The sequence below is a fragment of the Atractosteus spatula genome, chromosome 4, assembly GCF_055471065.1.
Source record: "Atractosteus spatula isolate fAtrSpa1 chromosome 4, fAtrSpa1.hap1, whole genome shotgun sequence".
NCBI lineage: Eukaryota > Metazoa > Chordata > Actinopteri > Semionotiformes > Lepisosteidae > Atractosteus > Atractosteus spatula.
Genome location: NC_142709.1, coordinates 14,208,920 through 14,486,594, shown reverse-complemented (window position 1 = coordinate 14,486,594; position 277,675 = coordinate 14,208,920). Strand labels below are relative to the sequence as shown.

Here is a 277,675-nt window from a genome sequence, read left to right as displayed (position 1 = left end):
TCTACTCTGAAAATTGTGTAGTGCTAGGAAAATGTTATTCTTCATGCTAACCAATACTCTTTGACACCAGCTGACATCGGCTGCCTCATGTCTGCTAGAGGACCTGTTTGTCATTTATTCAGTTTTATTTAGTTGTCACTACAATAAGCAAGAGGTGCTAAAACACCCACGTTATTTACAGCCGCCAGATGGTAGCTAGTAAGTGATGGCTTACTCTGAAAGTGAAGAAATGCAGTGTCTCTTTAGAGGTATTGTTTTCACATTGACCAGATTTTTGTTTTTTTGTACTCTTGATCTTTTCATTATACTGATAATACGTTTTGTTTTCACAGTACAAGTTAAAAAGGACCTGTTTCAATAAGGGACTTGTCTATGCTTAATTAAAAAAAGTATTTTAATTATGTTTGGGAATAAGACTGGAAATTAAACTCTGTAAACTTTGTTACTGCATATTTAATGTTCTGTTTTCACTCATCTCTACTTCAGTAGTAGTGCTGTCAAATCAAACCCTCATGTTTTAAAAGTAAAACATGAAACACAGCCTTTTGTATGGTCATTTTTGTATAGGATACATAATTGTTTTTTAAGTGTTATTTAGCATTTTATTGGAATCCCCTTATTGTAAAGCTGTGCAGAACAACTATACCACTTGATATGTTCCAGGTCTGAAACGTTCTGCAGTACTTCAGAGCAAAAACAGTCTACTCTTATGCAGTTAATTAGCCTTCAGATGATGCTCTCTGAGAGAACAACCTAAACTTACTCTGTTTCAAATATAAGGTACACCTGAAGTATGCAAGCATATGTAAATGGAAAGAAATGTTATAAAATTGAAATAAAAATTGAGAAAAAATGAATTAAGACAATTCATACAAAGGCTTGTCACTGCTCACCAGTAACCTGAATATTTTCCTAGTCATCCAAAATAATACTTAAATTAGTAATGTGAGGTAATGTAAAATAAAGCAATGTGCAAGTTAAAGATCTGTTAGTTTTTCAGCTTTACACAAAACCTGTTTACTACAGAGTTATGTTTTTGCAGCCTCACCTAAATGGTAAACACCAGCATCCATAAGAATAATAACCCCGAGGCCAGAGGCCAGGGGCCAGGGTCTCTGCAGCATTTCTATCACTTTTAAAGCAGCAGGACCTGAAGAGGAGTGAGATCTTGGTAAATTAGTTCACCTAAGCCAACAAAAAGCTGATTTAAGTCATCATGTGCTCAGTTGAAATTAACAGCAGCCTCCAGGACTTATTCATTTAAACAATCAATTTTCTTGTATTAACAGTTGTCCAGAATTTATAGCTACAGTGGTTTAATTTGTAAGTACAATAAGACTGCAATAGAAATTCCCATATTATTATTCTCCTACTACTGAATTTCTAAAATGTTTTTTTTTAGGGGGGGGTTCAAAATACATGGTCTTGAATGCCAAGATTATGGACAAGAAAGCCTATTTAGCCTCAGACCAGGCCAATGCTGAAGTCAAATTAATCGCTATATTGATGTCATGATTGCACTGATATCAGCAATCAGCTGAACCTATTATGGAGTTGTACTTCAAAGGCAAAAGGAATAATAACTATTCAGCTACATAAACTACTTCTCATTTTAGCACCTCATAAGGACAGTCATTGTCGGGGGTATGATGAAGGATTAATTTGCCAGGAAACCCTGCCGCTGACTTGAGACCTGTCTTTTATATTAGTTAATCCGTTAATCTCAGCAGGAGGACTAATCCAACAAAATCCTCAATGAATTCCTGAATTGTACTAAAACCATCAAGGAAAAATGACCGAGAAGAAATTGATATAAACCTAACAGACACAAAAGCACACATAAGCTACAAGCTCTCACAAAGCGTGCCGCACATTTAAAATAGTCATCAAATTTAGATGAATAAAGTTTCTGCATAAGAACGTAGGAAAGGCGGAAGACAGGAGGGGCCATTTGGCCGGTCATGCTTTTCTCCTAATGCAGTAGCAATGTTAACATTTTGAAACAAGTGATCAAATTGAATTCAGCTGTTTCTTAAAAGAGCTTAGATTTCCAGATAACCACAACTCTGTGTAAAGAAGCATTTTCTGTTCTACATCCAAAACAAACTCCACGTTAGTTTGCAGTTGTGACCCCACATCCTTGTTTCAGTGCTTAGCCCTATCTCTGCCCCTTAGGATTTTAAATATTTGATTTGAAACAAGACGTGCTCTATCTAAATCCACTTTGACTCTTAAAATTGCATCATTCCACAAACATTCTTGCCCTTTAGCTCTATAATTTCCATAACTTTGCCAGTAATAGAAATAAAATTGATTTGTCTGTATTTCTGTATTTTCCTGGTACAGTTTTGTCTCCCTTTTTATAAATTGGTGTTACATTTGCAGTTCAACAAATTGTAAGTACCATTCCCATTTTAGTGAGAGAAGAAATATCCTAGCCAGGGTTCTTGGATTAATATCCTGTATTTCCTGACTGGGTACATACCATCAGATCTATTCGTTTTTAACCACTTTTTCCCAGTAGATCCTCAGTGTCAGGAACACTTAAATTACCCAGTGCCATCTTGTGTTGTAAAAGCATGAAATATTCATTCAGTATGCTTACTATACATTTACAGTATCTTTTTCTGCTTTTATCTTTGAAACTGTTTCTGTATTATAGCTCTTTTACTATTGTAGTGCTGTTGTACTATTATTGCTTTTGCTGCTTTTGTCAATTGACAACTGCCAATTTATATGTCAATTTATATAAAATAAATGTCTTTTTTGCCAGCTGCAGCTTAGTACACCCCTTTTCCATCTTTGAATCTTGGGCCCTTTTATACATTCGGCAGTGTGTTCTGAACATTCTGATTGTTTTCCCAATTTCTCCATTAAACTCTGCCTTGGACTTCATTAAGATCTAAACACATTTTCAGCCATTAATGTGTTTTTGCAGTATGAACATCCTTCTGCAATTGAAACTGAATCCATCTGTTCTCGGTGTACCACTTCAAAACTCTGCCTTATTCCTTTGTAGTTTTTCAGAATCATGATGTAGAGGTTTTAAGTATAAATAAAAATATGCCATATTATGATAACAATTTCCCAGTTGTTCTATCACATCTTCCCTCGCTAGGCTTCAGTTATTCCTAAAATGTCTTTGTATCCTGTTACTGTTGTAGCCTTGATTTCAGTGTCTCTTTACTGACGGATACAGGTCAGAAGATGAATGATACTATAATGTTACATGCAATTATTGCTTTGAACAATTGGAACATTAGGAATTTTCAAAGCAAAGTGCAATTCCTCCCATCAGAGCTGTTAATATTTCTACGCTAAATTATTTTGTCATAGCGCAGGATGAAGACGAATTCTGAAAGATCATTGAATTAAGCCTTCAAATAGTGTCTTGGCTTTCTTGGCTTTTTTTCCTCCAAAACATCAAAAATTGTGTTCAAACCCAAAGCGTTTTTGTACAAGTGCAGAATCTACTATTAACAGCTTTCCTTCTGTGTCATGGACAGTTCATTACCCCTAAATGCAGGTACGGCTCAGTATATCACCTAGCAATTTTAAGGGCGCTATGACCCTTTTTCTCCTACATGTTCTTTTTTTATCTACTAGAGCCACCAGTGGACCCACAAACCAGACATAATACATAATATTACATCATATACCCTGTTATTACAGTCTATCAATCTAGCCATCATAAATTGTATCCCCATAGCACAAAGATTTATATAACTCTCTACCTGACACACAGACCACATAATGCAAATTACCCTCAAAGGCCTAATGATTGAATGTATTGTTCACTCGCAGAACAATTCAAGAACAGACATGGACACCAATTACCAAAACCACAGTCCCAAAGGAAAAGTAAGCAGCATTATTCTTTGTAATTAGTTCAGGTTATTGAACTGGTGTCAGCTTTCACTGTACCACAGGAAAGGCTGGAACTCTGTAGTCTTTCAGTGGTTCTTAGACGTCCTCTTAGTCCTGACCGTCCTGAACAATGTGGTCCCGTATGATCCCTCCTCTACCCGGTTTTAGGCAGAGGAAGGAGGAAGATGATTCTGGGACCTTCCTCTGGTGCTCCTGTGTGATAATTATCGAGTGTCTACGCAAGAACCTTTGATCCATGGGGCAGGAAAGACAAATGTACCACCCTTATGGAGACAATGGCTAATCTATGTAAATTTAAAGTCAGCACAATCCCTGACACCTGTTGTCCCACACCCATATTTTGTCACTCTGTGACTCTTTTTTCCTTAAACTCTGTGACACAAGCACAAACTTCGACTTTGAAATCCCTTTAGAATTTTAAAACCACATTTACGTTCTGGCGTTAGTTAGCCTTACAAAAACTCAGCACTGAGTCTAAATCAGCCAGCTTTCCTTGGTTTGGGGCTTTCTTTCCCCCCCAAAGAGATTCCTCTCAGTACCAACAGCTAACACTAAATCCAACTGAAATTAATCTTTTTTCGCAAATCACAAATGTATTACCTTTTTAGCAGTAGAAAAGAAAATGAAATTAAGTAGATTACAGATCCACAGCGCCAGAATATTTGACTAGACATGGATCGACGAGAGGTCTCTGAGGCTCTCCTCCAGACTTGTAGTTGAGAGCTGCTCTCTAAAAGGTATCGATGTTTAAGCATTAAAAATACAATTATTGCTATTGTTTCCAGTACTCATTTGTCGCTTTTAACACTTCTAAGTATACATGACGTGGAGACCAGCCTTGTATATAATATTCTACACGTTTAACTTTGGCAGAAATATAGCCACTGCTGACCTGTATTCGAAACTCTGTAACAGACCATGCGTATTTATTTCTTCCTTGCAACGATGGCTCCTTTTAAAGATATAATGTGAACTTCAGCCTTGAGGAAGACGGACAAATCGGTTGTCTAAACAATATAAAGTCACCTCTCTTAGGAGGTGTATTCAGCAACAGGTCTGTTCCGCCAAACCCACAAATGAACAGCTCGGGGTAGTGGTCAGAAAAAAAGAGAAAAGACTGAAAAGGTCGCAAACATGAGCAAGATGTTTCATAAAGGTTTCGGTCACGTACAGCCAACGTGGTTTCATAAAGCAGACTTCACCACAAATGAAAAGCTGCACTCGCTTTCCATGCCACTGATCTCAATTGTGACATTATGGTCTTCATTCACTAGATTAAAAAATGTGTCCAGTTGTATCTCTCGCTACAAGAATTGGTTTTTGCTGTGCATTTTGGCTAAACAAAACTAAATTTCTCTGTACGCGCATCTCGGAATGGGGGCATCTCGGTACCGACCGAAACCACATTTCCTTGTTTTTCACTAATATCTGCAGACCTGCAAAAATTCTGTTTTCCGATTTAGAGGTAATGTATTTCAGCGATGCCGCACACTGTTGTTTTCATTACCTTAGTTTAAGCCCCTCCCCTAATTCTTATCTACATTTTTCCCAGTTCTTGTATTTCGTCACATCATGGCGACGCACTCTGAAGCCAGGGTCGATTTAAACACTGAAAACATTCAGGTACCGCTGTTCTGCTGCCGCAATTGTGTGACGGTTTTGGTCCGAATGTAAAACCGAAATGAGGATAGATGTTAAAGCGTAAATTAGTTGCTAGAAAGGAAAAAGTTAATTGAAAACCGTTTTAAACCAGGAAATGTATGTTCCATACCGAAGTCCACAGCAGGTTGCTAGTTACTCACGCTCTTGCTTCGTAGTGCTTTACCTTTATTCGCGTGTTAAGGGGAAACACGGCTTGCACAGGTTTTAAATACACGTCTGATAACACAAAAAAACAACAAATAAGCCGGCCTCGGTTACAACAGAATGTCGAATAAATGTGCGGTTACGATCGTCGTTGTTTCATTTTTTTATATTTAGGAAATTTCCGCTTAGTCCTGTACTGATAGTGAGGCCCGAGTGAGATTAAAAATGTAGCTAGCTACTTCGGTACTACAGTACAGAGAGTAAGGCACTGTTAAGATAAACACGACCCACTTGTGTCTGGACCTGACCGAATACAGTACGTTGTAAATACCTTTGACCCGTATGGTAATGCCTAGCGAAATGGCCTAAAGGTCAAGGTGTCTGTGTTTTTTCGCAGATGTTCACGCAGTTTTTTTAGCTGTATAGTTTCTCTGTTGTTGCGTAATGACCGATATAAATGAAACTTAACTGCGTACCGTATTGCAGCTTCAAACTTAGTCCTCGGCTTTATATTCAGTGTGTAGAAGGCGGTTTTAAGTCTGGTTTCCTTCATTTTTAAAACTACGTTAAATAAAATAAAGAGGCATTTTTCAACATCAAGGCTGAAACGAGTGTACTTGTGAAATGTGCACGGTGAATGTGGCCTGCCGGGTTTCGGTGCTTAAAAATTTAAAATTAAAACGATTATTCTGGGGTCAGTTATCGCTTTCTTTTTTTTGACCCGCTCGCAATTATGCTAAACTCGCGTTTAAGAGCCCGGAGAGCGTCTGCATGGAGCTCTTGTGCGCGCTGTTGATGCTGCAGGGAAACACGTGGTGAAGTCGGAGTGTGTTGGTTCTCTTCGTGCCTGAGGAATAATTTTGGGCTGTTTTAATACGTTTGGAAATCACGCGACACCGCTTGTTGAAACAGCCATAAAGACATTTTGGAACTCCGAATTCTTCCTCTGTATTGTGTTTTACTTCCTTATAACACATATTCATCTTTCATAACTGCGTAGAAATATGTTGACGATTTAACATTACAAATCTTCTCAAGGTGTTCGAGAAGTATTTCCTCTTTCACAATAGTGAAGAAAGAAATGACATGCTGTATGCGTGTATATTTTAGACCACATGTGAGCTGTGAAAGAGGGTTCGGTGTCATCGGAACCCTTGAAGTTATCTAGTGGGCGCAGGCTGGGGTTTAACCCTTCTGTCTCCTGCACTCTGTTAATTCGGTGGAAATTTAATTCTTGAGTGAATTTGCAGTTAAGAGTTCGTTCCTCTGCGCAACACATTAGCTTTCCCTGTCTGAAATGTGGAGTCTTTTGCCTAACATGAGACCAGTTTGAAAGATGTGTACCAATTAATTAACCTGTAGTGCATCTATTCATTTAGTAATTTGTAACTGGCCTCATCTGCCTTTTATCAATACATCTATTCCTATCTTTACACATTGTTTACTAGTACATTCAACTAAAGTGTCTGCTGTCATGTACAAAAAGGATGTGATGCCTCCTAGTTTAACAGTTTATGTAACAAAGGAATCCTGTGTCATTGCAAGCACGCTGCCCCACTGCCTGACTTGATTTTTGGCAGATCTGACTTGACTCTATGGCAACTGATGCAAGGATATAACCAGCATTCTGTCCTAACTAATGGTGCAGTTGCTGGAACACCAAGAATTTCTGCTTTTTTCTAGTAGTAGAGATTTATTTTGTTTCAGAAGCTTATTAAGTCCTTTTATGCAAGATGTACAGCCAGGAAAATGATAAGTACGTCTTGGGGAAAAAGAAACTCTTACAATTGGAAGTTTCTTTTGCTTTTTGTGACTTAAGTTAAGTCCAACAGATGGAGCCAAGACCAACAGCTTTTATATTGAAAACCAAAATCCTTGTGCACCTTTTACGAGTACCAGTGATTGGAATTGATAAAGATGTCAATTAATTTTGTGTGGTTAAGACTGAAAGGGATATTTTTAGTGCTGAGTTTGGTTCTTGGCAGTATCTGTTGCTATTGATGTTCCAGCAGTGCAGCCATGTTCTGCAAATGTTTTAAAAGGCTGTTTTCATTGCAGTCTATAAACAGGCACTGGATTTTGCGAACAAGCAACTTTGGTGAAGAGAATAACTTCCTTTGTCCCAATCGCTATGCTCGGCAGGTACCATAGTATTACATATCGGAGATAAAAAGCAGCCACTGTCTCAATCTGTGGTGTAAAACGAGCAGTCTGTCCGTCCTGCATGTCAACGGCTTGGTGTGTGTGAAATGTTTAAGGACTGTGAGTTCAGATGCTCAGTTGCGCTGTGAAGGTTTCTCATTCAGACGGGGGCTTGACGCTTGTCTCTCTCTCTCCCTCTCCCTCCCCGGCCAGTTTGGGAGCAGAACAATGGAAAGCACAGGAGTGTGTGGGATGGGCGTGGTGGCGCGGGGCCTGCTGGTGAGTGCCTCGTGCCCCGAACTGGGCAGGGGCCCCTGTCGGGACGAGCTGGACGGTTTAGGGGAGGAGGAACCCGCCTGCTGCACCGGGGGGTCCCGAGGAGAAACGCCTGGCCGCGAGGACTGCCGCCTGGACCCTCCTGACGGAGAGCAGGACCCGGACACGGGCAAGAGCAAGGAGAAGAAAGGTTTAGGTAGGCTGTCGGACAAGGTGTTTTCAAAGGATAAGATGGGGCAGCATTTTCCAGTTTGTGAAAGATGTGGAACCAAGAATCCCGGTGTTTGATGTCTGGTGCTTACCAGTACCGGTAAACAGGAAATGAGATCAGAGACAGGAGCGTTAGCTCTGTGTGGTAGCCTGGTCTTGTCAGATCTGTGAAGATAAGCCAGGCTAGGCCTCATCAGTACTGGGAAGAGAGGCCTCTAAGGAAAAGGTGTGGTGGACCAGTAGGTGGCAGTCTTCCCTCCAAGCCAGAATTCCCAGTGCAGTGGCCCACTATAGTGTGGTATAGGAGGTAGTGCACTTCAGATGAGATGTTAAAGTGAGTTCCTGAATATTTTTGGGATCCCATATAGTCAGGGATATTAGCATAGTAGTGTTAACCCCAATGTCGTGGCTGAATTCCACTTTGGGCTCTTACAGTCCGACCTAAAGTTCTTCCTTAATTCCATGGGTGAATTAATTTCTCACCTCTCTACCTGATCAACCGATTAATGGGGCTGCTGATGCATAATGACTGCAGCACAGTATCCAGGTGGGTGGTGTTCAGTGGTGGATGGAGTGAGTTCACTCCCCTGTGTGAAGCACTTTAGGATCTTCAGTGACAAAAAAAAAACACTGTAGAAAACCATCACTCTGAAATTTGTTATTTGTATCAGGTAATACTTAAAAGTTAGAAACTTTTACTATAACAGTAGATGAGCATAGAGTAAATACATTGTTTTTGAACACATCTCATGTTATTTTCAAGAGATGCTAAATCTTTGTATTTTATATTAGTTTCTTTTACTTTTCTAACCTTTAGTGCTAGGAAGACAATATAAAATAAATGTTTTTTGTTGTTTACCTATATAAATGCTTGTTATGTTAAGGGATCATCTGATGACTTCAGTTAAAACTGGAATGAAAACTATTAGGCTATTTAGAATAGTGTTTTTTTCTACATTATACTTACACAGGGATTCTTATACTATTATGTTAAATAGGCAGCTGAACTTTAATTCCTGTAACTTTATGATCTGTTTTTCCTTTTCTGTGTTGTTGACCAAATTTACTGTGACTCTAAGATTAAGGTACAGATTTCCAGTCTTAACAGTGATACTTAAGCATTTGAAAGATAAAGAATGTGTTTAATATGTATAACTGTTTCTCTTTGGAAAGTATTTTCCTTTTTTACATACATGCTTTATTAATCAAGTTTTTTAGTTCATTCTTTTTTCCTCCTGATTTACGTACTGTCTTTAGCAGTTGTGGCTCATTTGCGTTGAGTTGATAATGGAGTGCAGGGTGGGTGTGAACTCACAACTGCTCACAGATTGCTTTCTGTTTTGTGACAGGGAAAGAGGTGCTGTTATTGATGCAGGCCCTGAATACATTAGCTACCCCAGAGGAGAAGCTTGCTGCCTTGTGCAAGAAATACGCAGATCTAGTAAGTGAGAATATGTTTGGAAACAACTTGCAACCAAAAATGAGTGTAATACTTACCATTTTGTGGTGTAAATCTCTGTTTTTGATAAGGTTTTCCAGTTCGAATGAGTTTTAAAGATTACAGTTTTATAATGTATCATAATGCATGGAGGTGTTGGAAAATGATCATAGAATTTGGAAATGTCTCTTATTAAGTTCAAGAGTTTTGTGTTTTAAGTTTTTGAGTATTTTTAAAAGTGAAATCCACTCAAAGGTGTATGTTCAGACCTTGTTTTCTAATTCTATTCAAAGTAGATAATATCACAGAGTCGTAGCCACGCTAGTAACAGTACATGTGTACCGGTTCAACACAATGGAAATTAAAATTGGTCAAGACCTTAGCATTTTCAGGCGCCATTGTGAGTGTGGTTGCTGTCAGTTGTCTGTCACTGGAGACGGGTGAGCCGGGCCTGTGCCGTGCCCTGACGGAGTTGTGTGCTCTCTGGGGGGTTTGGCAGCTGGAGGAGAGCCGCAGCATGCAGAAGCAGATGAAGGTGCTGCAGAAGAAGCAGTCTCAGATTGTCAAGGAGAAGATCCACCTTCAGAGTGAGCACAGCAAGGCCATCCTGGCACGCAGCAAACTGGAGAGCCTGTGTCGCGAGCTCCAGCGTCACAACAAGACCCTCAAGGTAGGAGATGGGACCACGGAACTCGGGTACGGGTTCTAACTCCTCATCAAATTCAAGCAGAGTGTTTATTTTTCACGTTTAAAATAAATAACAACGTCGGCTCAGTCCATTCAGACCCATTTCATCAGACCTGCCTATGTGGCTTTGTATGCAGATTCTTCTGTACTTACATTACAGTGCTAGCTGACATGCAGTTGTAGTTGTGTCCTGCTAAATGCTACAGTTGCATCAAACAGATTTTGATAGCTTGAGCCCTGGAGTTTTGACCATGTGTAGCAATTAATGGAATTGAGAAGCCACTTGATGTATTTTAATAATAATAATGTATTATTATTATTATCATTATTAACAAAAATACCTGTTTATACTGGTCATCAGTGGCTTTCATCAATTTATTACTTATATTGTGATCATAATATGCATAATAAATCAATGCAAGGAATATTGCATTTATATATAATACTTGTGAGTTGTTCGAAAGAAGTAATCACACTGCCTTGAATTAGTCAAATTAAAATCGTACACACTGCTCTCTAGGTTTGATGCATGTTCAGTGACTTTAGAACATATACTGTTTCCAAAGAAGCAGATTTTGGCAAATTGTTGCATAACCCTGCAGGAGATGGAAAGTTCCACTAGGGGCGTCCACCAATACGTTGCTTGGACAGAGAAGTCCTTTTTTGTAAGAGTTGGGGATGGTGAGGATGTGGCTTGCAAACCCTGTGGCCGCAGGAGGAGAACCTGCAGCGATCCCGGGAGTACGAGGAGAAGCGCCGGGAGGCCACGGCGCACTTCCAGACGACCCTGAACGAGATCGAGGCGCAGATGGAGCAGCACAACCTCCACAACGCCAAGCTGCGGCAGGAGAACATGGAGCTGGCGGAGAAGCTGAAGAAACTCATCGAGCAGTACGAGCTGCGGGAGGAGGTGAGGTTGACCGGGGGGCCGGGAGTGGCACCTCTCCACTGCCTCTCATCCATTGGCGGCTGGGACTTGATCAGTTATTCCAGCTGAAAAAGCGGGGACAGAAATGTTTGTCGCAACTGTAGGCGGCTCCAGCTGTTGATGTTTATAAAGTTTAAGTACTGTTAACATTGAACATTGCGCATTACGCACGCATTTGTGGGGCTGTGTATTATTATGGACATAAAACAACCTGGCTGAGTATTATGGCATTTGCATGACCTCTTTCACAGCTGGAAATGTGCTCTCTGCCATGCTGTCAGGAGCCTGTGATGTCATTTCCGTTCTCTGAATCCCGTCCTCGAGCAGTCCATATGGCTGCCAGCTGAAGCTCGCTGCTAGCTGCTCCAAGTCCGAAAATACAGCTAAAGACATGCTGAAAAAAATCACCAAGAGTCAAACCAATTTATTTAGATATGAAGAATATGATCTGAGATTAATTTAATTTCTGATTACACGTACTCTATATGGAACAATAACTCTGTAACAAACATCCACATTTCTTCAGTGCTGTATGATTTTGTGTAACGAAGCTTAAAGATGTGGTCTGTACTCTTAATTGTCAATGTTGGCTGCAGAAGTGACTTGCTCTGAACAGGAAGATCTCCTATAATTAGCAAGTTATAGTAACCCCTTAAACGCAGCAATCAGGTGGTCTAAACCTGTTCCCTTGTCCAGCATTCAAATGCTCTAAACTTGTTCCCTGATCCAGTGTTCAGGTGGTAAACCTGTTCCCTGATCTAGCGTTCAAGTGGACTTGATCTAAACTTGTTCCCTGATCCCCTTCAGCACATTGATAAGGTCTTCAAGCACAAGGAGCTTCAGCAGCAGTTGGTGGACGCCAAGCTGCAGAGGACCACGGAGATGATGAGGGAGGTGGAGGAGAAGCACCAGCGCGAGAGAGACTTTGTGAGTCCCCCTGCACACACGTTGCTTGACATTATGGGCAGAATGTTGATTGTACACACCCTCCACACCTAGTGTTTAGGGTTACAGATGTCTGCTGCTAATATCGCTCAAACACTGAAACATCATCCATATTAGCTTTTGTGTGTACATTGATAAAGAGTATTGCCAGCATAACAATGTTTGTTGGCTATGAAGAAATCAGCCCAAAATTAACAGAACAGAATAAAATTGATACCCAGATTGATCCCTGATGAGCACCATCTCATCTCATCTCGTCTTTGTTGACCTAAATCTGATCTTTTGAGCAGGACAACATGAATGAGCAGTCTCAAAAGTAGCTTGAGGTACATAATGGCAAGGATAAATAATGATCCAGAGGCTCTCTGCCAGTGAGACTAAGAGCTCAGAGAAGAGACTGCCAGCAGCTACAGGCAGTTGGAGAAGTACTGAAGGAAACACTGACCTCAGCACCAACTGGGAGCCGATCATCCGAGAGTTTGGGTACTGGCAGGCAGAGGGGAGACTTCAAGCAGCAATGTTGGGTACTACAGTGTTCATAGAGAGTAAAATCCAGAAGGAAAAGGATTACATAAAAAAGGCAATAAAGGGTAGTTAACAATAAAGGTTGCCAAAGTAGAGAAGTGGTAACCAAGAGAGCACCCGCATTCACTCATGCCCAGAGGAGTCATGGAATACATTGAACTTCACAACTTATACCGCACGTACAAGAAGTTGGTGAAATGAAGTGAAAAGTAGGTGTAAGATTCTTTAATGAACCCCCTTTGGTTTTTGCTGAGCTGTATGAGACAAGCCTTTAATTGACATTTGTCTTGTCTTCAGCTGCTGAAGGAGGCGACGGAGTCGAGACACAAGTGTGAGCTCATGAAGGAGCAGGAGTGTCAGCTCAAACAGCAGGTATGCTGGACACCAGATGTTTTGTGTCCCATTTGTTATCGGCTGTTTATTTAGTTTAAATGTTGGGGTTGTGGCATGCAGAATGTACTGCTGCTTTTACACCAACAAATGCAAAGCACTTTTAGTACCAAAGGAACAAGTAAAGGTTTATTCTGAGACACAAAAGAGACACAACATTTTGACTGTGGAGCCTTCTTCAGGGGTTTAGTACCCTTTGCTAAAATCATGCAAAACGATTTGTGTTTATTATTAACTTTGTGATACCAAATGTCACACTACTGAAGGTCTACCAGTTATTCTGGTTATAATCAGTCAAAACACACACACACACACACTCTGAATACTGTGTCTTCCTAATTTGTGCTGATGCGTGTTCCAGCTTTCCCTCTACATGGACAAGTTTGAAGAATTTCAGACCACTCTGGCGAAGAGCAATGAGGTGTTCACCACTTTCAGACAAGAGATGGAGAAGGTGAGTCATACCTGTGCAGCTGGATGCGAACACTTTGTTGTTTTGATATCAAAAAAGCATTTTAAAAAACACGAACAAGTTTTAACATGTTCTTAAAAAATTCCATGAATATTTGTATTTAAAAAATCATAAAACCTTTCACAGCTGTGGTAATTAATATTCGATTTCGCTGTGAAAAATGAGAGGCCTGTGCATTCTGAATGAGTAGTTGCGCTGAACTCTAAAGCAAAACAACAATTCTGGGCACAATTAGGCACATTTAGGTGTTGATTTTTGTATATACAGTAGATAGCGTTTCATAGGTAGAGTTGTTTTGAAACTCTGCAGAATTAAATCACCTGAACACGGCATACACAGCACTTCACACTTTTCATGGGTGACGTGTGTCTGTCCCGTGTAAGTGTTCAGGGCTGCACGTTTTCGGCCTCTCCTCATTCGCTCTGGCTCGTTTTCCCAGATGACGAAGAAGATCAAGAAGCTGGAGAAGGAGACGACGGTGTGGCGCACCAAGTGGGAGAACAACAACCAGGCCCTGTTGCAGATGGCAGAAGAGGTGAGGCAGGGTGGGGGGCGCGCGGGGGAGCCACGCTCCGCTCCTGCAGCTCTCGGGGGAAGTGCAGGGAGGGGTGGAGGTCCTGGCGGACACGGGTGATTTCTGAAACTCCTCCCGCTGACACTGCTAGCCTGAGTGTGGATCACGGGTCCGAGCCTGGGTTGTGCTATTAGCCGGTTGCTCTAGATGCCCTTCCCTGACACTGCTTCTCTCAGCAGAACGGCCTTGAGAGATGTGCTGTGTTGGGCTAACGCTGGATGTTCTACGAAGCGTTTAGTTCAAAATGTTTGATTTCATCAGTGTGGTTTCATCTGACCGCAACACCTTTTGCCAATTTTTTTGCAAGCTTTAGTGCAAACTCCATGCAAAAACTGAGATGGGGTTTTAATAATAATAATGATAATAATAATTGCTTACACTTATATAGCGCTTTTCTGGACACTCCACTCAAAGCGCTTGACAGATAATGGGGACTCCCCTTCACCATCATGTACAGCCCCCACCTGGATGATGCGACAGCAGCCGTGGTGTGCCAGAACGCTCACCACACACCAGCTATCAGTTGGGAGGAGAGCAGAGTGATGAAGCCAGTTCATAAACGGGTATTATTAGGAGGCCATGATTTGTAAAGGCCAGAGGGAAGTTTGGCCAGGAAGGTGGGGTGACATCCCTACTCTTTTCGAAAAACACCCTGGCATTTTTAATGACCACAGAAAGTCAGGACCTCGGTTTTACGTCTCATCTGAAGGACTGCGTCTTTTACAGTATAGTGTCCCTGTCACTATACTGGGGCATAAGGACCCGCATAGACTGCAGGGTGAGCGCCCCCTGCTGGCCCCACTAACACCTCTTACAGCAGCAGACTTAGTTTTTTTAGGAGGTCTCCCATCCAGGTACTGACCAGGCTCACACCTGCTGGGCTTCAGTGGGCTGCCAGCTGTGAGTTGCAGGGTGAGATGACTGCAAACATGGTTTTGACTGCTGACATTAGAGCAACAAACTGTGAAAACCGTGCAAAGGTCTGAATGCTTACGCAAGGCTTCTGTGAAGACTATATGCCATGAAACCTGTACTTCAGGTGAGCTGTTAAACCGAAGTCATGACTCTTCGTGGTCATTAAAAATCCCAGGATGTTTCTTGAAAAGAGTAGGAGTGTAAACCCTCAACTGGCTAAATTTCCCCCCTGGCCTTTACCACTCATGGCCTCCTAATAATATCCATCTATGAATTGGCTTCATCACTCTGTTCTCCTCCCCACTGATAGCTAGTGTGTGGTGAGCATTCTGGGGCACTGGGGCTGCTGTTTGTAGGGACTACACACTGCTGGTGGTGGAGGGGAGTCCCCATTATGTAAAGATTATTATTATTATGAGGATTATGATTATTATTATTTGTTATGCTTTTACCGATATAAAACGAGGTGATTTCCTGCTGTTGGTAAAGGTGTCACTGTACTGAGAGTGTCTTTGTGGATGCAGAAAACCGTGCGGGACAAGGACTACAAAGCTCTACAGGGCAAGCTGGAGCGACTGGAGAAGCTGTGCCGGGCTCTGCAGAAGGAGCGCAATGACCTCAACAAGAAGATGGAGGTGCTGCGTGGCCAGCTGTCGGAAGGGACAGGCCCACCCGGCCCACAGCCGGGACAGCAGCCTCCGGCGGAAGAGGGCGGAGAGTCTGACAGAGAGGAAGCTGGCCTGCAGCCTCGACCTGCACTGGCAGAGGAAGGCACAGCCTTGCCCACAGCTGAGCATGTTGACAACTGAGCCAGCGCAGCGCCCCCTGGGGGTTTTGGAAGGTATATATTTTTGTGTAATAATAACAACGATAATTATAATTTACTCTGTACTTGATAATTATTTGGCTTTGTTGTGAGGATTTCTTACTTCCTTTTTTTCTACCACATCTGTATTTTCTTAGGAAATTTCATGTGGTTCAGGACAGCTCTGCCTTGGCAGCTTTATAGTCCACTACTTTATCAATTGTTTTTTGCGCACATCTGCCTCATTTTTAGGGATTTCACATTTCCACTACTCCTTCTGCCGACATGCTTGATACCACTGTACAGATACAATATTTAAGAGGAAATGCATTATTTTTCAAATTGACAGATGCCTAGGGCTATATTTATTTCAGTCTGCTTACATTTTCAGTGAACTGTGTGGATACGTACAGTCACTTGCCGAGCTTCGTGTTGAACTGGCTTCCAGTTAAAACAAAGCTGTGAAAATTTCAGCCCAAGAGCGTCAAAGGTGCCTCCTTCAGAACAGCATTCTGAAGAGGGCTACTTATGAAGCTCCATCCTTTCTTGCTGTTAAGAGGGACTCTTGATATATTAACTGGACACACCAATGAAATAATCATAAGTTTCATTATTTGGAAAGGAACAGGTAAACATTTATACCATGCTGAAAGAAAAGATATTTTCTCTTTTTTTCAGCATGGAATAAACCTTTACTTGTTCCTTTGCGGCCTATGCATGCTGACAGAGCTACCTACAAGAACAGTTTCAGTATTTGGCTTGACACCAGCTAACGTTTCTAATAATGCCATGATTCAAGTATTGTTATCATTTTGCATTTTCATGGAATTCTGTAATGCTTCCAGAGCTTTTAAATAAATTTAGGGTCACTTTGCTACATTCCAGTGAAGCACCTATTTTGTGGACTGATGGGGAGTTACATTTTTGTAAAGTAGTGCTTATGACAAGAACCTCATCCAATTTTAGATGTGTTGTGCTGCAGAATATGTCATGCAGACTTGCAAAAAGGTGCTTTGTAAAAGAAGGGCTGAAATGTTTGCACATTTGAGTTAGAAATTCCCATGTCTTTTCAAAAGTACCTGCTTTCTCTGTATGACTACTAATTGGTAATGTTCAGTTTTAAGTATTGAACGTAAGTAATGTTGTATCTAACTCAGTAATGAATGTTAATTGAATCTGTATATTGAGGTTATGCACAAGTCATGACGAGCAATTCGCATTTTAGTTCCTGATGACACTGAAATCATAGGATGGAAATAAGGCACAGATGAATGTACCAATTTCAGCTGTCCACAGGTAGCATTTGTGAATTACCCAGACTGCGTTCATTTTACATAATTACTTTAGATACAGTAACCACTTAATCCTTAAACATGAAATCTTTAATCTTCAAATCATGAAAATCCTTACTGGAAACACAGGGTGCATTCTCCTCAGGGCTACATTTACAGCTTCGTCTCACTCACTCTTCCAGTCCAAGGTTTAAACCAGATATATTGCTCTGAGATATCCAAGGATGAAGGGAAGGATTTAGTGTCTTGTCACTCCCTTTTCCCTTCATAAATATGAACACCCCATGATGTTACCACCAGGCAGGTGTTTTTGGCATGTATTAAAAAAAAACATAAAACACTTGAATAAATAGACATTGTTTTCCTTCTCAAAAAAGCAACTCTTCTCCTACATTTAAATTGCCAAAATGTAGGTACTGCCATATTATGTAGTGCGTTCCTGTTTATCTGTGAACAGACAAAGACTGAAAAGGAAACCATCAATGGGTTTTTTTTCTGGGCTAATTCTAAACACCTTTATTTTAAACTGTTGTGTAATTGTAGTGTATGCTAAAGTGTCTTTAGCAGAGTTGTTTTGCACTTAAGGTGAAATCCCTAAACCATGTGTGTGAACTCTATTCACTGAAAGATGAATTTAGATTCCTTCATTACTCACACACAGCAGGAGACCGAAATCCATGTTCAGTGGCCTTTGTAATGCATCCTGTAAGTGTGTGTGTGGGGGTAACACAACTATTTGTGTTTGTGTTGAGAGGTAAGAAGTTAGTAACATTTATCTGACCAGTGAAAAATGCTTGAAAAATGTACCTACTACTTAATACTTTAACTGCATCATATGTTGGGGTCTAAATATTACTTGAATGTGAGGGTATGTCAAGACAGGAAAACTGCAGTGCTATAGAACGCATTGCTCACAATGTCCTGGGCATTAAACTAGTAAGAAATGCTGTCAAACTGTCCACTTAGAGCTGGCACCGGTAATTCTTCCATAGGGTTAATTTAATTTAGTGTGCAGTAGAGCAGACCTTGGCTAACCTTGAAGTTCTTCATAGCAGGATGTGGGCTTGATGTCTTCAGTCAAGACAAATGTGGCCGTTTTGCTTTTATGGTAAAATGAAATGTCTGGAAACCAGGGGTTATGGGAAGTGTCCGTCATGAGGTTGGGACAATCATGTTTGTGTTATAAAGGCCCTTCATGTTCCATTACCACTTCCCTGTTTGTTAGTTTTTCAAACTTCACTGCCCAACTTTTAGAGCTTTTTACTCTTCTATTTAGTGTCTTTGTTGCAGCCTTGGCGGCATAAAATGTGAGTCATTCCTAGTTCCGTTTCCCAATAATGGCAAGACGTCTGTACTTTTTTTTTTGTTTTTGAATCATTAATAATCATTTCTTTTGTACACTTCTAAAAAATAACCCAATTGGGGAAACAAGAGGTAGAGTAATACAGAGCAATTTTTATGACATTTTAAGATTTTTGATTTATTAAGAGTAAATAGAATTAAAGTGAAACAAATCTAAATGAAAAGATGCAATTTATTTCAGAGGTGACTTCAAGACAAAAGTTTATATATTTTTGCTTGCTTGCTTTTGGGAGCAATAATTTGAGTTAAATAAGAATGTATTGGATGCCCGCAGTAATCAGAATGCCTAGAAAAAAGTAATGTAGGCTGTTCTGTATACTGGTGGCATTATTCAAAAATACACTTTCCAGTCTGATGATTGTTTCACATTGTAATTTATATGTAAGACTCAATACTCATTTCATAAAATGTGCTAATTCTTATGATAGATGATTTGTTATTTTATTGTTCACTTCATCAGATGGCTCTTTATTGTGTGGAAGTCATTGTAGGCGCAGGATCAAAGGTACTGACATTCTTGATGCGATGGTCTGTATTTTCAATATTTACTTTCACCCTTCTTTGGCAGCGCCAGTTTCTCAGGTTATGCAAGAAATCTACCTCTACAGGTTGTATACAAGATTAACTGTGAAAGAAAATGAGGCAGACATTGACTTTCTGTTTTTTCAAAAATTGCTTTATTTTTTAAAGTATACCCCCCAAGCTCCCTTTAAGAGATTGTAAAATGTACTGCTAGTCCTGTCTTGCTTTTCAATAAAACATTTTGTAGCTCTTTTTTTCCATGATTCTATACTTGTCAGTTTTATTTGTTAAAGGTCAAAACAAAATCTAATGTTTCATGTGGTCATTTTATTTTATATTATTGCCGCTTTTTGGGATCAGTACTAGTTAAGAGAAGTTTCTAAAGGTCACGAAACATTGCCTGATGCACTCTGTCAAATATTTTAAGACATTTTCTGGATTTATCAAATTTGTGCTTGTTTGTACTTAACATCTATGAATTTTGGAAACCAATTGCAAAATGCACAAAAAATAATTGGTAAATATAGCTCTTTCAGTTTATTTAAATTTTCTGAGCCTTCGCAATTGGCTTTTGACTGACAAAGCATCACTAATTGTAGATAGGTTCCTGGCAATGAAAAGCTACGTGTAAGATGAGTCACGTATTGTAACAGCACTCAAATCTGGCAGCTTGTACATAACTGACTATACACAGGTTTGTGAATCTTTCGTGACGCTCTATTTTTACGTTTAAGGAATAGCCAAATAGCTCTTGGTTGGTTTCTGACCCTATTATTGGTACATTACATGTTGACAGAATCCAGGTGCTTCTTTTAACCTTTGTGGAGTCTAGTGGCTTAACTGTGAGAGTCTTCTCCTCAGGTTGCAATATGCCTTACCCATTCCTTCCTTGAAGAAAGAAGTTACTTTTAAAGAATACATTTTATTACTATTGAGGTGTGCAGTTGCAGTTGGTGACCCTTTTTGCCACCACTTCAGTCATTTCATACACGGGAGGAAATGAGGAGTGGGGAAAAATGATAAAGTGGTGTGAGCACTAACATTTTCTACACGTGGATCACACAGCCTTTCATGATATTGAAGCAGGTTCAAGTTCGTGTAAAAATTGACAGACGTTCTGAAATGCTTTACAGGGAATAGTGAAACCCAACATAACTAGCACGCTGAATCATCACCACTAACAGATATAACCTGAACTCCCATCTATGTTGACCCTATGTGTTTTGGAAGGGTTTTGTTCAGGAACATCTTGAAATCTTGGGTGAGCTCTTTTTACTCCCCTCTGCTACTTAATACTTGTAGAATTTTTACCGTATTACACATTTGACAAGTATTTTAATATGAAATTTTCTATGTACAGTTAATAGTCAGTGATGCTCAATACTGAACTGGAGTTCAGCTATGAACAAAACCCTCCATGATGAACAAACTAGTTTCTTTGACAAATTTTCATTCAATGATTACAGATCTAAAAAAATGGGATACTTGTTATACATCCTAATTCAGGAGCACCAATAGTTAACCAACCCCCCCTTTAAGTATCTCTCCAGCACTATGCTGCAAGTTCAAACATGGCATACTCAAGACCAGACAACCCTGGGTATTGCCAGTCCTGTTGTGCATGGCTCTGTGTAGGGAATCCTAATCACTCATGGCACTTGCACTGGCAATGTCTGGATAAAGCATTCTGTTTCGCAAACAAGCACCTTCCCCGATTGATCTGCTTAATTTCTTTTGCTATTCATAGAATCTCAAAGTTATAATTAATAATTGCTTACACTTATATATATGTGCTTTTCTGGATACTCCACTCAAAGCGCTTTACAGGTAATGGGGACTCCCCTCCACCACCACCAATATGCAGCCCCACCTGGATGATGCAACGGCAGCCATAGTGCACCAGAACGCTCACCACACAGCAGCTATCAGTGGGGAGGAGAGCAGAGTAATGAAGCCAATTGATAGATGGGGATTATTAGGAGGCCATGAGTGGTAAGGGCCAATAGGAAATTTGGTCAGGATGCCGGGGTTACACCCCTACTCTTTTCGAGAAACGCCCTGGGATTTTTAATGACCACAGGGAGTCAGGACCTCGGTTTTACATCTCATCCGAAGGACCACGACTTTTTTTTACAGTATAGTGTCCCCGTCACTATACTGGGGCATTAGGACCCACATGGACTGCAGGGTGAGCGCCCCCCGCTGGCCCCACTAACACCTCTGCCAGCAGCAATCTTAGTTTTTCCCAGGAGTTTCTCCCATCCAGGTACTGACCAGGCTCACACCTGCTGAGCTTCAGTGGGTTGCCAGTTGTGAGTTGCCGGGTGATATGGCTGCTGGCGAAGTTCCCTTGACAAAAGCACAAGTTAAAGTCTCGCTTTACCTTTATTTCTTCATGGTGGTAAAAAAAACCATACAAAATAAAGAGGTTTTAAAAGTCATAACAAAAGGTTTATTGCATTTTATACCATACTTTGCACAAAATGGAACAAAAAGTACAAAAGAAAAGAAATGCTACCCATGCCATGTTTACACTGCCACCTTGTGGACAGGATTGGAAGAACAGCAGGGTGCATGATGGGTGTGATTTGTCACATTGCCATCTACTGCATCTCCAGAAAACTAATAAGTAAAAGCACTCTCATTAAGCGGAATTCACTGCTTTTCATTACTAACATCCAAAAATTTGTTTTCCTCTCCGCAAACCCATTCAAGTGCCATCTCCACTACCTGCCAAGTGCTGTCCATTTCAGCAGCGCTGAACTGCTGCTCCTAATAGAAGAATAGCATTTGAACCACTTTTGATGAGCTACAGCATAATTTTCAAGATGCGATTACACTTGCTTTTCGGAACTGATCCTTAAAGCAATCTAGCAGGCCACGTCACAAAATCAAACGTTTGTTTAGCTCTGGGAGAAACAGGAGGGCGCAATTCGGAGAAAAGCGTCGGCGCAAGCAAAGCATCGTGGTGTACAGCGCCACCGAGGACTGTACCCAAACCGCAAACATCAACACAGAAGAAGAAGAAAAACAACTTAAACTGATTTAAATGGTAAAAACGTAAAGCCCCAGCTCTTATCTTGTGTTCTTTCTTTGAAATTGAGTGCTGGAATGAAGCACAGGGTCCTGTCACCTGTGCACAGCGCTCCCGGGAGAGTCTTGTTACCGGAATGTCTTCAGCAGGTCAACGCTAGCAAACGCTTCTGCTGCGCTCGAGCACCACCTCATCTTGAGAAGGGACAAGGTGGCGCGTTCAGCAGTTCTCCCAGCGACATACTCATTTTATACTACAAAAATAAACTGGAACACACCCCGTTTGTCCACCTGTCCCTTAACAGCTTTGCAAGTGTAAAGGCATCTATTAACAGTGCAGAGGGAGGAGAGCTGGAAGTAGATCAATGGGTTGTAGAAGACCGTGGTAGGTGAAGACTGGAATCACAGGAGTCCGTAACCAGGCGGGGCTGGGCTTTTCTCAGGCGCCGGCCTCTGTCCGTCGCTCCCCTTCCTTCGGCCCTGCTGGGGCGCTGTGGGGTTACGACCCCTGCCCCTCCAGTTCGGAGGCGGGGGTGTCGGACTCCTCGTCGTTGTAAATATTCTCGGCCTGGAGGAAGCACAACAGCCTTTTCACTTGAGCGATTCACCAAAGAACGACGCCTGCATTCGGTTAGCATAATGAGTTGCAGAAACCCTAATAATAGTGTTATCAATTTAAAAACTTAGAACACACTCGTCAGTGTGAAGGAATTCAATTCCGAGGCCCTGCTTAAAGGATGAGATGAAAAACTAGAAATAGAGGGCTACACAAAGCATAGGTGCAGCAGGCAGTACATTCGGGCTTAGTGTCACGAGACCCCAGATACATTTTCCTATCATCATAAAAAAATAGGCATTCACCCGTTTTCATACTACCACAAATCAGAAGAACGCCTTGGTACCGTCTCTGCCCTTAGACGTCTTCCGTTACCACAGAGACGAGCCGTGTTGTCAGACAACAGCACAGCGCTGCGGATAGGAGGCAGCAGTAATCTTCTGGATCGTGTTCTCACTCACCATCTGCCACACTTGCATGATGTTGTCCTCCGAAACAGAGCAGATAACCCACGGCTCATTGGGGTTCCAGGAGAAGTCCGAGATCTTGGCTGTATGTCCTCCATGGATAAACTGCAGATTGAATATGTTCATCGGTTTAAAAAACTGGTAGCCCTCACCGGATCCAGCTAGCATATAGATCAATTGGTGTCGGTCATCACCGCTACATTCATTCTCCAATGAAGACTAGCAGTTAAACAGCACCCTCCACACTGCAGTGTTTTTCTGCCGACTGAGGGGTGTTTCCGAAAACAACCGGTCCTTGTTTGTAACAGGGGGGTCACTGAAAAACTTGAAAAGAGTATTTCCTCCTCTAAAGATGGGGGCTCAGATGCCAGCTGGCACATCCTATAGGTCTTTAGCAATTGTCTGCCTGGTTCAGTGACATGGGCTGTATCGTCAGCACCAATACAACATCCACTTGACTCTGGAGACTCGGCCTTTCATCACGCCTTACCAGAAGCTCAGGAGGTCCATCTTCTGCATCCTCTGCTGACTGCTCCTCTCCAATTTTGCTGCACAGACAACAAGGACTTTATTTTTGATGCCGTTTCAAAAACTAAACTTAAGGTTTTAACAAGGTGTGGGTTTCTACCGAGGTAAAATTTGTGGAGGTTTCAAAATAGAATATGACACTTTGAAGAATGGTATCAACTGAGTTTTCTTCACCTCTTCCAACAATTTAAAACTGCAACGCTAATATTTTCACTACTCATCACATGTATTGGCAGTAACTGTCAAATGAGAAAGCCTACCTTAGCTCTGCAGCCTTGCCGGCTTCCAGTAGGACTTGGGACCCATTTTAAACAGTGTTTCTTTAGGATTACAGTTGTGGATAATTAGCCAGAAACATTGTTTAGCTTTTTTTTTAAAAGACTTAGTTTAAATGCTTTGATTTTACGTGAACAAAAACAGAAGTCAGAACTGACCACTAACATTCCCGAACATCTACAATGTAAATCAGACACTAACAGCAAATACATTCCAGGCTGATATCTCCTTAAGTTGCTTTCAATGTGAAAATATGCTGGTTTTATACACAAGACACCGAGGTCAAAAAGAGAAAGGGCAGTTTCACCTCAGATCCCAGACGTTAAGCCTTCTGTCTGTGCCGCTGGAAGCCAGAATGGTTTCGTTGTGAGGGGACCATTGCACCTGCCAATGAAGTCAGTAATTCACTGTCAGTGCAATAAAGCTCAGGCCAGCATACGCTTCTGATTGTAAATGCACAAGATAGCCCTCTGTAGTCTTGAGGAATTGTGATAACACAACAATACGTTGAAAAAACAGTTTAAGTCAGGGGCTGACCCTCAAATACGAGGGCCAACCCAGAAGTCCTGATGTTTTTCTGAGCAATGTTTTATTGCAATTGACTCCATTATTTCCAACTTGCGGCTCCACCTCCGGGATATAAGCGCAGAGCTCAAATTGCTTTAAGCTGAGAGCTGTAATTGAATTTGTGACAAAGGAAGGGGAAATGCCCATAGTGATATGAGATACAGTCCAGCTCATGTCCACTCTGCAGGATTCTCTACTGGGGCATCTTTTTCAATCAGAGGATGATGCGAAGACACTGTTTGTCTTCACAGAAAGATAAAGCTTTCTTGGCGATGGTGTAATAGCAGCTTCTTCTGCACTTTATTGCCATTATGGTGTAATTGCATTCAACTATAATAAATCATTTCTCAGAAAAATAATCGAGAGCATAACATTTGCTGTAATCCTTGTAATTTCTCAAATGAACTAAAGAAATGTTATCCCATACTCCATCACACCACTCAACATATGAGTAGACAATAAAAGTTGTAATGGTTTATGTGCAACTGCTATCAGAAGATGATGTATAGAAGTAGTAATGTGTAATTTACATGGGTTTAGTGTAATTGGGAGGGAGTCAAGTTACAGGGTTCTGGTATAGTTGTACTTCTACTGTTTGTAAGTCTTGAAAGTTTCTGTGTGGTAAATAAAGCAGTTCTCAGGAACAAAGGCTTGTCACTTCCCATCTTTGACACTGAATTAGAGCCTCTCTAATTTGGAAACCAAGGAGTAGGCACCCTATCCAGTCTTTGCTTTCTTCTTTCTATGCCACCCTTTATATTGAGTATTACCTGGAATATCTCATCCTTGTGCGACTCAAAGGAGTGAAGTTTCAGTTTGAGGTTCCGGAGATCCCAGAGGGCCACCGTCTGAAGAACAAAATCAACTGAGACCAGAGCCACAGCACCGCAACAGCACTGTTCGCAAAACAAGCAGGTGAAGGGATGCACAGGGCATCTGCATTTGATCTGTACTTTAAGAGCTCAGATATTAAACCGCAAAGGGGATTCCCCCCCCAAAAAGAATTCTGGGTACAGCTCTTTTGTTGTCAGTTTGAGTTTGAGTGTGTTTTCTTTGTGGTGACCTCCAAATACATATGGCGAGCACAAAAAATAAAGCACATTCCATTGGTTTTCTTTCCACTGTTGTACACATCTCTCTAATGTAAATGAGCTAAAATCCCATCTAAGTCAAGAGTCACAATACTGAGTAAAGGGAATCCAATTTCCTCCATGCAAAATCCGATCCACACCAGCCAAGGGTGACAGACGACGGTGCATGTCATTGTCAAAATGATTACAGACAATTGAAAATCCATTTTCTGCAGCAGCTCCGTCACAAGGTGAAGTATACACAAAGGCTGCAACCTGATTTCCTGTGACTTAATGTTAAAACACAAATAGGCAACAATGGTAAGATTTCAAGATGGCAAGTGGTGGAGCAGATGGAAGCTTTGAGGATGGTAACCACCAAAGCATTTGTGCCAAAAAGAGCACAAATGCTTTCTCGTGACCCTCTGCCGTGCTGGAAGTAAAGTGGAGGACGGACGTCCAAACCTTGTCAGCGGAGCCGGTGGCCAGGATGAACTCGCTGTAGGGGTTGAAGGACAGGCAGTTGACTTCCGCGGTGTGGGCGTCCACGGAGTGACTGGGCTTGGACGTGTTGTTAGACCGCGTGTCCCAGCTGGGGAAGACACACCAGTCGTACGGTTAGTCGCAGGATTTAGGAAAGGGTTACAGAACCAGACAGTGATGCACAGGCTGATTTAGCCTTTGCAAAACGCCCCCCCCTTCTGTCCGTATATCCTGAAGAGTTTGCCTGGATCTCCAGAGATGGTGTGGAACGGTGGGAACGCTCATCCGCACTCACATCATCAGCTTCTGGTCGTCGGCCACGGAGCCAAACAAGGACTCGTGGAGCAGGTGCCAGGACACGTCCTCCACCACCGCGGTGTGGCCGGTGAAGATCGTCTTGGCATCGACGATCTTTCCCTCCTTCGGTCCTCCGCTGATGTCCCAAAGGCATATTGTCTAGATCAAGAGAAGAAATAGCCATTTCAGATGTCTTAAAAGCGCAAGAGACTAGCAGGGAAGCTAGAGCCTTGTTTTTAACCCTGCCCCTTCCTGGAGCGATGTGCAGCCCATTACACCCAACATCACTCAACAGTTTCTCCAGCTCCGTAATACCATTTTGAGCCAAATGGAAGTTTGGCTCAAACTGAATCTATGAAACTTTACAGCACTGGTGAATTAGTGAACTCGCAGGAAAATCGACAAACATCAAGGTACATCTGCCCCTACAGCCACCACCTCGTTCAATGCTGCTGATCTGGCATTCGACGTGCCGCTCCATGAACACGACGCGGCGGTCCCCGTGGGGCACTCACGTGGTCGTCCGACGCGCTCAGCAGGTTGCCGCTCAGGTTGGGGTTCCAGGACAGCCCGTAGCCCTCCTTCTGGTGACCCCGCAGCCGCAGGTCGGGGTTACACTCGCCGCTGGGGTCTGCAGGAAACAGGGCGCGTTACAGCCAGCTTCAGGCAGCAGAGCCACGCTCCCCTCACTACGCGCCATGCGGCTGCCCCGTTCGCCCCCGGCTGCAGACTCCACTGCCAACACCACACAACCCGGGGAGGCAGAGTCGGTGTTCAAGCATGCGCAGGAAATGGGTTCTGCTTCCAAATTCAATTTGCTCAGCCCCAAATCAAACGGATACGCATTATGTATTTACACAGATGGAGACCCTGTTACAGCAGACCCAGGTCTTCACTCCACACTCACACTTTCTGCTTCCAGCTGTTACCTGCAGCATGTTGCAGCACAGCTTGACTCCTCACTACCCGTTTAAAACTGTAGCCTTAAAAGGAAGGTCACTTATTTTACCAGCTAAACAAGCTCCTGTTGTGAGATGTATTATGAGTTTCCCTCACAGATCCACACCTCCTTTACTTAGCAGAAAACTGCTTTGAAGGGACCCTTTTGAATACAACTGAAAAAAGTCCACGTTCACTTGCCTGGTTTGGAGGGGTGTTTGGTGTAGTCGAAAACCAGCACATCTGAAGTTGGCGTCTTTGTCGCGATGATACAGGGATTCTGTGGCATGTACCTCGCCCGGTTCACTTCTCCCTCGTGATTGATCTTGATTTCAATTTCTATCTTTCCACTCACTGATCCAAATCCTCCAAATTCTAAAGAGAACAGAAAAGTAATTAAAAACAGGAACACTAGATGTGTTGCAATTGAATCGACACTGTTAAATGTTTTTTTTCCTCTGATAAAAAGCACCTGTCCTACAACACTAAACCCATTACATCATACACAAGTAACTAAATGCTTAATCTGAAAGAAACCCTATAGCAATACAAAAACACAGTAGAACAAAAAATCCCGAAAACAAGGCCAATCATAAAAAAAGCAACTGATCTCTGTGCAGTAAGGTCTCCATCATCTGAATTCTATTACTACTAAAAAAACCTTTACAATATCTCAAGTTCAACTGGAAGCTAAAACACACACAAGCATTACAATAATGCAGAGGAAAATGACTAACTTTATAATGCTCCTGAACAAAACTCAGCTATATATTTTAACACAATTACAGATCTTTTGGTTCATGTTGGTAAACATAGCCAATGAACAGCTGGCACCTTACTCTTGCTAGGGCGTTTCTCAAAAAGAGAAGGGGTTTTAACCCCGGTGTCTTGGCCAAATTTCCCCCTGGCTTTTACCAATCATGGCCTCCTAATAATCCCCATCTATGAATTGGCTTCATTACTCTGTTCTCCTCCCCACTGATAGCTGGTGTATAGTGAGCATTTTGGCACGCTATGGCTGCCATCGCATCATCCAGGTGGGGCTGCACACTGGTGCTTGTGGAGGGGAGTCCCCAAAAGCTGTAAAGCGCTTTGAGTGGAGTGTCCAGAAAAGCGCTAAATAAGTGTATATAAATTTAAGGATAATTTATTCCATATCATGTTACCTATAGCCTCACTGCACAGGGAGGGCTGGAGAAGGAGTGCATCCCAAAATCTCCGAAAAGGGCACTGCGCCCCCCAAAATGTATAATACTACCTCAGGAAAGGTGCTCATTTTGCTCATCCCCTCCTGTAACCTGGGCTGTGCTGACTGGTGCCCCACAACCCCCAGGAACTTTTCCCTCTGCAGCCCAGCTGAGGAATCGCTTACCTGCTGATAAGAGGAGAATTAAAGAGCGTTATTTTATAGAAGTTTCACAAGTCCACTTCCCTTGCACTTTTCTAACAAAAAAGACACACTGAAGGGTAACGTTAAAAACTATTCTGCAAAATGCTGCATATCAAGCTTGATATACTCAAGGACACCTACAAAAACGTTAAAATCTGACTGTTCTCGTACCGGAATCCAACAAGGTTCCTCTGCCATTTCATGTTTTCCACTTCACCAACCTATAAATCGTGACTATAAAAATTCCTCAAATTTGATGTACCGTATAGGACTGAAATATTTGACCTTTTTCTATCGGTCACATTTAACCACTGTACCTCCAAACAATTCAGTGGTCAAAAATATGAAAACAGATCATTATTAGAAGATGGTAAGGAAAAAAAAAAAGAGCGAAACATATTTATAGTGAAACAAAAGACAAATCTCCCATGAAACAACATTACAAGGTACACGGGCACAATATTTAACCTTTACAAAAGCCACCTAAAAATTAAACATCTCTTCATTCTTGTTTGGAAAGAAATAAATCCCGTCTTGAAGGTTTCTTCCAATACCAGTCTGGTCCAGATGCACAATTCATCCTTTCTTTAGCACCCTTGCTTCTCCTATTCAACCATCACTGCCTCTACCAGATTTAAGATCTCGTACATTCGCTCTGCGCCAATCCCATCCCCAATCCCTCCTCTCTCCTTATATACCAGCAGCCTCTCTGCTAATTTTCTGCAGGGCAATTAGCTGCTCTTCTCTTCCCTCTCCTGCCACTCTCTTCCCTTGCTTCACCACTGCACTGTCTCAGGCTACACCTTTAGATTCATCCCTGTACTCAGAACTGAATGGAAAAAGCAGAATTGTTGTCTGCAATCGCTTTAATTGTAGAACATACTTCTACATCCTGTGAACCATCTCAGCATTGCAACCGTGTTTCTGTCTACTGCGGTTTTGGACTGTTCCAGTCATTTACAGTCCATTGTTGTTTTCAATGCAATTACAAAATGTGTCATCTGCTTAATAATAATAATAATAATAACAATAATAATAATAATCATCATCATCATCATCATCATCAATCTGACACTACACACTCTATGGGGCACACCAGCTGGTCTCACCTCCTTTTTCGCTGTCGTAGTGGGAGGTGTCAAACTGGGCGTCGTCATTGGGGATCTGCACGCTGGCGATGACCAGGTGGTTCTGTTCATCTGATGTGTGGGTTCCCAACACCAGCCGATGAATGGCATAGTCCTTCCCTTCTGGCCTATATACACACACATACGACAGTCACGAGCATTAAAATGAAAGTACCTCTTAAAAGTCACAAAACTGAATGGAAACAGGAGAAACTGAACTAAAAAAGACCTGATTAGGTACTATTCTTGTTTTTTTTACCTATTTAAGTAAAGGATCTTGTAATAAGTCAGGATCTTAGTAGAATGTTTTGTCCAGAGGCCAGCACCTCTTACTGCGCATCTAGGTCACCACACTGGTCTTGAAAATCTTGGTTGAGAGGAAGGTTTTCCACCTACTGGTTCAATAACACCCCTCAGAGCAGCAGCCTGGTTTTCCTTAGGTGCCTCCCATCCCAGGACTGACCAACCCCAGCCTTGCGCAGCTCCTATAATCTGACAAGATCGCCTAGAGGGTGGTAACACTGCAGTTGCATTCTGCAAATGGCTACACTACTGCTTTATAGTACATTTTCTGGGATATTTCTTTCACCATACCTCAACGGTGCAAGATGTTAATGTTGAAAACCCAAATGAAAGCAAAAGATCAATCCAAATAACTCCTGATGACCACAACATGCAAACAGTGTTGCCTTCTGAAGCCACCACACAGTATGGATGCCAATTAGCAAACCCAGAATTTACTTGGTCACAATGACATATACAGTATAAGGTCCCTAACAGTGATCCTTAAACTGAACTTAATCCTTAAGTTCTATTTCTGTCCCATTCAATGGAGCCCCATTAAAACCCATTGGCTTCCAAACATGACTTACCTATTGACGTCTGGCAGCCACTGCACAGTCAGGCTTGGCCACTCCAGGGCATGTGTCATTACCAGGTCATAGAGAAAAGGTGTGTTCTTCTTCCAGATCTTGTACTCCTCATTAATGACCCTCTCTTCCACTGCATCGTCATACACTGCAAAACACAGTGGAAGCCGTGAGACACCGAAAAACTGGACGCGTTTTCTCCAAAGAAAAACAGGATTGCAGCTCCCTTATGTTATCCGCCCCCCACAACCCTCAGCATGTTAAAATCAAGGAAAGAAAAATGCTCAGCTAACACCGCGTGTCTCTGTTGACATCTGGAACCTACAAAGGCAAACTGCACAGCCTTCTATCCCAATTCCCACATACAGGAGAACGCAGGACACAAGGGAGAGAAACCCTTCCAGACCATACAGCTCGCTTGGTTGCTAAAAGGTGATTGGTCAGAGGATCTTGTCCAGCTGTTTTGTGAAAGATCCTGGGGTTGCAGATTCAACAACATGCCAACAGGATTGTTCCAGACCCCCACAACCCTTTGTGTGCAGAAATCACTCCTGTTCGGTTGAACTGCACTTCCCTTAACCAAACTTAATGATGTGCATTTTAAAGGCAGGGAAACAACTCCCCCTTCTTGAAATTAGTTGCTAAAGGAACGATTCTAAAAGTTCACAGTACATATTTATTATTATTATCATTAGATTGTTTTTTAAGCCAAGATAAAGGGTGTATGTTCAAACTTAAATTTGCCAACCACCCTCAGCCTCTGGTTTTGATTTCCATTGCAATAACTGGATTTCTGTAGAACTGTATCTGGGTCAATCTTAACTCCAGTCAGACATTCAGAGTAGCATCTAAATTAAACACAAGAAGAACCATATTCCTACGCAGCCCCAAGGAAGGGATACAGTAAGCAGAGTCACTTTAATCTTCGAAGTATTTGCATGTGTGTTTTAGAGGGAAAACAGCACAATCAGTACTCTGTTCTACACCAATCGCAAAAATAAAGTTCCAGTTCTAATTCTTTTCTTTTGTTATGCTAGAATTTTTAACAAAGGGGAGTAGATTATTCACAACACGAAATGTAACGGGATATTTTAAGGAAATCAAGTCAAACTCCGTTTTCTATCCACTTTCCAACTTTCCAAATCTCCAGCGGAATTTTTAAACCAATGCAGGGTCCCTCGGGGTTGTTTTCCAGCGGTCAAAACAGGAGAAAAAAAAATCAGTCGACACCAGGATAAGGCAACACGCACAATAAAGGACAAGCATGCCCCTACTATACCTTCTTTGTCCGCCATTACTCAGCCCTCGTTGTTGGCGAATATACGTCGCGAATTAAGGTATTACAATGAGATACGCTTGCTCACGGGAAACAACGCCGCCTTTTATTTTAGGTTTTATATGCGCCAAATATTAATTTTATCATCAGTCTCCTGCCGTACTCCCCTTTCAACAATCCGCGCCTGTATGTCGCCAGAGAGCCAGTGCGCTTGCGCGCTCTCAGACCACAGAGTTCACCGCACAGGCGCCTGAACTTGCACAGCTCATAGAGGGGAAGTTTGGCAGTGTTTGCGTTTTTAAAGAGCGGGCCTTTTCCGTCTTTTCTGCCTCGGCAATGGGATACGTTATCAAGACGTTTTTGCGCTTCTTATTTCTGAGTACCACCGACTGTACAATGTTCAAAGAAGAACTACTTTCTCGGTGTTAGATAAGCCGTAAAATCGTTTAGAGAAGATGATTGAAAGCCCCTAAATGAGGATATACTGTAGTCCATTCATTAATACCACTGATGCCATTTGTTAAATACCTATAACTGAATGAACTGGAATGGAACATATAAAGTTAAAAATAGCACATAACAGTGTATGCTGATTATATCAACAGCTGATTTTTCTTTTCCCTGTCAAATTATGCCCCCAGAAAAATAAATCAAAACTTTGTTGCACCAAAAACAATAGTGGGGTAGTATATATTTTTTTTCAAAGGTAATATAACCCAATCGATGCAGAAGTTATTAAAAATGTGGGTCTATTAAAAGCATTACAGCTCGTCTATGACATTAGGAAACCGGTTCACTCATGATCCGGATGTGACGTCAGAAAAACAAAGATGGCAGCGCCCGTGGTAGCATTGACGAATTCAGGACTGAGGTAGTATGTTTGAATTGTGAATAAGAGTAATTACAACAGGATTTCTCCCATTTAAATTGAACCTAAGCAAGCACTGATATGTATAAACTATTGTAAAAACGAAAGTTTGAAGTGATGTAGAGACTGTCTTTGTTTTCACGTAGAAAGGGTTCGATTGGAAAGTACCTTTAGGTGGCAACGCAACTACAGAAATTAACTGGTATTTCTTTGCACTAATATTGCTCTGTTTTCTTTGAAATATACAATTTACTTTAGAAATGTGCCATATTTGCACATGAAGTACTGCATCTCCTTACAGGCGTCTTAATTTGTGGTCACAGAATACTTTACTCGGATAAAAATAAGTTACCGATAAAAAAACAACAACATTTTGTTATAAAAAGGAAATGGAGCAATTATTTGGTTACACAGGCGAAGGGTAGTGTGTTACTAAGTGTATGTGTAAGTGACCACTTATTCTCCTTTGCAGCCATAAACAGCGTAGAGCCGCACTAAAGAAAGAGAGACGGAAAAGAAAGCGCCAAGCCTTGGCGAAACTGAGGGATTCAGGTATCGCTTCCTATGTTGTGTTTAATAATAAATGGTGTGTTTGCAAACAGACAGTTATATTTTTAGGCATTTGGTGTTTGCTACAAAATTATAAGATTAAGTTTTCCGAATATGTATTTCTTCTTTTCTAAAGAAGAAAAAAATTGCAACTGCCTTTGCATTTTTAGAAGTAGGAGAAGAAGAAGAAGAAGCAGAGAATGAGACTTTACCAGATAAGGATGACGAAGAGGAGGAAAAGAGGGCTGAAGAAGAAAGGTTTGTCTCTCTAGTCCCATCTCTACAGCTACGCATAAAGACGCTGTTCTTTGCCTAGATAGTAAGCCAAACTCATCACATTCCTCAGCTTTTTCCATTTGATTGATGTTCCTGAAGATGGGGATGTGTATGTTTGGTCTTACCTCACCTTTGCTGGATCGACTTGCTTTCTTTTTAAATAAGACATTGTAGCCAAATGCTGTTGTAACGCTTACCTGGCTTAATAGTTAATAGTTATAAAGCCTACCTGGTTTAATATACATTGAATTGATGCTGTCACTGTAATGTTATCAAGAGGTTTTCACTTCCTGGTTATCACCTCACACCACCTAGAGAAGGCTGTAAATATGTGGTCTCTTATATTTATATTCTATTAATGATCAAGGGTGAAAATTCTTTTCCTCTTTGCTGTTTAGGCAACGTCTGCACTTGGAGTGGTTGGAGAGAGAGAGGATTGCTCAGGAGGAGTTCAGGCTGAATGAGGAGAGGGAGGAAGCAATAAAAAGGAAAAAGGAGGAAGAGGAGGTAAAGTCAACAAAACACAACGTACAGACACAGACTTTGGAGAGGAATTAAGACTTCACGACAGTATATGTTTAAAGAAAATATACCCAGAACCCTTCCCCTGTTGTACACTGTTATGAAGTCTTAAAACTATCTTAAACCTTATATGGTGAAATTGAACTAATGCTAAGTGACAAGCATGTATATTATTTACTTTTCATCGGAAAATTAGATCAAAAGAAGCATATCATATTATCCATGTATGGTTTTAGAAGAAAAGTATATGGATATTGATTAAATATTTTCAGTGTCCTTTTGAGTAAATGATCATTCATAACATTGTAATACCCTTGGCTGACTATGACTGTGGCATAAACATTCAGTCACTTGATTAGAAAGTTGATTGGGCATAGATGATTTTGGTATTTAATCTATTAAATGTCAAACCTATTGAATATCAAGAAAAAAACAAAAGATCAATAACCAAAATGAACTTGTCAGCCAAGTCCTCTTGGATGATTAACGGGGAACCTTTTAGCAAAGTTTTGTGTGGATCACCCTGATGTGACACAGATATGCAGTAATATATGCTAATTGTTCACAGCAGACCAGTCAATGTGGTCCAAATGTGATGGCCTGGGCAGAAGTGTCTAGCTGTTACAAGATCCTACTACATCCTGACTGTATATCACTGCATCGGTCAGGTCCTGAGACCTCACTTGCTGACCTTTCTGCTGAAGAAATTGAAATATATCATGACTGTTCAAAGAAATGTCAGTGTATTTGCCACAGAAAAAATATATATTTTCTGCTAACTTTGTGAACTTGCAGCACTCAGTACATCATGAGTGACAAAGTGCAGCTGGAGGAGGATAGCCATTATGGCAGTTAAGAGTATTACTTATACTTGTTTAAGTAACACCTTTCATTATAAATGTGTCCTTTCTGTATTTATTAGCTTTTGGCCCTTTCTAAACTTTTTTGGATTTAAAGTGACTCCTGTGGTGTTCGTTATATTCTCGTTGCAGAGAAGAATAAAGGAAGAATGGGAGGAGCAGCAGAGGAAAGAGCAGGAAGAGAGAGAGCTGAAGCAGCAGGAGAAGAGAGAAAGAGAGGTGATTCCTGCTCTTGGAGGATAGCTAAAGAGCAGCATATCCTACCTGTTTCTATTAGTTAACACATCACAGCACTTTCAATAACTACTTATCCAATTCAGGGTCACAGTGGCCCAGAGCCTGTCCTGGGAAGCACTGGGCACGATACACCCTGGATGGGACGCCAGACCATTGCAGTGCACACACACTCACACTGGGGCCAATTATAAAGAAGACAGTTAACCTACTGGCATGTTTTTGGACGATGGTAACTGGAGCACCCAGAGTAACCTGTGAGCACACTGGGAGAACATGCAAGCTCCACACGGATGGCAGTCCAGGGCTCCAGTGTTGCAAGGCTCAGTGCTACCCACTATTTCCCTGTGCCATCCTCTCTTAGTTTAGTGATTCAGTAACTCTCTACCTGATATATTTATTTACCCGTGAGTAGATCTGTTGTCATTACTGATTGGTATTTACATTTGAATTTTAGAATGGTGTGCTGCTTTAATTTTTGAACTGGGTCTCAAGTCTGAAGGCAAGCGATTCCTTACCTTATTTGTTTAGCATTTGACTTTATAAATGGCAAAAATATAGTAATGTATGATAGAATATAAGAAGAGTTCATTTGAGTGCCATTCAAAGCACTGTACATGAAATGAAAAATATCAGAATGGCTCTCTCTGACATTTTAATCATCTAAGTTGTATTTTTGCTGTCTCCATAAACAAAAAATGTTAAAGCTGAATTTTTTTAACAATCTTAAGAAAATTGTTTTATTTTTCTGGAGTAAGCTGTGTTCCATTCATTGCTGATCTTCCTTAACCAAGATAAACTCAAAGAGATACTGTACTGCAGATCACCTGCTTCCCCTGGATGAGAAAGTATCTTTTTATTTATAAAAGATTATAATGCAATTAGGTTTTCTGCTGTTATTGTTTGGCTAAATAGACCATCATGAATTATTTTAGATTTTAAGGCTAAATATACTGATCTCAAAATAAAATGCATATGTTTATCAATATTATTCATCATAATTGTGTGGGAAAAAGGTTTGCATTTGAAATTAAATTCACATTAATACCACTGTTGCAAATGCTTGCTTTGATTGAAAAGCTGAAAACCTCTCAGAAAGTTGGGCACATGTGACCATGATATGTGTCCTAAGTACTTTTTTTTTTTGCTTTAGTGGTTGTCTTGACTCAGACTAATTTTGACTGTCTTATTCAGTACATGTTGGAAAACTTTTAAAAATGATGAGAAATGTACTTCTCCTTTCGATAAACCCTGTTTTTCAGTTTTTAATATGAAAAAAAGTTTGCCAACATTTTAATTGTTATATGCTAAAGAAACAGTTTTTTTAATGATTACAATGAGATTTTATTTTTAACCCATTTAAAACTATAAATATATGCACAAAATAGAGCTCTTCCTTGACAGTTTCAGCACAACTAGATTTTGTGTTCAGCCCTCATTATTTCACATATAACATGAGGTCCTTGTGAAAGCACTCTTCAGTTTGCTGAACCATGCCCAAATATATGCAATCAAGGTACTTGTACTGGGCCGTTTTGGGGAAAAGAAGCAAAGAATTAAAAGTAATAAGAGCTTCAGACCTCAGCAGAGGAAATTAATTTATGTTTCCTCTTACCTATGGGGCGATACCAACTTGTTTTGTGGCATCCATTGGGTGCTCACATTTTCAGATTTCTCCCAATGTAGCAATTCTTGAAAGGGTCTGGATCTTTACACTCTTTAAAATGGGATCCGTATTCATTCTTCAAAGATATAAGCAATGGTTCTTGCCTGAAATTAGTTTTGTTCATCACAGAAGCCTCTAATTATCTGTCAAGCTGGGTAATTGAAGTAAAATTCCTGGCAGTGACAGGAACACTGCCAACGTCTAATAGTGCCCATCAGCTCTGTAGAGTCGGATATTAAAGCACTGCTGTTGTAATCCATAGTGCCTCCAGACCGGAGCTAAATCCAGTGTTAGCTCGTGCCATGGCAGATGTAAAAGAGCAAAAGATCTTTATTGTAATATGATTTTTTGTATTTATTTTCATGTAGTTTTTGTTTTTTAATGATACTTTAAGGTAAATATATTGAAAGAAACAAGCCTGGGAGGCAATTCCTTAGAAGTTGTTCCCTGTGAAGAAAATGCCCAAAGGCGAGCTGAATTTTGTGTACAGAGTTGTGAAAAATAGAATAGAGCTTTGCATTTCATCCCTAGTAACTGCAGACTTGTTTGTAATATAAACACAATTAAAGGAAGAAGAAAATGTGTGATGGGGAAGATGAGTGATAAAGTATATGAAATGGTCCAGAATGTTCGTATTTTAAATTTATTAACTCAAAGTAGGTGAAGAGTGAGTGGTCAGCTGTTGAAAATAAATGTTATCTGCTGATACATTCCATGTATGAGAAATTTATTTTTAAAGAATCTCTTCTGTAGAGGTTGAGGGCTTTACTGCCTAATGAGCAGATTGTAGTATTGATGCTACTGGCCACTGAATATGCAGTATTTAATACTTCTGTATTCCTGTGTTGGGGCATATATTCTAACTGTTGCTGTTACTGTGATGTTTGCTACATACATATTCTTAACCAAGGTTAACAGATATCTGCTAGCCCACTTCAGGGTCTTTACCAGTCCTGTGTTTGCACCATTTGTAGGAGGCTGTGCAGAAAATGCTGGATGAAGCCGAAAGTCAGGTTGGTATAATATCACCTTTGTTGCTTAATGTTAAAACCAACATTGTCTTTTATTTCTGCAAGTCTACAGTATTCTGTTTTCAGCAGGTTCTTGGTCACTATCCTACCCTAAACCTTGGAGAATCCTCACTTCTGTTAAAACACAATCATTTCCCTGGAGGTTGTATTACATACAGTTGTAATAAGGCTGTGTACTTTATCAATACAGTGTGAGCTCTAGAAATCCATAAACATTGACTTGGAATTTTCATTTGTGATTGCGGCACAGCTAGGGAATGGTGGTACGTGGGTGAACCCTGAAGCCCCAGAGGACTATGGGACAGAGAAAGACAGGGAAAACTGCCCTTTCTTTCTCAAGACAGGAGCCTGCCGGTTTGGAGACAGGTACAGTGTTGCTCAGTTTCTTTTATGTTTGTTTCTTTTCTTCTCTTTTCAGCATGGAATAAACCTTTACCTGTTCCTTTGCAGAGTAAAAAAAAACATATATGTGAGATGAATTTGTGATTTTGAATATTTAATCAAATTGTCATCAATGTTCTACTGACTTTTCAGTTTGTGGAGTAGTTGACATAACCACTGCAGCAGACTGATGCGGATAGCAAAGAGCAATTTGGATGTACCATCATTGAGCTGTTCTGCACATGAACTAGCTGTTACACTATTTTCATTCTGCACGACTTGGTTAGGTAACAGTATGGAATGAAAGCACCGATATGGCATGCTGAGCAAACACAGCGTGGCAGGAGAATGTGCATCCCAATGACAGGACTAACCATGATGCAGGAAAAATCACAAATGATGGAAATACAGAAAACATAAGCTGAATCAATTTCCTGCTGTATGTTAATATCACAGTTCAGATCTGCCTGGGCATGACCTCACTATACAGATGGATCTGGTTTGTGCCCTCAGTCCCTCACATGTGTGAGTCAGGATACACACAAGATGAGATGAAAAGCAGTTAGAGATTTACCTGTATCGTCTCATTACCAATACAAATAGGAGTATAGTCTTTTCACCTGGTGTATAGTTAATTGATGGGAAATTAATAGAAATGTTGTTGTTTTTTAGTAATATCAACTCTCAAAATGTGTTGTATTGTTTGACACAAAGATGATCTCTACTTATAAGTCGATCAGTTTCTTAATAAGTATGAGTCTTATTGCTTTTTGAGTTGAACTTTAGGACTGTGTAACAACACTGGTAAATTAATTTTTAAGTCAAACCAAAGAAGGAACAATGCCATCATACATGGTCTCAGCAAAACTGTCTCACATTAAAAAAAAAATCAGATAATCACTCCATAAACTAACAGCCATCATACTGTTAAATCGATCCTAAACCAAAGAAAAATAACTGTTTGACTTGTATTGTCAAGAAACAAAAATAATCTGAAGCTTGTTCAGACACTTAATGAAGTAAAATTAAGAATCAGCTTTACTTTCATTGTGCTCTTGCATTTCTTCAACTTAAACTATAACAATATGACTAATGACACTTTTCTGTAAAGTTTGAGTAAAGCAGGATAGTAATTTGACAAGCTTGCTGTAATTAAAGAACTTTAAACCCTAAGTGTAACCATCTAAGAGATTGACTTCTAACATAACTATAATTCAAGTGACATAAAATAATGATTTAAATTGTTTGCACCTAGAAACTATGTGCTGGACCTGGTAAGTTACTGGAATGACAAACCCTCAAGAACTAAACAGGTTCTAAGTGGTCTTGATAGACCAGAAAGTGGTACTTTTCCCTCTGGACCAGAATTTCCATTCCAATGCTAGTATGACCAGGTACATTGTACTGAAGTACACCCTGTAGATAAAATATTAAACAAATGTTTTAACTCTCGAACCGTTAAAGGATGTTAGCGCTAGTGTTCCGGCTAAATTCCATTTGTGCACATTGAATCTCTTTAAATGACCAATTAAAAAAAAAAAGAGAAATTTCTTACTTCTATATCTGATAGTCTATGTACCAGGGCTGCAGGTACATAATGAGTATTGTGCATCACCCAGGGATTTACAGTATTATATAAATGTTATTAAGTGTAATAAAGTGTTATTATAAATCACGCTCAGCTCATTTTAAAGCCATTATGCAAATTTAAGGATTTAAATTAGAATTCCCAAAGTATATTTATAAAATTTAATATTAGTATTTTAACTTACTATTTAATTGTTAATAAGTGGTAGCTATACTTAAAGTTTCCTTTTTATTAAAACATTTCCCATGTTCTTCGCAAGTTATCATGGGACTTGGTCTAATAATAAGCATATGTGAAGGTTTTTAATTTACTGAAACGATTAGAAATTGGAACAGTAAATTGCTGAGTGCTTTGAGGGCTTTTAAAAATCAATCAAAAACATATTTTACACAGGTGTTCTCGTAAGCACACCCACCTGACCTCCAGCACCACTATGATGATCCGGGGAATGTTCCTGACCTTCGGAATGGAACAGAGCCGCCGTGACGACTATGATACTGATGCCAGCCTGGAGTACAGTGAAGAGGAGGTCTTCCAGCAGTTCCTGGAGTTCTATGAAGATGTGCTCCCTGAGTTCAAAACTGTGGGAAAGGTGGTGCAGTTCAAGGTAATTTCTCACATGCATGTACTCATGTTTAACCGTCATTCTTTTTATTAAAACACATCAGTCTGTGCCCTGAGCCTCTACCTGCAACAGGCAAAATGGTATTAATTGTAAATTGACCTTTGGGCTTGAGCATTATTTTGTCTGGTCATGCATTTTTCCAACACAAACATTGTCATTGTACATTCCCTCACTCTTAACCCATGTCCTGCAAAAACAATAAATGGCGTTTTGTGAAACTGGGACTTTTCTGTGCAATAGAAATAATGTTCTATCTCAAATGTGCTACTCAAGCAGGCCCCTGAGAGTAATCATGAGAAAGGATGCCGACCTGTTGAGCCAGCTGAACTTTGGCATTAGCTGATTCTGCCTGTGATTCTTCAGGCAATGGTGGACTATTGAGCAAGAACTTCAGCTGATGAGGATTATCAGGGCTTCCTGACTAGATATCAGGATGCCACAGCAGGAATTATCACCATTTCTGGGGAAAGATATTCATGTGAAAGTGACATTACTTTGTTTGCAGTTGCTGGTTGCGGGCAGAAAAGCTTTGAATACAGGTTTTCCGAATGTTGCATTTCCGACAGAAGAAAAGTATGCAGTAACCCACAAATGGGGAAACTCCCTCACCAGTTGCTTGGCCAGTCCCAGTTCTTGGTCACATAAGTCAAAAGAGTTTTTATTTTTCTATATATGATACGAGGGAGGATTTATTATAATGAAGAGCATCTTAATAAATAGTAGGCAATTAAATTGTGCAATTTCTTTACATAACTGTTGCCTGAGACATTGGCTATACTTGAGGTAATTCTCAAGGAGATTCCAATCACTCCTCCAGACAGTGCTGATGTTACTGTAAAGCTCTGTGGATATTACCAAATAGCAAATGACAGAGTGTGTTTTAGTGGCAGACTATGCATGATCCACATTTATTTAGATCCTGCTTCCAGATTAGTAAGGAATACATTTGTATTTGTATTAGTCTGGTTCTATTGCCCATGGCTGCTGCTGGTTTTACTGGGAGCAAACCATGTACAGTATGTTGATACCAACATACCTGAAGTATGAATCTATTTGAACCAAACTCAAGGGACAGACAAGTAAGACAAAAAGAATAGTTAGTCAGACAAGACTATTTTAAACTTTTAGAGGTTGGAAGAAACTGGAATATCCACAGTAGAAAATCCACATGAATTCAGGGAGGAATGGGGGAGTTGATATGAAAACACCACACACATAGGCAAGCCTAGCTGGAGTCTGACTCCCTGGAGGTAACTGCCATGTCACCATGCTGATGAGATTGTGAGAGTAAGAAAAATGTTGTCAATTGAATCTGCAGATTGAAAAGAACTCGATTTGAAGGTTTCGGTTAAAGGGGAACTGCAGTCCCAATTTCTCAAAGATTATTAAATATCGGTAACAAAATAAATTGACATTATAGAAAAAAGGTAAAAAATTCAAACTAAGCACAAAATCGCGAACTTTATGAAAGTACTGTAAGTTGCCATGTTGTCACAAACCCGTATTCGAGTTCCCTCGAATTGCGATGTGATGCGGCCCTTCCTGCTCACAAGTCACTGTAATTACTAATGCAATGTGATGTACAAGCTAACAGAAAATAGGCTGTGCAGCAGACATTTCACCACAGAAATGTTCCATGTGCTCTGCATGCAGAGTTAACAAGTAGTATTTGTCGACAACCATCTCAAAATTGAAAGCAGTATTTCTGTTGGATTAAAGAGATGCTTTCACCATCCTGCTTCTTTACAATAGGCCATAAATAGTGTAGCAGTTCTCATTTAAGTTGTAACATAATATTAATATTAATTCTTATAATACTTTGACAGTCTTATACTATTCAAACCCTTGTTGGACAGGACTAACACATGATCAAGATGTGCTCAATTGTGATCTGGTTTGTTACAGGTAAGCTGCAATTTTGAGCCACACCTGAGAGGCAATGTGTATGTCCAGTATGAAAAGTAAGTTATTTTTTTAAGTTGGATTTATGAATCAGTTTTGAAGCACAGGAAATAAAAGGCATTGTAGCTTCTATTAGTACACATTTTTATATTTTAGACTGTAAATGGAGGAAATGTGAGACATTTAACGAGTACATAAAATTGACACTTATTTTAAAAAGCTGCATCAACCTGTATAAGGTTAGATTAACATTTAGCTTTAAGTGTTGAAATCTTAGTCTGAATGCCTTGCTACCTTTCATAGTTCATATTTAGTCTCGATATTGTTTCTCAGTGTAAACCCCCTGGTGCTTTGTAGCCAAGTCTGTGATGTGCGTGGGCTGATGGAGTACTGCCTGTCAACGGTCTGTGCTGTGGTTTGCCTGCAGGGAGGAGGAGTGCATTGAGGCCTTCAAGCTGTTTAATGGCCGCTGGTATGCAGGAAAACAGCTGCAGTGCGAGTTCTCCCCAGTGACCCGGTGGAAGACGGCACTGTGTGGTAAGCAGGGCGAGAAAAACAGAAGTGCTAATCTTTTCTTTTCAAGTATACTTGTCACATTTAGATCATTTTGAGAATGGTTCAAGAAAAGAAGCACATTCAAATGCAAAACAAACTTTTTTTCAATTCTTTCTATTTGGGGGGTGTGGGTAGAGTACATTGACATTGCTGACTGGTTTTCTGAAGAGGTTAAGTTCTTTTCTGAAGAGATAACTCGGGTGTCTGCAGAAATTATTTATCCTTTTCTGGCTTTAATTTTGCTTTATCATTATTATGCATTGCAATGTCATGTGACAAGTGATCACAAATTACATATATGCGTATTTGAAAAATAATAAGTCCTTCTTGCTTGCTCATCTAGTTGCATCTCTCAGCCATATTTGTGAATGATTGTTCTTATTTGTCAACAGGGCTTTTCAGTAAGCATAAGTGCCCCAGGGGCAAGCACTGCAACTTCCTTCATGTGTACAAGAATCCCAACAGCGAGTTCTGGGAGGCAGACCGAGATTTCAACGTGTCCCCTGACAGGGGTGGCCAGTTCAGCTGGCGGCTGTCGGAGCACAGGGATTGGAGCAGACGCCAGCGCAGCTACAGCCCCGAGAGCACGCACAGGCGCAACGGGGAATCGGACAGGCACCGGAGCAGTTACAGAAGCAGGAGCAGGGAGAGGAGGAGACGGCAGTGGTCCAGGAGCCCGGCTGGGGCGAGGAGGAGCCCGCGGGGCGAGAGGTCCAGAAGCAGGAAACGACGCTCGTCTCGCAGCAGGGAGAGGCGCAGGTCAAAGGGCAGGAGCGCATCCAGGTCCCGGAGTCGAGGCAGAGAAAGGAGGAGGGGGAGGGGGCCTTCCCCGAGGTCCTCCGGGAGGAGGCCGAGGTCCAGGAGTCGCAGCGGGGAGAGGAGGGCAAAGAAGAGCGGGAGCGGCAGCCCCGGACGGCCAGGCGGCGGGAGCACCAGGAGCTCGAGGAGCAAGAGCCCCCGCCACAAACGCACCAAGAAGAGTAAGAAAAAGAAAAGCAAAAAGAAGAAGAGTAAGAGGAGAAGCAGTTCCCCAAGTGCGAGTCCATCACCAGGTTCAAAGAAATCCTCAGAAGATGAGGGGGGTACAGACCTGGCCCTCACTCCGCAGAACAAGGCCACCACCCCCGTCTCCACAGACAACGCCTCCGCTGCCAGGAGTCCACAGGCGGTCCAGTGTGCAGGCTCAGACCTCGGCGTGCCAGAGAGGGACAGGGGGGAAGACGCAGAGATTTCCGAAAGCTAAAAATTAAGAATCTGTAGTACAAAGTTACCAGTCTGCAGTTGTTTTTTTAGTTCGCACGGTATACACAGCAGAAAGTTTACTGCCTGGAACGGGTACGGGCAGGTGTTTGCACCCAGCAGTAGGTCCTACAAGCAAACATTCTGCAAGCACATTCCCAGATCTTGTGGTTTAATAAGCTACTGCATTTGGTAGCAGAAAAATACTGCATGTCTAGAATTAAAAGAACAAAAAAATGCAATTGACTAAATTCATTAGAACATAAAGGTTACCAACTATTTGAACAATCTGGTTTGGTTAAATACATTATGGCCCTTTCACCTTTCTCTGTAGGCCTCCTGTTAATGTGGTGTCTCTTGCTGATGAGGTAACTGTACAGAAGACAAAGTGGGAGTGTGGTCTGTCCGTTTCAGTCACTACCCAGCTCTACAAATAAGGACTTCCTAAGCAATCTCAAAAGTCAGTATTGCTCAGATGTTTAGTTGATGCCCAAACTCCATCATCTGTATAGAGGAAGTGTTTTCTTTCATAAAACACATTTCTGTGTAAAAAAAATTGTGTGATATGTAAATAAATGTTACTTTTTTTACCTTTTTTAGTCCTTTGGTTGTTATACTTTTGATATACCTGAAGTTTTCCAAGACTAGCGTACACTTTGGTTAAACATCCACAAAACTAGGATAAATTATGGTTGTTAAAAAAATCTCTCCAACCTTGATATGGAATACCCCCTTACATCCTTTGTTTTGCATACAGGCAGGTACATTCCAGTATTTTGGATGTATTTCAGATTTTCTGATGGTTACGATACATTTTTTTTTCTTTTCTTGGTGAGCTTGCATTAAATTATCATCTACCTTTGGTGTGACTTCTTAAAAGTCTTCTGTAGGCAAAATGAAGTGTCCTGTTTCTTCACACTTTTTCCAGGAACATAGTTTTCAACTTCAGTTGTACAAAGTTACCACTCCGCAGGAGGTTTTCTGTATACCCAGTGGGAAGCGGATTGCCTGGAACAGGTATGGGTAGGGTTTTGCACCCAGCTGTTTTGTACTTTTCTTTGGTTCTGTACTGTTTCTAAAAACAGTGAAACCAACCACAAGCGGCCTTTCTTTTGCATAACTGTAAATGCTCCCAACTATTTTGTAGCCATTATAACAAAGTTTAAGGCTTCCTCCTGAATGAGGGCTAAGCTGATTTGGAGGGTTTTGGTATTGGAGATCTTCAATCCATAATGTCAGCAATCACTCCTTTTTTCATTATCTCACTCCTTTGCTGTTATTTTTACTTTTAAAGTATTTTTAGCCATCCTATATATTTCATTAGCACTTAGTACCTTAGTGGCGATTTGAGAGCACAGCCAATGTTCACTGCACATTCACCCAGTTCACTACATTACATCTAATTTCCAGCGTAATGCCGACACGTTTCCGTGGATGTAAGCATAGCACTAGTGGAGTTCATACTTCTTATTGTTAAGGGACTGCAAAGATACGACACTATAAAGTTGAAGTAACAGGCAGAGTCAACATGAGACTACAAAGGTCATAGAAACTTTGCTGAACATACTGAGTACACAAGCTGAAGATTTAATGGGAGGACTCACGACTTTATGTATGCATGGGGATTTTTTTACATCGAGTTCCTCAATTCATCAAACGACATAAGTGAGGCAATTTCGAAGTGGGACCGCCTATAATAGTATAAATCCCAAATCCTTGTTTCGCAGCCCTTCTTAGTGTGGCCATATTGCAATGATACATGATCTGTTATAAAATGCATTCAGTAAGAAGCCGTTCCAGATTAATACAAAGAGGCTGAAAACAAGTACTGTATGTTATCACACCAGCTGTGTGGTTATCGGAACATCACAGATACTTTTAGTGACATGTCAGCTGCAACAATGTTGAACCTTAACTTCATACTGTATATAGTCTTGCTTTGAACTTTCTCTTTTACTGTTTGCCATGAATACATCCTAATCAAGACAAATTCCTTTATTTAGAACTGCTTATTTTTTTTGTGAGGAGTGACACACTGGTGTTGTTGTATGCCAACCAGAAAAATCTACAAGAATAAAATGCAAGTTTAAAATTGGCTGACTCCTTATCCCGTGACCAAACCAACTCTGCTTGTGAGCTTCAGTGCTATTGTGCTCAAACAGTTTTCCTTTGAGAGGGATATGAACGAGAATTCCCACTCAACAGAACCAATGTAACCCTTTTATATGCAGCCTAGTCCCCTCATCTGCTGTACAAGCTAATGCAAACATTATCTTTGGTCTTCCATCCCTTCCAATTGACAAAATGGTCCACTCCAAAAAACTGAGTACTAAAAGCTACCTTTGCTAAAGGTTCCAGGGCAAGATGCCATAAAAGCCAGTTTTGGTATCAAGCTCGTAAAGCCTCTTATTATTAGTCATCTGGAGCATTGCTCAAGGGAATGTCACACAAAGCTGAAGTGGTGTAAATAGATTTATTTGAACAACAAACACTGCAACATTGATTTACAGAGACAACATTACAAAACACAACACCTTTCCACTGTGGGACACACGAGTGATGACAGAGAATATCCGAACTAATGAAATTAAAGTTGGGGCCAGTGACCTACACAAAGGACAGAAGTACCTCTTAAAGGAAATCCAATCAAGGTTTTGTTAAAGTTCTCCAGGGCCATAAAAAAACTTAAAGATCACAGTCAAATGCCGATGGGTACATACTGTATGCTATTTACCACAAAATATCATATCATAGAGCTTAATTTCACGTATCAGGTAGTGATATCACAGGTTTTAGCAGTGTTTTCAACTCTACTGTACTGTGATTCATTGCCAGCACACTTCATGATATGCAGTACTGAACTGCACCACTACTTCAGGATATTAGGCTTGGCAAAGGAAAAAGAAAACTCTTTGGTTCAATAAATCCCTTTCTCTCTTCCCTTTTAACATCACAAATAATATGCAAAGCTCTTCCCAAAATATAATTTCTGTTTTACAAAAGTATATGAATACTAACACAGTGTTTCTTTGGTTGTAAACACTAAAGAGGGCCCTGAAAGTGACAAACCCCCTGCCCATCTTTTTTGTCCCCATAATCTAAGTGTTGGTCCTGAACCACTTACGTCTCCCCATATTAAGAATATTTTCTAAAACCTTCATTCTATTTCCTTTGAGACTTGCTACATGTTAGGAAAAAGCAAAAACAACTGACCAAAAGATATGGTGCATGTAACTCCAAAGGACCTATATAACCTAAACCTAGGTGGCTATCTAACTATGACAGTCTTTTGTTAGCCTTGACTCTTGAGATTAAAATGCATTCCAACATTTGTTTTTACATTACAGCTACACAGAAATGAAAGTTGCACAGTTTCATCTGAATCCCTCCCACATCAGAAATACTGTTTGGATATCTTAAGGCAGTTTCAATATCTCTGAAAGTGAACACAAATTGTAATCAAGTGATCCCTTTGTTACACATTTTAATTCTGTAGAGTGCAATACTGTGTATGTACTGTAGTACCAATGTTTTTTGAAAAATGAAAAGAATAAGATGCCTCATTACTGACACAGCACCATGAGTACAGTTAGCGTTACATTATTCGCAGGACACAGAAACAGTAGGCAGAGAAAAACAAGAACGGGAGACGAAACAGGTGGTGGCGGCTCAGCTTTATGTCAGTCCAATTTCTTCAAGAACACTGCGCGGAGTCTCTGCCTCCTGCAGGAAGGGAGAAGAGCATCACAGAAGGTGAGGGGGAAAGGCATGGGAGAGACCACCAGACACTGTCCTTTAACACTGAGCATAGGTTAATGGGAGCTGCCATTATGCACAACATGACAAAAGAGCTTCATGAATCTACAGAAAACAGAAGAATGAGGTTACGAGAACAATGAAGGAGTTTCTAAAAGAATGCATAGCTTCTGAGACGATGCTGTGAGAAGATGTGGTTTCTTAATGACTTTGGTGCACTAAATGCCACTGGTGACAGAGCGTAGGCGAGATGATAAAGACTGTTCACTTGATGGACCATCATTTTTCTTCTTTTCGCAATGCTCCATACAATTCTATTCACATTCCAGAAGAAGAAAAAAAAAATGAACTACCGAACCATGAATAATGAGTGTTTCTCTTTAATGGATACTGGGAAACAAGTTTCAGCTTTTTTTATTGCTAACAAAAAAACATCTTTGGATATGTATGCTTCCGTCTGAGATTTAATCATTTTAAACGAATGAAAGCCTCTCTAAAAGCATCAAGGATCAGTGTCTGAACCAACATCTTTACTATTCCTCCAGACTTGTATACAGTACCTTTGAGGGGCTGATTCACTTCTTGTGAACCTGACTCGATGTAGTACATGGACTGCTGTCGCGCCAATTAGGAAAATACCCCGATTCATTTTTCTCCAGAGACAGAAAAAACAAACCAGTCTGGTGATTCCAGTACTTGAAGCAAATAATGTCATGTAAGCAAAGACATAATTCAGTCCAGGAACCCCCAGCTTGCTTTGATTACTATGCTTCTAAGATAACAACATTAAACATTTACGTTCTATGTTATTTTTCAAGAGCACTTGCACAGTTGTAAGAACAATCCTCTGGGGTCACATTTGACATGTGTTAGTCAATTCCAAGTCTGTTTTTATACAATACAAGTTGGATATCTAGAACATAAGTTAATGTTAATAGTTTAATAACAATTTTAGACAGTGGTTCATGTTGTTTTATTTTCTTTAGTGAAACATATACAGTGAAACTTAATTCCCATAATCCATTTATACAGAAAAAACAGCACAGTTCAATAATGGAATTTGTTTTTTTTTTGGTATATGCACACAAAAACATTTGAGATTGTGAGGGAATAACACTACTAGAAAGCATTACTGTCTCTTCCAAAAGCTAAATGCAAAATGTAACCAACACTTACTTTAGCATCCTAACAAGACGTTTGCCAAAAAGTAAAGAGAAGAAATGTTATGAGTTCAAAGAATATTATGAATGGGTTTTATGTTACATGAAAAAGAAAACCTTTTTGACTCATTTGTTTGGGACTTAAGATTCTGTCTTCAAACAAATTCAGAATTAAAACACAGTTCTCAGTCCGTGATTAGTATAAAAAGAATGCTGATCCACCCACTGGTTTAAAACAGCATTCCAGTTCAGGCTACCTACACTCTTCCCTCAAGTTTGGATAAAATAAAGCTTACTTGATCCAATTACCCTAAGGAAGTCAGGTAGGAGCTTGTTAACTGGAGCCATTTCAAAATATTCTTATTAAAAAGCATCTGTTGTTTAACAGTTATTACAGTGAGAACATGACATCATTTTGGATATGTGTATAAATCCATAACAACTGAATTCAGCTGAATAAAAGAATAAAATGGATCCCAGAAGGTTTGAATTTCTTTTTCATTTTCATTGAAATGAACATCATAAACACCACAAATACAGAGTCACACCTCACCAAAATATGAAACGGTTATGTTAATTTATAGCAAACTCATTTTCTGCAACCTATTTGCAGAACATTTTGTTTTGTAATTGACAATGTGGAACCATACACAAGTGCCTTTCTTCAAGCGCCTCTATGTATAGTAAAATACAAACCATTTGTTCTGTGGTTCAGCTTAACGGTGTCCAGCTCTGATGTCAAATACCTCTTGGTACAATATTCCTCTGCACCTTCTTTTGTCATATATATACACAGTACATAGGTTTGAAAGTTAATTCCATCCAAAACTAAGGACTAAATGTGGTTATTCTGGACAGAGCTGTAGACTTGAAAACAAAACATGACATTTTTCACACTGAAGAAAATTTATATTTTGTTTTTAACAACTAAACCAAACATACCCAAAACTGCCAGGTACTGGAGACAGATTACCTGTCCACCATCCAGTGAGCACTTTAGGAAAATATCCCACTACTGGCTAGTGTTCTACTCTTATCTGAGCAGAAACAATTTTTCTTAAAGTCTGAATATTTTATAGGACTAAAAGAATCTAGGGGGAAGCTTGAGGCAGAGAACAGTGCAGCATGGGATCACGGGAGCTGTGTAATTTTACTAGATCAAAGTCACACTGCTGGATGAAACATGTGATGAATTAAATTCTTGCATGACGATTGCACCGCAAACCAAAGACATAACAGCTACTGTCTCCAAAACACACTGGGAGATCTCTGGAAAGACAGGAGGCAAGATGCTGAAGTGTTTAAACATCTCTAACAATGAAAATATCAACACTCCGCAGTCCCTGTGACCCTTCATCTGAGTCACTTATTTCTGCTTCATAAGGTACACATTCCTCTTCGTTTCCAAAAGCTAAAAAACACATGGCACTTCAGTCTTTCTAGACAGAACTGTGAATTCTTATCTTTTGCCTAAACTCACGTTACGTAGGATTGTTTACTTTTATCAGCATTTTTTAAAATTTCATAGTTATAGCTTGTATATATACGAAATACTGTTAATAGTTGTACATAACGTCACCCTACAATTTTACCCAAGACATTTTTCTGAAGACATTTCAAATTGGGTTTATGAAAAAAGGTTAAGAAGTTGTTTCAGGATAGCTGGCATTTGACCAGTAACCCAGCTTAAAACCAAAATCCATTAAAGAATGTCACATGCTCAGACTTTAAGCGCACAGATTTTAATTAATATATGCAAAATCAACTGCACAGTCAAACAAACACAAAGACAAGCCAACGAGGTTTTAGAAACAAGGACGCTAATCTCTGACATTTGCTGAGGTTTGACGACGGAAAAGAAATTGTCCTCCCCTTACTTAAATTAAAAGGGAATTAATCAAAACCAATCTGCTTAACAACTCAGTGTGGGATAACGTAAGTATTTTACTTAACATTCTAAAAACATTAAAACTGCAGAAATAAGGCTGTCATCTGCACTTTATTTATTAAACAACAAGTTCTTTCAGTCCTTTTACTGTAGGCTTTCACTTTATCATTGGACAAATTATAAAACAATATCTGTAGTGTACAGAGATGAGTAATGACAGAAAAGGTTTTCTATGGTGCTACTACCAATCTCCAATCTTTTCCCCTTCACTGATATAACTACTGTGACAATTTTACACAGATTCTTTCACACTTACAGTAGAACACAACTCTTAGGTGGGCATGATCTATAGACATGTACTGACCTGTCCCTTTTATAAAGATCACAAGATCAAAGTCATGACAACTTTTCAGTGGTTCACAATATTTATTGAAGATCAGCTGACAATCAAGTACCACAATTATTTTTAATTTAGTTTTAAAAAAACTAAACCCACTGTATGAGGACAGTGTATATAGTGCAGTATACACTACACTATAAATCAGGACTACACTAATTGTATAATCTTACATAGGATTAGGTTTAAGATTATAACTTTATGTAAAATTTTAGATCATAGTTTTATAACAGGACAATGTAAATTATTACAATTTGGAAAACAGGATGAACCAAGGAACTCATTCAGTAGCTATTGCCACTCACCATTTTAAGCAAAATTTAAGGCAATGCATAACTTAACCTTATGCAATTTTCTTCAACAACCTCCTGACAGCTTGCTTACTTCATTATAGTATAACCACAAAAACAGCACATCAGGATATTTTATTTAGAGTTCTTTTTTTACTTAAATCAAATTGGTTCAGGCTTTTTAACAAAGACCAGAGGAGATACCAATCTGGAATCCAGGAATGTGTATTCACAGATGAGCTTCCAGGTGTGTACGTAAAAATCCTCCTTCAGCAGTTTGGCTTGACATTTCTCAGAGGAGGTAAATGGAACAGAATTCTACTCATAGAAATTAAGCAACGCCAAATTTGAGAAGTTTACATCATCGCATGCTAAACGTTCTGGATTATAGAATATTTCTACTATTCTACACAATACTCCAATGCACCAAATGTATTTTCAGCTTCTTTAAGTGCAATTCCTAACCTTCACAAGTAGTGTCAAAGAAAATGAGGAAATCGATCTTTGAGACCATTTGGCCAGTCTCCAGGCAGATGTAGAGATGTAAAAGCGCAGTGAATGTTTTCATGCAGTCTGAAGCTAGGCTGCTGAGAGACAGCAGAGCAGCAAATGTTTCTGACGCCTATTGCATCGTCAGCATTCACTGACACACCAGCATTGCATTAAGGGTATGCGACGCATCAAAAAAACCTGCATCTCCCACTTCCTTCCTGAAACCTGTAACTTGCGCTCACAGTCTTGTGATATTTTAATCAGGTTTGTGTGTTAAAACTACATTTCCTAGTACAAGGTAAATGATTTTTGCTGATATTTATCAAGGTTTGTATTTTCAAAGAGAAGACCATTAACTGTATCAGTGCAACGACAGAAGGTAATAGAGGGATGTTGATCATATAATTTCCAATAATCTACAGTAAATGCAGTAAATTAGAGAAACCAACATTTATCAGGCAACATGTATACCCTCCCATGATGCATGACGTTCCTAGTATCACAAAGGCTTAACACTGGCATTTATCTGTTCAAGGCTAGTAATGTACTGTACCTAGAGGAAACAGTGTTTCCAAATGATTGAATGGTACTGTGTAAATACTGTACATATGTATACAGACAGAGCTGAACCTTCCTTGAATTCTCAATGAACTGCTTCCATCTTCCACAGACATGGAGAACAGTAGATGTTCTTCTTCAACTCACCTCATGGTGTGTTTTTTCCTACAATCAGCTTTTCATTCTCCAGGGCGACGGGTAAGATTCGGTTTAATAGCAGAAATGCAATATGTCTAGAATTTTTACATTAGTGCAGCATAAAGAGATAGTGTTTTGTACACCTAACGTGTTACTTCCTTTTGACCTCTTCCCACAGGAAAGAAAACAGAATGCTGGAATTCCTCTAGGTTATAAATCAAGCTCGCCTTTTCAATTTTTTAGGACCTGACCCTTATGGCATCATAACATTCGGTGCATCAGGTCACACAGCAGGAACGTTGAACTGCCTTTCACTCTATCCATGTGACAGCCTAAAGTAGTGCACTAACTGGTTAACAAATATCCGCGCCTGAAGAAATCTGGAGGGAAAGCAATTTAATACACATTTATACAGGATGAATTCATTTACATGGACTATAATCATTTTCTGTGGTAGTGTACATCATGTCATGACCAATACAGAAAAGGAAAACAACCTCCAGACAATTCATAAAACTTAACAGTCTCTCCTAAGAATATTTAAAAGCTCTATTTTGCTGACCTTGTGCAAAAGCAGAACAATTATTTTGAATGTTTAAATAAATGCTCCACTGTTAAAAATAATGACAGGTGACTTGAAAAACACATCCCTGCTGTGGGGAAAAAAACAGTTAGAAATTTACCTAAAGGGTCCATTTGCTGGTAAGAATTCTTACCTTGAATGATGCACTTCCTTCTTCAGTGGAATTTGCCACACAAGTCATTTTTTATCTATTAACAATTCTGGACATTGGTTTCTGAACTAAAGAAAGACTTCTATCTTTTTGAGAAGTGACACAAAATTCCTCCAAGAAAAACTAAGGACTAAGAATGAAGGACTCTTAGAAAGAACAACTGAGAGGGTATCAGGACAGCTTCTCACGTGGAAAATCTTAGGGTTTCACAGCAACACCTCCATCTAACACATTCGGGCACAACTGAACATTTCTTCTAAAACAAGGCTCGTACAACCGTTTCCAAACCACTGTTCAATAACATGGACAGGTATTTAAAACACAGAACTATTTCTTCAGACTTTATTAACAGCAACACTATGGTACTTGAAAAACACATTTTTTTCTGTTACCAGCACACCAGTCGTTTAATGTACGTGCTGGAGATACTCCGACATAACACAGAGGCAAGAAATGAAAAACAAAACAAGAAAAAATGTACCCTACATGACAGAGATTACATGGTGAAGCAGTGATGAGAGCTCGTGCACAACAGCTTGGAATGGACGGACTGTCAGGAGTCCCAGAGCCCAGACAACGTAGTGCAGACAAGGAAGCAGCCTCGTGCCAGGAGAGATCAGCATGCAGGATGAGCAGCACAGCCTTTTAGTACACAGGCACATTAAAATACTCATGGCGTGGCTATAGGAAAGAAATGCACAACATCTTATTCACAGTGCAAACTGAGGCGCATCCCTCCTCCCCACCCAGATCCCAGTCCCCAAGCCAGATCATCTCAACAGCAGGAAGCAAGCCAAGCTGGAGGACACTAAGCACTATGCACAACACAGGACACGAGAGCACAACACCACAGCACCTAACAAGCGAGAGAGCAGATGCCATGGCCTGTCAAAGGCTCCCTCACAAGTTGTGAAGCTGTGTAGTCGACGCAGGCTATGGCAGAATTCCAGCTCGTTCACAAACCGCACAAGGGGGTGGGCTTTCGTTTGCAGTCTTTTCTGGTGGATCCACTTCAGCATGACAAGCGGAACGCTAATTAGAATGACTTGGACCAGTAGTAGTCCTCGCTCTCCCACATTCTTCCTTGATAGACATTTTGGCCTCTCCTCTGCAGTATTTGTGTAACCCTATTAACTAGGCACCGCTTTTCTTCGAAAAAAAAGTGTACGACTGGGAAAGCATTAAGTCACAAAATACATAACTCCAGTCCCAGCTATACAGATAAGCTACTGTTCTCATCGGTAAACTTCCAAACCTTGCAAGGATAAGCTTCAGTATTATAATAGGAACGTTAGCCTAAAAAGCAAAGACACTGCCAAGCCCATGAGCAGAAGCAGCTGGCACATTCTGTAGCATTACATGAGTGATTAGAGGAGGGCATTTACGAGTTTAGCAGAGTTGCTCATAAAATTGTATTTTCAACTTGTATTTAAACACTGTATTCAACTGTAGAGTGAGATAATTGTGTCTGTACTGTGTCAGTAGTTTATTGATTAGAGCTTTTCACCTTTTGTTTAATCTAATCTTCTAATATTCCCCCCTTTCACACTCTCCGATTTTAGAATGACTTCGTTTTCAACCACTACAGCCTCTGCACCAGTAAGCTCAAGTCGCTCTTCTTCACTGACTTGCTGCGTACAAGCATTAGCTCATTGTCATCTGCAATATTGAACCCCCAGCCAAAGACAAATTGCCTGAAAGGCCATTTCACACGCATTTAATTCAAGTTTTGGAAAGCCCAGCATTTTCAGAATTCTGCAAAAGCAGCTTGTTGATTCTTCCAATATTTTAATTTGTGAAGAATTTTCATCTTGCGCCCCATGGAGTTCATCTTCTTCGGACCTGAAATCCCTGAATTTAATTGCAATCCACCTAATTAAGCATGCGTTAAAGCCCTAGGCCTTGCGCTTAGTCTGGAATGGCCTCGGCCTTCGTTAGCAATGCAATAAGATTAAGTTTTAAAAAAGTACGTAATGCATGAAAAAAAAATCAGTCGAAGCTCTTCTGCTTCAAGTGAATCAAGCTTCTGAATAACAACACAATAACATCTCAACTGTCATTTTCTCAATACCTTTTCTGTATCTTGGAGTTAAATGTCTGGAACACATCCAAGTGAGATTTGCATTATGTACCTGAGCTGAAAGTAGTGGACACTATGAAAACACCTGAAGCAATAGGAGCGTATAAGTGTCTTGAGGTGATCTAAACAAGCACATCATAGTGGTTTCCAGGAAAAAAAAATGGAATAAAGGCAGTCATGATCCATTTTTAGCACAGACTTTCACAGCTGACCTGCTCTTGCATAAACTGTTACTGTTGGGGGGGGAAAGGCGATTAAAAATACATGGAGTATTTAAACTACATACAAGCAATAAAAAGAAGATTCTACAGTTAGGCACATCAGGTATAGGTAATTTAATAGACTGAGATGTATACTGTATGTTATCAAAACAGAAAGGTACTTGCAATATGAAAATATGATATTGTAAACATCTCTCTCCAATTCAGGGTCAAAGAACAATTTAGAAAAAAGGACCCCGCCCCTCAAACCCCATATGCCTTTTCAAGAACAGAGTTTGGTAAAACATTTTTTTATGCAAGCAAAATAATGGACTGAATTTGCATTTTTTCCCCAGTCATAGCTATATTTGCTTAGACAGATGTTCTGGGGGAGGTAAAGACTGCACATCACCAGGTGATGAATACTGCCAGCGGGCCACTTCTCCTTCTGCTGCCAGAGAAAACCCTCTGCTGAGGCTCCACCCTGCGTGGAGTCGTTCCCCTGTTAGCTTACTGCTGCCTCAGATGTTTGCTCAGGACTCGGATGAATACCAACCGGATTCTCTCACATCAAGTATAATATACAATCCCACAGCTGCTTCAGGCACAGCAAAGAAACACGGTAGAACAAAGCCCTTCAAAAACAGAGTACAAGCTCCGTCTTACTGAGCTACAGGCAAAAAAACCCAACACGCTGGACAGCTTTCCCATTTCCCTGTCAACATCAACACCGCCCTGAATGCAACACTGAGGAAACACTTCATAACAGATTTTCTTTTAATGCTGAAAACACTTTGAATAAAAGGGCACATCAAACTCTCAGTGCACTGAATGCTTTGAATCTAAAGAAACACTTTAGATTTTCAACAGCACAACATGCAGTGTTGCAACCCAGAAGAGTTTCAGCTTCAGTCTTTAAACCAACAACTGTAGTTATAAGGTCTCACAATATCAAACTAAACTTTTTTTTTTTACAAGTAGGGCGAGGAAATCCTCATGTCCTCTGTATTTGGTTATTTTTCCCCACATACAGTTTCTTGTCTTTATTGAAATGGAGTCAGACAAATAGGTAATAATCTGTATTAGTACAAGACTGGTTCAAGTCAAATATGAAATGCAAACACCATCCGATTCCTAACATCTAGACAAGGGAATAATAAAAAAGAAATAACTTGAGCCTTCGATACATGAATTTCCACACCCCTTGTAATGAGTCATTTCCTCAAAAATGCTTTGCTTTTACATAGTCAGTAAAAGAGACTCAGAAAGCAATACAGGCAGAACACAGGAAGACCACCACTGCACACTGAGAATGCGATTAGGTCAAAAGGGACAAAAGATAAAAGCAAGGCACCCCAGGCACGCTTTAACTCTCGTCATGCAAGACAAAGGAAATCCCAGCATTTTTACTGCGGATTCAGGTTTTGCCCCCAACACTATCCAAGCAACATGTCAGTCAATACCGCGTGCAAGCTGCATAGCTCCCTCCTGAAGCCCATGCTGGCCCAGTGGGTCACTACTGTATTTACCAACAGTCTGGAAGAAGGTGCATTGAAGGCCAAGGCCTGATTTCTCCTCATTATAAGATATCCTCAGTGGATAAACCTCCCCAGTCTTCACTCTGGCTCTACAAACATAAAATCAAGTAAGTGGGGGGAGTTTTTGCTTGTAGTTTTCCACACCTCGGAGAAACGAGTCACACGTCTGCTGCAGATTCTAAAGGTGAAGAGACTTGTGATGAACAGCAGCATCGCCAAATGCTTCACTGAAATAAGCCCTCCGTCTCACTGGAGCATTCATGGGAACTACAGATTCTGGCCATATAAATGACAAGAGAAAAACAGAAAATTCTGAAGAGCATGGAAACTTTAAAAACAGCTCTTTCACTGAATGTAGTTGAAATGTTTCCTTAAGAAAGTATATCTACGCTTTACTTATGAAGGGCTTACATTTGAAGAAAAAACTGACTAAAGCTACAGTGTTGGTTGATGCTGCAATATTTTATGTAATGATCTATTAGGTGGTATAAGATTTAATAAAGGTTTATAGTGAAAAGTATTTTATTGCATGAGGTCTCAATAAATAGCAAACAGAACTACTGGTTCTGAAAACATGGTTTTCATATCTGATCCTGAAATTAGAGAATGCAAAAATGCACACAAAAAATGCTGCCTACTCTTACAAAGATGCAATGTAAAACTTTGGCACAGTCAAACACAAATGTTGTACACGGGATAAAAGAGGAAAAACCTGTAAGGGAATCTTCCTGTTAGTGAAATATCACTCACGGTCAGTTCCTCCCATCATTCATCGTCTTCAACATTCAGACCCAAAGCCCTCCGTTAAATTACCTAATCTCGATTCAGGATTTTGGCCAAGTCTTTCCCAGAGGAATTCATTCGATCACTCTATCTATGTTACGTGCTTCTCATAAGCAGTCTGGCGGGTCTTATGTCCAAAATGTGAAAACTGCCAAATATCCCCATTCTTACGAGCCCTGCTCAGTAAGAATGTGCTTTTCACAGAGTGCTAGGAATGTCTAGACTAATTGAAAATGTTCAACACTCAACCTGAAAAAAAAAAAAAAAAGATGTGGCAATTGCCTACATCTCTTCAAAATAGTTTGCGATTTGAAAATGTGGGAAAAAATCCATCCATTTCCATTCTAACCACTTCTCCCAATTCAGGTAGCATATTTCGTTGCTTGGCAAGCAACGGGCGCAAGGCAGTACTCCTCCAAAATCAAGGAATGCAAAAATGTTTAAAAAACAGCGTGCAGCTCTTAACCGGCTTCTGGGAAAACTGATCCCGGTGTGAGTGTGTGCCTGTGTGTGCCCTGCGATGGACTGGCGTCCTGTCCAGGGTGTACCCCGCCTTGCACCTGTTGCTTGCCAGAAGAGGCTCCAACTTCCCCACGATCCTGAACTGGATAAAGCAGTTAGAAAATGTGAAACAATTTCACAGTGAGAATTTACCATGTACCCCTTTTCATAAGGTTCACACACAAAAAAAAAAAGTTACCTAACCAGAATTCCGTATTTTTTCCAGTGGCAATATACTGACTCCAAAACAATCCCTTTTCAATTTAATTTCCAGTTTTGTCAATTTAAATCTAGCTTCTGGTCACATTACTGTGCCATCTCTTGACTCCTGATGGAAGAGATTATAATCATAAATCTCTGTTAAAGACCTCCGGGTAAAAAAAAAAAATCCATCTTCTTTAGTATACATTTGTATTTGAATAATTAAAAAAAAAAGATTAAATAAATCTGAAAGTCTATAAATAACACATCCAAGCCAAGGAATTTCACACAGGCTTATTCAAGATTAACATTAGAAGGGTGAATTGAGGTTTATTCCACGAATCTGCTAGGACATTGAAAACTTTCTGAAAAACAGTCCTATCATACCAAATTGGGTTCCAATACATTAGAAATTGATACCTACACTTTTTATAGCTACATTTGGCAGTACCCAACACCCAGGCCAACTCCTAAAATTGTCGACATCTGCCTCCCTCATAAATATGCTCCTGCAACTGAAACAATCCTGTTCTCTTACAAAGACCTCCGAGACGCGTCTATGGTTTCCACTGCAAGTATATGTGCTCAGCCTCTGCCAAACACATACAGACCTGGGACTCAAGAGGAAATGCCACACTCTGCCAGTGTTTAAGGAGCCATCATCCATGTAGACAAGCAGTCTTGTGATGTTGAGTCACATTTTAAGAGAGCCCAGTGCTGCCAGTGTCTGAAGCTTTCTGTCTGCAGATATGTTCACGGTTCTTTTTGACACTCAGATGCATTTGCAGCTACAGTTGCTGCTATGCAGGAGAGACATTCCTCTGTTGACCTCTCCCAGGGTCATTACACACAGCTGACTGGGTCTTTAATGATCAGCTGATTATTTTTCCACTGACAGCACAACTGGCATCTTTTTCTTTCTCAACTTGATGCCGAATGCAACTTCAAGGCAGTGTGTTATCGCTGTATCGAGCAATAAAAAGCATAATATGCATCATAGCTGTAGGCTTGGAGCCCATAATTGGGAGGATTATTTGAAATGCACAAAATTTGCAGAACAAAACGGTTGCCCTGCTTTGTCCAGATCAAAACCTGTGGCCCTATGGTCTAACTGATTATCAGACAAAACTGGAGATTGCTTTAATTTGAAGGCTGGGGGGCCTGAAGTCACAGGGGACGCCACACAACACAGTCTCACAGGGCAAAACAAAAGACATGAAAATAAGTTTGACAGGACTGTTTGATGACTTGTGCGAAACTAATAAACGTTATATGTCTGCATATTTGTACTAATTCAAAAACATTAGTGATCAGTGATGTTTTTTGGTTTAACAATGCATATTGATTTGTAATCTTTGCAATCATTACAAATTCACAATGTGTTCAACATGAATAAATTCTCTATTTTGTATTTCCTTTACGAATTCATAATGTGGGTTTTTCTCATTGCATGCATTTATCAGCACTTTTGTGAGTTATGGTCAAAGGGACAGAGAAGCTTGTGTGGGTGCTGATAGACCGGATAATAACAGTTTCATCAGAAGCATGAAAGAAGGTTCACTATCTGTTCACAACATAGTGTATTTTGAAACTTGCTTCCTGAGTAACGCAATAAAGGAAAAGCAAACCTAACCACCTGACCCTAAGACAAACCCTTACCCAGAGCTAACCCTAACTTTAGCTTTAATGTCACACAAACCATAACCCTTATTCCTGTACCATTGTTAGTGTTGACTTTAATTTCTTCCTTTTAAAATACATACTCATCAGTTATTGTATGTTATAGCCAGCAGCCATATCACCCTGCAACTCACAACTGGCAACCCACTGAAGCTCAGCAGGTGTGAGCCTGGTCAGTACCTGGATGGGAGACCATCTGGGAAAAACTAAGGCTGTTGCTGGAAGAGGTGTTAGTGGGGCCAGCAGGGAGCGCTCAACCTGCGGTCCATGTGGATCCTAATGCCCCAGTATAGTGACAGGGACACTATACTGTAAAAAGGTGCAGTCCTTCAGATGAGATATAAAACTGAGGTCCTGACTCTCTGTGGTCACTAAAAATCCCAGGGCGTTTCTTGAAAAGAGTAGGGGTATAACCCTGGCATTCTGGCCAAGTTTCCCATTGGCCCTTACCAATCATGGTGTCCCAATAATCCCCCTCTATGAATTGGCTTCATTACTCTGTTCTCCTCCCCATTAATAACTGATGCGTGGTGAGTGTTCTGGTGCACTAAGGCTGCCATCGCATCATCCAGGTGGGGCTGCACATTGGTGGTGGTGGAGGGGAGTTCCCATTACCTGTAAAGCGCTTTGAGTGGAGTGTCCAGAAAAGCACTATATAAGTGTAAGCAATTATTATAATTATAGCCACTTGGTTTCAAATCGCCAAGCTTGTATTTTTCACGTCTCGACTCATAGCGCTGAACACTGCAGTCGCACACGGGGGAGAATGAGGACGCAGGCAGACTCCTCCTACCCACTGGTATTTCAGCCACTGATTGTTCATCATATTCCAGGCTTCGCTGCTCCGTACTGGAGTTTTACAGCTGACTGGAAGAGAGGCAGGTCCTACACCGACACCACCGCAAGCACCCAGGAAGATGCCGGGGTCCTTGTGACTCCAGGAACTCATGGCCGACTGTCCCCTACACTACCCTCAGCGGCACACCAGCTGACAGGGCGCTGACATGAGCCCCACTCCAACACATGGGCCTGGTTCACACAGCCCCGCCCACATGTAAGCGCCTTTCCTGGCAAAACACCACAGGAGTCTCAACATCAATAACTCCAACAGCAACTAAACTGTCCTCTACAAAGGCCTTGGAGAAAGTAGTGGTGAACAGAGGCCTTTATTCTACAATCCACTAGGGCAAATAACTACTATAATTTTTCAAGGTACACCTTTGCTTCATTGTAAGTAATTCTACATGAAAATTATCAGTCTTTTGTGATTGTTGAAATTCAGGAAGAAAACTGTTGAACAGCACAGACAGTCCACTTAAACGAAGGGGGAAGCCAAAATGTATTTTCTTGGTTTATACACTTTGTGTTCATAACTCTAAAACCTAAAAACAGCATTAAAAGCTCTTTGAGATAAACCAGATGAGAAATATGAGAACAAGTACTAAAATGGAACACAACTAAGACTGCCAGAAGGCATAAAGTGCAGATCTAAAAAAAAAACGTACACAATACCCTACAAAATAATCAATAAGCCTCATTTGTTTAAATGATAAAATAGTTCTTGGTGTGACTAGTTAGTTTTGAACAGAATAATCCTCCTGATTTGTCTCTGAATGTGACATACAACCATACAGCACACTCTCTCCCACAGCTGTCAAATCAGAAAGTTTTACACGAGTGCATATTTCGGAATTACACTGATAAAACTTTCAGGAAAACAGCCTTTGCAAATGGACTTGCTTAGCATTTCCACGAGAAGAGTTAAGAGGAGTAGACAATGTATACGAAATGTTTCATACACAAGCATCACAGTGCTCCTTTTTCCTGATGTTTAGAAGGGTACTCTCAGGACACTTTTACTGTATACACTCCTAAGCAGGTCATCACCAGCCTCAGCACTTTCACCCTGCAAGCTGAATAAGCAGGTCAGAGCACACAGGCAATGTGCAGGTGCGATAACATTCTAATCCTCTTTCATGCGATGTCTCTCTGCAGTGAAAGAAGTCAGGTTCCTCAGTATATTTCTCCTAACAGCTGTCCGCATAACACAAACTAGTAGCTGCAGGCAGCTCGAGACACCAAAAATATGGTTAACCAATCAGACTGCAGTGTACTTAATTTGACTGATACCATGTCTCCATTTCTCTTAACGGATTCCTGATATCAAGAAATACTGAGATTGTTCTTTCAGTTTGTCCATTTCTGGATAACAGGAACACAAAGAAAGGGAAGTCTGGACTTAAGAAAATGTGTCAAACGATTTCCAGGACAGGGTGTCCTGGTCTTGTACTGGTTAACTGCTTGATGGGACCTGACTGCTGTAAACAGATGGGATATATTTGTTACCCTGCTGGAATATTAGCATCCACCTTGTAAGGATGCTATTATGTTTAATCTGTGTTAATGCTGTAGGTAGACTTCATTAATCATTAAAAATCCTACGATACAGATGCCCTTCTTCCTATTCCTTTGAGAGATATCTAAACCTAGTCTTTATGTAGCTGTATGGTATGTACAAAAAGGCAAATGAAAATAAAAATGCAAGGCAAAAACAGAGAAGAGTGATTTCTAACTATACTTATATAAATTGACTTAAGAGCAGGGTATAAGTGATACAATAAAATGTATTAATATTTGTGTTTTTAATGTCAGTTGTAATACTTATTGTTTAAAGATGCACAGGCAACACATTTATTTTGTGTAACACTAGACGCATATATCTGAACAATATATGGAACAAATGTATTTTGAAAAAATGAATTTGATTAATTGAAATGTTTGTACAAACACCTCACTGCATGACCCAAAAAAAAAAGAAAAAGAATTGCTACCCACAAATTACTTTTGCAAACACATCACAACATCTGCAGCTTTATATCGGAAAACACAACAATCAACAGCCAGGGAAAGGGACTCGTGCCCAGGAAATGCCAAGCTCTGCGACAGCTGCCGTCGGGCTGTAAGCCTCTGACCTACAGAAATCAGGCCTATCAGACTCTGGTAGAAATCTGAATTTCTCAATAATGGTTACGTAGAACATGACAAAAGACTTTTTATCTGAATTAGTCTATTTTTTTGGTGTGTGTGTGTGTGTGTGTGTGTGTGGACCACAAAGATAAAGAAAAAAGGCTCATATTTTGCTTCTAAACTCTGTATAAACATTGCAGTTCTTTAGTTTTTTTAACTACGGATGCAGTGAGGAAACAAAATGTTAATGATCCTTCAGAATTTTCTAATAAATATGTTGGCATTTGCGAGGTAATTTCAAAATGACTCAAATGTCATCTTGTGCCATTTTGCCTGCTTCACACTACAGTATCGAGCAAACACCAAGAAGCCCAACACCACCGATTCTTCAGGAAAATTGGACAATTGTCTATTCACTTTCAAAACCAAAATTGTAAAAATGTGCCAAAGAGCAAATATTTGCAATCTCCTTGTTTAAATAAAAAAGGACATCCTATAATTTAAGCTACCCTTGTTCTTGAGTGATTCTGCTCCACTACGCTGCTGTCTCCATGATTTTTCACTTTATAACAGTACTCCCTCGTTCCAGTTTCTCATTGCCTCTCCAGCGAGGGCTACAAAATGGAGTGCTGGTGATCTGACCCCCCTCGCACCTTTAATTCAGGCCTCACATCTAAGAAATTAAAAAGATCTTCTTGCATTTTAAAGTCTCTGGTCACTAACCTATTGTAAGGCAATTTAGAAGGGGATCACAAAGAAGCACTCATCTGATACCCCAATTATGAACGAAGCCTCTACACAGGGTCAAATGGCCAAAGATGGTAAAGTTATCTGCCAGCTCTCACCCATGCTAATTCTCCCCAACACCCCCATCTCTAAAGCACATGCTTCATGTGCACTCATCTCAAGTGCTTGCACTAAAGCTTTATGGCTAGGATTACACAACACTGAAAAAACAATCTAAGCCAAAAGGATCCGAGTTTTAAAGAAAAAAAACACGTTGCTGGGCTCCTCCCTTCTGTCTAAAGCCACGGTCCATTGGCTTTGTGGTGGAGTACTTCAGATTATTCAAGGTAAGGGGTCCTGGCTAGTTTCCCCTTCACACTCCTCCTGTTTGTTCTACTCTGTATGAGGTATGGAACACATTCTGCAGAGCAGAGAAATGCATGCATATCTCAAGTTATTATTTCATTATACACGGCCATTTATCAACTGAAAAACTGTTTCCCAAGGAGCTGTATTAACTCATGCTCCACTGATTTGGTTAATTTTAATGCATTTAATTTACAAGTAAACCACATGCACAGTTGGGTTCACCCAAAATTACCCAATTTTTTATTTATGACAATGTTTTCCTTCATTATTTAATATTGCTGCTATGGCTGAGGTCTACTGTGACTGTAGTTTAAGAGCAGTTGGTATACAGTAGGACAGCAACTGTACATTTCTCTGAATCTTCACATTTGTTAATGTACAGTATACAGACTCTTTGGATTTATTCAGGCATTCCCTTACCTTTCTCACAACCATCTTATTTTTTCCTTTTTAATTTTGCCATTTTGACAAAATAGCTATATGAATATTTTGCGCTTTGATCTGCTACCCAAATACTACACATGGTATATTAAAATACTACCGCTTTGCAGTATTTTTAAAATTAAATGTCCATATTGATTTACTAATAAAATTTACTTTCACTAAAACCCTGACTGCAAAACCCCGTAAATTATTCTCGGGAGCATCAATTGAATCATGTACACACAAATGCTCATTAATTTCTCTCATTCTCACAAAATTATTAAACTTTTACATTTCAAAGCAATGATCATAAAAGGCCTCTTTCACTGGGTATCAAAGTATTGCACATTTAAATAACTGCCGACTTGAATGTAGTGGGCGCCGTCTTTCGGATGAGATGTTAAACTGAGGTCCTGACTCTCGGTGGTCATTAAAGATTCCCAGGCATTTCTCGATAAGAGTAAGGAGTTATCCTGGTGTCCGGGCCAAATTCCCCCCCCTCAGCCTTTACCGTGACCTCCAAATTGTCCCCATGTATGACTGGCTTGCACTTGCCCTGCGATGGACTGGCGCCCTGTCCAGGGGGTACCCTGCCTTGCGCTCGTTGCTTGCCAGGTAGGCTCCGGCTTCCCACGACACCGCCTGGTATAAACGGCTTGGCAAATGACATGACTATATGAAACACATCAATTTTAAAATGCTGTACACCAATACAATTCGCAGTACATACGAGCTATCGTTTCTGCACAGCTCCACATCCCTCCTGCAATAACCGGGCTCTGATGTATCGAAATGTTTGTGTGGCAGGCCTGTTCTGCAAGTGTGCCATTCTCTCACTCACCCCTATCGAGCCCCAGCAACTCTCCTGCTGTGGTGGTTGCTTGCTGTGCCAGGACAACCTGCGGCTGAGAACATTCTGGCCCCCTTCTGACTGATAATCCCTCATTACACACCAAGTGTTTGACGCTTTCTTCCCCATTTTCTTTGTTTTAATGTGCTGCTGTCTTTCAGAACATCACATCATAATGACCAATGGAGAAAACAAAAATCTCTACCCCTAAAGCCCAAGAATTTGCGTTACAAGATGTAAAAAATGGCACTGAAACCTTGGTTTTTCTGTATGATCTTCCCTTCTGCCAAACCCCAGTCTCACTTTTCAACCCTGACCTCCCTGAAACTTTAAAAGAGCACACAATGTGTTTTAATTTTAACAACTAACTACAAGGAGTAACGCCTAGGCCTTTTCAGGAACGTTATAATGTTAAATAAGATGGAGTCTTTTTTTTTCTGCTGCGTAAAAGCCTGTTTTCGAAAGAAATCAATGGAGTAAGCTGCACTATTAAAGCGCCGCTGGAATGAGACTGCAAACAGAGAGGAGAGACTAGGGTGTGGAAAGCACTCCAGTCACTTGAATCAATTTCACTGAACTGAATAAATCATCAAGAAATTAAAATACAGGGCTGCTTCTGCCTCACAATTCGAATATGGGCCCCAGAAAAGACAACCAGGGGTATCTAGCTAGAAGCTGCGGACAGGAAGGAGAAGGCATAAGAGGAAAGAGGACACGAGAGGAAGCGAGTGTGATCACATAGAGCATAATTACGAGAATCTGTCATGGCAGCAGCCTGCCCTCAGCCCAGTCTGGGGCTCTTACCTCCTGCAGGAGGTCTGCCTGCTCGATGGCCTTCAGCACATTCTTCTTGGAGGTTTCCTGCGCCTCACCTCCCAGCAGGAACTCATCCAGGATGAAGTAGGCCTTCTCAAAGTTGAAGATGATGTCAAGCTCACACACCTGCAAGGGAAAGCGCCCTTTCACGCGACCCACTCCAACACGCACACCGCTAAACCAGGGCTGTGCTGGGAGTTCGCTTATGCTGCCTCATTTATTAAAAGGTGCCAAGATGCAAATTTACAACCCCCCCCCCCCCCCCCCCCAAAAAAAACATAGCATGACCAGTATATTTTCTCGCAGCCACATCAGATATTAGGTTTCCTTCATTTTCCTGATATAAAGCTTTTTTTTTTCCTTAATGCGGTGATGTTCTCTCTTCACTCTGACGATTTAATATCCCTGAGAAACAAATTCACAATTTGTTTATTAAAGCAGTAATCTTTGCAATTAAAGAACTGTAACAAAATCAGTCTCCCTCTTCATTCCATGGCAAAGGAAATCAGTATTGTGGGGAAAAAAATTGAATGCAATAAATTACAGAGAGAGCGCACAGCGGTTGCACTGAAAATAACTAGAATGCTATGGGAACATCAAGTGTGATGAAAACACTCACGCTGCCGAAGTACTTATCCAGCAGCTCCACGTATCGATGAATTATCTCCAGTGTGATGAGCTCGTTGTCCTGGTCTTCTATGGCACAGCAGAAATACAAGCTAGCGTACCTGGAACACAGAATAAAAGCCCCTTACTGCATTTCCTCTTGCAGAAAATCTCTCCAGGATTTTTAATTGTTTAGTCCGTCTCCTTCAGAATCTGATTCCCCCCCCCCCCAGCTTCGGATGCATATGTTTACAGAGGGAGTTTGAAAAAAAAAACTGAACAAGGAAAAAGCCAGAAGCACGAGCACTCTTGAAATCCACGATTAAACATTTACAGTGCTTTCCGGGATAGGCTCTGGGTCACCATGACCTCGAATTGACTAAGCAGTTATTGAAAGTGATGCAAAAAGAAATATTGTGCATATTTATGTATATACATGACACAGAGGTCATGCTCTAAGGTTATTCGCATATTAATAGTGTGGGGTGCAAGTTTGGTTTTTCACATTTGACAGGTATAAAAAAAACAAAAACCAAGTCCATCTCAGAGCAACTGAGTGAATGGCCCATCTTTCACTCTTAATTCCTGCAAAGATAAGGGGGCTATGCGCTTTGAGGCAAACTCCACTCAAGCACTGATATCAGTATTGGCTGGAATGTTAAGAAAGTGACATGCGTGTGTCTAAACCGTGCGTGGAGAGGGGCGGTGTATCACAGAGGTTTTATGTCCATGTGCCGTGTGATGGAGAAGGATGAGAGCGACCGCTCCAGAGCCCCCCAGAGCACATGACTCCTTCTGCAAGGGCAAGAGAAGCAGTTGACTCTCTCCGTTGTCCATGAGAGAAAGGAAGTTCGCCACGGAAACTGCAGCGAACTGGGGTGATGCATACTGGAGATGTGAATTCTACACCGTTTCTTCCTATATACTAATTCCAACATGGAAAAATACAGCAATTCGATTTTGCTTTTAGCAATGAAAGGAATGCACTAATGACAGAAATCTCGATTTCTCTGGGGACATAAAACACGTCATTTAAAGAAAAGGCATTTTTAATATTCACTATAATGAAAATGCCAAGGGCTTTCATCTCAGAAGGAATTGCAAAGCTGTCTGGAATAGCTCTTTGTTAATTATATTAAATAGCAATATCTGCAGGGTACCTGGCTTAACAATACTGTTCTTAAAATGAAAAAATACAGGAACTGACTTTAGGTCCCTATTGAACTTAAAATCATTTGTGAAGTCTGTGACAGGAAACAACAAATTTATTCTTTCACGCATCTTCTGCTTAATATTCAACTGATTTTGAGTGCACAAGAAAGATGCTCATTCCCTCTGAATTGTGCATCAATCCATTCAGAGGAAAAGATGTCAGGCATGACCGTGTAACAAAAAATTCTGGCAGATATTCTTTAAAATTACTGGATTTGTCACTTAATTTTCTGCCCAGTACAAGTGCCAGCGCAATTTATCGTGTGTGAACAAAAGAAAGTCTTTGATGTCTTGTAATACATGCTGAAGGCCATCTCTTGCATGCATTCAGTCTGCGGAAAGACAAGAGACAAATGAAAGAAAAAGCATGACCGTGATGGAACACAGGACCAAACGGATCCAAACTCTGTTACCCCAGACGCCAGCTGGGTTCTACAAGTGAGGACCAAAGCCTCACAAGTCTGCAGGGACACCAGAGTTATATTAATTTACAGAAAGATAACTAGTGACACTGTGATCCTGTTGTTCCATTTGTTCACTGTCAAAAAACAATTACTTTTTTGTGTTTGAAACCTATGGTCCAAGACTGCTAGAAATTGATATTTTTTTATAAGATGCAAGAACATCCCATCTCCACTAAACAATAGCCTTCCCCCCCCCCCCCAGAGGTATCCCGATTTCCTGACAGCACTGTACATCAACTGGGCAAGATTTCTCATTTCACTTAAATAATTAAGATAAGAACATCAGGGCATGGCATTCCTTTAAATCAAAGTCGGTTCTCTGGAGCACCGAACCGGAAGACAAGCCTGAAGCATATAACTTATTGTAATACCATAGAAAATCAGGCCACATTTAAAAAAACTAAAATCTAATTTGAAGATCCATGTGTATTACTGCATAAAAGGAAAACAACAGGTACCAATCTGCACACAATTTTTTAAAAAAGTGTAAACGTGCAGCTTGCACGTTTTTTTGTTTGATATATGGGGCTAACTGGGTTAAAGATTTCATCAGTGCAGAAAGTTCATCTGCCATGTTTAAGGATTAACCTTTATCAGAGCATCTGCGTTAAACACAGTAACCTGCCGGGGGTTTGGATTGGGAGCAGTTTGCTCCAGAGAGCACCACTGAACTGAGACACAAACTGGATAGATCACAAGACCAGCCCCATTCACACAGCACTGCTGAGCTTCCTCTTTTCTTCATTGAGCATTTGTGCGTACCAGGCAAACAAAGCACTTGTTACACAACAAGGCATCACACACACCTTGCCCAAGTTTCACTTCTCCAAGAGGGAGCCATTTTAAAGCCTCCATCCCGGTCCAGGGGCTGGTATTAACACCCCTGCAGCAACAACGGCGGCTTCCACTGCCGTTCAAAACAACGGCAGTTCAACGCAAGCTTGTCAAGAGGGCAGAATCACTTTATGTTTAACCTACAATATTTTGCTTAAACCCATTCACAGAGAAAAAGAAAGAACACTTCTCGAAAAACTAGCTGCCTCTCCGACCAGAGCTGCAGGAAAAAAAAGAGTAATAATAACACTGTTTTGTCTTCATTTCAGATGGCGCACTAGGTCTCTGTATGGGAGTTACCGTGGCTGGCTGGCGCTAGGCCCGAGCTGCCTGGCAGCCGGAGGTCAGGGGCTGGTCAGCGTCCCAGAGGGCTGCGTTTTGCTCCAGCGTGTGGGTTGGCGTTTCTCGCTCCATGGCAGGAGCCAATCCCATTTGTCGTCAAGGCAACAGAAGGTAATGAAGCACAAGTAACATTCTGGTTTCCCCCCCCCCCCCCCACTCATCTGCCTGTGCTCCGGCTTGCTCTCCTCTCTTTGGCCCAAACCTCCCCCCCACCACCCCACCCTCAGACCCAGCTGCTAAAGGAGCAGCCACGCACCTCTGATGCACCCGGTGGACAATCACGTGCTCTCTGTGAGAGGGCTAACTCCAGAAGAGGCTGGACAACACAAGATACGCTGCTGAGGTGCGACTTTCTTTTAGTACGGATGCTAGCATCACTCGCGGCTTCTACGAACGTATGGGGGAGGAAAGGACAATGAATCTTTACTCAGCAGCTAATCAATACATAACACAATCTTTCCTGCGATTAAAAATGGTCTGTTAGGACATGGCCTCTGCGACAGGTGAAATACCGGCAGCAGAGTGGGTGAGGCAGGGGGGGGAATAAAGTGCCGCATGGCAAAACGTTCACCTTTTGTAAACGATCTTGAGGTCGCGCCACTCCAGGAAGCTGCACATCTTGGGCTTGCGAGCCAGGACGGTCTGCACCAGCTCGCGGGTGATCTTCTTCTTCTCCTTGTCCGACAGCGGGACGTACCACTTCTGCAGCCTCAGCTTCCCCTGCCTGCTGAACAGCAGCATGAACTGCATCTGCAAGGGCAAAGACATGCGGGGTTCTGCTGTCGGGTTACAGGAGGGCGAGGACGGAGAGAGGGGACCCCCCCCCCCTCCCGACCTCCAACCTCCGGAGATTCAAGAGACAGGGGATCAGGAGGAGGAGACTAAGACACTGCGGTGCGGACAGAGACGCCGGATTCCAACCCCGAGGAATATTTCCGGCAGGTGCTCCACTCATGAAAACGGCCAACTCTGAGTCGGGCACAGAGGGCCCGTTTGGAGTCTTCAGACAAGGGCCCTGAAATCGGAAACCATTTACCTTCAAAGAGGACAGGAGAAGCCAGTCCTGATATGACCTTGTCAGCACTAGGTTGCCATTTTGGTGGAGGAGGAGACCCTGCTGACCCTCACTGACCCTGGTTTTTACTCCCCAAGACTGCAGCTGTAAGCCTCACCACCAGGGGATAAATTGATCCCACTGTCCAGTTAACTCAGCGAGAAGGTGAAGCAGAAATAAGTGGCTTCCAGGGCGGGGGGGGGGGGATACCCCATAGTTCTGTGTATGTGCCCCTATATGATTCTGTAAGGTTGCGCGGTACAGCCACCAGCAATGACCCCAAGCTAACGTCACAAACAGAACGGCAACACAGAGCATGGAACACTAATGCCAAAAAGAGAAAACGGAGATTGATCCAGGCTTCTTTGTAAATCTGTAAATTAACAAATCAACAGAACAAGTGAAATACAATCTATACAAATTTCTAGCGGGTAGTTTTGGTAGGCTAAAAGAGGAATTAAGTCAATTTCTTTAAACACCAGAAAGTATTTAAAAGTCATCCCTGAATTCAGAGTGTCCCAGTCATCAGTTTAGACTAAATAAACATAGTTTAAGTACGTCCTTAGAGCAGGATAGACTTTTTTGTACATTCTTTCAAGTGGTCCGGTGTTGTGTGCTGTGAACGTTTCGGTCAGATCGCACACATTAACTCTGAATTAAAAGGTAGGAAAAAAATGCTTTATTTTAATTCAATGCTGGTACAATCTGGCACAATTAGCTGAAGGCTTCCACCAAGGTCTAAACAATAAGGAAATAATTTCTAGTGGGAAATTTGCGTTTTTGCATTTGGCACAGTGGCGATGCAAATTTAATTGCGGTTTTTTTTTCCCCTGTGCAGCTTGCAGCAGAAATACAGTCTCAATCAAGTGCAGCGATAGCCAGCATGTTTTCGAAAACAGAACGCTTGCTTTGTTGTACTGTTCCGCCGGCAAATTAAATTATTTCAAATGAAAAAAAATATTAAGTTGTTTTAATATTATTTGACACAAACGTGATGACTAGGTCTGCAAAACACAACATCTGCAGTGTCTACAAATTCAATTATAACTTTAATTAAAATGTGTTCTCCATATTGTTGCACTCCTGCTTAGTGCACTACTCCCATATTTTCACTAATGCTTCTAATATAAAGATACTGCTGAGGAGAGTTCCTCACTCATGAGGAGTAAGTAGCCAATAGGCTTGTTTTGTTACAAATGTAGTTTAAGTAAATGTAACTTCATTATGAAATGAGGATGATGAAATGAAACCTTACTGGCAAAAAAGGACTCACAATGATCTCTCTTTTCTGGCAGCGTACAGCTGCTGTTAAAACGTGATTCTCATTATAGCTTAATTAGTGTACCACAGGTAATACAAAATGCATCAAGGTTTAACGTATTTTTATCCTCTCTGGAAAGCTTTGATTTCCAACCTGCTCGGCACGTACACAATTAATAGATAAAAGTGTCTGAGACTGCAAGCATGTTTTCGCATGCCGTATTAACGAAGGGGATAATTAAAAACCTGCCGTGTTTTTTTGTGTAAAATACTTTAGATGTTTCAAAGAGCTGATTAATAATATTTAAACACTCCATTCCACGCAAATCCACTCAATATATAAATAGTTTAAAAGCAGCTGATTTTATTTCAATTGATTGGGAAGATATTTTATATCCATCTTCTATCTTTGTACCCATTTCATATTCCGTAATATCAGCAAAGAACAAGTGGAAATCTGTCCCGTCAAGTATTTGATAAAACAATAAAAAATATCATGACTAAACAGAACTCACTCATTAATTCGAGTCGAGTCCCGCATAATTATTTCCACACCCATACAAGTACAATATTGGATTTCTAAAACCGGATGGTGCAGACCATAACCGAGTATTACGTATGCTTTCTCTTAGCTTTGAAAGATGTTAATAACTGAAAGTTATTTTAACGGCCCCATTTTACCAATATATTTTCGTGATTACACAGAAAGAAATATTTTTTTTAAAAATACAGAGCAATCTTTAACTTTCCAAACCTATCTGCGGGACTCGGATTTCAGCAGCAGTGTCTTATACGCTAGCTCATTTACACTAAATCGATCCTGTGATTTGAAAAGACGCGATTGCTCCGTTTTTTAAAAAAATAACACTTGTCAAAAAAGAAGAACAGAGAAAAGGCTGAGCAACTCACAAAAAAGGTCGCTCACCCCGAAGTGTTTCATTATTCACGTTTACTAATAACATCTCTGACGCGCGGAAATGACAGAAGTCTAATGTAGGTGTAAATATCTATCGGTCTTTTTGACAAGAAATATAATGTATGTAACGGATTCTCGCTGGCCGTGCGGTATCGCTGCTTGTATAGGCTGTCCTAGCTGATGTTATCAGGGATATTAGTAGGAGCACCAGGCCATCCCGACTTAGTTTAAAATTCAAAGTAAGAAAAAAAGAGAGAAGCAAAAAGAGTAAACGGAGTATTCTTTTACGATACGCAGAAGAACCATTACTGTATCCGTCACTGAAACCAAATTAATCATACTCAATACGGTATTGTGCTTTCAAGCCGTTTTCTTCCATCACTATATTGCAAGTGTAACAGTTTCAGTGCATGCATCACATCACACGAGTGCGTTTAGACTTTTTGACGGACAACAATTTTTGGACAGTTAAAAAAAAATTCGAAGCCCGGCCGCTTTCAGATAAATCGGAAACTCCCAACAACTTACCATAATCTGTGATCAGGCTCCTACGTGAGAAAACATATACATAAACGTGCGCACAGTGACTCGTGAGTTTAATATTCTCGCTGCACCCCCCTCCGTCTCCTCTTCTCTTCTGTATCGGGATGAATCACGTAGGATTGTCATCCAGCCGGGTATCGCTGATTGGTGGACGGATTCAGCTCTGGGTTTCCCATTGGTTCGAGATTCCCGTTATCTCCGCCCTTACACTCACACGGAGCAGAATCAGGGTCGGTGGTAGGTTACCGTGCCCGTCAATCAACGCAACATCGGTAATGCCCACCCCTTTTTTGCATAGTGTTGTCTGGAGAAGAATAACAATCTGCTTGTTTCCGGTTACATTAAGTTTATTTGACAGTAGTAACGTTCGTGTAACGGCATAACCGTTTAAGCAAAGAATATATTGAATTAGTGGAATGATATAAGTTTTTATGTTGTTGTTCAGTCGAACCCGAGGAGGCAATAAGATGATTTTACATAAGACAAAGTCTATATTGTTAAATAGCTTTTCATTTTACATTTTAATTTTCCGTTCATGTACAGCCAATTCACTAAGCGCATACGTGCGAGGCCTCTAAAAATAATGGTTCCTTGCATATACGTGGCGCTTTTTCCCACACAGAAGGATTTCAAAACATTTTAAGCAACTTCATCCATCCATTTAAAACCTCTCTTGGAATAACTGCTTTTCCTGCAAAGATTACTGACCAGGCGTATCTTTACTCAGCTTCATAGATCTTGCTTAAAAGGGCTTAAAAAGTGTTTGTCTATTTAATGTTTTTAATTCAATTGTCTCCATTTGAGAGTATAAAGCCTCAAGCTGGCCAGATACCATCGTTTTACTAAGACAGTTGTTCAGTTTCCCCTGATTTAATCATTATATTTTGCATCCAGTATAAGAGCATTTTCTGCAACAATGACTGTTTTCATTAGTTGGGTTATTTATAAAAATACATCTGGTATTAACTGCATTACTATCAGTGAATTGCCTAGCAACAGAAATCAAACAATGGTTTTGCTTCCAATACATTTGCTACATCAAGTACTTCAGAACAGCTTACTTCTGAGTTGTGAAATGTCAGATAAGATTACTTTGATTGGTTAAATAATTAAAGTATTTAAAAAAAGACAATTTCACTATTTTCAGGAAGAGTTATTAAGTGGAAACAAATTGCTCTCAGGGGATGCTTTTGGCCTGTGTGTGTATTACCATGAAATTTTAGACATCATCCCCAACAGAGACAGTAATTCCTTTTGGACAGATGATACAGTGTTGTTAAAACGTTTTTTAAAATAACCGTATCTATTGTTTAGTTGCTCCATTTTTACATACTTTTGAAAGTAAATGTTAATGAGCTTTACAACATTTGTGAGGATGAGACATCCTCAATGGATTTCTTTGAGCTTTTTCTTAAATTAGAGGATGAAAGTTGTCACGTCTTAAATGACATTAAATTCTTTAGCTATCGAAAATACAGGCATAGCTGCTACAAATATACAAACAGTATTAAACTGTTGCAAATATAGGTGTGTGTTCTGTGCGTTAAGGGGAAAGGGAGCTAATTCATGTTACCTGCATCACAATATGTAAACAGAACAGATTTGAACTAGACACCAGTAGCACTAGTAAAAGTTATTTTTGTTTTCTAAGTGCTGTATTGTTTCCTGTTCAATGTTTGAACAGAAACAGGATCTGAGGGCAAAATATATGGTATTGACAAAAAAAGTATTATTAGAGGGACAAACATGATTTAGAAAATACAGTTAAAGGACAGTCTTTTTATCTCCTAATGAGAAGGCATGTTCTCTGTAATGTCATTTGTTCTTATTCTACAAACAACTTTAAATCTGGCTCTCATTGAGTTTAATGTTATTTGAGTTAAACACATTTTTCCATATTTTAGTATAGAACGTGAATAAACCGTAACTTATTCTGAATCAACACAGAGCGTATTTCAAGGAGGGGATTACAGTATATGTAAGCATTGCACGTTTACAGTGGAGCAAACCAATGACTGACAACGTGCAAATTCTCCAGCACTGTTACTGCACAGGCTGCTGAAAACGACAGAGCGCCCCCTGTTTCGGAAAAAAAGTAGAAAACTAGGCACTCAGGTCTCGGAAGAAGACAAATAAAGGATACTGAAAGGTACGTGAACTACATAAAAACGGCTGAAAAAAGGAAACGAAACCAAAAAGGATATGATTACATTCGATTTGAAGGGAGGCTCTTGCGCGACTATGTAACTAGCTTTAATTTATATTTTTAAAAATTTAAAACAAATAGGACCTTCTTGTCGAGAATGGGGGGAGGAATCTTATTGTTATTCGAGATAGCCCTTGGTGCAAAAAAATCCTTGCTTATCTGCAAATTGATACCCGCACAGCGATAAAGCTGCGACGTGTATTAGCTCTTCTGCGGTAGGAGGAATGGAGGTGATGCGACTGATCGTTGTGTGACCATCGGCGAGCATATTTGCGTTGCAGTAATTAATGTAAAGACGACAAACTAATGCTTTAAGTTGTGCACTATTGCGGATACGTTACCGTTTTCTCATTTTCCGTGCTGTATCGCGTTGTGTTACGCTCTCATGCATCTAATTCATTTTCAAAGATTATTTTCAATATCGTTTTGCATTGCAGTGCGTGAATCAAGGTCAGTTGCTTAGTCTGTACATGACAGCCGCTCGTAGAGATCAACGAAACGTAGTGTATATGTGACGTCAGTCATCTCCAGTTATTTTAGCGTCAGTGGCACTCCTACAAGTTTTCAAAAGATAGTTTAGGTTTAGAGTTATTTGTCCTCGCTGGGCGTTCGTTTTCACCGTACCTTGCACCGTCCCCTTGCCTTAGGCTAACGCGCAGGAGAGAAAATGCGGAGTCGGAGTAACTCCGGGGTGAGGCTCGATGGCTACGCCAGGCTGGTGCAGGACACCATTCTTTGTCATCAGGTAAGGTGTTGAATTTCAGTACAGCACTGCACGGTCCCAGTATCCGAGAATGATTGTACCGCGTCCTTTTTCCCGGACAGAATACTGTACTGAGTTAAACGCGTGAGGTCAAGCGAGTTACGAAATGCGCTTCAGTACCTAGAAAAACATTGAGCTACAGGTTTCGGGTGTGTGGAACAATTATGTTACACCTCTGTCATAACGTATGCATGTGTCTATATATAGTGTTAGTACACAATGACTTTTTTTTACAATGACTGAATCCTGTATAATTTACAGTTTTACACACACACAATATCAGAACATTGCATCTCTTGTAATATACAGAAAGAGTGTATATTGTACAGCCAAACCTCAGCAGTATCTTTCCTGCTTTCATTGATCAGCGATATTTACATTGGAGTAGTTGTTGTCTTAACTTTTACAATTGCAGAGCTTTTGGAGTTGCTTACACTGGGTCCTTTGCTACATTGCACTCCTCTTTTGTGATGTGCATGTCTGTAAATATTCTCTCAGCTATAGGGCTTTCTGACTGCACAGAGGAGGGGTGAAGGCGACCTACAGTCCTACAGACTGTCCAGCCTCGTGTAGGAATGTATAACCTGCCTCCTCACAGTCAGTATAAAAATAAACAGCAGTGTGAGCAAAGGTCAACTTAAAGAGGGCAAATATTTTTCTGCAGCACTTAGATTCTTGGCCTATGGACGTGTCCCTTGCAGGAAAGCAGTGATTTATTTCAGTAGTAGAATGCATAATGTGAGTGAGGGGTTTGTGAATTTGTGTATCTAATACAGTTCTTATTTTTCTTTATACTGTGATGTCAGTGGTGCTTATCTACAACTTGGCTTTGAATAATTACTCAGAAGATTATATTAAAGATTAAAGATTATATTTTCGTTTTGAGAGGCAGTCTGTCAGTCTGCGAGTACAGTGCCGAGTGAAAGGTTGTGAACCCCCAGTATCCCTCCATCCATTTTCTAAGCTCTTCATCCGATTGAGAGTCTCAGGGGAGCCGGAGCCTAACCCGGCACACAAGGGCACAAGGCAGGATACACGCTGGAAAGGATACCTGCCCATCGCAGGGCAAAACCAGTGTGAACTGGGAACATTGCTAGCTGTGAGACCACGTGCTACTTCCTGCTGCATTTGTTCAGTTTCCCAAAAACCGAGGGGGGTGGCTTGCCCGCTTTCACGGCAGGAGTCCATGGCCATTGTCCGTCCCTTCCTCCGAGGCTGGAGGACAAGGGGAGCTCCTGCAGGACGCGGGCTCGCCCTGCTGGGGGCGCCGTGCTGATAAAACTCCCCCAGACGTACGACCAGCCCCAGACAAACGTCGGGGCACGTTGAAGTGCAGGGAAATCTTTGCAGTACCCCCCCTCCCGGGGCAGTGCTTTTTAGCGTGAGCTGAGGTGTGCGGGTCGAAGGCCCAGGGAGGAAATGAGGAGCTTGAACAGGTGCGCTCGGCCTGTCTGTTTCAGAATCCCGTCACGGGACTGCTCCCGGCCAGCGACGAGCAGCGGGACGCCTGGGTGCGAGACAACGTGTACAGTATCCTGGCGGTCTGGGGCCTGGGGATGGCCTACCGCAAGAACGCCGACCGCGACGAGGACAAGGCCAAAGCCTTCGAGCTCGAGCAGGTAATCGTCCGACCTCTGCGCGCAGAGGGAGTCGGAGGTGAGGCACGATCGGGAAGCCGGTACAAGCTGGAAAGCGTCTTCGCCTCGAATGACGGAATGTTAAAATTATTTTCACTTGCTCCTACACACAATTTAAAAGCGGTATGAATTTAGATGACATGTCATGTTGCGGCAGTGCACGATGAGGCAGGGAATCGTCCAACCTCTGCGCGTAGAGGGAGTCTGAGGTGAGGCACGATCAGGAAGCGAGTACAAGCTGGAAAGCTTCTCACTTTGAATGATAGTCTGTGGAATGTTAAAAATATTTTTACTCATTCCTGCAAACATCATAGAAGTCTTGATAAGTTCAATTAATAAATATTTTTTATAAAACAGTGTAAAAGGTATTCATTTAGATTGTGTATCATTTTGACAAGTAAATCTAAAAAAGCTTTTTTTCTGTCCCTGCAGAGTGTTGTGAAACTGATGCAAGGGCTGTTGCAGTGCATGATGAGGCAGGTAAGTCTTTGTGCCGTCTCCTGTATTCTTCCTGTTCAACGACGTGGCTTCTCATTTGTGCACCACCTTCTACTTTGTATGGCTTGTGCACAGCGGTCAGAAATGCTAAGGAGTGTTTAAGAAAAGAAAAACAATTTAAGAAAGAATAATAGTTTAAGAAAATATGGTATTTCTATATTTCTCAGCTTCTTCTCAGAGCTGGGGCCTGGGTTCAGTTCTGGACCTGGGAGTCCAGAATTGACGTGCGTGGAGTTTGTGTGTTCTCCCCGTGGGTGTGCGTGGGTTTTTGCCATGTGCTCTAGTTAACTTCAATAGTCGAAAGGCATTCGGAAGGTTATTGGGCTTCCGGGAAAATTGGCCCTGGTGTGAGTAGTGTCTTTGTGTCTGTGTGTGCCCTGTGACTGACTGGTGTCCCATCCAGGGTGTAACCTGCCTTGTGCCTGTTGCTTGCTGGGATAAGCTCCGGCTCACCCACACCTGAGTGGATAAAGCAGTTAGAAAATGGCTGGGTGTTGCATGTTAGGTACGCCTCTATGATACTGTGGGGTGCCCATATTATGTATTGAGTTGTCACGGGTGTTTTGAGAATATGAATATTTCACCTCAGGTAGGCAAAGTGGAAAAGTTCAAACACACCCAGAGCACAAAGGATTGCCTACATGCCAAGTACCACACCGGAACGTGCAGCACTGTTGTGGGCGATGACCAGTGGGGGCACCTGCAGGTGGATGCCACGTCCCTGTACCTCCTCTTTCTGGCACAGATGACTGCGTCAGGTGAGCGATTTCTGAACTGACAGGTGTCAAGCCCTTTAGCTTCCTTTTCTGTGGGCTGGTGAAATACATTTTTCCACAGAGCATCACACGTCTGTATATTAAGTATTGTTTGTGTTGTAATTGGTGTCAGAAATTAGCATCTGTAGTCTTAGAGACCTCAAATCTGAGGCCAGCTTTGGATTCAGAAAATCAAATGTTTTTTTTTTATAATCTGTTCATTTGATTGTTTAAGGAGGTTTGTTTATTTGACTTCAGATGAATTCCTAACACTTGAATCCCTAGAGATCCACAGACCTCTAATCACAGTATTTGCAAAACTTAAAACAAATGGTCAGTGCCTCAAGTTCATGCACTCGTATGACATAACCTTTCTTTATCCTACAGGTCTACGCATCATATCGAATTTGGATGAAGTTTCGTTTATTCAGAACCTTGTGTTTTACATTGAAGCTGCCTACAAAGTTGCTGTAAGTTTGAATGCAGTTCGATTAAGCAATCAATTGGGTGCAGTGTGTTGTAAAGGCTGATTTTTAAAATATCAGGTGTTTTAAATTTTTGATGGCATGATTTCTCCCTTCATTTTTTGGAATTGTCGAACGCTGGGCAGCTCGGCTTTCTTCTGCACAGCCTGTGACAGTACGGGGGGTGATTGCACACTGTCAGAGCCAGTCCCACGCAGGCTGTATCTGTGTCAGGGAGAGCGGCTCAGTTCTCATTGACAGCCCTGCGGGCTCCCAGGCTCCTAGGACACCAAAGCTGAAGGGATCTGGGTGACTGAGACTTGCCATCACTTCAGGGGGCTGGAGGTCACAGCAAACTGACAATATGACCCAGACACAAACCAGAAACGCCTGGAATACAGGGCCACTCAGTAGCCCTTGAAGACCACTTTAAATGCTGAATTATAGGAGGCAGTTGTTTGTCAGTTGCAAAAATACCCTGATCAAGCGAGTCTGTTGTGTTTGTCAGTTGCAAAAATACCCTGATCAAGCGAGCTTGTTGTGTTTCTAAGGACTAAGGACGTGCATGACCATTTTCATGTGCCAGAGGTAGCCTTCGGATTCCATGTCAGATAAATCATACTCCACCATTTGCAGTCTGCTTTTCTCGGTAAGGGTTATGTTGGCAGCATGTTAAATATTGGAGGGCCATACACTTTTTTTTTCCAGTGCAATGAATTCTAGCTCCTCCCCTCAGCCCAGACAAGAGATCCAGCCCCTCCAGTGTGTTCTCAGTTGGCCAGTGCCCGGAAGAGCTCCAATGCAGACCTCCCAGGGGGCATCCTTACCAGGCGCCCAGATCACTTCACCTGCCGCCTCCTGTTCCTGTAGGGGCGTAGGAAGTTACTCTGAGCCTCCGCCCAGAGAGCTGAGAGTAAAGGGGCTTGCTTTGTCAGGCAGTGTACACCTTACAGCACGACCGAGAAGCCACAATTCTGCCACTTCATTTACCCACAACCTTGGCTTTTTGCTCATTTGCAGAGGTCATCAGAGATGAGTATATGGTTAAAGATCAGCCTGTACCGGTAAAGTGCTTCATGAAGACTTTTTACACTTTTTCCTTCTTTACTGTTGCATGCAGTATACTCAGCTGCCTTTCATGGTGATGTATGTTACATAAAACAATTCTGTGTACATAGGCTACAACAACTAGAGCCGTCCCAACACTCTAGTTACACACAGTGTAAATATCGGGAGTGCTTGATGTAGCTTAGCAACATTGGTCTGACAGCCATCTAGTACCAGCTCAGGAACGTTCTGGTATATCGTCTTGAGTCCGAAAATCAAATTCTAAAAAATTCATAGGTGACGGATGTAGGCCGCCCTCTATGAAACGATGGTCGCTTGTTTCTGATGATTACTCTCCTTCACCCACTTCGTGCTGACTTGCCGTTTCAGGATTACGGGATGTGGGAGCGTGGGGACAAGACGAACCAGGGGATCCCCGAACTCAACGGCAGCTCCGTGGGGATGGCCAAGGTATACAGCCGCTCCCGGGAGTCAGTTCTGCTCGACTCGCGCAGTTATTAAGGCAGGAGGAAAAGCCTGCAGGGATTCCCAGCTACTCTGAATTTACACCGCCGTCGATGAAACAGTGCCCTTGTATGAGCGATGTTCTTTATTTGCTGAGTTTGAATCGAAGCATTACATTGAAAAATACACCACCTTTCAGCAGGTTTTCAGAATTATTAACAGCCAATCAAGTAAAGTACCGGTCTGTACTGGGAAAGTACTCTTTCCAGTTTCCTCTAAGGAAAACCAGGTTGCGGCTGTAAATGGGCACAAAGGCCTTGGACAAAGTCTACGCAGTGGACTTCTTCAAAATGAGCAGTCAAAGACGAACCAGACAACGCAAGAGGAAACTATGTGAACGTGCTTTTGAAACTAAGAATAGGAGGGACTTCTGTACAAGACGATACCCAGTACCAGTTCTGTACCAGAACAAGATATGGGGTCCAAGCTGTTACTTTAGCTTCTTTAAGAAATGGCTGGAGGAGATGGTTGAATTAATAAGCTGCTAACTACCAAACGTGCCAGATGGGTCAAATGTATGGGAAAGATGGGCCGAATGCCTCTTCTCGTTTGTGGCCACTCCTGCCCTCCTGTGTAGGACTTTGAGGTGAGCTGGTGTTTTTGTTTCGTCTGTACAGGCAGCGCTAGAAGCAATTGATGAGCTGGACCTGTTTGGGGCCCATGGAGGACCGAAGTCTGTTATTCACGTTCTGCCCGATGAGGTGGAGCACTGCCAGGTAAGCAGCTCTGTTACCAGGTGAAGTGGGTAACGTGTAAATACAGTCTTGAAACTGATCCAGACAGAAAAGAGTTGCAGATGTATGCCATATTTAACAAATCAAATTGTAATGTTTGTTTTTTTATTTCAGTCTATTCTGTGCTCCATGTTGCCCAGAGCCTCCACTTCAAAGGAGATTGACTCAGGACTGCTATCTGTCATTTCCTTTCCGGCTTTTGCTGTGGAAGATGCAGACCTGGTGAACATCACAAAGAATGAGATCATCACTAAACTGCAGGTAAGCTGGGATTCAGGCTAACTGCTTTCTGATTAGTCTGAGCTGGGTTTTCTATACATACAGTGCAAGAACCTGTTTCTCTGGTCACTCGGGTTACTCTGTAGTCTTTATTGCTGATCAACTTGGGGCTTACCCTTACAAGTCCCATCATCATATTATTCATGAATTGTTTTCCCAAAGTTTTTGACCGAACAAGTGGAATAGTTCTTCAGGTACGTCATGTGAGCATGTTTAAGTGTACCACTTCAGGCGCTCTGCATCAAAGTTTGTTTCAGCAGTTTTTGTATGTTATTTATTTAAATTTTTGTCTTGTGCTAATGGTTGAAATTGACCACATTTTTTGTTACTTTTTAATCAAGCATTTATTGATACATTTTCTATCATATATATATAGTTTTACATTTTATATAAGTGTGCAGATTATGTAGCCTGTGAACTTTTATTTCATATCATGTTTCAAATGTCTTTTTTATTGCAGATTGGTTTAAAAAAGTTTTTTTTTTTCACTTCACCTGTTCATGCAATGTGAACAGGTAGGTCACTTGCACCCTTGGTTGGTCTACGTGGTGAAATAAAGCTTTCAGATTTATTTTATGATAATTCCACACAGCCTCATAACAAGGTGCAGACAAACCATCAAGGAAGAGCACACAGGTTATACATTCTAACTGTTTTTAGGCTTGACTGGTTGAGTCTTTATGTTATTTTTGGAACATGTAAAGAAAGAGATTCACCCAGCTTTCTTAACCATGTTCCACTGCCACTGACCTCTGCACACATTCTTCCCCATGCGGTATTTGTGTTTTGACCTGAGCTGTGTCTAGAATCGCACCCTTCTTCTTCCCTGGGTCAGAGGGTCTCAAGCTGTTGTGGTTCTTTTTTCTAGGGTCGTTATGGCTGCTGCAGATTTCTCAGAGATGGCTACAAAACGCCTAAAGAGGTACGCCATGTGGTATAGGTCTGCTTTTCCCCCTACACCTATCTGTACTTCTCTTTCTTATTTCTGTATGGAAAGATCTGTTTGTCTTACAATTCTAAATCAACAAACACCCCATTTTGTTACAGTTTTTTACTGCGAATTACATGTAAACTTGGGGTACAATTCTGTGTTGTCTCTGTGTGCTTCTCCTGCTCTTAGGACCCCAGTCGTCTGCACTACGACCCTGCTGAGCTAAAACTGTTTGAAAACATAGAATGCGAATGGCCGGTTTTTTGGACATACCTCATATTGGATGGCATTTTTAATGGAGATCACGTACAGGTGAGCCACAGCACTGCACATGAAGGCCTTCTGTTTTCCAGGACAAATAGAAGATACATATTGGACTGGATTTGAATGAGTCCTTTTTCTATGGAAAATTAAACGTCTAAATGGTATTTGGTAGCACACAGAAATTAAATTGTGACCCTGTTCTCTTACGTTTTTGCCAAATTATACAGAATTTGCAATTATATTTTTTCTTCTCTTACTTTTTATTGTACTATTTTGTCTTTTTATCACTATGTACAGCCTCCTTGGGTTTGCAAAGATGCTCCGCAAATAAAAGTCATTATTAATAATCATTTTATTAATAAAGCTGCATTTTTTTTTGGTGAGATGTATTCCCAGATGTGTCCAGTAGGTGGAGCCATCTTCACCAGTCATTCTTACTGCTGGTGCTTACAGGTACAAGAGTACAGGGAGGCGCTGGAGGGGATTCTCATTCGAAAGAAGAACGGCATCCGTTTGATACCTGAGCTGTATGCTGTACCAGCTGACAAGGTAGGACAGGGACTTCCTTTTGAGTGTCTGTCTGTGACAGGACTGGGAGAGAGGATGTGCAGTTTTTTTTCCGTTTATTTCCCCTGTGAGTCATAAAAACATTTTGAGTTTGAGAAAAAAGTATTGGCTGAACCTAATTTTCTGTGTCTGAGAATGTTTAACATAAAGGAATCTGCAGTGGCTAATTGGTATTCTGTCATGGTGTTTGAAATGCATTTTATTTTTAAAAGAAACCTCGTATAAGAAGAAGAAGAAGCCTCATATAAAAGTTTCCAAGTGTCATGTTGTCTTAAAGCAAAAAAAATGAAAATAAAAGCATTCAGTTTCAAAGGGCCTATGGTGCTTTTGATGTTATTTTTGCTTCTAATTAGGTACAGTATTTCAGCCCAGGAAACAGAGTAGCAGCTGTCTGATTGCCACACAAGGACATCTCTGTTCTTCTGTTATTGTGACCTGGTGTAAAGTTTTATCTGTTTTCCCTGAAGCCACAGTTAACCTTGAAAAGACCAAATGTAACATTTGTTTTTGAAAACTGAAAAGACAAACTGCAGCAGTACTCTTATATACCATATAACATTAATATATCATATAACATGTAAAGACGTCGTTGATTGAAAACAAAAAAATATATATATTGCTGTACAGCACTAACGTTTGTGGAATAGTCCAATGTCTAGAGGCAAAAAATGGTTGATTTCAGCCTCTTTCAAATACTGATGCAAGAAATAACAGCAGCATATCCTTTCAGTAGTTATGAGAAGGGCAGGATAGTTTCAGTGGCTTCATCTACAAAGGGTCCAGGGGCATATGTTACAGACCAGCATTCACTTCACAAGAAACATAAACTGCAGGGGTTTGTGACGTTGTCCTAGTGTGAGTTTTCCAGGCAGCGAGTGCGGTGTGTCTGACTGTGTAGTGTGTGTGTGTTGCCAGGTGGAGGAGGAATACCAGAACCCACACACTGTGGACCGGGTGGCCAGAGGGAAGCTCCCACACATGTGGGGCCAGTCTCTGTATATCCTGGGCTGCCTTCTGGCTGAGGTAGGCTTCTGCAGTGGCTGCAGTGACTTGGCGCTTCTTCACAACTCCCAAAACCCCAAAACCCCACTCTCAGAGATGATTTGATTTTCTCAAAGAGTTGTTATGCCCCTTGGCTTCCCAAAGCGATCCAGCCAGTAAAGGCCCAGGCTTGAGCCTTGGTTATTGCCAGGAGACTGTGACTAGGATCCCCCAAACTGCAAAGCTCAAAAAGCTGGGTTTTCAGCGACCCCTGGTGCCTCCCAGGTGCTTTCAGTTTTGCAGTACTGCCAGCCAAGGACTCTTCAAATCGCCTCTTTCAATTGGTGCTCAACCCATTACTGGGGGGGAAAGGTCTGCCTGCATTTTCTTATTCTTTCCTGTGTGCGGTCTCAGTATTTGTAGACAGGAGCCAACTTTAAATTAAGAAAAATGTTAGGGTGTTAGTGAGTCTCGGTACTGGAGTTGGATAACACAGCTCTGAGATGGAGGAGAAAAAGATATAGAAAACAGAAATCTTATCCTGATGCCCTCACTGAGAGATTTAATGGATATTCATAGAACAGTTGTTTCAAGGCTGGGAGGAGGGCAATAATGTCTATTAGGTGATGTAATGAAGGTTTGTACAGTTCTGTTTCCTGCTCTCTCGTGCTGTCTAACCTCGGGTGTTACTTCAGGGTTTATTTTGCATGATCCCACAAGAAGCCAGATCACTTATGTATAATTAAATTTCAAGTGAATATTAAATACAAAACTAATAAAAGATAATAAGATGTAGAAGCACTGTGACATCTTTTCTGTTGGTGTACTAGCATGGATTGTTGGTGTCTGCAGATAATGAATAATGATAGTGAATCAATTTCATATTCAGGCATGTTCAAATACTTATTTTATTTCCTTTCAGATATTCATTTTTACTTTAACTGATCTCACAAATTATGTGATCTAGGTCAGTACTCCATAAAACTGTCTCCAGTCCCCAGGTACCCATGAAACTTGAAATTTCCTTTTCATGAGGTGTAGCTGAATTTAGACTTAATTAGACATTCTTCTTTCCTTTGACCAATAAACATATGGATTTTAGATTAAGTGCCTTTCAGGTATTGTAAAGGAATTACTCGCATTATAAATGCAGACTTACAAGACCCCTGTGTTAAAATATGTAAATTACATTGCTTAAAAAGAAAACCTATGATAATATGGGTATTGAGACTCTGTAAGAGGAAACACTGTCGATTTGTAAGCTTTCCTGATTTCTGCACAGAATGGGTGGTTACATTCTTAAAATGAACTAGAATCATAAGCTGAATCCTTAGCGAAGCTGCACATTGCCCCCTTAAGTGGGAGAAAGCTTCTTCAGGAAGCCTCATGTTTGGAAATGCTAAACCAAGCTGTTCTCCATCTGTTGGACACGTGGGGAGCCGAAGGTGCTGTCTGAAGAACTGTTTCCGTATTGGTGCTTGGTTATGAAGGCAGCCAAGCAGACCCACACACACAGAGGAAGTGACTCTCCTCACGGAGGGCCAGTAGTGAGGCCCGTGCTTGTTGGCGTCTCGCTGTTGGCCTCCTAGGGCAGGCCTCTTCACCTACAGGCAGTTAGCCGGAGTACCAGAGCAGCATGTCATCTCTTCAGTGTGACTTAGCGAAGCAGCTTGGTATCCACGTGGTTGGTTGAGGGAATTAGTTTAAGATTTTTTAATTTATTTTAAGTTTATCTTACTGACCTCTCGGCATTTCCTCATGGGTGTCCTTCCTCTCCCTGCATCTACTATTAATGTGCTTAAAAGTCATTTTTCATTCGGTAATTATGGTTTTAGTGGTTAAAAAACAGCGGTGCTCACTTAAGCATATATATTGCTATAATAGTTCAGGTGGGTAGCTGTGTCAGCATGCGTAGTCTGCAAAGAAACATGTAATAGGTTTATTCCATGCTGAAAAGAGAAGAGAGAAAACACAACATTTTGGCTGTGAAGCCTTCTTCAGGTGTGAGGCTCTCACCTGGCTTCACAGCCGAAACGTTGTGTTTTCTCTCTTCTCTTTTCAGCATGGAATACACCTATTACTTATATTGCTATAATTATGCATAGAGCATAGAAAAGGGGTGTGTGAAGCAAACAATAGCTCACAAAAGTTGAGAGTTGAGTTAAGCCGGTAGGTTGTATCAGGTCTTGTGAACTTGTACACCTGAGAATAAAAGAGTATCTTAGGAGCTGTAGTTTTACCTGTTAAAACAAGCTGTGTAACAATTTTACAGTCTTAACGAAATTGAGGTACATTAATTAAACTGTGAACAGCAATACGTTTGTTGCCCTATGATTGTCCATGTTAAATACAAAACCATAAGCTCTCTTGTATTACTTTACTGCCTGTCCTTTCCCAGAATTTGCAACATGCTCACACATCATGTGATGAGGTTCTTCCTTCACTTTGTGCTTTGTATTTTTATTTGTTGGAATTATTTTGACAGAAGGTGAAAGAGTGAAAGCTGTGTTAATGTCATCCAGATTCTCATTTTCTTCATCCCTTGACAGGGATTTCTGGCGGCGGGAGAGATTGACCCACTGAACAGAAGATTCTCAACATCCTTCAAACCCGACATTGTCGTGCAAGGTCTGTGACTAGTTACGGCTTTAACTACAAATGATTCTTTGTTAGGTACCTTTGAGCTTCACTCGTACAATTCACTAACATGTTGTCTAGGGTTCAGGGTTATGACTGTTTTAATAAAAGTGCATATTTTCAATTAAGACATGCTAGATCTTTAGTTTCAGCTATTACTAAGATTTTTACTTTGAATTACACCCTTAACAGGGTAAAAAGCTTTCATCGAACTTTTTAAAACTCTTTCGGCATGTACTGTATAAGAAAGATTTGATCTTTAAAATGTAAGAGCAGGGGTGTTAAGCTCTAGATCACTCTCTGTGTAACATGCAAAGAATGCTCCCTGTCCTAATTAACCGCGGGGGGGTGTGTGCGGTGTTCAGTGTGCCTGGTGGCAGAGTCAGAGAAGATCCAGGCGTTGCTGCGGAAGAATGGCTTGGATGTCCAGACGGTGGCAGAGGTCCTCCCTATCCGCGTCATGCCAGCCCGCATCCTCAGCCACATCTACGTCAAGCTCGGTAGGGGCCATGTGAACACGCGTGTGAGCTGCACTGAGCAATGCCGAAGCCCTGTAACTCAACAATGAGAATTGCTTTCCACGTAAAACAAACGTTAATTTCGCGATGCTGTTTTTAATGGATGTTAAGATCAGGCTCACGTTTTTGCAGGCCGATGGATGTCATGTCACGGAAGGTTATCCTTTGCTAATTTTTAAATGGTAACTGTGTTATTGTTGGGGGGGCTGGGGGAGTTGTATAATAGATGCAGATGAATAACAGTGGAGGATATAAATGCTTGATAGACATCTGTTCTCACAGTGCTTTGTGTTCTGTGATTGTTCTAGGTAATAACAAGAAACTGCAGTTGAGTGGGCGGCCATATAGACACATTGGAGTTCTGGGAACCTCCAAGCTGTATATTATAAGAAACCGTATCTACACATTCACCCCGCAGGTAAGAAAGGGAAACCTTGGAACTTGGAAGCTTACTGCCGATTAGAAATGAGATCTTTGTCAATTTTGTCCCTTTCTTTGTACCATCTGTCACAGAACTCGGCTTGCATGAGTCCAGTAGATATGTGGTGCATTATGATTCTAGTTATTTGTCTGTACTTTCCTCAGTTCATTGACCAGCACCACTTCTACCTGGCCCTGGACAATCACATGATTGTGGAGATGTTGCGCACAGAGCTGGCCTACCTCTCATCTTGCTGGAGAATGACCGGACGGCCCACACTCACCTTCCCCATCACGCACAGCATGCTCAGTACGTACGTGAGAGAGCCTTCCACCCAAGAAAGAAGAGCATTCTCTCTATTGTCTCGCATATGGCTGCACAGTGCCTTCCAATTGCATTCGGACTGCAAAGTCAGAACTCATATTTTTCATTTACAGTCAAGCAATTCGTATTTGCAATCATGATATTAATATGGATTTTAAGTACAGTGTAGCACGTTTTATTTTTTGGCCAGTCCATGCATACATTCCAAATATATTAGAGCAATGATGACCATTAATATAGGTATTTTTTAAAGGGAACTGCAGCACTATTTTCGTATTTCAGGGTTAGAAAGAATCGGCATTGATGAGTGCATTTCAAACCACAATAAAAGTAAAATGTACACATATGGAACTTCTAAAACCTCCAATTTACACCACAAAATAGATGAAATTTCCAGGTATGCACCGCACGATTCAGAACGAGGCAGCAAAATGTCCGGTAATGTTATGAGCAGGCTTTTCAATACATCGCTTTTAATCTAATAGAAATATTGCTTTCGATTTCGAGACGGTTTTGACCACAAATATTACTTACTGTACTTGCTAACTCTGCATGCATATTATGTTAGAACGTTTCTGTGGTGAAATGTCCGCTGTACAACCTTTTTTAATTAGCTTGTACATCACATTGGATTAGTCATTATGGAGACTAGTGAGCAGGAAGGGTCGCATCTTATCGCAATTCGTGGGAACTTGAATGCGAGTTTGTGACAACATGGCGACTTACAGTACTTTCACAAAGTTCACAATCTTGTGCTTAATTCGAAATTTAACATTTTTCTATAACGTCAATGAATTTATTTTGTTACAGAGATTTACTAACTGGTCTGAGAAATTGGGACTGCAGTTCCCCTTTAAATTAAAACCTTCAGTAAAAGTCAGTATTTGGTTGTATATCCATTTGAACCAGTAACTGCATAAAGGTACCTGTGACTCATTGAACTTTCCATACCTTTTCTGTAATTGTTTGAGAGGTTATTCTCAGGGTGTTCTGGTTTAATTTTTGTTTCTTCGGCATGTGTAATGCACATTTGGATATAAATCTGGTGAATGTCTTGGGAAATTTAAGGTTTCCACTGTTTTTTCTAGTGATGAACTTGCACTGGCTGTATATTATGGGTCATCGTCATGCTGCATCTAATTAGTATGATAGCATTTTCTTCTACATAAGCATCCATCTATCCAGTTATTAACCAATTTATCGAACATAGAGTATTACAGGTGAGCCAGAGTCTATCCTGGCAATATTTCTATACATTTCATAATTCATTCTGCTGCCATCATTAGATGCAAACAGTGCTCCATCTTCAGTGATTGAGCCTGTTGGGAACTGCTTAGATTTTTCTTAATAATGGAAATGTTGATTTTGTAGACCTGCAATTCTTGTGATGAGAATTAAGAGGATCCTGTGCAAAAGCTAACAACTACTGTGGAAGTAAACTATAGCAACCCATGATCTCTTGTCTCTTCCAGCTGAAGGTGCTGAGAATATTGATCCAGCCATACTGGCCACCCTCAGAAAATTGCAAGATGGATACTTTGGAGGAGCAAGGTTACTGATCATAAACAAGATACTCTGTAGATTCATCTTTATAGAGCCCAGGGGCTTTCTAAACTCACTTACCATCCTTTGCCACTTAACCTTGCCTAGGGATTTCCTTTCCAAGACCCAGGCTAGAAACATGCATCCCACTTGGGGGCGCTTCATTGAAACGTACCAGGGCTTCTAAAATGTCATGATGCCTGACTTTGAAAGAGCTTCCCTAATTACTAAGACATGCATGCATTAGAGCACTTCCTGCTTTCACAGCACTGAAATGATGAGCGCTCCAAAATAGCATCTTGGTCGCTCATTGAAAATGCACACTGCAACTCAGAGGAAAGCAGTGATGTGAAACACAGAGTAGTGAGTTAAACATGTGCCTGAGATCTGTACTAATTTCACAGCAGGTGGTGTGTTGGTTGTAAAACGGAGAAGTATGTTGCGCAAATGTAGCGATACCTTGTTTAAGGTCCTCTCACTACCAGTGTGGAATAGCCGATTGCCATATTTTTGGTTGAAGACCGACTGCCGATTCAGTTCTGGGACGATTTTATTGCCAAAATCAAGGAAATCTATGTTTTCAGTTTAAATGAATACTAAATGTTCCCCATTGAACATCCTTAATGGGGACTCAAAAACGGTGATGTTAAGCAACTCGACATTAAGCTGGGAATTATTTCCCATGCGAAATAATGGAAATTATTTTCCGGTAGGCCGTGAGTGAGCCCCCCACTCTGCTGTGCTTCCCATGCAGGGTGCAGGCAGGCCAGCTGTCCGGCTTCCTCACCACCTCTTTCCACACGCACCTGAGCTTCCTGGACACAGACTGTGACGAGGCCTTGCTGGAGGAGGACAACGACTGCGACAGCGTCAGTGGTGAAGAGTACCAAGACGAGGAGGACCCGCAGGAGTGCGTCGACACAGGTACTGCTCCACATAGCGACTGTTTGGCCAGTGAACTCCAAACTTCACCTTGTCCATTCAAAACGGTGTCTCTGTAGACTATATGTACAGCAGAAAGCAAAACACAGAAATGTATTTATGCTGCGTTCCATTGCCATATGCGTGTCTGTAGAAAACAGTCACTGTAAGCATTTGAGATGCTAATGACAAAATAATTTTTATTTCTAAAAAAACATTGTGATGTTCCTACAGCTGTGTTTTCAATTACAGTCTTACTGTCTGCGCTGGCCATCCTGCCAGTGGTGATTTATTGTGTAACTTGTCAAGTATAATGACTGCTGGAGCTCCTCACTAGAGCCTGGGAAAGAAATAAAGAACTAAGCAGCAGCACTAGACTGCATGCAGGGTGGTGGCCCTGGGCTCAGTCAGCTCATAGCTGTTCAGTGGAAACAGTACTGGTTGTTACTGGTGTCCTGCATCAAGTGATCCTGGTCGTGACCTTGGATTTCTCAATTAACAGTGAGACTATCTGTTCAGAGTGAAGTACCATGCTTGTTTTAGCTCTTTTTGCTTTTTGTGAAGAGGCTAGCATCCGAAGCCCCATGTTATTACTGTAGTGCCTTTAAAATAATCCATAATGATCCTTAATTTACTTATTTGATCCTGTCCTCTCTCATTACTAATATTACTTTCATCCTTCATTCTTACAGCTACTTCCTGCTTTCTCCAGCATGCATCCCACAGTTTATCAAAACTGTTATTAGAGCACTTGATGTGACTGAAAATCCACTTTGGGTTTTTTTCTATCTTGATGTGGCTGGGCTGAACTAAAGCAAGTAATATTAGTGATCCTTGAAGCCACATGATATAATCTCGGGTTAGATTACATTGGGTGGAAGAATGTCATCTAATAGCACTTGACATGCATTTTAAAGTTGTTGTAAAGTAGTGCTTCCACTAACATAAAACTGCAAATTGTATTTGAAAATCCCTTGTTTGGTACAGTTTGCACTGATGCCCAAAGATGACTTTTGACCTTAAAGAAATCCGGCAGTATACTTTTGTTTCACATGCAAGAAATGATCGGAACAAATGAGGAGTGTTTTTTTTCCCCTCTTCAGATAACTCAAAAGATGAGCTGGATCGATACATCGACCATTTGCTCCAGAGTACAGTTCAGAAGTCCCACCTCCCATCCATCTGCCCCCGGCCGGGGCAGCAGCATGTGTTCAGCGCGGAGCACACCACTCGAGACATCCTGTCCATGGTGGCCAAGGCCCAGGGTCTCCAGGTGCCCAGTAAGCTTGCAAAGAGCAGGGAAGAGCATCGGCTAGGCTTCTTGCCCTGCAAATTCTCTGTAGTCCACCTTGAGAGGCTCACTCTGTGATCTCCACCACTTCCCATGGGACAGATTAACCAGGTCTTCATCTTTGGCCCTCTTCCTTTCACTGGCCTCCTCCATCCAGTCTTCCCATGAAACCATTAGCTCTAGCGTAACCACCTTCTTAGATGTTTTGGACAGCAGTGACGTGGCCTGAGTGTGGTTCTCTAGAATCAGTCCAAAGGAGAGCAACCAGATAATGTACATTCCAGGGCTTAAGTGAACCTCCTTCACTGACGGACTGAAGGAACTGAACCTTTCTGGTCTTGAATAGAGAAGATTATACGAGATTATAATTATAGTTCTCATGTGCTGTGTGTGATGCTCACATTAAAGAGCACAATTGTCATACAATGCCTGCATTATCATGAACTGACTTTCAGTTTTCAGCAATGGAATTGATTCTTGTTTAAGGATACGTGTGGATAGCTGTGTTCACATGAGGTACAAACTGTAATATTTCATCATGAATAAACCCCAGGTGAAAGTAAGTCCATGCGCATTTTGCAGAGCTGCACATTGTCAGGAACACAAAACCCACAGTTCCAGCTCAGCTATCGGTAGCTTGTAGGTGTTGTCATTGCACAATGTAACAGGTTGTTCATACAGTCAAGTGATCATCACTGTCTCATAATGATGAGATAACTCAGGAGTGTTTTTTTCCTCTGATGGCAGTAATGCACTTCTGTATCATGCTGCTCTTTGATAGTAATTTCTTTGTATTTTCTTTCAGAAGTCTCTATGTATTTGCCAACTGCTCCAGTCATGAATAGACACCGCAAGTCTCTGAACCTTTTGGAAGTACCACATTCATACCATGCCAAGGTCTGTGGCTATAGTGTGTACTGCATATGGCTGTGCCATCTGTGTGGTCATATATCACTCGTATTTATGGCACAATACCTCAGTAAATGAAACTATCAAGGCAATCATTCTTTTAGTAAACTGATAACATTAGAATTATATTGAGATTAACAAACCAGAAATAAACCAATAATTTCATTTTATGCTATTATACATTTTTTCAAAATGTTCCTGAATGTCCTAGAAGGCCACATGACAGCATGTGACTGAGAGTTCTCTCCATGTATGAAGAGGCAAAGATAAGAGAGATGACTCGCAAAAAGGAAATAATTAGCCCATCCATTTGCCCACATCAGGCCAGTAGTAGATTAATGATTCATGAACTGTCTAGACTCAACAGTGGCTCAATAAGAGTCCCCCTTCAGGTACCCTAGGGGTAAATCTCTTTTTTTAAGATTCAGAATAATTCAGTTTTGGTGTAGGAACGCGATAGGGTAATAGAGGACAGATTACGTTTGTTCCTTCAGGACCCTAGCTCTGACCTCCACCTGCCCCGTGATGCCCATGGAAATGTGGACTGTGAATCCCTTGTGGAGCAGCTGAAAGAGTGTCCTACTCTGCAAGACCAGGCAGACATACTCTACATCCTCTATGTCATAAAGTAAGTAATGAGGCTCTGAGCAACTAAATGGGTAGGTGCCTTACGGAGAGAAGAGCAATCTATTTGAAGACAACCATAAAAAAATAACAACAATGCTGAGTAAATACAGTATGTTACAGTGTTCCTAGGCCTGGTTTCTGTTTCATCCTATTTGAAAAGCCCTTCTGAGCCGGGTTAAGGATAGTTATTAAGCTTGTACAAATACATAAAGCTACAGACAACTGCAGTGTGTAGTATAGTTAAACATGTTCTAGTATAGTATATACTTTAGCATATTTATAGTATGTTGATACATGCTGAAACGTTTGTTGAAACGCAGAGATTCTCCTGTCCTGATGGACTGAAACCGCTGTGGAAAGTGTGGTTTGATCCTCCATTATTTGAAGCGTTTGACCACTAAACCGTCAGTTAGATGCAGACAGACGATGAAGGGCCTCTTGCCAGAATTTGTGTCTCTTTGAGACCAGTGCGGCTCTTTCTCAGAGTGGCTGTGTTGCCGTGCAGGGGCCCGGGCTGGGATGTGAAGCTGTCAGGGCAGAGTGGGGTGACGGTGCACAGCCTGCTCAACGAGCTCTATGGCAAGGCTGGCAGCTGTAAGGAATGGGGCCTGATCCGCTACATCTCGGGCATGCTGCGCAAGAGAGTGGAAGTGCTGGCAGAGGTGAGGGCTCTTTTCACCGCCCTGAAAACCATGCCGCCGTTTTTTTTGGAATCTTCTCTACCTCATTTTCTGTCTCACAGTCACAGTTTGGGGAGAAAAATTAGAAATGGGAGAAACTTTGCCATCTCTAGCCGAGCTAAAGAGAAGCTAGTTTTGAAACATATCCTACTGATGTACCGAAGCCCCCATGTTTATTATATGACTGGATGATACTAATTGGGTGCTTGTCTGTGTTGTTGCAGGCCTGCACCGATCTCATTTCACACCACAAGCAGCTGACAGTGGGTCTGCCTCCGGAGCCCCGGGAGAAAGTCATAACAGCGTAAGAGAGTGGTGTCAAACTCATGGGGCCGAGTCCAACTTATCAAGCCCACGTGTTCAATCCATGTGTCAAATTTTGACCATGATTCAGTTCCCACCTTGTCTGAGCCTGAGTAGCCAACACACAAAACAGGCACCCTGGTCATGTTTACTGTACCAGTCTTGCATACACAACGCTACCTGTGGTTTTCTGTCTCTGTCTCTTCACAGCCCCCTGTTCACTGTTCGAATTTGTGACTAATCTACAGTGTAGTTTGCCAAGATTGTGTCTCGCAATGAAATGGACACAGGGAATCCTGTACACACACTTACTCCAAATTTTGAAGCGTGCTCGGTGACTGAATCAACAAACACTGCTCCATTTTTCTGTGATCTCAAAAGGTGGTTTGTGAACATAGCAATAAGAGTCTTGCAAATATGTTATCACAGAAAAGAAAAATAATGTTGTGTGGTTCAACAGAAGATGTTAATTTGCAATTCTGAATCACAAGCCAATATGATTGATTTGTTCGATTTGTACAATAAGAAGCTGTTACCAAAGAGCAATAGCAGTAGTTCTAGAAATACTAAAATACTTGTTTCTTTGTAGCACAAATTAGTATAAATTAAACAGTCGCTTAGCAAGAGGTGTGTGTATAGTGGTGCTAGAAAGTTAGAATGTTCTGAATTTCTGCATAAATTTGACCTAAAATGTGATCAAATCTTCATCTAAGTCATAAAAATAGATAAAGAGAACCCAATTAAACAAAAGGATATTCTTTTTCATTCATTTATTGATCAAAATGATCCAACATTAAATGGGTAATTAATTTTTGGTACATAAGGCCCACTTGAAGTGCATTTATCTGGCCCATGTACAAAGGACAACACCACACAATGTAGACGACAGAAACAATAAATATGTTGTACTGTACATAGCATGCTGCATGAAGCATCAATATCTGTGCATGTGGACCAGATGTGATTTAAATATGTATTTTCTGAATGCTTGTTACCAGCCCCCTGCCCCCTGAGGAGCTCAACAGACTGATCTATGAAGCTAGTGGGCAGGATATCAGCATTGCTGTCCTCTCTCAGGTACAGTCCAGCCTGTATTTCAAGCCTAGATTGACTATATCCGTGATGTCTGTGACCTCAAATAAAAGGAGTGAGTTTCTGTAGAACGTTGCATGAGAAAAACGTAGACAAAATATTGATTTTTCTCATTGAAATACATGCTGAACCATAAATTAAACCTTTGACAGCCGGACTGTGAGTCTGGAGCCGAAGCTGATGAGGAAAGACGGTGAAGCAGGGGTTCTGACTGCTGTTCCTGTGTGCTTTGCTCTCTCTCCAGGAGATCATTGTTTACCTGGCCATGTACATCAGGTCTCAGCCTGCGCTGTTCGGAGACATGCTGAGGCTGAGGATCGGGCTCATCATACAGGTCATGGCCACGGAGCTGGCCCGTAGCCTGCACTGCTCGGGTACGTCGGCTCCTCAGAGGGGCCAGAAACACTCGGCACAAAGGGGGCGAGCTGCTGTGGCTCTGCTTCCATGAGCCTGTAGTATGCATGTCGTGCCAAGTAAGAGAAAAGGTGTACAGTTACGAACTGTAGAAGATCATGTAATAAATGGGTGTAGTGGTTCCTTTTTCAAAAATGGAGAAGAATAACAATCTAAAATCTGATTCGTATCAAATTGTACATGTGGAGATCAGTCTGAGGTTGTTTTCCGTTTCTGAATGAATCCTCAGTGTTGGAGCAAAGCTGTTATGGCTCAAGAAGCATAATGTGAGCATTCCCCATCACCGAGAGAAGAAAACTTGTATAGATTAGTCACAGACTTAGCCAGAATGCAAGCTGTTGTGTATTTGTTGATCCACTTATGACTGGGAATTAATTTTCCGAGAAGAAATTTCTTGTTTGTTTCTTTTTCATTGTTCTGTCTAAGCAGACATGCAGTAGCTTTGTTTTTGTTGTTTATTTTCTTCTTTGTTCCAGGTGAAGAGGCTTCTGAAAGTTTAATGAATCTGAGCCCTTCTGACATGAAAAACCTTCTTCATCATATCCTGAGTGGGAAGGAATTTGGGGTGGAGAGAAGTGGTGAGTGTTGCCTTTGTTATGAAAAACACAGTGTCTATGAAGCAGTAATTAAGGGTGTTTTTGTTTCCACAAGGGCACTTACGATGGGAGGGAGGTCACCCACCTGTGTTTAAGATTTCAAAAGAATGCCTTGTTTGTTATACACACTGTATTTAATTAAAACCATCCTCAATTTTAAGCCCTCTGGTTATAGAATGTTCAGTATGACTGAAAACGGCAAATTGAAAAACAAAGCTAAAGAGTTTATTAGTTGTTTTGGTTCTCTTGCGTTACTAGTACTGAAAAAGAGAAAACTTTTCAATACTGGTGAAGAAGAATATTTTTACAATAAAATGGTCTAGTAACACTTTATTTATGGTTTGTTATGCTCTGTGATATAATAACACGGTTATTGATATAATAACCATAATAGTGTTAGTACAGTGTCAATAACTAACCTGTGCTAATGAAATTATTTATACATATTTTAATTATGAGCGATTGATTGTTTCTAGCTTATGGACTCATAAAGTGAAATTTGCAATACTTAAAGGGTTACACATTTCCATTATAATCTTATAATGATAACGGTAAACATAGTGTAGTTAATTGATATATCTAAATAATATACCCAAATTGATTTAAAATGAATGTACCTTATGATCAGCAGATAAAAGATCTGAAAAGAGAGACAATGCTGTCATGTTTGTCCTATCTCTGTTTTTCCAAAGTGCGGCCTGTCGAATCGTCTGCCACCAGCCCAGCCATATCAATCCATGAACTGGGCCACACTGGAGCAACCAAGACTGAGCGCACAGGGATCAGCAAACTCAAGAGTGAAATGAAGCAGGTAGGCCCATAAGCCCACCTTCAGATGACAAAGCAACAGAGAGTGGTCAGTGAGGCTCAACCATTGTGGGGATTCTTTAAGTACCCAAGTGGAAGAGTTTATGGACAACTCTATACTAAGAACATAACAAACAGCAAGCAAATATAGTTCAGATATTTAGATATATTGTTATTTCTTTTATTACTCTATCAAGTAATATATCAACCAAATATAATTCCAATATTTATATATATAGTAATAATTGTTTATATTAATCGATCAAGATCAGCTGGCTAGTTTTCTGTTAGCATCGTAAGCACACGAAAACATAGCCTTCCGGGCTTCAAGTTAGAGTCCTCTGTGATTGTGGCCACCTGAATCAACTAAGTTAATGGTTACTGCATTGGGCTGGGGTCCAATGTTTTTTATTTTTTTGTGTAACCGAGTGTTGTCACACAGGAAGCGCCCCCGGAAGATGTGGAAGTATTCTTTCTCTGAAATGACATCAGTTAGGCTCTGTTGCATCCAGGTTCTGTATAAAATGTGTATGAAATGTGTTCTTTTGAACAGTTCTGATGATCAGTATTTTTTTCCTGGATTAATTTTCTCTCCCTTTGTTTTGATTCCAGCTGGAGGACCCAAGGGCACAGAGTGTAGGTTGAGTGTTGTTTGGGCATGTTTTTCCTTCTTACTCCACAGCTACTGGCTATTCATTTGAGTTGCACAAAGAAACTACAGCTCCTAATACTATTAGCCACATCACTAAAACCTACATAAATACAAGATCAACAAAAAATAAAATCTGATATGCTGGCTAAGCCCTGAAGAATTGTATAATACAGTGTAGCAACATGCATTAATTGCCAGGCTAATTAAGCTTATATAGTGTTAGCCATTGGAAATTAAATCATATCCAGCGAAGATATATTTTTCTTACATAATATCATTATAACAGAATAATACATAAATACAACAAACATTGAAATTGGACTTAAATTTAATTAATCTCCTGCCTTTTGTCATTTTTTCCATTTGTTCCCTTAACTTTATTTACCCTGCTACATTGACTAGAGTGGAAAAATAAAAGTGGGAGTAATAAAGATTCGCTGAGTAGACATGGGACCTGGTCTGAGTGACACAGCAGCAGAAATCAACTATTTTTATCATTCTAATTTTGATTATTGACTAAATTTGATTATTGACTAAGGCTTGTGTAAGTATTATAAGTTGACTCAGCAGACTTGTATGTTCATTGCCTTCACAACTCAATCAGTGAAGTGGTGTTTTGTTTTCTCTCAGATTTTTCCAGAACAATTCACTGGGTGAAAAATTATATTCCAATTTGAGGTCTGGTAGTGCCTCTTGAGTCTGTTTTGACACTTTGAAAATGACAGCAATCCTTCAGGTTTTCATTTCAGCACCACTCCTAATGTTCTAATTTGGCAGATCATTGGTTTAATCGGAGCAGTTTAACAGATTTTCCTAAACCTGCACTAATATTGTGAAATTGTTTTCATTTCTTTGGTGGCTGACAGAGTAGGAATGGAAAAGATCTCAAGCGTGTTCAAGCCGGGACAGGTGGCAGACGGACCTGTAACCTTCCCACCTCGGCTGGTTTCACTCTGTCCATCTTGTATTTTTATGGTCTCTTTTTTGTCTTCTGTTTTTAGATCTTTTTCAGTGGTCATTCCATTGGCAGCAGTGTAACCTCTCCTCGGTCAACGGTAAAAACAATCGCGATTTGTGCATTTTCTTTGGTTATTATTTGTGACAAGATCTGCCTGCCTTGACTTGGTTTAGCTTTCACTGAGGTGTACAGGAAGTACTGAGGACTTTACTGCTCCCTCTGCATTCCACTATATACAGCAGGCCTTTTACACAAATAACAATGAATACACCCATTTAATAGTGTTTATATTTCTGACAACTCGCCATGTCTTGTCACAGAATACTATCTGCAAAATCTGCTAACTTGTTTTGATATTTCTGTAATTGAGACTTAATAAGACACTAAACCTTGCGCCCAAAGTTCATTGCAAGTTTAAAGGCAGCAGTCTGAAATAAACCATGAAAATGCACCACCTAGTAGTGTCTAGAACAAACTATCAGTAGTGTAAATTGTTTTCTTTATTTTTTGCCATGTAACGTCCCATTAAACATGCCATTGGATGATTTAATATCTCTGTTAAAAACACCAAGACCAGTAATTATAAAACACAGCCTGAGATGCTATTAGCTTCCCACCAGTGTTGCTACAGTAAGTGATTGGGCTTATCAGGTGAGCAGAGTTCACAACTGATGCTGATCACTAATCACTAGGCTCTTGAACTTGCATTTTAATCCAGATACAGATAGACATTTATTTTTGTTAGATGTTGGAAGAGATGTCCCATCTACATTCTTCCAACTGAATAGAGATGTGAGTAAGACCTTTAAATTTTTTTATAATAGCTGATCCACATGAGCATCTCATCCAGCTATTTGTTAAAAAGAAGCAAAGGTATTGACTTTAACAATGTGGCTGGATAGCTTGTTCCATTCTCCTACAACAACATGCATAAAGATGTGGCTCATGTGTAGGGCACAATAATCAGAACTATCATATTTTAAATATTTCAAATTAAAAATATTTGTATACCCAGAGGGCAGTGAATACATTCTGTTAAATTGATATAGAGAGAAGAAGCAGTGACAGATAATTGGATTTTAAAAGAGGGTATGTTATTATATTAAGATAAACACTGAAAATACGAAACACTGCCCCTTAAGATATAAATAAATCACAAGATAAGTTTCCTTCTCTAAGGTCCATCCCAAACTTTACTCACTGTTTTTTTGCATGTGGGTTCCTTAGTTTGTTTGTTTTTTCTGTTTCAGACAGTGCTGAATAATTTGTTTTTATACTTCTCACTCCTTTTTTGGGTTTTGGTTATGTGATTGTTATGTGTCGACTGCATGGCTGTCCAAATCACCTCACAGGATACAGTGCTAAACTAAACTGCAGGTTCTCACATTATGCACACATTTCCAATTCAACATTTTATCGATTTGACCTAATGAACATATATGTTTACCTTTTTTAAAATAAAGAATTTGACGTTAAAGGAATATTAGCCATTTCATTTTCAGATAACAGCTATATTTATACATCTGTTTCTCTCAATACAAAAAGTAGCCTTTTAGCTTTACAGAGCAGTAATGTTGATGACACCCAACCTAGTCAGTAAGAGTTGATAGGATTAGCTATTACAAAACTTCATATTAGACTGCTCATGTTTAGTTTAGCTTCAGTTGTGGTTAAGTTTTTAAAGATTCTGATCAATGTGAGCTTTATTAAGAGTAAAAAACACTAGGTGAGGCTATTGGTAACTACCGATTGTGTCAAAGATATTGCACAGCAGTGTCTTATTTGCCGATCAGCAGAGTGTGTGTGGTGCTGCTGCACATCAGGTCAGTAGTGTGTACGATGCCCAACTCTGTGACACGGGGAGTGTGGGCTGTGAGCAGGTGGGAAAACACAAAAGGGGGAGGTTGATTTCCTTCACTATGCCACGCCTTTCTGTAAGCTGCCTGTAGTTGTTCATTCAGAATAAGCAGGGCGTGGCTCAGCCAGGAAGGGCACTTGTTGAGAGGGCTGACTGAGCTCTGCTCTTGTTGCTCTGACACCACTTGTTCAAGACTGGGTGATGTCATAGGCCGACTGTATATGGGCAGAGCACTGCTGGGCTGAGCATTATTCAGTCTGGCTCATCTTAGCTTTCGGTGAAACAGCAGCTCCTGTTACATGCCAGGTGCTGGCAAGTTTCTAGTGATGTGAGAAAGAAATGTACCACTCCTCCAACTGGAGCTAGCTGTCCTGGGAGGGCGCTGCAGAGCTTGGAGCCAAATGGATGGCTCTTATAGGTGGACATGCTGAAGGTGCATGTCTGCACCTCCTTGTTATCCTAAAGAGAAACTGGAGTTATAGCTAAAACTCCCTTAGCCTGTCTACCCTAGCTTGTCTTAAAGCACCTGGTAGTTTCAAAATGAATAGATCCATAATAAAATCGAATTACTAATTTTTAAAACAGGAAAAGCGAGATACCCATTTTTGGTGTTGAAGTAACATTTCTGAAAACAGAAATGCAACAAAACCCTCTCATTTTAGAAAAAGGTGCTAGACAGGTGGAATAAATTTGATTTATGGTGACACCGTTGTCCATCAGTCAGATTTTTGGCTAAAAAGCATTTTCCTCACACAACAACAAACGCAGGAGATGGATTTAGCTCAGCAAGCTTGCTCCAGAGAGCTGCTCCTTGCATTAACGTTTACAGAGGGAAACAATATGCTTTGAATCATTGCCTGTCTCCTTGGCTTTCATTCAGAGTCCTCTCTTAGTGATTGCTAGCCTGCCCAGTGATGTGATTGTTGGAGCTGTGTCTCTGAGAATAAACTATCCAGGCGTGACATGTCTATGGAGCTGCCTCACTTCGCCAAAACCAGGACGAGAATTGTTCCCTTCTTTATTTAATTTCCCTTTCCTGCAGTGAACCAGGGATTGTGTAAAAACTAAGCTCATTTCATGCAAAAAAAAAGCAAAGTATCATTTCTATCATCAATTAGATGTCCTGGTGAAAGTAGAAAACGAAGAAGCTGGTAATATAGAGGACACAGTTTAAATCAATTTTGACAGATGTTAAAAACCCATTTTTATTTTGAATTTGTACCTGTACACTTCTGTACCTATTCCACTGCAGCATCTCTTAATAATGTATTTCTCCGTCATTAAAGCACGGTTGTTTCTTGAATCACTAAGTTACTTGGCCTGTTCGCAACATTACCATATAAGAGAAACTTGTATGCACAGCAAATGACCTTAACAGCTATTTCGCAGTGTACCTGTGCAATTCGAAATCTAACCCTTGCTTCATTAACTGAATTGATTATACCAGCGTTCACTAACCAGTTTTATTGCAGCTCGGCTTAGCATTAGAATGTCTTTGCTCCAGCGCATCTTATTTTCCATGTCTCAGTCGCATTGCACTGAGGAGATCAAAGGGGAAGAATGACAACAGTGTCCATTTCCTTTGTAGCATTTGGATATACTTATGAGGTTGCAATAAACAAAGCCATCAGATCAGTTTTGCAGGTGATGATGGCTTCCCTGTCTTTCAGAGGTGCAGCAGTCCTTCCTCCCCCAGCGGCACCCTCTCTCCCACGGGCGCCGGAGCCCCACACCTGCACTGGGAGGAGCGACAGGGGCAGTGGCTGCGCAGGAGGCGTCTGGATGGGGCCATTAACCGAGTGCCCATGGGCTTCTACCAGAAGGTGTGGAAGATCCTGCAGAAGGTGCGTTGCGGCGCGGAGGCGGACTTCTTCCTCACGGGCATTCTGCATCCTTTCTGCTTCCTCCATCCTTAAATTTTAAAAATGTGTGTTATAGCAGTGGAGTACGGAAGCGCATTGCTGCCACCAAGGGGGGGGGAAATCCCCCTTATCTCGTAATTACGAGATGGCAATGATTCTGAATGCATCTTGAAGCTACTGTGAACTTGACTGGCACTTTCGGTTTAATGGTCGTGTCAGTGTCCAGCGCTGCAGAATTCGTATGGATTTACTTTCGACTGGGGTTTAGTCATAATGAAATAATGAAAAGCATGAGGACCACTTTTGTGGGATTTAGAGATCAAAGCAATGATGGTTCCGTTATGGACAGTTATACGTGCAATCAGTCCCGCTGCTTAAAACTGTAAGTCGGCACGTAGCGATATATTGATATTATACAGTATGACAATTGTGCTATCGCGTGATCACATAAAGTACGCGAAAATTTCGATCTCGAAATTTTCTCGTAATTACGAGATAAGGGCAAGGATTTTAGTAGGACTGTTTTAGCCAATGAGTGTTTAAAAAGTTACAGTTGTTTTTTAAAGGGGAACTGCAAAGCTATTTTTATATTTAGGGGTTAGAAAGAATCAACATTGATGAGTGCATTTCAAACCTCAGTAAAAGTAAAATGTAAAAACAAGGTAAACTTGTAAAAACCACCAATTTACATCACAAAATAGACAAAATTTCCTGGTGTGCAGTGCCCTATATTCTGCGATTCAGAACGAAGCAACAAAACTTCCGGTGACGTGTTGTGTCTCTGTGTCATTGTAAACAAGACGGCTGTTGAATACATCTCTTTTAATCCAGCAGTAATATTGCTCTTGATTTCGCGATGGTTTTGCCAACAAATACTACTTACTTGTTAACTCCTGTACTTATTCACTTGTACTTCGCATTAAATTAGTCATCACAGTGACTAGTGAGCAGGAAGGGCTGCATCACTTCACAATTCATGGGAACTTTTACTCTCGCTGGTGGCGAACCCAGGGGTTTGCGACAACGTGGCGACTTACAGTACTTTCACTAAGTTCACGATTTTGTGCTTATTTCAGCAGCCATATCACCCTGCAACTCACAACTGGCAACCCACTGAAGCTAAGCAGGTGTGAGCCTGGTCAGTACCTGGATGGGAGACCTCCTGGGAAAAACTAAGGTTGCTGCTGGAAGAGGTGTTAGTGGGGCCAGCAGGGGGCGCTCACCCTGCGGTCTGTGTGGGTCCTAATGCCCCAGTATAGTGACAGGGACACTATACTGTAAACAGGCGCTGTCCTTCGGATGAGACGTAAAACCGAGGTCCTGACTCTCTGTGGTCATTAAAAATCCCAGGGCGTTTCTCGAAAAGAGTCGGGGTGTAACCCCAGCGTCCTGGCCAAAGTTCCCATTGGCCCTTACCAATCATGTCCTCCTAATAATCCCCATCTTTGAATTGGCTTCATTACTCTGCTCTCCTCCCCACTGATAGCTGATGTGTGGTGAGCGTTCTGGCGCACTATGGCTGCCGTCGCATCATCTAGGTGGATGCTGCACATTGGTGGTGGTGGAGGGAAGTCTCCATTACCTGTAAAGGGCTTTGAGTGGAGTGTCCAGAAAAGCGCTATATAAGTGTAAGCAATTATTATTATTATTATTATTTCGAAATTTGTAGAATGTTGCCAAAACGTCAATTAATTTATTTTGTTACCAAGATTTAATAACCAGTCAGAGAAATTGGGACTGCAGTTCCCCCTTTAATCTGCAAAGCACAGTTCAAGAACCTTGTCCTTAAGACACTGGTAGTGTCATTTTGTTTTAAATTTTAAATGTTTTTCATTTTGTTATGGTAAAAATTTAAAATAATGCAATTTTACTGTTTCAGTGTCATGGCTTGTCCATTGATGGCTATGTACTGCCTTCTTCAACCACTCGAGAGGTACGTTCGGCTTTCCTTACCCTCCTGAATGAACAAGTTACCCAAGTTCGTTTTTTTTAGATGCTTTTTATGATTGTTGTAATCCACACCTGTGTTTATCTGCCCATCTGAAGGAAAACTGTTCCTGAGCTGAAAGTGTTAAATGTGGATATATAAGATGCTTAGTCCTGTTTTCTTAAGTTTTCATAGTACAGACTCCTCCACACCTGCTTCAGTTGTTTTTGTCTTTCATGGTGGCTGTTTATGGTTAAAAAGTCCCTTTTGAAGGATGCTTTCATGTTCATGAAAGCAAAACACACGATGCACCTGTCCTTCTACTGTTATTACAAACAGGAGTTAACGCACTGCAGAAACAATGCGCATAGCTGCCCCCTCAGCTGCTGACAGTCCTTGTGGCGGTGCATTCCTCTCCTTCCAGATGACGGCGTGTGAGATCAAGTTTGCGGTGCATGTGGAGTCGGTACTGAACCATGTCCCCCAGCCGGAGTACAGGCAGCTCCTGGTGGAGGCCATCCTGGTGCTCACGCTAGTAGCTGACATGGAGATTCAGAGCATTGGAGGTATCATCCATATCGACCGCATCGTCCACATGGCCAACGACCTCTTCCGCCAAGACCAGGTACTGCCACCTCCCTCCCACACACACACACACACACACACACACACACACAAGAGCACCTTATGGAGCGTCCGGTGTCACATGGTCTCTACTTGCTTGACCACTCTGCTCAGCAGTATCAGGAGTGTGATCTCAGTCATGTTTACCACAGTTTGTGAGCTGTAATACATTAGAACATACAGTTGTATGCAAAAGTGCCATATTCACTGTTTTGTTATTTCGGATATCTACAAAACTCTAAATAAATGCTAATTGTGCTTTAAACTTTGCAGACAGATGTCATGTTTAAGTCTGCACCAGTCAAAGGTTGTGTCAACTTCTTTTCACTGATACATACAATTTGGCCCGGGGTGACTAAACTTTTGCATTCACCTTCAAGGAAAAGAAACAGAAGAAAGGAGATGTTGCCAGTTTGGGTGCTAGTACCTTGGGTGTTGTGTATTTTGAGGATGTATGACCCCTGTAATCTCAGATTTTCTGTTGGCAAAAATCAGGAGGTAGCTCATTTGTAATTTCTTACATTTCTAAGCTCTATTTTCTGCAATGAAAAGTCAGCCTCTTCACCTAGACTGCTACCTACTGTTGCTTGATGCAGAACCCCAATAATATACAGTACATAAAGCTTCTGAGCACTTCTGCAAACATCACCACATAACCGAAACAAGCAATTTAGAGGTAGCGTCTTGGATATCTGGGACAAAACAATAATAATGATAATGATTCTTCTGTTATAAAAGGGTCACTTTACTGACACAGTTAGGGTTAATCTCTTAAGTTTAATCACCAAGAGTAATATACGTACTGTACCTTGCATGAAGTACCTAATGAACAGTTCAGCTTTTTATTTTTCTTATTAGTAAGTCAAATAACTTGTTTTGTTTTGGTGGTTAATGTTGTTTTTGTTTAAGAAAGACAGCATTGTCTATACAAATACGATTACAGCTCAACCTGTAATGTGAAACAATCATGTGAAAAGGGACCTGTTCTTATATTTGTGAGAATACCTGTAGTCGTTCTTACTTTATTCATTTTCATAGGGATTTTTTGCCAGGAAAACGTCTGCTGTTCTCTTTAGAAATTCAGGGGGTTCTGAGCTCCTGTGTGTTTTCCCTGTGTGTTTCAGAAAGCCCTCGGAGCCAGTGAGTTTTTTCTGGAGCAGGATCCAGCCACTGGAATTTGCACGTTTTTCTATGACAGCGCCCCTAGTGGCAGCTATGGCACCATGACATACCTCTCCAAAGCCGTTGCTACCTATGTGCAGGACTTTCTTCCCAGTACTAGCTGCCTCATGCAGTGAAATTAAAACATGCTTTTTATTGGTTTTACTGTTTAACTAGAAAAGTGTAAAATACCATTCTTTTTATAGCTTTTAATCAGGGTGATACACAGACCATTATTTATTGTTTTGTAATATTTTAATTTATGATATCAAGGTATGATCTGTGATTGCCTTACAAATTATTTAAATACACCTACTTGAATAATTGATACCAGTGTACTTGGAGGTACCTTTATGTAATGAATTTAATATGTTTTGCTGTGATAAATATTTATTAACAATACAGGACGTCTTTAGAGTGATAGACTTTAAAATAGATACATATTTTGTTAAGTGTCGAATAGGTTAAATAATGATTTTTGGTTAAGAGGAAGTTCTGTTAAAATGACAGTTGTGTGATAAAATGTAGTCTAGGTTAAACATTATTGGCAGATGAGTTAAGTTTTATTATTTTTCCTTTTTTTAATGGAGAAATACCCGGTTGATGTTTTTCTTTACTGTGTGTGGTGAGTCACGTCACATATGTGAGTAATACTGTTTCACGATAGCTGTAAAGGTAACAAAACCGAGACAGTGAAAGGGATTGAATACCACAAATTGATGTTATCAGTGAATTATGAACAGTTTTTCTGGTTAATTGGTTCAGTGATTGCTGGACTTGAGGGGAGTTTATGTTCTTGGTTATTCTGAAGGCAGTTTGCAAAAACAAAGTCTGAACGGGGACAAGTTTATTATTAAATCAGAAAGATGAATTCTGGCAATATTCCTCTCAAATGTACATAAATGTGTCAGAATTCATACTCTGCAGTGTCTCATGTTACATGCACTGACTATTTTTTCAGTGGGAAACAAGTGCCATTCGTTTTTTATTGATTTTAAAAGGGTTAAAAGCACTTGTCTTAGGGACTCCTATTTAAAATGTATTTTAAACAGACAGATGCTCTTCAGCCAAGTCTTCATCACTGTCATGCTCCTCCTCAGTCATTGTAAATATAAATTCCCTTCAGAGTTTTAAATTGTGTAAGTATGTGTTCAGCATCCTGCTTGATATGACCTTTGAATATAGGACATTGTTTCTCCTCGACACATTGCAGAGATGTTTACAATTATTCTCACTGTGTTGTTTTTGCTATCACTACAAAGTTAGAGCATTATACATTTTCCACTGGTCACATTATTTTCTATTATTCACATCATGAGGTTTTTATTTAATTATGTACTATAATTTGAATCTTTTGCCATTTATCTGCCCATGGTGTCCTGTTTATTGTAGTAGTTAGCTCATCTCACGTTATGTCCACACTTCCTTTGGTATGAATTTGATCTTATCTTTTTATCTTTCAAAAGAACTAGTACTGTATATGCTTCTGTGTCTGTTAGCATGTCTCACATCTGATATCATGCTCATTGTGAGCTTAACTTGGGCCCATTGCTGCTGTGTAAAGTCTTCCAAAGTCATGTGTAGCTGCAGGCTCATCTGCTGCTGTCTGAACGTTTCCTGTGTTGCAAATCATCTGTATGGTCATTTTTTCTGGCCCCTTTCTGTTATCCTCCAAATAAAATAAATTGTTCCCATTTAAAAAAAAAAAGTTTTGACTTCTTTCATAATCATTGCCACTGGAAAAACATCAGTAGCAAAAAAAGAAAATGTACAGAGACAGAAGGCCTTATTTCTTTTCGATCAATGTTCTTATTCATTAGCCTTTGAAAGGAAATCACAGCCCTCTGATTCAAAAAGTCATCCAGTCTATTACAACCAACAAGTAAAAATGAACTATATCTCAAAGTATCTCCTTTAGGTTTTGTTCAGCAAATCTTCTATTTCATCCTATATGATTGCAGTCTGTCCTAGTCCAGATCCTAGTTTCAAACCCAAATGTGCAGACCGGGCCAATGACCGGTGAGATTTGCCCCTGTGGTTCAAGAAAAAGATTCCATTACAGTTTGAAGTGGATCTGTCAGGCAAGACTGGTGCAGCAATGTGGACAGAGGTACCTCGATACTGCAGGTCCAGTTTTAGTGTATTTTGTTATTTTTTTCTTTTAGAAAGAAAAAGAAGTAAATGTTACACATGCTTAGTCAGTTGTGAATTCTGATCTTTTTTGTCCTGTCCCCTCAGAGCAGTAAATGACATAAAAAAATGAAAGGATGTAGGAGATGGTGAACCTTAATCTTATTGTAGACTCACTTCATTTTTGTTTTGCAAAGAGAGAGAGTGCTTGAATTAAGGCTAAAGAAGGCTCTTGATGGCTTTAAAGTGAGCGCATTTTGCTGTAATCCTTGTCTGCTTCCTGATCTGGGCTTCATAATATTGAAGATTTGTATTAAACTGAATAGAAGGCATGTAGGAATGTTACAGTAGATAGCCTTGCAAAAGTATTAACCCCTTTCCAATGATGACCCATTTTTTCTGATATTCAAGTGGTGGTTCACACATTTGAATATTTTAATCAAAATGTGAATGTTCAAACTGATGACTTTTATGGATGCAAGAATTGCAAAATAAAATCCCAGACAAAATGTTATTAAACTTCAGTGTTGGAATGGGGAGTTAGTCCCACTGCTGTATGTGGCAAGTCATTAATAGGCACCTAGATGATAGAATTTGCATAGAACTATGAGTTTTATAATTTACTTGATGTGACCAAGTTTGTGTTTAATTCATACAAGACTCTATTACATAGAAAGGCATGGAAAATAATGCTACAGGCTTAGCAGCAAGTCAAAAATTCAGAGCCAAGAAGTAGAATTGATTTTAGTAAATGGATCACATTGTCTGCATTAAAAGACAAGCATACAAAATATTTGTTTGATACATTTTTTATTTCAAGGGCAGAAATACTTTTATTCTGCAACCGAACAGTTTCACAATGAAAAAATGCTTTGATAATGGTCAAAGCTACAAGTAGAAATGTGTGTTTGTAATGGGCTACACTATATACAAGTACAAAAATATAATATGTTATATACAGAGAAATAGAAGTATTTTTGTTATTTAGTTTTAACTGTATGTCCTCCACAAAACCTGGTGGCGGCCAATCTTTTTTCAAAGGAGCTAAATAAAAACATTACATTTACATTACAATGTTTTACTGCTTGCTATGATACGTTCGGTAAGCTGTACAGTATGTGAAGCAGCAGGCTTGCCTTTCTCTTGCCTGCCTTGTCATTTTTTATTTTTTAATTATGAGTGTGGAATTATAAGGAAGGTGACAACAAAAGTGATCTCCCTTTTACAGGTGACGTGCTGTCCTCTTTGTTTTGCCTCTCCCTGAGCAGGAGATTCGGGATTGGGAAATGACATGTGATCCCTACAACACTGCCAAAGTTTAATGGAAGAAAATCCCCACAGAGAAAGTGAGTGGAAGCTGTAGTAACACTGTTGGAAGACACATGGCCCCAGAACAACATACCAACAGTAAAATATCAAGAGAGCTTTAAGGAGTCTGGTTAGAGCCAACTTTATCATCTAGACGAATCAGAAAATTGTTGAAAATGCATGAAATTATAGAAAATAAAACACTGGGATCTTTACAATTGTTTTTGGGTCTATTTTATCTCCTAGCCATGGGTGTTTAGAGGTTAATTCTTCTGAAATACCTCTGCTTCTGGCTGACAACTAACAGTTAATGTGATGTTTTATGCACTTGCAGTAACTGTGTTGTCACAGCAGGCTCTTCTGTTCTTTAATTTGGGCCTAAGAAGCTGGCCTCAAGTGTTGCTGGATCTCGCAGGAATGCATGGGGTTGCCTTTCTGCTCAGAAGCCCAAGCCAGAAGGTGAATCCACAAACAACAGGTCCTGATTTCCATGCAATTACACCTTCCTCTACGTTTTGACTGGCTGACACTTCTTCCTGCTGTATGGAGCAAATCTGTAGTGTTCTGGACAGGCACACTGAAAGCCGCCTTTGTAGTTGATGCAGATGTGAGAACAGCCTCCATTTTTAGAGTTGCATTCATTAATATCTGAAATAGAATTTGAAGTAAAGAAACTCAATTTATACTCCATGGTATATGAAAAAGACAATGTTGCATAGTGGAAAATTAAGAGAAGAGAAAAAGATGCATTGAATCCATGTGTTGTGTATTCTTATAAAACGTTTTGAATTCTTAGAAACATGACAGTTAAGTGATTTTTTAGTAACAGCATACCCTGTATCCTCTTCAAGATCCTGTTTTTGGAATCAGTTCCTTATCTGAACAGATCATTTTGATAGGTGAATTAATACTTTATCTGTTCAGTGTTTCACCTTCACCCAGAACTTCCTGTGTGTCACATCCAACCCTGTGCTTTTATTACCTAGTGGCAGGCTTAAAAGCAGAGGGCTAGCATAGCTCCACCACTATCACTTGTTGCCATTAGCCATGGACACCAATTGACAGGAGACCTGGATCACCTGGAAACAATTTACTACCTCAGGTGATTCAGGATATATGAGGGCTAAACAGACTTTGCTCAGGGTTCTGTTATGAAATTTGGACTCTGAGTCTCTTGAGTTCTCAAGCTTTTCCCCTTCGTACTTTAAAGACTCCCATGTTTTGTATTTTTTCCTGGCTTGACTCCTGGATCTCCTCATTGCTTTGTTGACATTTCCCACATCCACCCCAGATTGCCCAACCTGGCCTAATCTTCTCCAACACTACTACCTCTTGCCTGTTTGGGATTTCTCCATTGCTTTCACTTGTCTCTAAACACAGCTGCGTGCATGCAACTGCAAGGCTTTCTGGCTGAGCAACTGCATTTCTGCCAGCCTGCGATTTCTGCTTTGAACCCCTGCCTGCTACACCAGCATTCCTCCTGTGGCTCTGCATCCCTGCGTGCACACAGCACTGCACTGCGGCCAGTGCTGTCTCCAGTTCCCCTGGGTCTCATCAGCCTCAAGCCCAGCAAATGGGTTCATTTTGTAAATCCCAGTCTGATACTAGTCCTTACCAAGCAGCAGGATCATTACGTCTTGAAGCCTTATCTTGTCAGATCTCAGAAGTGCTCCTAAAGAGTGGGGTGCACAGAGATGGGATGGGACACCTCCAGGGAAAACCAGGTTGCTGCTGTAAGTGTTGTAGTGTCATTATTCTCTCTAGCCCAGAATATCAATACCAATGCTCCAGTACAGTTATTTGAGATACTGTGATACAGGCTGTGATGCCCTTCAGATGAGCTATTAAACTTGACTACTTCGTCATTAATGGTCCCATAGCGCTGTTCATAAGAGCAGGGATGCTAATCCTGGCATCCTGGCTAAGTTCCACTTGGGATTTCCTCATTGTGTCCTACCTAAATTTCCCTAATAATGCAATTGGTGAAGAAATTTCTCACTTCACCTGATCTGCTGTGTAGGTGGGATGGCAGTGCAATACGGCTGCTGCGTCTCACCCTGTTGGGTGCTGCACTTCAGTGGTAAAGTGCGTGTGCCCTCCTGAATGTAAAGCACTTTGGGATGAGTTGGGATGAACAGCACTAAACAAATGCAAGGCCATATTATTAATCAAATTCCCCTGCATGATGGGCTTCACTCCACTAGTGGTCAGTTGAGTTTCTGTCCAGACGTCACGTTAACTGGCTCAGTGTAGCTTACCCTGGCAGTGGTAGGCATCAGTGTCCAGTCTGTAGCCCCTGGGACACATGCAGCGGTGTGAGCCTGGTAGATTGACACACTTCCATTCACACCTGCGCTGGCGGGGTCCTGGCTCCTGACACTCGTCGATATCTGAAGGAAGGTCACAGCTGATGAAGTCAGAGATTAACAGTTTGATTAAGGAGGTTAACCATGCTTCAAGCGAATTAAATTCTAATCGGTTAAATTTCTAATCCTGTTATTTGTTGAGAGTGAAGCTCATGGGAAGCCAAGTTATATTTACTGAATGGAGAAATGCTCTTGCCAGCACATAATCTAGTCTCACTTCCTCTCGGGCTCCGACAGAAAAGTATGAGTTACATGTAATGCTAACTCTTGGCAAGGCAGACTCATTTCCAGAGTTACAATTACAATGTAGAGGGGTTTAAAACCTCAACAAGAAGAAACACATCAACAGCAGGCCTCGCACAACACTTCCGCTAAACCCCAGGTGCCCGAGGCCGCTGTTAGCCGGGTGTCACTGTCTGTACCGGTGCAGTGCTCTCTTTGCAGGCCGCTGCTCTCTGTACGGTTGCTGTGCTTGCGATATCCCAAGGGGCACTCAGCCACACAGGAACGGCCGTCTCCTGCCAGCTTGTATCCATAGGAACAGGAGCAGCGAAACGACCCGGCAGCGTTCTGGCACTCCATGGCACAGGGGCCCCGCCCGTCGTTCTCCAGACATTCGTCAACATCTGCCCGAGAAGAGGAGGGCCAATCAGACGAGGTCTGATCGGCGGTCAGCCCCCAGGTAACACACAGGAGAAGTTTGTCTGAGTATCTCTTGTTGAATTACTGCGTCTCTTGGCTAAATGACTGAACTGAAAACAGCAGCAGCAGCTTCTATAGGCGCATTTTGTATTTAACATTTTATTCCCGAAGCCAGTCTTTCATAAACAATTTTTTTACCGAAGAACCAACTACTGTCCTTTGTTATTAGGTGTATAGTATTATTAACACAATGAATAATACTGAAGGCAAAATAGGGTGGAAAAGTGGGTCAGCGGTGAGCAGTTGGCCCTGGGCCCACTTCCTGGGGTGCTATCTGCATGTTCTCCCTGTGTTCACATGGGTTTTCACCTGGTGCTCTGGTTTCCTCCCACAGTCCAAAGATATACCGCTGACTTAACTGGCTTTTGGGAAAATTGGCCCTGGTGTGTGTGTTAATATTTAGATTGGTCAACCTTTGGAAGACAGATCAAAAAGAAGTTTAGGAATCTTAAAAATGTCTAAAAAACCCACGTAGGAAAAGCCTTGACATTTTCTCACCTATGCAGTGACCTTCAACTGCTCCCATTCTGTACCCCTTTGGACAGTGACATCTGAAGCTCCCCGGAGTATTGATACAGCCAAACAGACAGCTGGCAAAGCCAATGGGCAGCTGGCACTCATCCACATCTGTGGACAGGACGGGACATTTCTTCAGCTCCATTCCTTTAGCTTTGAAGCCTGAACTGTATCTCTAATATTGTCTTTTGTCTTATGTGAATTAAGAGTTAAGTGTCTTGGTTAGTACTGCTATTTTGAGTACACAGAATAGTCAACTCTTCCTCTCGCCTGTGGGGTTTGCAACAACATTGCAACCATACAGTACATCCACAAACTCCACAGTTTGCTAAATTTTTCTATATCGTCAATGAATTTATTTTGTTACCAAGATTTAATGACCAGTCTGAGAAATTGCTCTTCCTCTGGCAAACTGCAGTTCGCCTTTAAGCAAGTCAAAGAGCATGACAGCCTAGGGCAACACCTATGGCAGAGGTGGCCCAGATGACTCTACAGGCCCTGAGTAGAAGCACTCACCAGAGCAGGACCGCTCATCTTCTGACAGCAGGTATCCAGGCCCACAGCTGCACTTGTAAAAGCCAAAGGTGTTGATACAGTCCTGCTGGCAGTAGTGGAGCTCCTCTGCACATTCATTCACATCTACAGAACATCAGAATAACCCACAACACCCTGTTAAGCAAATGTCACACAGACAATTCCCTAACATCCCACCTTATAAGTGTGCAGCTGAAACACTCTGATGGTACTCTGATCCTCAGGGGTAGGAAGGTGATGAGAGCGTCTCAGCTAAGTACTTGTATTAAGATGTGTTTTTCTGTGCCCCGCAGTAAAATGCTTCTTTGATAGAAACCCTACTACTGTGTTGTAGATCAACCAGAAGAGCTGCAAAATAAGGCATTTTGTGTGGGAGAAGGAGGTGATGAGATAATCTTTCACAAGCTGCTTGTCAACTGTTATTGTTTATGATAGTTTAATTTGGATACCATAGTTCATAGTTTCTTGTGTTTTTTGTGTCTCCACATCTGTCTGCATTGTTAGCTCTGGAGCCAACCTGACCTGTACATATTCTCTTACAGTAAACCCATACAGTTTCAAGGGGAACATATCTGCTTTTGAAATAATATCTGTCTAGATAAAAGTAAATGAATGTAACTAAGACTACTGGCTAATGAGAGTAAATTTCCACATTTTCTGTCATTCCTTGCAGTCAATATCGCATGGTGCACTTTGTATGGGGTATGGGCTTCTGTGGAGTCTAGCAAGAGACTTTTTTATTGCATTTGGAAAAGGTAGAAAAGTGGAAGAGGAACATCAGTATCAGCCAGTCAAGCATAACAGCAGATGTCTGAGCTCAGGGTTGTATTTGTAAAGATTTCAGGAAGGAGCAAGAGGAGACCCCAGTCCTTCATTTATTGTTTTTTGTAGGCCTGTTGCTATACTGAGATGAGACTGCAGAAGTATTTAACTAAATGGAATAACATTTCAGTGCCAGAGTATGAATGGTATATCGCTAAAGTCTATAATTAGAAATGACATGTAGAATCCCTAAACCCACAGTATTGAAGTAACCATGATGAGAGAAACAAAGCCACTCCAGGAACAAATAAATAAAAGCAAAAGAACAATGATCTAAATCATATCAACAAGTCGGGCGTCCGCTGCAGATGCTAAATGTCTAAGTACAGAAGATAATTTCAGGTAGTCCACTGAAAAAGTAATTCTGCATTATGTTTTTGTCTTACAGTTAATATCTTTATTTAATTTTACATTGAATCAGGCTTATTTGATCATGGCAAACACTTTTCTTTGTCAGCACAATATGTTCATACACTATACTATACCTAGTGAAGAAGTTTGAAGTTGTGAGTTCATGCTGTTTTCAGTAAGGGTGGGCCTGAGGCAATTAAGAACTACTAGTAATGTATGTAAATGAATTGAAATGATGTAAGGACTTTTACAGAAGGAAAAAGCCTCTAGAGAGAAGTATGTCGATACACAGTAGATGAAAAAGGGTGTTTCTATGAGTGTGGCACTGTGGTTAGCATTGCTGCCTCACAGCACTGGGGCCCTGGTTACAATTATGTTATCTGTGTGGACTCGGTATGCTCTCCTCCCATATTCACGTGGGTTTCCTTCGTGTATTCCAGTTTCTTCCCACAGTCCAAAAACGGGCTGGTAGGCTAACTGGCTTCTGGGAAAACTGGCCCCGGTGTGAGTGTGTGCGTACGTGTGTCTGTCTCTGCCCTGCGATGGACTGGCGTCCTGTCTGGGATGTACCCTGCTTTGCACCTGTTGCTTGCTCGGATGGGTTCCCCTGCGGCGATGACCTGGATTGCACAGTTAGAAAATGGATGGATGTTTTTTTTTCTTCAAAGAGAGAAGAACCCAGTGGAAGGAATGAATCAGTGTTTTTTTTTTGTACATTACTGCAGTACCTGAGTTTCCTGTGGGGTTGTGACCCCAGCTGAGGGTCACTTTTGCAGGACTAAATATTCTTTGGAGAACAAAGTTTGAAACAACCCAAAAAAAAGGGAAACCCGAGATTTCTATGCCAACCGGTGAGCTCCTCTTCGTTGCTGGCCTCATTACTGCCGCCCCCACTTGAACCCCAACCCCCGCGATTACCTCTGCATGTTCTGTTGTCCTGCAGCAGCTCAAAGCCATCTCTGCAGCTGCACTGCGCTCGGCCCTCAGGGGTCACCTCGCAGAGCTGAGAGCAGCCTCCATTGTTCACAGTGCAAGGGGTGACCTCTGGAGCAGGGGACAGGGAATAAAAGACAATAGTAATCAAGAGTGAAGTGCGGTTTTCAACAATTGCTTTGGTGCTGTTCTGTATTTTATACGTGACATTCATTTCACGCCTGATAAGATTTGTCTTTAGGTCTCTTTGCAATAAGTGTGTGAACATGCTGTGACAAGATTGCTAGGTTAGATAAGTGTGTGGCACTTGATAACTGCGCAGTCTTCACTATTTCCTCATTATTATAGTAAAGGCTGTAGGGCTGTAGGTCTGCTCTTAGGAAGCATCCAGGAAAATAGAACATGCACTCCTGGGAGCAAGATGACAGGTTTCATGTGGTACAGTACCTCCTGTCAAGTGACCTTCTGATCTAGAGATATCAGAACAGCCTCAGGTCTCAAGTTATCATAGTAAGGACATTAACAAAGACTAATAAAGCGAATCCATACTCATAAAAGAATGAAACCTTATTACTTTGAAGAGACAGTAACAGCCCCGACACTCTACTCCATTTATAAGCAGGCCTTATGAAGTAACACACAAAAATGTGCTTTTTTTATTTTCATGCCTTAGAGTTTCCATTTCTCAATACAGTTGCTGTTGCAAATATTTCATTTATATCTTAGTAGTCTCAGTAATATACTTTAAACTTCATCTTTATAATACTGTTTCTGCCTAGCCAGGTATAGGCCTCTTCTGCAATAAGCAACTGAAAAGCAGAAGATGTCGGAAGACTGTGTAGTGCTTTATTGTACACATAATGGCAAGGTAAGGGCAGTAACGCAAACTGATTGGGAAAGTGCCCAAGCTCAGTCCTGTAATTCAAAGCTCACAGGTCTGGTTTGAGGTAAATGCTCCGAGGACCGCTCTGCAGAAACCTGTGGTGTTCCTTCCTGACGAGACTGAAAACCATAATTATCCCCCCCAAGAAGAGGGAAGTGCAATTGGCTGAGAGCAGTTTATTATTTTGCATGTCTTCAAAACATCCATCTCCAGTCCAGAAGTCCATTTTATACAGACATCAAGGGAGCTCCCCTCAGACTATGAGGGCTGATGTGTTTAACAGAGTGCCAGTCGCCACTACAGTAATAAATTTTACAATTTACAAAATAAACACCAATACTCCAGTGGTTTGGCCTCTCAATTGGCTTAACAACCACATATCAAAGCAACGGTTGCCTGCTTCGATTAGAGAGAGCCGAATTCTCATCAGGAAAAAGTAATAACATCATAACAGATGATGGAAATGATCCTTTTAGAATTTATGCTCCCAACATATAAATGTTACATCAGGGAGTTTATGGTTTCTGTCAGTGTAAAGTTTTAAATATCTAACTATGGTCGGTTGCTTGCTCCCTCTTTTTTTGTAATGTCTCTCAATAGATGAATTACTCATTTACTACGCAATTACAGTAAGCAAGGATGATCACTTCTGAAGTCTTCATTTTAGATTAGGTGTTAGTTCTAATGGGAACACTTTTCATAACCCACATGGTTACATCAGAGCCATGAGTCAGCCAAAGCAGATTAAACAACTGTGTGACACACTGAGCCAACCCTTTGCTGGGCAGTCAAAGACAACAGTCAGACTGGGGCCACTTTTGCTGTTACATAAATGGTGCAAAACGATATGGACGGCAATTAATTGCTTTTGAGGAGTAAGGGAATATATGCAAGCCATTTTCATAGAGCCTCAAAGGTAACTGAAAAAGAAGTCTCTAGCAATGCCACGTCAGGTATGGAATAGGGCCTTAAACCTCTTCAGTTATCTTGGAGTTCCAAGAAAATAGCTCCAGTTGGAAGTTAGACACTATCGTTTCAGCGTATGGTGATTTAAGAGGTTTTTTGCCATCCACATCCTTGGCTGTGATATGACAGTCTGATTGAATTCCTGGGAGGGGTCAGCCAAGGGATAGAGACTGTGACTGGGAAACTGAAGCAAAGGAAGGAAGGAATCAGCATCTTTGTGAATTTTTTTAGTTTTGTTTAGGTTAGAAACACATTTAAGCCATAGCAGTAACACATGAAAAATCTTACTGTGATTATGTATGTACGAACTATGTGTGGATAAACGCTAGTACATTCTATGCAAGTAATGTGTTTGACAAATATTATTTTTTATTAAGGGACTCGTTGTTTTGGCTAGATTTCACTTCAGGATATCAATCATTTATTTGATATCTTCATTTTCTTTCCGTTAGTTAGATTATATATTATGTGCTACAGTTGTACCATTAATCACTGTGACTAGATAAGCAAAACTCGCCTCCAGTCAACAAAGAAACTTTTCCAGTCAATATATTGACAAGACCTTGTTAAAAACTCCCTGCGTTGTATCCTCTCTTACCTAAAAATAATATAGAGCAGTGACAAACCTAAGCAGGCAGGCGTGACCCCACTCCATCTGCCGTTGTGTAGACAGTAGCTGTAGACATCGCCGTTGGCAAGTGTGTATCCAGGGTAACAAGAGTACTGAACATAGTGCCTGTACTGCCATGGGGAGGGGTTGACAGCTGTACGGAAATAGAAGGTTCCATGGGGAGGAAGTGGTGGGTAAGGACACACAGGCCTCCGCTTCAGTGACCCCAGCAGTGGCAGCTCATCAGCTGTGATTTCCACGAAGTTGTGATGGGAACCACTAGGTGTGGGGTCTGGCAAGCCAGCAGCAGGCAGTGCGTTGATCCTGTGGACTGTGGCATCTCCAGTCTGATCCAGACGTTCCTGTGTCTGGATTCTCATGGCTCCAGGTGATGACATCAGGGATTCTGCATCACTCCGGGTGAGGCCACCTGCCTGTTGTGTTGTAGTAACCTGTTCAGCAGAATTATTTACTGCAGTCTGTTCTGTGCTCACAGCAGCTGTGCCTGCTGTTGCTGTGGTGCCCTGGTTTGCAGGAGGCTGTTGATTGTGATGTCCTGTGTCCATATCTGCATGTGTCGTTACCCACATGCCTGCTTTGGGTTGTGTGGCTGCCAAATCAACGAAGGCTGTTTTAGCCAGCCTGTCTTTCAATGGCTGTAAATTCCTTTGTTCTTCTGTTGTTGAGATGTTCCATTGGTGAGCACGTTTTTCCTGAGATTTACTAACAGAAGAGGCAGCAGATTTATCCAGACTGTTTATCACAGGCTTCAGATTATCCGTTGAGGTTAACAAGACATTTTGAAGCACACTTGTCGCAGAGGAGGCAGTAGTAGGTTTGTTGTTCTTTTTTCCTGCTCTAGTAATGTGCTCTGTGTTGTCTTGAAAGCTGACATTGGTCTTAATTTCATCAGATGAAAATATAATTGTTCTTTCTAAACGGCCTTGTTTATTTTTTTCGGGATGTTTAAGAGGTGTTTTCTGATTCATATCACTGAAAGATGCATCAGGACTCATCTCTGATGTAATTTGGTGAGGTGCACTTTCTGAATATCTTGAGTATGATTCCCCTACCAGGAAAGTAGAAGCTGTGGAATTCTGTGGACTTGCTAAAGACTCAGAAAACTTTGCATGGTCTTTATTTATAGACCCAGATGTGGCAATATTGCCTTTGAATACTAAAGATGTAGTAAAGCTGTCGAGTACTGATGATTGTGCCTGTGGAAATGAAGGGGCGAGTAAGGAGTCTTCTGAAGTATCTGGTGTGTTGGTAACATGGTACAGAGTGGCTGCAGATACAGAGCTATCCAGCAAAGGAACGGGATCTGAGGTTGTTGATGATAGTTCAAAAGAAGGTCGATTTAGTTCCTGAGAAGCAGTTGAATCTATAATGCGTGCTTTTGGAGAAGCAGGGAGCTGTGGCCTCCTTGTCGAGGCTGAAGATAAAGAATTTGTCATGGACTCAGAGGTGACAGTTGCTTCATGTGTCTTGGAATAAACAGAGTGCTGTGCTTGCTGCTCTTCTACAGTCTGTGAAGTGATAGTGAATGGTTCAGTGAAGAACACTGGATGTGAGGTTGTCTGGTCATATGTTTTCTCATCATGCTCTGCCGGCATAGAGGCCGGTGACATTAGCAGCATTTTGTCCTGTGAGAAAGAAGGTGAGCTGTTCTCGTCTGGAGCAGATGGTGATGGTGCCATTAAGAGTTTGGCAATTGACAGGGAAGAGGCTGGTGATGTCAGTGAAGACAGAGGCTTATAGAGAGGTCTTTCATAGTTGCTTGGTTTACTGTATACTTCTTCTGACTCTTCCCCTCCTCCTGTAGTAGCTCTACCAGACTGGTACTGTTTTTCAATAAACACCTCCTTTTCTTTGGGCTCTGGCACTCTGTTGCTCACAGTCAGCTGTCTCAGTGCCCCCGCTGAGTATCGTGGTTTGGGATTTGAGGCCCTTGGCTCCTCTGCCAGTAGCCCAGGCTCAAGGAATATGTCCTTGGAAGCTGCACTCAAACTGCTATCATACTGCAACTGGAAAAGATTCTTCAAGGCCGATGGTGCATTCAGATTCTGAGCCAGGCTGGACCTCAGCAGAGCAAGGAGCTTCTGTTTGTCTGAGCTCATCACATCAGACTCTGCAACAAGAAGCATGGTGAATATCATGCACTGCACAGACGCAAGATTAAAAAAGAAACAATACTGAGGCAGTCAGTCATTAAATATAAATGTGAAATACAATCTGAAATACAATAATGCATCCTGTTGGTTAGAAAACAGCCCAGGTACTGCAGTTCATGTCCATACAGTCCTTCTAGCCACAGTACAAACCTGTAGAGTAAGCACCACATGTTTCTAAATACAGAGAAATCATGGCAAAGTTATGGTTAACCATTTTAAAAACTGTTGGGAATAATGGCAAAGTAAAAGCATACCGGTATGTTTTTACTGAAAGGCAAAGCGAGGGGAGAATTTCTAAAACACCATAAAAATTTCAGCCTTCAAGAGAAAGTATTTTACACTGGAGCTCTCCAATACAAATATTTCCTTAATTATAACTCATCCTGTAATCAAGCAAGTGATGTCACAGTTTTGCAGTAGTGAGCAGGATAACAATGTTAAATATCCCAATCACGGCCTCAGCTTGCAGGAGGCTTGCACTATTCCCGTCGTAACAATCAGGATTCCCAACTGCTGGATCTGTGCTGGGACATGATATTAGCACATCCAGTTATACAACTAATAAGATACATTTTAAACTAATAGTCAATTCAATTTTATAATTGAAGTCTTGACTGTAATGGAGACTTGCTCTGGGGTGTATTGGAAAGGTCTGCACTGTGCTTCCTGAATTGCTCACCTTTGCAAACTGGCTTAGTGCTGTTCCATGTTCTTCCCCTGCAGTACAGCAAAGGACACCCAAAGAGCCTGTAGCCCTTGTCACACATGAAGAAGACAAAGGATCTGTCGGGGGTCATCATGCTGCTGCCATGGAGTATCCCCCCAGGGTTCGGACATCCTGAGGCTGAGGAGAGGGGGTGTGTGAGGAGCGCAGTGACTGGAGGGCAAGGGTTTTTTTTCATCTGGGTCGCCCTGCTGTTACCCAAGACCCGAGAGAGGATGTCTCACTCCTTCCACTAACAATAGACTGGATTGGTGAACATCTCTTTTGCTTAGTATGTGCATGCAGTGGACAAGAAACAGCTACAGTACAGAGAAATAATAATAACTCTTACACTTATATAGCACTTTTCTGGACACTCCACTCAAAGCGCTCTACAGGTAATGGGGACTCCCCTCTACCACCACCAGTGTGCAGCCCCCACCTGGATGATACGACGGCAGCCATAGTGCGCCAGTACGCTCACCACACACCAGCTATCAGTGGGGAGGAGAACAGAGTGATGAAGTCAATTCAAAGATGGGGATTATTAGGAGGACATGACTGGTAGGGACCAATGGGAAATTTGGCCAGGACACCCGGGTAACACCCCTACTTTTTTCGAGAAGTGCCCTGGGATTTTTAATGACCTCAGAGAGTCAGGACGTTGGTTTTACATCTCATCCAAAGAATGGCACCTTTTTACAGTATAGTGTCCCCGTCACTATACTGGGCCATTAGGACCCACATAGACTGCAGGGTGAGCGCCGCCTTCTGACTCCACTAACACCTCTTCCAGCAGCAGCCTTAGTTTTCCCAGGAGGTCTCCCGTCCAGATACTGACCAGGCTCACACCTGCTGAGCTTCAGTGGGCTGCCAGCTGTGAGCTGCAGGGTGACATGGCTAAATGGAAAGATTTAGCTAAATGATCCCATTCTGCTGTTTGAAGGGATTGTGACGCAGTATATTGCCACTCACCCACACATGCAGGCGGAGCTCTGGTCCAGCGGCCAGAGATGCAGCTGCTGGTGCGGAAGCCGTGAACTCTGAACCCTGGATTGCAGGTGAAGGTCACATACAGCCCCCCGTAGCGGAAGAACGTGCGCCCATTCTCCAGGTGTCTTAACCCATGGCACCTTTCTCCTCTAGCGTCTGCAAAACCAAGAAAATTAATAGCTAACGTAATAACTTAATAAATAAATAACATCACAGAAACCAGCAGTATTTAAAACTACACTTGAATTAATATACATTGGATTTTCCACCAAACCCTTCTGATCAGCTCACAATACTTCCACCATGTTTAATGGAACAAGTGGACTCCTACAAGTGCCACAGTTCATTATACTGTACTGTACATTTGCTGACAATGGTGTCTGAACCTACAGGGGTATTGCACTCAAGGAAAGGGCAAAAAAAAGATGATTTAATCTGCTTTACTTGACAAAAACTGTGCAGCATCAGGAATATGTGACTTTTAACCTATAAAAAGATATCCATCCAATATATAAATAAAATCAACACAAAGAGACAGATAATTTATGTCTTTATTAATAACATTATCTAAAAATCAATTGATGCGAAATAAGAAAATGGTCATGTTCATCCATTTTCTTCCATTTTGTTTGTATCATGCCCTTTCAGCAAATTCAGTAAGAAAATGACTTACTTTTTTGTGTAAAAAAGTTTTTTTATGAAGTCTTTTACAAAGCTTTTATGAAGACTTTGTAAAAACAATCAGGAAAGAATTGTTAAAAAAGGGGCACCTTGACCACAGGTCCCACAGTGTGTAGTGATATCATTTACCAAGTGCATGAAATATAGGAGTGGTTCATTCTTAAGAGTGAATTCTTAAATTTCTACATTATACTCAAGTTGTACTGTATATGTGCATAGTTTGCTTGCTTAGCATGAACAGGACAGCCTAACAAAACAGAGTTCTAATTGTATATCAGGCGTGGTCAGCCTTCCTCCTGGAAAGCAACAGTCCAACAGGTTTCATGAGCCACCTTTAAATGGTCAGTTTCTAAACTCTCACAACAACTTGCCTTGAGCACTGAGGAGGCTGAGTTGTTCAGTTAGTTAGTTGAGAGATCATTTGAAATGAAAACAACAACACAGCTGTCAATTATAGTACCTGGCCATTCCTAACAGATAATTGAACCATGTATCTTACTTAATTTTATTAAAAAAGTAAAGTTATGAGAAACTTAAATTATGTTCCATGTTGTTACTAATTAATTATTTAATATGGGCTTTTTTTTGTAAATGATTGGCACTTTGCCACAATATCACAGCATCCACTCCATCAGTATTAGAGCAGACTTTACAGTATGATACAGCATGTTCACTTGATATACAGTATAGAGGATCTTAAGAAACACTGTTGGAATGCTTATGTGCTGAAAGCCTGAATATTATTTTGTAATGTAATTTTAATATAGTACTTTAGTACTGATTTTTTTATATTTCAAAGTGATTTCCCTTCAGAGTGCTTTGAATTGTTCTTAATTAACATCCAATAGCTTTTCATCACAGTGGCAGAAAATCTGGTTTTGATACTGATAAGAACATTCAACCATCAGAAATTCTACAGGCATGTCTGTTCCTTAGGGCTAATGAGCTACAGATCCAGACTTCCACAACAGCTCTGCTGAATTTTCTGTCACAAACGGGGAAAAATAAGGGGGTTTTAATGCCTTTGGAAGAAAGTGTAAAAAAAATTGTTTTCCAATATTTTGTGGGAAACTAACAAAAGAACGTTTTTATGGTACCTTTATTAGTATGGAAACTCAATCTGTACTTAATCCTGAACATGTTTTTTAAAGTTCATAACCGCAAGTGGTGATCTGTTTCCTTTGAAAGTTTGTATTATTGCTTTCAACGGCAGAAAACACTTCTCCTTTACTCACAAATCCAGTTGTGAATGAAAATAAATAAAACATTTATCTTACCTGTAAAATCCTAAATTCAAAAATACATATTCTTCCATTTTCCATTCTAATATATCCACATCACAGGGACGGGCCTTATTTCTTAATATTTTTTTTCTTTGCAGATTTTAAAGATATTTATTTTTCTGACATTTTTATATGAATTATGAGCAAACTGTGACATATTGTAAAGCTATAAACGTTGACCCAGTTCCACTACAAAAGAGGATCTCCTTCATTCCCAGGTTTTCAACACCCAATACATTAATTTACAACATTTAACTGCAAAGGGTATCTTCATTTTGGTATTAAAATGAGAGCGAAAAGCTGAGTGCTCTCATATTATAATGTGTTTTTAGTCAGTACCAACCCATTATTCCTAAAACACTAGGAATTAGGGATTTAATGAATTAAAAATCATTCCTTTAAGCAAAATATGGTTCACTACAAAGGTAAATAGGAATTTGTTAATCACTTTTTTGACTGAAATTGCACTGCAAACTGAAAAGCCACCCTCTCTGCATCCTGCCTTAAATTCTTTAAAAAAAAACATTTTCGCAGCCCTTCCACAGGCATCAAGCATTGACAGGAGGACTTACCATCCGTGAGAGCAGCCTGGAGAAAGAGCAGCGCTGGCAGCAGCCCCCGGACAGCCCTCATGAAGAGGCAGTGAGCAGGTGGTGAGAGGGGTACAGCTTGCTGGCCGATCGCTGTGGAGACTAACAGGAGGAGAGGAGGGAGGAAGACGCCAGGCTGGAGTCCCAGCAGGCTGGACCATGGACTCCCTGCCCCCTGCAACACATCACAGGGCTGGGCCTTCTGGCTGTTCCCTTCACCGGCTTTGTACTTCTGTGACTGAGAACAGATTTGAGAAGAAAAATAGATTTTTAGCTCTTCTGAAATCTACACCTGCCTTATCACTTTTATTGTGAACTGTGATGTTTGTCATCATTCCACAAAGTTCAGAGTCTTCGAATAATAAGTAACTCTGGTTCAGAAATCAAAAGAATAATAATAGTTGTTGTTGTTTTTGCATTTATAGCGATATAATAAAGAAATGTTATATTCATGCTATTTGTTTATTAAATATTTATATAACAACATAAAAAGCAATATTTTACTTTTCCCAGTACATTTTTGCTTTTTGGTTTCTTGTGTAAAGTTCAAATTCATTTCGGGATTACTGGACATGTTTAGGCTTCAAAAGATTTTCATTAGTTTGTCAAAATCTGAACTAATGTGTTATTAAGGTAGATGAAACAAATTTAAATCAAAGGGAGGGCAAGAAAATGTTCTGACACAATCAAAGCTCATTTACCCAAACACACTTCATGCCTACTCTTTCTGTTCTCATGTAAAGTATATAAAGGCTGAACATAAGGGAAATTAGAAAGCGGAGAGAAAAGAAATTACAAAAATGTTGGGAGCTAGATGTGTTGAGATAAATCTTACCATCTAAATAACTTGGTATTCTTAACAATTTTGACATTCTGAACAAAATGCTCGATTCTTTCTGAGGGCGATAATTACAAGGGCTTCCTTCAATTTACTCATTTTAAAATGAAATGATTTCATCTTCCTTAGGGTCTCTCAACATAAACTCACAAGTCTTTCATTAACCTGTCAGGGATCTGGGTATAATCTGTGGCACTGAAAGCACAACTCATTTTATGCAATTTCTGTTTAAAAGCAAACTTCAGAGAGGGAGTCCTGCGAGGGAAGACGGATAGGCAGGGGAAGAGTCGCCTGGACTCTCTCAGTGGGGGCTCCATCATTTCTGCTTGTTCTTCTGTTATTTTATCTCCAGGCTTCTGGAATTCATCCAATACAGAAGCCAGCCATTCCACTCTCCCCTTTTGCCTCTATTACTAGTTGTGTTTAACTGCACATGTTGCCTTTTAATTAAAAGACACTCAGTCAGAGAAAGACAGGCCCTTGGTCTTGACGGCACATCTGGATTCCCAGCTTGCTACAGGATCCTGGACCGAGAACCTATTGCAAAATGTCTAAGGCTCCTTTACACACAAACCCTCCAGCTGCTGTAAATACTCAAGGCAACATACAAGAGTACACAAAAACAAGGAATTAATAAATTAAAAATGTTTCAAAAATCCTCTTCTGGCAGTATGAGAACCATTAGAAAAAAATGCAACAATAGCTACGGCACTTTAAAACTCTTTGTGATGTGTTTTTTGAATACAAGAAATAATTACCCCCTTTTTATAGTTTAATGCTTGGAAACACTTTGAAATCCAAAGTATAATTACACTTCAGTTCATTCATCGTAAAACCCTGGCTATTCAAAGATAATTGTAATTTTGACAATCCACTGATTTGTTTGACAATGGCGTCATTTAAATCGGCCTTTCATCTATGATTTACAAGAGATGTACTGCAAACCTAATGCTTGAAGCATAGAAAGCAAACCACTGCAGCATTTGTAGACTGCAGGATATTAATGATATTTATCTGGGACTTAACTGACATTGATGTCCAAATTTTAAATTGTAATTATGTATTGAATGCAGACAAAGCAAGAAGTAATGAGGGGACAGACTCATTTATTATACAATCTTTCAGTGTGCCTGAACAGCTGCATCAGTACAGCCTCCTGAACCACTAATACGCATCCCCCTTTTATTCAGAATTTAGAATATACATTTTTATTATACACTGAATTAATTTGGAACCGCCAACTGTTTGCTGATGACTGGAAGGGTCGCTGACCTGCCTTGACATGTACCAGTTCAGTCTTGACCTGCTCCAGCTCAAAGGGGCTCCTCCAACATGTCCACCTGTGGAGCCCTTCATTATCCGACACATTGTAAGCTCCACAGTGCCTGACAGGAGGGATAAAACCAATTGGAAGAGCAGTGCAACTCCTAGCGATGTCACTGCAAACTAGCAGACACGTACCAAGTCACAGGGGTCACTGTTGCGCCCGGAGCTGAGGGGACCTGGCTGACAAATTCTAACTTTAACCCAGTGCTGCCCAGCGGGAAGTGTAGCCTTCTCTTGGGCCATCCTCGTTGAAGTCAGCCAGTGCCAAGAACTCAAGAACCTGGCACATATTCTGGAAGGAACCCCCTCCACAATCAAACCCAGGACTGAACGAGAGATGTCAGGGAGCCTCCTTGCCCGGCAACTGCCTTGGCCACTCTTAGGAGCTTCCCTGGCACCCGGCCCGACGTTCCCCACCCCACCCTGAAGCGGCCAGGCCTGAGCTGACCGACGTCTCCGGTCCTTGCCGGAGAGCTGGCACAGAGAGAAACGCAGTTTTGCCCACCAACAAACGTTTTTCAGGTTCAAGATTTAGGATAGCCTCCGTGATTGGCACGCTGAGATGGTAGCACAGGGTTGCTGCTTGTCTCCATATCGGCTGTTGTTTTGTTGACTGACTTCACCACAGCAAAAACCAGGGTGGCAGTGCAGGGAGAATCAGCGTGTCTCCTCCTGCAGCATCACTGAATCCTGTTTCATCTGGGGGGGGGGGGTGCTGAGAGTACAGCTTTCGCAATCTTACTGAAATACCCACCTGCAGTAACTATTTTACCTGGTTTCAGGAGTTCTTGGGTAGAAAGGTTAAGAGGAGTACCCATGGTAGAAGAGTTCGGGGGGGGGGGCAATTTTTGAGTTGTATGGAAATTTTGTCTTCATTCTGTCTTTGAAACCAAATACAATTTGCAAAACATGCTTACTCCTGGTTAGGGTCATGGCAAACCCATATGGTATCCTGGCGGAACACAGCAGAAAGCAGGGCAATACTCAGATGGGACAAAAGTCCATCACAGGGAACACAGGAACAATTTGGAACACCAGTTATTTGCATGTTTTTCCAAACTAGAGCATTCAGAGAAAATCCACACAGACACCAGGAAAATATTCAAGCACACACAGCACTTATGTCTGAAATTGACGAAACCTCCTGCCACCTAAGACCTGCAAAGCAACAGTGTTAACTGACATGGCACCATGTTACCCCATTTAAAGTGGTTAAAATGAAGTTCATCATAAAAAGTGTTTATTTTAACAATACAATATATTTGTATCGGGAAGAACTGTGTAATTCATACACTGTAGGTACTATATAATTCTTATTTACACTTGTCTAATTACTTGCATATACACAGTAATGTATGCTAATATTCACCAGATAAAGAAAACTCCACCTAAAAGCTTGCTGCATTCCAACAGGATATCGTTGAAGGCATATAAAGGAACTGTATTACCACAGAGTCTATAGCTCTACGTTTGCAGCTTAAAGGGACTTTGTTAAAACCCACATAAAAATCAAGATCAAATTAAATAAAAAACAGCCAACATAAACATGTCATGTATGTACAGTATATTGTATCTCAGCAGATGGAATGCATTTTAAGGCTGTTTGCAGGCATGTTTGGTCAACCTTATTATCTGAGATTCAGACTCTTTCATTTCAGAAAGATCGTTTTCGGAGCAGGACCACCAAGTCTGTTGACCATGTTATGGAACCTCCTGAGGCCAGATTCAGAATGAAACATTAAACATTATGTGCCTATTTTTTCATTTCATTTTGCCCATGTTTCACTTTCCGCATGTTTAGAAGACACACTGAAACTTAGCAGATTGAAGCCTGGAGGGGACTGTTAGAATTCATTGGTTCAGGGTGGCACTTATCCTGACCTCTAAAAAAGACTTCTGAGGCTCTTCTCATTTTCCAGCTCTCACCATTTTAATCAAGACTTGTCTGTGGAGGCTTTTTAGACTGTTTTAATATTTTGCTTTACACTGCAAACTAGTCTTTTACAGATTTTGTTTTGGTTTTACCAATATAACAAGGCAACTCAATTAACAACTTGATATTCCAAGATTCACCCATGTGGAGGCTTAAATATCGGCTCCGTATGTATACCGCTGTCTGGGTGATGGGCCGTGGATCTGCATATAATTTTCAGTCACATCTGTTGTGTTTGTTGTGAATTGAAATAAATAGGAAAAGCAGACAATTACTGTATGCCTGTTTCATACTGTATGTACATAGTCATTTGTTCATCATTTGGCTCCTTACTTAAATAAAACTCCAAAGATTAATTCTACTGCACAGAAAATAATCTTTTCAGGTTAGTATTCCTTTGCAAGTTGTCTTCATTAGTTATTATTGATTCTGCTTGTTGTACTTTTGACAGAATAAATATTGCTTATCATTTTTATTCTTCCCATTTAAACGACTCTTGGCAGCATTAAATCTTCAGTCCTGTAAATAGTATCCTGCTTTTCACATGATCTTCCCTTACAGAGGAGTTCTATTGTGCAGGACCTTACAGAGGAGTTCTATTGTGCAGGACAGAGTGGAGCAAAGTTCACATTCTTCACAGACTGATATGCAGGTGACTGACTTCAGTCTGTTGCTTACCATGTTTAAAATCCATTTTTGCAAAACTTCTGCCAGAAATTTAACAGTTAGCATGTGGTTCAACCTTAGTTTTACTCTCCTTTTAATTGAGTTCCCACTCCATTCCAGTCAACTAAGCAATTTCCATTCGTGTTTTGCTTTCTCCTCTCTACTCAGAGCACGCACCCCCTTATTCAATAGCATTTATCTTTTTTCCCCATTTACAAATGTACATCCCTACATGTCTTTAAACAGCACCGTGCCCCATCACCGGTGCTCCCTGGTGTCCAGTTTGTGGACCACACGAAAGGCCTCCAGAAACTCATTGAAGTCGATGCTGCCATCTTTGTTGAAGTCAATACTGCGCGCCAGGTCATCGATGGCTCCGTCATCAATGTCGATGCCAAGATGGGAGCTGAACAGTCTCCAGGTCTGGCGAAATTCCTCGATGGAAATCAATCCTAGGAGACATGCCACAGGTCACAAGGCTGCTGTACAGATTTATAGAGATGTGTCAAGCCACACAGAGCACTTTATACTATTATAAACAGGAAAAGGTTTGCTGATGAAGGCGCTGGAAAAGGGAAATTTGACAATTGCACCTGTAATGCAACTTTTAATAATCTAGAAAGATGTTAGCAGTCTTTACAACAGAACAAACACTGGAAATAATCATCTGATACCTAAGTGCAATCATACCTCATATCTTGCCAAACATATTTATCAATTAAATTTACCTGAGTGATCCTTGTCAATAATATTAAATATTATCTCCAGGTCAGTGCGATATCTATACAGAGTCTCCATGAGGTTAGGGGTAACCTGTTTAAAAAAACACAACAAGACACGTCAGTGATGTAAGCTTTGGAGACATGATGTTTTGTTTTTATCACATTGAGAAGAAATTCAATCTTAGTATACCGTTGCCTATCCTGGAAGCACAGGGCACAAGGAGAGAGCTACACCGTGGGCAGCATACTAGTTTTTCTGCAGATAACACCTACACACAAGCCAGCAGCCATATCACCCTGCAGCTCTCAACTGGCTACCCACTGAAGCTAAGCAGGGTTGAGCCTGGTCAGTACGAGTAGGGAGTTATCCTGGTGTCCGGGCCAAATTTTCCCCCTCGGTCTTTACTGTGGCCTCCAAATTGTCCCCAAGTATGATTGGCCTTTACTTGCCCTGCGCCCCATCCAGGGTGTACCCTGCCTTGCGCTCGTTGCTTGCCGGGTAGGCTCCAGCTTCCTGCGACACCGTATGGTATAAAGCGGTTTGGCAAATGACATGACATGACATACACACAAGTTTACTGTATATATACAGGGACAGTTTAAAGACACTGATCAACCTGCCCAGTATGTCCTGAGAAGGTGCAAGGAAACAGTTTGTGTAAACACAAGTGAACTTGAGAACTCAGCACAAAAGGACCCCCTTCCAGAATCAGACCCACAACCAAAGAACTACAAGGAAGCAGCACTAACTTCTATGTCACCCATAAAGCAGATATAGAAAGTTTATAAACCTTAAACTCTTTAAAAAACAAGTGTGCTTGAGCAGGTGTTCTATGTCCTATCAATTTAAATGAAATTCCAGCTGTTCTATATACTGTACTGGTCTTGCAGTAAGCCTTGTATATTTCACTGTTGTCTGTTTTGTGTCCCTCATGGGTTGAAAAAGAGACAACAGAGGGCAATAGATCAAGCACCTTGTCTATGAATGATTATGTGTAACTGTTCAAAAGTTCAGAAAGAAGTGTAATTAAATAGCCAAGTAAAGGACAGCCATAAAATGCATTTTAACATGCAAACCAGAAAACAATCCTGTCACTCTTCTGAGTTTTCCTGGCTGCAGCTTGAAATACTGCTCACATACTAAGGCCAGGCCATTCATTGTAGACAGTAAGCACCAGCTGTGATGCAGACATTTGCTTTTTACAGATGTAGCCTACTGATTTGTTATTGGAGAGAAAGCATGGGACAGGAAAGTACATGCCAAAAGTGCATACTTTTATAATTCTTACAGTGTTGTGGGGAACATTGTAAAAGGCTTTTTCTGAAATCCCAGCTACACGTGTGACTCATTCTTAAACATGAAGCTTTGGGAGTTAATTGTGCACCAAACAGGTGAATTCCAGCTTGGATACATGATAGGATGCAGAGATTACTAGTAAGAGGGGAAACATCTGAGCTGGGCAATGTGCAAAGGGCAGCTGCGCTCACAGCTAGGACTGCTGCTCTTCTGCATGTATGCAGATGATATTGATAGAGGTTTCAGTAACAAATTAGTCCAGTTTGCATTCTGTGTGGGATTGGCCAATGATGAAGGTAAAATTAGGTTATGAGAGGAAGATTTGAAAAGGATGTAGAAGCAAGCACATACAGTACATGGCAAGTGAAATTCAATGTTAGTAGATGCAGTTTTGTATTTGCATGGGAGGTCTAGAATTAGAAAGCACACAGCAGGAAAAGAATTTTGGCGTAGTAGTTGATTAATCACTCTCAACATCTATTCAAGACACAGAACCATTGCAATTCAAGTAATAATAACAGTCTACTGATAAATGCTGCTGAAAAAACTATTACACAGTACTACATATGCAAAATACCTAAGAGAAGTAATAGAAAATCACATTAATGGACCAAAAAGTATGCATTAAAAGCAACCGTCAAAACAATGGTCTTTATTAATCTATTTTCCATCCATTTTTAACCACTTTATCCAATACAGGGGGAAATAATACCACTGGACTTCTGTCGACCTAACTGCACATCAACAAATATTCAGCACTGCAACTACAAAATATGGGTGAGCACAGTAAATTTCTTCCTGTCTAAGTCTCGACAGGATTTCTAATCTGTGAGACTTCCTGCACATATTTTTTGAGAAGCAGTCTTCAGCTTAGTGGAACTCTTCTCACCCTTTACCGTGCAGACAAGATACCTTTTGGAAGAAAACCAGCAGAAAAGGAAATGACATTCTGCGAATGAATCCAGCTTTTTCCTCTCATTGAAGGACTTTTAAAATCTCATCAGGACTGCTCTTGACCAAGCATCTAATTCCATTGAGAACACATTCAAACTTCACATTATAATTCATGAGAATCGAGCTGTTACTTTTTTAGATTGGAAATCTCCATGCCACAGAGATTATAGCCACGGAAATTCAGGGACAAACTGGAAACTGGTTAAAAGCCAGCTCTGCACTAATATTAGAAAAGTCTTTATTATGCATTAAGGTATTAATGCCTGGAATGCATGATGCATTCCAGCACATGACCAGACCACAACACCCTAGAAACGTTCAAGTCTGGGCTTGATGTTGTGATAAATCAAATTCACTCAGTGTGAAGGAATATGAGAAGAACTGATGGACTGAATGTTATCGTTATCAAGTTCACTTACATTCCTTAATAACTGAGAGACAAATAAATTAAATCATACTGCTACCGTATGTACCTGACTGAACAGTGACCTTTTCTGAAATTCATCAGATTAGTGGAAGCCAGTGTGAAACTGTATGGGGTTTATTTAATTGGTGTGTTAATTTCCTACTAGAGGAGGTTTCCTTAAAAGGAATACTTCTCACATCAACATGGTCTGACTAAAGCCATCAAACGTGCACTTATATGCAATGAATTCTCACTGTTTAAAAGAACCTGAAGGAGTTTCTTGCATACAAAGTACACAAGATTCTCAATGCTCAGTATGAGAATATAACATTAGACTAAAATCACACACAATCATATATGCAACACACATGTGAATATGTTTTCTCATTTGTTGTTCCAGAGGTAAAATTAATGTGAAGTCTGTGGAGATGGACACTGTTGTCACCTGAAAGAACAGAACAAGCTTCTGTTTTTCCTTTCCGTGGTAGCACGTTTGTCAGAGAGGTCTCACTCATTTACATGACTGAAGTTCTAGAACTGAAGGGGCTCTCACCTCGTTGCTTGGCTCCCCTATCTGCAGATCCTCGAAACAGGACAGGTACTCCACAGTCCCGTCAGGAGCCGTCCTCGCCAACCGAGAGCGCAGGGTCCGCCAGGGCAGGTCCAGGTGAAGCACAGACTCGACTGCCTGAGCCCAGTCGCTGGTAGAGATCCGACCTGACGAGAGGATGCACAGCAGGAAAACAGGCTCGTCAGAGTGGAACACTTCTCAGCTTGGTGGCAGGGCCCATCGTGAGACGCTTTGTGGCACTGAATTATGGCCACTGAATTGCAGGAAACAATTTCCTGGGCTATCTAATAATTTCACTATGCTACAACAAACAATTTCAAACAATCATTAGCTTAGTATCTCCAGGAAATATCTCAAGCACCGTGCAAGCTGAGAAAGCTGCGTGAAAAAGGTTTAGGCTTCTGTTTATAGAACATAAAGAACACCTGGAGCTTCTGCCAACCTGTGAGGTTTCTGTCATATTGCTGGAAAGCGGAGATCAGATCAGATCGATGGGCATACAGCTTCTCCTTCAGAGACTTCAGGGCTGAGCCCTCAGCCACACTAACTCTGTGTAGAAAGAAGAGACAGGAGCACAAATTGCGTTAGCTTGATCTACTGCACAAACCAGTGTTCAAAATAGTTCTCCAAGCATGAGCACACATGGGTCTCTCCATAGGTCTCCACCAGTGGCCATCAAGTGCAAAACTAAACAATTAGAAAACAAAACAAAAAAAAATGCAAAAAAATGATTGGAGTATATTAACACCAAACTGGAAGAGATATGTGATGGAACATTCTTTTCGAAGTCAAATGCATTGCATTTATAACAGAACAAGAAGGAAGCAGAGCACAAGAATGAGCAAGAGACCAGAGTCAAATTTAATTAACTATTCGGTTTAACATTTCTTTATGCTAACATTTAGTGTGTATTTTCTACTCAGTTTAGAAAACTACTTTCCACCAGTTAAATTGTAACACGTGTCTGCAATTTGTATAGATGTGTTGTACTACAGTACATAGTTGTACATGACTGATCTGAGGAAAATTGAATCACTGAGCCGCAGAACTGTAAAGGAAATTAGAGTTTAGGTTGTGGTGTTTTTGGATTTCAAATTTCTAAATTTGTTTTGAATTTGTTGTTGTGTTTTCAAATTTGTTAATTTAAATTGTTGTTTGGTTGCACACTTTTGACGACCCTATTCTCCAACACATATTGACTATGCTTGGGTTAACTGTTAGAGAAACACTTTGATGCAATTACTTCAATTTGTGAAATTTTGTGGAAAAGTAAACATGTGCAATAAAGAATTTCTCAGATGCTTACAAACCCAAACAGCTCATTCTAGAAGACAATTACAGTAGCTAGCATGTTCAGATTTGTATTTCTGCTGTGTGTATTACTAGTGTGCTATTGTACAGCACTGTTTATTAAAAGAGCTTATAAGTAAAAATTGTAAAGAAATAGATGATTTTTTCAGAAAACACATTTAACAATTTCGGTGATCAACCTTTACTGAAATTGTAATTTAAATTAAAAAGGATTTTCTGGTGGTAAACAGTATTGATATAATTTGTACAGCTTTATAAAATACCCCCAATCCACAATTACCTCTGCTGGAGGGTCATCTTCCTGGTACTCTTGCTGACTTGATACTGGAAGAAACGAGGCACAAGGTCAGGTCCCAGTTTAATGTAGGCCCCTCGGTTACTGCCCTCTTCATAGTAATTGGAGGCTGAGAAAATTGTGATTACCTTTAAAAAACATCAGAAAAAACACTTTCAAGACAGCTACAAAATGTACAGCAGTAAATGGATCTGATTTCTTTTTTCTCTAAAGCTTATTTACTGCATATTGTTACAATTCCAATATTCAGGAGTGGGTCATAAAATCTATTACATTTGCAGGTTACATCTTATTGTAAGATAAGGCACTTCTCAAAGCCTTATTGATGAAGTCTGGGACAATGGGAAAATCGTAGAGGTGTTTATGAGCTACAGCTGAGCTAAGAGACAGGTAAACACAAATTATTAAAGGGGTTTTCCACAGAATTACTGGGGTTAATTACCTTCATGGTAAATCATTAGAGTCTTCTAAGTCTAAGTCATTTTCCCCTCCTAACCCAAAAATAGAGAGACAGAGAAGAACAGAAGAAATAGAAAAATAGAGAGGACAAACAGAGAAGAAGGAAAATTATCACCCCCCTCTACTTGTTGTATGCCTTGCGAAAGGACCTTATTCTGATCAGACCAGACTCTGGCTGAGTAATCTGAAACTTGTTTCAGAGAGCTTATGGTCCCATTTAAAAACTCTGGTTTCCTTTGTAGTGAAATCCAAAGACTAAAAATGTTCTAATTTGTTTATGCATCTTTAGAATAGCGAGACTGATTGTAATTCGCTTTTGGGAATCCTTGTTGTAGTAAGGGAGATTTAGTGCTGATTTATTCATTAGAATGCAGGTTTTTATTTCTCGTGGTCGCTTGTTAAGGTGCTGTATAGTGTTTCATGTTACAGGCTAGCATACTAGGTCTCTGGCTCTGTAGGACACAGCCCTCTGAAACGCATAGCCTTGTACATACTGTACTGTACAGTATATGCTGCAGAGCAACGTGCAAGAGTTGTGTAATGTGTTGTATAGATAGTGCAGTTGTGTAATAGGTTAACATATCATTTTGACAAGTTTAACTCTGGGGCAAAGTGGTTAGCATTGCTGCCTCGCAGAGCTGGAGCCCTGGGTTCAGTTCAGGAATATGTTCTCCCCATGTTGGCGTGGGTTTCCACTGTTCCGTTTTCCTCCCATAGCCCAAAAACATACTGGTAGCTTAACTGGCTTTTAGGAAAACTGGACCTAGTGTGAGTATGTGTGTTTGCATCTGAGATGGACTGGAATCCTGTCTAGGATGTATCCTGCCTTTTGCTCATTTGCTTGCTGGGATAGACTCCAGTTCCCCCACCACCCTGAATTGGGTGAAGAGGTTAGAAAATGGATGGATGGATGAAAGATTAACTCTGATTTAATCAGTTTTTCAGCAGGGCTGTGCCAGGGAATAATAAGCGTATGCCTTTTCTCACATGCCTCAGATTTTACCTACAGCTCAGGTACATTTTATTTAGCTGCCCCTAATTTGTAAAAGGATACAGTATGTACCCATTGCACTGTTTTCAAGCTATACTAGAAAAGCTATACAAGAAAAGTATAGGAAACCTGTTAATAATCCTTCACAACAGCATGCCACATGTTCAGAACTGAAACAAGTGTAAAGAAAACGACAGTGGAAGCCAATACAGTGGATCCTGCAGATGCCGAAGTGTTGCTGGTATCTGGAGGAGCCAGGCACTCAGGCTGTGCTGTACCTTGCCATCGTGGCACAGCTCATAGCCCTCCTGCTTGCACTCGTGAGAGCGAATCAGCAGCTTCAGCCTGTGCTTCTTCAGCAGCCCCTGAGTCACGTCAGGCCCAAAGTAACAGCCGCCCCCTCGGAAAGTGTTGGGACTGCAGCCGTTCAGGCTTTTGGGGTCACTCCAGAGCAAGTCGACAATCTTCACAAGAGAAGGTCGGAAAATCAGCAGGGGCTTTCAAAATTTCGCCATGACCAAATTTTAAAAATGACATTTTCCTAAAAAAAAACTTATTGAGGCTGTGAGTTTTTCCAAAAGTTCTTATTTGGTCATCAGCTAAAATAAAATGTGTTATTACTGCTGTCATGATTACTAAATTATGACCAGTGAAGTCTACATGATTCATATTCACAATCAGAAAGTACACGTATTTATTAGATATAATAAATAAATAAAATCTGGGGGACAGACACTGGTCTCAGGCCTAACTAGCAGCTCACAGACGTACAGGCTATCATTAGTCTGCAGGACGCTGTGTGAAGTTATGCCTGTTGTCCTTACCTGCTTCCACTCCAGCTCCTCTCTCTGAGCTGCCTTGCGAAAGATGGTAACATCGGAGTCCAGGTAGGGCAGCTCCAGAATGTGGGGATAGTGCTCAGGAGCGGGGCTCCTGTATCGACAGGTGGAGGGGGCAGGAGAGGGCGCCGAGGTGGAGGAAGATGAGGACGAAGAGGAGCTGCTGTTCTGCTTGGGTAGCTGGCCTCTTCTCCGTCTGGGGGCTGGGCTCCCCCGGGTCTCAGCACACTGGCCCTGGTAGTGGTCCCTCTCCTCACTGTGATCAAAGCTCCTCTTGGGAGGCCTGAGTGCCGACTTGAACTGCAATAGCAGGAAGACAGGAAATTGTCAAACTGACGGTTAAAGTAGTTCAGGTGGGTAGCTACGTCAGCGTGCGTAGGCTGTAAAGGAGCAAGTAGAGGTTTATTCCATGCTGAAAAGAGAAGAAAAGAAACACAACGTTTCGTCTGTGGAGCCTTCTTCGGGTGTGAAAAAAGGCACCAAAGACGAAACGTTGTGTTTCTTCTATTCTCTTTTCAGCACTGAATAAACCTTTAATTGTTCCTTTGCAAACTGGAGGTTAGTTTGAGAAATTAGCATAAAGGGTGAGCTGTTTTTTGCACAGATAACTGAACCTGCTCTAACAAAAGCACAAACAACATATTGTTCCTGACAGATGCTCACCTTCTGTCTTTCTATGGAGCTTAGGAAATCCAGGTCTGTCATATCAGAAATGCCCCCATGAACAACCAGGACTTTATTGTCAACTATTGTTGCTACTGGAAGCAGGCTGAAGACATCTTGCAGAATCTGCAAAATATCCCTCCCATGGGCCTGCAATAGAAATTAACTTACCTTACTTGCAGTGCATTGGCCAGAAATACCACAGAAAAGGAGCAGTGGAAAGTATCTTAAATGCCTCCGTTGTACAATGAATCTTGGAGCAAGAAGCTTAATATGCTACTGACACTTCTTAGTAATGCAATACATTCAACACGAAAGGCTTCCCTTTAATTAATAATTTATAATGCAAAACTGCTGAAAAAGAGGAACAATATTACATGTTTTTCTTTGCAGATAATTTGCAGAATTAGATCTTGAATAAAATAATAATAAATAAGCCTTCAGAATTAAGTCTTGAGTAAAAACCTACCCATGGCAATATCAAGAACGTTTTCAGCAAAATACAGAAAAATGCAGACAAAACAAAAACCTCCCTACCCCCTATGAATTACTATGAATCATCAAATCATCTAAAAAATATGAAAGGAAATTGCCTTGCAGCACTGGAGCCCTGAGCTCAATTCCTTGGATGTTATGTGTCTGGAGTTTGCCTGTTTTCCTCTTGTTAAAGTAGCTTTCCTCCACGTTCTGCAGTTTCCTCACACAGTCCAAAGACATGCTGGCAGGTTAATTGGTTTCTATAAATTGCCCCTGATGTCAGTGTGTGTGTAATGTCTGTGTGTGCCCTTCAATGGACTGGGGTCCCATCCAGGGTGTATCCTGCCTTGCACTTAATGTGAGCTCTGCAGGTGAGGCTCCGGTCCACCGTGACTCTGAATTGGATAAACGGTTATTGAAAGTGGTTGTGATGATAAAAGAACATAAAACAGCATTCTTTATGTTGACTTAAAATGTGAATCCAGCTTATGCAAAAAAAAAACATGGAAGGCATTTTGTAAGTATCATATTTAGAAAGAAGCCTATTAATCAAAGAAGGCCATGGTGATTGCTGCTGAGTGCGAGTACTGTAGTGATGTCAGTATCCCACTGGATGGAGCTCTTGACTGATTCACTGAAGCTTTATTCAACTTGTACAGTAGGCACAGAGTATAATTATATTTAGAATTACTGGCACTGAATGCCTCCCAGAAGCTGGTCCACCAGGTCTCCAAATAACAATTTTCAGTGCTTGAAAGGAGTCCTGATGACTAGACAGTGAAAGAGCTGTTTCAGAAACTGCAATCAAAATAAAATAAGAATAATTCAAATAAATAATTGCACACCACCTAGTGGTTTTGCAGAAAACACTTCAAGGATTAACAAGTGTGTGACCAAAACTTTTAAGAAAACTCGCGGGGGCTCCCTAGAGACCGAAACAGAGAGGACCTTTGCTCAGAGCACAAGCTGGGCACTTTGGTCCGAACTTTGGTCAAATCCTGTGCCATGACATTAGCCAGCTGCGATCTTTGCATGAGGTCAGTGAAAGACATGCTGCTCCTCCAGTCGGAGCTCACTCTCCTGTGAGGCGCTGTGGAGCTCATAGCGCATGTCAGACAATGCACGAGCCTCCGAGAGAGGAAAGTGTGCGTGTGTGGGGGGGGAACTGGTAAACAACTGGAGCTTTCAAAGTAGAAAATAACTGCCAATTCCTACCAGGAAAAAATGAACTAATTACTAAATAGAAACAAATGGCATTTAAAATAGAAATTAAATTCAGAATATCAGCAAAACTAGATTGCTATACCTTGTATTAAAAATGAGCCTTACCCTGTATTTCTGCATAACTTCTTTTGTAAAGCCATACCTGCAATGACAGAAATACCTCTGTAACTGACACATAATGTAAAGTGTTACTGCTATGCTATGACTATAACACATTATTTCCTCATGTCTTATTGCACTGCTATTTGAGAAGATCGAATGAATTTCAATAAGCGAAAAAAAATGCTACTGTATGTAACATTGTCGGCCTGTTAAATAGTACCACTGGCTTTTTTTTTCACAAAATGAGCACTCAGTGATAGGACAGGCATTTGTACTCCAGGTGTGTAATTTATCCCTGTAGATCTACATCCACTTGATAACCTGTGGAGTCTATTAATTACGCCACACATAAGATTCAATTATGGAAATGCATGGTAAATAGACGTCATTGGAGTGTCTTAACTGACTGCGCTGAGAAAGGGATGTACACAATCAAACTGAAAAAAATAAGGATAATGTTATTTCTAATTTCCAGTAGAAATTTAAGGAACCAGTGCATAAAAGCACAATTCCATGGAACTCGGAAACATTCTGTTTTGACATTTCTGCAGTTTAAACGGCTGTTTTTTAACAGGGTATTGTTAACATAATGGGGTTGCAGGAGTTCAAAGACACAGCCATCTGTGGCAGAGACCCAGCTGCTTGGCTACAATAATTAAACCTCTCAAAACCTCTTTATAATTTCTGATTGTTCTTTTCCAACTCAAAGTAGAGCTTTAATTGCCAAAGATGAAAGGCTTGTCAGGGAGGTACAGCTGAAAAGTTGATATAATAAACAACACTGAATTTTAATCATTTTAGAAATGGTACCCCTCTGGTTTAGAAATCAAATACTGTTTTTATATTTTCAGTCTTATTTCACCACTTATTTAGATTAATGTTGATAATACATTTTGCCAAGCGTGTTCATGCTGCAGCCCACAAATGACGAGTTACCAAATGACAGTTGGTTTTAAAGTCAGCCAAGGTTATTGCTTTTTGTTTTATTATTAGCTTTATGTAGTTTCTTTCAGACATAATTAGCTTTTCGAAATTCTACAGATGGGACTATTGTATGTAAAGTGATTTGCTACTGGCATACTGTAGAATAGCAGTAAAATAAAAGTTTAGCCACTATGCATACGCAATTTGTCCTCACTTTGATTAGGAATTCATCGCACATTTTCTCCGTCAGAACCCTTTTTGCAAAACCTATCCAGACAAGCAGCGCTGAACAGAATGTGAAATGGCATATGAGCCCTGGGTTAACCACATACAGTAGGCTACCATACTGTTTCTGCCAGTGACATGTGCTCAGTGCTGCACTAAACCGGGAGAAGACGGGAAAGACTGACACTCTTATGAACTGGCTTCATTACTCTGTTCTCCTCCCCACTGATAGCTGGTGTGTGGTGAGCGTTTTGGTGCACTATGGCTGCCGTCGCATCATCCAGGTGGGGCTGCACATTGGTGGTGGTGGAGGGGAGTCCCCATTACCTGTAAAGCGCTTTGAGTGGAGTGTCCAGAAAAGCGCTATATAAGTGTAAGCAATTATTATTAAATTATTATTATGCTGGCATCACACTACGCGACTTTTCCTAGGATAGCCTTCATTTACATAACCGTAAGAAAATCACAGCGAGTTGTAGAAAGTCGCAGCGCACGCACGCCCGTTACCATCAGGTGTGTAGTGTGAAACCCCCAGTGACTCAGTCAGAGTGCTCTTAACAGCCCCTCCGACTCTCTGCGACTCGCTACGACAAAATCGAACTGGTTTGATTTTCTCGTAGCGAGTCGCAAGTCGCAGGGGTGGGCTCTTGTGTCTGCGACAGTCAACAGCCACTGAGCGCTCAACCGGAAGTACAGCGCATACAATGCGGCTGCAAGGAAAGAAGGAAAGCGAGTGTTTTGGACTGTGCGAATGGAGGAGAGGCTCGTCAAACTTTGGAGCCAGCACAGATCTGTTCGATGTTTTCTTGTTTGTTGTTTGTTTGTTTACTTTCGTGCGGTGCTCCCCTTCTTATTCCGGCGTGCTCCACGTTGATTGGCTGCCAAAACGAGGCGACCTCGCGGTATTTTCGCGGCGCAATACGAGATTTGGAACTGCTATGAAAAGTCGTGAGGGAATCGTGTAATTAGTCTCCCCCTGCGATTCTTAGTCGTATAATTTGACTCTCTAGGACAGAAGAGGCAGCGAGATTCAGCAACTGCAGTTGTTAAATTTGACATGCTCTCGACTAGAAGTCGCGTCGAGTCATGTAGTGCGACGCAGGCTTTACTGTCAAGCTAAACTTCTGTTCCACAGAGATTATTTCACTGTGTGAGACGCTCCCTTGCTAAACCACTTCATTCACCCAGCGGGACCCCAGGACGGGCTCTACCTCAGGTTCATTATGTAGTCCTCATGGTTTCCCCGATTCAGGTACATGTGATTAGGATAAAGCAGAAGGAAGGAGAATAAGATAATGATTATCTCCATCGACTTCTTTCCTCTGTCGACAAAATCGCCATTGAAGATGTATGGGTTTTCAACTGAAGGAAGACCATTCTGTACACAGAAATTGAAAGAAAACAATATATATAAAATGGTCTTTAAATCAGGTTTAATTAGCATACTTGTAGGTACTAATAGTAATGAAGTTATCTGTGATTACAAGCACTTTCACCTTAATCACTAAGACAGGAGATTGAACAGGTGTATACATCTATGCATCTGTACCTATAAATTAAATCTCTTTCACCTTCTCTATTGACTCTATTGATCATCATGTTGATCTTTGATCTTTGAAAAGATCAAAATGTCTAAAATTCTATTTTACCACATAGTGCATTAATCAAGACAAAAGTTTTTTATGAAACCTTGGGTTCATAAAAAAAAACCTGACATGGCACTTCCTGAATGATGGCTACAGTGTAAAAGACAGAAGACACAAACTGCTAGAAACGGGCAAATTGTCCATAGTAATTAAGAACGCCAGTCAACCTGCACCCAGCTCGCCAGCTTTAAGGAGCAATTAAATATTTACCTTGTAGAATATAAGCAATAAGTCATCCAGTTTGCCATGTAAATCACCTAAGGGGGAGAGAAATACAACAATAAAGATTTTGAAATTTACAGCATGAAATTATTACACATTGTTTCCATATTAGGGGTGATTCTATAACCACAAGTGTAAAGTTAATATAAAAGACTGTAAATAAATCACAGGTCTCCAGTAAGATTACATCTATTTCTAAAGTTGGAAATATGACAGTAATGGTGTGTTTGAGACTTCCGGCGGAGACAGCACAGCTGGCTGTTGGTGGAGTCTCAGAAAGCCTATTTGCAGTCTAAGGCAAAGTCAAGTCTTCAGAACGTGCAGATTCTAGTGTTTTGTTCCAGTGGGTCTCACCGCTCTCTGTCTGTTAATCTCCAGCAAGGTTACTGGAACAGTGAAAAATGAACAGCCATAGACCCTGGAGCTTTTAAAAGTACCCTCCCCTCAGCAGCAACAAAGTGGCCAAATTAACCAGAAAATGGACATGGCACGACGAGGTCTTGTGTTGGACATCATCGCCAACGTTGGTGACTTAACATGGCTGACACTGGCCTTGTGGCGGCTCCTCAGCAATCTGTTGGTTCTGCACTAAAAGCAAAAACAACAGCTGAGAAAAGGGTGGCATTATCTGCAGATGCCAACATTCCCTGTCTCTGCTGGCACAACAATTCAGCCTTTTTTTCAACCACTTGGGGAACGGGCCAGGGCATTAGAATATTTCTACGTATTGTTATTATTAAATAACAATTAAATAACAATTATTAAATTTTCCTTGTCTATGGTTACAGTCACTGCATCTTAAGCCTGCTGAAGACAGCTAATAAACCAGGCTCTCAAAACAAATACACTTTCACAAAATCATTTCAAGTACCTATCTGACACAAACTGCAAATAAACATTCTGATCTCCTGCACTCAGCAGCTTCATCAAAGATGGAGATCTTCTAACTAAACACTTCATTACGTTTAATAATGCTGACCTTGAAGGAGAGGATATTTTCAGCCGAACGTTTGTTATTGTAACTAGTTTAAGGATTTGTTCAATGAGTGGTACAGGAAAAACATTTGATTCTGCTCATCATTTAAACACAAGACTAACAAACCTCTGGCAGACTCAAAATGAATTGTACTTTCTGATTTTTTAATTCTTGGCCAAATGACAGATTTTTTGGGTAAAAAAACGGAGATCGCATGCCAATTGCCTGGGTGTCAGTTCCAACAAGAAGCGACTGAGCCCACAGGGGCAGCCTACCACAGATTGTGATCTCTTTGGTGTAGGTTGACAAGTGAATGATGTTTGGCATCTGTTTCAAGAACTTCTTCGTTTCGTGTAACAGCTGTAGAACATATCGGGCATGAAGGGTCTGAAAAGAAAGGAAAATGCGACCTGGATGGGGTTAGACTTCCTACCAAAAGCAGAGCACTGCATTTTTCATCATTAGGAGGAAAATGGCTGATAGCATGTACTGCAAGGGGCAATGCTTTAACTGACCTAAATGACGTTCACTTCAGATTTTGACAAAAAAAAACTCAACAACAACTGTACATGAACCTTCTACTTTCACATTTCCAGTGTTGCATTATTCTAAAACAAACAATTACTGTAAGTCAGTTCAAAGAACCATGTGTACATGTCTAAAAATGATGATATGCAAGCCCGAAATACTGCTTCATCACTCCAACAAACATCTGCTGTACAATTCAAATATATAGCAAATGGCAGCAGGCCATTTTACATATCTTGCTCATTTGCTCACGTGTCCTGAACCAAGAACAATATACTGTATGGTGCTTTGTGAAAGGACGGCAGCGAGACAGGCTGTCCCACACACATTCCTGCACTGCAGGTGTCATTTGTGCACCCTGCGAGCACAGCGCAGGGGGACGTGCTGCTGCAGCCATGCACCTGCTGCTTCTTGAAGGCACTGAGGAGCGCGTTGGTATGAGCCACAGTGAGAGGGAAGGCCAGCCGAGGGCCGGAGTAGGAGTCTGGCACTTCAATCTTCTCGAACTGGACTGGCACCCCCTCCTCCGTCAGCACACTGCCTGCTGGACACAGGAAGTGGGAAATCAGATCTGTGAAAGAGAAGCCAAAGACGTGATGATGATGTTTAAATCTAGGTTTTTATTTCACTAAATCAAGAAAGTAAGGGGCAATGATACCAGAGTACTGTGTTCGTTTCTCGACAAACCTGGACTTAGGCAACACGTTTTTTTTATTTTAAAAAGGGAACAAAAATGCAGTCTTGTGCCTTTGACAGAGCAATACATACTCAGAAACTCAAGAGAGTGCCAGCCGAGAGACACCGAGGGAGAAGAGAGCTGTGGAGCTTGTGTGTTGTTTTTTTTCTTTGATCACCATGCATTTCTGGGACCGAGTGGAGTAAATTCCTATTTGGGAACTTATGAGCCTTATCAGGTGGAAAACGAACACAAATGTTCACATAAGTAACAGACTGGAACTCTGGACATGTTTCATATTTAAGAGAAAAAAGCGTGAAAAATATTTACAAACATACGACTGTTGCTTAAATCAATTTTAATTTCCATGTCGTCATTTGCAGAGCTACTTTCGGTGTCTACACTGGTGCTGGCTGTAAATGATCAGCTCCTCAGAGTGGTTGCGCCAGTTGTGCCAATGAGAGCTGATGAGCCCACACTTCTTCCTCCCTTCCAGCCAACGGGCTTGTTTGTACTTCGACCAACAAACAGTAAACAGCCAGTAGGGCCTCTTGTATTTGCAGCATATGAAGAGCCCTCTCACTGTGGAGATACAGTATACACACGAGCACCCTCCTCCTTTCTCAAGAAGCAAACAGGCATAGAACAATCTCTTGCCAACCTCCCACGCCAGGATACAGAACAACACAGCCATTTCAACAGACAGTGGTGAAACATTCAGGGCACTACAGATCACAGGCTAGTGTCACATCTAGTCAGTATCCTAGTTTTTAAATTTTTGATTTTACCACACTTATGCAATATCGTTCAAGAATGAAAAACCACTGAAGATAAAATATACCCCAAAACAAAATCATCAACAAAGTTTTAAAAAATGTTGCAACGAATTATTACTTATTCAGACAGTTCAGGTTAGCACCTATGATCCCTTCAGTTTTGCAAGGATTTTTCAAACCCATTGTTCAAATGAAGTGGCAATTAATATAATTGTCTTCAAACTGTTATAATAGCATAACACAGTAGTTATGCACATAACAATGCAGCTGCAGCAACAGTATAATGGTGCCTTCTGTATTACCAGCAATGAAACTTGTATCGTGCCATGTTGCTAAGCAACACCGCCTCTCTATTTAGGTAATGTTCTTTTTTAAAGCAGCTTAAGAGAGGCTGAAAAAATGTGGATGAAGCCCATCTTTTCATTTTGTTAGAGCTAAAAACTGAAACAATCTTCTGAATAGAGGAAGGCCCGTCTTTGTTTTTACTAAAAGCTACTGTGCATTTAGTTAATGAAAGAAAACATGAACGCAGTTCAACCACTGTCACTTATGACACTAAGACTCTTCATATCAATATCAGAAAACATATTATAGTATTGTTTAAGAGGCATATACAGGACTGTACTAAACAGCCAACAATTCACTGTTCATTACTCTCTATTAAGCAGTATGATTCTAATGCTCTGTCTAATATTGGTCATTTACTGCATACTACACTGAAACAATAATTCTATTTCTCTTCCTGATAACTTCCTAACAGATTTAATACATCACTTAGGCCATGGGAGCAAAACTTAATGATAGGAATGACAGCTTCACAACATGTGACAAAAATCTACAAGCTTAGTACCAAATAGCTTTAGGCTTTAGGGGAATATCATTGCAATTAAAAAAATAAACTATGATCAGGTACTAACAAACTTGGAGCTAAACAAAAATAAACCAAAAATAATTGAATAAGTATGTAAATCTGAACTGGCAAAATCCAGATTTAGTGGCTATGATCAGGAACAAGACAAAGCCATGAAACTTTTCAGCAAAATTACAGCAGTTTTAGAAAGATCTACAATGTTTACCCTTAACTGACATTCAGGCAAGGCCTCCTCAATGTCAAACTACTCTTTTTTTTTCTGCAATGTGCACTTATTTCAATGGATCACACTGGCATAATCTCCACATGGAAGACCTAGCCTCGAGGACCAAGGGACCCAAAGTGGCCTGCTGTGCTCTATTGATCTTCAAGAGCTCGACAGTGAAATGTCATCTATTGAACTGCAATGAGAGAGCCGCTCACAGAGAAGAGACCCAAGACAGTTCCACTGCATGTTCCTAACACTTGCACTGGCCGTGCTGCAGAGACCCACAGTACACTCACCTGGGCCATTCACACCAAGCTGGGTGACGTTGTCCAGCATGAAACTGAAGAAACTGGATAGCTGCCAAAAGGAATAAAACCAGTGACCAAAATTAGAATTTATTTTAGCATGTACAGTACGTAAGAGCAGCTGCTTCAACTCCTGGAGGTGACAGGAGATCACACCAGGGCAGAAGAAAGGCAATGGGCTTGTGACACACATTTTGGATTTGAATTAGGTGTGCCAGCCAACTGGATTCATTAAAAAAACACCCAGAGAAAATAGGACAAACATCCAGTTGCTGAATCACTTACATTACCTACCCTTTTGTAAAGTGAAGCATAACTCTTTCTCTTTTAAGTGGTTAAGGAGCTCCCATGGTTCCTTTACCCCATGACACACAGAGACTCAGGCCCTGCTGTTGCCCCTCACTGACCTGCAGCTGGTCCTGTTCCCCTGCATACTCAATGGACTGAAAGATGCTCCAAGTGTATCGCCGCCGTATCTCGAGGCGTGCCATGTAGCGCCGGTACCACCGCTGGATCAGGACTGCTGCTTTCATCACTGTAACGCACAGATCACGCAGAAAGCGGGCGGTCAGAGCACTGCTTCCAGCTGCACTGCATACTGCCGACCAGGAACGGGATCAACAGTGAAGCCATCGGGCCAGTAGATGTGCAGATCTTCTCTCAGTTTTGGCTTAGCACCCTCTTGTTTAAAAACCATGCAGCAGCTTGAGAACTTCACTGATCCGACTGACCAGAAAAAATATAATGGAACATGCAATGATGTGATTCTACGACCACAATAAACTTAATGACAGTGCACGCGAGACAGATATGTACTGTGTTAATTCCAAATCTGTATTCAAACTTCATCCATCCACCCATTTTCTAACCACATTATCCAGAACATAGTCGCGGGGGAGACAGAGCCTATGCTGGCAAGCAATGAGCGCGAGGCAAGATACACCTTGGATCGGATGCCAGTCCATCGCAGGGCAGACACAGACACAGACACAGACACAAACACGCTCACACTCACACCAGGGCCAATTTTCCTAGAAGCCGATTGATCTACCAGGATGTCTTTGGACTGTGGGAAGAAAGCAAATTTTATATGGCATTATATTTTCTCGCCTAATTTAGGGTTCCTCCTTGCATGTGCTTGAAGAACTGTAGCTTCCCTTGTCTTGTAAAGTTAGCAAAGTAAGAGTGTTCAAATAAAGCTTTCCTCTTGTTAAACCTTTCCAACATAAATAAATATTATCATTTTAGTGAACTGAGCAAACAAGAAACTGGATAACTAAAATTTATTTTGCACCCGATACTCTGCTAATCATAAGTAAAAATAACTAGCTGTCTTCATCTGATTTGCTCAACTACCATACAGTATACAGTGTGTTTAGTAATGGAAGACAGGTGCTAACGTCCTGAAAAGATAAAATAGTCTGGGACGCATTTAATGTACCTATCCACCAAAGACCTTCTGAAAGTGTTTAACATACAGCAAACTCACAGAGGGCCATCAGTGAACAGGGATATACAGTAGATGGAATAGATTATGTCCCAAGGCTTCTACTACTGAGCTTTAATTAAACTTCATTGTGTCAATACACAGATATAGATCTGCAAGCTTTTTATATTGTTATAACTGTTTTCACGTATGCAATTGGGCAACATGGTGATTAACAATGCATTGTAGTTCCTAGGTCATAGTTTCTATTCCAGACAAGGTTAAGGTTAACATCTGTGTCAGGTTTGCATGTTTTCCCAATTTTCTCCCTCCTTCGAAAGGCTTTTGGAATTGTGGATTTGCAGTATAATGGACTAGTGTTCTGTTAAGGATGCGATACTGCCTTGTGTTTTCCAGACTGGCTCTGAGCTCAGTGGGCAAACTGTTAAGCGGTACAGTGGAGTGAAAAGTATTGCGTGCAACGTTAATACATTCGGAAGCACATGAAAACTGACAAGGTTTTTAACTAGTGTTATGCAGGAAGATAAAAAATCCTCATGAAAATTCCCTGTGGTATAAACAACAGGGAAATCCACGTAGAGTGTAGTATGAAATCATGGTACCAGCAAGGTAAAGCACAGAGATGTATGGTGAAGCCATGGCATAGCAAAGTAAAGAGTAGCATACTCCAGGGAACAGAGTGGGGAAAATGACAAGGAGTACTCATTTACCATGGTACAGTTTCATAAGGGTAGGGATATGCGATGGACACATACAGTACTGTACTTTATCTCAGCTACAGTCCATTGCCCTAGATGGTCCCAGTAATATAATCAAGCTGCACCCTACGGCGATAGCCTGCGGCAGCATGAGGAAATCCCCTGGATCGCGTCAATACCTGCATCTACAGGTTTCCTGGAGCAGGAGGAGGCAGAGCTATACAGTTGCACCAGGGCCTGGGACAATGATACACAGACCACTGAGACAGGCCTGGAGCTCTGGGCATAATCCTTACAGTTACACTCCACTCAAAGCACATTATCACCAATGTGCAGCCCCAAAGCGCGCCAGTACACTTACCACACATCAGTTGTTAGTGGGGAGGAGAACTGAGTAAAGATGCCAGTTCATAGAAGGGGATTATTAAGAGTCCAGGGGGAAATCTGGCCAGGACACTGGGATTAATACCCTGAATCCCAGAAATGACCGGGGATTTTTAATGACCACGGTTTTACATCTCATCTGAATGGGATGGCACCTTTTTACACTACAGTGCCCCATCACTATACTGGGGTATAAGGACGCACACAGACTGCGGGGTGAGCGTCTCCTACTGAGCACCCACCTCACACCAGCTATCAGTGGGGAGGAGAACAGAGTAATGAAGCCAATTCATAGATGGGGATGGGGGAAGGCCAATGGGAAATTTGGCCAGGACGCCGGGGTTACACCCCTACTCTTTTCGATAAACGCCCTGGGATTTTTAATGACCACAGAGAGTCAGGACCTCGGTTTTACATCTCATCCGAAGGACAGCGCCTGTTTACAGTATAGTGTCCCTGTCACTATAGTGGGGCATTAGGACCCACATGGACCGCAGGGTGAGTGCCCCCTGCTGGCCCCTCTAACACCTCTTCCAGCAGCAACCTTAGTTTTTCCCTAGGTGGTCTCCCATCCAGGTACTGACCAGGCTCACACCTGCTTAGCTTCAGTGGGCTGCCAGTTGCAAGTTGCAGCATGATATAGCTGCTGGCTACAGAGATACAGAGTTCACCGAGAGCACAAGTATGCTGTGTAAATCTAAAATATTGATAAATGTTCTACATAAGACATGGAGAACCCACTACTGTACCATGTAATTCCAAGCAGTGACCAATGGAGAACAGCTGGAGGGAGGGGATCTTACCTAGAGCTGGAGAGGGAGTCTTGGTAGACTCCTCTGCGTGAGCAGTAATTGAATAAAAGAATTTGTAAGGCAGCTCTGGGGGATTAAGAAAAGGAAAAATTAATAGGACACACAGGAATACGGAGGGAAACTGAGGAGCGAAAACTACTTCTGAGACAACAAGGAGAACCAAGGAGGAGCTAAATACACAAATTAGAGCTGTGGGAAGGAAGAAGCGTGAATCTGAGAGTTTTGCAAATATGCTTGTGGCTTCCTTAGAAAAAGCTGAAGCTGATTTGACATTATTTTACACAATATTTTATCAGCTCTTACCATATCATTTATGGTCTCATGACACGTCTCTGATATTTTGTTGGACCAATGACTATTTTGACTTTATATACTGAAACCATCAGCCCATTTTCTATTACTTTCTTTCCACATAATACAGACCTTCAGAAATTCGGCAAAGTTAAACACCTCTGGCAGGCAGTCTTATGTAGTACCAATCTTTTATTGACACATATTTTTAAATTGCAAATGTTGTTCTACTGACAGGAGGATACATTCTGAGGCAACCCATATTCTGTATTTCATTCAGAATGAATTTCTGCAGAAGCCTCATTTTGTGATCCTGGCCTTTCAATATCGAAAGGGAGAGAGGGGGAAAAAAAAAGCAATCTGAAAACAAAAACAGCACTCACCTTTCTCGGATTTCTTCCCCTGGCTCTCCGTGGCAACAGAGGTGCCACAGCCCATGACTACAGAAGTGGCGTGTGCTCATTTATCCTGCCCCGTGCCATTGCTGAGCTCACAAAGGGCTCCTGTCACACAAAGCCTGGCGAACAGGCTCTTTTAATACTCTACCGGGCACATGCTGACATTATTCCTGGCTTACCTTTCTGAAAAAAAAGGGAAAGAGAGTTGGGGACAGAGCCAAACTAAAACAAACAAGCAAGCAAGCGGATAAAAACAGAAAGAAGCCACAGAGGAATAAACAGTGGTATTACCGAACCTCTACAGGTCTCCAGGAGCCAGTTCTACTCTTAGCCTTACGGATTACCACACACTGCCCACGTCACAGCCCCCAGCACCCACTATTAGGGCCCTCTCCTTCCTGCTTCGCAGTGAACACTGCTACAATGCTGACCGCCTGACTTCTGCTACTGCAAGCTCTTCAGCGCAAATCTGTTTCAAAAGAAGAGAAACTACACATGCACAACCAGAGGGCTCTCAAGATGTGACACTTCTCACTTTACTGGACTGGTTTTCAATAATGTATCCCTGGTTGGATGCTGTGCTAGAAGACGCTGAGGTAATTCACTGTGATTTCCTATACGTTTAGTTCAAGAAAACTCAGGATCATTCATGGCATTTTGGATCAGTTTTGTGCATTTATGAAATAGGCACAGGCAAAACATCATCAATTTCAACTTCAATTTCAAATTCAGCTTGCAAACCACCTCTATGAAACAACAAAAATAAATTAGAATTAAAATAGACAGAATGGTCTCTTTTTTATTATGTTTGAAGTTTAGAGTTAAAAACAAGAATAGTGTATTGGTGTGCTACTGCTGATGTGACAGATTCACAAAAAGCGGTAAACTTTGATGACTTCTTGGTATTCTGTCTCATCACTGGGAAAACAGAAAAACTCATGTTGGGATATAAAAAGAATCATGTTTCTCTGATGTTATGTATACCTGTAAACGCAAAAGGAACAAAGGACTGTTCCTTTTTACATTTGTGAAACAACATGCCTTTGAAACGCTGCCTTAATTAACCACTCCATCTGTGTTCCTTGTGAACTGTGGGCTTCTCTCACACAGGATACAAGCAAAAAAAGTGATCCTTGTATTTTTCTAGAACATGCAAACATCCACAGACAAAAGCAGGTGGTCACCCCCAGGAACTAGTTCACTCCCTTGCCTTGCAAACATTCAGATGACTGTTTTTTTATTTTTACATAATGTAGTACCACTTTTCTGGTGGAAAGAGCCTTCTTAGAGCAATTTATAAAGGCATTTTACGACAACAGAAGTGCAAAAAATGCACAAAGAGGCCAGGAAAAAAAATAAGGATAAAGGAGTGAAATGTGGTAGATTTTAAGATTCTATTAACTTTTCTGGAGTTTCTAACATTAAAATGAAGTCATCATCAAAGCAAAAAATGAAGATGAGCTACAAGAAGACAAGAAGAGAAGATAAGCTCCAGTTAGTGATACATAGTCACATGTACAAATGTCACAGTGGCTCAGCTAAACGTGTAACTAAAAACAGGTTACTGTAGGTCAGGGAGACACAAATCCAGTCCTGAAGTGTCTGTAGGTTTTCATTTGACTCAAACTCCTAACTACATCTGTAATCTGATTATTGGCTTAACATGCTTCCCTAGTTCCCGAATTCATGGAGATAAAAATAAGAGACCCACACATCACCCTGCTGGATTGTAGTCCTCTAGGGCTGGAGTTGTGTGCTCTTGATATCAGGGAAACACGTACTGTACTGTTTCAAACAAATGTTCAACAGTAACCGGCAAAGCACATGTGAGATCTGGAACAGAGGTATAAGAAAAAGCTCTTCTCCAGTAAAAATCTGTTGCATGACATATTTAACTGGGGGGAGTAGGGGGTAAAGCTTTGCTATGTCAGATTTCAGAGACTTTTTGTATAATTTAATTTTTTTTTTCCCAGAAATAAAACATAACATAACCGAATTCTTGTTGTAACAGTTTTCAAGGCATAAAATTATACAAGAAATCACCACCCGCAAGATCAAGCATCAAGTATTTCCAACAAAGCTTTGATGCTGACCCAGGGTGGCTGTTGGAGGTACTTTTCTATATGCCTGCCCAGGGAATGATTCATACTTAGCACATGTATTACCAAGTGCGTGGAATAAAAAGGCAAGACCAGCCAAATTACATTTTTATTTTAATTCAGTCCAATTTCACCTTCTTCTGTAACAGCGACACCTGAACTTCAGCAAAACCAACAAGTTGAAATGAGATGTGCCTTTACTGAGCTGTTTAAAAAAAAAGCTCATATGTTCCTGAATACAAGAGTTCCTATAGCAACCAATTAACAACAGTACATTTTATTTGATTTGCCTTGGCTCATAAATATTGTGCCTTTCTTGCTTATTTTAGATGTGTCTCCTAACTGCCAAACTACAGTCTCTGCATAACTAATGTATTTTATACAGAATGCCAGTCAACTTATCAAGAACAAAAATATACTGTTTTTGCTTGATAAGAAGTGCATCTTTTATGATCACGTTTGACAATACAGAAAACAGTTACCAGAAAAATCTTATGTTTTGCCATTATGACAATATCCTGCACAATGTTATGAATACATGTACTGCACTGTTTACATTTTTTCTACAGGGTTAAAAGAGGCCTATAGTCTGAAACACCCTGAAACAAATTATTTTTAATCATTTAAATGGTAAAATTTTGTACAAAGGAATTCAACCTCCACTAAAACACGGACACCAGAGTTCAACCTTTTAATACATACAGTGGCTATCAAAAGTATTCACCCCCCATTGGACGTTTTCGCTTTCACTTTTTGTTGTGAAAATAATATATGGAATCATAATGTATTAAACTGGGATTTTTTGCCATAGACTGACACAAATCAAAACAAAATTCTACAGCTTGGCCTCGCGTAGGTTTATCAGAACGACAATATGAAAAATTTACGGTTGATGAACAGAAGCTATTATGATAAATGCTCGATATGTATTGATGTTTCTTAAGGTGCAATAAGATATATATTTAGATCTTTCTATGTATATGTGTACACAATAATATATACTGGAACAAGTAATACCTGTAGGTTTATTCCATGCTGAAAAAGAGAAGAAAGAAAACACAACGTTTCAGCCGTGGAGCCTTCTTCAGGTGTGAGCATTTGTATTCTGTAGTTTGTCTTTGACATGATGGTGTTTCGTGTTGATCAAATGCACAAAGTCCCAATTAAATCCATCATGATTCCATATTGTAACACAATAAATAAAAAAGGAGGTGAATGCATTTGGTAGCCATTGTAGATCATTATACATGGGGTAACAATATTAACACTAAAGACACTAAATTATTGAATGAGGTTTGCTCAGATTTATCGTTTTTATTTATACCTCATAATTGTGTGACAAACCCACATACCAGAACCAGTAACATTTGAGTGAAAGACAATCCAAATAAAGAAAAGAAGTGTCAAACAGTAATGTCAACAGCAAGTCATAAACCAACAGTTTAAACCACTCTATAAAAGACACTGCACATCAGCACGACACATCAAGTTACTGTATACAGTATTAAGGCTTTAACATTCAACTTTCCTTACTGAAAACGATTACTCCTGATTATAATATTGTTGTATTTGAACTGCAATGAGAACCCAATCAGAATAAAGGAATTACAGCCTGCAAACTATGCAGCTTTCTAAATGAATTTATCCTGAAGTCCACGTAGAATCAGTTTCCATGGTGACAAAATAATTATAAAAACCAGTTAAATTGACATAGTCCTTAAGAGCCGTTCTGTAGTTTTTTTTTACCGAATTAACTCCATCATTTTTCCTTTGACATTACAGATTATTTAGTATTTTATTTTTAACCCCCGTTTTTAAACCTTTGTTGACTTTGTTGTGCTGAAATCAATCGGTGTTGTGTAAAACGTTAACTTAGACATATTTTTGTCATTACCAGCGTCTTCAGATAAGTTCAGATACGTACTATAAAAGTTCAAAGAATGATTGCAACAAAAACAAAATGTATTTTAAAATTATATTTTCTGACTGTTTATAAATATATTTTATAAAAATATACATTTAAATATATATAATATTTTATATAATATATACAAATTTACATTTTCTAACGTGCTTCACACTACTAGTATTAACAGCACTCGTCTCCATACAACCTGTGATAGTTTTACAACATACTGTATCGTACAACTCTAAAAGCACCTCTAGTGTTGACGTTTTGTCGTTGGTTTTCTTACAGTGTCACTGAGTACCTTACAATGGGATGTTAATTTTATACATACCTGTAGAAGGGTGTAAATGTGTGGAACAATATCACAGCACAACACACCACTACAAGGCACCCTAACGATAGCTGGAATCAACTAGCTTTTTTCACCTGCGATATTCATGTGTAGCAAAAGTGTAGTCGTTAGTCTCTTTCTATCACAATGGAATATAAAACACGGGAAAATCCAAAAATATAACCAAAAATATTCCAACAAAATTGTCCTGATTTAAAGAGTAAAAAAACTAATAAATGAACAAACTACGCGTGCACACACCTGCAATTATGCGAAGCAGCTCCAGGAGACATTCGCATCCGAGTCGGGGGAGTGTCTGATCCAAGCAGAGGTTAGGGCTGTGTCTAGTCGCTGAAGAGCGAGCTGCGTCCATCCTGCGCACTATTCATTCCTGCTCCAAAAGAGATCGGCCGCATTTCTTCTTCTCTTCAAAGATACACAACAGTACAGCTGCTCCACGCACATGGGCTGGCGTCTGCATCAACAGGCGAATCCTCTCCGAAAAGGATGCTTATGTTGCAACAGGCACTGTAGCTTCTGTCTACTACACCCCAAGTGATGTACTGTACAGTTCTCAGGTTTGTGATCCGCTGTCATTTCTTCGTCACGTGGTTCCTTTTAAATAAGGACCAGGAGCTATTTTTGTTGTTTTTGCAATCACTTGTAAACATCACAATGCTCATCAACAAAAGAACGGTACTGAAAAAAAAAAATCAGTTGCCCCCCGGCTGAGGTCCGACTAACTGACGTTAGACATTCAAACGCACATTGTAATGTTACAGTACATTGTATTTAAACAGAAAAAAACGCCAGAAGAAACCCTTACCACATCCCATAGATTAGAGATTTCAGTTTAGCACGCATCGAAGTTTTTAATCTATTAAAGCAAATACATGAATTCATGATGCGTATGTCATTATAATTTATTAAACAGAAACGTAAAATATTAACATTACACTGATTTAGACAAGAATTAAATGCCTACCCTTCTATGACACTTGTAATAACTTCTGTATTGCCTGCTGAAGGTCTGATACTACGGTGGCTCTGAGGCAGAAAACGCAAACGCTATATTTTGAGGCAAATAAAATCCAAATCGACAGTGGTCATGCCTTTATTCACGCGCTTCGAAACCTACAACAGAATCACGCTACACAGTTCATTGCACCAAGTCTGGTCTGTAATTCTCAATTTTGTTTTTCGTACAGTAAGTATGCAAAATGTTTTCTTTACAGCTGGAAACACTGTGAAACACTGTCAATTCTAATTCTTCTACTGTAAGAAAGATGACATTTGTTTGCAGCTTTTGAGTCTTGATTTTATCTTCCTGGTTTTTGGGTTACATACCGATAAGTACATAATGTGTGCATGTGTTAGAGACATCCTTCTTACATACAGTATGTCTGAGGCATTATGCACATAATGCTCAGGTGAGTAATAACTGTTGTAATGCCTCTAAATATGTGCACATTTATGTATCTTGTACGTATGCCATACCTGTACTATAATATTGTATTATTATTTAGTAACATTTCTTGCAGCAATGTACTTTATACATGAATGAAATCTACACATATCTGTTCTTTATTTAAGAAATGCATTAAAATCAGTTTCCATCATTGAATGTGAGTGTTTTGAAGAACCTTCCTACTTCATAATTCCGCTGCACTTGTCTTTCACATGTCAAAATGTAAAACTGGAGGTTGATATAGGATTAGTTTAGTTTTAAAGCACATTAGAACAGTACATAAGGTACAGCTGACAAATTGTTTTCAAAATGCAGCCTTTTCAGATATATAACATCAAGAAGAAAAACAACTTATATTACCATATATATTAAAAACATAATATAGATTATTCATTCATTCATATTCTAACCATTTCTTCCAATTCAGGGTCGCAGGGGAGCCAGGGCCTACCCCAGCAAGCAATGGGCTCAAGGCAGGATATACAGGATGTCAGTCCATTGCAGGGCAGAGACACACAATGACACCAGGGTCAACTTTCATAGAAAGTGTATTAACCTTCCAGTATGTTTCTGGACTGTGGGAGGTCAGTTTATTGCTTTGCATGGGAAGCAAGGTTCAAATCCAGGAAGATACACTAGTGAAAGAATGAAAGAACCCGTCAACGCAGATAGGAAAAAAGGAGACATCGCTGCAGTACAATTGTTCAGAGACCCTTCCCTGCGGATCTCCTAACAAACCTTGACTATTAACACCGTTTTGCACCTCTTTTAAATGACCTCCTGAGCGACGTTTCACGCTAAAACGGTAAATCCTAAAACCCAATTGAATTTTACTTTCAACAACCAAAAATTCAATAGGGTTTTGATACAGTAACGCCAGCGAAGTCAAGCACCGATCTGGCCTGCCAAATTCAATAATACTCCCGTCGGGTATTTCGTTTTCGCACAAACGAAATACCACAATGTGATATGTGAATGTTACCACATATTTCCCAGGCACCAGCATAATCATGAAAATAAGCTAAGAAACGGATTACAATGTTTTCGTTTACAGTATATACAGCCTGAAGTCTGAACTCCAAAAAGACACTGCCAAGATACAAGTACGGATTATGAATTGCCTTGTTCTCATTAGCAGATATCCCCTCTTCGGTTCCCATCTTCGCGTTTCGCGGACCAAGGCCTCCACCTGCTGAATTCTCAGAGCACCACACCTGCTCTCACCGCCCCAGTAGCTTCTCACGATTGCAAATATGCAAATGATTGCAAAGCGCTTGGCTTTGTGAAACAGCCTCATGGCGGCAAATATGTCTTGGCAAGTGGAGCAATTCAAATATTTCTTAGTTATCCAGTTTCGTAACTGAAAAGCGTTCCACTTTGGGGGGCGGGGAGAGAGAGAGAGACACACACATTTCCAATTGGGTGTAATGCACCATTAGCTAGGATCCCCCTCCAGTTTTAAACGGTGGAGCTGGTAAACACAGACAGCTGTCGATCAAGACGTTAAACCTTCCGAATAAGCTAAGAATGTAGCACCGGCGGGAGGGAAAAAAAAAACCAGAGAGTACAGGAGCAAAAAGACCGATTATTTCCCCTACACACGCCAAAGCTTTCGAATTTACTTCGAGAGGCTCGAGTCCTTGCGTCGCCGTTAAGGCACGTATCCACACAGGATCAGATTAGTTTCCAAACTCCACACAAAGTTCTACAAACCAGCAGCACTGTCATCTAATCCGAGCAGCATGCATTAAACCCCCACCCACCCAGACAAGACAGGGGACTGTCAAACGTTTTTTTAAAATGTTACTTTATTTCAAATATTTACATTAAAATAGTCACAGACGAAGACAGCCCTGGAAACAGAAACTGGGTTACGCGTCCACGCTCCCGGCGTGCTTGGCTTTGTGCAACAGCCTCATGGCGGCGTGGATCTCTCGGCTGGTGATGGCTCGCCTCTTATTGTAGAGAGACAGGCGAGCCGCTTCAGAAGCCACGACCTCGAACAGCTCCCGGGATGTAGGTTTTACCGCAATGGAACCAGCCTAGAGACGAGAGCCGTCATTAAGCTTCTGTGGCAGGAGGATACTGGAGAGGTAGCCTGCTCACCACTACATACGGTGGTTATAAACTAACCTCTTTAAGGCATCTGTAGATGTAGGTGGAATAGTTTGCCTTCTTCCTCCTGGGTGTGCAAGGTTGCTTAGTTGGTCTCTTTCTCAGGGTAGAAGTCTTCATGATAACTAGAACACCAATTTAATAAATTGGTCTTAAAGCATGGAATAGAAGGCACTGTGGTGCTACTGGCCATTTAAGGGGGAAATATGACAGCAAACAAAATTACAAGCCTCTGTAAAAACAATTAGTTCTAGATATTTACAATCATCACTTTAAAACAACATTCAAAAACCTTTTTAAATGCAAGACTTACCACAACTTCTATAACCAACAATGTTTCTTCAAAGAAAAATGAGGCACATCATGCTGTCCTGGGAAAATGGCTTATATATCTATAATTCAGCTGTGTGTCATGACAATTCAGGTGTTTCTATTAAAGAACAATTGACAAAAAATAATGCTTGTTAAGGTTCATTCCTCATTGTATTTATGCATTGCACTATTGACTAGCTCTTCCTTTATATATGGTTGCACTAATTATTGGTTAAGATGTGTTTATGCTATGAGATTTAATAATATTACACACACCTCATGTACTCTTCCTAAAATAATGCCTGGCAAGTGGGATTTGGCTGTTATTGAAGAAAAAATATGAGTCTAGTGATTTAAATTAGTCTCGTCGTGCATTATTTAGGGAGTGAGTACACCATGTCTCTCATCAGTTCTTAAAATAATTAGGCAATTACTTATGTATGGCAAAACCTAAGAAGAGCATTCATCCCCAGACTGGATCTCTTTAACTCTAGCAATCTGCATCTGTTGCATCAGGAATATGGGTGTTCATCTGTTTAAGATGATGTGTGTACACGGTTTTAAAAAGCCTGTGAAGGGAAAGTTGCACTTAAGGAACCTTAGTCTGGCTTGACATTTAAACACATCTTTGTCACCGATTGGTCCAGGAGTAGGCTACCTGGTCTGGTCAGGCCATGGCCAAACCTTTATAATTCCAATATGTGACCGAATCCTGGCTATTGTGAGCCTCAGTCCTACACGTATAGTAGGGTACTAATGGGTTTAATTGACTATTTATAATAATAGACTTGAATAGACTATTTCTATTATTTAGAACAGTCATTTCATCTAGTTAAGCAGGAGATTTTTGGCAATTACATAGTTTTGAAATTCTTTTGAGAAAGCACTTGACCTTCACTCAACCCCCAAGGCCTAGAATTAACTTCATTTCAATTAACTTACAATTTAGTCCTAACTGAACAATATTTTAAGATGTTCCAAGTGTTTGAAACAGTCGTTATCAACCCTGGTCCTTATAGAGCCCTGTGTCTACTGTTTTTTGTTTCAATTGAACTCTTAATTAGACTAATATTTAGATGATTACTAAGATGTTTTTTGTTCTGTGATTGAGGATTTGGATGGTGTTATAGCAATAACTATCATCTTTGAACAAGCTTCTGAGTTTCATCCTCATTCAGGTATGTGTGCAACATAACTGAATTTCTGAAAATTGCATTCGCTATGTGTGACAGTGTAATTCCCATCTGTGTTAGGATATATTTAATTGGTTAACTATTCAGAGCTATTTAGAGAGATGTAAGACAAGCAATTTGATCATTTGGAGTTCTCTTTGGTATTTCTTTCAACAGCAAACGTGGAGCAGAGTATTGTGACACTAGAAATTGAAGACAGAAATGGGTCTAACCATGTAAGAAGCTCAATTACTAGGATGAATTGGCCTCAGTAATTACAAAATCTGTTTGACTGGAAACAGAAGACTCAGGGGTTCTTTAGGATCAGGGTTCAGAGCCACTGCTGTATGATAGTATTCCTCTGTGTCACTCCCAGAAGGGCAAAGCTCTTCAGATTCTCTCCCCTGAGCTCAGAAATGCCTGATTTGGTCAAATGGAATACTTTAATTCAGGTAACTGCAGTCCTGATCCTGAATACCACATTTTATAGGCAAAATTTGAGTAATTAATTTCTATAGCAGCGGGCTTCAGGTCTGGTCCTGGGGTGCCAAAATGACTGGAGATTTTCATCTCTTTTTAAAACTAATATAAACTGGTTATTTCTGCCGTGGTTGGATTGCTTTAACGACCACTTTTTCTCAGTATTTCAGCTGCTGTTGCTTTAAAGAATTGATATTCACTCCTGGTCCTGGGGGACAGCTGAAACAACTGTAATGAATTTTTTGGAATGAATTGTTCACTTAATTACTGTGTAGTGATTGGTCTCTGTTATCATTGTTTCTGGGTGGGTTGCTCATTAAAGAATATAAGTGTTGTATTAAAAAGGATTCAAAATAGATTCACCCACAAAAAAGAAGCTAAAAATGATTTAAAATAAAAATTCCAATGACAAATCAATGGCCTAATCAGCCTTTGTTTGAATAACTCTGAAAGATGTTGAGAAATTCATATAACAGATTGTTGCCCACATTATATACAGTACAGTGAGTTAACATACATGGTACTGTATTTAAAGTCCCATGTGTGGGACTAACACACTAAACAACACCATGTGTTACAGTGTTTTCTTTAGTTCTTGCACACCCTGCTAGCTTACTGTCCTCAGTGTGACAGACTAAACAGTGTTTCACCTCAGAGGTACAGATCGCTTCCTCTTTGCTGTTCTGCGTTAAAGCAGACATTACCTTTGGAGGAGTTCTGTAACATTCATGCACACTTGTCTTCTCAAATGCAAGTTAAGATTGCTGGAATTTGAATTTATTTGCTACAGATCAGGTTATGTTGTTTTCTCAGATATTACTTTGTCTTCTGTAACGTGAGTGGTTAAACCCTGAACTGTGGGTCTGGAGTTTCAGCCCTTGACAACCCTGTGCTCTGGACTCAACACCGAACAGTCATCAGCTGTCAGCTAAATAATCGTGATGTTAAAAATAGACACAGGCTCCTGTCAGAGGTTGTTTCCGAGTTGTTTGCTGCTGTCACCTCCCATATTATGCATCAAAATGCTCAGTTTAGGAGGTTTCACTGAGCAATTCATTTTCGTGCTCTTTTCGTCTTGGTGTGGTGTGGATGTGGGTAGCTTTAAAAAAGGATTTTGTGGGTCTAAACACAGATGACAGAAGCTTGAGTGAAATCCCACTTAGTGTTTTAAAGAATCTGCCACAGTAAGTCTATAATTGTACATTAAGAAAAAAAATACTCTGACACTTCATTTAAAACATTACCCTGTTCCTTATCCTTAATGGTTGGCCTTTGCAGAGCCAGCTAACAGTGACCCATTAGGATTTGAGCATGCACTCAGTTGAGTGCCATAGTTACTGTACAAAGGTGGGATATTTGAGGGAATAGTTTAATATTTGTAGTGGAGTAGAAGGCCCTTGGTATCGCATTAGAGAAGCAGACCCTCCACAGATGTGGGAGGGGCTTTGCAATGAGATAAAGAGCATTAGAGAAGGCCATTAGTGCTCTGTGGATTAAGATAATCCAGTCCATTTGACAAAGGCTGCAGTTTACTCTGCGTCCAAGGAAAAAGGAAGATGGAGATCAAATTTGGGAATATTCTATTGTCCATCCTCTTCTTGTCTGAAGGTATGTCCCTGTGTGCTTACTTTATTACGAGAGTGGGGGATTCAGGCATTTAAAGTATACTTATTTTTCATTGCACAGGACCTCCTTTGGTGCAGAGATGCACAGTATATGGTGTCCGGACATTTTGTCTAGTTGCTGCAGGACAGGTGTTCCCAATGAGGTTTAGGTTCACTCTGTCCCTCTTGCACGTTTGTAGCCCATCTGTGCATCGGCATCAGTGTGCTATCAGCATGGAAAAAACAGAACTTCAATATAAGCATCCATCATATCATAATATGTTTAAAGAATGTACAGTATATACTCTGTGGGTGGCATGGTCGTTCAGTAGTTAGCATTACTGTCTTGCAGTGCTGGAGTGCTGGGTTCATTTCCTGGGGTGCTATCTGTGTGGAGTTTGTAGTTCTTCCTGTATTTATGTGGGTGTCCCCCAGGTGCTCTGCTCTCCTGCCTCAGTCAAAAGACATGCTGGTACTGTAGGTTAATTGGCTTCTGGGACAAATGGTCCTGGTGTGTGTGTGTGTGTGTGTGTGTGTGTGTGTGTGTGTGTGTGTGTCTGTGTTTGTATCTGTGTTTACCCTATGATAGACTGGTGTCCCATTCAAAGTGTGTCCTGCTTTGTGCCTATTGCTTGCTGGGATAGGCTCTGGCTCTCCCGTGGCCCTGAGTTGGATAAAGGGCTCAGAAACTGGATGGACGTACTGTATAGTGCATGTACATAGGATAACACATTCTGACAAAAATAGCTTTTCTGTAGATGCTGAACACAACTTGTGTCTGTAAGCCTGTTTTCAAAATGCTAATCGGAAACTGGTGGAAACAGAAAAAAACAGAAGAAAGAAACAGAAAAACATCTGTGAAAAACAAATGTTTTGACCCTTTTAATCTGCCTAACATGTTTGAGGTGCTCTCATACAATCTTGAGACATTTGTTACAGCATGTCTGTATCGGTTGTGAGTTACTTAATTATTGAATGCATTGTTATTTCATAATTTAATGCATTGTGTTTTATCATTCAGTGGCTCTATGAGAATATATTGTCGGTGGCTCTTCTAACACTGATTTGTTTCCCTCTCTCTGCAACATGTGTTCCCCTGCTGGAACAGCCCTAGTAAGAGCATCTACTGAGGAGGTATGTGTAATCCATATGATCTCACTCATCTCTGCACCTGGGAAAATGTTGCTATGAAAATTAAAATCAATTCTTTGAATGAAAGAAAATCCCACGTGCTGCCCTGTTTGTGTTACAGGAGGAGAGGACAGACCCGTGGATGGGGAAGGCCTGTAAGTGTGACTGTGAGGGCGAGTCCAACTCTCTGTGGCCCAGCAAGAACAACATCCAGGAATGCATGCCAGGTGAGGGCTCATTAACAGTCACTGTATTGCACTGCTTAGAGCAGCAGACCAGTCTGTGGCCCACTGTCAGAGGAAGCACTTACTTGGGTAGTGTGTTTTTGTCACTGTATGTTGTGGAAGCAGCTGTTTCATGTTTGCAAGGCACAGCACACATCTGTTTAATCTGTTCCAATTTGAAATGATTTCATGTGTGGATGTACATCCTCTTCTTATTGTCCATATACTGACTCATACTGAAGTTGCAGTAGTCTACATTTTAAATCAGTAGCTCATTGTGAACAGAGATAATTCTATTTACACTTTAGATGGGGTATGAATAGGTTTTAATGAATGTGTCAGTAGTATTGTCCCTTGAGATAACGAGATACTGAGCTCACGTCCTGTGATTTAATAAAATAACCAGATGCTCAGTGTTTGGGATTTAACTTGGATTAAAACTTCCAAAATGAGTTGATTAAGAATCTGTATAAACAGACATTTAATAAGGACAAATTTTTAATGAATCCATGAACAGTGTAAAGAAATGGCCGTGCTCTGCTTGAGTAATGAAGGTTGCTGTCTGTACTGAGGTTGATGTGTCTCTGAGAGAAGCTCTGAATGAGAATGAGATGTTCAGGTTCAACAATCAGCAAGAATAGTTCATAGGCACCAGGAAATCAAATGTGTGAGGGACAGGGTGCATCCTGGAAGACGCGGGGTCATCACACCAGCCCAGGCCTGCTGCCTCCATCTGCACAAGCAATTTAAGACTGCAGTGGCTGCTATTCTAGGACAAAATAGCCTGTGCTTAGTAGAATGACTGTGACTGGTCAATGAAATTGATCTGCAGGCTCGGAGGCCATTCAGGGGTAACATGATGACAACTGAGAAAGTACCATCTTTTGCGGATTACGGAACATCTGAGGTGGCAGCGAGAAAGATGTGAAGTGTTTCGCTCATTGGTGCCATTTTGCCCTTGACAGATCTGAAATAAGACATGGCTTGTGGAGACGTCTTATTGAGCTGCATGCTCGTTTGCCCTGTTGCATTGTTTAAACCAATCAATGGGAATCTTCCCACTCTACAACACATGGACAAAGTCCCCGTGCCAGATATTCTTGAAAGCCAAGAACATCTGTCAGTTTTCCAGCACTGGGATAACAATGGTATGACTTCAATAGAACAATCTCAAAGTCTTGTTTTGGCCATCATTTCATGAGCTCCTGAGCCTAATAGAACATCTGTGAAATGAACTCGCCAATCAGCAAGAGATACCTACCTTCACCAACTGGATGTGGCTGCAGAGAAAGATTGGCAGAACTATTCTGTTGACAGGCTGATCAGGTCTATGCCTCAATTCTCTCAGAAGGTGGTATATCTTAATTCTTCAATGGGTATTTTGTTCATATTTTCTTTTGTTTGATTACCATCCATCGACTTTCTAACCCTTTTGTCCAGTACAGGACCACAGGGGAACCAGAGTCTATCCCGGCAAACAACAGGTGCAAAGCAGGGTACACCCTGGATGGGATGCCAGTGCCCTGCAGACACAAACGCACACACTCTCTCCAGTTTTCCCAGAAGTCGATTAAACTGCCGGTACTGTGTGTTTTTGGACTGTGGGAGGAAACTGGAGCACCCAGAGAAAACTCACGTGAATATAAGGAGAACAAACAAACTCCATGCAGATACAGTAGCACCCCAGCTCCAGAACTGAGCCCAGGACATCATTACTGCATGACAGCAGTGCTAACCACTGCAACACTGTGCCGCTTGTTTACTATCTACGCTTAAAATTTTTGAGTAAGTCCTTTGTCCATCAGTATATGTATTGCCATTATTAATCCTTCAATTATATAGTTAGAATGGCTTTTATCTGAAGCCTATGAGCAATGTTAGATTGCCTGCTGAACCCATGCTATCCTGATTATTCCTTCACTGTAATTTATTATCTATTTTTCATTTTGTTATCGCAAGTGAGGGAACTAGAGAGTAAATGCAACCCCTTTGCTGTTTAAAGTAATAGACAGACAGTCCCCATTCTGCTTCCTCTGTATCACTGCTCTGAAATGACTCCGACAGATGTGTTTATGAAAAATGAATTGCAAGGTGTCTATTGGGAGAGATTTTTAACAGGATAGTAGGATCTGTCTTGAAATGACAGAGTGTCACGTCAGGAAAAATCTGGCATCTCCCTCTTCCTCCCATGTGAAAGTGATAAGGGTATTTTTTGTTGTGCCCTCATGAAATTGACATTTTAACTTTCAAGTAGAAAAAGTAGCAGGTAGCAGGCAATTTTGACCTTTTCATTCACTGATAAAATCAGAATTATACATTCTTCACATTGAATAATTTTGTGTTTCCTTGAAATGGTTTGTATTGTGTTTGTGATTTTTATTCATGCTTATTTTTAAAAAAGCAGAACGTCATTTGATTTTTTTTCCTAAGCAATAATGGTGCTGAAAGGCCTGTCACTGCACTCTTATGATATTTATCACTTCATAAAATGTTTGCACATTGAAATTATGTGAACTTATATGCGGTGATTCTGCATTGTGAAAATGAATGCTCACTCGGACTATTGTGTTCATTTTAGAATGTTTTCATATTCCTTCTTTTGTTAGTAGTCAATACAGGATAGTAGGACTACAGAAAAGTATTTAATGAAACAGCAAGATAATCAACCTTATTCTTAAATCTTAAACCTTAAATGGGTACCTTGTTTTTGGAGGGTTCACACAAAAAAACAGCAATTGGAAAAGAAAACAAAACTGAAGAAAATTAGATATTTCGGTTCAATATTAACATTTTGATAAACATCATTACAGTACAGCGCTTTGAGAGGCTACTTTTAGAGGCACTATATAAAATAAAATGTATTATTATAAAATATCAGTTGTGGTTTGAGGAGCTCACAGATGAAGTGAAAGGGTTTCACGGAATTTGTAAAGGAAAGTTTGGGTAAGATAAACAAAGCTGGGGCTAGTGAACTGGTTAGATGGATGAAACCACTGTTTTCAGTAAGGGAAGAAAAGTACTTTCTCATTGAATGACATGCAAAGCTGTTTTGAGCAGGACTGCACGGGCAGTTATCTTAAACTTTAACTCGTGTTTTAAAGTACTGAACATGTCCCAGAAAGAAAGCTGTTTTAAATTTCTTTCTTCATCTGCTTATGGATTTGCATCACATAAAATGATACAGTTCATGTCCATTCCAAATGTTATTTTTGATTTATGCTAAGATGACAATGATCCTAATTTTAAGTGAGTCCGATTTACTGTATTGATAGAAATGTAGCAAATCCATAAAAAAAGCAATTTAAAACACGGTAATTGTTCATGGTCAACAAATCTACGAAGTTCTCAATGAGAAAGAGAGAAAGTGGAGAGTGAGAAAACAAGGAAAAGAAGGAGACGCAGCTAGAGAGACAGAGTCAGAATGTACCAGTTAATCCCATTACTGCAGAGTGATGTGAAGATTACTGTGACTAAAATAGGGTCTGCCCTTCACCGAATTTCAAAAAGACCGCATTGCTGTGTACGCGAAAACACACGAGGGCTGCGATTCATCTTTCACCGTTCTGCTCTGGCGCACTGATGTGAGCCGGCAGGGCAGGTATGAGGTGCGACCTCGGAGTGTTCTGACTCCCAGGCGACTGGAGACACATACATGCGGAGAGAGCAGGACCTACAGTAGTCAACACATGGCACTGTGAGTGTGGAGGGACAGACAGTGGGATGGAGCTTAACATTAACATATGGCCATCTGTCCTCATTAAACTGAAATGGCTGTTTATAGATATTGCATGGAGAGAGAATTAGGAGAAAAGCTTATGAGCGCTGGGTTGCATGCGAAGGCTGTGAACACTGAATATGGTGAGATTGCGAGCTTCAGAGGCAAACGAATTTGGTTCTGGCAGGCACTGCCAGAAATGAACATTTCTGATTGTCTTTCATCACTGGCCAGCAGTAATGACTAGTGCGTTGGTTCTCGTAGCATGTTCACAGGTTTCAGGGCAGTATTAATGACTGCACACTGGTGTTCATTTATGCTGTCTTTCCTCAGTTTTCTGTCAATGTTTTCTTATTAATTTTCCTGACATAACAAAGTCGCCTTTGTGGTGGAAAGTGTAGTTGTGCCTTTCACTGCTGCATAGAAAAGAGAGCTTAAGTTGGAAAACTGTGGCTACAGACTATTTAAACAGATAGAAGATGCTGGTAGAAAAGGAAGTGTTACTTTGTATCAGGGTACGGCAACTCCAAACCTGCCTTTCCAGCTCTGACACAATAAAATGAATTTATTTCAATTAAATGAATGTTTATCCTTAGAATGTAGGTGTCTTGGTGGCATAGAAAATACTACTACCCTGTCACCTGGCTGACACTGACATAGAGAACATCAGCAGACCACCTCTCACAGTAACTACCCATCTGTTGGCATGTAAATGATGTACAAATTACCATACCATGTATGAAAATGCTACATATTATTAACTATGTATCCAAGTAATATAAAATGGAAATATGTGAAGTGTGATTTGGTCAGTGTGGCACAGTGGGGCCCCGGGTTAAATTCCAGACCTGGGATGCTATTTGGAGTTTGTATTTTCTCTCGTGTTTGCATGGGTTTCCTCCCATAGTCCAAAAACATACTTTTAGGTTAATTGTCTTCCGGGAAAACTGGTTTTAGGTGTAAGTGTGTCTGCCTGACTGCTTGCTCGCAGGGATGGGCTTTGGCTCCCCTGCAACCCTGAATTGGAAGAAGTGGCTAGAAAATGGGTGATTTGTTCAATTTAATACCTCTGCCATGTGTGGAATTTTACAAATTAGTGTACTCCACTGTCCCAGATGTTCAGGAAAGATTGGATTCATGGCAGTATATTGTAGCACTCTCGGGTTCAAATGGGTATGTGCCGTTGCCGCTGCTGCCTCAGGTTGGCCCCCCACCACTGGGGACTCGAACCCGGGCCTCCAGCATCACTCAACAGGGACCCAGCTACTTGAGCTAAAGGGAAATCTCCCATCAGCCCAGCGGCTGCGGTCCCTGCTATTCACAGGGAAGGGCAGTGACGTCACCGCGCTGGGAAGCCGGCTCACACAACCTGTAATGTCGGCTGTACAATATCAAGCCACTCAAGGTGTAAAGTCCCACCACACAGTATTTAGTTTAATGCTTAAGGTCGCCAAAATTTTCCAATTTCTTTATATTTAGTAAATGGAGTGAAAAGTTCATTAGATCCCTGGATCAGTTAGCTACTGTCAACACGGCTGCTGTAGGTGGGCCAAAGAACATCCTCTCCTTTGTATCTGTTCTCATGTTGATGTGTTTCCTAACAAAGGACCAAATGTTGAACACAAGCATTAAATGTAATTTCAGCAATAGTATCTGTTATGAATGAGTTACCACTGATGATGTGTTTCCTTCTACAAATCTGAAGGAGACTTTCATCTCCAAATAATTTAATAATCCAAAAGGAATCTAAAATCTCTGAAATTAAAAAAATGTGAACATTTGACTAATATTGGTATATATGCTCATTTAAAAATAGCACAGTACAAGTTAGCCATTGTGTTAATGCAAAAATAAACATGAACATTCCTGCTTAGACATGCAGCATGTGCTAAGAATGTTGTGAGATTCAGCAGCTGACTGAAGTCTCCAGGTTATTTATGAGAGGCTCCGTGAAACCAGCTTGATTTCGATCACCTGACTGACTTGACTGGTGATGTCTTCTCTCCAGAGTGCCCTTATCATTGGCCGCTGGGTTTTGAGTCTGGGTCTGTGACCGCAGAGCAGATCAGCTGCTCCAATGAGGACCAGTACACAGGCTGGTACTCCTCCTGGACCTCTAACAAAGCAAGACTCAACAGCCAGGGCTTTGGGTGAGTCAGGACACACACACTTTTCATTGCCTTCAATATACAATTTACTGTTTAGCCCTGGTTTCCCCAACCTATAAACTGATACCCAATAAAAATATAACCTCTGTTACTTCAAAATCCAAGGTCTCCCATGTAATGATTTATTACTAAATTATTAAAGATGAAATAACACTACAGAATTATGCCATGGGATTTTGAAAGCATGCCTAAACACATTTTTAGGTGATATAGTGTGCACTGCAGATAATATGGAACCATGGCTCATATCCTTCCTTACCACTGAATGTTCAAGGGAGGGAAGGTTTGAAATGGGATTTTTGAATATGAGTGAAACCCAGAACATCTATAAAAGTAGTAATTTATGTTAAAAACCAAAAGGATGTAGAGGCTTGTGAACAACAAGTCATAGCCTATTATAGCTTTTTATATGGATATTAATTTACTAAGCGTGGTGTTAACTACGCCAGGCTGTGATTTTCACTACACAGACAAAAAGTTCTACACCTTTTGCAAACAGAGGGTTGGATAGAGTATGTACTCATGTGCTGCATGTTGGTGTCTGATGTACTGTGGTTTAAGCCTGCACACTGATGGATGTCCTGGGTGTTCCTTACAGGTGTGCTTGGCTCTCCAAATTCCAGGATACCAGCCAGTGGCTTCAGATTGATCTGAAGGAAGTGAAAGTGGTCTCTGGCATCCTGACCCAGGGGCGGTGCGATGCTGATGAATGGATGACCAAATACAGCGTCCAGTTCCGCTCTGTTGAGAGCCTGAACTGGGTCTACTACAAGGACCAGACTGGAAACAACAGGGTGAGTGTCAGAGGACATCCCAAGGACATCTATGCATAGCACAGCAAGAAGATTTAAGACACCACAGGAGCCAGTATAGCTGAAACCACCAATTCCCTTTATCCTTTTATTACCTTGTCCATAATCCTGAACATAATGTTAAACATCTCGCCCTGATCATAGTATAAACCCTAATTCTAATTTGAGACCTCTACTCTAAACTTAACGCCAGCACTAACATTGACACTATGTACAAGCCCGACCCTAAGTGTAACTGTAGCTCAAGTCCTAATTTTAAGTCAGACCCTATTAACAACTTTTAATTCTTACCCTAACCACTCCCTAACCTTTGTCATTCAATCAAACCCTACCTTCAGCTTGTGCACCACCCCTACTCATAATCCCATCTTCATCTCTGTTTCCTACTCTAGTTCTAACCCTGTCCCTTGAGCCCCTAACCTAATTCTAAATCCAATCCTAAAAATTGAATTCTATTTGCTTCTTTCCTTAAAAAAATGGAAATACAAAATCTAAAATGTACTGGACATCTTAAATTATATCAAACAGATGACTTTGAATTACTACAAATCACAGTACTTCAATACTACCAGTATATATATAGCTATATATTTCAATTAATTCATAATTTTAACTTTCATCATGCAGTTAACATAAACCTCACCACACTGGTTAGTCATAGTCACTACTGTCTTCTCCTTGCTTAAAGTCAGTCCCTGCCTTAACTGTAAAAGCATGTCATATAGTCTCTACCATTATTCCTTGGTTAGACTTGTTTAAATCATAGCACTCGCCCTAATTTTAACCCAACACTTTCATTAACCCTACTTCTAAACCATACCCAAAATCGTTCCCATTATTATTATTGCAAAGAAAAGGCCAACAGAGACTTTTTTCTCATGAAACGTGATTACTTTAAAGTAGACAGGAGTATTTAAACACTTTTCAACTTACTTGTTGGGATGGCAACATCATTAAATGCAACAAGCTGTGAAAATCAGTGAAGATGAGCGGCAAAATCATTGGGCTGAATTAGATCAACCTTCTACAAACAGAGGGTGGTAATAAACAAGGCCAAGAACTTTGTGTGTCTGATCCCCTCCATTGTGAATATACCCTACTCCCATCAGGAAGGCGCCTCTGTGTCCCCAAGTGGAACAGTAACAGACTCAGGAAATCTTTCATCCTCTTTGCAGTCTCACTATCAAATGCTTTACTCTACCTCCTGAAACAGTGTTGTACTGTATTCTGTGTTGGTGATGTTTGTCTGTTTTTGTTGTACTGTTGCGTTGGACCCTGCTGTAAAACAGATTTCCCAGAGGGCATAATAAAGCTAGAACTGAATTGAAAAAAAAAGAAAAAAGCTTAACTATGACCTTAACCTTATCACAGTATCTCTTTAACACTTGTAATGATTACATTCCAAATCCCCTGAAAACTCAAAACTGGTGCTGGTATTTACACCACCATTAAGCAGACATTTATTCACAGGATTAACACCACTGGTACTATTAAACAGAAAGTTATTCACAGGATTAACACCACTGGTACCATTAAACAGAAAGTTATTCACAGGATTAACATCCTCCCCCTCAATGGGACAATCGTGTGAGATCTTTTCCGGAGGGGAGAGCATGACCACATGATCACAGAAGCCTGCTTTGTCCCCACAGGTGTTCTATGGGAACTCGGACAGGTCCTCTTCAGTACAGAACCTCCTGCGCCCGCCCATAGTGGCGCGATACATCCGCCTGCTCCCCCTGGGCTGGCACACACGCATCGCCGTCAGGATGGAGCTGCTCCTGTGCATGAACAAGTGTGCCTGAGACACCAGCACAGGCGGGCCATAGCTAGTGCTCAGTGAGCCCTCATTCGCCGCAGAGGAACAAACCTTACAGCTACCATAAAACCTCAGGAAAAAAGCCACCCTAATCAGTTTCACAATTAAAATATTTGGGGAGGAGCATGACATTCTTCCACTGCGCACACATACCAGCAACAAAAAACTCATCTGAATTCTGTAAATGGCATTCATCCGATAAACAGCAGGCATGTACTGCACTCTGTTTTCAAGAAAAAAAAACAAACGTAAACTAAAATAAAGTCTCAATGCAGATCTATTGTACCAAAACAATCGGTTTTCCACTTTGGCTTGGGGGTATAGGAGAGAAAAAGAGTGGGAAGCACTGTTGATACATTAATAAAGGGGAGCAGGGGTTTTCATGAGGGGTCTCGTGTGCTGTACTGTGTGTGAATTATAACGTGTTTTGTGACAGTCAAGTAGGTTCCACTGGTAAATCCCCATTGAATTGGGGACGTCATTTTGTGTTTACAGAAATATCACTGTTTTACTGTTACAAAGGCAATGGCCTTCAATAAATACAAACTGAGTCTTGTACTCTGGCTTCATTTGATGGAACATTTCTTACAGGAAACAGATTATGTGGACAGCATGGCAATGGGAGGACTGCAGTATGTTGCTCCTCGGAGAAATTAGGGTAAATACAGACAAGGCATCTTTCAAATGTAGAAGCCCAAGGCCTTAAATCCCAAGAGCCCCAACACTCAGAAAATCTTAAATAGGCAAAGGTGTATAATGTTGAAGATAATTAAACTCCTTCTCCTCCATTTTCTGATGCAGAATAAAAGAAAAAAGTCTATACACCTCATGCTTTGAATTGCAAAACCTGTATTTTAAATAAATAGATGACCCATTCGAAAATGCTAGTTCAGAAATACTTTGCACTATTATCATGTTACCAACAAGTTAAATAAATAATTTAATAACAGTTAAATCTAAATGCATAAGCTGAACCAAAAACACTGCAGTGGTGAAGGATAAAAAAAAGACAATTGTTCTTATTGGCGTTTATTCTGGATTTCCTGAAGTAGAGTCAGGATTGCTTGAACCGGACTGAGACTAAAGCCATTTAATGAATACAGAGATAGGTGTCAGTAAGGAAAGCTGTCATCACCAAGAAAGAGCAGAATCAAAGAATTTGTCATCAACTATACTGAGCATCAAAAAAATATCATCATGAAAACGACAAAATCTTGACAAACCTTGCAAATTGTGCATTGTATTTTATTGAACAGAGCTGGTAAATTTATTATGCTGATAAACTTGCAATCAACAGGGTTGATCAGCAGTTCTCTACATGAACTCAGAGGCTAGTAGTGTGCTGGCCAGCACTGGGAGCTGTAAACCTGTGATGTACAGTATGCTGTGCATCAGTTTCCAGGTGCTGTCATGTGGTACTTTGCCTCTTGTCAAGCCTGAACAAACACACCCGTTCACTGTTCGCTGTACCCTAGATGCTACATTTTGTACCAAATCATCCCACAAAGGTTCAATGGTGATCAAATCTGAGAATAAAAGGGTCTGGATACCTTCTAGGGGTAGCAGGAAGAAGTGGGTAGGCTTTCTCATCTGGTTAATGGTTAAAAGATGAAAAGTGTTAGGTTAGAGGGGAGATTCACAGCGCAGCTCTCTCATTTAAGGTTAGGCTTACAGGGGAATCCAGTGAGGCAAAGCAGGTCACAAAGCAACTCATCCCGTTTCACAGTTCCCTCAGAGTTTTATTGATTTCTTCCACAGGTATTTTTCAGGGTACTGAAAATAGTTGCAGGTACTGTACCCTGTAACGGAGTGCATGTGCATATCTTAAGAGGATACAGCACAGTAAGAGGGATCTGCCACACTACATGACACATAACTGACACATTCTCATCTCCCTAGAAAGCCGCAGTTACACATGCACCTTGCGGGTGTCGAATTTCCTGCTGGAATGCTGTCAGATCAAGATGAGTAGAAAGGTCAGGAAGGTCAGAAACTGCTGTAACAGGGCTTGATCAATGCATGCAGTCAGATTTCCACCCATCACTACAGGCGGAGTTCTGTAGCAGCTAGACAGTCCTGCAATCAACTCAGGCCTCCTCGCCAATTGATCTGCTGGTGAGTGCATACGAGGCGTGGCTCTAACACGCTGAGGACACAGTGGAATTTGCTTCCTTTCTGCTGCTCTTACTTGATTGTCACCGGGCCTGACGAGACACAGGTTCAATCACATCATCACTTGCGCACATACCTCATAGCTATTAATGAGGTGAGATTTAGCGCTTATGCAACAAATTCACTCCAGTTTTATGCAGTAAGTAATGAATTATCAATTAAAACTTAATTAATATTCAAAATCCTCATACTGTATAGTACTTTATCTAAACAAAATACATGCAGAGTAATAACTATATTTTGAAATGTAATATATCTTTATGAAGCTTCTTTAGGAAAACAGAAACAAAATGGTGCAGACGACTAAATGCTCTACGCCCTGTTCAGCTGTCCCTTGCTGCCTTATATATTCTCCATCTTGCAAATATAGACTTGAAACATAAGCACCCAGTTTTGTTCATTCTTAGTACCCTGGCAGTTGGTATAGAATGACCACGAGCATCTCTCATGTCCTGTTCTTGATTTGTTTAATTAAGCCAGAACCTTCACGTATAACACTGGTTGAATTTCTTTTTAAAATCAGATTCCAGATGGATTCCACAGGGTCACTCCTGTATTACAATGGTCAAAACCACTTGCTGGACTAAAGAATGTCATTGGCTCACACCAAACTTGAAAGATTAAAGTTAACTTATGCAGACAGGTACCGATTTGACTATACTTACTGTTCACAGTTCATTTCATGTTTGTGCACATTTTGAAATGATCTTGGGGCACGTTAAAACTGAATTCACTCTTTTCTTCAGTTTACATATATTTTTAAGCAGCTTTGTACAACAACAACACAGAATGATAATGACACAGAAAAACTTGCTGCAATGATATATCCAACTATGATTACTTTTGACAGTAATCATGACACAGCTCATGTCCTGAGCATGGATTCAGACTTTGACCACATTCACTTTGCAGTCTTTTCTAGCATCTGGGCATGAGATTTTATAGAACATTTTATACAGACGTGAATGGCTTCAGTCTTTATGGCAATCCAAATCTAGCTTTAAATGCAATGAAAACATAACTTGCATTCAAATGTTCTTAAACCACATAAAAAACCTCAGCAGACTCCTGGGATCGCGTCTGGACCTCCATGTAGCTGTCAGGGATTGGAGTGTCTTGAGGTCACATGCTTGGTCTGCTCTCTAACATTTCTCATGCCTACAAATGATACTCATCAAACTGCATGATCTTCATCAGAAATGAATGATGGGTTGTCATCACTAACAAAGTGCTTTTCCACTGGCATCATACTGAGAGCTGGAATTTATGTTAATATGTTATGTCATGTTAAAAAGATGTTATGTTAAAATGACACAATGCACAAGAATTCAGTTAAAACCTTGTACATGGTTTTGTTCACCATACTAGGATTCAATACTACTGATATGGAATCTCTAAAAAAGAGCATCAATCTACATTCCTGAACTCAAAAGGTACATCCTACCCTGAAAGGATACAAAATAATCATTTTATGCTTGAATAGAAAGGACTACAAGGGGACTTCATTCAGTTCAAATCTTCAAAAGCATTGACCCAGGGTAACCCAGGGGACTAATTCAAAATCAAAATTGAAATACAAACCAGAGGACAGTAGTAGTAATTAATCCAAGGATCTCACCCAGCTGTTTATAAGTCACTTCTTTACACAGAGTAGTGATTAAATCCTTGGAGCAATTTTCTAATAGCAGCCAAACAGGCTGGCTAGAGATGGGCTTAATGACCTCTTCTCATTTACTTACAGTATGTTCTTTTACCACAAATACCTACAGTTTCATGTTAAGACACATGAAAATCAGATGTGTGTCTTGTGAGTTATCGCAAGATGAGCTTTATCTGCTACATACCTGCATTGAGTAGCATGATGTAGAAACAGCGGACATCTTCAATGAGTAGTAGGTAGAAAATCAGACAGAGACAGTGAATCACAGGAAAATGCACTGAAAAGTATTTTTGATGAACATACTGTAGGTCTGTTAATCTCTTAAACTGGAATCTTGAAAATACAGTGGATTGCAACTGAATTCAAATGTTCAGCACTGTACTAATGATTTCCAGACAATTTCCTCTGGTTTCGATTCTGTGTTCAGTGCTGGGCAGGTTTTTCCTTGCTTAATACTTTATTATTAAAGTATTAAGGAGCTTCTCCTTAAGAAATCATGACAAATCAACAGAAATCATGACATCAGCAATTCATACTAAAAAACTGATAGTCCATTCATTTGTTTTATTTCAAGAACCTTTGAATGTAACAGATGTAAACATTAATAGTAGTGTTAGATACCCAACCATCAATTCTTAGGTCCCTTTATTCTTTAGGTAATACTAGTATGACAGAGCTTCCAAAGGAATATATATTGTATACAGACAAAATAAAAAATAAAAATAAATGTGCTACCAGTTTTGACTGTGTCTGGTATACAGACACATACACAGAAAACTAACTTAAAATCCACCTGACCATTTTTATTGTAAGTTTCTGATGTTTCACTTAAAGTTGTCTATAAAGTTTTATAAATATTACCAAATAAATCATCACGCATTGGTATTAATATAATACAGTGTTGTATAACACAACAATCACTCCAGAAATAAAAAAAGACGTTAACCTCTGCAAAACAGAAACAGCAGATACACACTTTCAGTTTACATACCCTGAACACACAAAACGCAAATACAATACAAAAGTCTGTGCCAGTCATTTGTTGGCACTTAGGCTGAAACCGAAACCTGTATTTAATATAGATTATATGAGCACTGAATACAAAGAGAAGTTACTGTTCTGACTATAAAGCCTGTTTAAAGTGCATCTTTAAGAAAAACAATAAAAGAATTAACCAAGCTACTTTCCCTCCCCTTTGTATATACACATATATATTTGTAAAATACAATTAGAATAACTAACATTTATCCCAAGAACCTTAGCTTCAGATTAATAGTTATTTTCACACTCAGACTGGTAAGAAGAAATGGCTCACTGTTGCACAAGTACGCTAAATCAGAGTCCCCAGGCTTTTGAAGATGATACCAAAGGAAGAAGAGGAACAAGGGTCTCAATATTTCAGTTCTTCAATAAAATATTTTTTCAATAAGTTCTCTAGCAAACACATAGGTTACTTTTTATCTAACAATGCATTAATTGGCATCTAATACACTCTGACAAGTATTTACAAAGGACATAATGGTACTAAAATAGATAATATATATTTATAAGCACATCGCCAGTGTAAAGCCGCTTTTAAAAGATAACAAATACATCTTCTGTTTTTTACATTGTATTGCTATTTCCAGCTTTTATTGATATTTGCTATTTTCTAACATTCAATTTACATTTTACATATTTATAATATATTCTTAATTGATGAATATTCTTTTCGTTGTACCTGTGACTACTGAAGTGCTTTGATAAATAACAAACGAACACTAAAATAAAAGGATGCTTTGTACTAACCGTCTGGTTTATTTGGCTTGCTCTGTAAGTTGTTTTTGTTTGATCTCCTGTCTGGATGTGCAAAGAGTTCTGGCACATCTTTTGCTACAGATGTGCAACAGGCTCCTTGAAAACATTACAAATTGTCACTCTAAAATACCACAGGGAACACAGGGTAGCAGAACTCATGTCAAGATTGACAACATTTCAGAACACAGTCCCTCCCTCAATCCCGATACACACCTTTCTCAAAATATGACATTCAGTTTTACAGAAAGGATGGGATTTAATTGGACTGCATTACACAAAGCTGACAATTTGATGTTGCAGGAAACAAAAATGAATTACAATGGGAGTTCAAAAAACACAGTTTTACTGTATATAAAAAAATTAAACAATTTCAGTGTTGAAGCCTAATTTTGTTTGGGTGATAGTTAGGCAATAGGTGTTGAGGAGAGACAATAATTCACTCCATTACATTCACAACTTAGCCTGAACAATCTGAGGCAAGTCTGACCTGATTTACCTTGACCATTTTAATAAGGTTTAAAACTGCAGAGGCACTTATGATAAGAGTCTGGAGCAACTGCTTTGGACTGCTGGCATCTGGCTGTGGCTTAACATGCAGCTATTCGACAAGCGTTTTGCTCCAGGCAAGGCAGCTTTTGTCCATCAGCTGCTCAAAGTGGGGAAGGGAATAAAGTACAGAACTGAGAGGCTTGCCTCAGGGACACAGCAATCTGGAGAACCTGAACTGTAAAACAAAGTCAGATAAAAGGGGTTGTATCCTAAATTGCCCTTAAGTTCAAAACAAACGCATCCCAATGGCTTGCTTCTGTGGTGGTTGTCTGATGTAACACTATTTTTGCAGAATGCATAGAGAAATGGTGTGAGCTGGTATTGATAATTCTCAAAGAATAACAGAGTTATGTCACTCCCCAATACTTTTAATTTGAATCAGATGCCAACGCTGAGAGGAAGGCCCTTTGGCATAGGGGTTTTGAGTCTTGTAAGCACTGTGCAGGGTAAAGGGCTCAAAACCTACAAGAAACTGATGTTCCAATGGCATTTAGACTCATGCTGTAGAGGATGCCGTTGCCCCTTTTCACTGAGACTGATCTCTGTCCATTACTGATGTTGCTGCAGAGTTTAGTGGTGAAGAGGTAAACAAGTATCAGTGTAAGTTGGGACATTACAATGACATCACTCCCTAGGACGCTCAAAAGGAATTCAACCCTCTCAAGGTGAGGGTTTGGGTTTTTGTAAATGACATCTCATGGTGTCATATCCCCATAGTATCATAGTGTGGATATGGCTCACCCTCATGTGGACCATGTGGGTTGGGTACTCAGAGGTGCCAGAGAAGGCAGTTCAAATCCAAGGTCTAATCACACATGACACACAGACACAGATGTCAAATGTTCTTCCTATGAGGGGAGACAGCTGAATTGAGCTTGAATTACTGGCATCCAACAGGAAAGTAATTTCAGTGAAACAGAAAGAAAAAGAGAAGGGAAAACCACTTCAAGTGTGGCTTCACCCAAACATTGTACATAAACAAGCTTACAATAGACTTAAATCTGCTTGTGACTTCTTGATTTGAATTCTCAGACTGGATTTTGAGATGAAGGCATTGCCGGCATAAGTTACATTGTCAGCAAAAGTATTTTCTTGTATTGACAGTGACATCAGAATTGATTAATTCTGGGGGGTGGTGCTATCCAGGTCTTGATAATGCTGTAAAATTTATTTTGAGAAACTCTCAAGTATCAAAATCAACAATCACACATTTCTATGAATGGCGTCTGATCAGAGCTAATCAGCAAAGAAAATGGAGAAGGTAAGATCTCTTCAAGCTGAGCACAGATGCTCTACAGATTGGAGGACACTTTAGGTAACATCTGCTTTAGTCCCATTTTCTATCACCCACCGGAGCAAAACCTATTTTCTACCATTTTCTCTGGACTCATCAATCTAAAAGCAATTAACACTTTTTCCTGTAATTAATTACTGTTAAGTATCAAAGGTTTAAAATTTTGATAACAGTACTGTCTTTCAATCTTCAAGAAATTACACAAAGAATTCACCTCAAGAAACGCGTTTACAACAAAATGCACAGCAATACACTGCGCTACCCTTTACAGAAGTTATTGCCCACTGAATAATGCACAGAAATAGTGCCAACTGGCTGTCTAGTCTCTCCACTGAAAAACTCTCAGAAAAGCAATAGACTACGTTCGTAGAGGTATGTCATTTAGAAACGAACAAAATGCATGCTGGCCTTGTGATTAACCTTTCTGATGAGAAAAAAGTAATGTTGAACAGCCAAAGTTTTACATTCTTCATGGAAGAGTTAGTTGCCACCAGAAATTCCAGAATACAAGAAATCTGGCAAAACGATGTGCAACAGTGAGTCAGTCAACAAGTCTTTTACCAGTCTGGTCGAAAAGGCAGCCCCTTAAGCCATAGTTAAATTAAGTTACTGGGTTAAGATTATAACATTTCCATGAAAAATTGAGACAAAAACAGACATGGGGTATATTATACCAGTACTGCTAAATCTTGAAAAACCTAAATACTGAAAGACATACTTGGAAAGAAACTCGCTGAAATAATGAACTGCGATGGGAAAGTTTCATATTTTGTTGTGTTTTATAAATAAACTAAAGCACTTGCACTCTAATTTTCCCACCATACTTTAAAATCACCTTTTTTTAGCCTGTAACGTACTTTAAAACAGGAAAGTTGTAATCTGAACTTCATAAATAATATTACAAATTCTATCAAATATGGAAGCTTAAAAAAAATTAAGACATATATTTAGATCACTATCCTCTGAGTGAGGGTACACCTGCTTTACAGAGCCCACTTCTGAAGTTTTTATCCCGTCAGGATGGGACGTTCACCGGGTAGCAGACAGGACCGCGGGGCGGTCTCGGGGGCGAGAGCGAGGAAGCTGGAGACCCTACAGAGCTGTTTCTTTCAAGTCATTGAGGTTTGGCATCCGGGATCGAGAAGACCGGCTAAAGCTGTGCCCGTTCTGGCCACCCTTTGAGGGCATTTGGTCAGGGTAAGGGGTCCCCTCGGCGGAGGAGCGGTTCAGTGCGGACACGTGCCAGCTGGACTCGATCTGCCCGGGGAGCTGGAAGGCCGCACGGCTCTTGGGCTGCGAGGAACCGCTGCTGGGGTGGCCCCGCCCGTCGCTGAAGCCGCCTTTGGAAGGCGGATTGGGAAGGGGCTGGAAGCGCAGTTCAGAGGGGGCCGAGTGGTTGGCGGTTGAAGAAGAGAGGTGCAGGAGCTTGCGAAGAGACTTTAAAGGCTGGCTCTGGGGGAGGGCGGAGAAAAGGCAGAAGCATGAGTCGGGAAAAGTCAATTATCACATTCAGACATGTGTTTCCAAACAAGCCGCGACTGCCGAAGCACAATGTCCAAGTGTGTGCAAAGCTAGGGTATACAAACCCTCCCTGGAGGCCTGCCTTTCATGGGCTCTCTCACGTTCTCATGCTGATACTACTGACAGAGCACGTTTTGAATTGGCACACCTACTGAAGCAGTGGTACAGCTCTTAGACTCTTTCCCTTGATACATTTCAAGTGCTATAAACATGCTCCACAGGACAGAAGTACCCATTTAACACTTGCTTTTTTTTATGTGGATAAGTCTAGACTTATGCAAAAAAAACAGTTCTATCAGTGAAAGTGCTTACCTGAGAATGGACCTCTGTCATCTTATCGGGCCATTCTCTGTCCCTCTCCCTTTCTCTGTCTCGGTCGTGGTCTCGATCCCTTTCTCGGTCTCGGTCTCTGTTCCTGTGACGGCTGCTCTGGTGGTTGGAGGAGCGGATAGCCTTCTGTACAGCCAGGTGGTCCTGGCCGTCACTGGGAACCTGTGGCACAGGAGATGACACCAGACACGGAGGTTTCACTTGGAACTGTTGAAACCCAAACGTCTTTAACTGCCCAGACAGCAAGTGCTCTCGATTCAAAAACGTGTTCAGACCACCCAGGGAAAAGGAAACAACTAACGCAACTACTGTATTTAGTCATTGAAAGGTCAGAGGCTAAGGGTTCTAGACTAAATACAAGCAATGCAAGCTGGTGGAGCATTTACACTGGAAATATACAGTACCTGGATGTGAAAAAGACTGCAAACTACAGAGATGCAACATGAGCCACTGCATACTCCACCTGAACCAGCGTTAATTTACTGTGCACATTTCACAAATAGCTGGCTTTCAAACTGCACTGCTATGGGGGTGGCAATACAAATTAATTTCAATAATGTGAACTATAGTATTCGGCACACGGCAAACATTCTGTCTTTCTTGTAATCACCAAATCCTGCCTACATGTCAATTACCACTCAAAGGACATTGTTTTCACTCTGCTCTGCACTGCACAGGCATTGCATTTATAATGTGCAGTGCTTCTTCATCATAACAGTAGTCAAGATTTTTTTTATTTCTGAGCTTTTGCCATTGAGCACTAACATGAACTAAGCGTCTCAAAGGCATAATAATGTTAGTAAATGGCTTTGCTCATCTGACAAATAATCAAACTATCAAGTGTATATTACAGAGTTATTAGCACTTCAGTCAACAATAAAACAATACAACTTTACTACAGGGGGAATTGATTAACAACTGCTACTCCCAAAACAACAACTCTCGATCACTGTTCTGTAGCTGGCTCAGGTGACGACTGCAGTTTAGAGTGGCTCCTGCATTTATTTAAAACAATGTTCCTGCTAGCTCCATTTTAAACAACAGTGGTGACAATGCCACCATTCTAACAGCTGCATAAATCAGCTTTGCCACAGTCATATATAACAGTCATAACTGCAGCGTAAAAAAAAACAACTCTAGACTGTGGAGGAGAGCTGGACACAGCCGTTCAAAGACTATTTAAAATTCCCATGTAAAAATATCCCTATGCTTGACTACAGCCTGTCGGTGTCCTCTCCCGCACACGACCCTGGGATGCTGAGCAGGTTTTGGAATATGCTGTGGGCAGCCGCGTGCACCTTCGGCAAGCAACAACCAGTTTCGGCAGACAAGGCCGAGGAATCATGCATGACCCTTCCCAGTCACACCCGCACCCCAAAACCTGTGTCACATGCTGTTAGCTGAAAAGCTGCAAAGGGAGAAATAAACCAGGACATTGTCAAGCAGTTCAGCAGGTGCTGATTCAATAGTAACATCACATTCCACCGGGCTTATTGAGTGACTCCAGGAGACCATGCACCAGTTCCATCAAATGTTTCATTTCACAGGAGCTACAGCACAGGAAGAAAGGGCCAGGCCTGGTCCTGCAGATGACTCTGGGTCCCTTTGAATTCTCACTGGCTCAAACAACTCTTATTCTGATTCATGAAATGAACAACTGACGCATTTATTGAAAAGATCAGGTGACAAGATGCCTAGGAGCCTGGGTGCTTTCATCTTCAGTGGCTTTCTCCAGGCTGAAACTGGTCCCCCAGGGAAGAACATAAGAAAGGTTACAAAGCAGACAAAGCCATTTAGCCTTGTCTGATAACTACATTTGGATTAAATCATATAGAACTTAGCTAACTTTATTTGTTCACTGACAGTCATGACACTCTGAAGTAGCAATTAATGTTACATAAATATTGTATATAACCTACTTCACACATTCAAAGCAAAACCACAAAACCAAGAAGTAATTAACTATTATGAAAGTAAAATGGAAACATCATGATTGCATATTAAATTTCTTTGCTCTGGGAAACCTAAATTAATTTATGTGCACTAAATTACTTTAACAAGCCACATACTCAGCATAGTTGATTGGCCTGTGTGTGGAATAATGGTTCATGTGACTTCAGAATAAATACACCTCTCTTTAGTTACCTCAGTCTGGTAGTGAAGTTCCCACAGAGATTCAATCATGAAGAGTGAGACGCTCATTAAGAAGTTGAAGGTGTGTTATACTGAGGAAACCAGTTAAGAATGCCCCTTTGAAAGCAACAGTAACTTTGAAAAAACTACATCGTTCAAAAGCTGAGGAGGGAGAAAACTGCCATGAGTCAGAATGGCAAGAAGGAAGCTGCTATTGAAAAAAACTACATCTAACCCTGCATTGAGTTTACAACAAAGCATTTATGATAAACTGCAAATATAGCAACATTTGTTTTGTGGTCTGATGACATAAAAATGCAACATTTTGGTCTAAATGCAAATGTAATGCTGTAGTGGACAGCAGATCTCTATAAGCATCCTGGTTGACTTTAACATAACTAAGTTATAGGGCTACTTCTCATCAGCAGGACTTTGGAAGCTTAGATACAGTAAGGTGCAGCTTTGTCTGTAAGATTAATCTTAAAGGAAAACCAATCAATCTTCTAAAGACCTAAAACTGGGATGAAAATACACCTTCGGCCAGAGAATGTCCCAAAGGGCCAAAGCTACATACAGTAGGAGTGTCTTAAGAATAAGAACGTGAATGTCCTTAAGCGGCCCAGTCAAAGACCTGACTTGATTCCTATTGAGACTCTGAAAAAAGACTTGAGACCTGCTGTCCATAAGCAAAAGGCAACTTGAGAGCTTGAGCAAATCTGCCAAGATTAACGGGCAAAAACAGCACCAAGCCAGAGACTTACCCAAAAAGACTTGCAGCTGTAATTGCTACCAAATGATCTTCCACCAAATACTGAGTTTACAGGTCTGAATACTGGTACAATCAGTGTATTTTTTCCTTTTTTTGCTGACATTTACTATAACCTACCTTAAAATCATATAAACATTGTTTTTTTTATTTCACAAAACAGGACACCATAGGAAAGGTCTCAATATTTTTGCAAGGTACGGTGTATAGTGCTGGATAGACTGCCAGGCAGACAAGGTACAATAGACGGTATGTTGAAACAGAAACTTTTCACTTAGGTAAAAGGACGTTTTTATTCTTTAGCAGTGATGGTGCTAAAAGGTAATGGAAAACAGCTGTCTCAACTAAAATACTATTGTTATTGTAAATCTGCCCAGAATACAGGTAAATGCCTAGTTATTAATGCCCACTTTTGCAGTTGGCAAGTATTCAGAGCGAAGACCTACTGTATATATGACAAGAGAGAATAAGGAAGCCTCAAACAATGAACACACCACTGGCACTTATCAGAGTCCTATTTTGGCACCCAGTAGATCATGGTTAACTTACTTTTATGAGTGAGGACATAATTAAACACCGTTTCTTCCAAATCACGTATTACGTGAGATCTGACAAGCCAAAGGTCTGTTTCTTTATGTGTATTTGAAATCTTCAAGCCTTTGTACCCTAAAGTGCTAAATATTGATTACCTTAAATACCTCAAGACATCAATGATAAAGGAAGAAAAATAACACATTTGACACATCTGGTCATGGCTCCCTGTAGAGAATATAATGGAAATGATATACAACAATTAAAATGTATTAAACATGTTAATAGCATGCAGTTGCAGTCTTGTTACTGGAAAAGATTAGGGTGCAGTATATAAACCGAATACCATGGGCGAAGTGATTACAGGAAGGGCTTTCAAAGAAGAACTATGCTTTATATTATTCTTTGAGTTAAAAAGAGGAAAAAGGCATTTCTTGATGCTGGGATTCTTTCCATCGGTGTTTTCTGTCTGCAATATAAGATGCAAAACACTAATGGCACATTGGAAAATGTAAGAAACACATGGTGCACAATTTTATAATCAAACAGTATATCAAGGCATGCTTTGCAAGTGCACAGTGCTGAAATATTACTTCTCTAATGAGTTGCAGCTGTGTTATGCTCTGTTCTGTAAAAGGACCAAAACACAAAAGCATTTCACAGGAGGTTTGTATGAGTAAGTCCAGCCCGTACATAAAAAAACCTGAAGACTTTGGAGGCATTTACGCATTATCACAGAGTGACCCTTGCTGGTCAGAGGGAGATACAGCATACACCATGTGCCTATGTACAGTGTATTAAATTTTATATTACATTTTTTCCCCAACATGAATACCTAGGACTGAATATGGATGCTATCTCCCTTCTTTTAAGGGAATCATATTTATGCATTCCACACTGAGAACACATCAAACATGCTCTTTTCCGAATCCTTCAGGCCAACATTAATCGCAGAAATCGAACTGTAACACACTTTTTTCAGGATCAGTTGCTAGCTAGCCCCAGAAGCTGTACTGTATGTAACACAGACCCAGGTACAGTATATAGATTGCATTGCTGTCAAGGCTGATCACAGATATAGCTCCATAGATCGGAGCAGTTACTTGGGTCTGTGTAAAATGCTAGCTAGCTACACACATACTTCACAGCTGAATTACAGTTTGTTTGATTCTCATCCTCCTTTACCAGGTGTTTCCATACAAGTATGTATTCTTTGTATCACACAGCAGTCAGCTTGAAATAATGGGGTGGGGCTGAACCTTGACCTCACTTCTCATTTGAAAGGTCACACAGATCTGGGTGTTCAGTGTTGTGACAAGGTTGGGCTTCATAGCAGAGTAAAGAGCCAGCAGAGTAAGAAAAGGAGAAACAGCTTCAAGGATTTTAACAGAACAATTCTTAACATAACCATGATAACAATCCCATCACCCACTCATCCATCATGTTATTTAATTTCTTTCCATTTGTATTATTTCTCTTGTATTATGACTAGCTTTGCTTGTATCTACTGGCCTCTCTCCGGGGAGGGAAATCAAATGCTAAAATTGAATTCAATGTCCCAAGAGATACAGCAACCTCCTCATGTTCATCAGATTGAAATGTAGCCCCACAAGAGAGGTGTCACGCTACATTGTAATCACTGAGAAGAGAACAGGGCCCAAGTACTGCAACAATCATTTCTGTGGATTGAGTCTGCACAATGCTGACAGGGTGACAGCTGTTTGGGCACGCATTTTAACACTGACATCTAACAAAATGACAGTTTCACTAAGTGATCAACGTGCTTGCATCCGATATACTGCAGCAAACTCTCTGCAATTGTTGAGGCCAAGACATATTGGTTGTAAAATACCTATCGAAGTTATCTGCTACATGTTATGAGTTACTTTGCTTAACTGTCCATGCGTCTGACACTGCATGAAAAAAAATGAGAACATTAATAGGGGTCAAAGTATTTTCCTCATCATCTTTCTGAATTCCTGAGGAATGGATCTATCAATATGAACACTTACAGAAAAGGAACAGTCAGCTGATTTTCAAAAAGTTGTGATATCCAAGAAATGTATATTGCTAATCAAATAAATCATGTTTGACACTTTCATTATAAGGATGCATGCATTTTTTTTAAAACACAACATGCGTGTTTGTCAGACACAGGGGCTTCCTTCACTTGGAGCAAAGCATCTACAACAGCAGACAGTTCTGAAAAGCGAGATCAATACACGTTTTCACAGTAATGACCTCGTTCTTGTTAAAAAAGGGTTAGGGCCCACCGTTTGAGATTTCTTTTTCTTCTTCTTTATTGCTCGGAAGAACCCCTGCTTCTCCTTCTCTTTCGAAGGCTCTGGAGGATTGATGTTCAAATTCTCAGAGTTGCTCCTGAAATAAGAAAAAACACAGGTGTTTTAGGGATGCTTTATTCCTGGTCACCATTTTTAAAAAGCACTATAATATTTACTTAATGTAGGAAAACAGGAAAAATTAACTCTTTGTGTAGCATTTAATTTGTAAAGCTGGGCTAACAAATTTAAATTAAAACCTTAAAAAATTGAGGAATCTGTTCACCGTTAATAATGATATAATTACAATTACAATTAAGTGTCTCAAAAATGAAAATGAAAGACATTCAGGGTTTGTCTATTCACAGTCACTTGAGCCATTTTACCAGCTGAAGACCTGGCTTTCAAAATTGTTAATCAGAAATGTGTTTAAGAAAGTGATGTCACAGCCAAAACATACAGAATAAGCCTTGGTTTATTCCTTTTAATGTATGTATGTTATCTGGGGCTGTATTTCTTAAATTTTTCAGTCTTTAAAAGCAGTTATAAATGACAGACTTGTTTTTTTCATTTTTACTCATTTAGTAAGCCAGATATTCGTAAGTATATTACCATTATTTCTCTTGTGTGTGTGCATGCAGAATGACACTGCAACTCCTGATTCAATTATATTTCCAGCTGGGTGGGCTGCTAAGGCACAATAAACGTCTTGCAAGCTGTCCGATGTTATTTTCTCCGAATATAATTGAGATTCATTCATCTAATGATAGCGATCTGGATCGCCAAGGTTCTCATTTATAGCTGGATATCGGAGCTGACATCCAGAAATAGAAATAAACCATCTTTTTGCATTTTTCACTGTCAGATTAACACAAGTTGCCTTCATACCATCTCCATTACCCTGAACCTGTGACAGTCTACAAGTGCAGAACATCAACAGAACCAAATTAAGGCCTTTAACTGAACAATTCATATTATGTTAGTGCAGGATCATTAGGGGATACTATAAAACCTGAAGATCATTATTAGTGATGGAAAACACTACTGTATATAAATGTAAGACACTCGTCAGTATTTCAGAACGTCTTAAGAACTGACAGCAGTCATATATACACTAATCAAGAAGAGATATAACAGATGGAATATTGTCCATCATAAGTGCCATTCATCTAAAATATGTATTGGATATGCACATAAAATGACATTTTCATTAGGCTGAAATAGAAAGATAGACTCTGACCGTAGAAACAAAAATGTTGTTTTAGAAACTAACAAAATAAAGAAGTATTTCTCACCTCTAAATTGTGAAAGCTGCAGTGCTTTTCATAATTGGTCCAAACCTTAATCAAATCCCATCATACCTGAATGTACTATGAGTGTCTACTGTTGTGACCCCTGCTTGGAAGATCATGTAAACCTAAACATCACTGAACAGAACTGAAGGCTTGTAAAAGGCCAGTGTTTGCACTGGAAAATTCTCTACACAGAAGTCTTAACAAATGTCAAGGATTGCCTGGATACACGGGAGGCAGGGGCGTGGGAATAATCACAAGAAAATGACAAGGTCTGATACTCTGAAGAACCTTCCGAATAAACAATGTAAAACAATAAAACATAAACCAGAGAACACAAGTGGAAACTACGTGGAAGTGCATTTAAAATTAAGAACAGGAGGCACTTCTTTAGCACACGGGTTGTGGAATATGGAACCAACTGCCAAACCATTGTGTTGAAGGTGATACCCTGGCTTATTTCAAGAATGGGCTGATTGAGATCCTCCTTTCAATTAGTTACTAACCACCAAATGGGCCAGATGGGCACAACCTACTCTTTAACTTTACGTGTGTTCCTAATTAGGTCAGAACTGGAGTACAGAGAATGATGGTGATGGCCTGAGTGTGGACTTGCCATGGATCGAAGGCTGTTTGTCGCTTGGGATGGCTGGACAGAGAAGAGCTCTCCACAGGCACGGCAGGGCCCCTGCTCTGCACTGAGCTGTCATGGAACGTACTGTCAGGTCGGGGAGAAGGAACTGCAAGACAACACCAGGAAATACAACTTTGTGAGCTGCTGTAGGTATATGTATCCCGCCTCATAGAAATATGAGGAAGGAAGATCAGGCTTCTTGATGTACGCAATGCATTGGTGCCAGACTGATCAGCCTACATTTCAAACAAGTCTCTGCCATTTCTGTTCCCCAATCTTTTCCACCTGATGGGAAAAATGCAACTCTGAGGAGTAATATTTACAGATATCAGTACGCCTTGACAGATCAGCATGAGACTTGTTTAGGCTCAAAGCTCAAGAAAAATAAATACATGGAAAATGATAACTTAAAACAATCAGTACTGTCAATTTTTATTGAGATATTGAGAGTTTTACTTATTCCTGAGAGTAACTGGAACTATCACTCTAGGGCTGAGTACAAAGTGTATCCATGTTTTTCAAGGGGTTCATGGGATAGAACACAATTTTTCAAAGCACTTTTCACCTCCTCTCATTTAGAAGTGACAACACAGTATGGAACTGTGAGGCTCTCACCAAAGATTACTTTGCTTTTCCCAGAAGATTCTTAATTACAGAACTAAAGCATAATACATAATCCCTGCTACCAAATTACCTCTATAAAAGCTTCCTACTCGTCTGGGCATGGAATCTGTGTAAATGATCCGGTTTTCTTTTGATGATGCTCCATCTTCAGGGTGTGGATCATGGTACATTCCCACCTAGATAAGAAGGACACCATTACTGCCACCCTGAAAGGTCTCCTCAAGCCTCCTTGCCACAGTCAACGCAGACTGGATCCCACGGCACACAGAGCACTTAATCGTTTAAATTGACAGTTTTTTGCCTCGTTATTTCTGAAGAAAAGGAAGATAAGGGCCAAAGGAAGAAGGAGAAAGGAGATCAACTCAGGCCATGAGCTCTTTCCTGAAGGCATAAATAAACAGGAAGCACAGAGTCCTCTAAAATGTATGGTCTAAATACAATGATCTGAATAATATTTGGTTTTGTAGAATGTTTCTTCTCGAATTAAAATGATTTCTACATGTAAAGAAATATTTATTAAAGTGCACACCATAACTGCAGATCTTTGGTCAGTAGCAAACCAATAAGTACACAAACGCATGAGGCACAGATTGTGAGACGTGACCTACGGCCTACAACAATGTCTGAAAAACAAGACGAGAGGGGAAAACTGTGCCTATGACTTTGATGCTCTTCTCGCACCACAGACTGGGCTTTCTTAGCTATGTATCATGGGAGTGTGTGTTGAAGGCCCCTTGCCGATGTCTGGGGTCAACTTTCTTCTCTACTGTGAGCAGTCCTGTACTTCAGAAAGATCAGTACATGACATCATGCGCAGTAGTTACAGTAAGTCGGACCTCGCTTTTTTGGCGCTGTGTGTGAAAGGGTGCTGTGTTGTCCCGCGTGGAGTCTTTAATCAGGGGTCGGGAATGGGTCACCTCTGTAGGGGACTGGTCACTCTGTTGACAAAATGGACAGCAAATGAAGCAAGACAGCTAGCCGGGTTGAAAACATGCACAAAAGAAGCAACGCAAGAAAGAATTTTTATCTGACAATACAGCCACATAGAACAAACAAAGGCCACACGTACACCTCAGAAATCCATGCCTGCCTACAACGATCAACCATTTCCTCTGGTTTTCCTTCAAATAATTTCCATTCACAGTTACTGTGTAAAACAGCTGGTCACTAAAATTTCTCCGGCAAGAAAAAAAATCTCATATTTAAGATTTCCTTTCTGGATCCACTGGAATGGGAACGGTGTGTTTGAGACACCATTTGATTGCACTGGAAAGTGACCCAAATATTCTGACCAGTGAAATCATGGATTACCCTAAAAAGACTATTTCAGCCAAAATAACTTGCAGCCAATGGAATATGCCCCATGCACAGGAAGAGCCCCCATCAGATACAGAAGTAATGTCGCTCAGCAACATGTACTCTATGTAGGTCACATTATCTGCAAGCTAATGTTATTTCAGGTCTTCCTTGTCATCAGTTCTATTCTCTGTGTCCTATGTGATTCTCCTTATGTTACTATTGAATCATTATATTTAAAATTTATACTCTAAAACTACTGAAAGCTGAATGACAGGAATTGTACAAGGGAAGTGCATTAGGGTTACACAAAAATGAACACGCAACACCACTTTGAAAACACTTAAACTAGTGTTTGTCATACAGTATGCTGTCTTAATGATCTTCCTTTTCTCCACTCAGCTTTCAGTAGCACTCTTTTAAATGGAATAGCTTGTTAGCAGCTAACAATTCTATTGTTGATCTTGCAACAATAACTTCATTTCTGAGTACTAATAAAAAACAGAATCACATCACACAGGAATAGAAAGTAAGAAACTTAATAGAAAATGTCAGATCATAATTAGTATCCTCATATACTGTATAAATACATTGTGTTGTACATTTCTCTAATACACCCATTGAGTTTCTTTGTGACTGTTTCAATATTTAAAATTACACATTCTGGCTCTTGAGAGACCGCATTGGGAAGATATCAATTGGAATATTACAGCAATTGAGCACTTCATACCAGCAATTGGCAGGCTATTCAGTGCTTGAGGGAAGATATGCAGCTTGATAGAGATTACTTATTAATCGCACAGTACAGAAGAAACCACGGTACTGTCTTTGAAGAAATGGAAATTTAGACAGGATAAATAAATGTTTTACCAAATGTGGTGGGCAACAAACTTTTAATTTTACTATCCTTACAAACCCCCTGTCATCCTATCAGGACAAGCTTCTGTTTTTGAAAGATGCTACCTGTGTCAAACTGAAATATCTCCAAACAAATGACTGGCAACACCATTTGCTTCAGAATATCACATCAAACCCAGGTTCTGGATCAAAACACTAGATTGCACCGTTTATAACAGTAGAACAGGAAAGTATGTTTACGTGTACATATCTTGCGTAAATTATCGATGACTTTCGTTAATCTGAAAACCCTGGAAATGGGTTAGTCCCTCAATGAAAACAGCAGTGCCGGGCATTGCTAGAGCTCTCCTAGGCAATAGGAGACTTTGCTACAGACCGTCCATTATGCTCATATGCACAGTGGCTACAACATAGATGGTAAGTGGCTCATTCTCATGGCTTGTCTGTGGTGGTTTGCTAAGCTCCGCGAAGCAAGCGGGGGGCGGCTGGTCCAGGGGCTGCCGACACTGACCCTGTTTATGTCGTCGGTGCAGTCCTCCCGCGAGGAGCCCACTGAGTGCCTAGTGAGTGTCCGGTGCTGCAGCTGTGGGGAGAGGAGCTGAAGGCTGCTGGCGCGGGATGGCATGCCCTGGCCCACGCTGAGCCCCGTGTCAGGCCCATGAGCGCGCGGCCGCTCTCGGCGCACGTACATGGAGTGGCGGTGGGGCCGCTGCTGGGAAGAGAAGGGGCTGGTGTAGCCCAGGCCGTAGGGGAAAGACTCATGGGGTGCAGACAGTGAGTGGGAATGGCCCCCCCCGCCCCCACTGTCCAGCAGGTCAGGGGACTTGGTTTCTTCCAGCGTCTTGGAGTGGCGGGAAGAGGATCGGCGGGAGTCCAAGGTGCCGCTCTCCATGCGGGGATTGCTGCGGCCAGAGGGGCTAACAGCAGGGCGGCCATCACTGTGCCGCCCCGAGGGGCTCCCAGGGGCATTGAGGTCCATGCAGCTAGAGGGGAAATACCGAGAGCTGGGGTCCTCCAGGTGTATGCGGGCCTCACTGAGGTTGCCCACAGATTTGGAGTCATTGAGAGCCCCATGACTCTTGGAGAGGTTTAGGTAGGAAGCCACGTTCTTTGAGGGTGCAGGCATAGAGCCATGTGAAGTTTCCATGTAACTGTGGCGGTTGTGCTTCTCTCCCGACTGCAGTGTGCCAGTCTTGCCTTCAATGAAGGAGTGGCGGTTCTGCTGGGAACGGGAGTTAGACTTTAGATACTTGGCCCCCGGCCCGTCAGCGGCCTTGGGCCCTACGTTGAAGTCAAACTCTGTCTTGGATTTTGCCTCCTTGGGGCTGAGCAGGTGGGGCAAGTTGTTGTTGGCTAAGTCTTTGCTGCTGGAGGCTGAACGGTTGAGTGTCTGTTGTTGGTAGTTCTTGGGGTGCATAGTGGGGCTGAGGGCAGGTGGGGGGGGTAGGTTCCCGTTGAGAAAGCTGTCGGTGTTTGCGTGGACATCCTCCACACGTGGCAGGCTGGAGCCCATGCTCTGGGCATCCTTGCTGTTAGACCTGTGGTGGGACTGCAGGCCCGAGCTCTTACTCCCATGGTTCCTGTTCAGAAGACACAGAAAGCGACATCACATTGACTAAGGAATGAGGATTGTCTGACAACGAAAACAAAACCATTAAAGACTGTAACAGTTTTGATTCTTTAGCTGAAACAAAAGAGTCACATGAATACATCAGTTCTCCTCGCTCTTGTCTAAAATTATAAACAGAAATGTAAGAGTACATAAAAGTGTGAAAGAAATATTTAGGTCTCCATGGACGTTGTGACACTGCCATAAGTGGCTTGAAGAAGAAACTGACATTTCTCAAAAGCTTAGGGTCAATTTGAAGGCGAATGGAGTAGAAAACCTCTTAACGCGAGTCATCGAGCAGAGCTGTGAGGCGGCTTCTCACCTGCCGGAGGAGGAGTTGCTCTCCCCGTGGTAAGACTTCCTCTTGGAGGAGCGAGGAGGCGAGGCCCCGCCAGGCCGGTCCAGCAGGCGCTGGGTCTGGAAAGCGTGGTGGTTCAGGCTCTGCTCCGTCAGGTAACGCTCTGAGGGACTGAGCTTCAGGAGGTTCTGGGGGAAGGAATAACACACTGCGAAGAGCTCCTCACTGGCCACAATGGCTCTGGCCCCCAGGAACGACCACAATTAGCCCCCTCCGCATTAGTTTGGAGATCAAACAATATAGAACAGTCGAACAAGAGACTAAAACAGATTTCAAGAAAAAAAAAAGAATAGCAAAACATTTTATCCGTTACATCAAGCAGGACATCATAATTAGTAATTTTGTAACAAATATTTACTCATAAAGCACATAACTGATTTTTGGATCTTAAATAAGAACACTAGAGGGTTTCATATTTATACATGAAGAGTATATACAGTAGTAGCCTGCAGAATAGCAGTCAAATTAAAAAATTAAATTAATCTAACACTACAGATCTTATAGGAACTGGTAGCATGTCAAAAAGCTTGGGGCTTGAAATTCTGAAGAATATGCCTGTTAGTCTAAAGTCATATTTGACCACTGCTTTGTTACTGATTATACACTGTTATCTGAAAGTAAACTTGAATCACATGTAAAGGAAACAAAAACTGCAGCTAGAATTGCCCCACTGCTGGAAAAAACTGCATCAATTAAACCTTTCAAGCCAATGAACCTTTTATCTGAAACTGGCTCAATGCTATTTTTCCAACTTTGGATACACTTTGTGCATCCCACCGATGTAAATGATATACAGCTTGCTGCCTCACGTGAATAATACGAGGAAGTCGTGACAGGGGACTAATGCACCTGATCATCCCCAAGCTGCTTGGATCACTCCACGGACTGCAGAACACACAGCACGACTGACAAGGCTTTGAACTGCAGTGATCAGTTTTTCAGCCCACAGACATCATATTTAAGATGTATCTCCATAAGTGAAAGTTTTGTGAAAATTGCTGTCCTCTGCACAGATCAGTTCTGCATTGTTTTACTTTGCAGTTTAAAGAAGCTGAAATAACAAAATGAATCGAGGAAGTAAGAGCCTGTTTTGCCAACCTCTTACATGAAAAAGCCTCAAAACTGACTGCCTGCTTATTGCAAAAGGTGAAGAGCAGAGACCATTAAACATGTTCTAAGCACTTTCATGTACAAAAAAACCCACTCAAATATTTGTTTTTAATCCCATTCTTTAAGAATAAATTCTTATCCGCTTGGCTCCTTCATGCTTACACATATAGCAAAAAATACATTCATCCGATTTGAAGAAATTCTGCAAAATGGGCTCTGTCAGACCTCCCACAGTGCCACTGGCAAAGCTAAAGAACGGCAAGACAGATGCCGCTCTGATAACACTACAGCTCATAGGCTTCTGGCAAGCCACAGGGGATGCTGGGTGCTCCCTGCCCAGCTACAAACCCAGCCAACCTTGGCAACACTTTACTAATTGTGCCTTTGGTGTGCTTAGCAATTCCAGATCAAACACTGCTAATGCCAAAGCCGTGTTTTCAGGCAGCAATATCTTAAACATAAGGTATAATCTGCATTCCCTCTACATTAGACAATGCTTGTTTTACAATAAGAATTGTTTTATTGTACAGTCGTATTTCTGATTCTCCTTCTCTGTTGCTTTGGATTCCACTATGCAAAACCTCCCATATTACAACGGTACTGTTTTTAACACTTGATGAATCATTTTTGCTATACACCACAAACGCTGCCCACAGAACTGACACCAACCACAGTCTCCTGTTACACAACGGCCTAACTGGGGAAGGATGCTGGTGTAAGGCTGCCAAGTCTTATCTCTGCCAATAAAGAGGAGTCTGAACTGGGACTCTTTTCTACATGCCAGCACAGAACAAGATGTTCATTCACTTTAAATGGCAGCGACAGCCAATCCATTCCTCCTCCTGGGGCTCTGATTTTGTATTTGTTCCCATCTCCCATAATCATGAAAGATCAGCAAAGTCCCTCTGAAGCACAGGGGTCTGTTCACATGAGAATGCAGATGTCGAGCTGTCACTTCTACATGCTTTCAGAACCTGCGAGTTCGAACTACAGCTAACTGCAGACATGAGGACGACTTCATTTGACTGAGTAACTTACAATATTTGTTTCAATGCCTGTGCTATACATTTAAATAAATATTCATATCCATGATCTACTGCTGAAATACATTAAAAGAGGGAAAAAAAATAAAACACTTTATTTTTCTTGTTAAGAACTGGTAACCATCACAGTCTATCAGCATATGGTGATATGGTGATGTTGCTGTCATGTTTTGGAGCTAGTGGAGAATTCCAAATTTAATCAGTTTTCAGTAGGAAACACCTGTGCAATTTGATTAAGTTTAATTTGCACACTGATGTGGCTGTCTGAAAGTAATGCATCTTCGGTGAGAAAATGAGAACATCAATTCAAGAATATTTATTTTTCCTCTTTTCAACCAATATGTGTAAGTATACAGAGTACAGTACATAGCTATACCCACATATGCCAGTACAGCAATGGTAACTTGGTGAATAAAATAACTGTTTTTGAGTAATGCGTAATTATATAAGGGATTTAAACACAATTGTACCTTGGTTTTCTGTCTCGGACGGCTCCTTTTTTTTACAGTATAATGTCCCCATCACTATTCGGGGGCAGTAAGACCCACACAGACAGCAGGGTGTGTGTTCCCTACTGGTGAAACTAACATCTTTTCCAGCAGTAATCTTAGCTTTCTCGGGAGGTCTCTCTTTCAGGTACTGGCCAGGCTCACATCTGCTTAGATTCAATAGCTTGGTATAGCTGCTGGACTGAAATGCTTTTGTTCTATATCTCAACATGTTTACCAACACTGATTTTGCAAACTATTTTCATCAATTCTTGACCTGCGTTTACTCAGCACTTCAGTAAGCTGAAGGCCACAACTTTTTGTATAGCTAAAGGTATATCAAAGGTTAAACTCATCATATATAGGAGCTACAGGATCCCTTTCTGGCCCAGATATATGAAAGCCCAGAGACTAGTGTAATGAACCTCTGGAAGTAGCAAGACCAGCTTGGACAGGATCTGACAAGGTTCTGAAATGTTTGGAGACATGGATGGAGATTGTTCTGGGAAGGTGCAGTAATTCTCTCTTGCCCCTCAAGACCACCATACATTGTCTGTGATTGAGAGAGTCTGTTTACCTGACTGAAGATTTCAAATATTTTGGCTTGAGGGAATATCTCCAAGGGATTAAGGTCATCATGGGAAGAAATAAAAAAAAAGTAAGGGTCACAATCAAACTGATTTGATCTGTGGTCCTACCTTCATAAGGTCTAACAGGACACCACTAATAATTCCCAGGTATCTTCTCTCCAAGGTCTGAGGGTGGTTGACTGCAGGGAACTGAAAACAAAGAACAAGGAGTTGGAACAAATTTGGCAGATATCAAAGGAAGACCAAATAACAGGGTCACCAAGCTTATCAGATACTGTATCATGTCAAATTCGGCACATTGTTTTTCAAAAGACAAAGCACACAACTAATTAAATGGTTAAAATTCCTCGTACCTCGTAAATGTAGAAGATTCACATTTGTGTATTATAAAGCCTGAATAAAAACCAGAAGGAGTCCCAGTAACAGCAAAGGTAAAAACAGACGACTGGATAAAAGCAGCACCCTCAGCATAAATAACATCTGTCAAGGTTCCATCATTAAATAAAAACAGATGTTACAGGAGGCAGGGGGTCCTGTTAGGTACATGACTTTATGATATTAAATGGGCAACAGCGATTTCTGTGTCCTGTTGTTTCTGTGGATTTACTACCATCACTGCTGTCTTGTTACCAGCTGTTGAGCATCCTGCTGAGGAATTGGCCACACAACAGGACTATTAATTCCAACCACCTCCCAAGAAGAGCTCAAACGACTGATAACAGACCCAGGATTAACAGGATCCCAACCCATAGCTTTGCAGATAGTTCCGGATCTATTATAATAAATGTAACACTAGCTTATTGCCTGGAAGAGGGGACAATGATCAGGCCTAGGAACTTCAGAGGTTCATTTTCTTCCACTACGGGTTTGTTTTCCCCTCCTCTGTACCCACATGATTATCTGTTGCTGTTCAATATTGTTAATGGTTAGATAATCCTGTAAAGAGCTCTGTGGAAAATTGTTGCAAAGGGTGCTGTAGCAAATACAAGATTGATTGAAATGCCAGAAATATTCAATGCACTGGAGCCTGAAAAACTGCTCGCTCAAAAGGAAGAATTCATGACACAGCTTATAATTAAGCGGAGGTTTTCTTAATAGGACTTGTGATAAATTAGTAGATATTCTGTATAGATATTACAATTTTAAATATTCTCACATTTATAATAAGCATGTACTGCACCCTCTCACAGTTTGGCTTTTAAACGTAAAGAGTAAAATATAATCCAATCAAATGGTAATTCAATGTTGTAACATAGCTGGTGAAGAAAATTATCACTTAGAAAATATGGAAATCTACCAAAACCAAGAGCTTTTCTACAGAGATATGACGCACAGCAACACCCGTCATGTGAAATGCATTTGCCAGTTACTTCAGTGTGTTTCAAATAGCCTATGCCCTATGTGTGATCTCTGTCCAACTCCAGGCAGAAACTAATCTCAGACTGCATTGTAACTAGCTTAACCTCAACATGAAGGTAAGCTAATCCTATTTGTGACCTCAAATCAGAACGATCTTTCAGCTAAAACAGAATAATCCTGAGGTGGAGGTACAGTGTGAGAAGGCTGCTTTGTATTCAGAGCTGCTCTTCCCCAGTCTGAACAATTGTTAGACTGTTAGTCCCACCTTCACCTCCATCCTCATAATAGTACTGGGGATTAAAGGAAGTTGCAAATGCAACACGACACATTTCACATTTCTACTATACTGTGAAAAAACATGCTTACCAAAACATTGTACTAACGTAAATCTGTATTTTTACCTCTTAAACACAAAATATTTGCTTCCTCTTTCACTCCCTAGTTGGACATTCTGCCTACTAAACTGAATTCAAGTGAGGAAACCTTAGAATTAGGAAGACTGGATCCCGAAGAATTGTCTCCTGAACTTGTTAAATTATGCAACATAAAGGACTACTTTATTTCTGCCCAATACATAACAATGCAGTGCTTAATTTACTGTTCGTTGAGAGTGCGTACACAAGTCTCGTGGTCTTCTGAAAGTAGCCCAACATGTCCTTATACTGATGTCAAAGAGTGGTAATGAACTGAAAATAAACGTTAAAAAAATGAAAGCTGCACACATTGTACCCTCTTCTTCTCTCTGTCCTACTTTCAGCTTTCTGGCCTCAATACTGTTCTCTCCCCCACAGGGGAAAAACTGCTCTCATTCCGGCTTGGAAGTAAATGTTATCTGTTGAAAACTACAATTCACTAACTGATGGTAAAGTCTGAAGCAGAGGAAGCTCACGCACGAAAACTGCTTTACCCCTGTGATTTCTCATTTTTTTATATTCCTTCATGGTGTTCAGAATCATTTCCCATGGCCTGTTGGACATGAGAATCTTTTATGACACTCCATCCATTTTATGACCGCTTTTATCTAGTATAGGGTTGCAGGATAAGCCAGACCATAACCCAGAAAACGATAGGTGCAAGGCAGGATACATCCTGGACAGAACACAAGTCCATTGCAGGGCACACAGACACAAATACACACCAGGGCCAATTCTCCTAGAAGCCAACTGACCTACAAGAACGTCTTTGGACTGTGATAGGAAACCCAAGCAAACGCCGGGAGAACATACAACCTTATTGTAGATCGTACCCCAGGTCTGGAATTGTACCCAGGGCCCCAGCCACCCTGTTTGTACACTCATGTAAAGTGAATAATATCGTGTCAGGCCCCAAAGCTAAGCTTAATGATTTTATGTTTTTTTTTAACTTTATGATTTGAAGAGAAATGTAACTAGCTGACAAAGCATTGAAGAAAATAAAATATCTATTACACAACAAAAATAACTCAATTTTCCCTATGGAATCACTAATTTCTCAGTGTGAAAGTCATGATTTTAGATGAGTATGGAGTTTTAATTTGCTATTATTTATCATTTGTTATAGCTCCCAAAGAACTGAGGGCATAGTGATCCAAAATAATCACCTCTGTTATGTAAACATTTGTATACATGGGTTTACAAATTAAATTAACAAATTTTGACAAGGATTTAAAGTATGTTTTTAACTGGGGTTTCATGTTCATGATATTCAGTTTCCTTTTGAATTTACTGAATAACACCAGCTATTTGACCTCATACATGACCTGTATTTTTTTACAACATCCATTTACAGTGCTGTGAAAACTATTTGCCCACTGTCCAATTTTCTGCAATTTTTAACAATGAATGTTATCAGATCTTCAACCAAATCCTATTATTAGATGAAAGAGACCCTGAGTGAACACATGAACAAAATTTTGATGCATAAGTTTCTTTAATAAATAAAATAAGCAACACCCAATGCCCCATTTGAGTTATTGAGTCCCCTTGTACTCAATAACTGCCACCAGATGTTTCCTGAAGTTATTGATCAGCATCTCATAGCACTATGGAGGAATTTTAGCAAACGTGAGGTGAGCACTCATGTTCTTCGTGGTGAGCAGTGATTTCTGCCTTGCTACTCTGGCATTGGTCCTATTTTAGTCCAGGGTCTTTCTGATGGTGGAGTCGTGACCTTAGCTTAGGCAAGAGAGGCCTGCAGATCCCTTGATGATGTTCTGGGGTTCTTTGTCACTTCCTGGAAAAATTTACCTCCTTCTCTTGGATATAATTTAGAAGAATAACCACTCCTGGGAGGATTCACTACTGTTGCACATTTTCTTCTTTTGGACAATGGGGCTCTGACTGTGGTTCGATGGAGCTCCAGAGCCTTAAAAATGGCCTTGTAACCCTATATCAGGCCTGATTGTTAACCAAAGTATTCAAACAGCTGACCCTAATAACCCCTTTAATTCAGGCTCTCCTCTACATACTACTACAACTCACAAAAAGATCTGATCAAATTCACTGTGAAAAACATCCAAACATGCAGAAAACTTTTTCATAGCCCCACATGTCACAAACATACACTGTAGATAGTGAAAAGTAGAAACACTTAACCATTTTCTCTGATTCGTCTGAACGCTGTTCTACTAATCTTGTAAATACAACAAAAAAATGCCATTGCGTGTCAGACGACTCGCAGAGAAACATGCAGATTATGAGTCAGTTTTGCCCAGAGAGTGTGAGAACAACAACAGGGAGATGCCTACCCTCAGTCCGTGGAAGCGAGGGTTGCTGTAGAAAAGCTTCATCTGCTCGGGTGGAAGCGGCCCCAGAACTTTCTGGATGGTGTACAGCTGGTCGATCTCGCTCTCACCTGGAAACAGGGGCTGCCCGTCGCTCAGCTCCCCCAGGATACAGCCCACGGACCACATGTCAACCGCTTTCCCGTAGGGAGCCCTGACACCCCGCCAGGGAGAGGGAGAGAGAGAAAGTGAGACACCGGAGGGGGGGTGGAAGATGCGCGTCTGAACCGAAACGCTCTGTGTGAGGGAGTGAAAGTAATGGTGGGGGAGGAATAAATATCTGGAGAATTTTAAAAAAAAGGTTTCTTATTTTCTGCAGTCAAATTTACTGCTGTCGTGTCTAACATAAAAAAATAATAATTTAAGACATTCTCATCTGAACTATCCTTTGGATAAGTACTAAAGCATGCTGCAGCTTGGCATCAGAACATAAGCAGATCGAAAGCAAATTAGATCAACTGGACAGACAGCTTTGGACTTTGGGTTTGGAACTCACAGAGGCTTTTAATAACTGCCAAATAAATGAGACCAGGCGAAACATAAATCACTTTTATCTTGTAAAAATAAATTAAAGATAAGAGGTTTCTGAAGTGGCTCCACCAATGCCAATGCTTATTGCAAAGAGTGTTTGAGACCTATAGCCCAGACCTGAGTGAGTGATGCTTGAGTCATGTCAGCAGATACTATGGACTGGATTTCCCAAGTGGAATTGACCAAGTGGCCATACATCAATGGGACAGGGTGGGCTTGAGCTTGCCGGAGTCTAATTAAGAAATACAAAAACCTGGGACAGTAATTTAGAGAGAGGAACACAGCTGTGTGATCATTTGAAAACCCTGGGAATAAACCTAATTAAGAACTATATACGGTACAGTAAAAGCCTGCAGTAAATCAGTCATGTGTTTGGGCTTGTTAGTGTAAAAATCATCCTGTGAAAGCTAAGAGTACTTTCTCACTACATTGCTTTGCTCCCATATCCCGGGCGTGACTAGACTTATCACAGACTGATTCAGCCATGGCAGTCTCCTCACTGTCAGACATGGGGGGTTTTGTGCTCGCAGACTACAGTTCCCCAGACATGAGGTCTATGGGAACTCCGGAAGATTATCACTCACCCCAAGAGCAGCTCAGGCGAGCGATACCACCTGGTGGCTACATACTCTGTGTAGTTGGCATTGCTTCCTTCTGATAGATTCCGGGCAAAACCTAAAAAAGGAAGCCAGCAATTGTCATACCTCAGTGCAGCAGTAACATGTAACCTATATATTGACCTCCTCACGTGAAACAAATAGACTTGTAGTATAAAGACTGGGAGTTTTTATTATTGTAGCGAAACATTTCTCGTTAAGAATGCACAAAAATACCGTAGATAAGACCATGCATTTACAATATTAGGTGATCTTTTTCATCATTACTAACATTTACATGGTAGAAATCTTTTGTCTCCTAACCATGGTCGTGGGGAGCACCACGTCTGTGAAGTCACCCTAAAATAACTAATTATTTAATAATTATTATTTAAATAATTTAACTAATTATTTAATAATTAGGAATAATTATTTAAGTAACTGGTCAATTAAGCAAGTAAATTGCTCAGTGATGGAACTCTGAGAGCTGAAGGGTTTCTAACTGTTGCTCGAAATGATATCTAAATGAACTGAAATGAAGAACATGAAAAATGTGTACATTTGTCATTCAACAAAATAGGACATCATTGGCAGAGGGTGAATAATTTTGAAAGGCACCGCATCTGTTGGAACAGATAATAAGGTTTCTGTTTTTGAATATGTGAACTAAATAAACAGTATTTCTAAAGTAACAAATCCATTAGAGTACGGTCAGGTAAACATCCTAGGAAATGTTTGCTGCTTTTAGCAAGATGATGCTGTATCAGTACAATGAGTTCCACTGCTACTTTTACATTCGTCTTAAAAAATTAACAAACTAATGTTACAAAATGGTAAAACCTGGTAATCAATGGTAATCATGTGAACTGTCCATAATCACAGAATACTGGGGTGCAAGAAATTCTGACTTCAAAACCAGTCTTCAGAAAAAATATGATAAATGAATTTTATAGCATTTTTAATATGTGCTCAGTGAGAAGGATTAAAGGGCAGAACTAAATCAGAACATAATTCAAGACCTAGCCTGCTTACAGCAGCTATAACCTGATGATGACTCTGCATCACACCACCCCTTCAGCTGTTCACAGTTGTAATAAGTGCGTAAGGTTAAGGGCCTTGCTCAGGGGCCCAACGGAGTAGGATTCCTCTGCCGGCCGCGGGATATGAACTGGCAACCTTCCAGCCACAGGCGCAGATCCTTAGCCATTACGTAGAGATTATCTGTCATCTCATAAATGTATAATGTACCACTGTGTATATTTAGCTGAAAACATAAATCTGATTAAGATGCCAGATATTGCTGCTCAGGAATCTGTCCAGAGAAGAGTACCTGGGTACCTTTCAAAGAACTAAGGGTCATTCTGCACTGACAGGATAAAGAAACTGAATCCTTTTCGTCCTGAAAACAGAGACTATAGGGGGAGCTAAAGCAAATATTCAAACTCTTCAGACACGGACAAAGACAAACCAGTGGGCGTCTTATAGTGAAACAGGAACCAGAGGATACAAGTGGATATGTGGCAATGCATTTAGATCTGAGAACAGGAGTCCATTTTTCACATGAAGATTAGTGGGAGGCTGGTACAAGATATCTAATCATGTTGTCATACCCAAGAGGATATCCGTGCCCTCTTTCAAGAAATGAATGGCTAAGATCCTTGGATCACCTACTGTAGTTACCAAATGATCTAGATTGGTGAATAATCTCTCATTTGTGATCTTTCTTATGCTCACATTAAAACAACTGAGAAACAGAAAAAAAATTAGTCATATCCTACTGTATATGCATCAAGAATTGTACACTGAAGTGCAGGAACTTAAGGCAGTGACTACTGTAAATGTCAGCTTGTACATAATCTTCCCCTCTCAAATGAAGTGATTTTTTTTCTTTTTTCCCCACAAGGCTTCCTAGCTCTTGATAGCAGGTACAATTGCATACAGTATGTTGCAGCCAGGAGAAAGCGATGCAGTGACTGGCAGCAGGAGCTTGGTAAATCTGTTTTTTTTTTAATGGCAAAATGAGAGGAATTTGAGCCCCATGCTGAAAAGGCACTGAAAAATTGTACATCTCCCAAGAGCTGCTTTGGGAACTCCCAACAGAAAATCAATTTGAGGACTAAAGAAATTGTAGCCAGACGTGCCCTAATGGTACACATTACAACCAAAATGACTTTGGTGTTGTGTTTTTCAATAGCCCATGGCTGGAGGAACTGAGCAGCCAAAAAGTAGGGACTTGACTCGATCTACAGTACATTATCTCTACCCTGATGTAATCATTTGGAGTTAACAGCAATGTTCCCAACTTCATAGAATAGTACATTTTAGTGCAGTGAAAAAAAGGTCTGAAAACGTGAATTTTCCAGTTTCACAAAACTAAAGGAGGACAGACGATTATTCCCAGTGTAATGTCCCAGTGATCTGGACTACAGATACGAAATAGACAAGTCGGGTAAGTTCAGCAAGGAACAGCCTTTTCTGCAGCATCTCCTCTCTTCCTAAACGATATGACTCAAAAAGGAGATACTTTCATGACCTTAACACATTAATATGGGATTGCTGCCATAGGAAATGTGCGTTTCTGAAGTGTGCATTTAGATAAGGACCAGTATGCAAATACTGTTTAAAAACAATTTCACATTTATGTAAAATTCACAAAGTTCTAAAATTCAAGAGCTTAACTGATATAAACGTTTTGCCATTCTTTTTGCCAAGCCATGCAAACATGGGAAAGCTGTTGGCTCACTGCAAATATTTGCTTAAACAATCCTGCTGTTTGGAGAGTGAATACAACTCTCCACATACATTTATGAAGATTAAAAACACCTTGATTAAAAAAAAACTCATTTGGCAATTATGTGCAGTTTATCTAACAAACAGAAGCATTAGCGCTGTCTGGGGGATCCAGTTTTTCCAATGTGCTTAGCTTGTCTTCCTGCAGAATCCCACTAGGTGGCACAGGGAAAAAGAAAGCAAATACAGGATAAGCTACAATGTGCAGATACTGTAGTTCCAGTTTTACTCCATGCATTCTAAACTGAGACTGACTATGGTCTTTGCTGTTTTTTTGTGATTGGGAAGATTTTTCTGTCAGCATGCAGTGTAGGATGGTAAACAGCTAAAATCTTGGCTTGATGTATGAAACATGTACGTTTAACTTAAAGAACATTCCTTGAGGGCTGAAACGTACTTGGATTTTGATCAATTGTGATCTCTTAACAAATGTCCTGCTTAACTGCCTGCAATTAAAGTGTTTAAAATTATATAAAATGGTGATGACCTACTGGACCCAGGGGGTCTCCAGGTCCAGGGTTAATGACCTCCGATTTCAAGTAAGGTGACAGTAAACTCACTATGGGAGACCTGGTGTGGCACTGCCCTTTGTTTAACAGTAGCTAGGTTGCAGTGTGAGACTCCCGGTGATGAGTATGGGAACTGACCAGCATGTGTTCTTCATATACAGGGTTATTCAAAATGCTGTCACCAACTTTGACAGTTTATTACAAATTAATTACATCCATGTTCCACAAACTGCCTGTACCACTTAAGGATGGAGTCTCGTGTCGGTGGATGTTTGTGAAATTTAGTTTGGAACGATCGCCGCACAGAAACATAAGTGCATTCAAAATAATTGGTATTTATACTTGTCGACAACATTTTGACTAACCCTATACGGTTAATCAGCCAATGTAGCAGTCCCAGGACTCATCCAGCCAGCAAACCCTAACACTTACAGTAGGCTTAAAATGGATGAAAAAGAATGAAAGTAAGTGAAGAAGACCTTGTGGTCAAGGCCAAACCATGCATGGTAGAGACTACGGTTCAGCATTTTCTTATTAAGCCACTATGCTGCTTTATTATCTCTTTGGGTTGACTCTTCAAATGAAATCCATTGGCATTAAAAATATTGTTTTTAAAAATCATTAGCAGGATAACATTATTTCCACTGGACAAAGTTTCTGCTAGTCTATTTCACAACTCATTAAATCTGGGGAAAAAACTACAAAACTCTCCAGTCCAGTATTAAGTATTGGCGTCAACCAGCACTTAAAGCTCAAAAGGAATCACAGTATTTCTGCAGGTTTGTGACAGATTCCTTCCATCTGTGCTCTCAAGGCTTTCTGAATTGGGAATAATGGATGTTATGACTTTGCTTTGGGAGATGGAAAAATCCAAACATATTTAACATTAACAGTGTTATTAATTATAATAATATGGTACAGTGCTATAAAGCTTTCCAATCCAAAGGAGCCAAAATACTTTATACATGAGAAAATACTCCTTCATCCTCCACTGAAGTGTACCCATCTGTGCGATACATGCCAGCAATAATGGGCTACTGCACAAAAATTAAGCTAAAAAAAGGGAGAAGCCATTTCAGCATTTGAATTATGGATCAACTTTTAGATGTAATTCTGCCTGGATACGGAGACTGAGGTTACCAATCCCATTCTTAAACACAGTGTCACAGGATCTTGGATGACCAAGAAATCAGGGTCTCTGTCTCCCTTGTGGGAGTACCAACACTGCCACCTAGCGGGCGGTGCTGTGGCCCTGTGACTAAGGATCTGCGCCTGTGGCTGGAAGTATGCCGGTTTGTATCCTGTGGCCGGCAGAGGAATCCTACTCCGTTGGGCCCTTGAGCAAGGCCCTTAACCCCAACTGCTTCAGGGGCGCCGTATAAATGGCTGACCCTGTGCTCTGACCCCGAGCTTCTCTCCCTGTCTGTGTGTCTCATGGAGAGCAAGTTGGGGTATGCGAATTCCTAATACAAGAAATTCTACTTGGCCAATAAAGTGATTTTATCTTATCGCTTATATAGTGGTCCAGCAAAACCATGTGCAGCAGCAACCTGGCCTCCCATTCCCCTACCATTCCCCCTACAACTTAGCAGACAAGATGAGGTAGCAACGGCGCTATCCAGCTGTCAGATAAGAACTGACACCCGATGAACAGTCTGGGAATTCACCACAGCACCATAACGAGCCTGTGCTGCTGCAAACTGCAATGTACTACAACAAGGAAAAACCATAACATCATGGACTTTCCTATTTATTCCCTAATTCCCATGTAAATATGACTTACTCATCTTCCTCCTTCATTATATTTTCTTTGGCCAGCAGCTTTCTAAACAGATTTTCTCCCAATCATAGAGGTATACCTCACTCGCTCATACTACACTTCACTTGTTAGCAATCCTTCTAACGTCCCTCCATTAGCTGTCTAATCATGGCTGTGAGGGCAGAAATTTAATTTAATTTGCTCAGGCAGGTTCTGCCAAACACTTTTCACTCAAGCTAAGGGGAAATTTTAAAAGCGATTTACATCATTTATATTTAGCTAGCTAATAAAAATACATGCAATGCTTACAGTATTACCTATAAATCTATAAATGATCAATTCTGAATATATAAGATTTTATCTATGCAGCATGTGAGGAGTCAGTCTGAGGTGGACAAGAACCTTTGCAGTTGTACCTTGCACCAGCTTATTGGCTTTTCAGAACAGGTATGCTTTATATGGATTTGTACTACAAAATATGCAGTTGGAACAACAGGACCCACCATACTGTAATGCACATGTACATAACAAACACCCACTTTACCTAATTAGAACACATACAAAGTACTTCAGTCAATCAGGTATATACACTAGAATACAAATGAAACCACGTAGTCCATTTGTTTTATCATGCAACCAACACTGCAACAAAAATTTGCATTCATTTTCAGGGGTCTGCAGATTGTATGTCTGTTTACAGGCAGCAGTATGCAAAGGCAAGTTTCCAATAATTTGCTTGCCCTGTCAAAGCAATATCAATCAGTTCGGAAGAATGGTTAAAACATAAAAGACAGCGAAGTACGACATTTGGCCCAAGATGAAAAAAAATACACATCAGGGTCCATTATTAAACACTAACCAAATAAACTGGACTGGTTCGCAGTTTTTTAAAATATTATAATTTCAGAATCGGCCTACTGATGCATCAATAACATAAGGCTTTATGCTGAAACAAAATGGCAGGGGGTGTCAACGCTGCGCTAGATGGTGCTGGCCAGATGAGATGTGACACTAAATCCCGCGGATTGCTGCTTTCGGATTCTCACTGTCCAAGTGACATTGACATGAGGTCAAATGAATGATTGAATGCAGAAGTAAAACATTGAGAGAAAAGCCTGTAGACAAATTTACCATCCATATTTGTTATAACAAATCTGGCAATTCCTTATGTAACCTCAGACTTAGGTTCCCAAAACTTTTATTTCTCCTATACAGTTAACGTTCAGTGGAAATGCTTCTTTATACTTCATAGAAGGCTCAGTGCCTTCACTTCCATAAACAATATGAACATCAGATATTCATTTTGATTATCTGATAATATTCTACAATACCATGGTGAAATTATTTGTTAACTCACTTGCCGATATATTTACTTACCAAAATCGCACAACTTTAGAACATCATCACTGCTGATCAGGAGATTTTCAGGCTTGATATCTGGTGTGCAAGATTTAAAATAAGGAGCAGAATTATAGAACAGTCCAACAGCAGACCCTTAGGCACTACTAGAAATAAATGAGTCTTAGATACTCATTCTTAAGATCTTCTACAGATCTAAAACATTACGGTAAAAAGGATCAAATGAGAGACGGCTGATGGAAAAGGACATCATCGATAGCATCAGTAACTGGAGAATGAAATAAAGTTTGGGGAGAGTCGCAGGACGTTTTAATTATGTTGATAAAAGCTTGCAAATATTCCCAATCAATCTCAGAATCATCAAAAGTCTTCATTTCATATGTAATCTGTATGCAGCTGGGATTGTAAATGCTATTAATATACATCGTTACAGTTTTTTAGAAACATCTAATGTTAAAGCTAATTGTTTAATGGAGTTTCTTTTTTTGTTTCTTGTGCACAAAAATATTCAACTGTTTTCAGCTGCAGAAATGCAGCTGCATTTAATTGAAACTTTTAAATACTTTTATCAAAGTCCTTGTTCAGGGTATAAAGTATAAAGTGCTGCTTAGCTGCACAGCTTCTACCATCACACCACTCATCTGTGTAGTAGTACGGCTCCGGAGATGGTGTTAATCACGAAAAGCTACACTAAAGAGTAAAATCTATTCTCTGCTTAATCAGCAGCACAGTAATTTGCTGAACGACCCAGTTGCTTGATGTTTTAAAAAAATGTTTTTTAATTTAAAAAAAATGATATCACTGTTGGCTAATTTGAAATTTCCAAAACTAAAACTAGATACAATCGCAGTTTAAATGTTTTTACCTACCTCTGTGGACAATGTCATTCTTGTGGCACCAGTGAATAGCTTTGATTAACTGATAGATGTAATTTCGGACTTTCTCAGGAGGGGCTCCGTTCGGCATCTCCTCTAGCAACTCCAGCATGTTCTACAAAAGTGCATGTGAAAGATAAATGTGAAACCTCTGCTATAACCTTCAGCATAGGATCATTTTTTGACCATACATTTTGGAATCCAAGAATATACTAAATTGTAAAAATTCTAAGTATTTGGAGAAGGGGATTAATTTTTGGATGTTCATACAGCTTTGTGTACAGTATCTGACAACTGGGTTACCCTCATGTTAGAATTTAGTGATTATGTTTAGTGCAATGTCTTTCACATTTTTCAATCAGTAGTGGACTATAGTTTCCACCCCAGGGTGGTGATTGGGTCATTATGCTGTAGCAGGCGTTATCGTCTGTAGAAGATTTTAAACTGAAGTCCTAGCTGCTTGAGTCCTAAAAGGTCACATGGCCCTGTTCATTAGGAGCAGTGTCTCTGGCTAAATTCCTCTTTGGGCTTTTAAAATCGTCTCTGTTAATACTCTTTGGTAAATTTCCCCCTGTACTGCATTTTGAATTAAGAGCATCAAAGGAACATAAACCGCAGCAAGTCTGTACAGTATGTGACGCTCAAAGACTTGAAGGATCCTAGTGTTGTTTTAAATTCCCCAATATTAGTTTAAATTATGTGTGGGAGTTAATGGCGAACAGATTATTCCTAATTAGGTTGTAAAAGAAAAAAAGAATAGGTGATTTTCTAAATCATCTAAAAAAAAATGTCAAAAACTATGAAGGCTGCCAAATTAGATTTTCGCAGAAAATTCAATGAACACCATAAACCAAAAGGCTGACACTGTCGCTCCAGTTCACAGATGTAGCTACCTTTTCCACATACTCGAAGACCAGGTACAGCTTCCCTCGTCTCCGGAATGCTTCCTTCAGCTCCACAATGTTTTCCTGCTTCAGCGTCCGGAGCATCTTAAGCTCCCGCAGTGTTGTTTCCTTGACCTCTTCATTTTCTGCCGATCAATATCAGAATGACATCTAGTGAAGGCTGCGCACATGGCCGAGGTAAACGGACTACTCAGCTGACAGCACAATCAAACAGAACATACAGCAGGCAAATAAAACAACAGTCTCTTGTCCACAGCAATAAACATCTTTGCTTGACTCAGTAAAAGTATATATTTTTTACACGGTTAATACATCCTTTTGTCTTTTCTTCAAACCATACGTTTGCAAAGCCTCATCAACCATTATATGATAAAAAGACTGTTGCAACAGTGAATCACTATTATGAGATCATCATAAGTAAATTAAGGCCTGCTTAAACAATTTAGTGAGAACAAGAGTCTCTTACCTTCGCTGTCCTTGAACTTTTTAATGGCCACAATTTCATTTGTCTCCTGTAATATACAGTAGGAAGAGCAATTAATAAGATGCTGATTGCAATACAGGGAAGATATCTGGCTTTCAATGAAAAATAATCATCTCTCAATTAAAATATTTAAAACTTTATTTAAAGACACAAGTTAGGTTTTATCCCAGCTGGTGATAGAGCAATTCACCAACAAGATGCACTGCGTTTGCCATTTTTTAAAATAATACAGTCTTTGATTGTCTTAGACTGGCTTTGTAGTATCAAAAAGAATCATACATCTATTCTGATGGTTGTACGAGAGTTACTGTATGCTTTAAAACTTTATTTAAAATAAAATTCATGTTTGTGAGGTACCTCCTTTTACACTCTTACATTCATAAAGTACATATTCAGAAAGATAATATTGTGATATTAACTATTTAAATATGATGACAAAAAAATAAAAATGATTTAAAAAAGAACTACAACTTTATCAAACATTGACCACCACTTTCACATAACAGCCCTTAATCCAAAATTCTATAGAAAGCATAACAAAGTCCAAGAAAACCAACCTCAAAAGAATTTCCCAGCTAGTTAGATTTAAGTCCTGTCATGGTAAAAACATGCAGATTAACCAGATGAGTACATACTAAATGCTTGCTGTTTCCTATCTGTAATCTTGCGTTTTGCCACACATTTAACAGTTTGTCGAAATCAGCACATACTTTCTAATCAGATTTCACAGGAGGAAAGCTACTTTCCTAATTAAAGTGATGGACTCATTCATCTCATAACCCTTACTTCCATAAGCAACTCCTCTTCACAACCCCATAGAGATCAGCACTTCCTTCCAGTTCATAAATACTTGCCTTGCAAATGTATTTTCTCCTGGATAAGATCACATTTTGATTAAAACTATTTTTTTCAGAAGAGCATTTTATTCACAACTGTAATGATCAAACTGAACACTGTTATATGTGACGGAGGCTGAAGGTCAGCAAAACTGGCAAGGAAGGTATACAAAGTGACATTGACCGATGGCGCAAGTATTCACCCCCCTCAGACAGGGCTTGGTGGAATTACCTTTGGCGTTAGTTACTGCTTTCAGTTATTTTCCCTATCATCTTTGCAGTGGATCTACCAGCTCTGTAGAGAAGGACCCTCCTGACAAGGTTGCTGGGATCAGTTAATGGACGGCAGTCATCAAGGCTGGCTTTAAATTACTTTTTATTGAATTCAAAGCATGACTTTAACTGTGTCACTCAAAGACATTCTCTCACTTCTTGTCCACCACTTCAATGCCAGCAACCATATCATCCTGCAACTCTTAACTGGCAACCCACTGAAGCTCAGCAGGTGTGAGCCTGCTTAGTACCTGGATGGGAGACCCCCTGGGAAAAACTAAGGTTGCTGCTGGATGAGGTGTTAGTGGGGCCAGTAGGGGGCGCGCACCCCACGGTCTGTATGGGTCCTAATGCCCCAGTATAGTGACAAGGTCAGTTATCTGCTGATGTCCATAACGAGAGGAAGATAACTTGTCCACTTTTCAACTGGCCTATTAAGATGCATTTCAGATCTGAGCAACAGAAAGCCAATAAAAATGATACATTAAATATGAAGATGTATTTATAGCCTCGACTTAGATATCAGAGTTTCTGATTCCAGTCCAACCCTGTAAATTATAAATCCTTTTCTCTAACCAAAGTAAGAGACATCTGTTTTTCATACATACCTCATTATGTGTTTTAGGGCACAGTTGGAGAGGGTTTACAGTTGCCAAGTCCTTGTCATTGCAACCTTAAAGCCACCCTGGTTTACCCATCAATATTAATGAGTCACAATTGTTCTTCCCCATTTTCCTTCTTAAATGTAATTATCCTTGCTAATTAGCAGATTTGAATATTCAAATGTGGTTTGTATTTAAAAACTACAAAGTAAACACTCAAAACAATTATGCTTGTTTAAAAATATGGATATTTTACCTTCAGTACTTCTTTGTATTTCTCATAGCCAATACGTCCCTGGGATTCTCTTCAATACCTTAATTGATATGTGATATGGCTCTTGCAAAGTATTGCTTTTTCCTTTCTGTCTGCCCCTGGTACCACTTTAAATTGAGTCCTTTTTATATCTCGGTATTATTTTTGAAGCTTTTACTCAAGCTTAAAATTCAGTTCCCTGTGACAGTCATTAAAATGTGGTGCTAGAAATGTAAACAAAATATGCAGGGTCAGTAAGGGGCTCCTTACAGAGTGTTATTATGAACACTCCTGGAGTTCTCCTCTACAGTCTAACTCAAAGACTGCTTGACCCACTGTGCTATGGCCACTCATCACACTCCATCGCCCTGAAAACCATGCTGAGGATAAGCAGTGTTGTACCTACATCGCTACATCGCTTTCTATCACAACTATTACATTCAGACTGGTTAAAAACCAAACACTTTGAGCGCGAGGCCTCAATCTGAGCTTCAAACCTCAAGAGATAAAATGCGATTCCAGACCTGACTCTCTTTCTACAAAACATTACACTAACATCAAGTAACTGTGTTGAGGTCAATAACACACTGAGACATATGGACACTTATTTAAACTCCTCATCCCACCTCACGTGAAACATATTAACCCATATAAATGTACTTTAAATTCTGAGGCAGCATTTGACGTTAGTAGGTAGAAACTTATCCGTTGGACTGAGATGCAACTTAGATTAACAGAGTTTGGTATTTCTGTAATATGAAATGTTCTATAAAGCACAGAGATGAATGCATGCATATTAATAACACATTTAGAAATACAAATAAGTAAAAGAAAGTACTCGGGGGTTGCGAATGGTCAACATCAAGCGCACTTTGATCATTTGGCACAGTAACACCTTGTGCATGATCATTTGTGTATCCCAATGAGTGACACCCAGTTAGTGCTTGTGTGACCCTGTGCTTTTGTTTCAATGTTTTCTTTCTTCTGATGCAGACAGAGAAAAGACAACATACCTGTGTCCTCTGGCTACGATATGCGTTTCATTATAAGAACACAAGAGAGGTTAGAAACGAGACATTATTCGACCCATCCAGCTTGTTGGTTGCTAGTACCTAAGGAACCTGATTTTTCTTTCTGGAACCTAAAAGCATTCTGACTCAGCATTTATCATTGTGGATTTAATCATCTGTTTCATAGAGAACCTCTCAAAATAGTGTTATTAATCCTCTAATGAGTTCTCTTTCATGGTGATCACATTATCTACAGTTATGGGTCTGCATTTTGCGAACAGTGAATAAAACATGTACTGTACCTAAAACCTGTAATGCATTTTTGTGATGTGCAGCAATATGACAGTGACAGACACATAATAATTTAAGTGGATGTGTTGAACAGCTCTTGTTCCATTTAAATAAATTGAAAAACTATAGACCTATTTTATAAGTGTCCTTGATTGTACAAAAATATAATTTTCAGACTACAGCTGAATAGCTATTATTTGTTAACTGGAAGGAGGGCAGTCTGACTCCAGCATCACAGAGGGAAATAACTGTCGGTTAATTAAGAGCACAGCATGCAACCAGCAACACTGTTCTGCCGTTTACCTTAACGTGAAAGCAACCCTGCACAAACTTGAAAACCCAAATTACTGTGAAAGAGAATTTTTTAACTGTGCAGAAAAAGAAGACTGATCCAATTTAAGCGACAATGTAAAAAAATGCTAAAAAATGTTCAATAGTGAGAGCAGACACATTTTTAAATTATTCCTAAGAAGCTACTAAAACTTTACTGAAATCAGTTTTAATAATCTGCCTTTAAAAGAATAGCAGAAGAATTATTTATTTCAAGTTATATTAAGTTATTTCAATGGTTTATGGAATATATTCAATATTGATGAGAGAACATGGAGTCTTTGGTGAGATCTTTTCCTAGTTATACTAAAGGAATCAAACAGATCACTAATGATGAATCAGCCAAATTTGCAACAGCAATCAATAGGGATTTTTATTTCTGCTGACAATACTTTCTGTACTTAGACATTCAAGAGAAACGTTTTGCATAGAACACTCCAGGATGTCAATAATACATGGAACAGATAGGCAGGGATGTGAGATAATTTATTGAACCAACCATCAAAATCTAGTTATTGTATATTAACCTTTTCCTGCTGACTGGATACAGAATATTTCAGTGGAATACCCCTGCATAGCAGGCTTGAAAAATGACCCAAAACACAACTAACTGATCCCACAGTAACCTTAGTATGGTGAACACCATTTCAGAATTCTTTGCAATGGGTGCTATTACATACAAAAGGTACAATGAAGTTACTGCCAAGACGAAAACAAACTCTTCAAAAGCTTTTAAGTTAAACATTAAAGGAACTTAGACGGCACAGAGGTGCAGGGGTTAGCATTGCAATTTCACAGTGCTGTGGCCCTGAGTTCAATTCCTGATCTGGCATGCTACTTCCTTGGAGTTTGTTTCCTCCAGTTCTCTCCCACAGTCCCTACGTGTGAGTGTCCATGTTTGTGTCTGTGTGCCTGCCCTGTGATGAACTGGCGTCCTGCCCAAGTGAAAGAGGTGACGTTTAAAAGCCCATTCTTAGCACTGATTCTGAGAAGAGGGTGATCACACCACTGCCACCTCTGTCCATATCTACTGCAGTACAATGTGGAATCCAACTCATTCTTCATGCTCATTTAAAAGGTCTTCCACACTGAAAAGATTTCATGCAGCTCTTAGTGTGGCTGGCACATATGGGAATGAAAGGCTGAGGAGTGCCAGGAGGACTGATATTAATAACAGACTTTAACGGCAGGATGCCCTGTTCTGATTTTCCAGAGCCTTGGAAAATCAGACAGCTGACAGTCAACAAAGAGAAAAGAAAATTCTGTCATCATACGAAATCATGTGAAACAAGTGCTCCTCAAACAATGTTGAAGGGCCTTCACAAAAAAGATAAAATTGAGAAACTTCTGTTTTCTGTTCCAAGAAAAATACTGGGGTTCAGTACATGTACACACTGGCAGATATGAACAGATCCTGTGTCTTAACCAATCTGACTTAACACACTGTTTTCTCACTTCATTCTAGATGTAAAAACAGAATATATTTGGATAAGCTTGCCATTTCTTGAAACTTTGTTATTTGGCTTCATTTTGTTTAAAGTTTATGATGAACATTCCAACTTTCCATTAAGCTAAGACAAATAAAACTTCATTTTTTAGTTGATATACAACAACTGCCTCTGTAAACCCCTGTCTAGACAATGTTCTTCATAAATCCTTAATATCTTGGCCAATTTTTCTGTACAGCCTTGCCCTGAACAAAGCTTCTGGATGCTGTATCCTGCATATACAGCAGACAACGCTCTGAATCCTTCGGATTGCTCATACCAAAAATGGGTTTCTCTGCAGCTCTAAGGAGAGCACCCAGCAATGCTTCCAAAAGCTGCCTTCAGAGCTTCTAAATTACACTTGATTTCATTAGTGATTTAACCAGCAGCAGAATTTGGAAAAGACTGAAGGGTAAGATGATAACCAGATGTAAAAACAATCGTATTTCTGCATAAAAATTATGTTAAAGAGCGGTCTTACAGTACCTGAGGTGGCTGTCACGATTAAGAAAAAGTCCCTTAGATAAACAGAATCTTAGCCAAAGGCAAAAAACACATTTGGTATAAGAAACTGATGGACCTTTTCCAGACTACGTTTTTATTGAATTTGTTGGCATGAATTACTGTAACTTTATAACGCAGAAAAAAACTGAGGTCTGATCTGAGGATGCATGTTATGCAGACAGATTCACAAAACCTAGCCCCATGCAGTATATCCCTCTCATGTCTTATGTTCTCAAAATGAGTAGCTTACTGTACCTGTATGCCCTCAGGTCTCTGGTACATGCAGTCAGAGATGTCCCAGGTTAGAGAGATTTTATCTTTCACAAAGCAGCAATAACAGTAACTATGGTTTCAGTTTTGTTTTAGCCTGGTAATTGTATAAGTTTTCCTTTTGGATATAGATTAGAAGCATAAATAAATGAAAATTGATTAGATACAACAATTCAAGAGTTGCAGATAAATATAGACATGGTGCTGTGTAAGCAAAAACCTTGTTAAGTCTTTAAACAAATAGATAAGCCTTAATTATGTCAGGAGTAAGCACTACTGTGCACAGGGTTAGTCTGTTTCAAAAACACACCACCATGAAGCAACAGCTGTATGTTAAGACAGGCTTTTTGGAGCAAAACATTAAAATATTTCATTTGGAAAAATAATTGCAAGAAAAAGTGTTGTTGAACTCTAACCAACAAATAGAAACAACACTGTGTCACAGGCACATAAAAACAAACAGATTCTCATGTAACTAGGATGTCAAAAATTGAGAGAAATCACCCCATCACTGTTACTTCCAAGAGTTTCCAAGGTGACGCTGAACACTAGTTATTTTCTCCCACTGGGCGACACCAATACAGTCACAATGGTTGCAGTGCCCTATGGACTTGTGACACTGTCATACTGCTGCATTGAAGATAAGTTCACCAAGCTAAGATTGGACCAGTAGTGGACGCTTACCCTGCGGTCTGTGTGGGTCGTAGTGCCTTGGAATTATCATTTTTACTGTCTCTCTACCAAACTGACCATGAGTTCCATCACAAAATGCCCACTAAAATATCACCCAAGGAATTTGCTGGGTAGAGGCTTAAAATGATCAGTGGGTCTTATATGCAACCCTTAAAACACCAATTCATGAAGACCTGGAACACATTATCAATGCGCACGATCAATGTAGTCAGTTAATTGGTTCAGTTAAGATAGGAATGGTAAACAATCCTTAAAACCAAGAGCTTTTTTGTCTTTTCATTTCAAATGGTCTCTAAACTACCTCACTTAACACATCTCCTGATTCAGGGTACAGATCAAAACTGCTTCATGTTTCTATAATATATAACTGATAATTTCAGGTTGGCCTAAAAGTTTTACTGGACGGCAGGTGGCTCTTCAGGGCTGGTGCTGACCAATCCTGGACCTGACTTAATGAAAACAGCTCTTAAATAAAAGCCAAATATTGCTAAAAGGAGATTCACACTAAAGAGAATTTTAGTTTAGTCTTAATACCATGGTTTACAAATTAAATATAAATAACATGTCATGTAAAAACAGCATATAATACTTGATGTAATGCTGTAACATTTAAACCAAAATTAAAAGCAAATATCCCCTTTTAGAAACCAGCTGTTAATCTTTTGTGTTACACGGATGTTCTGAAGACAAGGCTCAATCCATCGACATTAGTGCCATTCTCTCAGAGATATTACATTCAACTGATGCGAGAATTTTCAGGCTCTTCTCTACATGCAACATGAATCTGCATTTTCCTCCGCTGTTGAGTGGCATGTTTGTTTTATGCTGATGTTTCAATGCAAATAAGATAAAAAGGTTCTTCAGATTTATCACTCTTTAGAATTACAAGACAACCAATGTTTCTCATGGAATGCAATGCTCCATTTCTAAAAACTAAGCCTTTAGCATTAGCTGGGCAGAAATGCTTATGTCCTGGCCAAGAAGGTATGATTCACTCCACATCTCTAGAGATTATTCTCAATTATTCTCTCATTTTACTCTAGAATATGCTCAGTTAACTTTGCTAGCTAAATGAAAGAAAGGAATCTTGTTAAAAAAAAAACACTTGCCAAACCTTTTAATTAACACAAAGTTAATATTTTATCAGTTATAAATGCCACATTTGTTAAACTTTTCATGTAAACAGGAGTAAATGTATTCACATTGTTTGCCTATTCAAATTAGAACTTTAGAATTTAATCCATCCATGGCTCTATTGAAGGATTAAAAATGGTGATATAACAAAAAGTAAAACATTTTCAAGTGATCTGGTTTCCGTGCATGTTTTAGTAACACCATGAGCTTAATATTGGTTAAGATATGACTTGCGTGACATAATTATACTGTTGTTGACACACCCCACCCTTAACTAAGATGTCTCCAGGGAGCTGAACACATAAAACCCACCATGGAGATGCACAACAGGGCAGTATAATTTTTTTGTGGAGTTTCCAAAACATCAGTCTATTCACTTTCTTAACCCTTTATCCAGTATAGGGTCACAGGGGAGCTGGAGCCTGTCCTGGCAAGCAACAAGGCAAGATACACCCAGGATGGGACACCAGTCCATTGCAGGGCTCACACAGACACAAACACACTCAACTCACACTCATGCCAGGGACAATTTTCTCAGTAGCCTATTAACTTACAAGTGTGACTTTGGACTGTAGGAGATAAGCAGAGCACCCAGAGGAAAGCCACAAGAACATGGGGAGAATATACAAACTCCAGGCAGATAGCACCCCAGGAATTTTTAAAATTTTAGCTAAATAGAACAATTTATTTCTGGGCACTTTTCAGAAAATCACACAAAAATGATGCAGTGAAACCAAGAGTAAAGCTAAATGTATTAAAAACAATTGTGAAAAGACATCTTTAAGTGTGGTTTAAAAATGTTCAGAATCACAGATTTGCTTATATATTAGAAATTCACAATTGATAGAACAATGAAAGAAATCTGGTGATAATGGCAGAATACAGGTATCGATTCTTCAGTTTATGTACTGTACAGCACGCAATGTCACATAAAGAAAGGCAGAAAGAAGCCATAAGTTAATTAAGAGAGAGATCACTTTATTGGCCATGTACAATTTCTTGTATAAGGAATTTGTCTTTTCTCATACCCCAGCTTGCTCTGCATGAGACACACAGATAGGGAGAGAGCCTGGGGTCAGAGCGCAGGGTCAGCCATTTATACAGCACCCCTGGAGCAGTTGGGGTTAAGGGCCTTGCTCAGGGGCCCAACGGAGTAGGATTCCTCTGCCGGCCACAAGATACGAACCGGCAACCTTCCAGCCACAGGAGCAGATCCTTAGCCACAGAGCATCGCACCGCCCCTAATTAGAAACCTTTCTATATCTAGGGAGCAATTGAGAATACAAAGAATAACAGATCCTGTTCAAATCAAAACTAAACTGGCTTTATCCCTCAAGTGTTTATTTTGTTAAGCTGTCATTCTGACTACATATTGATTGCTCCAAAATTTTAATGTAACAACGATCCAAAAATATCACAGGTTGATTAAAATTTTAGTGCTCAAAAAGATGGGATTTTATCGTTACTTCTGCAAAAGTGCTAATCCTTAGATCCTGTCAGCCAGAGCAAGTGAATATGAATTACTACAGACACACCTTTTTTCATTAAACTGATCTTTGTAGAAGCTGTTTTAGAATGGCATGCTTCTTGTTTTTCTTGTTACTTCTGTGCCACATACTAATACATATTACATTACATGCTCTTTGTCTGTGCCTGCTCCTGCTTAGATAACAATTTACCATTCTAATAAGTCATTCAAGCAAAAAAAAACTATACTTCTTATAAACTTTAATCAAACTTACTATGAAGAAATATAAAGAATATATCAGTGCTGCAATGCCCTCTTGCACAGTCCCTCACCAACTGGGCTTAAGACACTGCTCAAAGCTATTACAATTCCCAGCGTTTACCACTTCTACTTTTATTAAAAGACCTGCAATAAAGTGCCCTGAATTTTCAGGCAGTAAATATATCTTCATGTCAAGAAAGGTCTGGTGAAGCAGGATCCGTCTGAAGACTGGTGTTAAAGCATAAAAATAAAATCAAACTATCAGGGGATAGCAGTGAGAGACACACTTGAGAATACTTTTGTGCCGTCTATATCCCCACCCCACCACAAATAGGTCTCTGCAGTCAGGTTCTTAGTCAAGGTGACCTATTTAATGATGCTACGCTCATCCTTGGCCCAGTTGCAATTCAACGGCTGTAAAAATAACTGCATGCTTTAACAGATGGCTACGTTTTTTTTTTAGAATCGCTGCTATGAATTTCTGTGCATTTTTTAAACTTTTGTAGACAATATTTATAAACATTCTGATTATCATACTGTAGGTTGCGAGGTGGAAACATGGTTGATAACATTCAGTATACAGAAAGGTTAGAGAATCTGTTGGTGGTCTTCCTCCTTCTGCACCACTTCCAAGGCCAGTTGCAATCAAACAGGTCTTTTTACCTGACTTTCCAGCTTTCCTAAAAGTGTATCCTCCCCTTTTCCGGCTGTTGTAGACTAAACTGCATCTCGTTTACAAGGGTAGGACCTATTAATTCTTCAGAGGTGAAATCATCCCAAGATCACCTCTGCTAACAATCCACTATGCACCTCTCAATCCTGAGCAACCACAGCAATAGGCACAACTACGGTGAGTCTCAGAAAGCACCATTCATCACAGATAAAGAAAATGAAAGCACTGCACAGCAGCTGCCTCTGGGGTGGATTGCTACAGTGGGAGGGTGTCTAATTTTAATTCAAGCTCGACTCTGGAGTTTGATTAAGGGCATTTTTTTTTAAGGTTGTTTTGGTGCCAGGTACATCACAGACTGTCTTCTAACAGAGAGGCAAGGGGAAAAGCAGGTTTCATACCTCACTCCACTGTTCTCCTTTGACAATAACACTTCATCAGTGCGCAGTCTGTAAACATTGCTGATTTTTAAATGTACTTTTAAACATAACAAAAATGTAAATACATTTTAAAGTAATCATGCAATTTTGAATACCCAAAAGTATATGTCCACAGTATAAAACTCATTTGATCGAGCATACTTGACAATATGTAATGGCAGCCCTCTTAAAATTTAGATATACTGTAAATGCCCTTATCCTTAAGAAAAATGAGTGTGCCGGCCGTAGGAGATTAGATAATAGCATAATACCAAAAAAGAATAATGTTCTATAAATTGATTCTCTTGTACTTTTCCTTTCTAAATAATTATTGTTCTAGTCTTTTTGTCTAAATACTAGTGAAAGAATAGCTCATGTCAGAGCGATAACAGTAACAACAATATGATGCTGAAGAGCACAGTGCATGCACACAAGTCAGAACTACCCTTGTGACTGCTATCTTGTCTGAAGAGAATGACACCAACATTCCTCAACAGATCACATTCTATTTGCAGCTCTTGTACCACCCTGTTATACTGCTCCAGGTCACAAACTGGGGCTGCGACCTCAAAGTCAACCAAACTTGATGACATTGCTTCTGCCATATATAGAATCCATATCCCACCCCCATTCATTTCAAATCATATTTCCCTCAGTGCTGTGTGGATACAAGACACAGGAGGCATACCTAAATAGCAGTTTACTGTGCAATTAACACCAAGGGGAGAAAAGCCCTCCCACATCTACTCACTGTCACAAGCCCAGGCAACTGACATTGGGCACACTAAAGTCAGAGGCTCAAACACTGCTTACAGCACAGAGCCTGAGTACACTCTGTCCTCCCTAACACAGAAGCGAGAAAACAGGCCAGGAACTCAGCACAAAGTGCTGTACCACAGGAAACGAGCAAGAATAATGGGAATGAGAAATTGGCCAGCTTGGTAATTTATTATTAGAATTGTTATTGATCAACCAGCTAAATTGTCAGTCCTGACACAAGGGGGTGCTTCATAAATAATCCTGAAGAGAAGAAAAGCACAAATTACAAATTTGAAAAAGCCACATATGAACACACACTTCTACATGAGTCTAATATAGATACAAATTAAATTATAAATGTAACTATTACAACAACCAACACATTCTGGATTAAATTTAAAACAGGGGCTGAAGAGACAGCACAATGGAGAATTCATTTTCCTTAGAAAACATCTACCCTGTAACAAGGCCATTCTCAATTGTTAGTCCAGCTGTACTGTCGTTGTTTTTGAAAGGAAGACAAGTTTTCTTTGTTCAATAGACAGTTCAATTAAATAAAGTGCTTAGGCAGACTGACAAGTCAAAACATCTTCAGTGAAGTCATCTTGCTGAAATGTCAGACACAAAAAACTACTATTACCAGAATTAAAGGTTAATGTTATCGAAATAGAAGGCAAGCACCAGGGATACAGCACATTAAGAATTCACATCTGACTGAAATGAAAACATGACTACCACAAACCAAACTAAAAATACCTAATGAACTGAGATGGCCATTATCACACAACAGTACGATGGACCATTTGTCCCAGAATTTTCCTAAACTGTGTCAGCACCTGTGGATAGAACACTCTGTAAAACTGCTCATAGTGCAGTGGCCTCCAAGCAAATTAAATCCAAATGATAATATTGTAACTATAGAAAGTGATACAGGGTAGACGTTGTTTTAATCTACGTAATAAGCTTTTTAAAAGGTGGTTTCCCTTAAAAAAGGCACTACATAAAATAATCAATTAATAATTAACTTAGCATAGCCAATTCTTCAACAAGCAGGGTCTTCCTTTGCTTCTTCTTTTTTTTTTTAAAGCAAGACTAGCAAACATCATTACTAGCAAACTGAATACAAACTGTAGAGAATGCTGAAAAACAAAACCCAGCAAAGCCACTGTTCTGAAGTCCAGGCTCGAGCTGGAGGATCAGACACTTTGTTAACAATGTCCACAGTCTTCTGCTATCTTTCACGGTCACCCTGCACATATTTACTGATTGTTTCTGGGCTGAAGAAAATCATGACATTTCTGGTCTAACACTTAAAGGCCGCCCGCACACATTATATACTTATGGACACCCTTTTTATGTTTTATAGAAACTTGGTTGCTTTTCTAAATCATGTTTTTTTTGTAATCCTTGTTCATTGCAATTGAAGTCATTGATATACACATGTGAGACAGAAACCATTTCCAGTTTAATACATAATAGATTCTCTTTAATTAATGTGAATCTGTTAATTGGAAAAAAATTGAGTGTGTAATTAACCCTACTTAAATCCTGATTTCCTACAAAGGTATCATTTTGCAGAAAAAAAAGTAAGCTGTATATGGAGAATTACATTTGCTTTTGTTTGTTAGACTTGGGTTATCAAATTGAACATCTCTCTCTGGGCTGGGGATCCAACTCCCAATGTGACAATGATTCCATCAGAGCACCAAATGTGGTGAAAACCAGCTGGAAAGCAGAGACTGAAGGAATAGCCACAGAGGTGAAGGTCCTGAAAGAAACATCACATCTATGTAGGGTTCGATGGATACTGATAAAGGCAAAGGATAAACACATCCCTTGGATGAACTGTGGAAAGTGCTACAAGATATTTGGAAAGACATTCATAAACTACACTGGAACATGAAATATAAGGTTATGTTCTGTAAAAGGGGCTCACACGCCAAATATTAATGCACTGTACAACATTCTGTTTTTTATATGAATTATATAGATCTCCTGCTGTAGCTGTAAAAATTCACTATATTTGACTCGTGCATGCATCTCCTGTGTACGTTTCCATAAATATCTTCCATAAAACGGACAACATATATCAAAGTTCCTTCATGGAAACAATTGTTAGAAGGTATATTATGAGGAACCCCTTTAGCCGTGATAACTAGAACAACCACAAAATACATTAACTGTCAGTGCAAAGCCGTTGAAAGACTCCTGTGGGGACGCACTCTGCACTGATCCGCCTGTGACAGGTCAGTTACAGTATCTCCATTCTCTAGGAAGATGATTCTTATTATTAATGCGTCGGTTTGTTTAGATCTGGTCTGAGGTCACATGCAATGCTGTGTTACTGTAATGTATGAACATGATGAAGAGTGCCTGTGGGACAACACTTGTGCAATTCTTCACTGGTGGTCCCATTGTGTGACAAACTCTCTGGCTAAACTAAGACTGCTGAGCGACAGACTGGAGGGGCCCAGGGCAGCTGGCAGCGTCACGTCTAAAACCATTTGCCTTGGACCATTCATGTGCTGATTCGTTTGCTCTATCGAAGCGCACACGCGCGCACACGCACACTTTGAACATCTGAACCTCTTCATCCCCTTTGATAATTAAAAGGGCAAGACATTCCTTCTTGGTAACATGGAAATAACCAGTTCTTGACACATGCCTATGAGCATATTTGGATAAAGACACCACCATTGTTTAAATCACGCTCAGCCAGGTGTGCTCTGCCCACAAGAATGTGAGGTGAGAAATCCTGGAGTACTTGTAATGTCTTCAATCATTCAAGGAAACATTGTGAAACAGCAAATGTACTGAACGAACTAGAAACTGGCTGAAAAGCCAGCTTCAATGTTTCTCAAGCTATAATATCCTATAATGTTAATTCTCTTGATTCTGTACTTTTTCCCCTTTTACGGCTAATCTCATCAATCTGCATAGCTCATTCAGATACATTTAAGAAAAAAAGGATTTGTACAGTGCTTAAAGTGCAGTTTGCAAAGTTGAATTTTAAGGCCAGATTTGGACAACACCAATACACCAGACTCATCGGTCACTTTGCACTCTCAGGACACATATGAACAGCGCTAAATACCTCCTATCCTACCATATCTACTTGTGTTACTTTTACACAATCTGTTAACTGTATTGTAAATTGCAATCGTATACTTTATTGTATCCTAACCTTAACCTAATCCCTATAAATTTCTGTCCTTCTACTCTTCAATCCCTCTTAACCAGCTCGCGGATACAGCACTTCATTGCTGACAACACCGCTGTATGCGGTACTGTTCGTGCACTGATAAATAAACCTTGATTGATTATCTGCACACAGAGAAATACATTTTACACTAGTGATACGAAATTCAAATTGAAGAACCACGTGGTTTGTAAAGGAATTCAGACCTTGCAGAACATTTCATGCATGTTTTGCAACATTACAAGTCTGATATTTTTCCAAAGTGATGTGCTGAAAAATATGCCCAGGAGTAAATGCTTTGATAAGGTGGCCTATGTGCTATAAATACCTTAGGCTTACAATTCAATGCTTTCTTTCCACCTTCTTTCAACCTTACTACCTCAAATCACATTTAAAACACATTTATAATTATGTGAGACCTAATGGAAAGGAAATTTACAGCTTTTAATGCACTTTGGCCAGAACCTTGTGATTCATTCACAGCACTGGATAAGAAGTGTAAATACAGCAATACCCTGAAGCTAAATAAAGAAACATTTAGGTATTCTTATTCATGCGTCACTGATCATGTGTTGTTTCAAATAGTTTTTATTGCATAAAATTGTTACATAAAGTATAAATGACTATATCCTTAGACTTTCCAAAATGGAAATTATGAACAAGTCATGCTTGTATCTTCACAACCTGATGGACAGTTACTAATGCTAATGATAACTGGACTGTTAGGAATGACAGAAAGGTGTGCTCGAAAATGTGTGATTTATGCACAAAAGAAACCTCCCTTTTCATGATGCCTTTAATTTCAAATTAGTGCGACATACAGGGACTTACGAAAGTATTAACTTAATTCTCAAGTTACTCATAAAAGTATCAGTTTCAACATTCATGTTTTGATTTAAAAACATGTGTGCATCATTTATAATTTAACAAAAGAGGACATCACTGTAAGATGGTAAATACAGTACAATTTAAAGGCAATGTATACATATACTGCCTCACAAAAAAAAGATATGGTATTGAGTTACAATACGCAAAATAAACTCTCCAATGGCTGAAGCATTCCTCACACAAGGTATACAACTTTAATTATCCAAATCTTTAAAAGCCACTGCCACTTCCTTTCCTCCCATGATATCACATTGTTGGTGTAAATCTACAGGCACCAGTAGAAGGGGTGACTGCGAGGCACCCACGCTTTGAGAAAGATCCGATTCCTTAGCTGGCCTTCCAGAAGTTTGAAAACCCTTTCCTTGTCTCCACAATTCAGACCCATGCATAATGTTAATTACTACGTCGATAGTGGGCAGTGTTCCGGCTGCAGCATAGTTAATTACTATGTCGATAGTGGGCAGTGTTCTGGCTGTAGCATACCTAGCTCTTGATTATGCTTGGACGTGCACAGGCCTGACATCACTGTGCACGGAAAAGAAGCTTTCCTTGTGCGGATTTAGTCACTTTATTTCTTAAATACCACAGTTACTACATACGTCACTACATGTATTCTAATCCATTAATTTGTCAACACTTTGAGCAGTATGGTGAAGTACTGGTTAACATTACTGCCATGCAGCTTTGGGGCCTTGGGTTCAATTTCGGAACAGGGGTGCTATCTGCGTAGAGCTTGTTTATTCTCTCCATGTCTGCATGAGTTTCCTCTGGGAGCTCCAGTTTTCTTCCGTAGTCCAACAACATGGTAGCAAGTTAATTGGCTTGAGGGAAAATTGGACCCAGTGTGAGTGTGTAGAGTACGTGTACATGTCTGTGTGTCTACCCTACAGTGGGCCGAAGGCTCATTAAAAGGTGAACCCTGTCTTATGCCTGCTGCTTGCCACAATAGACGCTAGGCTTCCCCACGACCCTGAATAGGAAAAAGCAGTTCGTCAATGGGTTCACACATGCTAGTCAAGACATTGGCGATGTTTTAGCACTGTGACAAAATGGATAGAATGTTTAGAAATTCACCTCATCAAGTTGTTTTTTTTGGCAGATGTTAACGGATCATTCGTAACCTTGGGAGTCTGTTGTGTGATGAGAGTTATTAATGTTGTAGCACATTTTTATATTAATAAAACATTTTTCCCTATAAAGTAGTATATGCAAGTATTTTTAACTCAAGATATTGTTACAAATGGGGGTTATGAAAAATTAGAAATATCTGACCAAAACTGATTCAAACGGATATATCAATAATTAAAATGAATCATAACCCCCCCAACTTGTAAAGATTTTGCCAAGAACATACCCATGCAGTTGGTATAGTTAGAGGCACATGAGTCCCTTGTATTCTGGCAAAGCTTTAGTGAAAAAAGCAATAATTACACACGCTTAAACAAATTTATTAACTGTAACAATACACACAACACTACACAAAACATACAACACACAAGTTTCCCTATGTACAGTACAAGTTTACAGACAAGTCATCCCAGAGACTTAATGTCCTAACCACCCAGAAAAACCCCAGACTCCTACCATGTATTAAATTCTTTATGCATACAAAGGCCAGAATAAGGTAAAGGTGGCTTCTAAACTAAATAGAACACAACCTGGAGGTTAAATCACTCTCTCTGCAAGGATGAAATACTTCAATTTAGTCTTTTTGGATGATTGGGATGAGGACCTCTCGCCTGGCATCTGCCTTATGTTCTGTGTCCTCATGTCTCTCCTTTCCTCTTCTGTTCTCCTAGTTTTAATGCTCTCTGCCTGTACTGTTAATTGACACTTAATCGTTTACTCGGAACTTCATTAAGGTAAACCAAGCTAAATCACTGAATATGGACCCACTACATCCCACCTAAATATGCCTTTGTGTTGAAGCTGTAAATGTTAACACAAGCCAGCTATTACCCATTGTATCTAGATTCTTAGAGACATGTCTGTAGTCACCTACAGCTGTAACAATATTAAAAAGCCACAGGGTAATTTATAGGACACTGATCTGCTTCACGCAGCAACACTTTTCTCATCCTCTTGAAATTGAAATTGAAATTTGGTATCTGGAACATCGAATGAGATTGACAGAATGAGATGCTTATTGTTAATGGTGATGACTATGCTGGTCATTTATGTTTGTACTCTTTATTTTAGCACTTCACAGGCCATTAACAAAGTAGTTAACAGCAATAATAATAGTATCCAACAATAAAACTATGCAGCACACTACAAAATGGTTTTTTTTCCCAGAAATGCATCAGTGGCTTCTTTTTTCCCCCCAAACAGCAGTCCTTTGCAATAAATATAGTTTCAGCCATCTTCTACCTCTTTCATACCCAGCATTTCAGTCTTGCTGGAACAGAAAACAACTACACATCCATAACTTCTCATTCTTCTTCTGAGCTTATTTCAACGCGCAACAGCTCCATCTAATATAAAACCACATTAGCGGACTGCAGCTCATGAAATAAAACGTCCATTAGTAAGAATATTATCCTGTTTTATTCTAACAGCCCTAGCTAAGTGCCACTCAAAACACTTTCCGTCTGGGAAGAATGAACTGCAAGAATCTAAGGCACTACTATTATCACACCAAAGGTTCAAAAGACTTAACATCCATCCAACTGCGGGAGGTAATCCTGCACAAAAAAGAGGCAAAGGAGCACAGCTTGAGTGGTGAGTATCCAAGCAGTAAGCTAGAGTTTTTTAGCCTTTGTCAGTTACAGCACAGGACACATATTAGCACAACATGAAAAAAAGATGTACAACTGTGTATCCATAAAGCCTTAATGACAGTACACCAAACTGCTAAGGAGGTTTAGAGATACAGGTTTTTCAGAGTACATTTCCTAACTTCCTTCAGTTTTCATCCAAAGCATGGGAACTATTATGATGAAGCCCTATGCTCATTGTTATTTTCCTTCTAATGCTTTTAGAAGTCTTTTGCGGATTACTGTCATTTTCTTAGTGGTCGTCTGACAATGGTCATTACAGACATCATTCCCAACACCTGACATATGGCAACAGTAGAAAAATAGGTACTGTACTATTATACTGTAGGTACTGTACTAGTGTTGATATAATACTGTAAGCAGTATTACTGTATGTCAACAATAGTGTTTGAAATAGCGCAGTTCATACAGGTAATATGAGCTTAGTAGGAAGGCAAGCTTCTTCCAAGTAAGCTTGATTAGAGCTGATCATGACCCTGAAACATTATTCCATCCAGGAACTTCTTAACATTTTTCAGTTGCCTTAGGTCCATATACAGTAGTAAGCTTGCATGATGTTTCAACAGTGTTTGCACGAACCATGTCTGTGGCCTTCTAGAAAATGATCTACCACATAATAACTTCATTGAATTTGGAATTCAACTGCAATGGTTTTCCTTAAATGATATGATTAATGTTTTAAATGTCTTCTGTGTGCTGATTAAAATCCCATTAGGAACAGGCAAACATCCTACAGCATCAGGCAACTTGCAGAAGTGCGCAAAACTCCAAAATGGAGATCTTGGGGGAACTGCACACCCTTGCCCATTTTCAAAAGTAAATCGCACTGGCCCATGAATAAAAGTAGATATCTGTATAGACATTAATTAATTCTACTTATAAAAAATCCCCCCATTTACGTTTCTAGACAAAAACAACCGAAGGTATTTGCCTTACTGCTCGAGACAAATTCTGCCTTACGGAGGGTGAGAGTGTGGATGAGAAGTGTGAATGGAGGGTTAGTGGAGCTGTATAGTATTTCAGAAACAAGACCAGCTGAAGAGATGATTATCAATAATTACAGACTCCCGTCCGTGACAGAGCCTGCTGCACCTCCTTTGGCCCTGTGACAGTTAAATTTGTAACTGGATGCATGAGAAATGCCAAGAGTGCAGCCTGAGCATGTATTCTGATTATACGGCAGTGGTGTGGTTTAGGAAGTAATACCATTACTATATATATACACACACACCACTTCAAGCTTCATCTGTAATTACGACCATAGCAAGGGACAGGAAAGTGCTTCTTTCTTTTGTGTTAAAAAAAACATTTATTCTACTAACCTCATGGAAAGAGTAAGTAAACAAAATATATGGATTCTTTTGTCCTGTATTTTACCAATGTTTTTCTAAACACAGCTGACACTGAAGAGGAAGCAAGTCATGCATGTACAGTACATAGTAAATCTGATAACATGCAAAATACCGAAGCACATTCCTGAAATTTGACCTTAGGCCCAGCCAAGAATACGGCACGCAAGTGCAGACACCTACCAGTATGGAGTAAAATATATAAATAAAAAATAAAATAAAAACGTGCTCGTCATGCAAGAAATACCTTAAAACTGCACTTGGTGAAATAACCAAAACAGGGAGCCCTGCTTTGACCACTACTCTTAGCTGTTCAAATAAAACAGAGTACAGAAAGCTGCATGTCACATCTTTTTTATTGTCTGATTCTGAGCTGTAAAGGAAGCTGTTAGACAGAAGGATCAGCAGGACTGCGCTCTGACCCCAGGCTCTCTCCCTATCTGTGTGTCTCATGGAGAGCTAGCTGGGGTATGCGAAAAGATAATTCCTAATGCAATAAATTGTAAAGGGTTAATAAAGTGATGTTATTATTATTATTATTATTATTATTATTATTATTATTACAGACATGCATCAAATGTTATTGTCTCCATCTGGACTACTTGCATTCTCATACTTCTGAGTGTGAATACACATATTCAAGCAATGCAATCAAAAATACTATGGTATCACAATGGTGAGACTGGCTTTTATTTGAATTAACCTGACCTCAACTCACCACAAGGTTACATACAGGTGTGCCCTCTGGAGTTTGACCTTACCCAATACGTACGTGAAGGTCAATCACCACAAACACAAAACATGTGACCATATTCAGAAACTACAAGTGGTAAAATAAGTAGATCATGGTCACTAAGCAACCCTCTGGAGACCCAAAATTCACTCTTTCCTACGAGCAAGAGGGGGGCGGTTGTACTACTCCCTGTAATCACAAAGGAAATTATTAATTGCTACAGTAAAAATATATATTTAGACATTTGTCAATAGCTGTACAGTAATACAACATGACCTTCAATTTGGTGGTGAATTTATTAATGTGCTATAGCACCCACTTATAATGTTTAAAAACAGAATAAGCAACATCTATTTAAGCAGAGTATTCATACATAAATAGAAGCTGGAAACCCACACATGCAGGTACTATTTTAATCCAGTTAATATTGATGCAAGGGGAATATGTCAGACATATAGCAGCTGAGACAAAAGGCTCTCAGAAAAATCAACGATGTAGTGAAGAGAGCATTTTACAGTAACAGCTGTAACACAGATGCAGTCTCCACTAGTATCATTTCAAGCTACTCCCAAGGAAATGAATGGATTAACTACCACTCTAATGTTAGATTGTGCATAATGCATGACTACTACTGCATGAACAGAAAGAAATACTTTATTGAGACACACAGAAAATGAGATGGCAATAAATAAATGATCATGGCTGCCAAATAACCTTTTGCTTAAGAGAAAATGGCTTCCATGTTAAAGTCTGGGAGGAACACAGAAAAGCAAAGTAGTAAACAAGAAAATGGGAACACCTGTGTAAATTAGAGACAGCAAGTTAATTGGGCTTCAACACAGGGATGGCTCATGCATTAAGTAAGATCCCAACAGGCTTAGGACCATGTCTAAAAATGCTGGACAGAATAAAGAACAAATAATTTATTGAACTTGTGACAACATTCACATACCGCATGTATATCTGGACAAATGTCTGGTTGAACTGTCGTTTTCTTTTTCAAACTTGTCCTCCTATTGCTTCTTACAGGTGACACATGAAGAAGGCTCAACAGTAACAAAAAGTTTTCTTCTAATTTTCAGCAAAGAATCAGCCTTTACTTGTTCTTTTGAAGCCAGTGTATGCTGAAACAGCTCCCCATTGGATAAAGAAATATTTATACACAGATGGGGCTGGGCTGTTCAAAACCCCACTCCCCAACATGTCACAAAACTAAGAGGGTGACTAACTTAGGCTCCCATCATCTACACCATGCCTAGTGATCTCGGAGTCCAGCGTGCATCACATTAAATCTGAGCTGAACAGGGCACGCTGTGAGCTCGGTCACTTTCAGTCAGCTGGGTGAAAACCAGGGCTCGCTGCTTGGATTGCATCGGGAGACTTTTCACTTCATGCATCGCGACAGCTATGGCTTATTTTGGATGGTTGGTTTTACTCTTCTGCAATTAGCAGAGAAGCCCGGTAATTTCTCTGGGCTTAATGCTGATGTCCACGTAACACAGCATGTTTAAAATGCAGCTGTCACAGGTCATCTGCTGGTCTTTCTGCGTGTAATTATCGTGCAATGCGACATCCTTGGCACACTGTGCTGGCCCGCCCCAGCTACCACTAAGCCAATTAGAAATATCATGGCTGCCAGCTAGGAGATGTAACAGAAGGGTCAAGCTACTCTTGTAATGGCATCAATTTGCAGTATCAGATAAGGGTAATGGGAAGAGCTAAATCGCCCTTGATGTGTACTTTTGTTCCAGTCACTGCTGTCCTCGTCCTAAATGTGCCTTTAAAATGGAATGGAACTTTAAAAGAACTGGTTGTCTTATGCATGTCAAAACAATGCTAAAAAAACCCACCTTGTACATACTGCTAACTAGAAGCCTTCTGCTCAGAAAACCACTCTGAAGACAACCAGTACCACAGTGTAAGACAGTGTAACCAAGGCGAAAACTAAGAAGAGCCCAGAATGACAACTCTGTTATAGTAGCACATAGCAGCAAGTAGATGGGACTGGCTGCACTATGGCCAACCTAAGAATGTGGGGCAGGAATGTTTTCAATATTCTGTTCTTTGCATGAAGAATATGAATCTTATAAAGTGTACATATGCATATTCAGGTTTTTATAACATGCAAGGTACAAAAGCAGCATCCAGAAAAATGCATATATTTCATGGAATTCTTCTTTACATATTCTAAAAATATATGCATACTACACAAAACACAAAAGCATGTGATTGAGATGTTTACAACTACTGTATGTATCAGTCACCTCACAAAACCCAAGTTTACCTAAATCATAAGCAAAATAAATACTGTGCTAAAATGGAATTCAAAAATTAAAAATATTTATACATAATTCAACCAAATTCTGAATTGTAATATCGGCTTATCAAAATCCTCATTAGGAACGAATGTGATAATGTTTGTAAATCACGAATACAAAAGGTCTCTAAGTAATCAATACCTCCCCTGCTCCTAGGAATCTGTACGTTCTCAATATTGACATATTTAAAAAACAATATTAGGTTTAGGGCAGCCTGATGGTGCAGTGTTTAGCATTGCTGGGGCCCTGGGTTCAATCCCATACCTGGGGTGCTTTAAGCATGAACTCTGCATGTTCTCCCCTTGTTCGTGAGCTTCCTCCAGGTGTTCCTGTTCCCTTCCACAGTCCACAGACATGCTGGCAGGTTCACTGGCTTCTAGGAAAAGTGACCCTGGTGTGAGTGTGCGCCGCGTGCTGAGCCCATCCAGGTTGCATCTCGCTTTGTGCCCATTGTTTGCTGAGACAGGCTCTAGCTGCCCCAAGACTCCGAATTGGATAAAGTGGTTAGAAAATGATTAGATGGAATATTAATTTTAGCTTCCGAGAAACGAGCAACAGCTGATTTTGTTTTTAATTACCAGTTCAGGTCACAAGACAACTATTGCTAATCAATGTCTTTAAACATCTTTTTGTCCAACTTGTTACACCAAAAGGACATTTAATAATATAAATTCTATTCGAAAAGAGAATAATGCCTTTTATTCACACCACCCACTGAGTGATAAGAGAAACTGCACATAACATAAAAGTAAAAATACGCTTTGTACAACATTTATACATGCTGATGCCCTTAGAAATAAGAAAGTGCCCTGAGAACGAAAGGAACTAAAAGACTATAATCTCAAAGATTTATTAAAGACCAACCAAGATAGCTCCTTATACACTCAACAAAGTGATGGATCTGAACGGTCACCCAGATTCATGTCAGAGCATTTTTAATATTACTGAATTGCGCAGTTAGTGTAGAATACCAAACGCTTAATATTGAACGGGCTCTTCAGTAGAATTCTGCAAAACCTTAAACTTTCCCATTGTGTGAGAAATCCACATTGATTCACATACAGTAGATAGGATTTATCCTACCCTTGCTATCTAATATTAGATATCCATTTATGATCCTGCCGCATTGCAAGCTATATTGATTCACAGTAATATTTATCCAATCCTGGATAGCTAATATTAGATAGGAATTTATTAACCTGTTGCAATCACAGGCTTTTGTGGATTTTGCTTTGTCTTGTACCCCTGTTTAATCAACAGCCTTTAAATACCATATGTTGAAACCGAGGTTGTCTGTACTATTTTATCCTAACGAATATCCTATAGATGCTATTGTTGCTTTATTAACTTAACATAAGTTTAAACTCTGGGAACTAGCAAAGCTGGGAACTAGCTTTGCCATGAGAACCTCTTACATAGTAGAATAAAAATACTGCAGAGATAGATATCTGCATATTCTGGAGACACATGCTGCTTAGTAAGTTCTAGAATAGAATAACAGAAAGAGGAAAAAAAAACATCACACAAAATAAAGCAAAACCTTGTTTAACAGAACTGCTTTTCCTTTTGCATGGCTTTTGTTGTGCTTTATAGCTAAACAGAGACCAGGCATGAGCAGGTGAAGTAATTAACCTGAACTTTTCCTCAGGGTTTGAACCAGTTAATCATTGACTGAGAGAAATGCAGCCATTAGAGTTCTGACCATGAAGAACACATTGCAAAAATGTAAAGCACTTGTAAATCACAAACCTTACAGTACAGAAACAAAGTTGTCACCTGAAAGCTTAGTAAACAAAAATGTAAGGAAATGCTTGTATTTGAATCCAGCCATCAACAGTGGGTAGGCAAAATATTCAGTCTACTGGAAATATCAGCTTAATCACTCCAAGGAAAAAAAATTAAAGGAAACTTTACTGGCCAAGTAATAATGGCCTCATCATTTAAAGAGTCCTAGGAGTGAAGTGGCCTGGAAGATCAGTGCCAGGCTGTTATACGGACTCTGTTGGCTCATTAATAAAGCACAAGTGCTGACACAGGCCGCTGTCCCATGTTGACGGAGCACGATAAACCACAGCTTTATTTTACAGTCACTAAAAGGCCTTTGTTACCCGATCAGACACAGGGATAGCTCCCTGTGTGTCACAAATCAGCACAAACACTCGAGCTACAAGGACAGAAGGAGGAGGCCTGAAATCTGCTTCTTAGGCAGTCGGTGATGGTGTTTACATAGAGGAAGATTTTATCTGCAAAGTGCAAGCAGATCAGTTGCCTCCCAGTGCAATACTGTGGGAAGTCTGCAGCATCACACCTGTCTGTAACGGCATATTTAAATGGTGAGGAGAGTGAATCAGAATTACTGCAACCCCTATCCTCGTCCAGAGGAAGGGACTGGATGCTGATATTAGTGCTGCTACTGACCATTAGTAAAAAGGACTTTCGGATCCTGAACAATGACCTTAACCTTCAATTTTCAGCTAGATATTTGGAATTCTGAGGTTTAAAAATCATCATGTGGTTGAAAAAGCTCATTTATGCTAGCAGTTATCTAATCCATCAAGTACCGCACAGGAAGAAACAGTTACAAGCTGTACTGCCCCTGCAATTCACACAAATTACCTAATGTACTGTAGGCCTTTATTCTAAGTAACAAGTGAATGCTTCTCATTTTTTCCTAAAAAAAAAATTAAAACATCAAAGTTAAATGTCACAGAAATTGTGAAAATGCATAAACTGGAAACACTTTCAAACAAAATAAGTCATATTAGACCCTTGTGGTGTTTCTTATTCACACAGAGTGAGCAACAGATACTGAACTGAAATTACCGGTATTTCAAAAATAATAAATTTGGAAAATAATATAGCCAATAAAACAACAATACCTAACAATTGTGTGGAAATATTTCCAGTCACAAAGTGTCATGATGTGCCTCCAATCAGATGACAACAAAAAAACATCATAAACATCACACTGCTTAAGTCATATGACACTGGGTTTTTTTTTTTTTTTTTAACATGGAAGATGGCACTGCTCATGTTACACACAGGAAGAGACGAGCCCACAATGGCATATCCCTCATTGGCATGGCTGTGGGAATCCTGTCTCTCAACTCATGGGAGCCCCAGTGTAATGAACCAAGACCAGTACAAACCTACTGAGCCATCACAGCCCACCTCCGCAGCCGAGAGCTCAGCGGACTAGTGAAGCATACAGGACACAGCCACTCGCTGCTCTGCCTTCACCGCATACCTCCACATCCTTCTGTATCTGGGCAGGAGGCAGCTTTAGAGCAGGCAACACCCAGAGGGCTGGCTGTATTACTGACTCCACATTGGTCACGATAGAGAAGTACAACAGGTGGGTGACAGGCAAATGGGTGTAGTACACTGATGAACAGATTTATCAACACATGAGGATGAACCAAAAAGCACATATACACATAAGCTTAAACACTCACTGCCTGTCACAAAAACTGATCACCAGGAAATGTGGCCATGCCCTGAAAAATGGAATTTGCATTAGTGAAAAACTTAAAAGAAAAATTCCAGGGCTACCACAGAATATAAATCAACACCTGGGAAGTATTAAGTAACCTTAACCAGTAAAGGTCCACACAACACAGAAACAACCTCCAGCTTCCCACACATGGTTACGGCTGGCATAAAGAAAAACACCACAGGGTCACCACTGTGACCTTCCTGCTAGTGAACACCAGTGAAATATCTTTACTAAGACAAACAAGCGTGACTTGTAGAGACATTAGCTTCGTTCTGAGGAGTGAAGCAAATGGGATAGGACTGGGAATTTTGAGTAAATCAGTAAATCTCTTCCAAGCTAGTGTGACTAACAGTTTACTACACACAGTTGCTAATAGAAGGCTTTTCTTCTTATAATGGCATTATAGACACAATTCCTGAGAAATAATTCCTAATACTGCTCCATTTGCACAAAGTAATGCAAAATGTGACACAACTAACATTATTAACACAAGCCATACTTGCCATTTGACAATTACGGACAATTCCTTTACACAAATCAAATATGCTTTGACTATACAGTATATAACAATCTTTCAGCACATTGCTTCAAGACAGACAGATCACATTTGAGTGGAATAAATATCTATATAAATCATCACTCTGTTAAAATGAAGGAAAGAAAAAATTCCAATTGGCTTATATCATGGCTGAAAATACAAAATTGAGAAAAATAAAAGGTACAGAGTCCTACTCATACAAGTATCTGAAGAATTTATAGTATTTCCCCTTATTCTAAGATGCATACTTAACTTTGAAGCCATTACTCAGAAAATGACAGACTTTTGTTGCATCAGGTGCATTGACATTTGATAGAACTGACAACGCAGGACAATTCATTATACTGATTAGATAGATAATACTTTATTAATCCTGTAGGGAAATTGATGTGTTACAGCAGTCCAGCCCAAGACAAGCAAAAACAGACATCAGAATAGTTATAAAACAAAAGACAACAAAATAAATAAAAATAAATAAATAAAAAATAAATAAATAAATACATAGGTGTGTGCAAACAGGTTTTGTGGGATTCTGTCCCGTTCCTCTCGTGGAGCCAGGACAAGCGTGTAACCAATCACTGGTCTCCCAGCTCAAGATGCCACATGTCATGCCGGTTCGTCCCACAGCGAGATGAAAAGGGACAAGACGTGCTGTAATCTAGAAAGAGATCTGCTGTTACATGAACAGCATGAGGCCTTGTGTTGCCCTGCTAGAATGTTATTATGCCAGGATGAACGTGCAGGAAGGGCATGAAGTGAGGACCCAGGACTTGATCAATGTAGCTCCATGCAGTCAGGTTGTCATTAGTCACTCTGATCTACAAGTGGATTAGAGTCATCTACAGCAGCTCGAAACGGCTTGCCAGACAACCACATCTGAACCTCCCAATTGATCTTGGACAGGTCTCATGTCTCACACTGTTCCAGAACATGACCTAACATGGACATATTGAGTTAGGCCGTAAAGTCTCACAAGGTTAAAGACCCTAGACAGAATGTGCCAGTCTGCTGACTCAGGCTTATCTTTAAACACTCTGATGACACAAAGCTACTTAACTCTCTTTGGGTATGATGAGAATATGGATTCCTTTCTCTGTTTTCTTTTTTTGATTTTCACCAGGTTTGAATTTCAATGGGTCAGGTCACCTCATCTCTGCTTAATCTGTTCTCTCACTAATGAGACTGTTCGGTGCTAAGGCAATAGTGAAAGCCACTCAAGCATATTACTGTCAGTCTCGAATGTTCAACTAATTAGAATGACACAGAAAAAAAAAAATCAATACTCTAAATCCATATACTTCAACCATATACACGTGAAGCGAGTAATAAGGTTCTCTTGATGCTCAATATAACTGTGGCATCTTTTCTTTGTGTGAAGCCGAGTCAAAGGAAAACAGGCCTAGCTCCACAGCTTAACAAACGTAGCTGAACTAGCTAACAAAGTATTTACTGCATCATTTACTGCATGAGATCATCGAAGCTGTCTGCAGCTAGTGCCCAGACATATTTGACTTCACATGGTAAATGCAGTTCTGCTCGGATTTCAGCCTTCAGCATTCACTGGAAATTGGAGGAACCCAGAATGTCGATGCCCTATATATGATTTAAGATATTTGTCTACATTACTGTATACCTAAAAAATAATAAAAAAATTATTTGTAAATAATCAATAAGACAAATATGATAAAGAAATGTCCATAGCTTTTCTAACCACTTCCTTAATGTCACAGCAGTTAATTCAGGAATTCGTTCTATGTGACAACAAATTAAAAATGCATAACTGTAGATACTGTAGAAATGCAGATGGTTGGAATTCTCAATTCAAGCTGGCACAAACACAAACTTTATGAGAACACTAGGGACACTATTTTTCTATTTTTTTCAGAACTTTTGAAACTCAAAAATAAAACCCATTGAAAATGATTAGTAACAACGGTTGTAGTGTAAAGTTCAAGCAGTAGAAAGTTATACTTCTTTGGTTTTACTTACTCAAGTCGTAAAGAAAATGTTGTTTTACTTTACTTACTGCGTTTTTTTCCAAGCCTCTAGGTAGTCTGCACTGTTCATCACCAGATTGAAAGGAATACCACATACTTTAATCATACACTGTAAACCATTAGAGTCCACCATTCACATATGCCAATTACTGCACATTTCCATCACATACATTGCATTGATTTCTTTGTAGTGTCATTTTCAGTTACTGTGAAGTACCTCAGACAGGCTAAAGAAAATAATAGTTCTTCTATTCATTGTAGACCAAGACAGCAGAAGTACTAAAAGACAGTGGCTCCTGATGAGGTTTTGTGCTCCGTTTCCTGCGCTATCCTTGGTCTTGGAGACTACGTCCTTTCAAAAGGAGGAAGACTAGATCAGCAAAATCACCAAGTCCATTATGACTCAGTTGTGACTACCAGCATAATGGATTTACTGTTCTCACTTAATCATTTAAACTTTAATTGTTGTAATCCCTAAATATTACATGATTATGTTAAAAATGCAAAGGTCCTTAAGAAACTGACTGAAAGGAAAAAAATCAAATCTGTTAAATGTTTGCAAAGGCTGCATCAGAGAAACATGCACTGAATATTCTACTATACTGAGATTGCCCAAAAAACGTAAAACAGCTTTGTGTGGTTCACATTGGCACAACAAAAGATCTACAGTATCTGATTCTTTACAGAAGTTTCTATGCTGGAAAAATTTAGTGTGAGATTCAATGCATCATAGTATCTTAACAGATAACAGTAATCCTTCACTGTTCAAGTGCAGGGTTAGGTACTTTATATTTCTAGGATGCTGTAGATCAACCCCTACTCTTTTCAAGAAACACCCTGGGATTTTTTTTTTACATCTCATCTGAAGGACAGCGCCTGTTTACAGTATAGTGTCCCCGTCACTATACTAGGGCATTAGGACCCACATAGACCGCAGGGTGAGCGCCCCCTGCTGGCCCCACTAACACCTCTCCAGCAGCAACCTTAGTTTTTCCCAGGAGGTCTCCCATCCAGGTACTGACCAGGCTCACACCTGCTGAGCTTCAGTGGGCTGCCAGCTGTGAGTTGCAGAGTGATATGGCTGCTGGTTTTCTTGTTCTACAGTACTCAAGAAACAAAATGTGGATCCCTTCTGTGTTTACAATCAAAGACATTCTCTTGAAGCTGACCATACAGATCCCTAAAACCCTGCTTCATAATTTGTCTGTTTTTGTTGATTTTCCTGGATGATGTTTTTATAGGAGCAGTCAAAGTGGAATGCTTTGCTCAAGTGTGTACAAAAGCAGCTGACCGTGTTGTCACAATATGACAAGGTAAAAACAATGGTCAGATGTTAACAGGGTCTGTTACTGTTGTTTAATGGTGCCATTTTTTATGCATCTTTTTTTGGTAACACTTTTTTACATTTATGATTTTCTGTACATGGAAAAATACTCTCATCCGTGCAGGTGTACTGCTATGACCAAATTTATTCTTATTTGTTTAGCAGGTGCCCATATCCACTGTGATTTCTAACATAGAACATTTAAACTATGTTTAAGTACAGGGATTACTATTGCAGGTACGATAAACCTCAAACGTGAGCCACCGCATTATTTAAGATTTCAGCTTTCTTTTCAATAATTATATTTTTGTATCTCGGGTTTAAATTTAAACAGGACTGCTTGACAAAAAATTATACTAGACGCGCAACAACTATTTAGATAAAAAGGAGATAACAGTAGCCTTGTAATATAATATATATTCTCTGAAAATGAGACAACAATCAGGAGATACAGTTCATATTTTTTTCCCCAAGCGGGTTGGTGATCTTGCTCGCTGTACAGGGTGAAGAACAATTGAAAACACAACTAGGCAGGAGAGAAACATGCCCTGATTGAGGGTGCTTAACTAAAACTGAAATTTGCAGGAACTGATTAACCATTCAGAGAGTGATTTAATACCCTGCTTAGACAGAAAGGAATTGATGAGACTCTGTTTCTTGCTCCAGCCTAGATTCTGAATTCAAAACCTGCCTCTGAGCTGAGTGTATACCCCATTTATAGCCACTCCCTCCTGCTGGGAGGAAAATGCAGGATGCTAGACATTTTAGCATTTCCAATGCTAAAACTAAAAAAAAAAAAGTCATAATTAGTACATTATCCTCCAAAATCTGCCTTTTTCCTATGCAGTGAATTTAAGGAAAAAAGCATGAGACAGAATACACAATTCTCTGCGCAGGAGAATGGGCAGATTTTTTAATGTAAAAGTGTCACCTAAAGAGCTTAGGGTCACCTTGTTGAAATGTCCCTTAAAAAGCAGTTTATTCTCAGCGGCTGTTCCAGCCAAACAGAGGTTAAATAAAGCAATTTCCACAGATAAGGGTCGTGTTACACTTGAAACATATGTCCCACAAAGAGTACAGTACCACAGACCGGTTTGTCGTCATTTACACAAACCACCAGCCAAAGAGCAGCCTGCAGCCAAGCACGAAGGTGAAGTAAAGGGCACAAGCTGCCAAGATCAAAGCGCGATCAAAATTTAATATGGTGCTTTAGCAACAGAGTCCCCGTTTATAGTAATACATACTGCTGACTGTCCAAGTTTTTAATTTCCACAGTCTGCACAGGGCTCCTGAGGGGCTATGCCAGCTTCTCAGCTCCTTCCCTGCTCTCCACTCTCTTTGTGGAGTCCTGCAGGAGCCAACTTGGACCACATTAAAGGAGCTGCAAGCTAGAATTCTGCCTGGCCTTGCACACTATGGAAAAACATACTCTAACCTATTTCATAAAATCTTATTTTACAAGCAGTCTCAGTAGATTCCTTCCTGCAGGAGACTATATTTTCCTTTCTTCTTTCCACACAAAAAATGTCTGACACACCACCTAGATCATTGCCACGGCTTGGAAAGAGCCATCACCCAAAACCTTCTGTCCTCATGAAATATTTGATTATGTTTTCGTTTTCTGAAAAAGTCTGTTTCAGGGCATAAATTGATCTAAAAGCACGCACAGTACTTTTTTGCTTTAACAAGCTGCTTTTTCATTCCTCTGTTTTGCCATCCTGAATACCACAATGTTCAGAAGAAAATTAGAGAGGTTACAAGTGTGAGGCATTTGGCATTTATACAGTAGATTGTTTGGTTACGAGACCCTAATAGATCCAAGGATCACATCCTTGCAATTTATTGAAGGAAACCAGACATCAGTTGCTAAAAGAGTGCTTTCTTTTTGTAGCTTATCGATTTCTTGTAAAAGCGGTGAACAGAAATGTACAAATTAATCCACAAGAGTTCTCGTTGCACAATTTTAACATAACTTTCCTTCATTTAAATTCAGCACTTCCAGCCATATATCCCAACATCCTGTTTAGCTTTTTATTACATCCCCCGCTGTCTAGAAGCAGTCAGCATAAACATCAAACTTGTGTATATACACAGCTTCTTCAAACTCAGTGTTTCCCCATCTTTTATGCATAGACAATGTTTCTGTTACCTCCATGTAACCCTCTGCAGTTGTCTACATTAAACATAATCTGATAGGCATTTGCCCAGTCTTGAATTTTATCTAAATCTCTTTGACTTTTCTTTTTGCACCTTCTATACTGTTTGCTTATTCTACAAACTGAAGGCTTGCCAGAATTTAGATATAGATTAGGAAGGGGTACAGTATATCCTTAAAACAGATCCTCGTTTCACAACCCCAAAATCAAAAACGACAAAGGAAATTGCAATGAATCTCATCATGTTTCTACAATGACACATCTGTAGCCCCACTGACTATATACAGAAATGGATACAAAGAAAGGTACTCAAAGCACCACAGAAGTTAAACGCTTGAGCAATAATAGATCTCTGTAGGCTATATGTAAAACAAATTAGCCTGACAGAATACAAATTCTAAATCAGAAATTCCAAAACACAGACTTCTCTTGGAATTCCCAGTGAGGTATCACAGTTCACGTGTACAGAAAGCTGAATACACTGACAGCTATAGAATTTCACCTAATATTACGCTCTGCACATTGAAGCCAAAATTAAAGGGGCTCATCTAAAAAGTAAAATAATCAAGTGGCAACCACCTTAGACTGTACACATCTAAAGTGGATACTTTTAAAACAAGAGTCAGGATGGATTTCTCACACCTACCCCCCAGCAAGGTGCTTCAGATGGGATCAGTCAATTTTACACATGAGGTAAGCTCTCTGACTCCTTAGAAGCATAATTCTTCACCCAGAGAATGAGGAACATTTATGCTTACAGTATATAGTGACCAAGGTAGTGATCATCTACAACTCCGGCCAAGTGTTCATTTCAGCTCCATCACCTCAAATTTATCTGCAATTAATAACATCACTTTATTAACCCTTTACAATTTCTTGCATTAGGAATTATCTTTTCGCATACCCCAGCTTGCTCTCCGTGAGACATACAGACACACAGATAGGGAGAGAGCCTGGGGTCAGAGCGCAGGGTCAGCCATTGTACGGCACCCCTGGAGCAGTTGGGGTTAAGGGCCTTGCTCAGGAGCCCGACGGAGTAGGATTCCTCTGCCGGCTGCGGGATAGGAATCCTACTCCGTTGGGCTCCTGAGCAAGGAGCAGTTAACTACTGTAAGAAGATTTTCACCGTGGTTTTCTGCAAAATGTTGTTCGTTTCCAGTCAGTTTTGATAGTTTAAACAGTTTTGTAAATGTTCAAAGAGTAAAAAGCTGGAAACCTGAAAGCAAATTTTAAAGCCGTCAAACCATAAATAAATCCACCTAAAAGAGACAATTTTTAAATTCTTTGGAAAGCCTTGATGATATTGGGGTAACATAGGCAAACTTCAAACATCTAGAGCTTACTGTACAATTGCAGTTTTTAATTCAGTGTGTGGGTGTGTACACATTTCCTTACATTTTTACAAAACAGATGCAGTTTTTTTCCATCCATTTTCTAACTGCTTCATCTAATGCAGGGCTGCGGGAGAGCCAGAACCTATCCCAGCAAGCAACTGGCACATGGCAGAATAAAGCCTGGACAGGGTGCAAGTCCATCGCAGAGCACACAGACACAAATACACACACTTACACCAGAAGCCAGTTAACCTGCCAGTATGTCCTTGGACTATAGGAGGATACCCACACAAACGTGGGGAGAATTTACAAATTCCAGCCCAGGTCCAGAATTGAACCCAGGGTCCCAACTCTGCGAGGGAGGCAGCAATGCTTGGGATGATTGTCAGACAAGGGTGCCTTTTCAGAAAAGAGTCCATGGCTCTTATAGCATCATCTGTGAACCTGTAAGGGTCACAGCAGTAACACGGAGCTGACTAACACCTGCACGATTAAATTGGGGGGTAAAAAATGATCAATAAAACTAAATTTAATAAACAAAGATCAGACTTTTCAGAACTATAATGAGCCCACATTGTGTTTTCAAATGAGATTCTGAAACTATATCAAAATAAACAAGAATATCTTTGACAATTCCTTCAGTCATACTTGTACAGTATGTATGCTCTTTTTAAATTGCATAGTGTAAAAATAATCAAGACTTGATCAAAATACTAGTAATGTTTTCATATAATGAAAACCTTGCTGTGTGCAGCTGCCTTTGGAAATTGATTCAATCAAAAGGAGAATCATGCAGCTTGGTAATTACACCTTTTGAGGTATTAACAGGAGTCTGTTTTTAGATTTTCTTCCTTGCGCTCACTGCAATGCTTGCGTGGAAATTTCACAATGTTTTCTTCTGTTTTTATCTTTCCGTAACAGAAGCACACAGGTACAGAAATCCAAGGCGTTATCCAAAACCAGATACAGTGCGCAAAAGAGAATTAAAAACAGGACACGCTTGCTGGTTGTTCGAGATATGAATCACATCGTTCCTAGGAGCAAAACGAGGAGAAAAAGTAAGTGTTAAATGGTTCAATAATCAATTATACAGCTTCAAACGCTGTCAAGGTTTGATTTCAGCTGAACCGAAGAAAAAGAACATGACAAGATACAAAACATTGAGCTGGTACTGTAAACAGAAGAAATGTTTCTGCTCTGTAGATGAAACGAGGAGATAAATCCATGAGATAGCCTGAAAAATATTATTTTTCATTTTTATTTCTGGCCTTTCCAGCAGTCAAGTCAAGATGCTGTTCACGCTTCTTGGTACCCCTGGGACTTCCCTCTAGCAAGCGAAAGGCTGCCTCCGTCAAGGTGCCCGGTGAAGACTGTTCAGACACAAGGCATATATACCAGCCCGTAACACCAGCTAATCAAAACAAGTCACACTACTTCTTTCAAGTCTGAATTCAATTCCTCTGTGGGTTTAACGACAGGGCTACACGACTGTTCTATTTTACCTTCAAATGCGGATCTGTACAAGCTTTCCTCACTCCTTTGTTTCACAAAATCCCATCCTCAAGGGTTTGTGCTCACTTACCCAGAGTTTGGCCTTTTCCCCAGAGACCTGGCACAGGTCTCCACCAACTCCACCCCTTACAAATCCTTCTTACACCTGACAGAAATATTTCAATTACTGTGGCTACCCCTAACTAGCGTTTATATTTTTTGTCAAGTATTATCACATTAACATGCACTACTTTAATTACCTTTCAGTTTTTTCATTTGTAGATTCAGGTTATATACTGGATGCACGAATTGCCAGAAAAAGGAAATCCAACTTTTCAGACAGTGAAACTGTAAAGGTAGTTTTGCTACAGTACATAAACAGAAAAGCACCCTACATTCTCCACAGAACAATGGCATAAGTAACAACTTACGAAAAAGCAGAGCACTTGAAATACCCTTTTTAAAGTGCATCAACAAACTTAGAAAGCACCCAAAAACTTGTGGGGACCTCCACCAAAACAGTTGCTTTACAGTGATGCCATGATTCAGATATTTAAACAGCAGTCAGCAGCTGTCAAAGGCTGAGAAGATCTCGAGTGTGATAAGCAAACCAGCAAACTGCTAGAAGCAAAACTGAGCACAGCACCAAAGCCACAATTACAAATGTGGTTGATATTGCTGGTTGTTGTTGTTTTCCCACTGATACTGTGACTTTAAGAGTCTTTAGACAATATATGCCCAAATATGCCCATTTTCTTACTTTTTTCTTTAGCTTGGATAAATAATTTAAGCTGCAAACACTGGATTCCACAGAGTCCACAGCAAAGACTGATTTGTTAGCCTACCCTTCATAGAGCCTGATTTAAAGCCCATCTATAACTGAAAGATTACTTATGATCAGTTGGTGTAACAGGGTTAAAGTTCAGCCTATACCTAACTTATTCCTAGATTAAGATGAAAATAGCTTTAATTCAGGTGCAGATGTCCTAAGTATTCTTAAGACAAACTGATCCTTAAATTTTCCTCACATTTTTATATGTTGAGGCTCATAAAAAAAAACGGGTGTGGATAAATTCAGGTTCTTCTGCAGGAGGTATATTTTTCCCCACAGCAAGTGGAGGGTACAAAGCCACTCGCGACCCTTAGCCCAAAATCCACCTTGCTTTGTACACCTTGCCTGACATTCTGCAATGCCTGGAATAGATTTTTCATTTTGTAAGCTACTGAGGTCTTCTCAATGAGTTACAAAGAACATCACATCTGCGTAGAAGAACAGCAAATTCCTACTCAACGTCCTTCATGTACCTTTTCCTATATTCATTTGTTCTGCAGTAAAATCAAAGAACGGTTACATTCGACTTCTTACTACATAATACGCCACTCTCTGCCAGGAACTCAGAAAAGTTAAATGAGACAACGGCAATCACACCATCTCTCCCCTACATGCCTTTAATCTAAACTCTTCATTATTCTTATAGTGTGCAAATAAGAAAGGAATTCCTCAGCAGCAAGCTGTGCGATAAATCATTAATTGCTGTTCAAAAGTGATTCATTTATGCATGACTTTAGGCAAGTCCACTTTTTTTTAAAAAAAAGCTTAAAATGACAAGCATAAGTTTATCAAGGCCCACCATTACTTCAGTCCTCCAGGAAACATGTACAATTTCTCTTTTTCTCTTATCATTTAGAACCTTTTAAACAATGCTAAATAGAGGATGATTAATGCAATTCGATTGACCCTTCATTGATGTGCTGAGTATTGCTTCTTAGCCTGGGTGTAAAAAATTGGTAACAGCTGTAAACTAGAATACATTAGGATTGATTTGGTTTCCTTTTGCCTTGGGAACCAATCAATGTCTTTTTGTTATCAAGAATAAAAAGGGTGCCATGTCATGCAACTACTCCATTATTCACTAGCACGTTGCTTATTCCACCATTAGGATGAAATTCTTACCTCGCTCTATAGAACTGTAATGGAATGCCTACTACAGCCTACCGAACAATTTGGCCTAGAGCGAGTAAAAAGGCCCTTTTCAATGTAGTATTATAGATGTACTCTAATGGCCTGAGCTGATTCACACTTGAAATCACTCTTCTATTTTTCCAGTACAAAATTGTTTGAAGGGCATTTGAAAATCAAGCAACAGAAGTTGCTCCAGGCAGAAGTTAGTTATCCTTAACAGAAACCATATGCTTTTTAAAAGTACACCTTACTCAATGGAATGAACAGTTTCAGCTCAGTCAGTCCACAGTTTGTTAGCCAGAGCAAAAAAAGCAATATCAGATGATACACTATGACTTCACTGCCAATGTAAACTTCAACAGCAAACTACGGAAAGTACTGCACACATAAGGGCAGCTTGACTTCCAAACCTGCAACTGCTCAAGAAATAAACCTTGAAACCCAGGGCAAAATGACAACAATACAATTAGGTCAAGTAATTGGCCGAGTCAGCAGGCATAGGCTGCAAAGGAACAGGTTAAGGTTTATTCCATGCTGAAAGGAAAAAAAAAAGAGAGAGACAACGTTTTGGCCACCTGAAGACAGCTGAAACATTGCATCTTTTTTTTTCCTTTCAGCATGAAATAAACCTTTAACAATACAATCAACTGAATGCAAAGGAAACTCCACCAACTAAAGGGCCATCCCTATATATTATAGTGATGATACAGTAGTAAGGAAATTGTGAATTACAAGGACTGCCCCCCTTAATGTCCAGCTACTGGCTAAGAATTAAATTTGTTTGAGAGAGAAATAATCACTCTTTAGTTTAAAGGAACTAGCCTTAACAAAATAATGATGAATGTCAAGTTGATTTGTACCTACTACGTTACAACACAATTACTCCCAGACTTTACTACAATACATACCATACATTAATAACGTTGAGGAACAAAATTGTCATGTCAGACACAAACAGCATACGAATACCATCATTGATTTTTGAGGGAATCATTTTCAGCCTACACAAACGATGGAAAAGGTTTTCTTATGGCACAAGCCAATGAAATTACTGTGCCAGAAAACCCTGTTTATGAGCTAGAAAAGCACATTGGTATGGGAGATGGGAACAGCCATTACCTCCCAGGAAAAACAGATGGTGGGTTTTATGAAAAATGCCCTGCAGTTCATTTTTATTTTCAAGAATGAAGCTGTGAGGTGAGATTTCTATTTTCCATCACAGAAATCAGGATGATCACCAGCATTTATAAGAAGCTGAGCTTTATTAATATTAATAAACAATGCTTAAATTAATGCAAAACCTTCTCTTTACTAGAAGTAACCAGAGATATAAGGGCACACAGTTGCCTCAACGGTGCCCAGTGGCTCACCATGCAGAAAGTACATTTGGAAGTACAGAGAAAGGCCTGAGCACAGCACAAGTTTTCAAGCTTAAAATGTAATACTTGTCTATCCCATTCAAAAATGAACTAGTCAGTCAGCATAGTGCTTCCTTTCTGTGCATTCTATACAGAAAAAAAGCTATCTGTACAGAAAAGCTGTTTATACAAATGTTGATACAGAAGAGGTGCTGCTAGAAACAAAAAAACAAAACAGGCAATCCTGTAATTTTAGCTAGTAAATGAAAGCTTTACGTTAATATATTAATTTAAACAATATATAGATTTTCAGAGACAGTCCTCAGACTCTGGTACATGCCACCAGTAAATAAAGACTGTAACACTGTCCCGTCAAGCAACAAAAGCATTATTCTCAGGCACCAGTGTGTTTGTAATGTAAGAGCGCACTGCTATAACACTTACACTGACGCAGGTTTTGTCAGGATTTTCTGGGGGTGTTGCAAATGAAGAAAAGCTAAGAGCAGAGTGGGTGTCATGCACAGCACTGCAAGTCATTACACAATACAGCGTGCGGCAGCTTTCTGTTTCGCAGACAGACCTGCCTGAAGAAGCCAACAGAGGAGAAGATTGTGACTTAAGCATCGGGAGGCGTCCGTTTCTAGAGTTTTGTGGCAGCAACCATTTGGTTTATATCAGTAGCAAAAAAAGAAGGAATCTTAATTATAGTGACAACATCTTGCTAAGGATCCCAAGAATTTTAACATTTTAAAACATCACACCTCTAAAACCCTTTGATAAGTTTAATGACTTGAGGTTAATATGGCTGAGATTAATTACTACAACTATGTTCTGAACTGCAGAAACTGCTTGTAACATTTATTTCCATTGCTTTATCCTGTTAGCAATTAGGAATATTTGACAAGAGTCTTGGAGATTACATAGATCATTAAACTCGAAAAATAAAAATGAGCAAAACGAGCTCCTCTGTTCTGCAAGGTTTAGTACACACTTGTCCTCTTTCAAACAGCTGTTAAAAGAAGATATTTAAAGCAGTGATCTATTTTCCACAGCTATGTGCAAGAATTAGAACCAAGACCGTTCACTACAGATAGGTGAGTTGTGACCTCGCACTACTCACTGACATAACACTACATCAGATTTCAGAATACAGGCAAAACACCCCTGCACAGTGCACAGCAAGTACATCAGAATGTACCCCGTCAGGCAGCCACTATGGTGTCTAATCAGACGCTTGATGTACATCAGACAGGGAGTGCATCTAAGACACTGAGCGTCCTAGGATTAAAAATTACATTTACAGCAAAAACAATTTCACAACAATCAATGCAACAGTCACACCATACCATGTTTATTCCTTTTTGGAATTACACAACATTTTGTGAGGACTTTTGTCCTCATGAAAACCCCAGGATAAGAACACATGCCCCTTTTTTAACATCACTCAATAACCTTTCAAGGCATCATGAAATATGCACTGCTTCTTTCATTTAACATGTGCACGTCTGATTTTTAATCCTTCTCAATTTTCCTCAGCACTCTGGGGATTGTGTCCTTTTCATTTGCATGCTCTGACAAGCAGTAATAAAGGTAAAACCATCCACCCTTTATAATCCCTTTTCTTCAAGTGCTAAAAGATTTAATGCTCTAGTAATATACACCTGATCTATAGGACTGTTTACAGCTGTGTAATTTGCGTATCATTACATTAACGCTACAAGACAGACCCATGTGAGTAAAAGAAACTATTTACTTACCTTATGTCTGCACTTAAGTACCACTCCATAGGCTCCTAGAAAATAAGAATAAGGGTATTTTTTACATTATAAGACACAAGCACCACAGACACAGCACATTACTACAACAGAAACAACGAGTATTTTCCTTCCTCGTATGGTGTAGGGCTTTCAAAAAAGAGGCAAGCTCGTAGAACTAGTTACAAATTATATACTGTAAATATTTGCCAGCAGGCAGTGAAATTACATCTAAAATAAAAATAAAATTGCATTCTTGATTCATTTCAGGTTTTCATCATAAAACAAAAAGTTTGTGCAGATCTCTAAGATTTCATTTAAAACAACAAAAATAAACATAAAACGAAGGGAGCCTGGAATTGCTTGGGACTATAAAAAAAACTCCACAATGCATCGCGGTCTGATTCTTCACACTTCACACCTGCAGACATCTCTACAGCTTCAATAGGAAGTATTTTTAGAAGTTTCTCTGGGCAGTGACTGCAGTAGTCATGGCACTCCTCCATAGCTGAAATGCCAATACTGTCTGGCTCTATATCATGCTTCCCTTCAGTGTCCATACAGCTCCAGTTTCAAAGGCTTTATAAAAATTGGGACATGTTTGGAAGTGTGTATATCTACACAGAGAGATGGTCAGATGAACTGTAACAAAAGCTCACAATTTAATGTGAAAGAAAATCCAAGATATCTAGTTAAGGCCAGTCTACAAGCACGCAGCTTTAACGTGAATGAACCAATATACGTAATAACATAATATTATTTTAATAGATAAGATGGTTTGTGATGTTTTAAAGATATCTTGGGATACAAAGATAATTAAATGAGATCACATGTAAACCAAAACTATGAAGTAACTTACTGAAAACACCTTGCCCTTGAGCGCATTCTTTACTCAGTACAAAAAAAAAGAAATCTGTTCTTTTATTATTGATAAAATACAGTGCCTCCAATATAGTAAACATTCTATTGCTCATATTACCAGGAATGCATCAAATCTATTCCGTTGCTTCTTCTCTAAATGGGATATGTGTTATGAAGCAAACAGCCAACTGCAGTGCAGAATAATGGCTCCTGGAAAAACCACTGGGCTCAGCAGCATAGTAAAACCAAACCATCTCAGAACAAGAAACACACAGTTTAGACTTCTGCACTCACACCAAGCTTTTTGGATGACTGAAATTCTCTACTTTACCAAGTTCACCACAAGAGTCCAGCATTTTAATAAACTGCCACTTAACAGAAAAAGAGTACAGTTTAAAAACTGCTTTCTGATCTCACAGCTTTAAGCTAAACATAGAGGCACATGTGAATCTGTCAAAACTTGTGCTGTATATATTCACCTTGTGAACTGATGACATACAAAGTGAAAAAATGCTAGTCAAGTAGAAGAAGAACAGTCCCAGAATATTTGTGATGACTTGATCGCAATTTTAGGGATAAAAGATAGCATCTTGTTCCACATATTTTCCAGATATCTTTATATCTGCAGATATTTCCAGTATGATTGTCACAATGAATTATGCAGATCATTTCTATTTCAAAGCATTCCACATTATGCAAACAAAGATAAAGCTAGAGATGCATACCACATAGAACAGACTCTCAGTTCCCTGACAATTATCTTAATTAAGAAAGTGGATAATCCAAGGCAATCCTTTTGAAAAATCGCTTTAAAGATTAAAATTCTAAATAAACAGCTAGAAGACATAATAAATTAAGACTGAATTAAAGCACTTCATAAACACCTGTTCTTGACAGCAAAAATAAGCCAAGGTAGTGTCACATTCCTGATCATTTAATCACGCTTTATATTTAACACGAAAGTCAGAAAGAAACCCTCATTTGTTTTTAGTATATCCAGAACAGTTTCAATCAAAAACACATTCCCCCACAGAAAGAAAAACAAAACAAAGGGAGTCTGTTTGTAATTTCAATCACCTTGAAAAAGAAAAAAAAAATTACATTTACATTTCTCTGTTCTTGTTTCCCCTTATGAAAAAACCCACAACACCTGAAGGAGCCATTCACCAGAGAGTTTTCTACTTCACCATGGGAGTACAATTCCTTTAAATTTCCATTACCATCCATCTGACATTTGAACTCTACACTAAATAGCTTCAGCTAAAAAAAGCTTTTGAGTTAAACAGGTATACCTTAGCAGAACCTAATTATAATGTCTTATTCACTTCCAGAGAGTGGGAAACAGAGGGCTTGTTTCTTAATCCAGTACTTTCTTCTGGTTCATTCAGAGCCAGACAGAAATGTAAATGCAAACACTTTAGCTCCATAAGCTTCAGCTGGTTCCTGTACAACATCAGAAGTTCTCAATTTTCTGTTTCTGCTTGAGCACTCCTAGCATAAACAAAATTATTTAGAAGATGTTAAATTAAGCAAAATGGCAAGACGTGTCCTTTTAATTACGTTAGTTCTCCTCCAAGATCACCGTATCTAAATCTAAAAGAAAGATTATCCAAGATGCTATTGTGCCATTTTGTGACTGCTGAATTCCATTGGCCAATAATATAGTTGACACATTGCAGGGGTAGTCAGCTACTGAGCTTCCAAATCCATTCCAGTGCAGTTCCCGATCTAAAAAACTGGGTGATTACACAATCGCATTAAGAATTATTTGATACAAAAACCAATTAAAGAACCAGATATAGGAAAATCCTGTACTGGAATAATAATCACAGCTCAATCAATCAAGCAGAGCAACAAAACTTCCAGCCAAAATCCATTCGTGATTCCTGTAGTTTTAATTTGTCAAATTCACAATTTCTGGAAACTGCATGCAGACTTTCAGAAAACGCCTGAACTCAATTCTGTAGAAAAAGTATCTAAGAAAACAGTGGCATGGCAGCTAGTATGGCTGCCTCAAAGCCCTCTGGTTCTGGGACTGACTTTGCACCAGGGCGCTTTGCTTGTGAGAAGTGTGCTTGCTCATTGCGCTTCTTGTTAGTTAGGTTAACTGGCATCGCTAAATTGTTCTCCTGCGTGTGCTTGCTCTTTGACGGACTGGTGTCTCATTAAGGGTGCAGTGGGCAGGTGTTTCTGGGTGGCTGTGACCCTAACCAGGAGTAATCCACTTTCTGATAACAGATGGAAATACACTAATAACTGTATCAGTCATCAATGGTCACAAACTTTACCTACAACTGATAATCTCAAATACATTTCTGCTTCCTCCTCCCTTTATCACATCACTGACCAGGATAAATATTTCACCTAAGCTCTGTTAATTAATTACAAACATACTTCACACCAGGTGTTGTGAACAGATTGTCTATTGCATCAACTCTTTCCTGCTGCCTTCCAGGGCAGAAGGTGAGCAGCTGATTGGCCTTAACTGGTATAACTCATTTATTGCACTGAATGATGGCAATCATGAAAATTTAACTTGGTACCAAAAAGGCTGGTCTGTCAAAGAATTACAAAGGCAGTCTTCAAGCATCGTAAGCACTCTGGATTTTTCAGTGTGCTGCTCTATAAAAATTCAAGTCTCATTTCTTCTTAAATCACATTAGTGGTAGGACACTTAGAGCATCCAGTCCATTATCTCCAGTAAAAAACTCCAATTACATTCGTCAGAAGGGCGGCCTTACTGCCCCAGTGTTAACACGACTTTGGTTCTTTCAATTAGTTAAGGAGAATGTTTCATAAGTACTGAAATTTTCCAGTTAAAATACTTTGGCTACACCGTCATGTTACTCTTTCCAAGTGTGTGCTATAGAAATTTTGTGATCAAAATGACAAAAATAAAATCCCAACAGAGTATTATATGTATATAACTAATTCTATAATCTTTTCTTGTAGACCACAAGACAATTTCTTTCTTTGACTGCACACAGACAGTTGTTTGCTTGTTGTTCATATCTAGAAGCATTTTAGCATACAGTACAATTTTGGCATTACTGCCTGACAAATATTGAATGCTTACAGCAAGTACTCTCAATATACAAAATTACCTGATTTCACAAATTATGATGCAATATCTAGTTCCTCAAACTACTTACTTGACCAAGCATTATAGTGTACCTTTTAATTAATCCAATAATACAGTGAGATATTCGTCTTATATCTGCGAGAGCCTTTCTTAATCTCTGTGCCATCACATTAGTAATTTAGCATGAACTGTCAAATATGTGGTAATGAACTATATGCCAACCCTGAAGAAAACACTAGAATAAATTTAACTGAACTCGAGTTCTTCATTTCTCCTGGCTAGAAAGCTTGCTAGTTTTGTGCAGCTTCAATTTTTATTTCGTACTCCATTAATCCAATAATATTAATTATCCACTTTATTAAGTACCATACTAGAATTGGCATGTATTTCATACAAAAATCTCCACAACTAGCTCTGGAAACCAGAGACAGAAGGAAGGGGAGAACATGATCCTGTTCATTTCCAACCTGCTTTTTTGGCAAACGAGCAGATCGAGAGGTTCAATAACATGGCTTCCTGCAGTAAATAAAATGTGCCGCACTTTTGGATGGTGTGAGAGATAAAACCGGTTTGTGAACTTTGCTCTCATTTTCCTCCACGTACTCTGTTTTTTGGAGGGGAGGGTAGAGAGGACTGTTTACCACGGGAAAAAGCAGCGTTTCACTGAACCTATTAATAATTTCCTTAGCAGATGGGTAGACATGCTGGCTAATTAGTCAGAGTTGAGGAATGGATTCCAGGACAGCCCTGTGAGATACAAGTGAAAGGGAAATGAGGACTAGATACCAGTACTGGCATGGAACCAAGCATGGGATTCTGAATTACCCTGCTCTAGGAACACACTCTTACCAACCAGGTGAAAGGGACTGGAGCAACCAGGGCTTACATTTGTCAATTCCATGTGAAGAAATATCTGCATCTTATCATGTAGGTAACTGTATGAAGAACATGTATAGCATGAATACGTTTAAAAACACATTAACCGATGCATAAAGAGAGAAGGAGACTAAAAATATTTTAAAAAGCTGAGAAAGATGAAATGGGAGTCGTGGTCTGAAATTAAAACTATAACAAGTGCGAAGATTTTTTCATGCTGCAGCAGTATAAGGAATCATATAAAAAGAACAGCCTGGTAGCAGGTTCTCATTTCTCCCAGTGCCAAAGCAGGATGTCATTAATAACCTTACAGAAAGCACTACAATGTATTTTACCCAGCTATTGGACCACTCATATAATGAAAATATTTTCTCCATGTGTATACATAGAGAGTGGTACCAAATTCTAGGCTCCATAGAACTCTATTCTTCAGATAATAAGCAACAAAGAGCTGGAGTGTTACTGGCAGAAACATTTAAACATGCTGGTATGTGTATATTAGATGCCTTTTGTGGAAGCACTAAGCAAACTCGCGCATAAACAGACTACCTGGGGCACAGAGAGAAAGATGATTTTCAGCATATCCTCCAAAACTCTATATGAGCCCATTGGCATCTTTCTCGGGCCTTTTCAAGACCGTGAAATCCGCTGGACTGAAAAACGTTTCATGTTGTGTTATGTACTGCGACAGCAGGGTTCTGTCGTTTCAGAGCCCTCTGTATTACTTCGTTTTCTTTTTTTGCCACATAAAACTGCAGCCGGGTAATTAATGATGTCTGGACTAACGCTTTCCTGATGGTGAATAAAAGTGTGTTTTTCCCCAAATACACAGTGGAAACACAATTTTACATTTTACGTCGCACAGAGAGCCATTTATATATAAATATATTTTTTCTTACAACCGTTTTCAAATCATCAGTATGTTTAAAATTCACCTTTACTCTTATGGCAAAGATTGTGTCGAAGCTCCTGCACCTTTAAGAGTGGCTCAGCTCCAGTGCTGATTAAATATACAGTGTGAGTCTTTCCACGCAGGTTCTGTCAAAACCTCCCAAGACATACTAAATTTTCTTGTAAAACTGTGTATATTACTTTATTATATGTTTTAGATCTACCAAAACCAAGTTTCAAAAGTGGGAAAAGTTAAAACCAAGAAAAGGTTCATTTCAATCCTATTACATAAAAATGTGGAAAACGACTGCATACAGCACTCTATTTAAATTTCTGTTTTATTTACATTTGCTTACCATTTAACTATTAATTTATTTAATAGGCTTTCTCCAGCAGGTGAAATGATAACATGGTGTTCTGGCATCAATTATGTAATATTGGCCTTGGGAGATTCACAGGTCTCAGAATCATGACATGCACGTCAGATCCCAGAATCCAGGGCTCAGGCAGCAAGGTATGAATAAGAATTGTTCAGAAAAAAAAACAGATTTAGATTTCTTTTTACAGCACATCAATGATTTACAAGTAGAAAAAAAAAATCTTACCTTCACCTACAATCCCAAGGACCTCAAATTTATTCATCACATTACCAATGTCAGGAATCTTCATGAAGACAAATTCCACCAGAGGTAAGGCCCGGGAAGTGCAGCTCAGCAAGGGGCGTTAGCAGACGGCATGGGGCAGCCAGGACTGAGGTCCCGAGCAACAGCAAATCCCTCGAGCCCACAGCACACTCCACATGCTCACTCCGCCTAGCACAGCAGCTCAGCGAATCCCTGCAAAAGCAAAACACAGAGGCATATAAGAGCCTGGTTCTGTACACTCCAAAACAAGCCCTCTCCGAGAAATGGAGAGGGGACGAGACATGGTTAAATTTTCCATGACAGTCATGACGCTCCAAGGCAAAAAACATTCTAAGGTCTAGACCATGGCCCCTTGTTCTCCAGGTTTGGATTTTTCCCCCAATAATATTAACTGCGTTGACCAAGTAGCTGCGAGAAGAAATGGGTTGGGTCTCTGTCAGCTTTTGCCACTTCCAGGCTCTGAATGGGCCTTCTTTAGTGGCCTGATGTCACTAAGAGTAGAGGGGAACTCGCGCCGGATATTAACAACCCCCACCAGCTGCTGAGCTGCTGTAGCATTATCAGGAAAGATCTGCTGCCTGTGTCCCTGGATGACAGGGAGATAAAGCTCTGGAATTAATAGGTCTTAAAGAAACAGGTATTTCGTCTTAGAAACGTTTACATATGGAATTGAAGAAAAAAAAAAATGAAGACTTTCCCAGAATTACTTTTCTACATCCTCAAAAACATAATGTATTCGGCAAAAATCAGGAAACATAGACATTCCAGCAGTAGTCTTTGAAATATGTTACCTTCTTATACTATGACAAAGGTACTGTGTTTTTTAAAGCGCATTCCTTCCACAAACTACTTGTCTGATAGCTTGAAAACCTGCCACCCAAAGTTTGCAATCATTCATCAGACACTAAACTCGCATCCAACATTTAAAGCCGAGAAAAAGAAATGAAGTACTAAGGAGCTAGACTGCTGTGTACTTTGGAAGTAGGACTTAATACAGAAACCAAGTTGAATGGCTACATGACTATGCACATTCCATTTAGTCACTAGAATAGAGACACAACATTCATTTTCTTTCTATGGCACTCTTCATCCCCCATGGATCCTAAAGGGCTTCAGATATAAGAGGCACACTGAAATGCAGCACCCATTTGGGTGATATGCAGCAGCTCTAGACAGTACAGATTTGAGTGAAAACTTTAAGAAAGCCAGATTGTCCTATTCTATAGTGGAATGTGGCAAGAACATCAGGGTATAACACTTTGCTCTTATGAGTATTGCAATGGGATCTATAATGACCAAGCAGTTAGGACCCTTTATTTAATATCATCTGGAATGACAACATCACCTACAGGTAAGTGCTCCTTGTCACCATTCTGGGACATCTGTTGGGAAAAAATGTCACCTGCTGGTTCAGCAACACAAAGTACAGAAAAGGCACAGATTTGCTTAGTTTTTCAGATCTGAAAATATCCAAGGTGGTAACGCTGCCATCAAGATAGCCAACAATAAAGTACACTAAGAATCTAAATGGCAGGAAAAAGGCATGACCACAGTGGCACAAATTAGTATTAGATTTCATCTAACAAATCACTGCTACTAAGCAAAGAGGGGATTTACATCATGCTGCGTTTCAGAGCAGGAACGAACAGCTGTTCAAGATTAATTGGAATCTTATTAACATGCTACAGTTACATTTATTCGGTTTCTTTCTTCCTCAGTAAGGAAGATCTGTAGTGCCTGAAGGAATGAAACCCCTAAGAGGTGGAACAATTCCAATGCAGAAGTCCAACACGAAGAAACACTGAAGATCAAATCGGGGAGGAAAATCAACTCCGAAGGCATGCAGAACCCTCACTGCAGAGCAACCAAAGCTCAAATCAATGTCAAAAGTTCCACCAGCCCTTATTTTAGTCATCCATCTGCTCTGACTCAGCTGCCAGGTGAGACTGCCCATTTAATTGAAAACTCCAGGAGTCTCACTACAGAAGCTCTGGATTTGTCAGTCTCTTGTCGTGACCTTCGCTGCTTGATACAAAGATAGAGAAAGGCAGCTGAGGGCACCGATGACTCCTCCAGTGTCAGGAAACTGCCAGCACTGGGGAGAGGAACCTAGAGACTGAGACTGAGCCTTGCTTTGTCCTCGTGATGGAGCTTTTCTGTCAGGGAGTGACTGGAACGATGGTGTTGCAGTATGGGTGCAAATTAAAAAAAACAAAAACCTTTAACTTTAATACTTTACAGTTCCAACTAAAATTGTAACTAGTGCGGTAAAGAATCAGAACCACTGGAGGTGACGGTTGAGGTTCGAGTTTGAATTTTCAGTTTCTCCCAGCTTCACTAAACAGGCTAAATTTGAAAAATACACTACATTTAATTAGACCAGGAATACTGGAATACCTTTTAAAACTGGCAAACTAATAACTCAAATTTACCTTCTTTAAAATTTTCTCTTCTTTTGGTTAGAGAAAGAGAAAGGCCCTTGCTTGTGAAAAACTCAAACTACAAAAAAGGAGTATTAATAATTTGATTCTTCATCATGCATTTAGAGAATTGTAATATTTTTTGGTTGTATCCTTACACAGGGTAGAATAAATTCTTATTTGTTGTTCTATTTTAGATGTAAACTGTAAAAATGTAATAAAAAGAACAGCCAATCTAGCAATGCCATGGTAGCAATGCAGGTTAACAACAGGTTGAATCCTGCTTCATTTATGAAACAATAATTCGTAACAAATAACTAATTAATAACTATACTAAAAAAATCAAGTCATACATTCCCCACAGGATTCATCAAAGATGTAGGCTACCCATGATGTTAGCTGAGGAAGAGCTTTGCTATTTTCAGTTTACTGTATGCATCAAGCCTTCATTGTCTTCTTTTTGCTTTTGAGGCGCTGTTTATTATTTTGTGATCTTTTAGGCAGCAAGTCCTTTTTAACTTTGAAAATTAAGTTGCTTCCACTCTTTAGAATTATTCTTCGATTATTAACCTTTATTATTCTCCATAATCAACAGATTATGAGGCTGATCCAAGGGATATCGGAGCTACAAAGTTGCTTTTTTAAGAGACCTACACTCTCTACAAGATGGAGGTTTAGAAAACGTTTCTCATGCAATGTTCACAAGCAGCAAATGGACACAGAATTGTGTCCATATTGTGACCCAATGAGTCAGGTGCGAGGAAATTCTGCATTTTTCTGTCAACTACTAAAATAGCTTAAGGAAAGATCCAAAATCCAAATGCGCAAGACATTCCATTGAAAATTGTGATTGTGTTCAATTTTTGTCAGCGTTAACACATTTGTATGGCCTGTATATAACCGTAGGAAGCCCTGCACATACAGTATACAAGACCGATATTCCCAGAAAGTGTTTGCATGCTGAGAAAAAATTGAGCTAATCCTGACTAAAAAGCAGAGCACAAAAACTTGACTATTATTTTTTTCCTTATAGTTGTCTGTGCTTTAGCTAGTCAAATACTTATCTCTTCAAGTTGAAAGGACGTTTCATGAGCAGCTTTGCATGAATTCTGATGTCCCTGAAGAAAAGCTTATTTCTTTCATTTCACCCAGGATCCCTCATTTCTACAGGTATATTTCCCCATGAGGAGGGTTCTGTACGATTTCTGGTTCATTTCTTATTTGTCCAACAATTTGCAGGCAGTATGGACTTCATTCACATACCAGAGTGTAACGCTGTCATCCCTAACCTCTTGTTACCATGGCATGAAACTTGAAGGCCAGACTATTTACCCTATGTGCTCCAAAAAATGTAGATATATTTCAATGAACAATAATTTAAGAAAAAAAGAGAAGGCCTTAAGATAAGTTCCCTTTTCACTTTTTCGACTGTCAAAAGGTGTGCTTCCAGGCTTATTTGCTATTCTTCTGATTGCATCACATTAAACAGGTTTACAATTTTCACTTTGATCCAAGGGGTTTCTATTAATCAATTACAGAGGTTGAGCTATCCGAGCTATAAAGTTGCTCTTTTGAGAGACCTACACTCCCAACAAGAATGAGTCAGTTCCACGGATTCAAAACTGACTTCAGATTAACCAGTGTAAGGGGTGATATGACAGCTGTGTAATTAGGACCTGGAAAGCTCACAATTTATTTTAAATGATTGAAAAGATGCGTTTCGTTCGAAACCCTCCAATTTTCTAGTGACACGAATGAAAACTAAAGATTAAATGATCAACACATCGTCTGGTTACTTATTAAAACATCCTTAATATTAGCACACTGACAGTACAGTATATCGCAGATAAATTGCAAGACAAAATGTAATTTCCACAGCGAAAAATCTCATCAGTTTTGTCAGTATACCGCATGTGAATATGTTTGCAGTGTTTGCTAAGGACATAAACTAGTTTAATTTTTTTTTCCCCCCAGCAGAGACTGAAGCATAATGTCCTTTAAAATTGTCCTGTCGGCAACTTTCTCTTCGCCCTTCAAAGAATATGCACAACAGGTTCAGCAGCTGGACGACATGTTTACTGCCTCACCACCTTGAGAAATCTAAGAAAGGGCGAGCAAACACAAAATAACCACCTTCACCTACAGAGGCAACCGCCACTCATCTGAAATTGTGTAGAACACAAACCATTATTAAAAACAAAAAATAATGATGATTCTTTAACTCTTCTTTGACAACATTAACCTGAACCAAAGCCAGATTTGCAAAAACGAGAGGTCTATACAGTATATTGCTGGGGTTTCTGTACAGAGCTAAGAGCAGCCAAGCACTTGTATTTAAATGCACATGAAAGGAGCACAACGTCTCCAAGAGTGACACTTTTCCCGAAGAAGGCTCCACAGCCGAAACAATATGCGTTTCTTTTCTTCTCTAAATAAACCTTTACTTGTTCCTTTGCAGCCTGCGCATGATGACGCAGCTACCTACATGAACAACTTTAATATGGAACCATTAGTTTTGACAATCCCAATTCTGGTGATAAAAGGGCAGGGAGTACGGCCTTGTCTTCAAAGAGACAGTGACACCAAGGGCAGAGGATGGTCACGGCAACTGTTTCTGCTGTACCGCTGTCCGTAACAGGACACAGCTGCTTCCTCTTCTGAGGAAAAAGCTGTGTGGAAACAAAACAGCTGCTTGTCTTGAAGTCATGGCATGTCTGTTTTGCCAAATAGAGGAGCAAGTCTTACAAAACAACCTCTTTTATCTGAATTTGTCAGAGCACCAAAATTTAAGAGAAAATGTTTGGACAGCTTGAGGTGTGGCTCCAACTTTAGAGCATTTAAGAGATGATGCGTAGCCAAAAGCTGCACTCCCACCAGGTGATTACAAGTTTGCTCTAATGATGTCAGGCAAATGCAATGGCAGTTTCAGGAAAAATTACTAATATCAGATATGTTCATTAGCTCGGCTTGCAAGAACGCAAGACAGATCGGTGGCAAAAAACATCATTTTTATCTTGTTTTGAGAAACCAAGAATGAGAACCTTCCAAAATTCTCAGGCTGCAGATGCAGGAAGGATCACAATAGGCAAAGATCCTTAATTCATTTCCAAAACTGGCATTGGAAAACATTATGAAAATAAACAAAGGACCTGATGTTAATCACTGTACTGACACATTATACTGTTAAGGGCTGTTTTGAAGATAGGATTCAAACCAGCATTAAATGCGTCTCTAGTCTAAAATGTAATGTTAACAGTGATCTCAGCCTGAATCCTGATAGATAAATTGGACATTGAAAAACCACTGAATATTTTGGAACTTTGTTCCATTATTTCAAACCAAATGAGAGAGATTTAAATTAAATAACACCAAACCTATTTAAGTGCATTAGAGATCTATGCGTTTTTCTGCCATGTGGTCAAATACCACTTTTTATAACGAAATTCCATCTAAACTTAAGCTTTAAAATAAATTACCTTCATAATTATAGCATACACAAGCAGGAAACTATGAAACGCTCTACAGCAAGAAATGTGTTTTTTTCTCCCAGCACTCCATTACTGGTCCTCATGTTACATTCTCTGGAAAGTCCTCAGTGTATACCGCACTGAGCACTCCTCACAGAATCACTTAACTGCTCAATTAGCCCAGGTGCTGCTGCTCACTACACTTAGCCCCCCTCACAGAACAACACTTTTCTCTTGCAAGCATGGCTAAGGGTGGCTGTAAAGGTGTAAGACAGGGGTAGTCAACCCTGGCCTCCAGATTCCACACCATTGCAGGACTCTGAACCTTGCAATTACCTAAATACTGAATTGATTCTTAATTGCTTAATTGCAGGTGCTGCTGCTCGCTACACTAAAGATCAGCCAGGGCAAAGACTTTTAAATCGCCTAAAATCCCAGCACCAAGATTGACTGCCCTTGATGCAAGACGAGACATTAGCTTTCTCCTTCCTCTTTCTGAGCTCACAAGCTCATCCCCTCCCTGTCCTTCCTGCCTCTCTCCATCACCACCACGCCTCCTTCAGGCTCTTTGGCCTGTGTCTCCTCAGCCTATAGCCTCTTTGCTGGCTCTTGTGTCCTGTCAAGTCTGCTCTGTCTCACAGGCTACGCTGCCCATGATCTCAATCGCACCAGGCAGGAGAACTGGGACTGTCAGGAACAATTCCAAAACCCACTAGAGACCTCAAAGCAGTGCTTCCTGAGCACTGCTGACAGCTCTCATACACTTAAAAGGTCCACAATAATGTCTCAGTTGTCTCTGCTGACCTTATGGTATCAAAGCATCCTCTTCCCCCTGGTTACAAACAAGTGGATGGGCCACCTGGCTCATTTGTTGGTTAGAAATTAATTGATCCAGGAATCTCACCCAGCTTTTTCTTTAAATAAGTTAGGAATGTCTTCTTCGATAACAATCCTGGGTAATTTACTCCACACTACCACCACCCTTTGAATAAACTAGTGCCTCATGTTGTCAGTTTTAAATGCACTTCCACAGAGTGTTTTCCCATGTTACCTGGATTTTCTTGAGCTAAAGAAACTGAAATGAATCGCTGCATGTTTCCGAAATCTAACATACTGTATAATATAAGTGTTGTCAATCATTTATATCCAGACACATTTTAAGAGGAGAATAACCTCCATCTTTTCAATGCCACTTGAATTTAAATCGTTATGGATTTCACAAAGTGAGTGAACATTGTTTAGACTGGTCAATTCAAAGCCTGCCCCTGGCAAGGACAAAGCAGTTACAAGATCCCCCTGGAATAAAGTCTTCAGCATGAGAGACAAACCAGAGAATGCACAACCAAGAGCAAAAGTACTGTACAGGATGGGACAGTGCTGCTGGGGAACAAGACTCTAAATTACAGTATCCACAAAACTGGATTCCTGAAAATAGTGATTTGAGAAAAGAGCAAAATACTGATAAATACAGATTAATTAACACTGAAGAAAAGTTTTAATTAAAATGTAGAGGTTAACAGACTACAGCTGTTACAAACCATTATCCTTCAAAACCTGCTTTGAATTAACACTTTACAGTTGAAAGTTGTGATGCTATTAAATTATTAACTTGGGCTCTGCTCTGTGCGGTCAGCAAAGTGTTTTCAATTTAAAAGGAATTCTCAGCTTTATATTGGCCAATTACATCTCACTTGATGCGTCTCAATTTTTAAACTTTAATATCACTGTACCTAAAATAATTCAGTTTTAACTATAAATATTGAAAAAAAGAACTTGAAAGTAAATGCAAATGAACATGTAGGTTTTGCTTTTGTGTTTAAAATACTTATTTGAAGACAACAACAACAACAACAACAAAAAAAGCTAAATGCACCCGAGGACAGATAAAAGGCTGGCAATTCTTTAATTGAAAGCACTCTAGAGACTACATATGTAGCAGAGCCTAGTTTTGAGATTTAAGAGTTTTAACTGTATCCAATAGAAATAAGTCACTTCAGAGAAGGTCTTAAAAGAAAATTGTTCAGAACAGCTAGATTCGGTAAACTCCTATTGAACTGTCATGTTTTACCATGTCTATTTGACACTCTTTACAGCTCAAGGGAGCCATCAGAGACATTGCATTTGACAATATTACAACAGGTAACTCAACAGACCTGATAGAAAAATATCCACCTTCACACCAAATGACTGAGCTCATTAGTTAGGCGTGTTAAATCATGCAATAGATGTGCCAAAAACATAACTCGGTAAATACAGATGGAGCAAGGAAGACAGAATTAAGTGGTCTTCACATTTCTGATAAAAAATAACATGATGATGCCTTAATTATCTTCAAAAAGTGAAGCAGTGAGATGCACCTATCTAATGGACTAGGCAAAGATGTGAATCATGCTGTGCAGAAAAGACTGTTCATATTATAATACGTTCATAACGATGGTGCACACCAATATTCTAAACCTATTTGACCTACAATACAAACATCTCATTTTTAAATGTGCCCAGTACTCCGCTCCAGGAACTCCAGAGTAAGGTTTTCAAATCCTTCAAGATTTCACTAAATCCAAGCAACTAGGCCCACTGAGTGACAATTCAAACCAGAGATCTGGAAGAACTTTTCACAAAAGAATTAAGGGGTTTGTGGAACAAGAAACCCAATCAAGAAAAACTTGAAATTGCTTGGTGAGATGTTTTTTGATCAAGTGAGAAACTAATATGGCCAAAACAAAATCTTTTTATCTCTTAAGTTCTTAGGTCTTAAAGGAAAGAAAATATTATTTAAGTGAAGAACTACCAAAACAAGAGGACAATAGGGTCATACTGTACACAGTATATTATTAAATGTAGCAACACTGGTTACTGACACTTATCCAGCAGCAAGTAAGACAGGATCTTTCTGAAATCACCATCATGAGGGATTCGTGTGTGCAGACCTTGAACACCTTAACTGCTGACACTTCAACTGGACAAGAAAACACATCACTAGAATGACTAGAGCAGCTGCAGGCATAACTCTCTCTTTACAGTACTTCCATTTTGTCTGGCATCAGCAATAAATAGAGAAGATACCAGGGTTTGGACATATGTTGGAAAGTGATAATGATTTTTGGAGCACCTGGAGTAGGACAATCTATTTATTCTGGGTTATATTTGGCCAAAGGTATTATTTTCATGACCTGTGCAAATCCATGCATTTTATCAAATTAAAAAGAGGTCAAAACAACATATGCTGTAGAACCTCAGATACAGCAAGACGAAAAACGTTAAAGAAGCAAAACTCAGCAGGTGGGCTTAAACCCCAAAAATGAACGATACCCTTTTCCTCTCCACAGCTGCCTCTTCTGCATGCTGTGCACTTCAGGGCTCTGCCATTTAGACCGTTCTTTTACCAGCACTTAATCATTACATCCAGTGTCTGAAAGACGGGATCCTTTTCTCTGTGGAGAATGCTATTGTCAGAATGATACAGCAGCTAGCATGCACTTCAGTATAACCTTTTTTCCTTCTGCAATCTCAGAGCACTTGTCTAACTTACAGCCCTCTCAAAAGTGTACCAGACACTCGCAATCTGGCCAAGGTATATTTTTAAAATTTACAGAACTAGAGGCAGACTTTCGAAGCGGGACTGGTCATCTAAGCAAACTTAGACAAAACAGCAAGGCTGAGGTATTGAGATATAAGGTCATTTGGTTTGGTCCAATGAACGTTTGTATCATACAGGCGAGTAGGCCCCGGTTCAAATCTATCAAGAGGAATTGGACTTGCTCTCCGCACTGGAACAAGGGAAACCAAAACTGAAGATGCCACATATGAAAATATGACTTTCAATTAAGGGCAGCACACTGATGCAGTGGTTATCGTTGCTGCCTCATGGTGCTGAGGCCCAGAATTAAAAATCCTGGACCTGGAGTGCTATCTGCATGGAGTTTACATGTTGTCCCTATGTTCCTGTGGGCTTCCCTGGGAAAATTGATCCCGGTATGAGTATGTGTGTGTCCGTGTCTGTGTGTCCTGCGATGCATTGACGCCCTGCCCAGGATGTATCCCGTTTTGCACCCGTTGCTTGTTGGGATAGGCTCCAGCACCCACGAGATCCTCTGTTGGATAAAGTGGTTAGAAAATTGAGTGATGGATTTTTAATTGTTCATCACAGGCAGACATTCAACAAACTCTCCCCATGTAATCTTTTATGCATACTTTATAAAACAATGAATAAAACTAATTTTATTTTCCTTAAGCACTCAGCCCAGTAATTTTTATATGTTATTCATCCTGCTGTATGTACCCACTCACTCTCGTGTGACATTAAAATGACATAAATCCGATGGGAAAAAAAAATTCTGCAATATGATGTATAATAAAAACACAATTGCTTGGCCCCCATGTAATTGTAAGGATTTAGCCTGTATATCTGTAAATCATTAAAGACTTTTACACTTTTGGCTACTTCTCCCTCCAGGCCAGTTCTTTCTTCCTTGTAATGTCCCATTCAGACCCACAGTGCAATTTCAAAGCCCAGTGTTTGGCCTAGAGACTGCCCAAACATGAGTATTCTGACTTAAGCAGAAGGAGTCTCTCCTGAGACTCATAGCAGCAGCACATTTTGCCAAATGTTTGAGTCCTGGTTTGTTTCGCTTAACTAATATTTATCATGGCTCTACGACATCCCAAACCTTCAGACGGCCACTGCCTACCAAGTTCTAATACTGTTCCCTTTCCCACAGGACTTTAACTTCATTTTTCCCCATAGACTCTGAAATGACCCCGACTCCAAGCACCAGCTGCACTGATGCGTTCCACGCCTGAAATATCTATGGTTTGACAGTTCATTATAGTGCAAAAACTGACATCTCTGTGAACCGAACTGATAGATCACCGGTCCACTTCAATGCTGGCTGCTCAGGCTTGTCAAGCAAAACCAACAACTCAATAACCTTTATAAAATAACACCCACAATAAGCATTGAGAAAACACACAAGATGTCCCACAGTACAGGTAAATTGATCACAAAGAGCTGAAAAAATATTCTATTTCTCTGAACAAGAACATTTCATGGACCATTGGCATTTCACACACCAGCCATCACTATGTGGAAAAACATAGTTTAAGGGCCAAGGAGTTGAAAGGAAAAGCCACAAGTAGCAGATGTACAGTAGATCCTGGTCTTATGGCTCCAGAGCTAGCACTGCATAGAAACACTATTGAATTTAACAACAATAATTGTAGCATATCAATAAAAATAAAAGAAACTATTCTTTTCAAATGTATACAGAGTAAGAAATGACTAAACCTATATTATATGATAACTGACCTAAGATTAATTAAGTGCATGGTGTATGTCAAACTTAGGACCCCACTTGTAGGATAAACCTTACTTGTTATTAAAGACTTACTGCAAAATTGAGAGGTTTCAGATACCATGGTGACTATTTTATACTGACTCATCCAAAAATGTATTCCATCTTGGCTCATAATTGATCTAATTTATGATTTATCGCACCCTGAGAGATTGAAATGAAATGAGTCACTGAAATGCATCCGGAAAAAAATCTCACATATAATGGGTTCATAGAAAAGCTGTATATTTCCCAAATTATTGAAGGCATGTTTTCCTGTCATGGAAGAAGTAATTGGGTGAATATTCCCCGTTTTCTAAGGCCATGATGACCAAGTGACAGTGCTGTGAAATCACCTGCACAAGGACAGGGAAAAAGGAGAAGATAAAACAAGAGCAAATTGTGTTTCAACATTTGTATCACCATGTAGAGTCACTTTTTTGGGAAACAAGAAACCAAAACATCATTTAACCAATGACTGATCAATAAGCATTAAGGCTCATAACTAGATTTTGACATTCACATTAGTGGTGAAAGCGAATATGTCATACACACTAGCTTTATAAATTCTTATCTAACTGATTACAAATGGTAATGCAAATCCGAACCTGAGACTACACAGATAGCACTCACTGAAACTAGGCATGGTCAATGAGAGATCATTAATGTTTCACTTCTGTGTCCAGCTTCAATAGTGAAAACAAATTAAACTGGTATGAAAAGGATATGAAACAGACCAGCCAATCAAAGATTTCATCACAGCTCCTCCTCCTTTATTTGCAAAAAAATGGTCAGAGAACACGGTAGGTTGACAATCCAAATTTCTTGATCAAACACCTACTGTTTACAGCAAATTTAGAGGAAATTGTACCCTGTAGCAATCCCAGTCAAACCAAATCCAGCCATCTATGTGGATATGTGGATTCTCCAAATACAGTAGGTGCTGTTCACACACTTGGAACGCAGCTTCCTTTGAGGATATGACAAGCCCTGCATCTCTCCATGAAGGCAGAGGTCAAAATAGCTCTTCGTGGACAACACAGCAGCAGATTCATGTGTGTCTTGCATATTTGTATTCCAAATTTTATTTTCTGTCTAGTTTTCTTTTTCTCACAGATATGTTTTCAGGACATTTTTTTCTGCTAGTAGAATACTAAATTTAAGACCCACTAGAGAACACAAAATGAAATAAAAAATGAAAAACACTATCCATTAAATATAGTCTATATGAAGAGGCTCCAGTGATCATCTACAGACCAGGTGTGCAAACCCTTATCAATCTGCTTGCATCTTCCACAGTACTAAAATAAGGAGTATTGGACTGATGACCATGCCTACCTTATACAAGTTGAAAAACCTAAAGTATCTGGGTATTTTTGAGCCCACAAATATACTAACGTTTAATTAGCTCTTAATTAAGTTCTACAGATTTGTAACCATTACAATTAAAGCAACACAAGAAGTTTTAATTCATCACAAAACACATTTAAAAAAAGTATTTTTCACATATTTCATCTATTTGGTAAGATCACTGATGCAAATCTTTATATCGCTTACAAGAAAGAGGTTCAAGAGGGGTAAGCACAGTCGTATTGTATTTGACATCAGCAGGCTATAATTTAAAAAGCTTTTTGTTGGCAGGCATCCCTAGGTTCTGTAATGCACAGAACTGTAAAAACAAACAATTGTTTGTTGTAAGAAAGGTGCTTAATCACAAACAGTTTTTTTTCTCCTGACAAAAAATAAAAAGTTTAACTTACAATGTAGTTACAATCTTAAAGTCACTGACTCGGACTTCCAAATCCAATATGTTAACACCTTTCTCTTTTAGCCGTGGTGTTCAAGATCAAAAAGGACCAATTTGCAATGGTACACACACTTGTCATTTAGGGCACAATCACCGAGTCAGCACTGGTACACCAGCCAATGTTATGAATCAAGTGTAAGATGTTTACGTACGAGGCAGCAGTGTCATTTAATACTTTTCATGCATTACTAGAATCTAGTGAAATCTAATAGCCCAGAAAGGAGAGGGGCCATGTGACTGTCTCTCTCAAGACTTGGACATGGAAAGAGCCACATAATTTCAAAGGGTGGTCTTGCCAATACATTTTAAAAGAATATTACAATCATCAATTTTAAAGAAAAGCAGGGTCTGGTTACTGTTGCATAACTAGATACAAAATATCTTATTGACACTTTAGAGAACAGATTAAAATGTCAAATAATAAATTATACCAAGATCTTTAACGCAAGTATTGGCTTAAACCTCAGCATTATCAAGTACCCAAATGAAAGCATTTTTTACGTAAATAGAAAGACAACTGTTTGCTCTGACCCAATTCAAATGGAACATTTTGTTTGCACCCAGCTTTTAATGTAATCAAAACAGGATGACAGCACAGGATTAAGTCAGAATGTGTGGAGAAATAAATATCGCTGTATTACAGTGAAGGCGATGGAGAAAGAGGACTGTAGATGTGAAAAAGCATAAATACACTGGCAAAATGAAGTGTAAAAATACACAAGTCTAACAGTTCAACAATGATGGCAACCTTTGTGTAAAACAAACAATTTAACAAAACATTGTCTGAGATGGATTTGATGTGTGAGGTTAAGTATCTTTCTTCACGTGTTAAATATCAGCAGCCACCTTAAGAAAACCTAGCTGCTAGTGTTTTTCTTCCATTCAAATCCCCCACGTAGATCTGCAATAAAAGAAATGCCTCAAAACTATATCATCCCCAAATTCATCTCCTTCACAGACAGTATACTCTGAGAAACGCCTACATGCGCAAAAAAAAAAACAGATTAAAAATTCATCTTTTTGTACTGAAATAACTGTTGTTTGTCCATCGGTACGATGATTAGATATTGGGTAAAGGCAACAGGTTAAAGGGGACAGGGAGGGAGACAGGCACAAAAATGAAGTACTGAGCCAGTAAACCATCTTCGTCTAATGCAAGAACGGGACTTTCCACAGTGAAAGGATATCTGTAGTAATCTGAGAGAGACTGAAGACTACACTGGACAAAAAATGTAAAATAAACTCAGTTTTAAGAGATCTATAGGAATCTGTCAAAACCATGTCAAGGTATTTCTTTCAAGATATTCATAACAAAATAAATATCAGTTTATCTCCCAACCATATGTAATCAAAAGAGACAGCAATAGCAGAACAAACATAAAAACATAAAAGGTAAACATTAATACACTACAGTTAAACAGAGCTTTTAAAAATAGGACCTTAAACAAAGAAATCACATCTACGTAAATATGGTTTCAAAGCATAGCATTTTCAAAAAATATGTCTATGGAGCATCAGCCAGACTGAATTTAAGACTTGCTGCGATTGTAAATAATCAAATTATGGCAAATAAGAGAAAATAAAATTTCCAACCAGGAAAGTTCCAGGAAAAAATCCAATACATGATGAACAGAGCATTCATATTTTCCTTGCATTTTTTAACCTCTGTATAACTACAGAACTTCACAGAGATTTCCAAACCCTACATAAAGACATATTTTAAAAGGTCCAATTGGTTTTGAAAGTTCAGAAAAGCTAAAGAACATTTTACAACAACATATAACAAAAATAACTAATAAGCATAATAAAGTAATACCAGTTCGCTGTCAGGAGATTGTTGCAGTTCACTTCATGATACAGGGCTATTAAGCTGAATAACATCCACAGCAACTCAAATTTAATTAGGAACTTCACTCCACTTAACTAGGGACCTAAGAGACACCTGCCACAGGTCTGCATGTCATCTGCCTTTCATCCTGCATAAACACTTGTAATCCCTTTTTTTGGCTCTACAATGATACACATCCCCCTGTATTGAAAAATATTGGTTTAGGTTACTCATATCTGCCCATATGTTAGTTTGTTTTTTTAAAGCCACACGTTACCTATTCCAAGCTAGATATGGTCTATTAATCAACAGTTTTGGCATGCGGTGCCTTTTTCCTAATGTATATGTTAATACTGCACACAGTCTGAAACAAACACGACAGATGAGCTCCCAAAGTACAAGATGTATGTGAACTTTAAAATATTTAAGCCATTGGACTAGCAGGAGTCAGAGGCAATGCAGCCGTCTACAGAAAACTCTCCTCAAGATCACCCTGCCTGCTCCACAGGAAAGAGACTGTGAATGTCTGACATTGCTTCTGTGGAAAAACAACAAAGCAGGCCTGTTTAATGTAATCCTTTCATCGTCTGGTATAGTAAAAGCAATATTTTTATCAAATAAAGCGACAAATTAACAATAAATATTTAATACGGGAAAAGAGTCTGGACATAACTTTAAAGGTTTTATGTATTCCTGTTAAGTATAGAAACCTTAACCTTCAGTATGGATCAGTACATTCTATCAACGGATCACTTTAAAAGAGAGAAATATAGGATTCACGCCAGCTGCTAGCATAAGAGGTTTTTGGTAAGGAACTCTAATTGAATTCTCTCGCAGGTCACTAGATGATGCTCACAGCAGCCATCATATGAAAGGTTTATCACCCAGGTATAAGATAATTAAGTATACAGTGAAAACTATACAGTGAGCAACTACGAAGCACCGAATAATGACGACGTTAAAATGCCAAATTATAACGTTTATAGACGACATGAAATCACAGCATTCAGTGCTGCTAAACCCACTCATATCGTAAGTATTTTCCGACTGTGCTTATACTTAAGGAAGGGAATCCTTTAAAAGTCTTCAATGTTACGCTAAAAAACTAAACAATGATTTTAGAAATGGCTTAACTAGTAATTCTATACCGTTTTAACGACCATATTGCTCCAATGGCAGACGCTCTTGGATATTGTGCACCGGTGGAGTACTGCTACTGTTGCAAACGCTACTGAGTCGTGACTCTCTTTAGTCCAGCATTATAATAGTGCCAGGCACAATACTGACACTTGAAAATATTTATTTCATCGGCATTAACGTTGTCCGGCATATGGACCACCAGGCCGAGCTAACTGACGTTTCCTTAAAGCTCAGTTAACATTTGCATTATTACGGTCATACAGTAAAAACCCTGTTGCTACTGACAAATCTCACCCGCCGCCCCCCCCGTCCCCCTCCCAACACCATCAACCACAACCACTTATTAAGAGGCGACCTGAATTATATGAAACCAAACCCCCTTTCTGAACAATTAAATGTGATGGAATGTTTGTGAGCGCCTCAAAAAAAAAAACTGAATTATTTTCCCAGTCATTGCGATTGTCAAATACTCCTGGTATCAATCAGGCAGCTGTGATAAGGTAGACTGATGGTGGGTGGCACAAACACAACACTTCATTACCTAAAGTAATAAAACGGAATCAATGGCTATCTACCCTCAATCTTTTTTAGCTAATACGCAAAAATCAGTCAGAAATGGCGTAGTTAATAACCGTACAATAAACAGGCCTATCTCGTCTAATATCAAAAATGAGTCTATGATATACAGACGGACGATGTGCTGCGCGCTGGAAGACTTGCGAGAAATATCCGCGAAGGGCTGACGCGGGTTCGGCTACAGGTCTAACGGCGTCGTCTTAATGCACAATTACAGTTCTCAACGAGACGTGTCTCCCCCCATCATCCTGCGCTCACCACTCGCTCCCAAACCCCCGCAGCACCCCGCCGCCACCATTCCCGAAACGAGAGCCGTGCGGCGAAGTGTCAGCTGCCGCTGCTGCTACAGAACCCCCGACCACCGCACATTCGCAACCAAAAAAAAACAACATATATATATACAGGATACACACAGATGTTCGCGTACGAGGAGAACAACAACCCGACAGCACGTCTGCAGCCTATTCGCACGGCATCCACAACATGACAACTTAAACATACTCACGCAAATCTTGGCAATTAAAAGACTGTCTCCACTCTCCTCCACTGCTGATGTTTTCATTGCAGCAGCAGCAGCAACAGTAACCAAACCCCTTCAGATGACAACCTACCACGGCACTATTAGTAACCGAGGAGACTGTATGTTTATTGGCAGACGTCTGTCCAATCATAGTACGAAGAAGAACCCTTTGGCGGGCCGCCCCTTTGCTCTTTATCCAATGATAGAAGAGAATTTGGAGGTGGGCGTCTTCAAGAAGGTGGGACTTCACCGAAGTTAGGTTGAGTGTTGGAATCCCACGGTAAACGCCGAGAGGTAGTTATCCCCCCAGTCCGGTTGAGTGAGCATACTGTAGGTGACAGTTCATGTTCACCTTCTATTCTGATCCCCGGTGGACAGGCGTTTGCTGTTAAAGATTTGTTGTACAGGTTTATTTCGTATATCCCATCCCCCATTTTATTTTACTAACAATTGCCACCCTTTCTACCATGCCGTTTAACACATGCTCCTTAATCCGTTAGATGCAGCATTAAACGCGTTTATGTGCGTTGCAATATATATACAGTACGTATGCTTTTATATTTTAATTGTTCCGGCAACCGTTTAAAATAAGGTCGTTAAACCTCATCTGCGTTGTATTGTAAATTAAAATTATACTGATTTTTAAAGTAAATCCATCTTTAGCTGTGGAATTGCCAATATTCTACTGAAAAAAACATATCTGTTTTAAAATTTAGAGCACATACTGTAATAGCATCTTGAGTTCATTCTGTTTACGTTTCTACAGAGTGGTAGAACCAAGAGCATAAATCTATGCATTTGGTAATACAAACCCAAAAACAATCTTAAAATGAACTGTGTAGATGGGATGCAATTCAGAGGTAACAACATCCTTATTTACGAATAATTTATTACACTTTTACCTGACTCACCCAGTTTATTATGCAAGAATACTGCATTTCATGAACTGTCCTGGATGTTCTTTGTTAATTGACATCGATTAAAGAATCACACTTCTATGTAAATTCTGTTACAGAGGGTAGCTGTTTGAATCGTGAATGGCAAAAAAAAGACCATTCAAACACTGGTTAAACTTAGAGTTTAGGCATTTACGATATTATTTATTACAGTTTCAAATAGTGCATAAGGATGCTATCCAAGTGAATTGCAGTGTATTAGATTTCT

General features: G+C 40.2%; 9 protein-coding genes across 19 annotated transcripts; 4 read left to right on the top strand and 5 right to left on the bottom strand.

Annotated features, from left to right (window-relative positions):
* Positions 1–5,451: 5,451 nt before the first annotated feature.
* On the top strand, positions 5,452–19,440 carry txlng (taxilin gamma). The gene is made up of 10 exons (XM_088914777.1): positions 5,452–5,511; positions 8,050–8,308; positions 9,672–9,763; positions 10,260–10,430; positions 11,163–11,357; positions 12,183–12,302; positions 13,143–13,217; positions 13,597–13,689; positions 14,147–14,242; positions 15,721–19,440. Exons 1-10 carry the CDS (start codon positions 5,461–5,463, stop codon positions 16,003–16,005), a joined length of 1,437 nt encoding a protein of 478 aa, XP_088770903.1. The 5' UTR covers positions 5,452–5,460; the 3' UTR covers positions 16,006–19,440.
* A 2,166-nt stretch (positions 19,441–21,606) lies between these two features.
* Positions 21,607–32,303, bottom strand: rbbp7 (RB binding protein 7, chromatin remodeling factor). 2 transcript variants are annotated; one of them, XM_088913079.1, is made up of 12 exons: positions 32,059–32,303; positions 30,783–30,927; positions 29,893–30,038; positions 27,595–27,768; positions 26,970–27,085; positions 26,453–26,613; positions 26,140–26,266; positions 25,375–25,452; positions 24,345–24,421; positions 23,724–23,781; positions 23,228–23,338; positions 21,607–22,778 (listed from the first exon to the last, which is right to left on the bottom strand). In XM_088913079.1, exons 1-12 carry the CDS (start codon positions 32,072–32,074, stop codon positions 22,710–22,712), a joined length of 1,278 nt encoding a protein of 425 aa, XP_088769205.1. In that variant the 5' UTR covers positions 32,075–32,303; the 3' UTR covers positions 21,607–22,709. The 2 variants fall into 2 exon arrangements, with proteins under 2 accessions (XP_088769205.1, XP_088769204.1); XM_088913078.1 differs by having other exon boundaries at positions 24,345–24,425; positions 25,376–25,452; positions 32,059–32,277.
* A 576-nt stretch (positions 32,304–32,879) lies between these two features.
* zrsr2 (zinc finger (CCCH type), RNA-binding motif and serine/arginine rich 2) lies at positions 32,880–44,941 on the top strand. The gene is made up of 11 exons (XM_088914857.1): positions 32,880–32,926; positions 33,396–33,475; positions 33,643–33,730; positions 34,147–34,255; positions 35,263–35,349; positions 38,005–38,043; positions 38,312–38,427; positions 40,424–40,637; positions 42,561–42,616; positions 42,985–43,094; positions 43,505–44,941. Exons 1-11 carry the CDS (start codon positions 32,886–32,888, stop codon positions 44,353–44,355), a joined length of 1,791 nt encoding a protein of 596 aa, XP_088770983.1. The 5' UTR covers positions 32,880–32,885; the 3' UTR covers positions 44,356–44,941.
* A 1,869-nt stretch (positions 44,942–46,810) lies between these two features.
* On the bottom strand, positions 46,811–74,242 carry LOC148835884 (AP-1 complex subunit sigma-2). 3 transcript variants are annotated; one of them, XM_088914679.1, is made up of 6 exons: positions 74,115–74,242; positions 70,928–71,106; positions 67,518–67,626; positions 66,887–67,024; positions 57,574–57,671; positions 46,811–48,074 (listed from the first exon to the last, which is right to left on the bottom strand). In XM_088914679.1, the coding sequence occupies exons 1-5, from the start codon at positions 74,115–74,117 to the stop codon at positions 57,624–57,626; spliced, it is 477 nt and encodes a 158-aa protein (XP_088770805.1). In that variant the 5' UTR covers positions 74,118–74,242; the 3' UTR covers positions 46,811–48,074; positions 57,574–57,623. The 3 variants fall into 3 exon arrangements, with proteins under 3 accessions (XP_088770805.1, XP_088770804.1, XP_088770806.1); XM_088914678.1 differs by lacking the exon at positions 57,574–57,671; XM_088914680.1 differs by lacking the exons at positions 46,811–48,074; positions 57,574–57,671 and adding an exon at positions 53,412–54,445.
* A 1,977-nt stretch (positions 74,243–76,219) lies between these two features.
* On the top strand, positions 76,220–109,612 carry phka2 (phosphorylase kinase, alpha 2 (liver)). 3 transcript variants are annotated; one of them, XM_088914675.1, is made up of 34 exons: positions 76,220–76,278; positions 76,983–77,080; positions 78,559–78,717; positions 79,168–79,215; positions 79,823–79,991; positions 80,376–80,458; positions 81,890–81,970; positions 82,642–82,740; positions 82,873–83,019; positions 83,906–83,959; positions 84,158–84,280; positions 84,686–84,781; positions 85,715–85,822; positions 88,330–88,408; positions 88,783–88,917; positions 89,244–89,353; positions 89,521–89,665; positions 91,153–91,231; positions 91,977–92,146; positions 93,247–93,423; positions 94,240–94,331; positions 94,838–94,971; positions 95,476–95,632; positions 95,875–95,954; positions 96,952–97,030; positions 97,290–97,419; positions 97,936–98,037; positions 98,748–98,866; positions 99,475–99,498; positions 100,516–100,569; positions 104,001–104,174; positions 106,072–106,125; positions 106,544–106,744; positions 107,868–109,612. In XM_088914675.1, the coding sequence occupies exons 2-34, from the start codon at positions 77,003–77,005 to the stop codon at positions 108,039–108,041; spliced, it is 3,714 nt and encodes a 1,237-aa protein (XP_088770801.1). In that variant the 5' UTR covers positions 76,220–76,278; positions 76,983–77,002; the 3' UTR covers positions 108,042–109,612. The 3 variants fall into 3 exon arrangements, with proteins under 3 accessions (XP_088770801.1, XP_088770803.1, XP_088770802.1); XM_088914676.1 differs by lacking the exon at positions 76,220–76,278 and adding an exon at positions 76,336–76,372; XM_088914677.1 differs by lacking the exon at positions 99,475–99,498.
* A 2,238-nt stretch (positions 109,613–111,850) lies between these two features.
* Positions 111,851–126,492, bottom strand: LOC148835882 (uncharacterized). Its single transcript, XM_088914674.1, has 10 exons — positions 126,432–126,492; positions 123,878–124,051; positions 122,879–123,043; positions 120,042–122,156; positions 117,552–117,677; positions 115,443–115,565; positions 114,909–115,037; positions 114,131–114,334; positions 113,601–113,732; positions 111,851–111,990 (listed from the first exon to the last, which is right to left on the bottom strand). The coding sequence occupies exons 1-10, from the start codon at positions 126,490–126,492 to the stop codon at positions 111,851–111,853; spliced, it is 3,369 nt and encodes a 1,122-aa protein (XP_088770800.1).
* A 4,038-nt stretch (positions 126,493–130,530) lies between these two features.
* ppef1 (protein phosphatase, EF-hand calcium binding domain 1) lies at positions 130,531–153,093 on the bottom strand. Its single transcript, XM_088913379.1, has 17 exons — positions 152,896–153,093; positions 152,213–152,287; positions 149,288–149,415; positions 148,872–148,932; positions 146,446–146,615; positions 145,792–145,903; positions 144,529–144,575; positions 143,884–144,050; positions 141,527–141,563; positions 139,721–139,870; positions 139,043–139,357; positions 138,497–138,682; positions 136,754–136,896; positions 135,605–135,711; positions 135,145–135,308; positions 131,941–132,025; positions 130,531–131,664 (listed from the first exon to the last, which is right to left on the bottom strand). The coding sequence occupies exons 1-17, from the start codon at positions 152,948–152,950 to the stop codon at positions 131,471–131,473; spliced, it is 2,196 nt and encodes a 731-aa protein (XP_088769505.1). The 5' UTR covers positions 152,951–153,093; the 3' UTR covers positions 130,531–131,470.
* Positions 153,094–164,255: 11,162 nt separating this feature from the next.
* On the top strand, positions 164,256–174,825 carry LOC148835880 (retinoschisin-like). The gene is made up of 6 exons (XM_088914357.1): positions 164,256–164,404; positions 165,509–165,534; positions 165,653–165,758; positions 171,479–171,620; positions 172,237–172,432; positions 174,103–174,825. Exons 1-6 carry the CDS (start codon positions 164,353–164,355, stop codon positions 174,253–174,255), a joined length of 675 nt encoding a protein of 224 aa, XP_088770483.1. The 5' UTR covers positions 164,256–164,352; the 3' UTR covers positions 174,256–174,825.
* A 3,826-nt stretch (positions 174,826–178,651) lies between these two features.
* Positions 178,652–276,582, bottom strand: LOC148835879 (cyclin-dependent kinase-like 5). Of its 6 annotated transcripts, XM_088913150.1 has the most exons (19): positions 276,497–276,582; positions 259,382–259,612; positions 253,070–253,104; positions 213,114–213,159; positions 212,636–212,772; positions 211,737–211,857; positions 210,886–210,945; positions 204,439–204,529; positions 203,288–203,477; positions 199,312–199,392; positions 195,937–196,100; positions 194,517–195,585; positions 192,688–192,789; positions 191,922–192,027; positions 191,210–191,333; positions 189,296–189,401; positions 187,369–187,491; positions 183,575–183,754; positions 178,652–183,193 (listed from the first exon to the last, which is right to left on the bottom strand). In XM_088913150.1, exons 2-19 carry the CDS (start codon positions 259,443–259,445, stop codon positions 182,834–182,836), a joined length of 3,159 nt encoding a protein of 1,052 aa, XP_088769276.1. In that variant the 5' UTR covers positions 259,446–259,612; positions 276,497–276,582; the 3' UTR covers positions 178,652–182,833. The 6 variants fall into 6 exon arrangements, with proteins under 6 accessions (XP_088769276.1, XP_088769278.1, XP_088769277.1 ...); XM_088913152.1 differs by lacking the exon at positions 187,369–187,491; XM_088913151.1 differs by lacking the exon at positions 192,688–192,789.
* Between the last annotated feature and the right edge of the window lie 1,093 nt (positions 276,583–277,675).

What these genes read in the sequence shown, in the direction of transcription:
- txlng (XM_088914777.1), top strand. Translation starts at nt 5,461, where the DNA reads ATGGCGACGCACTCTGAAGCCAGGGTCGATTTAAACACTGAAAACATT. An exon ending in GCAAGAAATACGCAGATCTA is followed by an intron (nt 9,764 to 10,259) that starts GTAAGTGAGAAT and finishes GGGGTTTGGCAG; the next exon opens with CTGGAGGAGAGCCGCAGCAT. An exon ending in GTCACAACAAGACCCTCAAG is followed by an intron (nt 10,431 to 11,162) that starts GTAGGAGATGGG and finishes CTGTGGCCGCAG; the next exon opens with GAGGAGAACCTGCAGCGATC.
- rbbp7 (XM_088913078.1), bottom strand. An exon ending in CTACGACAGCGAAAAAGGAG is followed by an intron (nt 27,769 to 29,892) that starts GTGAGACCAGCT and finishes TGTTCTCTTTAG; the next exon opens with AATTTGGAGGATTTGGATCA. An exon ending in CCACCGGCTCCGCTGACAAG is followed by an intron (nt 25,453 to 26,139) that starts GTTTGGACGTCC and finishes TTTGTTCTTCAG; the next exon opens with ACGGTGGCCCTCTGGGATCT.
- zrsr2 (XM_088914857.1), top strand. Translation starts at nt 32,886, where the DNA reads ATGGCAGCGCCCGTGGTAGCATTGACGAATTCAGGACTGAG. An exon ending in TGGATGAAGCCGAAAGTCAG is followed by an intron (nt 38,044 to 38,311) that starts GTTGGTATAATA and finishes ATTGCGGCACAG; the next exon opens with CTAGGGAATGGTGGTACGTG. An exon ending in GTGGAAGACGGCACTGTGTG is followed by an intron (nt 43,095 to 43,504) that starts GTAAGCAGGGCG and finishes ATTTGTCAACAG; the next exon opens with GGCTTTTCAGTAAGCATAAG.
- LOC148835884 (XM_088914679.1), bottom strand. An exon ending in TGGATAAGTACTTCGGCAGC is followed by an intron (nt 67,025 to 67,517) that starts GTGAGTGTTTTC and finishes TTTCCCTTGCAG; the next exon opens with GTGTGTGAGCTTGACATCAT. An exon ending in AGGCAGACCTCCTGCAGGAG is followed by an intron (nt 57,672 to 66,886) that starts GTAAGAGCCCCA and finishes TTATGTTTGTAG; the next exon opens with AGCCAGAGTGAAGACTGGGG.
- phka2 (XM_088914675.1), top strand. Translation starts at nt 77,003, where the DNA reads ATGCGGAGTCGGAGTAACTCCGGGGTGAGGCTCGATGGCTACGCCAGG. An exon ending in CCAGGGTCTCCAGGTGCCCA is followed by an intron (nt 93,424 to 94,239) that starts GTAAGCTTGCAA and finishes ATTTTCTTTCAG; the next exon opens with AAGTCTCTATGTATTTGCCA. An exon ending in GAGTGGAAGTGCTGGCAGAG is followed by an intron (nt 95,633 to 95,874) that starts GTGAGGGCTCTT and finishes GTGTTGTTGCAG; the next exon opens with GCCTGCACCGATCTCATTTC.
- LOC148835882 (XM_088914674.1), bottom strand. Translation starts at nt 126,492, where the DNA reads ATGAGGGCTGTCCGGGGGCTGCTGCCAGCGCTGCTCTTTCTCCAGGCT. An exon ending in GGTCACGCCTGCCTGCTTAG is followed by an intron (nt 117,678 to 120,041) that starts GTTTGTCACTGC and finishes CCCCTGCTCCAG; the next exon opens with AGGTCACCCCTTGCACTGTG. An exon ending in GGACAACAGAACATGCAGAG is followed by an intron (nt 115,566 to 117,551) that starts GTAATCGCGGGG and finishes GATGTTCTGTAG; the next exon opens with ATGTGAATGAATGTGCAGAG.
- ppef1 (XM_088913379.1), bottom strand. Translation starts at nt 152,950, where the DNA reads ATGGGCTGTGGCACCTCTGTTGCCACGGAGAGCCAGGGGAAGAAATCC. An exon ending in GTGCCTTCAAGAAGCAGCAG is followed by an intron (nt 145,904 to 146,445) that starts GTGCATGGCTGC and finishes CTTTCTTTTCAG; the next exon opens with ACCCTTCATGCCCGATATGT. An exon ending in TATTGACAAGGATCACTCAG is followed by an intron (nt 131,665 to 131,940) that starts GTAAATTTAATT and finishes CATGTCTCCTAG; the next exon opens with GATTGATTTCCATCGAGGAA.
- LOC148835880 (XM_088914357.1), top strand. Translation starts at nt 164,353, where the DNA reads ATGGAGATCAAATTTGGGAATATTCTATTGTCCATCCTCTTCTTGTCT. An exon ending in CATCCAGGAATGCATGCCAG is followed by an intron (nt 165,759 to 171,478) that starts GTGAGGGCTCAT and finishes TCTTCTCTCCAG; the next exon opens with AGTGCCCTTATCATTGGCCG. An exon ending in CTCAACAGCCAGGGCTTTGG is followed by an intron (nt 171,621 to 172,236) that starts GTGAGTCAGGAC and finishes TGTTCCTTACAG; the next exon opens with GTGTGCTTGGCTCTCCAAAT.
- LOC148835879 (XM_088913150.1), bottom strand. Translation starts at nt 259,445, where the DNA reads ATGAAGATTCCTGACATTGGTAATGTGATGAATAAATTTGAGGTCCTT. An exon ending in AGCAACTCCTCCTCCGGCAG is followed by an intron (nt 195,586 to 195,936) that starts GTGAGAAGCCGC and finishes TCTTCTGAACAG; the next exon opens with GAACCATGGGAGTAAGAGCT. An exon ending in CAAACAGCCTTCGATCCATG is followed by an intron (nt 189,402 to 191,209) that starts GCAAGTCCACAC and finishes TTCTTATTTCAG; the next exon opens with GAGCAACTCTGAGAATTTGA.